General features: G+C 32.1%; 2 protein-coding genes across 9 annotated transcripts; one reads left to right on the plus strand and one right to left on the minus strand.

Annotated features, from left to right (window-relative positions):
- The first annotated feature begins 14,246 nt into the window (after window positions 1-14,246).
- On the plus strand, window positions 14,247-179,272 carry LOC118190438 (uncharacterized). 8 transcript variants are annotated; one of them, XM_085822611.1, is made up of 17 exons: window positions 14,247-14,508; window positions 27,297-27,393; window positions 42,936-43,077; window positions 67,115-67,226; window positions 76,025-76,207; window positions 82,801-82,954; window positions 101,023-101,149; window positions 117,988-118,134; window positions 123,071-123,131; window positions 123,320-123,429; window positions 135,769-135,915; window positions 135,997-136,077; window positions 147,540-147,675; window positions 153,328-153,424; window positions 159,661-159,761; window positions 171,752-171,913; window positions 177,378-179,272. In XM_085822611.1, the coding sequence occupies exons 1-17, from the start codon at window positions 14,487-14,489 to the stop codon at window positions 178,769-178,771; spliced, it is 3,273 nt and encodes a 1,090-aa protein (XP_085678737.1). In that variant the 5' UTR covers window positions 14,247-14,486; the 3' UTR covers window positions 178,772-179,272. The 8 variants fall into 8 exon arrangements, with proteins under 8 accessions (XP_085678737.1, XP_085678739.1, XP_085678736.1 ...); XM_085822610.1 differs by having other exon boundaries at window positions 14,248-14,508; window positions 153,325-153,424; XM_085822613.1 differs by lacking the exon at window positions 117,988-118,134 and having other exon boundaries at window positions 153,325-153,424.
- Window positions 179,273-183,678: 4,406 nt separating this feature from the next.
- On the minus strand, window positions 183,679-241,893 carry LOC118190440 (uncharacterized). Its single transcript, XM_035361147.2, has 7 exons — window positions 241,732-241,893; window positions 230,455-230,530; window positions 223,667-223,758; window positions 216,338-216,451; window positions 200,928-201,218; window positions 196,708-196,777; window positions 183,679-184,759 (listed from the first exon to the last, which is right to left on the minus strand). Exons 1-7 carry the CDS (start codon window positions 241,762-241,764, stop codon window positions 184,647-184,649), a joined length of 789 nt encoding a protein of 262 aa, XP_035217038.1. The 5' UTR covers window positions 241,765-241,893; the 3' UTR covers window positions 183,679-184,646.
- Window positions 241,894-257,899: the final 16,006 nt, after the last annotated feature.

A 257,899-nucleotide genomic window follows, 5' to 3' on the forward strand; every position in this document is an offset into this window, starting at 1 on the left:
TGATTCGATTCCTCATTGAGCTCTGCGGATTTGCCCTAGAGCCTTTAGAATATCTCCTGTATAAAAACAGTACATTTATTGCTTAGAATCATCGTTTAAATTAAAACGTGAACAATTGACCCTTCATCACTAGTTTCGTATAATGTCGCAACCTAAACATCCTTGTCTGAGTACTCTTGATGACTGCTATAGCTTATTATTTGCAGCACGGCCTCTCTGCATTCCTACGTTCCCTGCAAGAGCTGAGCCTGTGATAGAAAAATATTCAGTGCTTGATGTGAATAACCGTGCCCCGAGCAGAATGACGTGATATCCTACCGTGAGATGGTCCAGAAATTCGGCTCATAGAAACTTTTACGATTATGATAACAGAAACACGAACGAGTTAGCTTACAAATAGCTTTTCTATGAACAAGGAACGAACACTGCAATTACATTCCAATATACATTAATGGCTCAAAAACAGCAGGTCATGTGGAAGCATCATTTGCGTTTCGACGTTACGTAGAGAAAAGAAGGCTGCAATGTGCTTGCTGACTATTTAAAGCTGAAGTAACTTGAATGTATCGGTATTACAATACATTCAAGTTACTTCGTATATTTACTTTGATACTTACGTATCGGTATTACGAACTTAAATAATTCGGTGTATGACGCTGTTAAATATTCATCTAAGCCAAAAAAAGTTTATAAAGTTATTTCTCTGGCCTTTCTATCATTCCTTGGTTTGAGTCCCGGCTAGAGCATTGCTCATTTTTCTTGTCTCTTGCTTCGAAATAACCTAATGTCTGTACAACTTACACCGATTTGTTAAGTGCACAAAAAGCTTTTCAAAGTTTCTCTAGACCCAGAAACCGATGGTGACAGAAGTGTTATTGACTACCTTAAAACTTAATAAGCCGTGAGTACGAGATCCTTTACTGCTGGGTTCTTGGACACATACAGATAACGGGTAACGAACTGGCAGATATCACAGCAAAATCTGCCGTGGGACTGTTTAAATCAGCTTGTTACTTTGAGAAATATTAAAGTGATTATCAAGGGTAAAATCCTGAGTCTATGGCAAGGACCTGCAAGTGAATAATAAAATTAGAAGCATAATGCCTAGAATTAAATATTGGGAATCAGAGTAGGAGGAAGTCATTTGAACCTGTCTGACAAACGGTCACTTCCAAATTACGCACAATTATCTCTTAAAAGCGGATAGTGAACCAGTATATTCCAGTTGTAATATTAATCTGTCCTATATGACTGGCGGGTGGCGATTGGCCTCCCGAGGACAAATGTCCAAAACCGGCTGGAAACCACTGTAGGCGGTGTGAACCGTGCGCTTGAGATCGTCGTAGGCAGTGGCGGAAGGCAGGAGACCTGGCGTTTGATCAATGGGCGGGGACTGTGGGAATGGCTTTAGGCTTGCCTGCTTGCGTCTCCCACAGCTTAGCGTCAGCCTCCTCGTGGTCCCGCTGGAAACTATGCTGTGCGTTGGTCCAAGCCTTTGCTCGTATAGGCTAATGACGCTAAACAACCAATCCCAGGGGATCGACTGGTGGGAATTTCCGGAACCGACCATTTATGGGAGGAGACCCGGGGTTCTCCCAGACCACTGGCTGGACTTGTGTCCTGCCAGCTTCGATTTGTTGGGTAAATAATCAGACTTCACAGGACTAGAACCACAGGTCCATCCTATGGTAGGCGCGGGCTTGGCAGGGACCGTACTGGTACTGTCGTATCCGTTGCCTTTGCTGTGAGGGCGCTCTCATGTAGATTTTGAGTGCTGTGCCGAGGGGGGGGGGACGGCTCCCCGCGTAGCCCTCAGTGTGATGGATTATGGCGATGAACATGAGAAGTCCCTGTGAGCTGTTCGGTGGGTTGGCGCCCCGCCAGCGCAGTCAACTGAGGAAGGCCTCTGTATCATGGTAAGGCGCTCTAGAAGCAGCCAGGTAATGTTGCCCGAATCGGAGTTAATGTTCTGTATGACAGATTTTGTTAGAAATGCTCACGTTTTGATAGACTTGCTTTAGAACACTATATTGTGAAATTTGTAAAAAAAAAAATATCATTATTATTATGTACAAGATGTCTGAAATGGAACTATCACGCTACGAGATTTAAACTATCATTTACTTTCAGTTTTATTGCAAAAAGTCAGCTACAGAATGTCACCAAATCGTGTGTATAGCTTTAGGTGTGTGTGTGACTATGGCAAAGCCTCGAGGGCTATCTGCCTAAGGGGAGGAATGCCTTCGTGGAGGACTTTTTAAGGGAAACTGTCTCGTAAACATGTTACACATGGGGAAAACCACGAAAACACCCATGCAGCCAGCCCATTCACGGGATTCGAACCTCGTATAGCTTTATGTACTACTAATATTTGACATTGTTAAGGTCAGTGCCGGATTTATGTATAAGGTGAACATAGCTTAGGGCCCTCCGAAATATTGTAGCCTATCCCATATAAAAAAAATTGACTGATATCCCTCATAAAGGGCCCCATATTTCAAATAGCTTAGGCTCTCGTCAAATCTAAATCTGGTGCTGGTGAAGGTTTGGTATCGAAATTTCAAAAACAAGCATTACGACATTCAAGAGGCAGAGCATTCGAGTCGGCCTACTGATGTTGACGAGGTCCGCCTGCGAGAGTATGTGGAAGAAGTGCAGTATGCAACCAATTGAGAGCTTGTTAATGAGTTAGTGCCATGTCCATTGGTCGCAGTATGCATCTCATACACTTGACGTTAAAGTTGAATCGCTGGGTGATACATGAGATGATTAAAGCAGATAAGGACGGACGTGTTTGGGCCTGCACTAATCTGCTCGAATATCAACGCAAGGATAAAATTCTGTACCGGATCATCACTTGTCATGAAAAGTGGACTTCAACAACACAGGCCAAAAAGAGGGGTTGGTCTGCACCCGACGAGCCCATCGGCAGCATCGCAAAGGCCAATTTGGCTAACAAAAAGATAATGTTTTGTATCTGATGGGATTGCCGGGGTATTATCTGCAATATGTATCTGGAAAAAGATAAAGAGCGAGATGCTAGTCTGTGTTGACGCTGCTATTAAGGACAAACGTTGAATTGAGTTCCGGAGCAAAGAGGTAATGTTCCATCAAGATAATACAAGACCACATGTGTTTGCTTTCACTGACTGGACTCTGTAAGGACTCGAATGGAATCTTTTGTCACACCCCCCCCATATAGCCCTGACATTGCTGCTTCGGATTTCTACCTTTTTTCACATCTGCAGTTACATCTTGCTGGTGCTATCTTCCATTCGGCACAGGACGTCTGAAATGAGGGTGATGTTTTTTGGATTCTTGGCCAACAAGTTTCTATGCCGAAAAACTACCAAAACTTTGGCAGAAAATCATAGATTTGGGAAGTGATTACTGCCCGCACTAAAAGTACTGGTTTCATGTTTTCTCCCTAACTTTAATGAAAACATTAACCAGATATTAATCCATTTAAGTTTTTAAGGGAGACTGGGTTTTATTCCTTAATCTGAAGTGGTTGTAAAGCGTTTTAACGTACTTTAATATTTAGAGATTTTACTTGGCTTTATATTTTATTTGATCTTGTGAATTTTATGCATCCCTTCACATCACGGTTTTACTACGAGGCGTTTCATTATTTTGTTGCTTTTATGTTGTTTTGCATTTTTCTCATTACATAATGCATTTTCAACATGTGTTAGCTGATTTTTATAATTTCATACCATTTCTAAAGGAGAGAATAGATTATCATGCTTTTGACCCATTATAGTCATGTGCCAAAATATCCACCAACTAACCAACAGTATATAGTCATAAACAGACCTAAAATTGTATAAGCTTGGTTTTTTGAGATGAATCATAATTCTAGACGGAGCGCACCGGAGTCCTAAATAAGAACGCTCCAGCACTTCTATGTAACTGAACAATAATTTCAGTAGAAATATGGTCTCGAAAATTTTATTTTTAGCAATAAAATTATATTAAAAATTGCTTATTAAATTTTAATTCATCTCTGTACATTTCAGTGCTGGTTTAAGCTCATTTCCGGCGCTGTGCGCAGAGGATCTAGGGGGCCCCTTGGCACTGGCAGATCCAAGGAGGAGCGATAACAAATGAAACAAAATTTTAATTTTTATTGTAAAAATATATATAAAAATAAACAGTATTCTTAAAAAAAAAAAAAAATAATAATTATACCAGCATTTGCTATGACTACACATAAAGCACAAGGACAATCATTCAAAAAAGTGTAGGTATACACTTAGCTGAACCTTTTGTCACATTAAGTAGAGTAAGAAATAGATACAATTTAAAAATCGCATTGCCCGTAGATTCAAAAGAACATATTACAAATGTAGTTTACAAGGAGTTATTGTAACCAGATTAAAAGAAGCAATACTTTTATGAAATATATATACTTAAAAAAAACTTTTAAAGATGAATACTATAAAATCCATTCTCAGAACGGGTAGCTCTGCTAGTACTACTACTAATAATTTACCTTATTCACTACTATCTGCTATCTTGCAAACCAGTACAGTAATCTATCGTTTTGTTTTTCTGGCAGTCCACACTCCATTATTTATTTATAATGTTTGTGTCGTGTTACATATTTGGTAAGGTACTGTCTGTAGTCTAATTCATCTGCCTGCTTCCTGATGTAAGACTCATTATAGTTGTCATCCCACTCTTACCACCCGGAGCCGCAAATTTGATATAGACAAATAATATGGACATGGATGTGCAGGTGAGAGGCGTAGATTATTTCCACAAAACTATTTATAGTTTTTCTATCGAAATTTATAACCAAAAATTCTGGTTGGGTCCAGCTTATCCGGGCTATTTTATATTATTATTATAACTACTTAGGTTTTTAAATTATTAAAGTTTCTCATAGCCATTTTTTTACTTTTGTTCCTCTTTCCTGATGGTCTTGCATAGGGCTTCGGCATTTTAGAAACTAAACCCTGGTCATAAAAGACAAAAAACAAAAACATAGCACCAAAATGTATCAGATTTTGCAGATGAATTAAGGCTGTTTTCCCCAATATTTCAATAAATTATCAGCAGCTGTCTAACTATACTACATTACAAATATGAAAATAATTTGGGAAACTTTTCCTCCGGTGCGTATCAGTGCATCCCAATATATAAAGCCTCAGAAGAATGCAGTTTTGTGAAGCCAATAAAAAAATATTCACGATTTTCAACAAATGATGGAAAACTAACAGTTCTTTCAAAAAATAATAGCATAGGAAAATGAGTAGTTAGTTAAGGCATTTTCTGCTCTAAAAACAAGAAAATTAATTAATTTAGGAGGAAAATTATTCAAAGAGAAAGGAAAGAAATAAAAGGAAAAATTATGTAGCATTTGTGAATGAACAAGACAGATTTTAATGCAAATTGATCAAAAGCATGTATTGTGATTTGCTAGATTATACAGAAAGTATGCCAGACATTTTGAGATTTATTAATTCCTACAAATATTTTCCATTAGATGCTATTTCACTACCTTGTTGTAGAACAGCAATTTGCAACTGGAAAGCAGGGAAATGTGATTAGTTGCAGCTTTTCAGCCACATACCAGCAAGCCATCATTGTACCTTTTACACGAATTAGATGACTGGCTATTAATATCATATTGATCACCAATACGACATTCGACAGTTGCAACAGGATTCACTTTTTCTTCATAACTAGACTCTGACATTGCGACTCTTGTTTAGTACAACAAAAATTATTCCTTACTTAATAATGTCCTGAGCCATTCATTTCATTACACCAAGAATCTTAGCACCTTCACATCAATCCAATCTCTCTTGTCAGAACAGCTGTTACCAAAGGGTTTTCAAAGATCTACAGCAAATCACATCCAAGCAATCTTAAAAAAACTGTCTTCACTTAAAATGGAATATCTGCAATTCCTTGTCAGAATGTCAAAAAAAAAAAAAAAAAAAAAAAAAAAAAAAAAAAAAAAAAAAAGCATTATGTAATTTTCAAAACATATTATAATTATGAAATAAATCTTACCATTTCTTTTATGTCTTGAAATGTAGTGTTTCCCTTGTGCTACTTTAATTGAAAGTAGTGATTACACATTTCCATTTTTTGTTTTCACCCCATGCAAAAACTAACATATTTTTTTGTCTATCATTTGTTAAAATCAATTCCTTCAAAAATTTCAGTACTGTTCTGTTATCAGGATCAGATTCAGAAATGTATGTGTTCATGTACGCATATATATATATATGTACACATGAATGTATGTACATTTCTGAATCCAGTCCCGGTAACAAAACAGTACCAAAATTTCATTATAAAACACAGTTGTTACTAATAAATGCACATGTGTAACTGATGTTTGACAAATATCATTATATTAAAGAAATATTTTTATTTCATATAATAATCAACAGATGATAAAATAACAATCAAGAAAAACTATAATAAAGCAAAACTGAGCATAGGTGAACTTGCTATCCTAAGGAGGGTCCAGACACCAGACATAGAACTAAGATGTCCTAATTTTCACAAAAGGGAAATCTGAAAATATCCTAAAAGCACTTATTTTTTGAAAGCTATCCAAATGTACTACATAGACAATCATAAAAACAAGTGCCATTGGGATTTCATGAAATATGGTCAAAACTATATTGAAATCTACGTAAATTAATTTACATATATATCTTTAAACAGACACAAAAACATCATGTAAGCTCTTATTTCAATATTAACAATAAAAAAATGTCAGCAGAGATTTTAATGGCTAACAGAGAAAAAGAAATTGATTATAAAAAAAATCCCTCCTGAAACAAAAATTTAAACTAGTTTTAGGAGACTATTTAAAATTATTAACATTAGAAACAGTCCCAAGACTGACAGACATCAAGGCCTAAATATGAAATCGAAACAAGATTCATCACAGCAATTTAATTATTAAATTTCAATACATAAAATTTTGAATGTATCAAATTGTATGGTTTTTCTTAATTTGCATAACATATTTATTTTAAGTTTTCCTGTTCTCAACTTCTCAAATTTCCCTTCACATTCTCTCCAGGACATAAATTTAAAATTAAGTGAAGTGCTATTTAAATGTGTGATTATATCAGTTTATTCAGAGCGTGTTTCGCTAGCCTAGCACACGTTTCGTAATTTCGCTGTCACTCGAGTAAGCCTTTTGGCCTCATCCGTTTAGTATCACACCGATTAGAATTCTGTGATTTATAAAAACAAAATTATCGAAAAAAAAGCAGATTTAAAGTTGTTATGTAAAGCTTTATTATTGCTGTAAGTTCATCTCAAAATCTAATTGTATTGAATCTCATTCTAATCGTCTAATGGTAATAAATATTATTATTATTATTTCATTAAATTAGTCATTACCATTATTTTGTTAATGAAAATATGTTATTAAAAATCACATTCCAGCCTGCAGACTTACAAAGCTAGTTTGTATTTATTATGTTTTGTTAAATTTTTCTCTTGTTTTCTTATTTCTAATACGAAAATACGCGAATATAAATGAAGAGTGAAAACAAAGTTAAAAAATTCACAAATTATTTACGAGATTGATCAGAAATAGTGAGTGAAATATAAACATTGCATACATTTTGTTCTAAATAAATAGTGCACTAGATATGCATCCAGTACTGCATATTTATTCAGAACTTCATTTAAATGAAAGCAAAATAAATATTGAAAAAATCACAAATCTAGCAACTCATCTACTATGGGACAGCGTCTGACAAACATGTAAATTTTACTGTATCCATGGGGGGGGGACTAACGACTTTTCTCATTAGGAAATTTCAAAGAGGAGGCAAAACTGTTTTGGATTACGCCGGTCTGAAGGCTATATTATGAGAATTTCGGCCCAGTTTTAGAAGGTGAATAAAGGGTTATTTTGCACGCCTCTACTGTGCTGGTATTTATTTCACACCTGTGACAATTTGCCAGGTTCATTGTAGGATCGAAGTCAGTGTATGTAGAAAAGTAGATTACAAAATTTAATATTTAGAAATAGCATAGCATAAAAATACACAGGTTTCCATGCCACCCAGGAGGTACTGTGTCAGCTCGTTACCATAATGGTTCCCCAAAACTTGCATTTTTACATTCAGTTCTACATAATTACTATAATTTAGGTTTTAAAAGTAAAGTTTGTAGCTAGCCAAAGTAAAAATGTTTGTTAAAGGCCTATAATAAACTAACTTCATGAGAAATGAAAGTTTCAGAAAAAAAAATTAAGCTGTTTAAATTTTTTTAAAAGTGTTTACTTATATGATATAAAATACTAATAAAAAAAATAAGTTTAGGACATATTAATTATTTTGAATATGAAAAACAGGATAAAATACATCACTTACATAAATTTAATACTACAAGAGAATTAAAATTTTTAAAAAACAAATATACTAAATATATCATTCAAAACCAGACTAGTTAAAACTTTAGCTCTCATTATCTCAGACACATCCATTTACTTGAGTTTTCAATCTTTAAATTTTTTTTTTTTTATCATTTCCAATGGCTTGGCAAAAAATTACAAAAAATTAAAATTTTATAAACAAAGGTTACAAACAATAGAACTATGGTTAAACAGATTCATGGTTTTTTTATAGACACAGTATTTTTATACAAATAAAGCAAAAATAAATTTTCTTAAAACAAACTTTATTACATGAATATTAAATTGTACTAAAAAAAATCATTAAACATTTTAAATCATGACCTGCAGAAGATTTTGGCAAGCTTCAGAAAGCCACTGTTATTTCAACATAATGAAGGTATTAAAAAATGAAACAGATTAAAACTGTGTAAGATGAAACCATATAACCTGACTAATGTACTTTGGTGTAGGAATAAAAACTCAAAAATCTTGGTCTTCTGTTTCTTATCATTAAAACATGCAAAATTATTTCCTGAACTTACTTTCCTTCATTTATCTTCCCACCTAAACTAGTATAAATAAACTTTCTGAAATCATATGTATTAAAAGGCTGATATCCAAATGTCAGCTAAGTTGATGCACAAAACAGCATATAAATACACCACAACTCATACCATCATTTTGAACAGTGTGACTTGGAAATGAAACACACCAACTATCACTAATGTTTAAAATACTATTTATGACTTTTTGCCACAGATGAATTAATGAAGATACTGAATTTTGAACCGAGTTAAAACCAAGCGGATCATAAAATTGAAACATTTTATCTTTAATTCTTGCTACCAGTAAAACCCAATGATTATTTTTTACAAGAACTGGAATAAAAAAGAAATCAACAGAAGCTAAATCCTCTTTTTGCCATACAGTTTGATCTTTACTACCTGATTGAAAGAAAGGTGTATGATAACACTTGGCTGCTACTGAAGAAGAACCACAAAGACTAATAAAAAGGAAAGCATCAATAACATTGTCACTGAGCCAACCAGGCTGAAAATTTAAAGATGCAGATTTTAATGTTTGAATTTCCTCACATGGAATGTATGGATCCAGAGATTTTACATCCAAAAATGTTAGCGGTGTTTCTCCAACATATAAAATGCATTTCGAAATATCCTCATCAATAAGCTTGGGAGTAAAAGTACTTTTATTAATTGTGCACGCTAAATTAATGCCTAATAAATCTTCTTTAACGGTTTTTTTATTCTGAATATTCAGGTAAGTTGAAATTTTACGCTTTGCACTTTTTGAAGCAGTTGTACGAAACAAAGTCTGACGGGCTAATTTTAAATTTGGGGGAACACTGACAAATGGCATTTTGTCAGGAAATTCTTTCAGATAGTTCGACTCTATTACACCTTTACAATTAGAAACAATTTCTTTCAAATTTTTTGTTATAGTAGGCAACAATATTTTTTTAACTGTTGGATTAGGCAGCATAACCTGTAATTCAGATATTAAAGTCTTACAATTATCAATTTTATGTTCTAAGTTACATGCTACTGCATTCGAAATGACAGACTTTGTACCTGTTTGTATGGCTGATGAACAGCTTTCGCTTTTATAAGTATCTGTTAAGAAGAAGGATGGATCTCTTTGTCTGACTGAATGTACTTTATGAATGTGTTTACATAATGGACTGAAATCTGGACAATTACAATTATATAAATGACTACACAAATTAAGGCAAGATAAGCTAATACATTTAGAGTAACAATGATCAGTTTGAGGACATAACTCATATAAGCATTTAACTGTATACTGAATATTAGAAGTCTGTGATTTTACAATCCACAACAAAAAACCAGCCCCTGTTACATCACTATCTAAAATTTTTATTCCCAAATCATGTCGCTTATTATATGTTGGTGGACAAGTACTCTGCTTGTAATTAGTTTTAATTTTATAGCTGTGAGCCATGTATGTATCCTCTTCAATTTTTAAAAGTACTTCAATTAATTTATCTAAACGCCTGTTAAATTTTCGTCTAAAATATGTAGTTTTTAATTTATTATGAAACGATTCACAATACATATTGGTATCTGTGAACGCATGAGGGAAGTTTCTATGGGCCATTGACCAAAGAATAGCACGGCTATAGTAATGTTCTTCAAAATATTGTATGAAAGATGGTGCAATAGTTCGAAACTTCTGAAGGAAATTATCCATCATCACTATGAATCGAGCAGAATTGCTTTCTTGAAGTAATACTACCATATTAAAATAGATTTCATCTTTAAGTTTTTGATTAGAAACCATTCGGCACAAATTACGTTGCCAAGCACGATGCACATGCCATTTACATAACAAATGTGTAATACCAGGACCAAATACTTTATCAAATGCAGGATGGGTAGTCTTATCATCATCTGTCATAAGACAATTGACATAAAGTTCCAGTATTACACATTTGATACTAAGGAATAAATTATACATTGTATCCTGGTCTAACTGATTTGTAATGAAATGCGCTACAGGATAACCACTACCAAACTCATCAGGAACGATTAAATTTAATAAATAAAAATCATATTGATTTGTTTTGTGAGTAGAATCAATACATAAAATCCTGGAGCAACCTTTAATCATCATATCTTTCTGCTGTTTAGTCTGCAATCCTAATGCAAAAGACTCATTTGTAGAAGAAAGTTCATCAAGCCCTTTTGGACCGTACAATGTTGGCTTTCCTTGTGGTTTATAAATAAGTACTGGATCATATGATTCTTGCCTGAGTTTTTCAACTATTGTGGCAACTGAAAGTGAATCATCACCAGGAAAGGAACATACTAACCGCATTTTGTAAGTGTTTATCACTCTTCGTGTTACAAATACATCTTTATCATATATGCCCTCCCTATTATCCCGCAGTCCACTTCCATCTCTGATAAATTCTTGAATTTGATCCGTGGATACACCTAACTGTGCATAAGCTTTAATTTTGTTATGGAAACTCTGACTAAGTTGGTGGAACCTGCTATTTTCAAAAGACAATTCATGATTATGATTCGAATAAAATATGGCTGTGACAAGGTGCGATTCTTCACAAACTAAAATTTTTGACGGACACTTAAAGTTGGAAGGTAAAGTATCTTTTAGATTTTTTCTACTGGAAACAGGAACTTTCTTTTTATGCATTACATTAAATTGACAACAGTAATAATGAAAAGTTTTATCATTCCTACATCTACTTCCAGCAGACTTTTTATAAGAACTGAATGTCTGCTTACTATGCGATTCTAACCAGAATTGAAATTCTCCTATTGATGAAAATGTAAGTTCTTGCATAGCCATCTCATAATCATGATATTCAGCCAAATGTTTATTACATTCATTATCAGAACAAAATATTTCCTTACAATCAGGAATAACACATGGCTTAGAATTATTAGATGTAGGATTTTTAATACTACAGATCTTTTTATGATGAAAAAGGTTACTGCGGCTTTTACAATCTCTCTCACACCGGTCACAAATATATGCCTTTGGAATACATTCAGCTGATGGTGCTTTGCAACATTTTTTATGATTGGAAAATGATTGTCTAGTGGAGTACGACTTCATGCAAACTTCACACACTCTGGGATATTTCATTTCTACAATACCTTTACAGTTACGTTTATGATTAGATAAGGACTGTTTAGAAGAAAAAGGTTTCTTACATTTAGGGCAAATCTTAGATTTTCCATTAGAAGCACAATTTTCTTTATCATAATTACTCACGAGTTCAATTTTATTGTTATTTTCAGATTTATTTGGACTCTTAGCAGCCCCAAACTTAAAGTTTGAACATTCATTATCATCTTCAAAAAGTGAAATCGATGAAATGGTTGAAAAACAGCCGAGAGATCGAAGATCAACAACTGTAAGATCTGATGAGATGAAAGAAGCCGAGTCTGAAACAGGAGAACTAGAATAGGTGAGAACCTGAAAAGCAGAAGATTCAGAATTGAGCACAGAAGCAACAGAAAACTGAGGAACAGATGCAATGGCATCAACATTATTTGGACCAATGTTAACAGCACTTTCAAGAAATGGAAAATCTGATAAAGCAGATGAAATGGAATTAATTGCAAGCTCAGAAGCAACTGTAACAGGATACAAAGAACCAGAAAGCTGAGAAACAGATACACTTGGATCAGCAGAAAAATGAGAAACAGATGGAGTACTGGAATTCTGAGAAACTGGTGCAGTGATGTCAAGAATACTCGAAACAGTGTCGGCTATAGGCTCAAGAACTGGAAAATCCGATAACAAGAAACCACTGGGATGATTATCCAAAGACGTGTTGGTAGAACCATATTTTAAAACATCTGAATAAAGAGGTTTAGAAAGAACATCAGGAGAATCCAACAATACTGAAATACTGGGATGGTTATCCAAATCAGTCAAAACACCAGGTAATGCTAAAGCATTAGGGCGACTATCCAATGTAGTACAGACATGCGAAAGTTTCAAAACACTTGAATAAAGTGGTTTCGAAGGAACACTTGAAGGAGCACACAAAACTGAAACACTAGAATCTGATAAGCCTAAAGTATCAGGATGACTATCCAAAGTGCTGCAAACAGAAGAAACCCGTTTCAAAACACTTGAATAAAGAGGTTTAGAGTGAGTACTTGAAGTATCTGAAATGACAGAAGCACGAGGATAATTATCCAAAATCGTGATAGGTACAGAAGGATGTTTTCCTGAAACAGTGGATAAAGCTGGAAACTCAATAGCAGATACAGAGGAAAAAGATGTAGCACTTACCTTTGGAAGGGATTTCACACTCAAAACGCTCTTTATGTCCTTCACAAAAATTCTCCCAAGCTGTGCATTACCCTTACGGTTCAGATGCAATCCGTCTCTTGACGGACAAGTACTCCAATAGTACTCACCAGATCTGCAAAAAGAAAAAGCTTCTCGGCCTTTGAATGCTTCGAAAAGATTAGTGTTTATCCGAGCTAATTTTCTGTTCAGCTTCTTTAAACTGTACGGGTTGAAACCATTCTCGAATAAATTTCGTTCACGCGGGAGGACACCTGAAAAGAGAATGATCTTCGGGTTTAAACGCTCAATAACCTTATACAGACAATCATATTTATGATGAATATCATCCAAAGTGTCACAAGAGTTATTGGTACCAACGTGAACCAAAACTAACTCAAATTGAATGACAATGAAAATGAACTTCATAATCCAGTAAATTCAGCAATAAATATTCTTTTAAATATTTTATCATCGAATCTCCGATTATAAGTATTTTCATTTTTCCTGTTTGCTTAGACAAAGACATAATAAAAATAATACAAATAACAAAATCAAATTAAGAATTAGTACGTGCAGAAAAAACACTCACCGACGAAAATGGCGGAATACGATTTCTATTTTTACTAGATTTACGTATTTGGCGCCAGGTCCAGTTTGGCGTGAAAAAGATAACCCTCCAACCAATCACAGCAAAGTACATTTTTCCGTAAACATTTGGCGTTTGGCTGTACATAATTGTTCAAACTACGAAAACTATTTCAGTAGCATTGCCACTGGAAACGTTGAAATAATAACTGAAAAATAGTCTTTTCTTAGAATATAATAACAACAACATCTGGGGAGCAATTTACAGATATTAATCTTTGCACATATTTTACATCCATGTACCATTGTAATAATCCATTTATTATTTCAATAGTGATCTGATAATGACTTATTTTACTTTTACTTAATGTATTGATTTCTCCAAATCATACTCTCCAAAAATTAATTTAGTAAATTCCATACAAAAAGCTGAAAGACGCTATAGTCGTTTCGTATATCAACTTTGTTTGTTTATTTGCTACTTCCTGCTTCCAGTTTTCCCGCTTTTTTCGTTTCGAATTTTATTTCTAGCGTTATGTTATTGTTGAAGCTGCTAAACTGTAGCAATGCAAAATCTTAAATTTTTAAAAAATAAATAAATGTAATTTACTTTTTATAATGTTCCACAGATAGAAATCCACAGATTTTGTATTATTTTGTTCAGATTAATAGTATTTTGAATGAATGTATAGACATTTCTAACATGAACTCTCAACAAATTAAAGGTATTTCTTGTATATTTTTTTAATTATTATTATTAGCATTAAATCTTTATGAATTGAGTTTGAAGTTTAATGAATTGATGTTGAATGCTTTAAGAAATGTTATTTAATATATTGATTTTTATTTAATTTTATACAATATACGAATATTTGTGTATATGTATGTATGAAAATATAAAGAATAATAGTTGAAAAATATTTGATTAAAAACAAATTATGCCGCCCAAAAATGTGTTATGTGTTAGTGCAGTTGGGCAGTTTTTTACAGAAGAAAAAGAATGGTGACTTATTTTTGTGAAAAATTAGTTATTACATATGTTAAATTAATTATTATATGTTATTGCTTATATTTTTACAGTTTAATTTAGGTGATTATAATGAAAATTGATCTAGAAGACTATTAAATGGCGAGTTTTAGTTTTTTTTGCTTTGGTGGAAATCTTGTGATGATCACGTTATAAATTCGAAACAGTTGCACCTTATAGTGATTTGGCTGCAAATTATTGTATCACTTCAGAATTTTACAACAGTTTCTTCCTCTGTATGTCATTCTTACAAATGCAAGCTTTAAATTTGAATTTAAGACAAAATGTATCGTCAGGCCTGGATAGAATAGGTGCGGGGCCCGACTGGATTTATTTTTGCGGGGCCCCTTTCAAATATCTTGTAGAAACAAATTTTTTCTTGGTTCAGCAACTTCTGTTGAACATTATCTATTGTTTGCTCAGCAGAAAGTTGTTTTTGAAGCTCTGTACATTTTAACACAGCTACCAAATAATTTTTTGATTTTTCATGTGTTCTCTTTTTCGTTTCAATGGATTTGACATCTAATGATAAAATTATAGTTAGGTATCCATTTTTAATCACATAATATACTTAAATTTTTAATTTTAAAAATAATTGTTTGTTAATAAAGATTATATACAGTCAAAAGTCGTTAATTCGGACAGCCATAATCCCGACCTCAAACCTACAAACTTTATTGACACATATGCGCAAGACCTTTACCGCTGTGAGTATGCGTGTGCGCATGCGCAAAATATGTTTATGAATGCGTGTTTAATGTATAACGGACGGTATAAGCTAAGCTAAAATTATCTAATTCAGTTAATGTTGCAAATTGCGTTATTCCTTAATCTTCAAATCGGATCCGGCTTATTAATTTTTGCAGACTGTTAGAGCAATTTTATAAAAGTAAGCTTGAACTTTCGATTATGTCAAAAAGAATTTCCGATTCTGGAGCTACCAAAGTATCTACAAAGCGAAAGCATGTTTCGATGTTCATCAAACAAAAAGTAGAATTGCTGCAAAAAATTTATAAAGGCATATCCTTTGATTCTTTAACCATTCCAAAATCTGTTTATCAATTTCATGCTACTCTGCGCAGGGGGGGGGGGACTACGCGGCACGCAATGAACTGGAAGTTGATCTGTCAGCACTATCCTTATCTTCAGGGCAGATGTTTTTATTTTATTCGGCTTATAATTCCTTACTAAATGTAGTATTTCATCTCGATGTACTCTGTCTTTGATATGATTTAAATCAAATTTCTCGTCATTATAAATATTACAAATACACATCAAATAGTTTTCGTGTTGCAATTTTCTAATTTCGACTATGCGTAATGTATGCTTTACGCATGCGCGCGTTGAAAGAAATGTTTAATGAAGTAAACAAATGAATATTAAGCTTTTTTTTTTTTTTTTTTTTTTTTTTTTGTAAATTTTGATACCCTTTAGATCATAATTGCTTTTTATTTCATAAATTACAGTTTCATATTTTTAATTTTATAATTTCTGCATGCCATCTTACCAGATTTAAACTGATGATCTATAATCTGGAAAAACCGATAATCAGGAATCTCCGAAGTACCGACGAGTCCGGATTAAAGACTTTTGACTGTATTTCATTTTTGACTGCAGTCGATGCATTTATAGTTGGCACAGAGAATTGATGACTATTGAATGGGGAAAAGAGGAATTAGAGTTAAGTGACAAGACTGATATAAATTGGAATAATTACTTGAGAGAAGTTTCCGCAGACAGACTTTTATCAAGGCCATAAATTTGAGAGAAAAATAAAAATAGAATGTTTTTTTCTTGTATTCAGTAAATGTTTTGACGGGAATATGGTCGACGGGATTTTCCCTAAGTACCATAATAAATTTTTTTAACAGTCCTACCAGATCGAGTAACATAGCATCCATTTGCAAAATCTGGTGACATAACACCTCTTTCAGAAATCAGTGGCACAATACTCCTATTACATGTAGAAGACTTCACACGCACATCTAAATTTGGAGATTTCTCCAAATCTGAGGTTTGTTTACATCTTCATCTTTGTGACTTTCATTCTCATAATTGTTTTGTAGTGTGAAATCTTTCAGATTAGTTTCTTTAAGAATGTCTCTTCAGTTCCTTTCTACAGTTCTTTGATTTGTTCTTATAATCCTGTATGAACATGGTCTTTCTGCCGTTTCTAGAATTTTTCCATTTTATTTTAGTGCTTCCGTTTCTCATTTATGTACACTGCATACACACATGCAAAAAATGGGACAGTTCTATGTCTTCTGTTCTACTGGGCCGATTGACGAAATTCAACTTGCGTTTTTCATGTATCGAAAGCGTGACTTAGGATATACATTAGATTTATATATAGCATTGTTATAATATAGGTATTTTGACACAAAATTGGACTTTTTCTGAAATGACATGCCAATTTTTTTTCATATGTCGTTTCAATGATTCAAATTATGACAAACTACCAAATTTTGTAAAAATCGCACAAGAAGTTTTTAAAAAATTAGCTCTCAAAATTTTAGCTGATAGTCAGTCATTGAGCGAGTGTCTCGAAGTCTAGCGCCGAGTTGGTCGTCGAGTGCATCGAGAGAGTCTTTTAGTGCATCATCGAGTTTTGTCTTAGACTGTGCTGAGTTGAGAGCTATACTCTTGTGTATCGTCGACTGCATCGCGTGGAGAGTCTCGAGAGTACGTGGAGTTCCGAGAACGACCAAACAGAGTCGGAAGCTGTACTCTGGTGCTTTGCAGTGAAGGTATCTCCACCGTTATTGCCTGACAGTGTGAAGGCTGTGTCACTGATTGCTCCAGCGTGTTTATAGTAGATTTTCGATGACTGTAAAAAGTGTTATTGGAGCTGTCCTGATTAATATTAGCTAAATAAAGTGTGTTTCGATACTTCATCAAGTGTTGCCGTTATTCACTCCAAATCTACGAACTCCATACGAACGTGAAGGATGAAAATAACGCAATAACTGGTGTCAGGAAGAGAAAAATGTAATAACTGGTGTCAGGAGTGGGGTTTGAGAGTGAATGCCAGTGATTTGCCTGCAGAGGAAAGCCATGGCGGAGGAAACGAAGACTTTGATGGACTTCTTTGCCGAGATCGAAGCCTGGCAAGAAGAGATGAAAGCCAGATATGCTTAGATAAAATCTGGGTATAAAGAGATGACAGCAGAGATCAAAGCCGCACTGAAAGAGATGAAAGCGGGACTGGAAGATAAGAAAGCCCGGCGAGAAGAAATAAATGTCGGCCAAGAAAAGGTGCAAGAGCAACTCCAACAGGTGAAAGTGGAATTTACAGAAGATATTGGAGGTATAAAAGGTGATGTGGAAATGAGAGAAGTGGCAGTTGAAGAATCAAAGATTGAAGAAGTGAAGGAAGTAGCTAATGAACTATCTGAGAAAGATCCAGAAATGAAGGATGAAATAGCTAACGAGATTAAAGACAGAGATCGAAAAGATGAAGAAATGAAGGACGGGAAAGAAGCTTTTGATTCTCAAGTGCCTGAAGTGGAAGAAAGTGAAAATGCGACTGTTACGTTTTTGGAAACTAATAGTGAAGTTATGAAAACGCAGTCGGCAAGTTTTGAACCATCTGAAAGTTCATGTGATACTGAGAATGAAGAAGCTGATGTACAGCTGAAGCAGTGTGCTCCAGTATTGTAAGAAAATTCACCTACCTCACAAACTATGTGTGCATCTCATAGTGCAGATTTTGCAGACGAGGACTTGATTCTGAACCTGGATACTAGTGTTTGTGAAGAATTGGGTTCCGTTCATAACTCTGATGCAGAATTTGGAGCTGGTTCCCAGGAAACGAAGGAAAATAAGCATGTATAAGCTGCTAAAAATACCGAGGTGAACTGTGTGCATGCTGCAAATGAACTACAGAGTGGTGAACAAACAGTTCCACATCTTCCTGTGGATGAAATGTCTGAAAGGACTATATCTTCAGATTGTGATATGCAAAACAGAAATGCATCGAGAACTGCAACATAAAAGTATTTGACCTGGGTGTATTTTACACAGACTGAGACAGCAATTCATTCTGAACTTTATATAATTTAAAATTGTTATGTATCTAATTTGTGTATATAACTTGTATATAGTGTAACTATTTGCTTCTTTAGTTATGTTATTTTTTTGTTTTAGAACCTTGTTTGTATTGAATTATGCTTCTGACCAAGGGTTGTACTGCCCAGGACGTGCAGTCCTTGGGAGGGGGCAGTGTTATGAAATGTACAGGCGAGGCAAGACGGCTTCCCCGCAAAGAAGTTTTAGGGTTCCTATATTTGGTGAGAAATCACCCATTTGGCAACATTTGGTGACAAAATTGGCGATATACCATGAACGGTTGGAGAACCTTCTGGAATGAATTCTTACTGGTTTAGCCCAGAATGTTCCCGAACACAAGCCGAAAGCTATATAAACCCTGCTGGTCCGCAGTCTGTCAGTAGTAGTGTGTGTGTGTGTTTCTCATCGAGTGTGTGTGCCTCGTCTGGCGAGCTGATAGTCAGTCATTGAGCGAGTGTCTCGAAGTTGTTCGTCGAGTGCATTGAGAGAGTCTTTTAGTGCATCGAGTTTTGTCTTAGACTGTGCTGAGTCGAGAGCTATACTCTTGTGTATTGTCGAGTGCATCGCGTGGAGAGTCTCGAGAGTACGTGGAGTTCCGAGAATGAACAAACAGAGTCGGAAGCTGTACTCTGGTGCTTTGCAGTGAAACTGTCTCCACCGTTATTGCCTGACAGTGTGAAGGCTGTGTCGCTGATTGCTCCAGCGTATTTATAGTAGATTTTCGACGACTGTAAAAAGTGTTATTGGAGCTGTCCCGATTAATATTGGCTAAATAAAGTGTGTTTCGATACTTCATCAAGTGTTGTCGTTATTTACTCCAAATCTACGAACCCCGTACGAATATGAAGGAAGAAAATAACGTAACAACTGGTGTCAGGAAGAGAAAAACGTAACAGTATTTTTATTTTAGCCCTAACAAATGATTATACCGCAGGTGATTATACGGCAGGTGTCATTTTGACCCCCTTGAGAGAAAAGAAATGTGAATACATTCCATTGTATTAATCTGAACACTGTTACTTTTGTAAACTATTTTTCTGCTGAACAAAATACAAACAAAGGAAAAGAATATGGTAGGTTTGCGTAGTTTCACATCTGCCAGTCACATGATTTGAAATATGTGCAGTAAATAAATGATTTGAAATATGTGCAATTTGTGGAAAGAAAACAGAGAAGAGATTATTACAAGCTGAACGTTTGTAGATTTTTCTTAGATATTTTGTTTATTATTCATAACAAGTTTTATGGAAAATTTTATTCTATTTACATGAATTTATTATAGTGACGTACTAATGGCGCGTAGAAAAGGACTAATGCATGAAGAAATCGTGAAACTGATGCAAGAACTATCTGATGCCGATTCCAGTTCTGAAATCGAAAATAATTCTACAGATAAAGATGAAGATGAAACATTTTGTGATTCTGAATTTATTATAGAGAGTAATCAGGCAATATCATCCTCTAGCTCAAGTGAAAGTACAAATGGATTTGTTTCTACGAGTTCAAATTCTGCTGTACTTAAGAATGCCAAAGCGGGAACTAGTAGACGCTCAAAAGGGAATATAAAATTCAACATAATTCAGACTTACACTTGTAAAGAAATTGCTAGTGATGGAACTGTATGGAAAGAAGAAAATACTTCAAATACTTCTGGTCGGCGACCCTTGCAAAATATCTTGCAAAAAAATGCAGGACCGACATCCTATGCTAAACGTCACATTTATTCTGGTAAAGCTATTAGTGCATGGAAATTAATAATAAATGAAAAAAAAATTATGTGTCATAAAGGAGTGTACTGATGCTGAAGCCAAGCATAAACTTCATAATGACTCTTTCACTATTTTATTAGCAGAACTGGAAGCATTCATAGCGTTGTTGTACGTAAGGGGGGCATTAGCCACCAAAGGCTTACCAATTCTTAGTTTGTGGTCCAAGACTTCATCAGACATGGGGACCAAAGTTTTTTCATGAAACTATGAATAGAGACTTTTATACTTTTATAGACTTTTATAGAAAACTGTAAGCTTTGCTACAAACCAAATGAAAGCATTATGATTGATGAACAGCTATTCCCTACAAAAACAAGATGCCGTTTTTTTGCAGTATATGCCTAACAAGTCTGATAAATTCGGAATAAAATTTTGGCTAGTAGTAGACGCTAGGACAAAATACTTATTTAACAGATTTCCATATGAAGGAAAAGATGAAATGAGACCAAGTGATCAAAGTTTAGGAGAGAATGTAGTAAATCGTTTAGTTAATCCTTACAAAAATACTGGCCGAAATATAACTACAGACAGTTTCTTTACATCAGTAAAACTTGCGAAATCCCTAAAATCAAAAAGATTGAGTCATGTTGGAACAGTAACAGGGTTCGTAGCGGTCCTTATAAGTGCTTATAAGTCCTTATATTTGAAAATAAAATATAAAGGCCCTTATAGGTGCTTACTTTTTCTTTAAAGTCCTTATTTTTTTGTTTTTAGTGCTTTCTTTTTTAATGAACGCGCTATTTTTCCGCGTACCAAAGCCGAAACTAAATAAACAACTTTTCTTCCTAATATGGAATGTCAGATGGTGAGTCAGACTCCCGGAAATAGCTTTTCCCCCTTTCTCTTCATTAACATAACCTTTGGTGTGCACGAAGAGTACAGACAGGTGCCCGTCGTTCTATTGGTCAAACAATTGCGAAAGCAGTAGAAAATTCCGTGACCTCAAAATTTTGCCCATTAATCGCTATATACAGCGACTTTCGGAAAAATTTTTCAAAAATATTCAACGTGTTGCAAATCCTGTGCTTCATATGCTACCCGTATACGATCCTGCTGTTGCTTCTTCCCGGAAAAGACCCAGAGCGGTTCTTAACCGGGAATATCCAGCTCTTCCATTTAAACGGACTAGATATGAGCACACTGACAGCCACATGAATAACTACCTCTCGTTCCTTAACCCCCCCCACCTCTAAAGTTCTTTAATGCACACGGCATTAACTCGAGGAACCCCTCTAACGTTTCTTTAATAAGAAACATCACAGTCAAATAGGACTGATTTAAAATATTTTAACTTATCAATTGTAAACTGTAAACTGTAAAAGATTTTTAATTATAGCTTCTTTCTTCCTTTAAAAAGGAACTTTCTCAGGCGCTTAACAGCGTCCTTTTTGGCCTTTAAATACCGCATAGAATAGCGGTCAAAAACGGAACTTCTCTCTCCCAGCTGATCACTGGCAGAACTACTTTTTCGACCTGTAAACAGGTTCCACCCCTGAAGAATGCGCATCGGAAAATCTCCCCTGCGTGTTCTTCACCTCTGACGTATGCAAAACATGATTATCAAGGTTCAAGGAAACTTCACCTTTTATTTTTCTAGTCTAAATTTTATGGCTGCTCCTATCTAAATTATTCTGGCTCTTTTTCGGCGCAAAATTAAGACCTTCTGAGTTTTTTGCCTTTTTTTGACTCAGTGTGAAGGCACTTATTCCAAGTCATTCGGCTTTTCAAAATTTTATTCTATTTGACAATCCCCTCATTTTGATGATGTAATTTCCTTTGAAGATGTGGAGGTAAAGGCGTAATTGCCTATGAACTCCGTAACTTGCACTTCCTTGATCCTAGAAAATTCTGCTACATTCGGCATTCTTTTTCCTCCCACCCAAATACTACACACGTTTGAATTTCTATCAAGATCTTAAAAATTTGCATTCTCTTCTGCTTGGTCAGTTCATATTCGTGTTTATTATGATCGTTATGCTTATATTATGAGCATATGTATGAATGTTTGTAATAATATAGTTGCAATAACTGCTGAAGTATAGTCCACTTTCAAAAATGGTTGTGTTTTAACACAGATTAGCTTTCTAAGGAATAATATTCGGAATAGCTTAAATAAAGGGAAAGTAATCGAATAGTCAAAATAATTTCATTTTTTGGCCAATATATTATACAGTACGAAGGTTGGGAGGTCTCCCCTTTCTCTGCAAAGTCTTGAATATTGAAACTGTTACAGTTCACTGCAAAACAAGCAACGGACTTTTTTTTTTTTTTTTGGTTACTTTCCAATCTGGATTGAATAGGACTAAAAGTTCTGCGGGCTACCAACTGAAGCAAAGAATGATTCTATTCCGGAAATTTAACGCCATCTGTTTAAAATTAGAATGAAAGACACCCCAGTTATTTATTCTCCCAATACCGGCAGTTGTTGATTCCGATTGCGTAATATCACGTAGGGAAGAATTATGGTGCACGTATTCCGCAATAACGTTTGCGATATTTTGCAGAGATAATTAATTTTGATGTTCAGTCCGAGATTTGTTTATGAACACTTACTTACTAACTGAAAGAGTTTTACTGTGCTTGTTAAGCAGAATATTTTTTAGTTCCGTTGATTTATTTTTATATGATGCACATATTGAAATGTCAAAAGCATTTATTAGCAAAATAATCTAAAGAGCAGCTACAGTCTACCCCCCTGCTCCTTCAAGTTACGCTCGACTGTCCGAATATTCGCCAATTCCAAGTGTGCGGGTTAGTTAAGCTAAGCTGTTACTGTTAAAGATGGCGGCATGAAGCAAATTTCTAGAAAATGTTCAGAATTTAGATTTAAATTATTTAAATATCAATATGAGTGGAAAAATAAATTGTATTTATTATTAGGTTCCAAATGAATACAATAAATATCCCTTATTATTATTTAATTTCTCTATTTTGAACTGAAATTTCATCATTAAATCTTGTAATATATTTTAGTTCTTCAAAGTTTTTTTTTTTCTCTCATTGTAAACTAGTTCTGTAAATTGAACTATTATTTAAAATTAAAAAAAAAAAAAAAAAGTAATTATTTTCCATTGTTGAGGTAATGCTTATTCTCTCTTAATAAGTACTTCATTTCTCATATTTTAAATTACAATTCTAATTTTTAAGGTTATGCAGTTGTGTATGATGTGATTAGACAGATGCTTATTTTTTTTTTCTTAAAATGTGCTTGAAAAGTGCTTATATGTGCTTATTTTTTTAACTAAAATGTGGCTATGAACCCTGAGTAAATCACAAAAAAAAAAAAAAAAAAAAGAAATTCCCTCTAGTTTAAAAAATGTAAGAAACGAACTTTTTTCTTCAGTTGGGATGAAACACGACTATATAATACTTACATCATAGCAAGGTAAAAGGAACAAAAAAGTAATTTTGTTAAGTACGCTCCATTTATCAGTTGAATTTGAATCTAATAAAAAGAAGGTTCCTGGTGTAATACAGTTTTAAAATTATACAAAATTCAGGATAGATGTTTTGGATCAAATGGCAAGAATGAAAGCATCATCACGTGAAATCACATCATCTCCGTGAAAGCATCATCACGCCGTTGACCAGTACATGTATTCTACAATATTTTTGACTTAGCAGGCATAATTGCGTGGATTCTGTATAAGGAAGTTACAAAAGAAAATATCAGCAGAAGAGATTTTCTATTGTGTTTGGCAGAACTAAAGAATATATATCTAGCAGAAACAAATTTGTTCTCTCTTCAAATGGCTTGTGGATGGACAAGATTCAATAGAATCAAAAAAGAGGAAGAAATGTCAAGTAAGGTAATGCAAAGGTAACAAAACTTCTAATATTTGTGACAACTGTAATAAATATGTATGCGGATATTGTACACAAAAAATCAGAAAGATAAGCATGTGTGCTAATTGCTGCACTGGCTAATATATTATCTGTAAATAAAATATTGCTATATATTTCTATTTCTATGTACTCTTTATAGCAAAGAGTTTTTTTTTTTTAAATGCTTTAATATTTGGATTAAAAACAACTTTTTTGGAAAAATTTGCATAAATATTTATACATTTTATTTTCTGTGTTTCTGAAATGTAAGCTATCGAAAATGGGAGGGGGGAAATTCCAATGGAAGTATTTAAATGCTTGTTCATTATTTGACTATATACTTGCAAAGTCTCTACATTCTTTAAAATAAACTGTAGTTGTCATAATTTGTGTTATTTTAATTTCTTTTTCACAGATATATCATATCATATAGAGAAATATGCAGATATCTTATCAAGGGGTCAAAATGACACCTGCTGTAATTCTAGGTATATGAAGACCACCGTAATTCTAGTGTTAAAAACTGCTTGGTATAATTTATTGCCAGCTAGCATATTTCATGGTGAGGATGATGAAGATGATAGCCATGAATGTGAAGGTTTTTGGATATCGCAAACCAAAGATTAAATTTTCTGATTAATGAATTTTTTGAAGAATTGTGGGGAAGCGGTATAATAAATGAAGGTAATAATATAACAGAGGTTTTTCGGAATTAGATGACAATGCCCAATTATCAATAAATTAACTGATGGCGAAATTTGTAGTATGGGTCTAGATCCAGAAAATATGGCTACTGATAGTGAAGAAAGTGGCAGAGAAGTTACTGGAAATGAAAAAATTTCGATTGACAATTTAGTTGGAATTCTCCACACAGCAATTAGGACTTAAACAATGGAACTTTGTAACTGAATTAAGAAATTTGTCTGTTTACAGAATTAAAGAGAAAATATTATCACAAAAAAGCAACTTAAACAACTTGCATTGAAAGAAATGTTTAATAAAGTAAAGAAATAAATATTAAGCTTCTTTATGTAAATTTTATTACCCTTTAGATCATAAATGCTTCATTATTTCATAAATCATGATTTAATATTTTTAATTTTAAAATTTCTACATGCCATCTTAACAAGTTTTAAACGGATGATCTAACATCTGGAAAAATCCGGAATCGCCGAAGTCCGGATCTCGGACCTTGTATTGTAATATACGTATATAATTACTGTTGTAGGAATTTATATTATCACAAAAAATTTAATGATTAAGGTCACTAAGTAACCATAATGATTTTATAATAATAACACTCAAATTCTCATAAAAATCATCCTCATTTGCAATAAGTGTTATTTTCAGTATCTATAATGGAAATTAAGAAATTTTGGCAAATCATTATCATTTATGTCAAAATTATCGAATATCAAACCTAATGGTTTATGTGAATCAAAACACTTTACTCACCTGACAACAAGAATCACAAAGGACGCTGAAATAGTTTCGATAATTTAATAAAAACACAATGAAATATTGTAAAGCAAGTTTTCATTTCTTAAATCCTTCTTGCACAAAATAACTTGCAGGTTATGAAAATTTATATATGTAAATTATATACATAGAGAGAGAAGCCAAAAAATACATTTGTCTGCATGAATGCTACAATTATGATTTGAATGACTGCAAAAGCAGGAAAATTTTTTAACCTGTCCAGAAAGCAATTATTAGTTAGTGGAATCACATGACATAGTATGGCTTTTATCTCCTAATACGATCAATGAGCCATTACTACTCAGACTACATGGACCATTTTGCTCTAAAATGCTTGCTCAGGGTGACAAATAGTTATCCCCCTTTTTTCCTTTCACCTCCTCTGGTTCTGTCCTTACAAAGTAACCATTCCAAAATGCTCCGTAATGTCAAATGCCAGAAAAAGCATTAAATTGACAGAGCTGATTAAATCACATGATTGGTATTGATTTTGAAAAATCGAGATTTCTGGTTTAGTTCTAGGGAAAGGCCACAGGCCCCCTTTCCTCAGATTCATCACTGGCTGGAACAGTTTTATCACATGCTACTGCTTGAAATTCTACTTCATTGTTATCACCTTCAGATGTCTCATGCCAGAACTTACATTTTCCAGCATCATCAGTTTTAGAACCATTGTAATTATTTAAAGTGACTTTTGGTTCAGTCAAATATTTATTTCATAAATTTAATCATTTAAATTTAGGCAATGGCAATACATTATATTGAGCATTAGTATCCAGTTTAACAAATAAGTATTTAGATATGTTTACGTTTAGTTTTTCAAACAATTATGTTCTATTTTTAGAAAATAGATTTTTATATATTAGTGATCCTATTAGTTACTATCATAAGGACAGAAAGTAACAGTATCCGAAGAGTTAAAGGAAAGCAGATTAAAGCTAATATTTGGATTTACATAAACTGTAGTAAGTTTTGATGTAATAAACTGGACATTCTCTGATCAAAACTGAAAAAAACTTCAAAATAAACATTTCAATATCTGATATTTAAAAATATATAATGTATATAAAATGGATGTGCAAGTCAGTTTGATGAGGAGATTGTTTCTAAGTGGCTTTTATGTATATTTTGGAAATGACACTTGCATAAATTTTCATTGAAGTTAGAATGAAGATGATTTTGGAATTTTTATGAATAATGTTCTTTTATGTTTATAACTTAATTGCTTATAATACATCTGTCATGTCAGTTATGAACAGCAGTAAAAAAAGTTTTTTTTTATTTATTTACCTGATTAATATTAATGATAAACTTTGACTAAAATTAATTTTTTTTTTTTTTTTAGATAATTTAAAAAGCTATACGGAACGAATGCATACTGATAAACTTATATCTGTGTTACTTTCTGAAGATGCTGATCGCATTTTTTCTATTGGTGTCGAGTATGTTCCTGCATTTTTGTAATATTGTAATAACTGTGGATTCTTAATGCAAAGATAATAATTACAGGCCAATATATGGATGATCTTTTTTTTTTTTTTTTTTTTTTTTTTTTTTTTTCATTCTTGCATTCTGTTGGTTAGTTTTCTAAGTTTGTTACAACAAGTGTGTGGAGGATATTGCCAAGAACAAATCAATTTTGTCATACTGCCATTGTTACTGCAATAGGTTCTACATGAAAGAAAGCAGCTTTTCATTAAATGCAAATCTAAATACGTTTTTAGCCTTACAAACCCATTTTCACTTATATTTTAGGATATTTGTACTTATTTCCTATTCTTCTGCCACACAAGATTTTGCAGAAGTCTATTTCGTATTGAATGGCGTCTTATTTCAAAATGCTTGTTTTTTGACATGTTATTTCTTACAAAAACAATTATATGTCAATTTTAAAAGTAATTATTTTGAAAAGAACCTCAAATTTTATGGAAAGTCGCTTACTATATCAAATAAAGTTAATCTTATATATTCTAGAATCTAGACTATGCAAATTATTGATTTTATACCATGAGTAAACATGCTTTAACATATACAACTACAAAGATACATAATTATTACAATACAACAATAAAAGAGTCAGAAGCAAATGCAGTATAAATGATTAGGAATTAAGTAATATATCTTAAGACCATCATTGGCCTTTTGTGATTAACATGATCATTATAATTATAACTGGGAATAGGAATAGTATCACTATTAATTTCTGGGGTTTTTGGAAGAATGTCACAACCAGTTTGGTTGTATACTTACTAATTTCCAGTATTTTATATTCAAGGTGAATCGATGAGTTTCTAATAAACTACCAGCAATTCATCACTTCCTGAAGTATAATATTTTGAGTAGTTTGGAGCTTCTGCATAGAAGTTTTGTAGGCATAACCCCAGATAATACAAATGGGATGCAACATGGTCTTGTAAATGAGTATCTTATTATCAGTAGAAAGACTGCTGTTCCGAGCAGTTAAGGGGGCAAGTGTAGATTTATGCACTCAGCAAGAATTTGTGTGATGTATGGCAACCAAATGAGCTGGTGATCAAGACTAACACTTAATGTCAGGCTTCCTTAGTCTATGAGACTGGTATTATTGTACATAGATATGTGAAGATTATAGTCGATATATATATATATATTTCGTTTTGGTAAATAAGTTAGCTTAACATTGGACTCATTGATTTTAATCTTCCAGGCACTTTGTTTGGAAGATTCTCTAGTGCATAGATGTGATTCTATAATGCTTGTAAGACAGCCACGAAATGCACTTTGTGAAAGAATTGCTGTCATCTGCATACATAGCAAGTGTGGTGTATGTTGGATGTCATCTGTTTAAATATTGAATAGGATAGGGCCCAAAAGGGACCCCTATTTAATACCAGCCTATATAGCTCTGGGGGTAGAAATTGTGTAGTTGATGCAACTGACAAAATGTCTTTCTCTGAGATAAGAATAAATGATATCTGTGATGTAGCCAGGAAACCCGGGGTGATTAGTTTGTGTGTGAGGCTCTCCAGCCATACGCGACTGAAGGCTTTGGCGACATCCAGAAAAATCGATCTGGTGATGAGTTTATTTTGTAATCCTGTGAAGATCATTTCAGTAACTCTTTATAACTGGTGGACCATGGAATGCTTCTATTTAAATCTATACTCTTCTACAATGAGTAGGCTGTTATTGTCAGCATGATCAAGGATCTACTGAAGTATGTGCTCAGCAATCTTGCTGAGAGACAAAAACAAGCTGATTGTTCTATATGAGACCGGGTAATTCGGAGGTGTTTGGGTTTGAGTACAGGTGAGATGATGGCAGTTTTCCACCAAAAGGGGGAAGGGTAGTACCCCAGCATTCAGTGTAAATGAATAGTGCTGATGATCTATTCATTTAAACTGAATGCTCAGGCGAAGGATGGTGCTGATGATCTTAATAAGTTTGAAGAGCATAGGAATATCCATCCTTTTAATTATGTTGTAGGAAATGAGATCAGCACCTGGACTCTTTCCAGTCTTCAACTTGATGATATACTGATAGATCCCTCCAACAGCACGACAGGAGGGATGTTGTCTGCATAGGAGAAATTTGTTAGTGTCTGTGCAACCATATTTTCAATGAGGGTATGGGGTATGTTGTTCAAGCAGAACTGAATAGCATAGTGATTGGCAAGCAACTTTGCTTTCTCTGCCTCTGTGTAAGGAACTCCTGGTTGGCCAGTTAGGTGTGGAATGTTGTTGTGGCATCACTGAAGTTTGGAAGTAGCCTTCCAGACAGAGTTATCTTCTGAAAGAGAGAAGAGGTAGGTGGCTCAGTCACTGTCAGCGTTTGTGCATGTAAGTAGCCTGACTTGATGGTTGACTTGGTTAAGCATTGTTTTGTTCGGGACATACCAAGAGCATTGCTGTTACTTGTGAGCAGCATTATGCCTTCTAATAAGATTTTAAAGTTCTTTGCTGAAAACTCTTTTTCTATTTGTCGCTAAGTGCTGTTCAGCTCAAGGGCATTTTGAAGTTCCAAAGTAGAATTCTTAACTAAGTCCTCTAGTTAGGTTCCTCCCATTACTAACTAAGTCCCTAACTAGGTCCTAGGGCTGACGTTCCTCCCGGGAGGAACCTCGGCCATAAAACGACTGCTTCGCATCGAGGCAGGGACACAGTTAAGGCTGGATATTGTTATTCTTGTTGGTACAATTGTACCGAAGTCAGTACAATGGCTCTATCAATTTTAACTTGATACACCAAATAATGTAAAAAGTAAATTTCATGTCAAAATGTCTGGGTTTTTAGTTTTTAGACATTTCCAAATTGAAGTTTTTTTATATTATATGCAACCCAAACATCGTCTATATATTTTATGTTACCTTAATTGAGTTGCTAGTAAAATTTTTGTTTCAGACATTGGAAAGAACTTCAAATTTGGAAAGTCTAGAAGCTAAAAATCCTGATATTTTGAAATTTTATTTTATTTTTATGTTATTTGGTTTCTCATTCAAGTTAAAAATGCAGTTGTATGGTATATTGATTCAAAGCATGTCATTAGTTGAAATTTGGCATGCCATAATTATTACAACAGCGCAATCTGATGAGTGCAATCGAAATATCGACATCAGTACAAAAGAAAAAGATTTCCTACGAATAGTATTGGCAGATATGTTTTCATGCTTGTGTAAAATTTGATGGCCTTTGTGTTTTATTTTCAAGATTTTTTTGCTTTTATGTACATATGCCTGCATGTGCTGTTTTTGTGGAAGAGCAGCACTTAAGGAGCCAGACAGTAACATTTAGCTCGTGAGCCATGATTTGCTGACCACTGACTTAGACATAATTTGCTTTGCAATAATCCAATAAATCCAAATCTCCTGCTCGAATCCCGCGAACGGGCTGGCTGCATGGGTGTTTTCATGGTTTTCCCCATGTGTAACGTATATACGAGCAAGTTTCCCTTAGAAAGTCCTCCACGAAAGGCATCCCTCCCCTTAGGCAGATAGCCCTAGTGTGCTTTGCCGTAATTAAATACACCAACACACCAACACCAAATCCCCTGCTGAAATATTATGTTATGCTTTCTCCTGGCTTGTTTTGTCATAACTAACGAATCAATATTTAAACAATTAATTGCAGACTCTATATAAAGATGTTAATGACATTTTTAAGAAGACAAATGAACTGAAACAAAACAGATCTTAATTTTTACTAAAAAAATATCAATTTAACAAATGTAAAAGTAAATAAATAGTTTGGTAATTAGCTAGGCAATTTTAATAGAGGTAACTTCATGCAATTACTCATCTTTCTTGTTCTAATTTTTACAGACTGTATTTTTATCAAAAACTGCTAATATAACTTTATAAAAAAGACTAATTAAATAATATCCTGTAATAGTTAAGTACGTAAATTTAAAATTCTGTTAACTGCTATATCTAGCATTAATTTTCTTGCTTTTGCATAAAAAAATATTAATTAATCTAAAAATATGAAGTACAGCAGTAAGAAAATTTCCCATTCTTACTTGTGCTTACAAATCATTCTGGGAATATGCATTTTCAAGTTTTAAAGCCTGAAAAACCCTCTTCGATGTTATCGTCATGCAATGATTTGTAGTTGCTCTATTTTTTGCCATGTTATTTTTTACACTGATGCTTCAAAACTGCAATGTTTTTTAACCACTTTATTTTTTATGACAATGTTTATACCACAATTTTTTGTAACTGTAGTGTTTTTCCTTGTTTTCTAACTCACGATGTCTCCACCTTGCATTTTCTCCACAATATTTTCATCTATGATGTTTTTGCCGTGATGTTGTCACCTGTAACTAGTTATCATATGTATAGCATATACACTAAGGCAGCTATCTAGCCAAAATTATGGTAACAATTGTAAACTTCCTGTTTGAGCTTTTGCAAATGCTAAAGGTTGGATGACTGATTAAAACTCTTTTCTAAAGCTCCATATTGTTTATATGTTTTATGCACAGTATGTTTTTATGTCATTTCTACAGATAAATTGTTCTGTAAAAAGTGCTTCTTTTTCTCTTCTTTTACATTTCTTTCTTTCTTTCTTTTTTTTTTCTCTTTCATTGCTTGTTTCTAGAGATACCTCATCAAAATTAACATTTCAGTTTTAATTCATTGTACATAATCTTTTATCTTATATATTGCTTGTTTTTTTTATTAATATTTATTTACGTGAGCCAGATTTACATTAGTAATGGAATAAGAATGACTTACTAAACCATCCTTATTCAGTACTAAACCATCCTTATTCTTAAAAATCCTAAGTAGGATCAATGTTCTCAGCTCTGAATTTAAGCACTCTCTTTCTAAGGTTAGTTGTGGGAGTTAATGCAAAATAATTAATATTTTTAAGGCATTTTGATGTATGAACCATTTAATGAATGGTACTAATTACATGGGTGTAGCCAGTTCAAATTGTGGGGGGAGGGGCGTTATGACTCCTATGGCTATACTGTTCTCCAAGTATATAGGAATTATTACGTATAAAGATGTTGAATTAAATACATAAAAGTTGTAAATACATCATATATTTTGGACATGAAATTAAAATGCAAATAAAAGTTTAAAAAAAAAAAGGCAAAAATTTTTCTGGCCTTTCATCTTGGTTCGGCATTTAAAATATTTCCGAATTCCACTTTCCAAAGCTATAAACTGACAAATACGAGGATTGGAACTTTAATAGTGGCAACACAGCTGAAAAAAAGCTACGCAACAAAACCAAAGAATATCGCGTATACCACACGTAAACTACATACCTACCTTACCTCTCAGCAAAAAGACTCGTCCTGCCTACGTCACGCGCATGCGGAGTGACGCAAAGAACAGATCCTTGTATTAGCTCGTGGTCTAAAGTAAGTGTTGTCAGGATGTTTTCAAAACAAGAACAACGATGTTGGATAAAAATTGAATGTGCCGGAGGTCGTACAGCACGACAGTGTCATCAAGGGCTTCAAGAGGCTTGCGGGAAATCTGCATTGCTTTACAGAACTGTAGCAAGATGGGTGAAAGGATTCAATGAAGGATGCCAAAATGCGGCCGACATGCTGCGGCCAGGTCGTTCGAGTGTCAGTGATGCAAACGTGCAAGCTGTTGCCGCACTAATGGACAGTGATCGCCGTCAAACGATTCGTCAGCTGGCCGGACAAACAGGATTAGTGCATACGACTGTGCTGCACATTCTTAAAGGAACGCCTGTCCATGAGATAAATTGCTTCACGATGGGTTCCACATCAATTGACGGAAATGCAGAAATGGCTACGATGCGATGCTGCCCGAACCCACCTGGAGCGCTATGAGCGCGAAAGAGATGCTTTTTTATGCTGTGTCATTACGCTGGATGAGACTTGGGCCCGATCATACCAGCTAGAACTGAAATGCCAGTCAAGCGAATGGCGTCATCACGGGTCACCACGACGTTTGAAATTTTGTCACAACCCCAGCAATGTGAAAGTTATGGTGATTCTCGTGTACGACTGTGATGGTGTCATCCTAACGTGTACCGTTTCCCCACAGCAGACTATCACTGCACAGTATTACTGCTCATTTTTGGAGCACAATCTCCGACCAGCTTTGAGAAAAAAACGGTGACACTTTCTGCAGAACGCTCTTCTCATTTTGTATGACAATGCTCGGCCACATGCAGCGCAAGCTGTGACTGATTTGTTCAAGCGATGGGGCTGGGAAGTGCTTTACCATCCACCATACTCCCCAGATCTAAACATTCGCAAGATATTATCGGCAGTGTAGCTGCTATGTGCTAAAGCACATTAGTATTTGGTAAAAAGATTTTATTTGAAGCTTTCAAAACCAAAATTGGTGTGCCTGGGAGCTTTGCTTTGGGAATAGACGTAAAATGCCATTGCCAGTGTTTCGTCTCTTCTTTTAAAAGTTCCGGAGAGGGTAAATCATCTTTATATATCACCTTCTAAGGCATTTCTCTCATCTTTTTAGCATGTCTTCATGGTGTAATGGTCAACACGCTCGGCACGTATTCAAGAGGATAGTGATTTGAGTCCCGGCGAGGGCATGGCTCATTTTTTATCTCTCCTGCTTTAAAAAAGTACCTAATGTCTTTATAGTGGCACCTGAACTAAAAGGTGGTGAATGATGATTCTTCACTACCAGGATCTGGCAATTGGGTGCCCCAAACCTCAATCACCCTTTAAAAGGAGGAGTATATAAGGTACTTCTCCCGCCTGCTTAGCAAGCCTTCGCAGTGTAGTGGTCAGCACGCTCGATGTGAATTTGAGAGGTCGGTCCGTGGCTCGAGTCCTGGCGAGGGCATTGTTCCTTTTTCACATGACTCCTGCATAAAAAAACCCTAATGACTCTACAATCTTTAACTCATTTACCGCAATTTCATTTACACGATCAGAGCAAACTGATAGCTGTATGCAAAACAGGGATAACGCAGTCTTTTCTAAACTTGAAAATTAAGATTTTAAATGGAAATTGAAAGTAAAGGTATTTCTAAAATAGTTTTATAATAATTAAACACAGAATCACAATGAGCATTATATCAATAGATTTGCTTTCGAATGATGCGTGGCAGGTAAATTATACATTGAAATATTTTACCTCTTATCAAAATTTTCAGTTTTGATAAATACACTTAAATACACAATAGCACACACTGCATGCAATTTTGAATGCATTAAAAATTTATTTTATCATTGTAATTATATCCATTATTATAATAGCTATAATTATATAATAGTCGGGATTTTCAAATGGGGGGGGATATTGCATAATATTTTCCACAACAGAAATTTTTCTGGTAGAAAATGTACAAGAGTTTGGAGAAAAGAAACCCAATTTTTTTTTCACTTTTTTCTAATTTATGCTTTCCTTTTTCAGGGTGTCCCATATTAAGTTATTTGTATTAACTCAATACAAGTTAAAGCATTATTTCTGATAAACACAACACACAGCGAAATTTGCAGGGGGTGGAATATTGCATAATATTTTCCACAACAGAAATGTTTCTGGTAGAAAATGTTCATTAGAAAATGTACAAGAGTTTGGAGAAAAGAAACCTTATTTTTTTTTCACTTTTTTCTAATTTATGCTTTCCTTTTTCAGGGTGTCCCATATTAAGTTATTTGTATTAACTCAATACAAGTTAAAGCATTATTTCTGATAAACACAACACACAGCGAAATTTGCAGGAAAAATATAGACTTTAGATCTGATCCGTTACTTTTCACTTTCTCATGAACAAATTGGCCAGATCCCTCATAGTTTATTCCCAAGGGCTGATTGGACCTCGTATAGTGATTCCCGCAATTTAGTAAAATGCCTCGGTTCTAATTGTCAACATGCCTAACTTGTAGGAATCCTCACTGTTTTGCTGTTGGAAGTGAAGAACTGATAAGCGAATAATCGCTTGAGTTCGTGTGACAGGAAACAACAAGCTAGAAGGGTAAAATAACCCTTTATTATTCTAACTAAAGTTTAACAAAACTCCGTCTTGGAGTAGTACAATAAAGCCGACACTTGGGCTTGAACTTAAGAGACTAAGAATTAAACTACGAGGGTAAGTTGAAAAATAAGTTTTCCCTGTCGACTGTGGTCAGAGTTAGGTATGAAAGTCAAAAAATAGAATGAGACATTAAAGATATGACATACCTTTATTTTTCCACATAGGTACCAAGTACATTGAGACATTTGTCATATCGCTTGATAAGCTTCAAAAAGCCCTCCAGGAAAAAATCAGGGCTTTGCATATGGAAGAAGCGTTGAACGGCTTGTTTCACTTCAGTATTGCTTCCAAAGCGCCTTCCCCCGAGATTTTTCTTCATAGCCGGAAACAGATGGAAGTCGCTTGGTGCGAGATCAGGACTGTATGGCGGATGGTGTAGGCGCTCCCAACCAAGAGTTGCAATATGGTTTTGCGTTGCCATCGCCGAATGTGGTTTGGCATTGTCATCCAACAGCAGAACGCCAGATGTGAGAAGGCCAGGCCACTTTTTCCGAATTGCCTCTTTCAGTTTCGACAGGATGTCACAGTAGTGCATAGTATTGATGGTTCCAACCTCCAAAAAGTCCAGCAACAAAACTCTTTGGGCGTCCCAGAAAACTGTGAGGAGCACTTTACCTGTAGAGGGAGTTGTCTTGAACTTCTTTCGGACAGGTGATGACGGATGTTTCCACTCCATAGATGCGGCCTTCAATTCTGGCGTGAAATGGTGGACCCACGTTTCATCCCCCGTCACAATCCGAAACAGAAAGTCATTGCCATCTTCATGGTAACGCACGAGATGTTCCAGGCTGACCCCCATGCGTTGTTCCTTGTGTGTCGAGGTCAATTGTCGGGGCACCCATCGTGCTGACACTTTTCTGTATCGAAGAATGTCGTGGATGATGTTTTGAGCTCGCTCATGTGAGATTCCAAGTTCTTCCGCTACTTCATTGATGGTGATACGTTGGTTCGCTCTAATCATGTCATCCACCTTCCTGACATTTGCATCTGTAATGGCCATGCGCGTCTGTCCAGCTCTCGGTATGTCCTCCACTTGCTGACGTCCATCACTGAATGTGCGACACCATCTCTGCACCATTTGCTTCGACATCACACCTGGCCCATAGACTTCCACGAGGCGGTTATGAATTTCTGTTCCTGATACTCCACGTGCCCATTCATAGCGGCTAACCGCTCTCACTTCCTCCTTTGACGACGAATTCAAAACGCACCTTCTTTCCATACCTACCGGGGTTCAAATGAGAGGCTGTTCTCCGCTTTGCGCAGGCACTGCAACAGCGCCATCTGCTTGATTTGCAGCAACCTCTACCCAATGGTGTATCAGTGACTTGCGCGTTTTCCTGCTGTGTCGCCTTTTGCCCATAGCCGTTCAATGCTTCTTCCATATGCAAAGCGTGAATTTTTCTTGGAGGACTTTTTGAAGCTTATCAAGCGATATGACAAATGTCTCAACATACTCATACGAGAATAATAAAATAAAGGTATGTCATATCTTTAATGTCTCATTCTATTTTTTGACTTTCATACCCAACTCTGACCACAGTCGACAGGGAAAACTTATTTTTCAACTTACCTACGTAAACTAATATTAACTAAAGAGATATAGCCGAAGCTATCAAGATTCTAATAGGAGTTGGCCCCTTAACGTTAACAGACTGCGAAGCTATCAAGGGCCTAAAGTACGTCTGAGCGTAATAACAGCTTACGAGAGAGTAGCCTAAAAAGGCGGATGCGTCCTATCCAGAGTACCTGGTATCTCTCTCACTAAGAACGAAAAACTTCGCGGTTAAATATCGCTCTTCCTCATTATGTATTCAGACGGGATTCTAAAACTGCGTTCTGGACGGAAGTGGTAAGTTGAAGAATTGATAGGAAAGGAAGTTTTACTCAAAATTTAACTGTTAATAAAATTAACATAATACTTACAAGCTTTTAAACTGGAAAAAAAAAGGCAGTTTTAAGAGTTTTGCAAAAATCGATGTTCTACTCTATAGAATTTAAAAATGAATAACTATCGCTTTAAAATTTTAGGCCATGAATCTAATTATGTGATGTAAATGAACCATACTTTCGCATTCCTTTCCGAGGACAATTGTGATACCCTTTAATATTAATACAGTCAAAAGTCGTTAATCCGGACTCGTCAGGACTTCGGTGATTCCGGGTTATAGATCATCAGTTTAAATCTGGTAAGATGGCATGCAGAAATTGTAAAATTAAAAATATGAAACCGTAATTTATGAAATAAAGAACAATTATGATCTAAAGGGTATCAAAATTTAAAAAAAAAAAAAAAGCTTAATATTTATTTGTTTACTTTATTAAACATTTCTTTCAATGTAGTTTAAGTTGCTTCGTTTTTTATGTGATAATACATTCTCTTTAATTCTTTACACAGACATAATTTCTTGTTCAGTTACAAAGTTCCGCTGTTCAAGTCCTATAATTGCTGTGTCGAGAATACCGACTAATTTGTCAATTGAAATTTTTTCGTTTTCAATAACCTCTGTCACTTTCTTCGCTATCGGAAGCGAATTATAATGACGAGGAATTTGATTTAAATCATATCAAAGATGGAGTACATCGAGATGAAATACTACATTTAATAAGGAATTATAAGCCAAATAAAATAAAAACATCTGCCCTGAAGATAAGAATAGTGCTGACACATCAACTTCCAATTCATTGCGCGGCGCCTCGGCTTAAAGATAAACAAAGTTTAGATAAACAAACATTAAAGTTTAGATAAACAAAGGATATGCCTTTATCCATTTTTTGTAGCAATTCCACTTTTTTTTAATGAACTTCGAAACATACTTTCGCTTTGTAGATCATTTACATATTAATAAATATATATCAGAAATTCTATTTGACATAATCGAAAGTTCAAGCTTACTTTTATAAAATTTCTCTAACAGTCTGCAAAAAATAATAAGCCGGATCCAATTTGAAGATTAAGGAACAACGCAATCTGCAACATTAACTGAAATAGATAATTAAATAATTTTAGCTTAGCTTATACCATCCGTTATACATTAAATGCGCACTCGTAAACGTATTTTGCGCACGCGCACAAGCATATTCTGAGGCGTAAAGGCATTACGCACATGCGTCAATGCGACGCATGCGCAGAAGGTTTGAAGCTTTGAGGTCCGGATTATAGATCATTCCGGATTATGGGTGCCCAAATTAACAAGTTTTGACTGTATTTAATTTTTTATGTTATTTTTCTGTTTTGCATTATGATCAAAAAGTAAAATGTATTTGTTTTTGATAAATATGTTAGAACTATAGTGTAGAACATCGATTTTTGCAAAATAAAGCCCATGCCAATAAAATTATTTCCCTTGAAAAGGGATATTGTTGATTCGTGGTTTCGGCTTGATGTCGACCATGTATATGATCTTACAGTTACATCAAATTTTTATCATTTTAATTAGTATTTCATATATGCTTGCTACTGTTTGTTGAAATCAGTACGGAAAAGCATACAAAGGTTATCTGTGTATGGGAAAGGATGCTATCCCATTTGTGGAGGACTTTCTAAGGAAAACAGTATTATATTTACCTTATATACAAAAAAACAATAAAAGCTCGTTCAGCTCGTTCCCTGATATTCTAAACTATAATTAAGACACAATAACACGCCGAATAAATACTAATTCAGAAGTCAAACAACAAAAATCAGCGTTATATTTACAAAATTTTCAGAGTTGACTAGTTTCGATGGTTTTACCGAACCACCATCCTCAGCTGCAAAACCGCAAATGAACAAGATAGGAAATAATGATTAGGTAAGATAAGAAAGCCTGGACAAGAATAAGCAAGTGGCACCATCTGTTTGTGAAACCAGAACTAAAACATAATTTCTTTAAAGGCCGAAGGCAAATTTGGATTGGAATTAGGATCGTTAACTAGAACAGAAAGATTTTTATGAATGTTAAAGGCCTCTAGAAAATCCAGTTCTCTAATGGAAGATGTTTTTTGAATAATTTTGGCAGCAGAAAAATTGAAAGTGTGATTTTCGGACCAACAATGTTGAGCAACAGAAGACTTCTGTGTTTCCTTTTTTCTAACATATGCCTCATGTTCCTTGACGCGAAATTTTAAGGCTCTCTTAGTTTGGCCAATGTAAATTAAACCACACTGGCAAGGAATCCTATAAATACCCCAGGAATTCATATCCGGAATGGGGTCCTTGAGTATGGAACTCGGAATTTTATTGATGGGAGAATAAACAACCCGAAAGTTAAATTTCTGCAAAATATATGCAACTTTATAGCTAATTGATGGAAAAGAGAGAATGACAGCAGAATTTTTATAATCTCCTAAAACAAGACTGTGCCTTTTAGTGTGTTGAGATGAGAATTTTTTAACTGCTTGATTAATAATGTTGGGTGAAAAGCCCCTGTCAATAGATATTGCTTTTAAATAATTTAGTTCTTCATCAAGGGCTAGTTTGGAGGAGCAAACTTGAAGAGCACGGAAAACATAGGAATAAAATGAAGCTGACTTTTGTTTAGTCGGATGACATGATTTAAAGTGTGGTGAAAGGCAAACCGATGAAGGTTTACGGTAAACCGTAGTACTGAAGTTGGATGTGTTACGTTTGACCAGAATGTCGAGAAACGGAAGAGAATTGCAAGTCTCAAGTTCAAAAGTGAACTGAATAGCAGGATCAATAGAATTCATTGTTGAAAGAATTTTATTTAAGTCATCTTTATTACCTTCAAACAGGGTAAAAGTATCGTCTACGTAGCGGAACCATGCCGGGAAGTTTAAAGTTTCAAACAATTTTGATTCATAATAATGCATGTAGATATCAGCCAGGATGGGACTGAGGGGGCTTCCCATGGCTAATCCCTCAGTTTGCTTGTAATATTTATTTTGGAAAACAAAATGTGTTTGTTTCAAAAAGAGTTGAGTGAGTAAAATTAGCTCATCAATTTCGATGCAAGAGAAATGAAATTCATGAAGTCTGGTTTCTAGACATCTTAATGCACCCTCCACTGGGACATTGGTGAATAATGATTTTACATCAAAAGAAACTATGAGTAAATTACTAGGAGAAATGTTTTTAACTTTTTTACAAACTCTATTGAATTTTTTATGGTGTAAATGTTATTGTCTAATAGAGTTGAAAATCTAGAAACTAAATATTTAGCTAATGGATACGAGGCAGTACCTAAATTTGATACAATAGGGCAGAAAGGAATACCACTTTTATGAATTTTGGGAAGAGCATATAATCTGGCACAATTCGCAACAGATGGGATAAGCGAATGTTTTAAGTTGCTTGAAATGATTCGCGAAGATTTGATCGCAATTTTTATTTTTGACAAGTCCGAAGGTGAAGGATCTTTAGGGATCAGATTATATGGTCCTTCGTTTAAGAGTTTAGTGACACCATCGATGTAAGTGTTCTTATCCATGACGACTATCTGGCCACCTTTGTCGTCCTTTGAAATGATAATATCCGGGTTAGAATGAATTTCGCGCATTGTAGCTCTTTCTCTTGCAGTTAGATTTGGTTTCAAAGGTTTATTATTGAATTTCACATTATGAGTGATAAGATGCCTAATCATTTCTTTCTGTGAATCTGAAACTTTACTGAACTTGAAAGCTTTTTCGATAGGAGCCAAAATCTTTGGAATCGAGGGTTTACAGGTTTGTTTACAGGTTTACTGTGAAAATTTTGTAAATATAATGCTGATTTTTGTTGTTTGACTTCTGAATTAGTATTCTAAACTATGTCGAACTATCACTGTTCAGCAATCTTATACGTTTTGCACACTAATAGGCTATGTACATTTTTCATTCTGTCTCAATTCTCTTGTTTTATACTTCCTCTTAATCGGTAATTATCTGATTATTTGTTCCAAATGCAGCTGCATACAAAATAAATCTGAAAGCTTTCAGATTTGATATTACGCCCAAAGGGGCATTTAAAAAAAATTTTTTTTAATGTTTTGTGTGTTACCTTTATTTATTAAATATCATGTTCTTTGCACTTAAACCATAAAATTCAATTCAACAGCAATACCCCAAATAAACTAAAAAGAGCATATCTTTCGAATTTCCGATGCACAGTCTCTCGCACTGGAGATAATACCCCCCCCCTCGTACAGTGTTGCCATTGCTCGCTTTGAAATAGATGAGTTTGTTAATCAAAAATTCGTTAACGTTTTACAGAACAGGAAATAGATAATAAAACAAATTCCAAATTTGGGCTTCCAGATGCTCATATTCGAGTGAAGGACTATGTTATTCAAAATTTGATGCCCTAGGTACAGTTGTTTTTTCACAATGCGGCAAACATGCATACATTCATTCAGATTCTTCATTATTTAATTTCTTCAAATATAATGCAGGCCTCTAATATTTGCTGGCAACAGTTTGAAAAGTGAAACAATGTTTATACTAAACAAATGCAAAATACCAAAACGAAATTAATAACCCTTCTGGGAAATTTGCCCCTTTGGGTTAATAATAAAATAAAATAAATTACTTGGTAGTGAATGACCTATCTGCATATTTAACAGCTACCCTATTAAATCATTTTAAATAAAAATAATTTAAATTGCTAGATGACTAATAAAATAATCATTGTACTGAATTCAACGAAGTTGACATGCTCTCTACATTATTCCAAAAAAAAGTTTAATATTTACGCTATACTTATTGACTTAACTAAATTTCGAAATTAACGTAAAAAATAATCACTCAAAATAATTTTACTATCTTTCTTTCCCTCTTTTGTGCAGTATTATTATATTATAATTAGATAATAAGTAGCAAATCTCAAAATGAAATACCCGAACTTACTTTTTTTTTTTTTTTTTTTGTAAATACTTATTTTTGTTTGGTCCGAGCTAGAGGGAAAATGGGATCGGATATGGAGGGCTATTCAAAACCGTAAAAGAAAAAAAGCTTTACGACTTGAAAGTGTCACCTAACCCCCTTCGAAGCATTTTCCCGCCACTTGTTTGGTGAGGAAGGTTGACTTTTCCAGATTTTACTTCTAAATTGAAAATCAGAGACTTTCCGTTCATTCTTTGTTTTCACATGAATGTTTTTGGGAAGCTGGAAAGCAATATTTTAAAAGTTAAAGTCTTAACTATTGAAAATTAATTAGTACTTTTTTTAAGTATAGGTAGTAATGAAGCGGGAGGGTGCCCGGGTGCCCATGGCATCCCCCCTGGCTACATGCCTGAATCATTACATTTCATAATATTCAGCAATAATTTCATAATAATATTCACCAAGTTAAATTATAATACTATGACAAAAATTGTGATGAAAGAAGATGTATATATTTGATAAATGATTGCAGAGTTTCAGATTAGAAAGATGTCTCATTATAAAGTTCATTTTCTTGTTTAAATTATTTTAGAGAAAAGATATTGATGTGTATTTTTATTATGAGTTAGCTTTTCAAATTCTATAAATTTAAGAAATCTTATTTTAAATTAAAAAAATTTAAATCAGGTGTGCTTATTTTTCAGTGCCATGAATCTGTTTGCTTCCAACATTGAATTTGCTCATTACTTTTTTCAATGTCCAAAGCAAGGTCTGCTATTGTTAGATCAATCTTTTCAGGAAACAGCTGTCGCTCTTTTCAAAAACCATAGTTTAAAAACTGACATGGTATGAGTTAAAAATATTTTTACTTCTTCTTTATATTCTATTTTTAAGGCATTTTATATTCTCTAAAATAACTTTTATGAACATTTTGTTGTAATTAGTATTATTGAAAGTAATAATAATACAAGTCATGAATGTAATGAAAATTAAAATATTTCATAGAAAAATACATTAATTATTTTTGTTATTTTGTAATGCAATATAAAGTTGCATGATGTTTATTTTCATGAAAACTTATAAAAATTGGAAAATCTTGCTCTTAAAATCATTAATTAAGAATATCAGGAGGAATGTTTTATTAAATGAAAATGCTGATAAACTTCCATAATTTGAATTTTTCAGTAATGCTTTTCATTCATTTAAACTGAATGCTTTTCCTTGATGAAATTTATATTAACAAATGATGTTGAATTCTGTACATGGACTGAATAGTTTCTACTGAATTTTTCAAAATATAAACTGAAATTTTCTGAAGGATGCTGCAATTATTTTTGTTTAACTTCTTCCTTGTTAGAATCTTAGAAGTTAGCCTCACTTCTTAATCATGTCCATCGGTTAGCATTTTTCTATCTAACCTAAAAAATAAGTGAAGCCCCAAGACGTATTTATTTGGAATGGGATGCTGTTCTTTTTTTTTTTTTTTTTTTTTTGACACAGCAATGGGATAGGGGAAAAAATTCAGAGGAACTTATGTTCAGTTAACATAGCAAAGTGTGTTCTTCATTAACTTTCTAATTTGATCTAGCTTTTTGTTTTTTGCAGTCCATTTTTATTACTATCTTATCAAAACCAAACAAGTCGTTAGTGCAGAATAATTTAAATTGACATTATCTTGAAGCTATGGACAATGCATAATCTGCTTTGTAAAATCTGTAGATGCAATTTAATTTTCACACTGAAGTTTTCTGGCAGTGATTAAATCGCTGGCTGATTTAATCGTTACCGCAAGCAGTTCCCTTTTGCTGTAATGAATATTTAAGAAAATTGTAATTTATTTTAAAATAACAATCTGAATTTTTATTTCAAATAAAGAAAAGTGACTTATTTTATTTCAAATAAAGAAAAGTGACAAGTGATAGTCGCCAAAAATGGTACAACCAATGCCAAATGGAATATCCTCGCTGGTAACTTTTTATGCCTCATTTTCAAAACAAGTCACACCCATTTCTTACCAGATTGATTGTTTCTTTCAATACTGGCATACAATTACATAGAATTTTTACCAGATAGTTCAATTTTATGCCCAAGGCCATTTGCAGTAATTAAGTCAATTAGGATGCAATCACACCGCTCACCCGAAGGCGAAAATATAGAAAAGGCAAAGTCAAGGGTTAATTCATCAATTCTAATGAGAATGCACTAGCGAAGTAAAGCACTGCAGTTTTACATAATTTATGAGTAAGCTATTCGTATGAATTGAAATAATTCTTGCATTTAAACTTGTATTCCAAATTAAGATTTAACTTGAAATTAATGTACATAATTACTGAGAAAATTAGATTTTTGTAGCATAGTTTACATGAGAACAGATCACTTGGGGTCACGTGATATGAAATGATGAATCAGGATGTTGTACCATGAAAGCATAGTAAATTCTTAAATTAATGTCTTTTTACAGATTTATCATCTTTATCTATTGTATTTTTACAAAATTTTAAACAATATTAAAATGTTTATGTCTTCAAAATAAAAATTTGTTAGAACTAACATTTGTTAAAATTTTTTATGTGTATACTGTGTGTTGTCGCCAATAAAGTCTGCTTGGCAAGATTTGCGCCAGCGAAACGGAAAAGTACCTTCTAAAATATTTACTATTGGAAGATAATGTCTTTGAAACATTATTACACTGCTTACACAATTGTTTTTTTGCGGTACTCCTACTGTTGAAAGAAAAAGTAATGTTACGAAATGTAAATAAAATATATTTTGTTAATTTTTATAATTTTTAAGTGAATGCTTGCCATCTAATTTCCAATTAGAAAAGGCATTCTTTTTGTGATTTTGTAATATTTTTATTATAAAAAATTTGATTAAAAATTTGGGTTTCTTTATTAAAATTAATTATTGTTGTGTACTTTTTTATTAAAATAATTATTGCAGTGTGTATGAGGAAACTTTGATCTTGATTTATTTTTATACTATGAAACTCTGATGGCAATCCAGTATTGAACAATACTCAACAAAAGGCAGATGTGCCATAAATGCAATTTTTCCCCCAACTAACTGGAATTCTGGCATATCAGTTTCAAACACCTGCTGGTAGGGAATCTCATGACCAATGGCAATGTATTGATTGACATTCCTCATGATCACACTTAAGCCCTTGGATGTTTGTGTGTGTCTATTGGGGGGGGGCGGAGGTTAGCATTTTTCTATCTAACCTAAAAAATAAGTGAAGCCCCAAGACGTATTTATTTGGAATGGGATGCTGTTCTTTTTTTTTTTTTTTTTTTTTTTTTTTTTTTTTTTTTTTTTTTTGACACAGCAATGGGATAGGGGAAAAAATTCAGAGGAACTTATGTTCAGTTAACATAGCAAAGTGTGTTCTTCATTAACTTTCTAATTTGATCTAGCTTTTTGTTTTTTGCAGTCCATTTTTATTACTATCTTATCAAAACCAAACAAGTCGTTAGTGCAGAATAATTTAAATTGACATTATCTTGAAGCTATGGACAATGCATAATCTGCTTTGTAAAATCTGTAGATGCAATTTAATTTTCACACTGAAGTTTTCTGGCAGTGATTAAATCGCTGGCTGATTTAATCGTTACCGCAAGCAGTTCCCTTTTGCTGTAATGAATATTTAAGAAAATTGTAATTTATTTTAAAATAACAATCTGAATTTTTATTTCAAATAAAGAAAAGTGACTTATTTTATTTCAAATAAAGAAAAGTGACAAATAAAAATACAGAATTTCAAAAAATTGAAATTCTGTATTTTTATTTGACATTCTAAAAGGTACTTTTCCATTTTGCCGGCACAAGTGATAGTCGCCAAAAATGGTACAACCAATGCCAAATGGAATATCCTCGCTGGTAACTTTTTATGCCTCATTTTCAAAACAAGTCACACCCATTTCTTACCAGATTGATTGTTTCTTTCAATACTGGCATACAATTACATAGAATTTTTACCAGATAGTTCAATTTTATGCCCAAGGCCATTTGCAGTAATTAAGTCAATTAGGATGCAATCACACCGCTCACCCGAAGGCGAAAATATAGAAAAGGCAAAGTCAAGGGTTAATTCATCAATTCTAATGAGAATGCACTAGCGAAGTAAAGCACTGCAGTTTTACATAATTTATGAGTAAGCTATTCGTATGAATTGAAATAATTCTTGCATTTAAACTTGTATTCCAAATTAAGATTTAACTTGAAATTAATGTACATAATTACTGAGAAAATTAGATTTTTGTAGCATAGTTTACATGAGAACAGATCACTTGGGGTCACGTGATATGAAATGATGAATCAGGATGTTGTACCATGAAAGCATAGTAAATTCTTAAATTAATGTCTTTTTACAGATTTATCATCTTTATCTATTGTATTTTTACAAAATTTTAAACAATATTAAAATGTTTATGTCTTCAAAATAAAAATTTGTTAGAACTAACATTTGTTAAAATTTTTTATGTGTATACTGTGTGTTGTCGCCAATAAAGTCTGCTTGGCAAGATTTGCGCCAGCGAAACGGAAAAGTACCTTCTAAAATATTTACTATTGGAAGATAATGTCTTTGAAACATTATTACACTGCTTACACAATTGTTTTCTTGCGGTACTCCTACTGTTGAAAGAAAAAGTAATGTTACGAAATGTAAATAAAATATATTTTGTTAATTTTTATAATTTTTAAGTGAATGCTTGCCATCTAATTTCCAATTAGAAAAGGCATTCTTTTTGTGATTTTGTAATATTTTTATTATAAAAAATTTGATTAAAAATTTGGGTTTCTTTATTAAAATTAATTATTGTTGTGTACTTTTTTATTAAAATAATTATTGCAGTGTGTATGAGGAAACTTTGATCTTGATTTATTTTTATACTGTGAAACTCTGATGGCAATCCAGTATTGAACAATACTCAACAAAAGGCAGATGTGCCATAAATGCAATTTTTCCCCCAACTAACTGGAATTCTGGCATATCAGTTTCAAACACCTGCTGGTAGGGAATCTCATGACCAATGGCAATGTATTGATTGACATTCCTCATGATCACACTTAAGCCCTTGGATGTTTGTGTGTGTCTATTGGGGGGGGGCGGAGGTTAGCATTTTTCTATCTAACCTAAAAAATAAGTGAAGCCCCAAGACGTATTTATTTGGAATGGGATGCTGTTCTTTTTTTTTTTTTTTTTTTTTTTTTTTTGACACAGCAATGGGATAGGGGAAAAAATTCAGAGGAACTTATGTTCAGTTAACATAGCAAAGTGTGTTCTTCATTAACTTTCTAATTTGATCTAGCTTTTTGTTTTTTGCAGTCCATTTTTATTACTATCTTATCAAAACCAAACAAGTCGTTAGTGCAGAATAATTTAAATTGACATTATCTTGAAGCTATGGACAATGCATAATCTGCTTTGTAAAATCTGTAGATGCAATTTAATTTTCACACTGAAGTTTTCTGGCAGTGATTAAATCGCTGGCTGATTTAATCGTTACCGCAAGCAGTTCCCTTTTGCTGTAATGAATATTTAAGAAAATTGTAATTTATTTTAAAATAACAATCTGAATTTTCATTTCAAATAAAGAAAAGTGACTTATTTTATTTCAAATAAAGAAAAGTGACAAATAAAAATACAGAATTTCAAAAAATTGAAATTCTGTATTTTTATTTGACATTCTAAAAGGTACTTTTCCATTTTGCCGGCACAAGTGATAGTCGCCAAAAATGGTACAACCAATGCCAAATGGAATATCCTCGCTGGTAACTTTTTATGCCTCATTTTCAAAACAAGTCACACCCATTTCTTACCAGATTGATTGTTTCTTTCAATACTGGCATACAATTACATAGAATTTTTACCAGATAGTTCAATTTTATGCCCAAGGCCATTTGCAGTAATTAAGTCAATTAGGATGCAATCACACCGCTCACCCGAAGGCGAAAATATAGAAAAGGCAAAGTCAAGGGTTAATTCATCAATTCTAATGAGAATGCACTAGCGAAGTAAAGCACTGCAGTTTTACATAATTTATGAGTAAGCTATTCGTATGAATTGAAATAATTCTTGCATTTAAACTTGTATTCCAAATTAAGATTTAACTTGAAATTAATGTACATAATTACTGAGAAAATTAGATTTTTGTAGCATAGTTTACATGAGAACAGATCACTTGGGGTCACGTGATATGAAATGATGAATCAGGATGTTGTACCATGAAAGCATAGTAAATTCTTAAATTAATGTCTTTTTACAGATTTATCATCTTTATCTATTGTATTTTTACAAAATTTTAAACAATATTAAAATGTTTATGTCTTCAAAATAAAAATTTGTTAGAACTAACATTTGTTAAAATTTTTTATGTGTATACTGTGTGTTGTCGCCAATAAAGTCTGCTTGGCAAGATTTGCGCCAGCGAAACGGAAAAGTACCTTCTAAAATATTTACTATTGGAAGATAATGTCTTTGAAACATTATTACACTGCTTACACAATTGTTTTCTTGCGGTACTCCTACTGTTGAAAGAAAAAGTAATGTTACGAAATGTAAATAAAATATATTTTGTTAATTTTTATAATTTTTAAGTGAATGCTTGCCATCTAATTTCCAATTAGAAAAGGCATTCTTTTTGTGATTTTGTAATATTTTTATTATAAAAAATTTGATTAAAAATTTGGGTTTCTTTATTAAAATTAATTATTGTTGTGTACTTTTTTATTAAAATAATTATTGCAGTGTGTATGAGGAAACTTTGATCTTGATTTATTTTTATACTATGAAACTCTGATGGCAATCCAGTATTGAACAATACTCAACAAAAGGCAGATGTGCCATAAATGCAATTTTCCCCCCAACTAACTGGAATTCTGGCATATCAGTTTCAAACACCTGCTGGTAGGGAATCTCATGACCAATGGCAATGTATTGATTGACATTCCTCATGATCACACTTAAGCCCTTGGATGTTTGTGTGTGTCTATTGGGGGGGGTGGAGGTTAGCATTTTTCTATCTAACCTAAAAAATAAGTGAAGCCCCAAGACATATTTATTTGGAATGGGATGGTGTTCTTTTTTTTTTTTTTTTTTTTTTTTTTTGACACAGCAATGGGATGGGGGAAAAAATTCAGAGGAACTTATGTTCAGTTAACATAGCAAAGTGTGTTCTTCATTAACTTTCTAATTTGATCTAGCTTTTTGTTTTTTGCAGTCCGTTTTTATTACTATCTTATCAAAACCAAACAAGTCATTTTTATTACTATCTTATCAAAAATCAAAGTTTAAATTTTTGATTATGTGATTCTAATTTTGGAGTCACAGCAGTATCTGCAAAGCAAAAGCATATTTCGATGTCAAGTAAGCAAAAAGTGTAACTGTTGCAAAAAATGGACAAAAGTATATAAATCTCAAACTATATTCGCGGAGTATGGCATTAGATGACAACAGTAATATGACATTTAAAAAAAGTTCTTTGAAAGAAGAAAAGTGTACTTAAAATCTCAATATTTGAATTTTTTAAACTTTTCCCCCCTTTCTCACTGTAGTTTTGATTTATCAAACTTTCTCTGTATTTCTTATGAATAACACATGGGTTAAAAATTATGAGCATTAAAAAATTAAATGCAGATATTTTTGATTGTTAAATGAAGTGTTGGATTTAATTTTAACTCAGCTGTCTATTAGGTTGTTGTACTGAAATCTCGGGTTTAATAGTGACACTTCAGACAATGGTATTCTGTTAAAACTGGCTTTTGTTAATCAAGATCACTCAATATGAAATCCAAAATCTGGGCTTCCTTTAGCCAGAAGAATACCAACCGAAAAGGAAAGACCAGGAGGAAAGGGGGGACTCTTACAAAGTGTAAGAATGAATATACTACTCACCAAAAAGAAGCATGCGGGCCATAAATATGATTTTTCTTTTCATTAACTGAGATTCCTGCATGTCACTTTCAAACACCTGCTAGTGGGACTGTGGCCAATGATAGTATGTTGAATGACACAGTATTAATGTTGGCCAGGATCATACTTTCAGCCATGAGTGATTGTGTGTATGGGGAGGAGTAAAATTTTTCTATTTGATCTAAACAATAAGTACAGCCCCAGTGTTGCCATGCCGTTTTACTAGATTTAAACTAATGATCTAAAATTCGGAAATTGCTTGATTCTGGATCTCGGACTTTGTGCTGTATTAGATTCAGTACACTTCTTTCAGAGCCTTGCCTACATATTTTTTCACCTGAGACAAAGCGTTAAATGTGTACCCCTGTATACATTGCAAGATTATTTATTTACCTATTTGTGTGTGTGTGTGTGTGCGGAATAATAAATAAATAATACTAAATGATGTTTGAAAACATAGCATTAGACAAACATTTGCAATATATATATATATGCATTATTGCATACATATAATCATACATATAAACAAATTAGCTAAATTTATAAATATATTTTATGCTCATTAAAAGTAACTATTTTAAGTGAAAATAAAATAACTCTTACAGTAGTATTTAATTATAACTTTGTATATTCCACAAAGTGAAACATATATAATGATTAACAATTTTGAAATGGAAAACATTAAAAATATGCTTTTTGAAAAATGGCAAATAATATTAAGTAGTATAAATAAAACATCTGCTGAAAAAATTTATGGCATAAACTTTTGAAGCCTATTTATAATTTAATTTTTCTTGTTTTTAAAGATAAAGCAAAATCATCAATAATTTCTTTAAAAATCTATTTGATTACTTAACTTGTATTCTCCAGAGAGAATGGCTATGTTTGAAAGTTTTTCTTGGCCTAGTGAAGATCTCATATAGTTCTTTATTATTTTAAGTTTGCTAAAGCTTCTTTCGCCTCGAGCTACAGTAACTGACAACATTAAAAAAATTCTTAATATTGCTTCTAAATTCGGATAGGACTAAATTATAATCGTGAATTATTTTTAAAAGTTCTAAGCTTGTAGCTGCTTTTGTGTCTGGAATTATTGAAATAGCATGGTTTTTAAAACTAGATATTTCTGACTGAATTTCTTCAGTGTTCATATTATTCGGATATTAAAGTGCTAAGTTATAAGTTGCTGCCTTTAAATTACTTAAATCTAATGACATTAGTCATTCACCAGTTAGAACTGAAAATCGGAAGCAATTTCATTTAACTTTTCGTATCGCTATTTAAATTGCGAAATTAAAACATCGAACACTTCTTTAATTTCTATAAAAACATATTTTTCTGAAAAACTACAATTTATATCAATTGATTTCTCACAATTTGATTTATTTACTTTTCGTTTTTGTTTCTCTTCAAATTCTGATATATTCATCTCTAAAGCTGAAATTGTACATTTTTCAAAAATGCATTGAGAAATATTTTCTCTCATTTCCTGTAATGAAAGACATAGTCCCTTTATTAAGCGTGTGGCATTATAGACAGTTATAGGTTTTGACTGCAAGGCTTTATTTACTTTTTCGATTTCTTGCAGTATTAAATTTCATGCAGATAACAAACATAAACATTTAAAATTGATTTGTTTCAAAATGCTATTATTTTCAGCCCATTGGAAAGATTTGTGATTCAGTATATCTATGTACTTCTTTTCTTTGTAGATCTAATTCTTTAACAGCATTTGCTCTTGATGACCATGGTGTATCCACATGATCTTTTAATGTTGTTTTCCAAACGGACACAAGTGAGTCTATCTACTCATTGAAGATACAAAAAAATTATAAATCCTTTGTAAAGTGCCAAAAAATATTAACATACTTGAATTTTTTAAAGTGGCATTTTTGCACACTAAATTTAAATTATGAGCTGAACAAGGAACATATGCAGCTTGATCATTTCTTTGGCAAATAGTGGCTCGCACGCCTTTGTACAATCCAGCCATATTAGCCCCGTTATCACAACCTTGTCCTCGAACATTTTGAATGTCGAGGCCATCCTTTTCTAACTTATAAATAATTTCATTTGCTAAACCACTACCAGTTTCCTCTTTTGTTTCTATAAAATCTATAAAACTTTCTTCAATAAATATGGATTCGTCTTTTATGTACACATATAATCTGACAGTAGCTCATGATGCAAAACATCTGGTGTAAATCAAATATCAAAGGAAAATATTTTGCTTTTTTGATCCTAGAATGAATTTCAAATTGAAAAATTCATATTGTACTTTATTAGACAGATAAGAAACAGATCCCTTTCTATGATTAGCTATATGATAGGCAATATTTCTATCATAATGACTTATTAATTCAATTAAATTTAGGAACATTCTGGCACTTGAACTGCCAATAATTTCATGCATACCTCTAAGATGTAAATTGTGTTTTGCACAAAACAAAATAATGTCTAATATAATGCATTTTTTCTGATTCTACTGCTTTATGCTGGGAATCATCTATGAAACCATCTCCTTTAATTTTTTTTCAAAGCGTTTCTATTGAAGATAAGCATCACGATGAAACGTAGAATTTTCGTGATCAGAAATTCATTTTAAGTTTTTCCAGTCTTTGAAACCTCTTTTTGGATTGGAAATATTAGAATCTGTCTTACTTTTAGTAAAAAGAATGCATGGAAAACAGAATAATGACAGAGATCTTTTTGAATAAATAAGCCAGTTGTGATGTATTACCTCCCCATTAGAACATTTCTTAAAAAACCATTCTCTAGAAAATCATCTGCCATCCTCTGAAGTAGATTCTCTGAAATCAGCATCTGGTCCATGTTCTATAAAGAAAAAATTTATTTTGTCTGAAATTGTTGGCTATGACGAAGGATCATTGAAGTTAATCAGTTTAATGGTTACTTTATCCTTCTCGTTTCCAGAAATTTCAATTACTTGTTTGCTTTTATTTGAATGAAAGTTGCTATATTCTCTAACTTCAACCACATTTTCTTCTGAGCTATCTATTATTACTTTTTTTGATGAATTACTTATTTCATTTGAATTTCTGCATTTTGCCAGCCAGCCTTGTAACTGTCAAGTGCAGCTTTGAATAACATAATTTCTTAATTTTTTCCCGTTTTTTGTATTCAGCCCACTAGGTTTTTTCGATGCCATCTATGAAAAATTCGATTTTTGAAAGATTTTGATTAAGAAATTATCTGAATTTTACTTTTTGTCATAAGAAAGTAAATAAAAATTTATTGTTGAATGAAATTTACATAATGTTAAAATTGAAAAAATATAAAACAAAAAGTGTTAAGAAAATATTTAAAAAATATTTTCGTTCCATAAACTTCTTTCGACGTAGCATTTCTGTCTGATATTTCTGTTTGACTATGAATAAGATCCTCTTTTGAAATGCATATTTAAATGCTTTATTTAGCTATTTATAGCGTTTCATTTTCCTTCCTCGCAGATTTTGGATTTTTTCCGTTATCAGAGAAGATGCACCAAACAATTTTCTCCAGAAAGTTGCATTTGCCAAATTGATATTTTCAGTAAGAAAAACATACTTTCATAATCAGTTCTTTTCAACCTTAGTAAAATTTGTCTTAAGGTTTAATGATCTCAGTAAACGGAGAACAATGGATTGCCATATTTTAAAAAATTGTTCACAATACTTACTTTGAAAACATTAATATAGTCATAAGAGATAAAAATTTAACTGTGCTTACTAGGCAACACTAGCTCTATAGAATATTGTGAAGTTCGGGTTTAGTTATGAAACGAAAAATATCACATTCTTTAATATGAGCTATGGTTTTGTGATATAAAGTTAGTAGTGTTGTTAACACATCAAAATCCATTACAATTCTTAATTTAAATTACTAATTCCCTGTGAATTGCAATATTAATGAAACATGAGTGTGGTTATTATACTGAAACCATTTCACATTACTAAAATTATACGAACATGCTTCCATCATTGGTTGAAATTCTCTTATGTGCTATGAATTTTATATTACTTTCATTTTATTTTCTTTTGTTAACCTTTAACACAGTTCTACAAATATTCCTCTTCGGTATGTTAAGTAAAATTGTGACTTTCATTTTAAGCACTTAAAGAGATATTTTTGATCACGGAAATTCTTTATATCAACTACTAAACAATAATTTCTACATTTCTGGTCCTTCCATTAATGTTGCCTTTGGAAGTGGCCAAGGGGTAATATAGGCAACTTGTTCAAACAGTTTATTGTAGTAATTGGATTGACTGCATTTAGTCTTCTGTTCCTTGTAAGAACATCCTCCACGAAAGCATCGCTTCTAAAGCATATAAAGTCATGAGCATCATTATAATAGATTAATCAATGCAATCAGTCTTTAGTATTCACAGAATCTTTCATAAGTTAAACAATCCACCCCCAACGAAAAGTTTATTAAAAAGTAGCTTAAGCAGAAATTTATATGCCAACTAATTTAAATATGCCAATAGTTTGGCTGCCAGACACTTTTTTCCCTAACAATATCATATCTTGACATTAAAAGCATAATTTTAAAATTAACAAGATTTAATGATACTTCATATTTTATCTTTACTTTTTAATTGTGCCTCATCAATTAACTCAAGAAGTTTCTATGTGTTAAATTTCATGATTATGACAGGGGTTTATCATTAATTTTTATTCACAGCACTGAGCATTTCTTAAATTTTATTAGCAAGAAGGATATCTTTGAAATATATTTTTATATCAGTCCCGTTAGAGTCAATGGAACAAAACTAAATTTTTTAAAAGATATTTCTTACATTAATTAAATTAGAATTAGCCAGACTAATTTGTCTTAAACCTTTCACAAAGTATTCAAAAACTTAAATCTCTTTTTTTAACTAAAAAAAACTGAAAAAAATATTTTATTGTTTCAATATAAACAATAGAATTATAAAAAAAACATTTATCTTACCTTATATCTTTACATCCGATGACAAAGAATGAATCAATTTGTTTAATCCTTCAGCATCTGCTTCAGAAATATTTTTTAATGAAACAATCCATACAGCAACATTTGTGTGAATACAAGCGAGAAACGTTGATTCATGCAGGTCATTTATTGGAAAATTTTATACCCCCCCCCAAAAAGTGCAATTACTAATAATATCGTACATTTCATTTTCAATCACATCTTCTTCAGATGCTGTTCCAGAAGGGATTTATGAAATTGCAAAACTCAGCAGTTATCTGGCCATCTATGTTCAGTTAGTGGACTATGGCAAGTTTATTTTGACTAAGTAAAGAGCTCAAGTCAAACTAACAAGAAACAGCAAAGAACAACCAATGTCAGCAGTATAATATTTTCTATGAAAGTTTAGTCTATATAATTTGTTACACAAAGAGTAATTAGTTCCTTCAAAAGCTACTTTCAATAACAAATTTTAATGTTAGAAAATATTATGTACACTATTGTGAAAGCTCGTGTCTTTTGAAAATAAATTAATGCTATTAGTTTTTCTTTTTCTTTTTTTTTTTTAGCAGGCTTGTTTATAACACAAAATTCTTTTAATATTCACTGATGTATTCAAAAATTAAAAATCATAAGTTTAAAAATAAATTTTTGAATTTTTGATCGAGTAGCTAAATTGGCACCACTTCTATTTGTTCACCTGAGCAAGTATCTCACCCTCATCCCGGCTCTGACTTCTTCTAATAAGGGCATTTTGCCAATTTTACAGAAGTCTGATATTATAGACTTAAAAATAAAGATGTTTCTGAAAGCTGTATCATTTTTAAGCTGCTTTTTCTTCCCATTGAAATGCTTAAAAAGGCAATAATAAATTGGAAAGAGGTCTAATAAGTATGGTGTATGAGAAAGATACACGTTATGTTTTTTATTATCAGGTATTCTTGCCATTTGTTGTCACATTAGCAAAATAAGGGCATCAAGAAAGAGGCCACTATAAAAAGGTGCTTAGGGAAAGGTGGCACCAGAAAAATTTACTATTATTGGTTTTACCATGAAATGTATGGTGGGTGCAGCTAAACCAAGATCGACAGAGAAGGAATCAGGAGAAAAGCTGGCATAAATATATGTGGATGAGACACTGAAATCTTTTAAGTGGTGTTAGGGCCTCTAAAAGTCTTAATCTGGCCCTGCTGCTGACCAGTCTAAATTCTTAATGTACAGTTTCTGATATTCTGATACATTTCATTCAGGTGAGTGCAGTATTTTTTAGTGTTAATCTTTTCCCTGCATGTTAAGAAAGAATACCTGTTGCATACCTCTGGTCACCAATATCTTTTTTGGAGGAAGGTTCAGTTTTATGTTATGTTTTGAAGTTTAATCTGAATCGAGCAAATGATCAGATCAGCAACAAATTCCTGTAATATTCCCTGTTTCATCATATGTAGCAAAAACAGAATATTTATATTCCAGCAGCGTTAAGAAGTGCAGATTTACAAATGATGCATAATGCCTTTTACAGTGAGTTCATATAGCCTCCTCTTAACATACTTTTAACTTTTCTATGTCCTTGCAGATAATGATAAACAGTGTGCTTTTAACTTATTCATTATATTACTTACAGTTTAATGAAAATCAATCTCTATTATCATTCACAGTTTGTTATTATCATTTCTAAAAGAAATGCAACAGATGTCAAACTGGCCAGATATCAAATATTCACATTGATTTTAAACTAGATATTTAGCTGTCTGGTTGCCATATGTGAAATTAATTTCACTAAAAGGCCTTGTAAAAGTATGTTCATATATGAATTTGAATAGAAGTTTTCCCATTGAATAGAAGTCAGTGGAATTTTTTAAAAAGCTGTAAAAGCAAATGGAAAAGTACAGAAAAATCTAAAAAAAGAAGTTTAGGAGAAAGGAATTTAAATTTAAATTGCATATAAGTGATTGCTACAAAATATATCTCATTAATTTTTATCATATAACAAATTTAAATCCAGTAGAACTCATTGAAGACTTTTGGATTATTATTGGTAATATAATTGAATTTTCTAGACTCTTTTAAATTTAAATGTTTGTATTTCAATAATTTAAAAATTGCTTAAAATAATTTTCTCTTCTAATTCAGTTTTGTTTTCAGTTAATTTAAATTCAGTTCTAGAATTATTCTAAGAGAAGAATCCAAGTCACAGATGTGAACACAGATTTCATAGCAAGTACATAAATAATATACATATGTGTAAGATAAAATACTAATTTTAATTTTCAGTAGTTTTTTAACTTTATCTCCTTCATTTGTTATTCATATTTGGTAATTTTCCGTCTCTATACTAAAATAATAATTGCTTATATCAAATCACTGTAAATGTGTCATTTCAAAATTAATCCTTTCTACATGATTCTTATCTGGAAGTAATGACCTGCGGTGCAGCTGGGCGATGCACTAGCCACTTCGCCTCCATCAGTTTTAATTAAATTATTAGAAGTTTATTGAATGTCTGAAAATTTCCAACATTAATCAATTAGATGAAGTATCTCTCAAATTATAATTCTTTTATAACAACTAAGCAATTAATATTAATAAAATGATAATTTTTTATGTTTAAATACGGAAAGTCAGTTTGAGGAAAAATGACATTTTGCAAAGAATTAAGGCATTTCTTCCATGTGCTCTTGTGTAATGTGTCCTACATCAAGCTGGTAGTCTGAAAAATATGAATGTGTGTTTGGGCATGGGCAATATATTTTTCCAGATACTTCTGTATAATGGTACCTGAACTGAATTATAGACAATAATTCATTACTGAAGTAAGATTAGTTGAATAGAATTTCAGTTTTTCCCAATCATGTTAAGACAATCTTTTCTAGGGGTATTATGGGTTCAGTGATCTGAAGATCTCGAGTTTAAATTCAGGCAGAAGAATGATCAATTTTTCTATGCTCACTCCCATATTAATCTTCTACACCTTTAACAGGCTCACCAGCGGCCGAGTGATGAAGTTGTTGAACACTGGTAGTTTGGGCCGAGGTTCAAATCCTGTGAACTGGCTGCATGGGCGTTTTCATGGTTTTCCACATATGTAATATGTATATGAGCTGGTTTCCCTTAAAAAGTTCTTCACAAAGGCATCCCTCTCTTTAGGCAAATAGCCTTCAAGGCTTTACCATAATCACACAAACCAAACCAAACCAAACCAATCTGCACCTTCAACATGATGTTATGAAGTTTTGTCTCATATTAAAACAAAAAAATAACTTTTACTCTTATTTTTCTGAAAGACACAAGTTTACCATGCATTTTTAATTTACTTATGACTCAGCTTTTGAAGCATAAGATTTGTGTAAGGATTCAATACATTTCTCTTTGCATTATAGTTATCAGCAGTTTTTGCCCATTTATTAAATGAGTGCTTTATTATTACCTGAATACTGTTACTATTATTTTAATATATGTATTTTAACAATATCAGCCTGCTGATTTTTTTTAACCTGGGTAAATTTAAATTTTGATTTTGGACCAATATCTAAAAGGGAATAATTTTTATTTGGTATGCTATTATATTGGTTATTATTTGGGCTATTGTGAGGCATGTTCTTATTATACAGTCACATGTATATTTTATTGAAAAGATTTTTCATTTTTAAGGTAATCTTGGGTTTAGAAAATGTTATGAAAATGCTTTTCTGTTAACAGAGCATCTGTTGTCCAATGCGTGCCTAAGTGCTAAACAAGGTAGCCTATTTACATCATGTTATGAGTAGCTGTGGAATGTACGATGTGGGCTATGCTGAATTTGTGCAATCCTCTGATTTTTTTAACACGAAAACAGATCGATATGTACACTGGGGCGAAAATATATATATATATATATATATATATATAAAATCTGAATGGTTTCAGATTATATATATATATATATATATAAAATCTGAATGGTTTCAGATTTTAAACGACGTCCAAAGGGACATTTTTTTAACGATTTGTGTGTTACCTTTAATTATTAAATATCATGTTCTTTGCACTTAAACCATAAAATTCAGTTCAACAGCAATGTCACAAAGTAATTTTAAAATGAGCATATCTTTAGAATTTCCGATACACAGTTCCGTGCGCTGGAGATAAAAAGATTCCTTCCCGTAGAGTTTTGCCATTGCTCGCTTTTAAATCATTGAGTTTGTTATTCAAAAATTCATTAAAGTTTTACAAAATATGAAATTGATAGTAAAACAAATTCTAAATTTTTAATTTGGGCTTTCAGATGCCAGTAGGATTATGTCATTCAAAATTGGATGACTCTAGGTACCGTTGTTGTTTTATCACAATGCGAGAAACATACATACATTTATGCAGATTCTTCATTATTTAATTTCTTCAAATAGTAAATTTTGTAATTTTTGGTGAAAAATTTATAGAGAAATTAAAAAATTTATCTTCGCGTATTTTTTTCAGTTTGCGCCAAGAATAATTCACCTGGCGGAATTCTTAATTTATAGTAACATGCTTTCCTTTTTTTTTCATTGATGCACAAGAGGAAAAAAGGTCCATTGATCATTCTTTCAAATAATTTTAACAAAGTGAGTAAACTACATTTTTGTTATTATGACTTATATTAAATTCGCCAAATTTCAAAATTTAAATTCATATATATCTTAGGAAATTTTGAATTAAAAACTCTAATTTTTTTATTTGCTTAAAAATACATCTACTTTAAGATGATGTTAAAAATTTGATAGGTTATAATACAAAAATTTTTTTGAAAATTTATAAAAAATATTTAAAAATACAAATTTTTAAAATAAGTAATAAAAAATGTGTGAATTATATTTGGTTTAAGCTTAAATTTCGAATTTTGGAAGAAGGAATCAAGTAAGTTTATTAAAAAAGAGATATTAATAAATATGTATCAAATTCAATTAACATTGAGGAGCCAAAATTTTGAGAGCATTGAGCACTTAACATTGAGGAACTAATTTTTAAAAAAGTATTCATGCGATTTTTGCAAAACTTGGCAGTTTGGCAAAATGAGTTGTAGAATCAAAATATGGAAAACCTTGGCATGCCATTTCAGAAAAAGTTCGATTTTGTGTCAAAATACCTATATTAAAACAATGCTATATATAAATCTAAACATATCCTAAGTCGTGCTTTTGAGACATGAAAAATGCAAGTTGAATTTCGTCAATTGACGCAGTAAAACGGGAAATATAAAATTGTTCTTAAAAAAAAAAAAAAAAAAAAAAAAAAAAAAAAAAAAAAACACCCATGAGAAGAACTTGTATCCATGACTGGGAGATACGTTCTTCCCATGTATACAGTGATCTGTTTTCAGTTTAAAAAAACATAATGTGCAAATTTCGCATCATGCACAGCTTCAGCATTGCAAATATTAAATATGTTATATATATATATGTAAGATAAAAAATATGTGAATCAAAATTATAACTTAAACTAACAATAAAACTTAATTCTCCCTCTCTGTCCTAAAAATTGTAATAACTTCTCTCGATTACATAATTTCTAGATCATTCCATTTTGCACGGCCTGTGCAGCACTGATGATTAATAATTGGAAACTGAAACTTTTTAACTCAAACCAAAACCTTTCTTTTCGTGTGCTTCCATATAGGATAACTATGCACTTCAGCTTCTCTGTCTACTTTGCTTGGACGTAATTTCGCTATTGCAGTAATATCAAAAATGTAAATGTTCTTGAATAGGCACAGCTAGAGTGCCAAGCGAATTGTGGCCACAAATATCAATTGCAAATGAAAATGGAGTTAAAACTGCCTGGACTGCCAAGGTTTTTAGATATTAAGAATTCAACCTATTAGCTTACGATGCAATCAGAATGCTTCCTTTTCAATATGGATCTGTGTATGCATCAACACTGCTCTGTTATTTCATTGCTATTGTGTCATATATATATCTTATGCATTGGTCATCAAAATTAAAGAATAATGACAGAAATAAAACATAATTGAATGAAAAAAAATTATCAATGGAAATTTTTACAAAAGCATTAGATAACACAAATTACAATGATTATCAGTTGATTATTCACAAAATATTGCAATTAAAACCAGATTTATGGAAATTGTAAAATGATGGAAAAACCTCTAGTGAGAAAATGATGGCTCACTTCTAGTGAGAAAAAGTTTTTCTTTAATACGGTGTGTAGTCTCTACGGACAGATATGCATACCTCACATCTTGATTTCACATAATTTAGCAAAGTATTGACAAAGTTTTATGGAATTGCATGCGCTGTTCTAAAAGCGCACTTTTTAGCTCCTGGAACGTCCAGGGAGGCATTTGGCGCTCTAAAGCATCTCATCTCACACAATGTCAGTTGCTTTCGAGTTGAATGAGTAAGGTGGCCAGTCCATTCAAGTGATATCTTCTGTTTCCACGTATTCTGACACCACATATGCTTGATGAGGCGGAATATTGCCATCCATTAGCTAAAACTCAACAACTTACGGCCATCAACACTCCTAAACAGTCTAACTTGGAATTCCATTACTAGTCCACATATCTCCGAGTGGCTAGAGAACTCCTTGAAAGATACGCAGCTCAGTGTGGGCATTTGTCATGATTCCTCCCCAAACATATTAAATCACTATCTTTGGGAACGGGATATTTCACAGACAAGGGAAGGCAAATTGCATGTTCCTTCCTCTCTCCAGATCAAAACATGTCTAGAATCACTGTTCAGACTATATCTGGACTCATCAGTTGTCCCAGTCGTCTTGGCTCCATTGAACATGACAATGTCACCAGTTTAAATGAGCCGCTCTGGAAGCTGGAGTGAGGATGACACTAACCATTGGTTTTCTCGCATGCAGTCCAACTTCGTTAAACCTTTATGCAGCAGTAGAATGGCTAATTTGAGTTCCTGTGGCAGCCTGAAAATCTAAAACCATATCTTATCTCTTGTAGTGGCTTTGCTGTTTCTTCGAGCTGACAACGACAGAAAACAGTCTTCTGATGCAGTTATTGCTTTTGGCTGCCCTTGTACAAGCAACCAATTGATCTAGTGCTTAAAAAGCGGCTGTCTATCAACTGATCTAGGGCTTAAAAAGCAGCTGCAAGCTCTTGAAGTGGTCCTTTGAGGGATATTCAAATCTTGGGTGACGTCCATTTGTGTTTGACCTCCCTTGATTCTTCCAATTATTCACCACTTTTAACCTTCACTTAAATGAATGCCTTTGAGCCATAACTACTAAATACTGATCATTCTCAGAAACTACATTCACTTTAAATAACACTAACATCTGAAATTCCAACATGCGTCAATTAATCACCTAATAATAACATAATTAATCACCTAATATGCATAATTCCGGTGCTAACATAGGTGCAGAAGTGTAATTTTGTATTAAATAGTATTTAATTAACATAAATAATTACAGCATTGGACACTAGTAACAACGTTAACTTAGTGAGAATATTTTTTCTCATTACCCTTTAATTTTGATGACCAGTATATTATATGATATACACTGGTTATCATTAATTAAGGAAACATCACAAATATAGCGATAACTCCCTCAAAAATAAGCCAAACCATGTAAAATTTGAATATGTTGCCAAGTAAGAGTAGCTGAGTAAAACTGCGATATGCAAATTAGTGGCACTGCTTTCGGAATACATCATCTGCGAGGAGCATAAAAGTCCATCTTTGAGAGCAAGCCCACATATTTCACTGTGACAGTGACATCAGAAATCTGAGATAGCCAATTCGTAACAATGACCTCCAGGCATCATTTGCTGCAGAACTGCGATGGAAAGCCATTGGGAGACTAGAGGCAGGACAAAGTCAAACAGAAGGGGCCAGATGGCTAAATGTGAGTCCTTCTGTGGTTCATAGACTTTGTAGGCAATTTCAAACCACAGATTCGGCATCTAGGAGGTTCACCCAAGGACGGCCAACTGCTACGACGAGCGCCGATGACTGATATTTGACATTATGTGCACACAGAAATAGAACCACTACTCCGACTTTTCTTAGATCCTCCCTTGCTGCAGCCACTGGAAGGTTCGTATCAACGTCAACTGTGCGTAGAAGGCTTCACGAAGGCGGTCTGTATGGGAGGCTACCAGCCATTTGTGTGCTGCTCACGTCACGCCATAGGAGGAACCGTTTTCAGTGGGCACAACAACATGTCCACTGGATGCCTGATCAATGGAGGGCAGTTCTGTTTACGGATGAGTCCAGGTTTAGTCTAGAAAGTGATTAATTATTTGATATGGAGAGAACCTAGAACTCGTTATCATCCGTCAAACATCCGTGAAAGATATGCATACGGAAGGGGCAGTGTCTGTATTTGGTGTGGCATCTCTTTGGGTGGACGCACAGACCTCCATGTCTTTCCAAGGGGAACTGTGAATGTTCAGATTTATAGAGATGACATCCTTGATGTTTATGTGCGCCGATATGCCGGGGCAATAGGTGATGCTTTCTTGTTACAGGACGACAACGTAAGACCACACAGGGCTTGCATCGTAGATGATTATCTTCAACAGGAAATAAATATGCGCAGGGAATGGCCAGCCCGATCCCCGGAATTGAATCTTATCGAGCACGTTTGGGATGCTTTAGGGAGATGTCTAGCTGCTCTTAATCCGCCCTCTCTCAGACCCTTGTTGCGCTTGCAACTGCTTTGCAAGAGCAATGGCTCTCGCTTCCTATGGAACTGATAGACCACATAATTGAAAGCATCACACTTCGCTGTATGTGCTGTATTGCTTCTAGAGGCAATCATATTCTATATTAAAGGTACTTTTTCTACAGCAAACTAACACCTTCGATTTGTTCATTTTATACATGTACTAATTTCTATACTACCATACTTTTATGGTAATTTATTTTTATGTTATTTTATACTTTACTATGTGTTGTATATTCTGGGTAAGTTTCATTAAATTCTACATGTAACTTTTTTAGTAATCGTGATTTTTGTGATTTTTCCTTAATTCATGATAACCATGGTATTACAGTTGTTACTACTTTTTATAAAGCCTTAGATGTCATTAGACTTGCCACCATAATTAGATTTCATGTCAATGATTATGTTTGGCAAATTGTTAACAGAAAAGTACCAAATACTTATGTTTTAGAACAAGGATGTCAAACTCATAAACTCATAGGTACACTTGGGCCAAACAAACAAGGTTTAACTTTAGGCGGGGCGAAAAAAAAAAAAATTCATAGAAACGTAGATTTATTTCAAATAATACAATAATAAACATATATATATATTTATATAGAAAAGAACAAGAAAAATTTAATGTTTACATCCTGATACTTGACATCTCTTCTCTGCTATTATCTTTCCTATTTCGGGAGAAATTTTGTTTGCAGTGATAACTTTCAACGCTGACCCAAGGTGAGCATCATTAATACGGTTTCTAATAGGAGACTTATTACCTTTCATGACTGAAAATAACTGCTCACACCGATAAGTGCTACCAAACATGGAAATAATTTCATATGCGAATTTTCGAGTATTTTCAAACCTGGCTGGTAAATATTTGTAAAATTCAAGCACGCCCACTTCAATGAATTTTGCTTTCAAATTTGAGTTGCATTGAATCTCGATCACCTCCATTTGCATATGGCTGGGTACTGAGTCAATACTTATTGAGAAAATCGAAGAAAAGAAAAAAAAAAATTGTCTTCGAGGGAACTAAAATCATTAAACCTCGTTTCAAATTCAGTTGTTAAATTTGCAATTTTTTCTGCGTATTTTTGATACGAACAAGAATCATCTAAACTTCATTTGTTCATGCTGCACGTCGGGAAGTGCGTCAAATCTTCATTTTTAAGTTGTTTTTCCCAAAGAACTAGTTGACATTTGAATGCTTTAATTTAATGCAAACATGTTCGTAACAATATGATCTTTTCCTTGTAACGATAAATTTAAATCAGTTATGTGTTTGGTTATATCAACGAAAAAAGATAAATCTTGTATCCATATTGGATCGTAAAACAAACTTACATCTTGATTTTTCGTTTTTAAAAACTGACATATTTCTTCTTTCAAATCCCAGAATTGTTTGAGAATCTTGGAGCAAGATAACCAACGTACCTCAGTATAGTAGGACAAACCCAAATATTCACTATCTAACTCACTTAAGAAAGCAGTGAATTGACGCTGATTTAAACCTCGAGATCTTATAAAATTTATAACTTTTTTTATATATGACAAAACATTCTCCATATTTATTACTTTCATGCATAGAACTTCTTGATGTGTAATACAATGCATATGATGAATGTTTGAACCGTGAATTTCACTAAGTTTTTTCCTTGGTAATGCTACGAAGCCATTGTTTTTCCCGGTCATTGATGGAGCGCCATCTGTAGCTACAGAATTTAGTTTTGCCAAAGGTAGATTGTATTTCTGCAGAAGTCCAAAAACACAAGTAAATATATCTTCTCCTGTGGTACTACCAGGCATCGGTATTAGTTCCAGTAATTCCTCAAAAATGTTAAAATTCTTGTGAAATTCATGAAGAAACACTGCTAATTGAGCTTTGCCACTAATGTCCGTGCTCTCGTCACAGGCAATGGAGAAACTTTCGAAACTTGATGATTTTGCTTTGATCTGATCACTTAAGTTCGCGGCTAAATCAGTAACTCTTTCCGCAACTTTTCGAGACAATGAAATTGATTGAAAAGCCTTCACATTTCCAGGACAAACAATTTCTCCAGCTTTCATTAGGCATTCCTTGATGAAATCACCGTCAGTAAAAGGCTTCGAATGTTTAGCTATCAACTCGGACAAGACGTAGCTTGCATGTACCGCCGCTTCACTTTCTTGCAATACTTTACTAAACATGGACTGTTGCTTTTTCACTCCTAACTTGAGGTCTTTCAACTTTTCTTCTCTCATTAATCCTTCGTAATTGTTATATTTCGATTTGTGTTGTTCGTAATGACGTTTAATATTATATAACTTTGGTACATTAATACTATTATTACATATCAAGCAGATTATTTTATCTTTTATTTTACAGCAAAATTATTCTAATTCCCATTTTACTTGGAATATTCTAGGTTCGTCAGCGATTTTTCGTTTAATTTTACTACCACTTGGTTTTGATATAGACATACTGAATACAAAGTGCTGGAATAAACACGGTTAATGTTAAAAAGTTAACAAAAATTTATTCTTTCCACAAGAGATAAATCAAAATGCTGAAATATTTCTTCAAAAATATTCTAACAATATCACAAAATGTCAAACGTTTAGCAAAAATCAATTCAAAACAGAGAAACTAATTCTATCTCACAGCGAAATCAATCACAGCATTAAGTAAACAAACAGTTCGCTAAAACCACAGCTACTACTGAGATGAGTTGTTTGTTCTCGGCTTTTATAAGCTTTATAATTAATTTCTCAAATATACTGGAAACATCTATAAATATCTGGATTTTTGTGGATGGCAACAGCAATTACGAGATATTTATTTATTAGGTATTAAATGCACGCGCTGTTCTATTTTTAACCTTCCAACGCAGCTGTCTTTTCAAAAATCCTCTGAGTTGCTAAGGGAACATGAAGCAAATCTAATTACAATTCTAAATAAAAAAAAACTAACTAAATAAATAACTATGAAATCCGTAACAATATGAATTAAGTAATAATTAATAATAAAGCAAAGTGCATGCACATGCATGCACCAATATATCGTACAAAACTTGCGTACAAGTTCTGAGTGCACGTGTCCCCCAAAAGCCGAAGGTAGCTGAACGCAAGCTACTCACATGCATTTGTAATTTAAGTAGTGTGTGTGTCAGCTCGCTGTGAGTAATCTAACAACACTGAATAAATTATCGTTAATTACTTAGCAGTAAACATTTCATTTTTTTCTTCGTCGATATGTTATTTTATTATTATATTTTGTTATTTGCCGATATATTGGCCGGGCCGCAAAAATATTTGTTGTGGGCCGCGAGTTTGACATCCTTGTTTTAGAATATTGAATATTGTCTTATTCTTTGTTGCAGATTTATAAAGAACATATACATGCTCGTCTCATTGCTCTCCCCAGTTTACCTGAACTGTATAAAACAACTCTTCCAAATTGCAATGATGTTGGACAATTTATGTGCATAAATGGTATGTTTTTCTTATGCATTAAGATTTTATCTTTTATATTTTAAGACGTGTGCTACTACTTTTTATGGGGTTTGAATAGTTCTTGAAAGTTCTTTGGTTTTTCTTTAAACCTAACCTTTCTTTAGGTCTTTCTTTGTGTTTTAAAAAAAAATTGTAATCCTTAAAAATTCTTAATTTTGGCCCAGATATGCAAAAGGTACTTAATTTTGCTCAAGTGTCATTTCTTTGTTTATGACTGCCATTTTGAGTAGGAATTAATATTATAATGAGTAAGACTGAGTAGGAATTACCGTAATTTCCGGAAGAAACACCGCGGCGTTTACGTGTTTAAAACTTAAATTTTCAGCGGGTGCAGCGTTTCTACCCATGTGGCGTTTAGGTGCACTAAAAATAAAATATTTCCTAGGATGGTCATTGTACATAGTTTGGATGGCCTTGTCATTGTGCATAGACTGGTGCTATTCCCACACAAAAGACCACTCAGTTGCTTTTTGCGAACGTTATTTTGTTTACATTCTTTCCCTTGAACGGACCTACATGCCTTATTCACCCTAAATGAGATCTCGGAACAATAATATTCTTCCCCCTTTCAAATCAGCATTCTCATCAGTTTGAATAGTCTCTCTTCTCTGCTGTTCGATGAATCTTCCAGGACCCATCCTCTCCCCACCCCTGCCTTTTCTGCAATTTTTTTCATAGGCGGACACGACTCCCTGCCTCGCAATAACGAACTCTGACGTATTTCCCCTTCAGCATGAATGGATTTTTCTTGGCATTCTGCCAAATACAGATCCCATCAGTTTGAGTACAAGTACTTGTTGAATAGTTTTCAAGTAAGAAGGGAGCGGAAAATTTTTGAAAATGTCTCTAAACGGCACAGAAGCTATACATTTCTTACCTTTAATTTATTTTTGAGTTATGGTTTCATTTCATGCATTTTTCTTAACTGGTATGTCATATATCAGGACTTAGGTTGAGTTTTTGCATCTATACGGCCCACGAAGATGTCACGCGCAATTTAATCTATTGCGGCGTTTACGCTGATGCGGCGTTTCTGTGTAATTTTAATTTTTTTCCCGCCATTTTTCTCGAGTGCGGCGTTTACGCAGATGCGGCCTTTCTTCCGGAAATTACGGTAATAAAGAATTTAAATATTGCTTAGATTGAAACAGAATTATCTCAAATTAGCATTGTTAATAAGAAGAAACAGTATATCATTTCAAGATGCCTGATTGGTTGATCATCCTTCCTTTTGCAACAGGTGTAATCATCAAGAATGTTCTTTGTCTCCATTGGGGGGGGGGAGAGCTTCTTTGATTCTAACCTACATTTTAGAGACATGGCTATGATGAAACCTTTGGCTCTGTGTATCTGATTTACCGTAATCTTAGAGCTTGGGAAAAATTTTTGCTATCACTTTGGTCCATTCTGAATCACATCAAAAACAAGTTTTACTATTTTTCAATAAATTCTTTTTTTTTTTTTTTTTTTTTCTATTCTTTTTTTAATGTGTCTTTAAATTTGACAGTTTATTAACATTTTGTTGATTTTAAATTCAATTTGTCTACAAAATTTTCAATTTGAAAATTTTCAATTTGAAAATTACAAATTTTATGAGTTTTTTTTACAAATATAATATACAGTATAATGTACGTAGCGTATTCGGAAACTAAGTACCGTTTCATTCTAGCGCCGTCACAGCACTGTGGTAGGCATCCCGTGCATGCGCACTAGTCTTTCTTGTTCACTGACTTCCAATTGTCGCCATTTTGGTTGCTCTATGTTGTGTTTTCAGTTTGCTGTGCACATTCAAAATGTTTAAGACAATTAGTTATCCCGCTGACTGTGAGATTTGTGTGGTGATTAAACTTTTGAACGCAAGGAATGTTAAACTGGCCGAAATTTATCGTCGAGTGACAGAAGTTTACGGTGAATACGCGATAAGTGATGGAATTGTGAGAAAGTGGGTAAGAATGTTTAATGCAGGTCGAACAAATGTCCACGCCGAGCCTCGGAGTGGTCGGCCTTCTGTTGTCACCGATGATTTGGTAAGGAAAGTTGATGAAGCAATTCATGAGAACAGACGCTTTCAGAGACGTTTCCGCAAATTTCACGTACTGTTTTGTTCGAAATTGTGTCTGACCGCTTGAATTATCGCAAACTGTGTTCCCGATGGGTTCCAAAAATGCTCACTGATTTTCACAAAACAAAGTGACTTTGTAGTACCCTGACATTTCTCACGCGGTACAGTGATGAGGGAGAAAATTTTTAAACCAAATTGTGAAACTTGGGTGTGTCATTTCACACCAGAATCGAAACAACAATCGATGGAGTGGAGACACATTCATTCTCCGAAAAAACAAAAGTTCAAAGTGACAATGTCATCACAAAAAATCATGTGCACTGTCTTCTGGGATAGGAAAGGCGTTTTGCTTAGTGAATTTCTTTGCAGAGGTGAAACCATTAATGCGGCACGATATTGTGAGACTTTAACAAAACTAAGGCGTGCCATTCAAAACAAACGAAGAGGAATGCTCAGTAAAGAAATTGTGTTGCTCCATGACAATGCTCGGCCCCATACTGCTGGTGTCATTCAATCGTTAATTCAACAGTTTCATTGGGAGCAGTTTGATCACCCACCGTACAGCCCCGACTTGGCGCCGTCCGACTATCACTTGTTCCTGCACATGAAGCGCGAGCTTGGTGGCAAGCGCTTTGGTTCTGACGATGACACGAAAAATGCTGTGGAGTCGTGGTTATCGAAACTGGCAGGAAGTTTCTTTGACGATGGTATACAAAAACTGGTCACCCGCTATGACAAGTGTTTGATCATTGGCGGAAACTATGTTGAAAAATAGTTTAAGACATGTATTTTCATGTAAAAATAAAATTGGATTCGAAAAAATTGTTTTACTTTTTTTTCTTTTTTTCTTTTTTTTTTTTTTTTTTTTTCCAAAACGGTACTTAGTTTTCGAATATGCCTCGTATAATTTTTTATAACAGCATTTTTGAGATATCATTAAAGTAACAATAATATATTAAAATTATAGATTGAAAAAACAGTTTTATTTTACCCCATCTGGATTTACTTTTTTTGGGGGAATTTATGAATGTTTTAATTCTGAAAAGTAAACAAAGTAATAAATTTAGTTTAAATATCATGCTAAATAACAATAAAAAAAAACTCCAACATTAAGAATCAGCGTAAATTTTTTAAAAATTGTTTCGATAGTTTTTTAACTACCTTCATCAGCTGCTAAGTGCAAATGAACCAAATAAAGGGTGAAGAAAGATCTATCCTTATCTTATCTATCTTCACCCTTTATTTAGTTCATTTGCACTGAGCAGCTGAAGAAGGTAGTTAAAAAACTATTGAAACTAGTACTGCAAATATTTTTTTTTTTTTTTTTTTTAATTTACACTTATTCTTAATGTTGGACTTTGTTTTTGAAGGTAATAAAGAAAGCTTATAAAGCACAGTTTCCAAATCTTTTTTTAGCAAAAGCAAAAAAACGCTACTTACTTATTAACATAACCAACATAGCAGAAGTCATCAGAATTTCAAAATACACCATGTACATAACAGTGCATTTACTTTGGCATTTATGCACCCCTCTGGCAACCATGCACATAACAATTTTTCATTTTTAACTGAGAATGTTGTCATTTTCATGTGTTCTGTTTGTTGTATTTTAAGTTTCAATGATTTTTATTAATAAATTATAAAATTTTTGTCTTTAAATTTAATTTTAATGTATGCATTTATGATATTCGTCTTCAGTGAAAGTTTTTTTTTTTTTTTTTTTTTTTTTTTTTTTTTTTTTTTTTTTCAGCAGTACTGCATTTTGCCTTTAAATCGTTAAAGGGAATATTAGTTTGAATATATTCTTGCAGCAATCACCATAAAATTTCTACCAAGAGAAAAATAAAAATCTGCTTGTAAATATATTTATTGATGATTTTCGAGATAAATGTGTAATTAAAATTTAAAATGTATTTTCGAGATAAATGTGTAATTAAAATGTAAAAAATATGTATGCATGTAATAAATACTTTTTTACAATTATCGGTCAGCATTCTTCTGGAAAAATCAAAAGGTATGTCAAGGTGGTTACATTATGACATATGTAAATACAGTCAAAAGTCGCTAATTCGGACACCCATAATCCGTACTTCAAAGCTAAAAACTTTCTGCGCATGCGCAGCATTCACACATACGCATAGGCGTTTACGCGTGCGCATAAGACCTTTACGACTGTGCATATGCATGTGCGCAAGCGCAGAATACGTTTTCGCGTGCGCGTTTAATGTATAACAAACAGTATAAGCTAAAATTATCTATTTCAGTTAATGTTGATGATTGCGTTGTTCCTTAATCTTCGAATTAGATCCGGCTTATTATTTTTTGCAGACTGTAAGAGCAATTTTATAAAAGTAAACTTGAACTTTCAATTATGTCAAATAGAATTTCCGATGCTGGAGCTCCCAAAGGATCTACAAAACAAAAGTATGTTTCGATGTCCATCAAACAAAAAGTGGAATTGCTGCAAAAAATGGATAAAGATATGAAGAAGGTGACAGAGAGATTAGTGAAAACGAAAAAATTTCGATTGACAAGTTAGTCGGTATTCTCGGCACAGCAATTACGGGACTTGAACAGCAAGAACAAAATATGAAAACAAATTTCTAACTTTAATTTTCCCATAGTCCCTTTAATTTTATTACTTCCTTTTCTTGTCCTAAAATTAGTATCTATTCATAATCAATCTAAAATGCATAATTTCAAAATTAATCCACATCTTGCCATTTTGCATAACATGTAGCAATTGCAGATATCTTTTATTCAGTCAGATTAAAGAAACTTTTGACTGTATATTTCATGCTATTTTTTGAATGCATACATTCCCTTTTTATCTTGCTTTGCTAAATTTGCTATCGTCCATTATCTGAAAATATAAGCTTCCAAAAATTGTAGGGTGCTTATTGATGTGTGAGTAAGTATATGTGTATCAAGAATTAATTATCCAGAAATAACTTATGTCTTGTCTTTGCCCCGTCTGTCCCTAAGTGTCATTTTTGTATCCGTGTAAATTTTAGGAAAGCCTTTTCCAAGGTGTTACAAGGTCACCATCTCCAATCCATCATAGCTACTGCCTAATTACAATTATATTACACATATAGTATACAGTACAAAGTCTGTAATCTGGATATCCATTATCCGGAATGACCTATAATCCGGACCTCAAAGCCACAAACTTTTTTTTTTTTTTTTTTTTGTATACTTTACGTGTGCACGTAATGCGTTTAATGTATAACGGATGGTATAAGCTAGGCTAAAATTATCTTTACTGATTCTAAGGCATTTCAGTTAAGGTTGCAGATTGCACTGTTCCTTAATCTTCTAATTGGATCTGGCTTATTATTTTTTGCAGACTGTTAGAACAATTTTATAAAAATTAAGCTTGAACATTCGATTATGTCAAAAAGAGTTTCCAATTCTGCAGCTGCCAAAGGATCTACAAAGCAAAAACATGTTTTGATGTCCATCAAACAAAAAGTGGAATTGCTGCAAAAAATGAATAAAGGCATATTTGTCTCAAAATTATACGAGGAGTATGAGATTGGAAAGCTGTATATGACATAAGCAAAAAGAAAAAGGAACTTTTTGAATTTTTTGTGGATTCCGACACCCCGTTTGCAATGAATAACAGAAAAAGGATTCGTTATAATAAAAGTGACGATCATGACAAAGTGATGATTGAATGGGTCAGACAGCATGACAGCGAGGGAGTGCCATTGACAGGTCCAAATGGTTCAAGCCAAAATATTTCATGAAGAAATGAACTTAAACACTAAGTGCACATATTCGACAGGTTGGTTAACCAAATTTAAAAATCGCCATGGTATAAGACAATTAAAAATTTCAGGTGAAAAAGCTTCAGCGGATACTGAAGCTGCTGAAAAATTTGCAGATGAATTCAATGAACTCATTACTAGTGAACAATTACCTCCAGAACAAATTTACAACGCTGATGAAACTGGTTTTTTGTGGCAATATGTACCACGAAATACCTTGGCAACCTCTACAGAAAAGGCTCCAAATGGTGTCAAAGATTCCAAAGCGAGACTAACAATTTTAGTGTGTGCAAATGCTGTAGAAACGCACAAGTGCAAACTTTTCATAATCGGAAAACATGAATGACCTCGAGCATTTATTTTCGCGAGATTTTCCCCGTTATATATCGCACAAATAAAACAGCATGGATGACACAAGCGTTGATGAATGATTGGTGTGAAAATCATTTTATATCCAAGGCTTGGCGACATTTGAATTCAGTTGGTTTACCTGATGACTCAAAAATAGTCCTGATTGTTGGCAACCGTTCGGTGCATACTTCACTTAAAGTTTTAGTGAAAGATAATGTATCCGTATTACTCTTCCCTTCAAATTTTACATCTATCATTTAGCCTATGGATATGGGAATAATGCACGCGCTGAAATGCAAATATAAAGTACCATTTTAAAAATCTATGTTGAATTTCTTGAACAATGGCAAGACTATTTAAGACTTTTTTAGTATAAAATCTGCTGTGTGGAGCATTGCAAGATCGTGGGAGGATGTGTCCCCAGATACGTTAAAAAATGCTTGGCATAATTTATAGCCAGCTACCATATTTCATGGTGAGGACGATGAAGATGATAGCCGCGAATTTGAAGGTTTTTGGACATCGCAAACTAAAGGTGAACTTTTCCAGTTATTGGATTTTGTAAAGAAATGTGGAGAAGCAATAATAAATGAAGATGATATAACAGAAGTTTTTCATTGCGACGACAATGCCCCAATCATCAATCAATTAACGTATGGCGAAATCGGTAGTATGGTTCTAGATCCAGAAAATATTGCTTTCGATAGTGAAGAAAGTGAAAGAGAGGTTATTGAAAAAGAAACAATTTCGATTGACAAGTTAGTCAGTATTCTTGACACAGCAATTACAGGACTTAAACAGTGGAACTTTGTAACTTAACAAGAAATTATGTCTGTTTATAGAATTAAAGAGAAAGTATTAGCGCAAAAAATGAAGCAACTTAAACAACTTACATTGAAAGAAATGTTTAAATTCAAGAAATGTTAAATGTAAACAAATAAATATTAAGCTTTTTTTTTTTTTTTTTTTTTTTTTTTTTGTAAATTTTGATACCCTTTAGATCATAATTGCTCTTTATTTCATAAATTACGGTTTCATATTTTTAATTCTATAATTTCTGCATGCGATATTATTAGATTTAAATTGATGATCTATAATCCGGAATCGCTGAGGTCCCAACGAGTCCGGATTACGGACTTTGTACTGTATATCAGTGCACCATGTATCATTTCAGAATTTTTTTGAGTTATTCTCAATATTGATATTGCTAAAGAAATAAAATTAGCATTTTGTTCTATATATTCTAAATGCACGCAGTTTTTTTAAAACAACAGAATTATTTAAGTAAATCTGAAATTTCAAAGATAAAGAGGAAATATACTGAGGAAGCTAGAGTACATAAAGCCAAAGAAAAATTCTTTAAAAGACTATTGCTGAAAATATTTAAAAAATTAAAAAAAATATAGTAGCAACGTTGATTTGTTTGCAAGTGAACTTAAAGATAGAAATGCATTAAAAATAGCTAAAATATCTGGAAAAAATTTAAAATCGAGGGGATGCATAAGTATTTTTTTGTGTTGTGTATTTTTTGAATGGTTTACTGTTTATTAACCATTATGTCATTATTTTACATGTACTAATTTCATCGATTCTCACAAGGATGCAAGCTAGTTAATGTATATAAGAAAATAGTTCTCAAAGGAGAGAGCTTTTGGTAGCACTGCTGATCATGCCACTATTATTTTCATCCAGCTTCTGAAGTGACTTAATTGGCTTTAGCCTTTGTTAGCCATGTTTGCTGATGTGAGTCAAGGGCCTGAGCCTCAACCGATCTTGTGAATTTTCACATTTAAAAATAACATTAGATTTTAACATATGTTCATTTAATCTGCAAGCTGTGGAGCCTTCTTTTAGTACACAACTTATCACACTTAATTGCACTGAATAGCTAGTAAAAAAGTTTGTTTGAATTTTTCTTCTGACTGGGTGATACTTCAGTGAAGGGTAAGAAGAGTGATAAGTTTGGTTGTCTTTATGAAGCCAGAATTCAATATCTTAGATAATTAGTTTCAATGCAGCTTTTAATGTATAATTGCTATAACGCTTTTTTGAAACCATTGTAATAAATTGTACATCTGTTATCTGAAACTGCAGTTTTTCCTTAGACTGTGATTTTAATGATGCTTTTGTGATGAATATTTTTGAAAAATAAGTGAATTTTTTATAGTAATCATATAAATTGTCTTTAAAATAAATGTACTATTATAAGTGTAAAATATGAATGTTTTAAGAAATTTCACTAATTTAATTGTTAATTATTTGATAATATTCAGGAAGTTGATTTTATTAATCAGCTTTTGGTAATTAGTAAAATCAACTTACTGAATGAAAATTGATTTTATTTTACAGTTATATAAAATGTTAGATTATGTTTAAAAACAATGTATCATAAATATGCTTGCTTTATTCTCAAATTAGTATTACAAGAGTGAAATCGATTGATTGGAAAATTTTTAAAATTTATTTTATTTCCATTTGCTGATAGGTCCTTAATTTTTTTCACAGACGGACTTTAAAAGCATTTAATTTTCATGAATAGAAATATGTGTGAGTTCTGTGTCTACATTAACATTCTTGGTTATTTTTTAAAGGAACTGTTATACGGGCATCTGCTCCAAAAATGATTGAATACCGGAAGTCCTGGAGATGTACCAAATGTAAACATCAATTTGTCATTGATGCTTGTGTGGAAAAAGGTTACATTTGTGAGAAACCATTAGCATGTCCAAATCCTGAATGGTGTAATGGAAAAAATTTCATATGTATGAATACAGGTAAATTTTGCATTTAGCTTTTGCTTTTATTTTTTTCATATGTATTAAACAAATGTATATTTTGAAGGATTAAAAAAGATATTTTATTCATCTGATCTACATATATAATTCATTCAAATCTAAAAGTGTTTTCTTTCATTGGTATTTTTTTATTAATTTACATGACATTTTAATTAAATTAGTAATTGCAGTTTTACCTTCATGCATTCATTTAGAATTAATTCTAAATTAAAATCACTTAAAGAATGATGCTATGTGTTAAATGAATTTACTATTTATTAAAGTTATTTTTTACTGTACTCTATTAAGTACTTTTGGTTTTATGGTAAAAAAATAGCTTTTGACCATAAAACTATAAAATAGCTAGTTTTGAAATTTGACAATAAGTATATTTAATTGTAGTAAAGAACTTTAGAGAGAATCTTTAAGAGATACCATCATAGGCGAATAAGGGAAATGAGTTTTTATTCATGTTAAATTGGAGAAAATCACACAAATCCTTTTTAGTCAGTTCATTTTATGGTTGGAAGTGGACCCTCGTCATAATATTCCCCTCAGTTCATAGTATATTTTATTTCAGTTTAGCAAATTATCAAAAAGCTTTTAATTTTTTCCCTCCACTTTTGAATGTTTAAAAGAATTTTTTTTATGAAAGACTGTTGTATTTATGTGCAAATTGAAATTTTCCTCATCGCAAAACTGAAGTAGAGGAGCTTTTTTTTTTTTTCTCAATCAACTTTGGATAAATGACTTCTGAACTTGTGAATAATTTGATCATTTGAAATGAATTATAAAAAACTCAATCAGATGAATATTGAGCAAGTCCAATTTAGGGCTAAAATCTCAATTATAGCATTTAAACTTCATATTCTGGTGTCATGAACTGCGACTGAAATTCATAATTCAGTAAAAATAACTGACTTCAAACATTATCAATAACTGAATAAAAAAAATTGAATTTTATAATAAGGTACTATCAAATGCCACTGCTGTAGAGAACTGTGAAAAGTATACTGTCTACAGATGGAATAATCCTACAACTTAATTTTCAGATTCTGTATCTATGAAAATTCATTTTTCAACATTCTGGGTATAACAGGATGAGAATGAAACAAGCAGTGATTCCTATGTAGACAGTGAGGAGAAAGTATATAATAAATATTATATATTTTTAATGCCAGAATACCCTCAACTTCTCCCCCAAAAAGTGATGTTTGATGTAGAAGTTGGACCATTTAATACTTTTGAAAAGACTGCTAAAGAAATTTGGATAATGAATTCTTTGAAACAGTTGCACACTTTAATGACAGGTTTATTTTCTAAATAATAATTTATTGCATAAAATTAATATTTCAAAATTTTTAATATGATATGTGAAATAACTTTAATTTTTACTTTTAATTAAGACTGAATATATAAGGTGGCCCAAGATAAACCGAACCAAAACAAGTGAAGAATGCATGAACATTACAAAAATAAAGTGACATTATAAAAAATAACCGAACTGGACATGGGAAAACTTGACTTAGATCCTGAAAATAAAGAACTGTTGAAATTAATGTATGATTTTTACACCATTTAGTATTCATCTGGGTCATTAGCTACTACAGTAACATTTTAAAATGCAAATAATGGTAAAACATAAATAAGTAAGAAATAAAATATTACAAATTCTGTGTTTTTTATCTTCCAAACACACACAGTTATATTATTTCCTTTTAACACTGGAACTGATCTATCTGCATTTTCAAACTAATATCAGAATTATTTAAATATAAATCAAGTACTACATATCATGAAAAATGTAGCAGATCCAATTAGTAATATTTTCCCACTACTTTTTTAAAAGATTTATTATTATAAACCATTTCCTTCTTTTCTAAGCCTGTAATAATTTTGTTTTGAATGATGGATTTCAAAATATATATGAAAGTAATGAAAATGTAACCAGGTGAAGTTCAGATCAACACTAATGCGTGATCAGCCAGGAATTGTTATTGTGTTGAATTAGAGGCTGCTTGATAATATATCAGAACACTGATATTGCAGATGTTTAGTTAGCAATTCAGATAATCATTCAAAATAATAATCTTCTTCCTCTTTTTATTAAAATTTATTAAATTTTAGGTGTCAGTTATTTAACTCCATACTAAGCCCAGGTATCAAAGGTTTAAATTTCTTTGTGTAATTAATTACCTAAATTAGTCTAGTTATATGATGCTATAAGACATATTTTAATATAATTACTGAATTTAAATTGAGGTTATGCTGTACTGGTTTGAGCTGTGATGCATCAATCAATGATAAAGATCCACTGAAATTATGTTGCTCAAATTTTAGATTGAAATTCTTGATCTTTCTTAGCAAGTCATAATTAATGCAGTTATTGAGCCTAAAATTATATAAATATTATCTGATTATGGGATCAAGGGATAGGCCATAAAATACTGAGAGTTTCAGGTTCAGTTTTTAATGACTTAGCACATTTTGTGGTTAACATGTGTGTAACATTAATACAGGCCAGTTTCATGTAAGTTTACTGTAATTCTTCTACTTACAAGAAGAAAGTTCCCAAATTTTTGCTGTAATTAATGACTCAATCTGTAGTTGATCAGAAGAATTTATTCTAATCTTAAGACATATTTTGCTAATATCACAGGGTTGCCACACTACCTGGAAAACCAGAAAAAGTAAGGGAATTTAAATATTTTAGTCAAAAGGCCAAGGAATTTCATATGGCAATCCCCCAAAAAATCAGTTTTGCACCTAGTGATTGTTGGAAGCGATCACTTTCTTTTCAAATTATGTATCACATAAGCATCATTCAGGCAACTGCCGTAGAGCCAATTTTCGCAACTCCAGTCAGATTGTCTTTTAGAAAGGCAAAGCAAGTTTCCAGTAATCTCGAAAATCGAGAGACTCGCGCATGTGCAGTGTATGTTGAAATAAATAAAATACCTTCCCATTCTCATATAAAACAAAATCGATTTAATTCTAGTATATGGTACACAGTTTTGAGCGACATTATGATGAGTAATAAATCGGTCATTTTGGTCTTGATGACAGTTTTCTAAATCGTACCAAGGCCGTAGCATATACTAGGATTTACCGCAAAGTTTTTTAAACCTTTTTTTTTTTTTTTTAATAAATGTATTATTTGTCATTCTGCACTAAAATAAAAAAATAGTAATTGGTCATCTAGGCTCACTATTTAATGTAATTATATTCGCCAAAATATCTTTGATTATTGTAATATCAGTTTTTAAGTAATTTATTTATTTATTTTAATGTTGTTCATATCATTTAATGTGGCTTCTTCCCTCTAAATTTATTTATTATTAGTTAATAGTACTTTCAAATTTCGGGCAATTTTCTCTGGCATAATCCTGAAACGAATTCTAGCAGTATGATGACATACTACTACGAAATTTAATGCACATGTTTTTTGCATATGCATTCTGCTAAATAAATATAAAATACCTGAATTTATTTTAAAATATCATTAAATAGATGTCTTTCAATTGTATAGCTGCAAACTGTTTGCAAAAAAAGACATTTTTTAATCCAGATTGCACAGACTCTAATCTCAATCTTCAGTGGAGAAAACAACTATTATAGTTATAATAGTAACATCTGTAAAGCTCTAGACTGAGAAAGTATGTGACATAGATTTATATATAGCATGTTCCAATATAGGTGTTTTGACACAAAATCGGACTTTTTCTGAAATAACATATCAAGTTTTTTCCATATTTCGATTCTATAACTCAAATTAAGTAAAACTACCAAGTTTTGTAAAAATCAAACAAGTAGTTTTTAAGAAATTAGCTCTCAATTTTAGCTGCTCAATGTTAATTGAGTTTGATATATATTTATTAATGTCCCCTTTTTATTAAACTTATTTGGTTCTTTCTTTCACATTTTGAAATTCAGGTTCATTCCAAAAAAAAAAAAAAAACCCACCCATTTCTTATGATTTATTTTTAAAATTCGTATTTTTAAATAATTTTTATAAATTAAAAAAAAATTCGAATTATAATCCGTAAAATTTTTACCATCATCTTAAAGTAGATGTATTTTTAAGCAAATGTGCAAAAAATTAGAGTTTTTAATTCAGAATTTCCGAAGATACACGTGAATTTATATATTGGTGCGTTTTGAAATTTGGCATATTTGCTGAAAGCGATAAAACATCAAATGTGGTTTAGACACTTTGCTAAAATTATTTTAAAGTAAGAATGATATAACTTTTTTTCCGCTCTTGCACAATGTAAAAAGGTAGGAAAGAAGTGCCTTTTTTTCCGCTCTGGCATAATGGAAGGGAAAAAAAATTGGTTATCATATATTAAGAAGTGCGACACATGAATTATTCTTGGTGCAAACTGAAAAAAAATTGTGCCAAGATAAATTTTTGAATTTGTCCTTAAATTTCGCACCAAATTTTACAAAATTTAATATCTAGGCATAATTTGAGTTGTAGAATCTAAATATGGGAAAAACATTGGTATGTTATTTCAGAAAAAGTCCAATTTTGTGTCACAATACCTACAGTGTCTCACAAAAGTGATAGGACACTTGTGCTTTACAAAAGGAAACTGTAGTAAAATAAATTTAAAAAACATGTAAGACTTTTTTGTGGGTGTGTTTCATACTTAAATTTAGTAACAATTATTACATAACATACATTTTCTCAAAATATTAAAATATTAATTTAATAAAAATACATTTGTTTAGAACGGAGCAAAAAATGGCTCACATAAGTGATGGGACACTTACTTTTCCATCAAATATTTATCCAAAAATTTTACTTTTTAAAAGGTTTTAATATTTTGTTGGATTTCCTTTTAGTTTTAAAACATGATTTAATCTTCTTGGATGGATTCGACTAATTTTTTTGTGATTTCTGGAGTGATTTTACCCCATTCTTCTTGAAGCACCGATTTTAATTGTTGTTTTGAAGAAATGGTGTGTTTGCAAGTTCTTGATTCCAATTCTTGCCAAATATTCTGTATGGGATTTAAGTCTGGAGATTGTGGTGGTGTTTTTATTATTTCAGGACAGTTATACTGCAGCCAGAGTCTAACGTTCAAAGCAGTGTGCTTGGGGTCATTGTCCTGGTAGAATTTAAAATCGTTATGACGGTTCAATTTTCGTGCTGAAGGTTTCAAATTTTGATTTAAAATGTCAATATACATGTACTGATCCATTATACTGTCAATAAAAACAAGATTACCAACTCCAGCGGACGACATACACCCCATACCATAACTCCTCCTCCACTATGTTTTACTGTTGGCACCAAGTTCTGTTTTCGAAATTCTTCCTTGGATTTTCTCCACACCAAGATTCTACCGTCAGAACGAAATATGTTAAATTTATTCTCATCAGCAAATATAACTTCATTCCAGTAATCAGAATTCTTATTTATGTTGAATTTTGCGAAAGCCAGTCTGAGTTTTCCATTCTTTTCACTTAAGAAGAATTTTTTCCTGGCTGCTCTACCATGATATCCAGCAGATCGAATTACTCTTCTAATAGTCTCAGGATTAACAATTACTCCATGTAATGCTTGTAAATCAGCAGCAACTTTAGGGGCACTCATTCTTGGATTTTTTTAAATATTTCGAACGATAATTCGCTTTATTCCATTGGATAGCTTTGACAGTCGGCCAGGTCTTCCATTATCCTGAATCATATGATTCTTTTTATATCGTTTAATGATATTGAAAACTGTTGAATGACTCAAGTTCAGCAGTTTCTCTAATAGATTTTCCACGTTCAGTATGCAAATAAATAACTAATTTTCGAATTTCAGGCAAAGTTTCTTTTCTTTTAGCATTCATGGCTGCATAGAGCTAAAAAGCACAAAAATTCCAAAATAAACTGGAGAGAAATACTGCAGACGATTTTATAAATTATTGCCAATTGCTTTTGAGTAAAAATAAAACCCCCCCAAAATATTTTTATTGTAGTATGTAGTAGTATCTAACTTATGTGAGCCATTTTTTGCTCCATGCTAAACAATTATACTTTTATAAAATTAACATTTTAATATTTTGAGAAAATGTATGTTATGTAATAATTGTTACTAAATTTAAGTATGAAACACACCCACAAAAAAATTTTACATGTTTTTCTAATTTATTTTATTACAGTTTCCTTTTGTAAAGCACAAGTGTTCCATCACTTTTGTGAGACACTGTATGTTAGAACAACGCTATATATAAATCTAATATATAGGCTAATTCGCGCTTTTGAGACATGAAAAACGCAATTTGAATTTTATCAATCGGCCCAGTAGAATGGAGATATAGAACTGCCCCATTTAATTTTTTTTTTTTTTTTTTTTTTCCCAGTGTACAATTAATGTGTATTATGATGAAATCTCAGTGTAGAGACTATTCTGTTATGAGAGCTAGTGCAGAAAGTCTTCAGCTGATAAGAATATTTTAAGTGCCCTTTTGTTATAGCAGCCATTCATTATAATATACTTTTTATAGAACTTGGGACTTGTTTTAATGAGTCTTGACTGTATTAATCTAATTTCAAACATTATGCAATTATATTTACTGATTAAAGTACTTTGTATTTAGATATAAGCACAAAATTTTGTAAGGATTACCAAGAAATAAAAGTGCAAGAGCAAGTTCAAAATTTGGCGATTGGTTCTGTTCCTAGATCAATATGGGTAATACTTGAGGAAGATCTTGTAGAAACTTGTCATCCTGGTAATGATGTAAATGTAAGGTAAATAATTTTTTTTGTAGTGATTTGCATATCAATATAGTTCTTATTTGATGGAACATTTTAAATGAAAGCATTACCAAATGTAAATTTTGTTGTGACATTTTTGGTTTAGTATGTTCAAACCCAGTTTTTAAAAATTTCTGTTGAAAATTAGAATGAAAAACACTTCAGGTTCTTGCTTTTCCTTTATTTAGTTATTTATTCTCCAAATACTGGCCGTTGTTGATTCGGATTGTGTAATATCACGTGCGGAAGAATTAAGCCGCATGTATTGTACAACAACGTTTGCAAAATTTTGCAAAGATTATTAGTTTTGATATTCAATCTGGGATATGTTTATGAACACTTAAGAGAGTTTGCTGACTAGAATATTTTTCAGTTTTGTTGGGCTGTTTTTATATATTTATAAATATATTTTTACAATGTTTATATTTATGGTGATAACTGAGCTGCAGATCATAATTATTTTTCCCCTTTTTTAATCATGAGTAACACTTGTTTTCCACTCAATGTTAAATTTAGACCTTCATGATATTTTGTAATCTAAATATTGTGATGTTATGTGAAAGATAAAGAAATATTCTTAAAAATTATATTTAATGCACATATCAAAATGTCAAGTGCATTATTTAGCCAAAAAGTCTAAAAAAAGGGGAGGCTATCATCTACCCCCTTTTTTTCTAGTTATTTTTGACTATCCATAATTTTCAGATATCCAGCAATTGGCTATTCTCGAGCAGACCGATTAGTTAAGCTTTTACCGTATAAAGGATGATTGTATCAAGCAATTTCCTGTTTTCTGATTTCAGAAATGTTCCTCTTATTACTTATTTTAAGTTAAATTACTTTGCGATATCTATTAAAGGAAAATTATCATATAATGAAAATTTGGAAAATGTTCAGAATTTTGATTTAAGTTAAATTACCATAATTTCTGGAAGAAACGCTGCGGCATTTACGTGTTTAAAACTTAAATTTTCAGCGGGTGCTGCGTTTCTAACCATGCAGCATTTAGGTGCACTAAAAATAAAATATTTCCTATGATGGTCATTGTACATAGTTTTTATGGCCTTGTCATTGTGCATAGACTGGTGCTGTTCCCACACAAAAGACCACTCAATTGCTTTTTGCGAATGTTATTTTGTTTACATTCTTTCCCTTGAACGGACTTACATGCCTTATTCACCCTAAACGAGATCTCAGAACTTCCTTTCAAATCAACATTCTCATCAGTTTGAATAGTCTCTCTCCTCTGCCATTTGATGAATCTTTCAGGACCCATCCTCTCCCCACCCCTGCCTTTTCTGCATGGAGGTAGGAAAGGAAGGAGGGGCCAAACGGCGCTAGAAGTGAAGCACTGCTTTGAAGCTTGGGTCACCAGATGGGGTGTTCTTTGTTTACATTCAGAAGCTCGCTTGACATGGTTCTGATAGTATTTCGACAGACGACAGTTCCATACAAATCGAAAAAGGGACACTTTCACATGAAAGAAACATTCATAGTGTGATGGATAGCAGCAATTTGTATAGTTTAGTGACTTTTACGCAAAAGTCACATCTTGGTTATTTTTCGATAACTAACAACAGCGATTTTGATTATGAATTTGTTTTATAAAATTCTAAGCTGTTGAACTACAAAAATATAGATTTTAAGATAAATGTTATGCTTTAAAGAATGAAAAATACCTTACGGTACATTTAAAATTGTATACGTCTTTAGATACCCTTGGTAGAGTATTCGCTACTTTTATTTTATTTTCCAAATGCCAAAAATGTTAAAAAAAAAAAAAAAAAAAAAAAATTTCACATCTATATATTATTGTAACAAGTACCTTTTAAAAATTTTTAGAGGAGAGGCTTTACTGCTGCTCATTTTAAACTCATCGTTTTAATTTTATATATCTTATTTGTAATTAGGCACATAGGTCAGATTAAGTTTTTATTAAATAGAGTAACACATGCAAGGGCTATCTGCCTAAAGAGAGAGATGCCATCGTGGAGGAATTTTGAAGAAAAACTGACGTTTGAGTGGGTATTAAAAATAATACTTACAATTTTGATTCAAATTATATTCATATATATTTTTTATGTAAAACTTTTGGGTGTATGCTAAATTAGTGTAAATTACTTTACACAAAAACTATAGTGAATGCACAGAAATTAAAGATTTGCACATGCCAGAAATAAAAAATAGGAAATATGTATGGGTATTTATGCATGTGCTTGCAAAAAGCATGTATCCGCCTTTGACAAAATACTTAAATATTGATTAAATTATTTATAAATGTATTTGAAATGAAGAATTTATTCACTTATAAACAACTGTGAAAGTACTGTGAAGAAATCTAATTATTAAATGTATCTAATTTATAAATGATTATAAATGTTATCTAAATATATAATAACCTTAATATTGAATTGTAAACATAAATTGAAATCCTGTTGACAAATATGTTATAAAACTATTTAAGCAAGAATTGTTCGTATTGGAAAGCAATCTGTTAAAAGGTATTGTAAAGCAAATGCTATGAGATGCGCACTTAAGAACGTAATAAAGAGTTTTGGAATATATATTGTTGAAATGAAGGGTAAAAAAAATTTTGATAAGTATAATTAAAAGAATTATTCCCCTTACATTTTATAATAACTCAGTTACAAGTTTAAAAAAAAAAAAAAAAAAAAAAAAAAAAAAAAGCTTATTTTATTCCTTTTCAGAAATGTTCAGAGAACGTCAAGTACTATTTAAAGTATTTCGCTAATTCCTAATAATTCTCTAATTTAAAATGAACTGAATAGAACATTAATTATAAATTGACTTACATTTTTCAATTTAAAAGATGTCTCAGAAGCCAAAAAATCATGTCATATTTAAGAAAGTATTTTAGGAAGAAGCTCTATAAATAGAAAAGAAATAATGCATAATTTTAATATTAATAATACAATAAACTTTGATCTTAATTTTTGTACCTTAACCGAATAAAACCGAATTACCTTAATTTTTTTTTCTAATGTAATTAACGAAAACTTGTGAAAATATTTCATTCAAATTAAACCATTCTGAGAAAACTGTCCTGTGAAAAGTATAGCATTTAATTCCATTCAGAATGAAATGTTGTTTAAAAATATGTTGTTTTCATATACTTAGGACTCATATACTTAGGAGTATTGTAGAAAAAGAAAATACATACATTTATATGTATATTTACGACGTAATTACAAAGTATTTACATCCGAACGCGTCAAATCCCATTGAACTCAATGGTAAAAGACCCAATGTTTTGGTCACCACGTAGGGATCGCCGGTGCTTCAGAGCAAGGTACGGGAGAAACTTGCTTAGGGCTACTCCATCTTACTTCCTACTTCCATGCTTTTCTGCAATTTTTTTCAGAGGCAGACACGACTCCACCTGCCTCGCAATAACAAACTCTGACGTATTTCCTCTTCAGCATGAATCGATTTTTCTTGGCATTCTGCCAGATACAGACATCAAGTTCAACAAACGTCAGTTTGGGTACAAGTACTTGTTGGATAGTTTTTAAGTAAGAAGGGAGCAGAAAATTTTTGAAAATGTCACCTAAACGGCACAGAAGCTATACTGCTGGTTTTAAGCTTAATGTAATTTCACATGCTGAACAAATTGGAAATCAAGCAGCAGCTCAAGAGTTTGAAGTGGACGAGAGATGTATTCGACGTTGGAGAATTGAGAAAGAACTTCTTAAAAGTATGCCACAACAGAAACGAGCCAAAAGAAGTGGTACTGTAAGGTGGCTGAATCTAGAGGACGACCTTGCAAACTGGATAAAGGAGCGATGAGGAAAGGGAATGGCAATTTCGACTGTAAAAACTCACTTACAAGCAAAATTTAAAGCAAAACGAATGAACATAAATGATTTCAAAGGAGGTGTAGCAGATTTATAAAAATAAAAAATATTTCTGTGCGTATTAGAACAACAGTCAGGCATCAATTACCAATAAACTGGCAGGATAAAAAGGCATCTTTTCTAAAATATGTAAATATGTGACAGATATCATTGACAAAAAAAAAAAAATTCTTCAGTCACAAATAATAAATATAAATGAAACGCCGTTAGCTTTCGACTCTCCTGCAAACAGAACTGTTGATGAAACTGGTGCAAAAACTGTATCTGTGCTTACGACGGGGCATGAAAGAACGTCATTTACATGTGTGTTAGCTTGTGCCACAAACGGTGACAAGCTAAAGCCAATGATCATTTTTAAACGAAAGACTATTCTGAAGGGAGATTTTCCCAATGACATAATTATTTGTGCAAATGAGAACGGCTGGATGTGCGAAACAATCATGCATGAGTGGCTACAAAAAGTTTGGCAGTGTCGTATGGGATCTTTTTTCTAACCAAAAGGGTTATTGATAATGGATTCCATGCATGCTCATTTACTTGAGTCAGTGAAAACCAAATGTCAAAAATTGTCTACGACCAAAGCAATAATTCCTGGTTGTTTGACAAAAATCTTACAACCGTTAGATTTGTCAGGTAATAAATCCTTCAAAGCTGAAGTCCGAAAGCGGTGGGAGTGTTGGATGAGTGAAGGATTACATACATATACCAAAAGCGGTAAAATGCATAGAGCATCTTATGAAGAAGTTGCAAAGTGGGTAGGAAGTGCGTGGAAATCGGTAAAAACATCATCAATAATAGCAGGGAGGATGAATGTGACGATCAGGATTTACAAAATCTTTTTAATTCAGATAGTGAAGAATCAGATTTTGATGGCTTCATATGATGTATAGTTTGCTGTAATTCCTTTTGTAAGTAAAATTTAAAATTTCCTTTTGTCATCCAAATTTAATATTTTGTTGTTGCAACATTTTTTATAATATAGTCTGAGTATTACAATATGGACTTCTTCAGTGGGTACATATAAGTATATACGTAAAGGTAAATATATTTTCCGCATTTCTTACCTTTAATTTATTTTTGATTTATGGTTTCATTTCATGCATTTTTCTTAACTGGTATGTCATATATCAGGACTTAGGTTGAGATTTTGCATCTATACGGCCCATGACGATGTCACGCGCAATTTAATCTATTGCGGCGTTTACGCTGATGCAGTGTTTCTGTGTAATTTAAATTTTTTTCCCACCATTTTTCTTGAGTGCGGCGTTTGCGCTGATGCGGCCTTTCTTCCAGAAATTACAGTATTTAAATATCAATTAGAATGGAAAAATAAATAAATATACAATAAATTCCATTCATTTCTAGATGCCAAGCATAAAAAATTTCTGAAAGAGAAAAATACAGTTATTGGTGGAATAAGAAGCTTTTTCCTCAAATCAAATCCTGCTAGTGTTGCATCTTTTAGTTCTCCAAGTGTTATTTGAACTTCGCAAAATTCAGATACTTTAGGTGATGCTGTAGGAACTTCAAAAGATGTTTTGGATGCTGAAATTTTGTGGTGTTTGAAAGTGGTGACAAGTCATTACTTTTATAGATCTAGTAGTGCCATGGGCAAACTTTCTTCAAGTATTTCCCAGACAGTGTTATAGCAAGGCGCTTTTCTTGTAGAGAGAGAAAACTTGTTTATCTCTGCCATTTTGATTAACACTTTATTTTCATAGTCATATGTATGATGAATTTAAGAAGCTATTCCACTTTACCTAGTTATTTGACAAGACTATGAATAAAACAAATTTAAAAAATCAGTTAGATTTGCATATCGGATATTGGTAGTCTGATCAAAATAAAGTTGTAACTTGATTTGTGACATCTATTTTTATTGAACATGACACAGCTGCTAATATTATTGAAAGTTGTCAAATTTCAATTGAAAAACTAGATATAAAAAAGCTGCTACAAATAAGTATAGATGGGCCAGTCATAAATTGGAAGTTTTATGAAACCCTCCAACGTGAGTTGAAAAAGAAATGTAGCATTGAATGAATCTCTATTGGTAGTTGCAGCTTTCATATTTTGAACAATGCTTTCCTTAAAGGAGCATCTACTACGAGCTGTGATATACCTTCTATTTTAAGAGCACTGTACCACCTATTCAAAGATTCTCCAGCACATCGAAAAGATTTTTTAACAGCGAGTGTGCATAAGACTTTGTCATTGAAATTTTGTTACTATAGGTGGCTAGAGAATATACCAGTATGTTTGTGTGCTTTTGAAATTTTGGGAGAATAGGAAAGGTTATGTCAAGCTAATTGGGAATGGAAAATATGCAAAAATAGCTTGCAAATCATATGAAATAATAAGAGATGCAATTAAAGACAAATTAATGTCTGTAAAATTCCTTTTTTTTTTTTCATTTGTGTGGCTGAATTGGTCAAACCCTTTTTGGAACTGTACCAAAGTGATGAACCACTTGTTCCCTTTTTTTTTTTTTTTTTTTTTTTTTTTTTTTTTTGCTTTTGATTTATTAAATTAGTAAAGCAACTGTTGCAGCATTTCAAAATTATGAAAGAAGAGTATATGCTAAAAATCAGTTCATCTCTGAAATATTTGTGTAATTTTGATTTTTTTGAGAAAGGTATTGTTATTGAAATAAACAAAATTATTTTAGGATTTAGGGCTGATAAGCTCTTGCAAGAAATCAGTTACTTACTATACAAGAAATCACTATAAAAGAAACCATGGATAAAAATTACCTTTTTCTTAAATGTGACTCACAAACTTTTATTTTACAGCTACTTAAAAAGCTGATGGAGAAATGTCAATTTAATGATTCATTAATTTGGAATGCTCTTTTTGTGAATCCAAAGTATCTGGCGCAAATGTAGTTAAGAAAATGGAAAGTATATTGAAGCATTTTTGTCAAAAAGGTCACATTGCTGAAGAAAAATGCGATAACAGTCTTTTGGAATATCCCGATTTCAACAAAAATGTTGTCCAGTCATACCATACAAAGTTAAAAACCTATGATGTGAAAAAATGAGATTAGATACTTTTTTTTTGGCACAAATTCATTAATGAAAAATAATTCAAATTATGGAAAACATTTAAAATGATCTTTATTCTTTCCCATGGGCAAGCCTCTGTTGAATGAGGATTTAGTATCAATAAAAATACAGAAACAGAAAATCTGAGGGGAAATTTATACATTGCCCTAGCTCATAGTTTGTGATTATGTGAAACATGCTGGTGGGATACACAATGTATTAGTTACAAAAGAATTAAGTGTGGCAGCTTCATCAGCTTATTTAAAGTATTGGTTATATTTGGAAGAGAAAGAAAACCAAATTATTCAAGATAAAAAAAAATAAAATAAAAATCAACAGATGAACTGATTTCTTTTAGAAGAAAGGAAAGAAAACTCTGTGGGAAAGAGAAGTTAAAGTGCTTGAAAATAAAGCAAATGAACTTGATGAAAAGGCCGAAGTTACAAAATTTAATCTTTTATATAAATCTAATGAAATGTTAAAAATTATTTGTGAAAAGCAAACTCTGTTAAGAGAACTTGATTTAAAAATTAATGAAAAGACACAAAAAAAAATAAAGGTAGTTTTATTCAATATTAAGCATAAATATTTTGTCCTTGTTTCTTTTTTATGCTGTAAAATATTTTGTATGAATATAATAAATACGGTTTATTATTATTTATTTTCTCTATTTTTAACTGACATTTCATCATTAAATCTTGTAATATAGTTTTTTCTTTCATTGTAAACTAGTTCTGTAAACTGAAATTAAAAAATAATTGTAATTGTTTTCCATGGTTGAGTAATGCTAATTCTCTTTTAATAAATACTTAATTTCTCATAGTTTAAATTACAAATCAAGTCTCATTTTTGTTTTATGATTATGCAGTTGTGTACATATGTAATTAAACAGGTGCTTATTTTTTTCTTAAAATGTGCTTGAAAAGTGCTTATAGGTGCCTATTTTTTAACTAAAATATAGCTATTAATCCTGTATTAGTGCCAATTATGGTATGATAAGGTCGCATAGAGGTTCTTTGCCTAGGATGAATTAATTTCAAATGCAATGGTACCTCTTTCAGACCACAAGAGAAATCCTGTTAGAACAAGGTGACTTTGTTAATGATTTCGTTTGCAGCCTCAAAGGTCACTCCAAGGGACAAAGAGATAAAAGATATATTTTCATCAGGGTCAAAAATTGAACACCTTTGTTATGTAAGTGAAAGAATCTCCCCCCTCCAGGAGTTCAGTGCAGGTAATGACACCATGAGTTAGTAAGGTTTGGAGCAGCAAGAAAGAAAGGTAGCTTTTTCCTGAGATCAGCCACCTTTTTCCTGCTGGAGCAATGGGCATATTGGCCCACCAGAACTATTACTCCTCATGTATAATGTTAATAGCGATAGCACATTTTCCTGTTTACAAATATCTGAAATTACCGGACTGAATATATCAAAGTACCACATTGTCATGAACTACAAATGTTAATGTTTTTATCTTCATAAAATTCATGTTATTGTTGGAACTTGCATTAGAAGTTCATTTGAACCCTGTATCACAACCGGGGTTTTGTGTAGTGCTTCCGGCCATTACACAACAGCAGTAAAATTATTATTGGTGGCAGCATTTAGGGATTATTCCAGAAAGTCAATTTTAGGAACAAAGTTCTTGCTTGTGGACTTCATCTAACATCGTGTGTTGCTTTCTGTACATCTCATTGTGTGAGTGTTCCAGATCGTCAAATAGAAGTTCCAGAAAAGGCAGTATTGTAAAGAACTTTATGTGAATAGTCAAGAGTCTTTCTTCTCTGCACAAGAATCTGCACCATCTAATTTTGCGTTCAAAAAGAGTTCATGTCATGAAGCTTCTTCAGAAATTGACTGTGTGTCCACCAAAGGAAGTGAAATCTAGTGCTGCAAAGTAGTGAAATTCTCCTAGAAGAGTTACGTGTATCCAAGTTAATGCCAGGAGAGTCATCGAAGGCATCTTCAAATTGGTGAATATCATTTTTGTGATTTCGGAGAAGTTATGCCAGTTACAGACTTACCAACTCTCCCGATTTAGGCGGGAGACTCCCGATTTTCGACCGCTCTCCCGCCAACCCGATTTACAATATATTTCTCCCGACTTTTTCTTATTCTTAAAATTACTCACGATTTTTATGGAACTTGGCTTAATACTTTGTTATATGAACAAAAAAGTGATTTTGGACGTCCGAAGCAAATGAATTTCGTCTAGACTATATCTAAAACAAAACCTTGCGAATTAGATAACTTCTGTATTGTGAGTGAGAGCATATACGTATCCAAAAACGTCCTTCTCCAGTTCTCCAATGGGCATCGTGCTCCACTGCATGTCATCTGGCATATATTAGCCAATGAGGACAAAACAAGCTGTTATTTGGATGTTCTTTAGTTATTTCGGTCATTTTGTCCTGAGTTGTGTGAGTACACGTGCCTTTGGGAAATAGTTTTAGAAATTATCATCTTTTATTATGTCTGCGAGAAAGGTGAAATACTCGTGTACGTTTCAAAAATCGTACACAGTTGACTTTCCTTCCATTATTTCCTCAAGAAAATGTAACAAATTTGCGACGTGTTCCGCCTGTCGTTACGATTTTTCGATTTCGCATGGTGGAAGGGCGGATGTTCTCAAACATGTGCTTACACAAAAACACAAGGGCAACATGAGTTTTTAAAAAAAAATTTTAAAAAAATAAAAAAAAATTTTTTCTTCGGAAACAAAGGACCAAAAAGTTATTAATGCAGAATGTCTGTTCTCTGCCGTTTTACTGGAGCACAACCTGACACTGAATGCATCGGATCACGCTGCAGCTTTATTTAGAAAAATGTTTACCGATAATGAAATCGCTAAGAAATACTTAAGTGCAAGAACCAAAAGAGGTGCAATTGTTAAAGAAATGGATTTGAAAAATAAATCTTCAGTTATTGATTGCATTAAAACAGCTCCGTTCTGCCTCTCAACGGATGGAAGCAATAATACCGATTCAAAACTGTATCCAATTGTTGTTTCTTTTTTTAATCCAGAGTCTTCAGAAATTGAGTGCAGTTTACTTTCTGTCTTCACTTTAGAAGGACATTTGACAGGCTTTAATATAGCACAGCTAATTATTAAAACTTTAAAAGAAAATGCAGTTCCTCTGGATAATTGCTTAGCACTTGGTGCCGATAATGCACCAGTATTGGTAGGCTTGAAGACTGGTGTTGCAAGCATCTTCAGAAAAGAAAATTCAGATTTGCAGATTATGAGGTGCACCTGTCACCTCTTAAATTTAGCAGCTGAAAAAGGAAGCTTCTTTACCAATAAATGTGGATGAACACATTGTTGATATTTATTAATATCTTGAAAGGAGTTCTAAAAAGGAGGAAAAATTGAAACAGGTCCAACAGCTGCATAACAGCAGTTTAGAATTAGAAAACTTGGATGAAGTTATAAAATCAGTTAGGATTGACACCCAGTGGAGTTTAATTGGAAAACTGAAAGATGCTGATGGAATTTTAAAATATAGTGAACTGTCTAGAATTATGTTAGCCATCTTGACAGTTCCCCATAGTAATGCAGAGTGTGAGAGGATTTTCAGTGTTGTTGCGAAAACGAGGACTAAATTTAGATCTAATATTAGTGATGACACATTAGAAAACTTTTATTAGTGAAAGCAGGCCTACGTGGCAATTGCTATGAACAAAATTATTAAGTTTCTTTCTTAAAGAAAGCAAAATCTGCCACTGTTTATACCATTTGTACGAAAACTGATTAAAAGTTTTTTTTTTTTTTTTTTTTTTTTTTTTTTTTTTTTTTTTTTTTTTTGGTTTGCTTAAACGATGCAAGTAATAAAAATGTTTTTTATGTGTAAGGTATTTTTGTGTTGCTTGCATTTAAGAATTAGTTACTATTTAAAGTTAATTCATTATTAAAAACTATATTTTCCTCATTTAAAAAGTCTTTATAACATTGTGAAAAATCTCCTGATTTCTTAAAAACATCTCCTGATTTTTGAGTGTCATAGGTTGGCAAGTATGCAGTTATTCGAGACTAGGTTGATGTTGGATATAGCTCTGTCATGGGGGATTAAAAGTTTTCTTGTTGTTAAACTTTTGCTAATTGAAATTTTAACTGTTTATTCTATTATTCTAGTTATAGTTCATATTGCTTAAGTATTGTAATGGTATGCTTTAGTTTTAAATCAGTCCAGAGTTGTTGGACAAAAGTTTTATGGTTGAGATAGTGCAGGAAAACGTTTCATGTTAATCAGAATTAGCATTTCTGATTTCTGTTTGTATGTATAAACATTTAGAGATCATTAAGTGTTTTAAGGCAATTAGTGTTTAGAATTATTAGGGAATTACTCAGTTTAGGAGAAATAGACCTGTTTTATTGTTTTTTATTTTGGGGTAGATTATTTTTTGAACTATTTTTTTCCATTATGGGTGAGTTTATGAGGAAATTCACTAAAGCTCTGCTATTGGAATTAGCATAGTAGTTTGATACAAATGTGTCTCAGGCAAATAAAGTAAGAGAAATTAGGCAGGCTATTCTTAATGCCAAGAACTATGATGAGGAAGCAGCGAAAGACTATGCAGCGAGAATTTGGGCTTCAGTCGAGCAGAAAAAAGCAGAAGCGTAGCAGGAAAGTTTAGAAAAAAATGGTGGAACAAGAGAGAACAGGAAAAGGAACAAGAGCGAGCTTTCTAAATGGAGAAATTAAGATTGATGAATGTGGTCGAGATTAATAGCTTAGATTCCACGGTTTCGACAGTTGAACAACCTAGAGAAAAAATTAGAAGATCAAGTACCATGTTTTGAACCGAGTAATATAGACATTTCATTATTCTTTATGCTATTTGAGAAACAGGCTCAAAAAGAGAACATTAATGGGATTAATTGGGCCACTCTAATAATTCTTTGTTACCTTATGATGTAGATCAGTTAACAGTAAAAGAACTACTGGATAAAGGGGAATGTAAATTTTGCTGGACAGAATGTAAATGTTTACCTTTGGTGGAATTCACCATTGAAGATGATTTTGCTGTGGTCACCACAAAGGCAGCGGTTACTCCGGTGGAGTTATATAAAGAGTACTATTTGTTAGGAAATTAAACTGCACAGTTGTTAGAGGAAATTAGAGAATGACCGGGACTTGAATGTTGTGGAAACTCGTAGTCAGGCGCATGCACGCAGGAGTTTAGAGAGAGCAGGCGTGGAAGACTTAGATTCCAGATCAGAAGATGAGGAAAAGCTAGAATGTAAAAGTGTTTTGAATAATGAGATTTGGGAAGTTAACAAGCAATATGGAGGTCTCCATTGAAATTCCAGTTATCAGTTCAGAAGAAAGGTCTATCCTTACGGATATTTTGCCAGCAGAATTCGCAGAAGCACAGAAAACATGCGCTAGTTTAGCAGCACTCTGGAAGAAAGGGGAAAACGAAAGGGAGAAAGAGTCTAGAATTGTAAAGGAGAGGCTAGTCAGAGTGGCAGATTCTAAGAAAGAGGAAGATAAGCTTCAGCTCTGTGTGCATCTTGTTTTTACAAAAGGGATCTTGAAGTTATGCCATGAGGAAATCTCTGGTCATTTAGGGGTAACAAAAATGAAAGATTGAGTTTTGACACATTAATTTCTGTGATAATTGTTACCAGTAAGTTGAAGAATTTTTGAGGGCATACAATATTTATCAGCATGTTAGGTCACAATAGATATAAAAAGAAAGCTCCAATGAAGATTGTGCCCGTTATATCAGAAGTGTATAGCAGATTAAATATTGACTCAGTGCAGTAGGACCTCTGATTCCTAGTTCATGTGAAAATAAATACTTATTTTCGTCAATTTGGGTTGCTTTCAAATATCCAAATGCCATTTCTAAACAGAATTTAAGTCCTAAGTGTGTAATTGAAGCTTTGATATAAATCTTTTCTAGATCTGGTTGTCTTAAGGAGATTCAGTGTGATTTGGATAGATCGTTTACTAGTGAACTTACATCTGAGTTTTTTTAATAAGTTCGGGATTAAGGTGTATCATTCTTCGGTGTGTCATCCTCAAAGCAGTTCTGTTGACAAATTGCATTCCACCTTGAAAAGGGTATTAAGGCTTTGTGTTTGGAAAGCGGAAAAGACTAGGAAGAGTGTTCACCCTCAGAACTATCAGCCATGAGAGCACAGGTTTTATTTAGTCCCTGCGAGTTAGTACATACGAAAAATTTAAAAATGCCCAGAATGATCGTGTAAAAAAATTGGCTAGAGGAAGAAAGTTCAGACCCCACTGTGGTTGAGTATGTTTTAGCTTTGGTAAACAGATTAAAGAAGTGTCAGGAGCTGATGGTAGAGAGAATGAAAGAATGTCAGAGTAAAAGGAAACTCTGGTATGATCACAACACTATAGGTTTAAGGTCAGAGACATTGTGCTTGTTTTAGCCACGTGAGCCTCACAAAATAGCGGTAAACTGGATAGGGCCAGGGAAAGTAACTAGTGTGATTTCCAAAACTAACTATATCATAGAGATTCTGGGTAAGCATAGCAGTGATACCATTTATCATGTCAATTTGATTGAACTTTATCATCAGCACCCTGAGTTTGTGAATCTGTTGAAAGAAGAGGTAGTGGAGGATATTGAGAAAGAAGTTGGTATTCTTTCTTCTTTGGCTGGTCCAACGAAGATGGATTTGAGGAAAGAGGTAACTGATGTAAATAATTTTTGTAGTATTTTAGCATTGCACTTTTTTTAATTCAAAGTTGTTTGCCTCATTTGTTTCTTTTTAAAAATAGTTAGAATCAAAGGTTTTTATCTTAAGTATTGGCATTTTGTAAAATTTGTGGAAGGCTCAGTCTTGAAGTGCGAATTAGGAATTCTTGGTCTCCAGAACTGAGAAATATATGCTTTGTGTGAGGCAGACAATTGCAGTAGTTAAATCTTTTTGTTGTATTTTTGCTTTTATGTTATCTGTCTCAAGGTGATGTTATCTAGAAATAAGTGCAGGATAAAGTAACTGGCTTCTCTATTATCTCTTAAATGGTTACCACTTTTGTTCTGGAAGTTGTGAAAAGTACCGAGAATTTTTCCTTCCATAGTCTAGGAAAATTCTTTTACGAGGGAAGGAGTCATGATAAAGTCACACAGAGGTTCTTTGCCTTGGATGAATAATTTCCGAATGCAGTGGTACCTCTTTCAGACCACAGGAGAAATCCTGTTGCAACAAGGTGCCTTTGTTAATGATTCCAGTTGCAGCCTCGAAAGTCACTCAGGAGGGACAAAAGGATAAAAGAAGTATTTTTATCATGGTCAGAAATTGTACACTTTTGTTATGTACGAGGGAAAGAATGCCCTCTCCCCCCCCCCAGGAGTTCAGTGCGGTTAACAACACAGTGAGTTAGTAAGGTTTGGAGCAGTGAGAAAGAAATTTGGCTTTTTCCTGAGATGAGCCAGTACTTTCTTCCTGGAGCAGTGGGCATATTGGCTCGCTAGAACTATCACTCAATAGCGATAGCGCATTTTCTTGTTTACAAATATCTGAAATTACGGGACTGAATTTTGCAAATGCTAATGTTTTTATCTTATTAAAATTCCTGTTATTGTTGGAACTTGCGTTAGAAGTTCATTTGAACCCTCTATCAAAACCAAGGTTTTGTGTAGCAGTTTCGGCCACTACATCAAAATGAGTAATCACAATACATAACATCTGCACTTTTGTTTGCTATAGCCTAACTAATTTTTGATAAGCTCTATTTTGTTTTTATAAACAAGAATATAAATTAACTGTTACAGTTATTTTTTCCTTGTGTTTTGAAAAAATGAGTTCAAAAGTTGTAGAATCACATTTGTAATTGCCCTTAGGCTAATTTAGAGCTCAAGAAAATTAACATCCATTTAATGTGAAACAGAACAGCTGGATATTGCCATTAAAACAGTAATATATTGACACAATCACCTGTTAGAAGTTTGCACTTGTAGCATTCTAAACAGAATTCTAATATTCTAAACTTTTGGTAAAATCAGAGGGCCTAACAAAATAATAGAAATCAACAGAAACAGAAAATGAATAACGTCGAATAGCCTGAAATGTCGAATACTCCCTCAGCATAGGCTGTTTTATTGATTGTGCAGAAAGTGTACCAAATGTATTATTGTAAAAGTTGCAGCTAGAAGTGTGGTTCAGAAGTCTGTGAACGAAGAGTGCAACTTTACTGGGATCTTCACCAACAACTTCAATTGTAGCCAATTTTTATGGTTGATACAAGTAAAATTTATTCATTGGCTTAGTCCAAAAACAGCTACTGTGTGTGTTTTTATGTGTACACTGAGAATCTTTAACAGTTTTAGTTTGGCGATTGGCGTTTATATTGAGTTCAGTGTTATTTATAAATGATTTGACCGCAAAAAGGATAATATAAGTTAAATAAAGGAAAAATTTATTTTGAGTTTTTTTAAATTCAAATACACATTAATCAGTTTCTTAACTTATAGATCTGATTCAAAGTTTTCCAGAAATTTTCTTTGCTTGAGGCAAGTCCAAATGGATGTCATCATCTTCCATTTAATCATTAATATTACCAGCATTTGCCTCACAGTTGATATCTTTTCCATCCATAGTGTTGCTCAACAAAAATGATAATTTTTAGTTTAGACTATCAAAGTATGTAGATGCCCTCCTTTTTAATTTGGGCATCTTTCTATAGCAAAAAGAAGTATTGTATTTTATTTGTAAAAGTGAAAATGCAACTGAAGTTAGAAGGCTTGAAGAGAAAGCAATAGCATCAAAAGTGTGCTTTTTGTCTATAGTGCTGTCACTCCTATTTATTTTAATGGAAGCTGAAGATGAATTGACATTTATCTTCAATCATCTGATAAGTCAGATAATACATTTTTCTCACTTTTGATGACATATATATAAACGGATTTATTGGGAGATTTTAAATTCATCTTATTCTTAGATTTTCTGTTTAACTAAATTTTTGCCGGAAAAATCTTATACATGGATTGCCTTATTTTTATAAATCTATGGTCTCCTGATATAATTATTAAGGATGAGAGGTAATTCATGGAGAACTAGATGTAATTGTTACAGACTAGACATTTTTTTTTTGACTGATAAAATGTTTTTGATAGAGGTGTAGCTAAATTGGTACAAAATGCATTGGCATCTTTTACATTTTTATCCAAGGAAAGAAAATGTAGCTGCAGACAGTAGCTGACAGAGAGGTGAAAGAAGAAATGTGACATGTCCAAGATAAAAACCCAAATCAGAGTAATTAAGTCACAGTTTTAGCTTCATTTCGATTTGTGGTTTGTGTTTCAATTAATAAAATACAAAATTATTATTGGTTGAAAATTCATGTAAATGTCTGCATTATTAGCATGATATTAAGGTCATATTAGAAAGATTTATTTTGCAGTGATGCAATTAAGAGCAGTTTATTATAAGCAGTTACTGTGTTTAAGATGCAAAAGGAAATAACTAAATTAAAAGGAAGTGTTTGGGAGTAAATTAAAGTTAGTACAGTCAAAAGTCTCTAATCCGGACGTCCATAATCCAGAATGATCTATAATCCGGACCTCAAAGCTACAAACTTTGTGCGCATGCATAAATGCATTAATGCGTTTACGCATGCGCATAAATATGTTTACACATGCGCATTTAATGTATAACGGACGGTATAAGCTAAGCTAAAATTATCTAATTATCTATTTCAGTTAATGTTGCAGATTGCATTGTTCCTTAGCATTCTAATTGAATCCGGCTTATTATTTTTTGCAGACTGTTAGAGCAATTTTATAAAAGTAAGCTTGAACTTTCGATTATGTCAAAAAGAATTTCCGATTCTGGAGCTGCCAAAGAATCTACAAAGCAAAAGCATGTTGAGTTGAGTTACAAGTTGGCGTAGTTAGATTTCATCACAGTAATTCCTGCTTCCTAACCTAGTTTTCTATAACAAAGGCCATGGATCAACAGGTTATTTTAAATTTCAAGAAGCTTTACCCTGAAGCACTTTTTAAAAGTTTTTTAATGTAATCTTAGGCACAGAATTTACACTTGGAGGCATTTGAAAACATTCTTTTAATATTCTTCACTGTTACAAAGTGACATAGACAAAACCTTGCAGCAAGTCATTTACAGGACCTTGAATTCGGCATGGAGGAAATTGTGGCCAAGTTTTGTCCCAGGCAGAGACTTTGACTGCCCTAACAATGAGAAAGCTTTTGCCATCGATGATTCCTTTAAGAAAAAAAATTGGAAATTTGGGCTTGGAAGTTAACAGTGAAGACACAGAACAACTGCAAAAGTGAACTCAGCATGGAAAAGTGGAAAAAATTTCTGAGACAGCAATAAGAGATGATTGATGTGGAAGAGTGAAGGGTTGATTGATATTCCTAGTTATTTGATCTACAACATTTTTACAAAATCGGTTGAAGTTTCTATGAACATTATCAATATTAAGAGCTAAATATACTAAAACATTTTTCTCCATAGTAAGCAACAACATAAATATTTGCAATGATAATGTCACATTTTGTTTTAGGAACATTTAAAACACAGACAGAAATAAATTGCATTGGATAAATTTTTAATGGGACTAAATCCGATCGATTCTCAAATGGAGGACATTGATGTAAGGAAAAAGATCTAAGAAACAAAAACAATTCTAAAGACAGTAACTACCTTACATGTTTGGAAATATCCTTTTCATGTCCTTACATGAAAAGGTCTTCCTTTCAAACAGTAATGTTTTGCATCTTCACTTCTTCGGTATGCTGACAAATCGTCTTCATAGAGATAAGATTAAATGTTTCCTATTTTTTTTTATATCATAGTAAGCTAAGTTTTCCTGTTTTTTTATATGTTTAGTATTGTGTTAATATTGTATATGTGTTAATATTATATATGTATTAAATTTAGTGAATTCCATTAGTTTTCTGTTGCAAGCATATGCACAAAATACTCTTCTATGCCATTATTAGCAGTCTGAGAACAAATTAATCAATTTTACATTAATTCCTATGGAAAATATTGTTCTGGTTTACAAACATTTCAGGTGATGAATTATGTTCAGGAGAAAATTAAATTCATGAAACAAGGTTTAATTGCATTTCATTATTATTGTTATCAATATTATTATTATTTAATCTTACATGTATACTAATTGAGGCTTATTTTTTAGTGGGCTTTTAATTCAGAGATGGAAGCCTTTGAGGCAAGGAAACTGTCTTGATGTTGATTTGGTATTGCTTGGCCATAATGTTGAAGTAAAGAACAAAATGTCTTCAGGAGTAATTTGTAAAGACACTGTATGTATATATTTTTAATTTGACTAAGTAGTTTCAATAATTGATCAAATTTTATCTTTCTTTGACAATGATTCTAATTATAAAGGCTCAAGACGAACAATTCAATTTGTATTTTAAAAATTACTCAATACTTTTCAAAGGACAAAAAATACAACATTGTTGCTCTCCTAAATGACAAATTATTGAATTTAAATATTAAAGAAGCTGTCACATTTCCATGTGTGTGTAGTTCTTGGCAAAGAATTAAGGTACTTATTTTTAATTGTTAGTTGACAATTAAAGGTTTCTTCTAAATATTTTAATCTAATGATTCTTGATACAGACTGAGTGCCTTTGTTGTCTGTGAATTTCTAAACAGTTTGAATCAATAATCAGGGGTCCAGAAGTGATTTTTCAGATGACATTCTAAGGGGGGGGGGTAATAATAAAAAATAAACAAATAAATAAATACATAAAAAAAAATAAATAAAATAAGAGCAAAACAAAAATCTGAAAGGTTTTGGATTGTAACGATTGCCCAGAAAAATTTGTTAAGGCTTTATACGCTTTCGCTAAGTAAGCAGTCTACCAGTCTGCTTTTGCATTCACTTCTGTTACTTTTTTTTTGTCTTTTTAACTTTATTACTAAACATCATTTCTACTTAATGCCACATGCAGTTCAACAACAAAATTGCAAAAATTTGAAAAACAGCATAGCAGTGCAGTCAAAAGTCTTTAATCCGGACTCGTCGGGACTTCGGAGATTCCGGATTATAGATCATCAGTTTAAATCTGGTAAGATGGCATGCAGAAATTATAAAATTAAAAATATGAAACTGTAATTTATGAAATAAAGAGCAATTATGATCTAAATAGTATCAAAATTTACAAAAAAAAAAAAAAAAGCTTAACATTTATTTGTTTACTTTATTAAACATTTCTTTCAACGCGTGCATGCGTAAAGCATACATTACGCATAGTCGAAATTAGAAAATTGCAACCAGAAAACTATTTGATGTGTATTTGTGATATTTATAATGACGAGGAATTTGATTTAAATCATCAAAGACGGAGTACATCGAGATGAAATATTACACTTAGTAAGGAATTATAAGTCGAATAAAATAAAAACATCTGCCATGAAGATAAGGATAGTGCTGACAGATCAACTTCCAGTTCATTGCGCACTGCGACGTCTCCCCCCTCCCGCAGAGCAGCATGAAATTGATAAACAGATTTCGGAATGGTTAGAGAAACAAAGGATATGCCTTTATCCATTTTGTGCAGCAATTCCACTTTTTGTTTGATGGACATCAAAACATGCTTTCACTTTGTAGATCCTTTGGTAGCTCCAGAATGGGAAATTCTTTCTGACATAATCGAAAGTTCAAGCTTACCTTTACAAAATTGCTCTAACAGTCTGCAAAAAATAATAAGTCGGATTCAATTAGAAGGTTAAGGAACAATGCAATCTGCAACATTAACTGAAATAGATAATTAGATAATTTTAGCTTAGCTTATACTGTCCGTTATACATTAAATGCGCCTGCGTAAACATATTTATGCGCATTAATGCCATGCGTAAACGCATTAATGCGTTTACGCATGGCAGAAAATTTGTAGCTTTGTGGTCCGGATTATAGATCATTCTGGATTATGGACGTCCGGATTAAAGACTTTTGACTGTATATGTTTAGAATTCCCGATGCAATGTTATATATATATTACGATGCAGAGTTGATAGTGTTAAGGGTGTCCGCCGATAACATCGCAGAGAAAACACTGCTAGACGAAAACGTCGTGCTATAAAACATTGTAGGGAGAAGCATCGCAGTTTCAAAATATCGTCGTAAGAAATAAAGCGGTTAAAAAACTTTGCAGTTTAAAAATATCGTGGTCAAAAATAAAGTATCTACAAATCATCCCATGACGATAACATCGCAGACATGCTTTTTTCAGGCTTTAATAATTGTAAATGGATATTCCCATAATGATTTGTGAACGCAAGATGGAAGAAAGGATAGTTTTTACTTTCATATTATTTATTAACTAATAAATTTTTGCTGTTAAAGTAAGAAGGAATTTTAAGCATAGAAAAATAATGCAACTTATAGCACTTCACAGTATTTTAAACTTACATAGTTAACTAACAAAGGTCATTAATAGATTATTTTTTATAAAGTTTTTACTGGTAATTTTTCATGAAAAGTATAATCTTAAAAAAGATTAGAAAAAGGAAGGTAAGTAACTGCATGACCTTATCTATAAAAAAATTGCTAACTTAATTATGAGATTATTTTCTTCACTTTTTTTAATCCAATACTCTTATAGTCAAAATTATTTCTTGTTTTGTATCAGTTTATTCTTAAAGTGTTATTAAAATTTCCAATCACAGCTTGCAGTCAGTTACTTGAATGTCGATTTATTAGTTATGACGAAAGTCAGATATATAATATTTCAATATGGTTTGAATTTATTAGATTATGCCAAAGCACACTATGGCTATCTGCTTAAGGGGTAGGATTCCTTTATGGAGTATATTCTCAGGAACTGGTTTATATGCACATTATACTTTAGGAAAATCAAATCACAAAAAGCTTCACGCAGCTTTTTTTTAGTCCAAAGGGGCTTTGTCCCTGACAGACTATTGTTTTCGTTTTGCAATTTTGCGTTGAATCAGTATAAATGACCGTTTCACTTTTCAAACTGTTGCCACCATAGTGTTCTGCATTATACTTGAAGAAATTAAATAATGAAAAATCTGCATAAATGTATGTATATTTCTCGAATTGTGATATAACAACAGTACATAGAGGCATCGAATTATAAATGATGTAGTCCTCCTACGAATATCGGCATGTGGAAGACCAAATTTGAAATTTGGAATTTTTTTATTATTGATTTCATATTTTGTAAAACTTTAATGAATATTTGATTAACAAACTCAAGGATTTCAAAGCGAGCAATGGCAATACTACGGGGGGGGACACCTTTTTATTTTACCTTTTTTTAATGTGTATCGGATCATTTTAAAATTATTTTGCGACATTGCTATTGAACTGAATTTTATGGGCTAAGTGCAAAGAACATCTCTTCATATGATATTTAATAAATAAAGGTAACACACAAAACATTAAAAAAGGCGCCCATTTGGACATAATTAAAAATCTGAAACCTGCAGATTTATTTATTTATTATTTTTATTTATTTATTTTGTTTTTTATTCCTTAGAAATAATGTGTACTTGCAGTGAACCTTCTTGTTGACTATCTCCCTAAGACGAACAGTGTTTTTGAGAACAATAAACATAGGTTTTAATTATTACGCATGTTCACCACATCCACACAAGATTAAAAAGATATGATTTTGAGTAGTCACTTTTAACTGGATTGCTTACTTTACTTTTAGGTTTAGGCTGCCTAGATGGTATAGTGGTTTGGGGAGCCAGGTTGTAATATCAAAGGTCCCAGGTTTGAATCTCGGAAGAGGCATAGTTGTAACTGTCTGTCTCTTCATATGAGGCAAAGGTGCCCACCTATTTGGTGCTTCCATAATAAAGTGACTATCACTTCTGGCCTTAGTAGTGTTAGGCCTTAGTAGTGGCCAAGCCGAAATCGGCTGAGGGCCTGCCATTGGTAAAAAAAAAAACTTTTTAGACATTTCTTATTGAGCATTTAAAAGTATTTTGTTTAATTTTTTATACACATTTTACTCGAAAATTTTGTAATTACTTATTGAACTTACAGCAAGGATGTCAAACTCGCGGCCCACAACAAATATTTTTGCGGCCCGGCCAATATATTGGCAAATAATAATATATAATAATAAAATAACATATCGACGAAGAAAAAAATGAAATGTTTACTGCTAAGTAATTAACGATAATTTATTCAGTGTTGTTAGATTACTCATAGCGAGCTGACACACACACTACTTAAATTACAAATGCGTGTGAGTAGCTTGCATTCAGCTACCTTCGGCTTTTGGGGGACACGTGCACTCAGAACTTGTACGCATCCCCCGATAGCCGAATGTGGCCGAACTCATGGTCTCAGTTTTCCAATCATAGTTTTGTACGATATATTGGTGCATGCATGTGCATGCACTTTGCTTTATTATTAATTATTACTTAATTCATATTGTTACAGATTTCATAGTTATTTATTTATTTAGTTTTTTTTTATTTAGAATTGTAATTAGATTTGCTTCATGTCCCTTAGCAACTCAGAGCATTTTTGAAAAGACAGCTGTGTTGGAAGGTTAAAAATAGAACAGCACGTGCATTTAATACCTAATAAATAAATATCTCGTAATTGCTGTTGCCATCCACAAAAATCCAGATATTTATAGATGTTTCCTGTATATTTGAGAAATTAATTATAAAGCTTATAAAAGCCGAGAACAAACAACTCATCTCGGTAGTAGCTGTAGTTTTAGCGAACTGTTTGTTTACTTAATGCTGTGATTGATTTGTAGCGATTTCGCTGTGAGATAGAATTAGTTTCTCTGTTTTGAATTGATTTTTGCTAAACGTTTGACATTTTGTGATATTGTTAGAATATTTTTGAAGAAATATTTCAGCATTTTGATTTATCTCTTGTGGAAAGAATAAATTTTTGTTAACTTTTTAACGTTAACCGTGTTTATTCCAGCACTTTGTATTCAGTATGTCTATATCAAAACCAAGTGGTAGTAAAATTAAACAAAAAATCTCTGACAAACCTAGAATATTCCAAGTAAAATGGGAATTAAAATATTTTTGCTGTGAAATAAAAGATAAAATAATCTGCTTGATATGTAATAATACTATTAATGTACCAAAGTTATATAATATTAAACGTCATTGCGAACAACACAAATCGAAATATAACAATTACGAAGGATTAATGAGAGAAGAAAAGTTGAAAGAGCTCAACTTAGGAGTGAAAAAGCAACAGTCTATGTTTAGTAAAGTATTGCAAGAAATTGAAGCGGCGGTACATGCAAGCTATGTCTTGTCCGAGTTGATAGCTAAACATTCGAAGCCTTTTACTGACGGTAATTTCATCAAGGAATGCCTAATGAAAGCTGGAGAAATTGTTTGTCCTGGAAATGTGAAGGCTTTTCAATCAATTTCATTGTCTCGAAAAGTTGCGGAAAGAGTTACTGATTTAGGCGCGAATTTAAGTGATCAGATCAAAGCAAAATCATCTAGTTTCGAAAGTTTCTCCATTGCCTGTGACAAGAGCACGGACATTAGTGGCAAAGCTCAATTAGCAGTGTTTCTTCGTTCTTGTGACAAGAATTTTAACATTTTTGAGGAATTACTGGAACTAATACCGATGCCTGGTACTACCACAGGAGAAGATATATTTACTTGTGTTTTTGGACTTCTGCAGAAATACAATCTACCTTTGGCAAAACTAAATTCTGTAGCTACAGATGGCGCTCCATCAATGACCGGGAAAAACAATGGCTTTGTAGCATTACCAAGGAAAAAACTTAGTGAAATTCACGGTTCAAACATTCATCATATGCATTGTATTATACATCAAGAAGTTCTATGCACGAAAGTAATAAATATGGATAATGTTTTGTCATATATAAAAAAAGTTATAAATTTTATAAGATCTCAAGGTTTAAATCAGCGTCAATTCACTGCTTTCTTAAGTGAGTTAGATAGTGAATATTCAAGTTTGTCCTACCATACCGAGGTACGTTGGTTATCTTGCTCCAAGATTCTCAAACAATTCTGGGATTTGAAAGAAGAAATATGTCAGTTTTTAAAAACGAAAAATCAAGACGTAAGTTTGTTTTACGATCCAATATGGATACAAGATTTATCTTTTTTGGTTGATATAACCAAACACATAACCGATTTAAATTTATCGTTACAAGGAAAAGATCATATCGTTACGAACATGTTTGCATTAAATTAAAGCATTCAAATGTCAACTAGTTCTTTGGGAAAAACGACTTAAAAATGAAGATTTGACGCACTTCCCGACGTGCAGCATGAACAAATCAAGTTTAGATGATAATTGTTCGTATCAAAAATATGCAGAAATAATTGCAAATTTAACAACTGAATTTGAAACGAGGTTTAATAATTTTAGTTCCCTCGAAGACAATTTTTTTTTTTTTCTTCGATTTTCTCAATAAGTATTGACTCAGTACCCAGCCATATGCAAATGGAGGTGATCGAGATTCAATGCAACTCAAATTTGAAAGCAAAATTCATTGAAGTGGGCGTGCTTGAATTTTACAAATATTTACCAGCCAGGTTTGAAAATAGTCAAAAATTTTCGCATATGAAATTATTTCCATGTTTGGTAGCACTTATCGGTGCGAGCAGTTATTTTCAGTCATGAAAGGTAATAAGTCTCCTATTAGAAACCGTATTAATGATGCTCACCTTGGGTCAGCATTGAAAGTTATCACTGCAAACAAAATTTCTCCCGAAATAGGAAAGATAATAGCAGAGAAGAGATGTCAAGTATCAGGACGTAAACATTAAATTTTTCTTGTTCTTTTCTATATAAATATATATATATGTTTATTATTGTATTATTCGAAATAAATCTACGTTTCTATGAATATTGATTTTTTTTTTTTTCGCCCCGCCTAAAGTTAAACCTTGTTGGTTTGGCCCAAGTGTACCTATGAGTTTGACATCTCTGACTTACAGTGATCAACTTCCTAAGACAATTTTAATGTTTTTCTTCTGTGTTTCTTAATTTTTCAGAATATCTTAATTTATGTCCTTCCAAAATCTTTAGTGAAATTAAAATTAATATTTCTAAGTGAGATTCTATTTTGTGGCGATTTTTTGTCCTTGGAATTCTTTACCTAGCAACTTTGAAGCGACTAATTTTTCTCGTAAATTTTTAATTAAGGATAAAATTTAATGAAATAAAAACTTAATCAAATTTCCCTTAAATTGTTTACAAGGATAAAAACTGGACACGTTTTACACTGACTTTTATTTTCAGTGACTGAAACGTTTCAAGTACAAATTTTTTGTACTTAAATGACAAATTGTTTCAAATAAGAAAATGTAACTTTTTATGTATTATTTTAAATATTTTATAAACATATGATTTTAAATATCACCCGTTTTGTTCAGACTCCCTCTTTTTTCTTCATTTTATTGTTGCAACTTGTTTAATTTTTATATAGTGGCGACGGTGTGGAAGTGTGAGAAGTTGTATATAGTCCTTATTTATTTTAAATATTGTCCTCATTTATTTTTGCAGTTTTTATTATATTGTACATTGTCCTGTATATTTTGGTAATAACCATGGTTTCTTATTGATCCTGTGACTTGATTATTTTAATCCATGTTAGTGCATATTTCCCACTAAAAACACATTATAAAACTCTATTAATATAAGTCTTCAACATATTAAAAACATTTAGTTCAAATTGACTCTAGAATCTATGAATTTTTATACGCAAAAATTTATAATTTTACTTGTGATATAGTTCAAAATATCAAAATCAAAGATGTGCAAGTTTTCAAAATATAAAATCTTTAAATGAAAGAAAAAATACTTTTTTGAGGAGTTAAATACATTTAGCAAATGGCATTTGGAGAAGATGATTTTGCTGCTTGAAATCTGAGTAACTAAATACTGAAAAATTAAAAAACATATTAAATTGTTGAACCCTTTCAATCCCAATTTGTTTGTTTGTTTCAACTGACTTGATTTTTTTATGTATTTTTGGTAATTATCACAAATGACACAAATGAAATTGACAGTCTGTCACTAAGCCTCTATAAGAAGAGGCATGCGATAATTTTGTAGTGAGGATGTTAGAAATGATGCCTACTACCAGTGGGACATCAACTATGTAGTAAAGTGATGCATGTAATTCCATCTAGGCTTCTTTAAACATCTACTGGGTCTTATATAACCCATTGGGACTGAAAGGGTTAAGGGAAAAAATTAAATGCTGTATTTCATCGTACTTAAAATTTTCAGAATATTGATTTATTTGTTTTTACAAAAGTTCATTTTTTAATAAATGATTTAGTTTCACATTTTATATTCAGTTATTTTATTCATAAAATGAAATGTTTCTTTCATTAATAGTAGTATATATTTGTTTCGAAAGAGAAATGAGAATTAGGGTTTGGCTGGAAACTGCAGCAATCTGTATGCAAGATGAAAGCAATTAGGAACTAACGCTTGAAGCTCTTAGTTCTGAGTATTGCATTGAAAAACAAGCTAAGTGGCTGAACTCAGGGAGGGGAGGGACGAATTACAGCTAATTATACTATTGGGGAGAGTCAACGGTTAGAACGGGGGTTTCGATCAAGCTTAACTCCTGGTAATCTGTCTCCTCTGGGCACTTAAGGTTATTTGGTTAATAAAAGACAGCTGAAAATTTCAGTCATTACTGATGATGCTCCATGTACAGACAGAAATAGCATTAACCCATTGGGAGTACCCAAGTACTTAACTTATTAGTACTTGTATGTTTTACAGCTACCATGCAGTTTAAAAAGAGAACCCAGAAAAGTTTAGTTAAGAGTTTACCAAACATGTTTAGATTGTCCTTTCTTGTTTGTTTTTGATAAAGCCCTTTGCCTCTTTTGCATATATGTATTCATACATACATATTTATTTTAATATATAATTTCATCAATGAATTACATATATTAAAAATATAGATTTAATTGACATTTTTTCTTTTTCTTTCTTTTTTGGCAAACATTCAGCAAAACGAATAATGAATAATACAGCATTTGAATCTTTTTACAATAAAATTACATACCCATGTAGTTCGATTAAGAATGCAAAACTTTCCGATTATACGCATGATAAAAACATCATAAATTCAAACTTTGTCGCTGAGAATGGAAAATATTTAGAATCTGCGAAACAAGATTTTCCAAAATTAAATATTTTTTTTAATTATATAAATTTTAAGCAATGTGTTTTCAGAACTGTGCAATATGCATTTCTTTTTCTTTTTTATTTCTTTATTATTAAATACTTCTTCAATCAGAGAAATACAGTCAAAAGTCGTTAATTCGGACACCCATAATTCGGAATGATCTATAATCCGGACATCAAAACTAAAAACTTTCTGCGCATGCGCCGCGTTGACACATGCGCATAGGTGTTTACGCGTGCACCTAAGACCTTTTACGACTGCGCATATCAGTGTGCGCAAATGCAGAATACGTTTTCGCGTGCGCGTTTTATGTATAATGGACGTATAAGCAAAAATTATCTAATTATCTATTTCAGTTAATGTTGATGATTGCGTTGTTCCTTAATTTTCGAATTGGATCCGGCTTATTATTTTTTGCAGACTGTAAGAGCAATTTTATAAAAGTAAGCTTAAACTTTCGATTATATCAAATAGAATTTCCGATATATATTTGTTAATATGTAAAGGATCTAAAGCGAAAGTATGTTTTGAAATCCGAAATCTGTTTATCAATTTCACGCTGCTCGGCGGGGGGGAACGCCGCGCCGCGGCGGGCGCGTAATGAATTGGAAGTTGATTTGTCAGCACTATCCTTATCTTCAGCGCAGATGTTTTTATTTGGCTTATAATTCCTTACCAAATGTAGTATTTCATCTCGATATGCTCCGTCTTTGATATGATTTAAAACAAGTTCCTGGTCATTATAATTCGCTTCCGATAGCGAAAAAAAGTAACAGAGGTTATTGAAAGCGAAAAAATTTCGATTGACAAATTAGTCGGTGTTCTTGACACAGCAATTATAGGACTTGAACAGCGGAACTTTGTAACTGAACAAGAAATTATGTCTGTTTAATAGAATTAAAGAGAAAGTATTATCACATGAAACGAAGCAAAACTTAAACAACTTACATTAAAAGAAATGTTTAATAAAGTAAACAAATAAATATTAAGCTTTTTCTTTTTGCAAATTTTGATACCCTTTAGATCATAATTGTTCTTTATTTCATAAATTACGGTTTCATATTTTTAATTTTAGAATTTCTGCATGCCATCTTACGAGATTTAAACTGATGATCTATAATCCGGAATCGCCGAAGTCCCGACGAGTCCGGATTAACGACTTTTGACTGTATACAAATTTTCCCGAAACATGTTTTACTCTGCCAAAATAAAGTTAAAAATTTGGTGTCCGGTCTTTATACGCAAAAATTATAAAATTTGCTTTTACGATTTAATGTATTTTAAGGCATAAAACTTTATGTAAATAATGAGAATAATACAAATAAAAAGAAATGAAAAAAAATATAAGTGCTTTATAAGTAAATGAAATTGGTATAATGTTTTAAGAGTACTGTCGATTTTTTCCAATTCAATCATCAAAAGAAATCAGACAAGCAATTAGTATATTTGTTATTTACAGTGGTGTACATGGATAAACTAAATTCTACATTATCCTCATTGATTTAGCTAATTCACAGTATATCTTTGTTTATTATTATGAACTGTGAAACTAAAACTCCAGTTAATTAGAGATGGGAAAAAAAAAACTGCAAGATTTGTAAAATTTTTAAAACGAAAAGATACTTTTGTTTGATTAAAAATGTAAACTATGGAAATTATTATACCTTCTTTCAAGATATCTTTTTCCAATAGTTTAATGCATAGAACTAAATACTTTCATTTTATTGAAAAAATATTCTTTCTGGTTACTTTAATTAAAAAATAATCATGCAATGAAGTGAACCCAGATTTTAAAATTTAGTTATGTTTGATATTCAAAATCATATGTTTCTAAAGCATTTAAAATGATACATAAAAATATTACATTTTCTTATTCCAAACAGTTTGCCATTTAAATACAAAAAAAATTGTATTTGAAATATTTCACGACTGAAAATAAATGTCGATATATGCAGTTTTTATCCTTGATAATTATATAAGGGAAATTTAATAAATTTTATCTTTAGTTAAAAATTTACGAGAAAAATTAGTCGCTTCAAAGTTGTTAGGCAAAGAAATCCGAGGACAAAAAATCGCTGCAAAATAGAACCTCACTCAGAAATATTAATTTTAATTTTGCTACAGATTTCTATAGCGCATAAATTAAGATATTCTGAAAATTAAGAAACATCGAAGAAAAACATTAAAATTGTCTTAGGAAGTTGGTTACCGTAAGTTCATTAAATAACTACTAAATTTTCGAATAAAATGTATATGAAAAATTAAATGATACTTTTAAAGTGCTAAAAATAACTAAATCTAAAAATAAATGTAAGGAAACCAATTTAAAGTGACCACTCAAAATTCCGTATTTTTTTAAATCTTGTGTGGATGTTGTAAACTTGCGTAATGATCAAAACCTATGTTTATTGATCTCAAAAACACTGTTCGTCTTAGATAGTCATCAAGAAGGTTCACTGCAAGTATACACTTTTTCTAAAAAACAAAACAAAACAAAGCTGCGTGAAGATTTTCGTGATTTTCCTGTAGTATAATAATGTAAAAAATCCAATTTAAAGCAACCACTCAAAATTACGTACTTTTCTAATCTTGTGTGGATGTGGTGAACTTGTAATGATCAAAACCTATGTTTATTGATCTCAAAAACACTGTTTGTCTTAGATAGTCATCAAGAAGCTTCACTGCAAGTATACATTATTTCTAAAACACAAAAAACAAAACAAAGCTGCATGAAGATTTTCATGATTTTCCTAAAGTATAATGTGCATATGAACCAGTTTCTTAGAATGTACTCCACAAAGGAATCCTACCCCTTAAGCAGATAGCCATAGTGTGCTTTGGCATAATCTAATAAATTCAAACCATATTGAAATATTATATAGCTGACTTTCGTCTTAACTAACAAATCAACATTCAAGTAACTGACTGCAAGCTGTGATTGGAAATTTTAATAACACTTTAAGAATAAACTGATACAAAACAAGAAATAATTTTGACTATAAGAGTATTGGATTAAAAAAAGTGAAGAAAATAATCTCATAATTAAGTTAGCAATTTTTTTATAGATAAGGTCGTGCAGTTACTTACCTTCCTTTTTCTAATCTTTTTTAAGATTATATTTTTCATGAAAAATTACCAGTAAAAACTTTATAAAAAATAATTTATTAATGACCTTTGTTAGTTAACTATGTCGGTTTAAAATACTGTTAAGTGCTATAAGTTGCATTATTTTTCTATGCTTAAGTTTCCTTCTTACTTTATCAGCAAAAATTCATTAGTTAATAAATAATATGAAAGTAAAAACTATCCTTTCTTCCATCTTGCGTTCACAAATCATTATGGGAATATCCATTTACAATTATTAAAGCCTGAAAAAAGCATGTCTGCGATGTTATCGTCATGGGATGATTTGTAGATACTTTATTTTTTACCACGATATTTTGTGCAACAATGTTTTAGAACTGTGATATTTTCTCCCACGATGTTTTGTAGCATGTCATTTTCGTCTTGCGTTGTTTTCTCCATGATGTTTTTGCCACGATCTGTTTGGCTGTAACCGTGTTAAGTGTTAGCCATCTCTTCTCAGATCATTATATCAATGTTCAGTGTACTTACTAAGATGGCTTTACAAAACTTTTTGTTGTCTTTTTATTATTAACATTTTGTGCTTTTACTTTATTTATTAAATATCACATTCTTGGCACTTACACGGTAGAAAATTTGATTCAATAGCTAAATCACAAAATATTTAAAAGCAGCATATCTTTAGAATTTCCAATAGAAAATCTCATGTGCTGGAGATAAAATGTTTTATTCTGTACAATGTTGCTACTGCTCATTTTGAATTCATTGAATTTGTTAATCTTTCTTTTGTAATTTTTTTTCATAGTTTCCAATTTCCTTTTGTTATCTTCTTCTACCAATTCTCTTTGAATAACTCTGCTAACTTTTCACTTTTTGTCATCTAGGATGTAAGACAGTAATCAATGACCCAGACTTCCGAGTTTTTGAATTGTGATAATTTCTTAAATTTAAAAAATAAAATAGATCAATGTTATCATTATCTTTCAAATTCTTTTTGTTCAATCTCAGTTTGCAACTGATTTTTTGACTTTTAACCTTAATTCAGTGGTGCAAAGGGTGACATCTGCCACGGGTGCAGCATTGAGGAAGTGCCAGATTGCTGTTACTGAATTTTAGAATGAAATGTTTTCACACAGAAAGGGGTGAAAAATTTTCAGTTATCACCAGTCACTGAAAACCCTAGTTATGGCTCTGCCTTAATTTTATATATACCTTCACAAATATTTATGATGGCATTGGAAGAAGTAATATGTCCTCTCTGAAAAGGTACACTGTACATTATTGTACAATTAACAATTGACAATGAAAATTTGTTCTATGAAGAAAAATCTTGATAAAAGTAGAATTTGTTAAAGCAAGAATGAATAAAAGACTGGTGTCAAATGAACAGGTAAAGATACTTAAGGGCACACCTTTCCTTACACTTTGCAATACAATGATGCTTATTTATCATTTTTACAGTTTAATAATTAAATTTTTAATAATGTTTGCCTCCCTTTCATTATGAAGATCTATCTAAAATTAGAAAGAAAACCATGAAATAAATATGCTTAAGAAATATATGAAAGAAAGAAATGAAAGAGGACGAAATAAAAAATTTGATCTTTCACTGTAGTCGAGAGGGATATCAATTACCATAAATGAAGAACAGAGAGAAATATAGCTCCAGCAAGGTTGAATGTTAATGTCAAAAATTTTCCTTGGAACAAGAACAAAATGTTGTATATTTAGTTCGAAAAGTATAAGATAAGTTTTTAATGAAAACGTATGATGTCTGAGTTTAAATTGCTCAACAGAATTTCAGATTTGTTTATTAAGCTAGGGCTGAATATACTTGTACTAATACTTGAATCTGAACTCATATTTTATACTTTTATATCATAGAGGAAAGATAACTCAAATTTTCTGCTAAACCCATTTAGAATATGTTCATATGAAACCATGTTTCTGGGAGGGGGGAGAAAAAGAAAAGCTATTAAATTTCATAACATTTTACTAAAATTTGCAACTCTCAATTGGCAGTATTTAAAATTCACCATAAGCTATTTACAGATTTCCAACAATTTTCTGTATAGAATGAAGTACATAAAATAATTAAATATCTGAATACAGAATCATTATAATTAAAAATATTCATTTTTATGTGGTAAAACTAGATACAAGACAGTTAATTAATAATAAATTTAAATAAGAATAAATGTTCAAAAAATGCAATAAAACAAGTATTTATATAAAGTCACTGCAATACATCTTCCTATCCATTATTCCAACATAGATTCTGTTTGTTATCTTAATGCATTTAACAATGCAATGATTAATCTGTTTCTTAAAATCTGACGAGCAGCAATGTCCGAGGATTCCCCATATTGACTTCAAATGAATATGTCTACTTATCTCTAATTCCTCAGGGAGCAATTAAAATTTTTTTATTAGAATATATGAGGATCTATTTGTTTATACAGTACAAAGTCCATAATCTGGACATCCATTATCTGAAATGATCTATAATCTGAACCTCAAAGGCCAGAAATGTTTTTTTTTTGTATGCTTTACGCATGCACGTAAAGAATGCACGTGCATACATTATGTGCATTACGCAAGTGCATAATGTATGCTCTACACATGTGCGTATTGAAAGAAATGTTTAATAAAGTAAACAAATAAATATTAAGCTTTTTTTGTGTAAAATTTGACACCGTTTTGATCATAATTGCTCTTTATTTCATAAATTACAGTTTCATATTTTTAATTGTATAATTTCTGCATGCCATCTTACCAGATTTAAATTGATATCTATAATCCAGAAAAACATCTAACCCGGAATCGCCGACGTCCCGACGAGTCTGGATTACAGATTTTGTACTGTATATGTCTTCCAACCAGTTATGTGCATTATTTTATTATTTAATTAAATATCTATAAATCAAGTTTTATGTTCTCATTTCATGTGATCTAATACACCATTTAATGCCTCTAAAAATTTCATTTCTGCAGCTTGTATTGCATTTTAATACTTTGTTCAGTTTATGGGCTAGTAATTCATGTTCCTGTTTAAACTATGATTCCTAAACTTATTGCAGTTTTCCACAATCTTGAAATGTCAGTATAGGCACCAAAAGAGAATATTGTTCAGCTTACACCCTTGATTAATAAAAAGTCTATTAGTATATCATAGATTTGCATTAAAAACTTAAAAAATAGTAATTATATAATATCATTTCAAAAGTAAAAAACCTGAGAGGCATAAGAGCAACAGGGATATGTAGCTAAGCCAGCTGCATTCTAATAAGGGAAACTGAATCATATTTGTATTAATACTTTGGAAAAAATTATCTTCTTTTTCAACATAATGGCCATCTTTGACATATCAGCCATCTGATACTATGCCATACAGCATAGCTGTTTTCATCCTCCTATTGTGTCTTCTCAGGTTTCTACATCTAGAGTGTTGCAGGAGAGACGATCAGCATTCCCTTCTCCTGAGTTACATAGGGGATTAGTTGAAGGAGCTGAGATTGCCAATTTTATGGACACTGGAGATAGTCACGGCCATTTGTCAATCTAAAGATGGCCACGGCCATGTCTCGGGGCAGATTGTTGGGCATGGATCTTTCTCTTATTGTTTCCCATCTTTTTCCAACAGTAGCTTCCCTCCATGCCTCATCTACAGTTTGGGAAAAATGAACAAAACATACAACTAGTTTCTTCAACTGTTGAGAATGGAAACGCAAACATCTGAGAGATTCTGCTAATGATACACATGTTTGTGACCAGTGAGAAATCTTAATGACATTTTAAATTGGTAGTTTGTTTGGAATTATCATTTCAAGTCAAAGTGAGAACAATAAGAATTTTTACAAGCTAAGAAAGTGTCCTTAGCCAAAATTCATTGGTAATTCACAGAAGTTGAGATTGATAATGTAATTTAAAAAGTAAATGGCTGCACGATGGCATTCATAAACCTAGCAGAGATCTAACATCTTATAAACAGTAAGTGTTCCATTCATTGTTAGCTGTGATTAAGATTACAGCTGTTGATGAAATTAAAAGGAATTAACAGATAATTTCCTACTGTATTGTGCCAGAGCCAGGAGGAGCATAGTTGCTGCTCTATATATTATGATTGATGTTTTCAGTACATCAAGTTTTGTGTAAGATGGTTCCAAGGAAGTTAACGCATATGACATAGCATAATGACCTGTTAGATATAGCATGACAGCCTGTTATGCACGATGGCCAGTTTGACATTCCTGTAGGGTTATGCTCAAGACAGTTAGAGCTTTTTCAACTGCATTGTAACTGGAGGCAAGATATGGCTGCACTATTTCATTCTCACCATCAGGAAAGTCTTCATGCAATGGAAAAATATAGTACCAGTTGACAGGATAACATCTGCTGGATAATTTATTGTATCCATTCCCTGAAATTTCTTTGCTGTGATTTTAATTAACTTGTTTGAGAATAGATGCTCCATTGTGCTAATCGATAATGAAGCAATGAAGAGCATGTAAGAAATGAGTGCTGAAAAAATTGCTTGAAACTATTCAACAAAAATAAAAATCAAAGTTTTTTTCTTCTTACAAACCTCATGAAACAATTCAGAAATAATTTTAATGTGTATTTTATTTAAGAATCTGACGATTCTTTTAGCATAAATAAATAAGTCTTTTAGGAGATAAAAACAATATATTAGAAGTTTTAAGTCATTCAGTAATAAATATTCCTTGTATTTATTGCTTGATGTAGAGCTTCTAATATATTGTGATTTATTATTCTGATTGTTTATGGAGTGTTATTACAAAATATTTATTATTTCTTTCCTTCAAGAGTTTGTTGATTTTATTATATGTATATGCATTTAAGTATGTTACAAAATAAGACTGTATGTCTAGGCTGAAGAATTTGGTCAGTTTTGGTTGGAAAATGCAAAAGATCCATTGAAAGGCAGAAATTTTATATTAGCTTCTATATGCCCACAAGTATTTGGCTTGTATATTGTAAAATTAGCAGTTGCATTAGTACAAGCTGGAGGTGTAGTGGTAAGTCTTTTAATATTTTGTTACATGAATTAAGTTGATATTTTCAAATGGTCTTCTGAAATATTATTTTTAATGATATTATTTATAACTGAACTTGTTTACTGAACTCCACTGAAACAGTATTATCTGTGTAGAACGTCCCAAAGAAATTATTTTGTTAATTTATGAAAATGGTGAGGAGTTTGCTGAATGAATTCAGCTTTTCCTAGCCTGACATGATAAAGTGGTTAGATATTAGTCGTAGTGTCATCTACAAACTGTATAATCAGTTCGTTAATAAATAGAACATTTTAGGATTAGTTGCAGGTTATACTACCAGGGTAGCTCTTTTGATGATTTCTTTCTACTTCTTTAAACTATGGGGAGGGAAAAATGATTCAATTAATTTCAGCTCGCTACTGATGATTTTGTTCGAACATCTGTGAAGATATCTGTGAAGAGAAGCGTCACATAAAAAAAAAAATCTGTTTATTAAAAAATCCAAAAATTTCAGTTTAGGTCATTAAAATTGGTCATTTTATCAGATTTATTATTACAGATTCTAGTAAATACCTGATGTGAATAATATACATCTTTAAGGAAGTAAAATTATTGACCAGAAGTTTTTCTGATGGCTAGATACTTACTGGTTAAACTGTAGCTGCAGCTGGCAGTATTCCAGAAATAATGATTGTTTACCTTCTTATTTAGTAAAACAGAAAACAGAAATTCTTTCAAAGATCTTCAGTAACCACACATTTTATTAGAATGTTTTGGTTCTTGTGTTCCCTAACCCCAACTCTGAACTACTAAAAAAAGGATTGTAGCCTTGAGAGCAGTTGAAATTACAAAAAATATTACAAACATTAAAAAAAAAATTAAAATATGCATATATATATGCATTCATAAGAAAATGAAAATAAATTGACATTTTGATTTAACCACTACAAAGTGGTAGTAAAAGTTATGGATGAAACTTTCGTTTGAGTTATCCCATAATTGAAAATGCTCAGAATGCCCCACAGGGACAACCAATCTTATGTCTGCAAAAAGGAAGGAAGGATAATGCATCTACCGCAAAGGCTCACATGGGAATCGAACTCACATCCGTGGCTTAAGGCTATCAGTCATCTTTCACTACCGACCATTTGGATAGTTATTGGCTAAAATCTAATTTGTATCAAAATGTCATTATTCCTGATTTTAAAAATAAGTGAAGTAGAAAGCATGGAGATTAAATTTTCAGTATTAAATAAGTTATTAAACAATAATACATAGCATATGTAATTGTGTGAGATATTTTAAGAGATTTAGGGAAAAGGGGGTTGGTAAGTCTAACTTTATATAAAAGTTTTGAAAATGCTGCTTCTGCTTATACTGAAATAAAATTTTGCTTGTATTACATCCTAGTAGAACAAAATGTTTTATATTTCCACTATTTGTCAAAGTAAGTTGACAAGTATGTGTATATACTACCTATAAGAATTAAAAAAAAAGGGGGGAGGAAAGAAAGCTGGTTCCACTTAAATATTTTTGAACAGTTAGGAAGATTGCTATATGTATTTATTTAGCATTTGGTTTTCTCTTCAGTTTAATTCATTTTTCTTAACTGCGTGATTAACCTGGTGCATTTTGAAGCATGGTATAATTTTATGTAATCTCTAGTTTGGATGTCTCGCTTTCAAGTCTTTCACTAATCTAAATTTAGATCAACTGCAGATTAAATTAATCTTTTTAATTCTTAATAAGAAAAATTCTATCTAAATATAAATACTAAGAGTTTATGTCTGAAGTTAAAAGAATAGAAATTTTAATTTATTAATCATAATGCTTTTATTTTTCAATATCATATTAATCAATTTTCTGTCCATTAATTATGTATATATATAGGTACTTATCTGCCATGTGAAATCAAATAAATAATAAAAAGATTTAACTCACAGTATTTGGATATGATGGTACAGATTAATAATGAATTAAAATACTGAAAGCAATTAAAAATAACTTAACATGTAATGGGACTATGGTTTATATCAAAGTAAATCAAAATTGTGATCATTTCATTGGTCTAGAGATAATGTTCATGTGATACTTTATGTCTTCATTATCACAACTATTTTAAGTAAGAATTAGGGACTGGATGTATACTTAAATAACTTTTTTTTTTTTTTTCCAAATCTTAAATTAGGAATTTGGTAATTTATTTTTGTTCATCAAAAGTCTGTTCAATTTATCAAAGAATACAACATTTGGCTACTACATTTAACTATTAATACTATATCATATATTAATATATTATATTAATAATTTATTTCATCAAAGCTAGAAATGCTTTTCATGTAATTTGATTTAAATAATGGTTAATGAAGTAGTATGTGATCTACCACTTTTAGTTAGTTATTTTTTAGATGGATACAACTAAAATTCATTGTTGTTTTAGTCATTCCTTTTTTTTTTTTCCTTCCCATTTTATAGCATGTTCAAATATGAAAACTACTGAATTTATTTTATGAAGCTATCGTTATTGAAATAAAAAATCATTGAAGTTTTTAGTACCACATTATCTCATAGAGACATGGTGGAGATCCATTAATAAAAATAATTATTATTGATCTATGCTGTGGGACATTTGTAATGTATGTGGTTGAAGGACTCATTAAAATGCCCTTTTTTTAAGGGCCACTCTTGCTTTTATTTTCTAAAATTGGAAGTAATTTAAGTTTGATAAAATCAAAAACTTAATAGGTTCTAGAACTAATTAATGAATCATTGTCATTGCCATTCTTTAATTACAGTACAAATTCTGAAATCCGGACTCGTCGGGACTTAGGCGATTCCGGATTTGGGATTTTTCCAAATATTAGATCATCAATTTAAATCTGGTAAGATGGCATGCAGAAATTTTACAATTAAAAATATGCGATCATAATTTATGAAATAAAGAACAATTATGATCTAAAGCATATCAAAATTTACAAAAAAAAAAAAAAAAAAAGCTTAATATTTATTTGTTTACTTTATTAAACATTTCTTTCAATGTAAGTTGGTTAAGTTGCTTCCACAAAAAAATTCAAAAAGTTCCTTTTTCTTTTTTCTTATGTCAAATGCAGTTGACTTTCCAATGTCATACTCCTCGCATAATTTTGAGACGCATATGCCTTTATCCAATTTTTCAGCAATTCCACTTTTTGTTTAATAGACATTGAAACATGGTTTCACTTTCCAAATCCTTTGGCAGCTTCAGGATTGGAAACTCTTTTCGACATAATCGAAAGTTCAAACTTAGTTTTTATAAAATTCCCGTAATATTAACAGTCTGCAAAAAATAATAAGCTGGATCAAATTAGAAGATTAGGGAGCAGCGCAGTCTGCTACATTAACTGAAATGCCTTAGAATGAGTCAAGATAATTTTAGCCTAGCTTAATAGCGTCCGTTATACATTATTGGTTGTGTATCACAAGATTGGCGACAAAAGCCAAGTTGTTTTGCTAAATTTTGTCTTGCTTCTATTGCATACTGAATTAAGCCTGAGTTGTATTAATTTAGTTATTTACTATACTTACGTTTATTTCTTGCACATGCTTAAAACTAATCCGAGTCCTGAATAAATAAACTCCCTCATATACTTAAGGCTTTATCTAGGGCCGGTGCTAGACACTGCCTGGTGCAGTCTGTACAGGTCCTAAATTCTGCTACAAAGTGCCTTCCTAAGTTCTAAACACTGGATCCTAGTGCTTTCCCTAAATCATAAAAAACTTCTCATCCTTTATTTTTGCAGCTCGGTGCTTCCTCAAATTCCAAAAATTTCATCTTCCCTAAATTCTGCCATCCGGTGCCGACATATTCTACTGCTGCTTCTGGGTTTATGGTGAATAACATATCAGTTATTCTTAATTAAAATAGCACTAAATGTAATCTTTTGGCCTATGAGTTTCATTAACAAAATCTATTTTTAGCATATGAAAAGAAATTTTTGTTGAATTTTTTCTCGTCAACATTTCTTAGAGCATTTAAAAAATCTATAATCATTGCCAGGTTGCAATGATTATAGATTTTTTAAATGCTCTAAGAAAGTTATCTTAATTAAAATAGCACTAAATGTAATCTTTTGGCCTATGAGTTTCATTAACAAAATCTATTTTTAGCATATGAAAAGAAATTTTTGTTGAATTTTTTCTCGTCAACATTTCTTAGAGCATTTAAAAAATCTATAATCATTGCCAGGTTGCAATGATTATAGATTTTTTAAATGCTCTAAGAAATCTATAATCATTGCAATGATAATAGATTTTTTAAATGCTCTAAGAAATCTATAATCATTGCCAGGATGAAAGGTTGCCATACTCTTGTTATTCAATTGCTAATATAAAAAAAGTTTAGATGTTGCTGCATGAGTTATTAGTGAAGCTGTCATGTATTGATAAACATGCGGTGATGAAAGCAAAATATTATAAATAATGACTCGCCAGGTCAGCGTCAAGGATATAAAATAGGTGAATGTTTCGGCTTGACATGTATGCCAAGCAGATACTCAGTTACGGAAGCAAATATTAATCTGACAAATTTATGCTTACATGATTGTTTTTCCATAACAAGGTATTTTATTTAGTGCGTAAGTGAAATTAAGAATCGGAATTTTTAAGTTAAAATCTCCACATGTTTTATTATGGAAGGAAAAATCAAATGTGCATGCGTAAAGCATACAAAAGAAAGTCTGTGGCTTTGAGGTCCAGATTTTAGATCATTCCAGATAACGAACGTCTGGATTTCGGACTTTGTACTGTATTTGTATTAATTCCATGTTTAAAAATAGTGTTTTAATATGCCACCTAAGAAATAAATAACTAAAACCAGTACATCACATTCTGCATCATTACCAAAAAATACTATTTGTATAAATCAAGATTGCATTTGATCATTTAAATAATGTTTTATTTGTATGAACATTTGTTTTAGAAAACAGATGAAAATTCCCGAATTAGGGGTGATTCCCATCTATTATTAGTTGGTGATCCAGGTTTGTAGTTTATGATCATTGATAACCAAATTTAAATTATTTCAATAAATTTTCAAGAAATACATCTATCATCTTTATTGTGGACTGTTTAATGATCTTTATCTGATGATATGTTAATTTTGTAATGTTTAAAAATTTTGCTATAATTGCTATAATGTTTAAAAATTGTTTGTATGTTTTGCTTCCAGGTACTGCAAAATCACAGTTTTTAAAATTTGCATCAAAAGTTTCTGCGCGATCTGTTTTGACATCTGGCATTGGAACAACAAACGCTGGATTGACTGTATCAGCAGTGAAAGTAATTATTTATTCTATGAAAATTAGGTTTTGAAAACTAACTGTATGAATAAAATGAAAATGTGCCTTTATTGCTATGTTCATGATTTAAAATTAGTCCTATTCATGTTACACAAACTTGAATATATTTTTTTCTATGGATTCCAAAATAATATGTTTAATTGGTAATACATAAGTGCAGATATGTTACAATTTCATTTATAAATATTCTTAAAACAGATTAGTTTGACCTAATCATATAACTGAAACTATTTTTTTTAATCTGTGTATAAACTTAGTTTGATTTGATTTAATTTATATCTACACAGCAATCCATTATTCAAGCTCAAAAGCATACTTGCCAACCTACAACACTAAAAAATCAGGAGATTTTTTTAAAAATCAGAGAGAATTTTTCAATAACAAAAAGATTTTTTGAATAATAAAAATATGTAGAAAGAAAAAATATTTTTAATGATGTATTAACTTTAAATAGTAACTAATTAATATCTGAAAATAAAAATATTTAAAAACTTTTTATAGTTTTTATCTTTAAACAGTTTTTGTTTTTGCACTTGACTATTTCGTAGCGATTTTACTTCTGGGAAGCATTTTTCTAAAAAATCTGCAGCATGATTTGATGCATTCAGAGGCTGGTTACGCTCCAGTAAAAAGACAGAGAATAGGTATGCGGCCAACCTACAACACTAAAAATTCAGGAGATTTTTTTTAAAAATCAGAGAGAATTTTTCAATAACAAAAAGATTTTTTGAATAATAAAAATATGTAGAAAGAAAAAATATTTTTTAATGATGTATTGACTTTAAATAGAAATCAATTAATATCTGAAAATAAAAATGTTTAAAAACTTTTTATAGTTTTTAACTTCAAACAGTTTTTGGTTTTGCACTTGACTATTTCGTAGCGATTTTACTTCTTGGAAGCATTTTTCTAAAAAATCTGCAGCATGATTTGATGCATTCAGAGGCTGGTTGCGCTCCAGTAAAAAGGCAGAGAATCTGGTATGCTGCATTATTAAATTTTTAGTACTTTGTTTCCACAGAAAAGTTAAATTTTTGTTTTCAGTATAACTAATGTTAACTTGTGTAAACACAAATTGTGTAAACATAACTTGTGTAAACACATGTTTAAGAACATCGGGCTTTCCACCGTGCGAAATCGAAAAATCGCAATGGCAAACGATGTAAATTGCAATATTACATTTCCTTAACGAAATAATAGAAGGAAAGTCATCTGTATACAATTTTTGAAAAGTAAATGAGCATTTTATATTTTTCACAGACATAACAAATGCAAAATATCACAGTTTCTTAAGCTGTTTCAGGAAAGCATGTGAAACTTAAGCTACTCACTGATGAGATAAACAACCCTGATCTTGCTTAGTGCTTATTGGCCAGATGACCTGCAACGGAGGATTCTCGTTGGAGAACAGGCACACGACATTTTTGGACACATGTTTTGGACTTTCATACACAATGCAGAAACATGCCATATTTCAGGGATAAAATGACTTTGGTCATTTTTATCTGCATCTAGAAAAAACAAGCGCTTTCAGACGCCAAAAATCACTTTTTTGCGGACAAATAAGGAAGTATTAAGCCAAGCTACAAAAAATCATGAGAAATTTTAAGAATAAAAGAAAGTCAGGAGAAATACGTTAAAAATCGGGTTGGCGGCAGTATGGTCAGAAATCGGGAGAATTGGCAACTATGTCAGAAGGAATCTTATTAAACTGCATAAATTAGCTTATTGTTTTCAATTCATACAGGTGAGTTTTACTTGTTTATAGATCATTTAAACTGCAAATTCTGAAGACTAAAGGTAAATGCCAAATTATTTATACAGTCTAAAGTCTTTAATCCGGAGTTCGGTGATTCCGGATTATCGGTTTTTCTGGATTATAGATCATCAATTTAAATCTGGTAAGATGGCATGCAGAAATTATAAAATTAAAAATATGAAACCGTAATTTATGAAATAAAAAGCAATTATGATCTAAAGAGTATTGAAATTTACAAAAAAAAAAAGCTTAATATTTATTTGTTTACTTTATTAAACATTTCTTTCAACGCGCGCATGCGTAAAGCATACATTACTCATAGTCGAAATTAGAAAATTGTCCCCAGAAAACTATTTGATGTGTATTCATGATATTTATAATGATGATGAATTTGATTTAAATCATATCAAAAACGGAGTACATCGAGATAAAATAACATAAATAAATAAGTAAGCCGAATAAAATAAAAACATCTGCCCTGAAGATAAGGATAGTGCTGACAGATCAACTTCCAGTTCATTGCACGATGCGACGTCCCCCCCGATCCGAATTATAGATTATTCTGGATTATGGATGTCAGGATTAAAGACTTTTGACTGTAGTATAGGTTTTTAGTTATTAATTCAAGAACTGTGCTCCAGAAAGAAAAAAAATCACAGTCTTGTTAGTTTATAAAATGCAAAGGCATGCCCCATCCTTGAAATTAGATAAATAAGTCATGTTTTTGGGGGTTTCAAATGTCATCTCACTTGTACAGATATTAGATCTACTGATGTTTACAGCTTGTAAGACATATTACATGAAAAACTTTAAAGATGTGTTAAAAACATGGAAAAACTACTCAAGATTACCAATGATGTAGGACTGGTAATATCATGACATTGCAAATGGTCATGTCAGTATCAAGGGATTGATCATGAAATAAAAATTTTTTCGTTCAAATTATGACCAGGAGTATTAACTGGTAGTAAAACTGAATTTTAAGTATTTTGGCTACTTCAAAGTGTATGAAATGTAGAAAATTTGAAGCAGTAAATGAAATAGAAAAAATAAATGTTCTTATGCCATGATAATTATGCTTTGGTATGAAATTAGGTAGAAGATTTAATTACCTTTAAAAATAAGCAGGCAGTGTTAGAAGAGGAAATGGATGCGGAGTTTTTAAGCTGAATTTCCTAAAAAATCTATTACATGTGGTTTTTCTTGTGCAGAACGATTAAGGTAAATTGTCTTCCAGAAAAAGGAATTGAAGGTTAAAAAGAACAATTAAAGTTTACTAGATTCTTAAAAGAAATACATAAAAAGAAGTTTTATAAAACATTTTTTTAATGTTGCTGATGTTTTAAATATTTTCATTGAATTAATTTTTAATGTTAAAAAAAGATCAGTATTGAAATAAAGTATTTATGTGTGTTAGTACTGTAATTACTATTTCAACTGAAATTTCTTAAATTGTGCATGTGAACGGCTAGAATTGTAATAAATTCCTTTTTGTATGTTCTTTAAGATCCTTTACACACTGTTTTGACATCCATTACAATTGCAAAAACATAACCGTCTTCAGATAAGGAGGGATTATTGTATAATTTAATCTCATACTTTTTATGGTTAATAGATTAGATTGGCTTGTCTAGTAATTTTATTTATTTTCCTAAAAATGTGGTATTCAAACCTTTTGAGAGTGCAGTCCTGCTTGGGACATCGAGGTAATATGCTGATCCAAAAGTTAAAACATCAGTAATTTAATTGCTCAAAAGGTAATATTAAAATTCAGGAAGATGTTAATAATTATTTTTATTTCATATAAAACAAATATTAGTGACAAAGCAAGTACAAAAAACTAAAAATCAACTTTGTAGTTACCAAAGATGTAGCTGAAAATTCGACTAGCATTAATCATTTAAAGTTAAGACATGGTATATAACATATAGGAACTTTAAAAAAAAAAAAAAAATGTTTAATGAGACCTATGAGCTCATTTTTTGATCAAGTAGTGATATTTCTGGATGTATTCTGCTCAATTTAAGTCTTAAAGGTGGCTTTACTCATAATTTATTTTGATATTTAGATTTCAGATAAAGGAATTGGGACATTCCCGTCTCACACATGTAAGATGAGGCAAATGGTAATACATTACCTACACCTTATTAAAATCATTTCTGTTGCAAACATAATTTGAGTTTATTAAGCAGTGAGTTTATTGAACAGTGATTTTGTGTATTCAGACTGTGAAATCTATTTTAAACAGTTCAAATAAATCATTTATAATTTATCAATATTAAATTACTAACGACTAATTCATAATTAATTCTAAAATAATAATTTTAAATTTATTTTAAAATTTTGTAAAGAAATATTTTTATAATTACATTCTTGATGAAATTTTAACTCTTATAAACAGCTATTCTATATGTGTTTGTTTCATATTGTTCAGCAACAGTTTTTCGATTGTATTCTCAATTTTGTAATACTGCTGATAGTTTTTTGATCAACATCTTTCAGTTCAAGAATTTTTCTTATGCATGACCTCCAGCAGAGACATCAACTTAATTATCTCTTTTGAATCACTTCCATTTTTACAAAATTCAATCATATTCATCATTTAATGAATATCTTTGTAATGACATTTGAAAGATTTTATATACCCTAAAATTAAAGGTTGAATGTTAAAAGCTATGGCTTAAGTCTTTTCGCTTGGTATTTTCAACATGTTACAAGTTAAGCAGACAAGAAATTAAAAAATGCTTCTTCGAGTGATTTATTTGAATTTCAGAAAACATTTCTAGCTAGCTGAATTGTAGCTGACTGCCCTTTATCTAATTCAGAAACCCTTTATCTGTTTAATCAATCTGCCACTTCATGCTTAGAAGCATGACCAGTGCTTTTCTTGATTTTTCTTCTGTGTACATTTACCATTTTGTTTCCATTTCAAAACTTTTAATGTAGGGTAGTGCTTGAAGAATTTTATGAACTTTTTTTATAACACTCTTTGAACATAATTTGTCTATCTCAAGATGCAGTTTTGAATGTGGAAACTTTAAAAGATGGAATACACTTCTTATCATCTTTTCACTTCCTATCATCCCTTCTGCCCCTGCTTAATATTTCTTATCAACTTGTACTCGAGGATGAACTCTTACTCATTTACAATGCCTCTAGAAGATTGTTTTTATTGGTCTTAAATTATAACAATACTGCCGCTCTGAAGTCCATTGCAGACAAAGAATTCTGAAAACAGTGTCTCACAGGTACACATGGACGGGGGGTTAGAAACATTTTAGTCAAACCCGTTTTATTGAAGCACTGCATATATGAACGATAAAGCCACAATCCACAGTATGTTAAATGGATAAACTGCGGAAAACTTTGATAGGTACAAGATAATTTGATTCTGAAGCATCAATCTTTTGCCAATCTGAGTTTAATAAATGGTGGTTTTTTTATTGATTAGTATGTATTTGGTTTGGTTCCTGGAAATTTGAACATAATAAGCATTCGACTGTATTAACCAGTGAATTTAATAAGCAAGAAGTACTGTAATATTTTTACAGCTGTATCAGACAGTTCTCGATGTCCATTTTAAATGTTAAGAAAAAAAATCTGATGTGTACACCACATGACTTCCTTGTACGGAATATTAAATTATACGGAATTTTTTCTTGCATTTCATTTAAACTTATTGGATTGAATTAAATCTACTTCACCGACAACACATAAACCACAATAGAATAAATGCATTCTTTAAAATTCACTCTAGTATTTGTTTACCATAGCGACGCTCTGGCGCTAGATTCACTTAACAGTATTATATTTCGTTCATATTATAACTTATAATGCACAAAACTTATATAATTTAAAGAATAGAATTACCTAATCGTTGCCACATGTTCTATTCAAATACTATAATAAAGCTAGAATGATGTATAAAAGAAATAAAGCAAACAACAACAACAAAAAAAAAAAAGAAACGGTTTTTCACAGACGATTGAGTATTTCTCATTCAATTAATTCAGTTCTCACTTTGCGAGAAGGCAAAAATACATAAAAACTCAAAATATCTATATTAAAAATTACGAAGTAAATCTTAAACACTTATTTCCTCGAAAAAATTCCAGAAAGGATTAAGCATGATTTAATTGGCAATAATAAATTAAGGTATTATCTTTGTTGTTGTGAAACTAAGTTTCTCTAGATTGGCAACAAATCCACTAGTCTGCTGTTTCAAATGTAAACAATCAATGGCTGCCATAAAAAAAAGGCTTAGCGACACTTAAACAACTTTAAAATTCTTGATAATTCTAAAAATGTTGCTTACAGATTTACTAAAGGCATAAACCTTAACCGGAAGATAAAAACAACATAATTCAATCATTTTTAAAGCAAAAAATGTACAATTTACAAACATATAAGAGTGAAGAAACTGAGATCACTGAGCCGGGTTACAGAGTGGATATATATATAAATATATTTATATACGTTTGGTGCGACTGATTGCAACCAAAATACGAGGTGCACATCTACATGTTATAGCAGTCCTATATACAAAATTTCAACGTTCTGAGGCTACTTGTTTTTGAGTTATGCGAGATACGTACGTATGTACATACGTTCATACAGACGCCACGAAAAATTCTCTTCAGAATTAATTTTAAAGCAGTTTTATAATTTTTTTAGAGGAAACGAGTCTTTTGTTCTGTCCTTACGTACAGATATCACTCAAAAACATCGTTAAATTGCATTCAATAGCTGTCAAAATGGATATTTTCATTGAAATATGCTGCCTGAAACTTTTCGCAATTACAATACTTCCTTTTTACTTCGTACAAGGAAGTAAAAAACTGCTGAGTGCAAGCTCTTTGAAAAGAAATCTTAACTCTTCATTAAATAGTAGTTTTTCATTTGAATGAAATGATAAATTTTTGGGTAACATACACTGAAAAGAATTTTGGATCCATTCAGAGTCAGAAAAATCTTGTGGAAAATAAGTATTAAATTGATGTTTAAGAAATGAAAAGTGAGTTGTTATATCTTCACTAATTGAACAACTTTTAGATTGTTTTCTATAACAAAACTTTCTAAAATAGGAGATGCTGTAAAACTCTTTGCAGTATGAACACCACAAATCAATTTTCTTTGTTTACATATAAAAATATTTAATTATTGTTCTTGAAGATTTAAATTCAACTTGTACAATTTGCGAAAAATATCATTTAAGTAAGCTAATCAACATAACCAACATTAGTTGAAAAATGTAAAAATGCTTTTCATTACCATTCAAACACAAACACTTCTTTAAGTTTTAAAAATAGTCTAATGAGAGCCCTATCCCTTGAAAGCCATTGCATTTCTATATGTAAAAGAAGCTGTTGATGCTTACTGACCATTTCTCTACATATTTGTGAAAAAAAAATCTGTGAGTTCAGAAGATGTGCCTTGATAAAATTTATTATTTTAACTGCAATATCTAAGATAGACTTGTTCGGCAGCATGTTTTTTGATACGTGCACTGCTCTTTGAATCATACAATGAACCTAAGCTATGCTGAGAAAGAATTCTTTAATTCAGGACAGAAATCTGCTGTGTTTTCTTACCATGGCACGAGCTCCATTACTGCACACGCCGTCAGAATTTTCCCAAGAAATATTATTTCCTATGATGTAAGAATTTTCTAATTTCAAGATTTCTTCTCCCATAGTTCTTTTCAAAAAAGAAATTTTTCAACGACTTCATTTTTGTGATCATATTTTGCAAAGCAAAATAGTTGTGCAGCACTTTGGCAATCAATGAATCCATCCTACTAAAGACTGATTTTTTTTTTTTTTTTTTTTTTTTTAAATTCAAAGTTTACTTTCCATATTATCTGCCATTTTGTATATTCTGTAACTAGTTATATCGGAGAGGCATATAGGATATATCTCTGTTGCTTTTTCTTTCTGCCAAACATAATGCCTACTATATTCTGGACTGCTGAAAATATTAATATTTCAACAATTGTGTACAGCTTGCCAGTTTTAGTTGTACAATAGCTCACTTGGTAAGAAGTATTCAGTGCTTTTTTTAATTAATATCAGTAAAAGTCAAGTTAGTTTTTCTCACTTTCCAGTCTCTCATTTGAATCTTTGACACAAGTTGGAGCCTTTTCTATAGAGTTTGCAAAGGTATTTTGCAGTACATATTGCCAGGCAAGCCCAATTTCATGAGCACTGTAAATTTGTTTTGGATATAACTTTTAACTGTTAATGAGTTCAGTGAATTTATGTGTAAATAATTCAGCATCTTCAGTATCAGCTGAAGATTTTTTACCTGAAATTCTTAATTGCCTTATACCATGGTGATTTTTACATTTGGTTTACCAACCTGTCGAATAAGTGCACTCAGTTTTTATAAGTTAATTTCTTAGTCAAATATTTTAACTTGCACCATTAACATTTGAACTGTTAATGGCACATCCTCATTGCGACGCTGTGTGACCCAATCAGTCATCATCTTGTCATGATCTTCACTTTTAGCATAATGAATAATTTTTCTGTTATTCATTGCGAGCGGGGTGTTGGTATCCACAAAAAATTCAAAAAGTTCCTTTTTGTGTTTTCATATGTCATATACAGTTGATTTTCCAATGCCATACTCCTCGCATAATTATGAGAGGGATATACCTTTATCCATTTTTTGAAGCAATTCCACTTTTTATTTAATGGACATCGAAACATGCTTTCTCTTTATAGACCCTGCTGCAGCTCCACAATTAGAAACTCTTTTCAACATGATCGGAAGTTGAAACTTTAATTTTCATCAAATTGCTGTAATAAAAACAGCCTGCAAAAAATAATTAAGTTAGATCAAACCAGAAAGTTGAGGAACAATCTGCTATATTGGCTGAAATTCCTTGGAATCGGTAAAGTATAATTTTAGCCTAGCTTAATAACATCCGCTATGCATTATTGACTATGTTTCAGGAGACTGGCGATGAAAGACAAGTTGTTCTGCTAAATTTTGTTTTGCTTCTATCACGCACTGAGACGATTAAGCCTGATTCTATTAGTTATGTGTTATACTTACATCTATTTCTTGCACATGCCTAAGGCTTATCTGAATCCTGAATAAATAAATTCCCATATATACTTAAGGCTTATTGAGGGCTGGCGGTAGATATCATCTGCAAATAATTCAGCATCTTCAGTATCAGCTGAAGCTTTTTTACCTGAAATTGTTAATTGCCTTATAGCATGGCGATAGATATCTCACCGCCTGATGCAGTCTCTGTGGGTCCTAAATTCTGCTACCAAGTGCCTCCATATGTTTTAAATTTTTGCTGCCCCTAAATTTTGAATCCCAGTTCTTTATCTAAATTCTAAAAATATTTTTATCCTTTAATTTTGTTGCTCGATGCTTCCCTAAATTCCCAAAATCTCATCTTCCCTAAATTCTGCCGCCCAGTGCGGCCATACGAGCTCTGGCGCAAGTCCTGGGTTTATGTGAGAAAAAAATCAGTTATTCTGAATTCAAATAGCACTAAATGTAATGTCTATACATATGAGTATCATTAACAAAATATATTTTTAACAAATGGAAAAAAGATTTTTAAAAATTCTTCCTCGTCAATTAGTGTATTAAACTTAAATCTGTAATCATTGCCAAGTGTAATAATGTCAACATAAAAGGTTACCAGTACTCTTTGTACTATTATAAAATAATTTTTTTTTAGTTGTTGCTGCATGAGACATTTCTCAAGTTGTCATGTGCTGATAAACATATTATGATGAAAGCAAAATATAATAAATAATGATTCACCAGGTTGGCATCAGGGATATAAAATATTAGTAGGTGTAAAATAACTATGTTTCTTTCTAGAGTGCTTCGGTTTGAGATGTAAGCCAAGCAGATATGCAGCTATGGAGCCAATTTATGCAAAATTATTGTTTCTTCAATAATGTGGTATATATTTAGTGTCAAAGGGAAATTAAGAATCGGGACTCCCCACATGTTTTATCTACAAGGGGGAAAAATCAAATGCACATTCATAAAGCATTAAAAAAAAATGTTGTTGACGGTTCTGAGGTCCGGATTTTAGATCATTCTGGATATTGAACGTCCGGATCTTGGACTTTTCCCATATGTGGTATAAACAAGCAATTTTTCTTAGACAGTCCTCTGCAAGATCAACTCTTCTAAAATCAAATTAAACCTTGAATGCTTTGCCTAACATATTTCTCAGCCAATTAATGTAACTATTTCATAAAAGTTGTAAAATTCATACAGTTATTACCAGTCTGCGATAGATTTAAAGTTGTGATTTCTAAATGTTTGTAGTATAATTTTAGTAAGAGATCTCTATATACACTGCCTAACATAGAAAAATGCAACACCATGAGATTTGGCAATATAAATATGCAAATTTCGTAGAATATGTAGCAGAACAAGTCATGCAGATGATATAAGATGCAAGCTGGTCATTTGATTATAGTGCTAGATAAAAAAACAAGGAAATGGTGGGTAAACCAACAGTCGCTACTTAGGGAATCTAGGATTTTGAGAAATTCATTGTTCCAGAAGACACATGTGAATGAAGAGATGCCTGGACGATGACACCATAGGCAATTCCATGAAACGGACAATTTTACGAGCGGTCAAATTGTAGGCTTATATACGGCTGGTTAGTTTCATTGTCGTATCACTGCTGAAATGCACATAGATGATCTACGATGCATAGAATTTGGTCTAGATGGATTTATGAAGTTAATGTAAATAGTCACAAAAGACAAGGTCCATCTAGACGAAGAGAAGTGATGGCAGCCCCACAATTGACTACTAGAAACATTTTGCAGAATGTGTAAGGAGTTTTGACTACTCCAATTTCTGGGAGAACAGTTTCCCGATGTTTGGCTGAAAGTAGCTTTCAAACAAGCCACCCTTTGTGAGTTAACAACAAACTAGCAGTGCAAAAGACTACAATAGCATCATCGACAAGCCACTTGTACATCTGAATGGCACAATGTCAATTCAGCAAAAAGCCTCAGTTTTGTTTGTCAGTTAATAGTCACCTGTTAAGAGTCTGGAGATGCCAGAGAGTTAGAGCCAATCCGACTGAATGCCCCACCATTCGTCAGTATGGCATAATGGTTTGTGGTGCCATCAGTCGTAATAGCAGGTCACCCCTGTTACTCATCAGAGGCACATTGATGGCATGATGATATGTTGATAAGCTGCTGCAGCCGATTGTGCTACCTTATCTTCACTGGCTGCAAAATGATATTTTCCACCAGGACACTACAACACAACATATGGCGTTCATTAGTCAACGAGCTTTGCATCATATCCAGTTGCTTCCTTGGCCTGCAATATCCCCTGATCTTTCGTTCATGAGCATATCTGAGACATGATTAGTCTTTGTTTGTCTGCTATGCTCCAACTGTTATCAGGCAATGAACTTTGGAGGAGGTTTAGAGTATGTGGGCTTCCATCCCTCAAGACATTATCTGCCCACTAACTGAATCTCTACTTCATAGGGTGCAGATTGCATAAAATTTGAATTACAAGAGGTAATCATATATCTTAATCTTGCCTTGTATATTTCAACATTGTATAAATTTATCTTTCTGTAAATAACATCACTTTTTTATATATGCATGCTCTGTTTGTGTATCAGTTGACATCACATTCTACCCAGTCTTTCATGGTGTTCCATTTTCTATGTCAGGCAGTGTATTTAAATTTCAACAAGAGATTTTTAAACATAAATTTAAGTTTGAAATTTGAGACATTAATGTGATGTAATTTATGATTCTGAACATAAAAGAACCAAATAATTATTATATAATTTTAGAGATATATGTGTTAACCTTATTATATTCTTCTGTATATGAATTATATTTTTCATAGAAATATCACTGCTTTGAAATGATGTGAAACATCTACTTAAAAATAAAGGACTCCAAAAATTATACTTTTTTATAGTAGTTGATCTTTCAAGTAAGCAAGAAAATAGTAAATGACTTTACTACCTGATTTATCTTCTCTTTGTATTTCATTTGTTTCATCTGAATATTTTCTTTTTTAATGAAAAAGCTGCATTTGATAAAGTATAAATGATAAAGAAAAAAATGGTTCAATAATTAAAAATATCATTATTATTAAAACAATTATTTATATAGTTAGTGAACCAAAAAAAAAAAAAAAAAAAAAAAAGATATTGATTTTTCTAAATTTTCTATTGATTAATATTATTTTCTGTGATTATTTAAAACTTTTCATTTGTTGATAAAAATTTTCCCCTTTAAAATGATAATGCTTTTCAAGAAAGCAACGTTTTTGATGGTAAAATAATACAAGGTTATAATCTAGTGCAGATTTTTTTTTTGGGGGGGGCGGGGTTAAAACTTCTGGTTAGTAGTTGAAACTTCTGTTTTTTTTTTTTTTTTTTTTTTTTTTTTTTTTTTTTTTTTTGTTAGTTATTTTTTTCTTTCTTTTTTAAGAAGTATTAAATGTAAAATTAATAATTGGATGCTAACAGAATCTTTCCCTAGCAATTAAATAATTAAGTTATTTATTCTGATTCAATAGGAAAGTGGGAGATGGCAGTTAGAGGCTGGTGCTCTTGTTTTAGCAGATGGAGGTATGTGTTGCATAGATGAATTTAACAATATTAAAGAGCAAGATAAAACATGTATTCATGAAGCAATGGAACAGCAAACAATCAGTGTGGCAAAGGTTGGTTTCTTGATGGCATTTTAAATATTTAAACTCTGTGAATTGTTTTAAATTTACATATTATTTAATTTTTGATTTCAGGCTGGCCTGGTTTGCACTCTGAGCACTAGATGTTCAATTCTTGCGGCTACTAATCCAAAAGGAAAATATGATAAAAACCTGGTAATTTTATTAATTATGATGTAAATTTTTAAATAATGTATGACATAAAGGTTTTTAAAGTAGTGTGTAGTTATTATTATTATATTGGGTGATTCTTTTGGTACTAGATCTAAAAGTTGCTAATATTCAAATAGTTATCGAATATGTATGCATGAAATTTGCATCAAAGGACATCATCAGGACACTGACTGATAGAATGAATCAAGTCTAAAACTTTTTTTGTGACCAGATTGTTTCAAAAGGCTTATGGCTGCTATGATTTCCTGACTTAAGCCTGATGGATCTTCCTCCCTTCCCAAAGGGACTATTTTAAAGGAAAAGTTTATGTTAACAAGTTACATATCACACAGGAAAGGTAAAACAACATTGACTGGTCACAGTTTTGCAGGCCTTTTTCACGAGCACAAAGCTTCTCATACAACTATGCCTAGATAGTAGTGGTGAGCAAGAATTTCCTTCATTTTCTTTAGTATTGACATGCCCTCGTGATGTAAGGTATGTATTCAAATATACATGTTCAAATTTTAGTAATAATCTTTGAAATATTGACATTTTCTTTGGTCTAGTACTAAAGGAATCTTGTTATATTATTAGCTATGAAATGAAGTGGGTAGACATCAGAATCTTTTTTTAATTCAAATTTTCTTCTGTTCTGTTTTCATAATTCTCTGTCAGTAGATGTGGTTTTTATGTATCTTGCTTTCCTTTTACAGTATACTCTCGGTTATAAGGGTTAATACAAGAAGCAGGTCATGGATAATCCAAATTATCAACTTTCATGCATGATGTATGTGTTTATTTCTTTAAAAAATTGATAATTTACTCTGTTTTTGAGAACATTTAAATATTTTTTGAATTTCACTGCATATTTTTCTCTCTAAGTGCTATTTTATCATTGTATTCGAATACTATTTGGTCAACAAAGTGAAATAGAGGTTTAAACAGAAGTCACTGCTGTCTCGAGACTAATGTAACTGTCCGTATCTTCTATTCTTGTATTTCAGTAGCACTCTCTGTGTCTTCTGTTCTTGTGACATTTGAAATGATAACTGCATCACTAAAGCACTGAAAGTCCAGCTCTGTTGAATTGTCATTGAACCATTCCTTGATGTTTTCCTGATCGATATTTTCAAAGAATTTTACCTTTTCATTTTTTTGACATTTAACTTCAGTTATTGTCTTGATTTTTTCAAAATTAGACAAATCACCAATTTATGAGTAAGCCCTATGCCTCTTTTTGATTGTAATATTCTACAGGGAGATTTTTCATTTTTGTCCATTTACATGATCTAGGCTTCTTTATTCCAATCACCAGAAGTTTCATCTTATGTGTGTAGTTCATGCATCTGCACAACACATGATTGTAATGTGCTCTTTAGATGATTTGTGACCAGAGGTGGACTTTTCTTTTGATGAAGCAAGTGTTTTTATTGGCAAACACCTCCAACATAGGCCTGTCTCATCTGCTTTTATTGATTTGATCATGCTGATATGAAACCTTAAAAACAAGACCTTAAAGTTGACTTCTAATTCCAACTTTTCATAAAAAAACTTGGATTTTTCCATGCACATTTGACCACTACTTTGCACTTATTCCCTCGTTTCTGGTTAAACCATGTTAGCAGGCCAGATTAAGACTTTTAGAGGGCCTAAGCACTTATAAGATTTTGGTGCCCCTAAATTAATTTACACCTTCCCCCATTCCTTTTCTATTGCTTTTGGTTTACCTGTACCATATATTCTATGGTAAAACTGGCGATGAGAATTTTTTGTAATGCTCCCTCTCCTGAGTTCCTACTCTGAAATATACTGAATACATCTGAAATATCGAGAACCATTTATAATAATGGAAGTATTACCTAGTGATACTTAGAAAATAACACAACTAGAAGCGAAGGATCGAGGTTACTATTTCATGATCGTGGTGACTCTTTTTCTTGATACCCGAAGTACATGCTTGTTTTGCTTAAAGTTAATCCAGCTTTACATGCTAGCTTAGCATCTGTATGGGTTTGTAATAGATTGAATGCACACAGAACCGATAATAGCTTGATAAAATTTATATTTACCAAAAGAAACACCTTACAATTCTGGAACTTTCCACAAAAGTACACATACAACTCTTCTCATTTTCAGTAAGTTGTTGCTCTCCAAATTACTAAGAATGATGAACTCAATGCATCTAAAAGGCGAAGCTGTCATGAATTTCTCAAAACTTTGAAGCAACTTTGAACTAACAACTGAGAATTTGGTGCTCTGTCTGGTCTTATATAGGTTTCAATCAGTCACTGAGAAATCTGTAGTACCTTCCATTTCTCAAAATTACTGAAAGGTATATGAGGGTCGGCTACAGTTACATATAATGATCGATTATATTTATTCAATCACAGTACCAATTGCAGTTATAAGGGATCGGACCAAAATGCCTCCAAATTATCACAAAGTTTGGCGATGTATGGCAATTTTCTGCCAAAATTGGCGACAATAGTTAGTTGCCAAAACCATTGCCACCTTGGTGATATCTCGCCACTATAATGAGATAGCCATTTACTCAGTGTTAAATAGACTTGCTTCTTTTAATCTTATTTTTCCGGCAGAGCATCGTCTCAAGAATTTTATGTTACATTATACAAAAAGTACTACAAATTCACATATAATTTCACTAAAATTACTTGTAAAACATGCAACATTTTTGGTCAGTCATTACAAAAGAGAACAAATCACAGCTAACATATTTTCAGAAGTGGGATGAATACCTACCACATGCACCATGAGTGTCAAAGAAGGGATGAGTTTCAATTTGAAACTTGAATGTTTTTTGTTCTGAAATTTGAATGCTGTAGAATATTTATATAGTCAAAAGTCGTTAATTCGGACACCCATAATTCGGAATGATCTATAATCCGGACATCAAAACTAAAAACTTTCTGCGCATGCGCCGCGTTGACACATGCGCATAGGCGTTTACGCGAGCGCCTAAGACCTTTTACGCTTGCTCTTTCCTCCTGTGTCCAAACAAGAGGACTCTTATCGAACCTGGATTTTTTGCTTAACTGCTTCTTTCACAAACTTTAGATACCGCAAGTGCAGAATACGTTTTCGCGTGCGCGTTTTATGTATAATGGACGTATAAGCAAAAATTATCTAATTATCTATTTCAGTTAATGTTGATGATTGCGTTGTTCCTTAATTTTCGAATTGGATCCGGCTTATTATTTTTTTCAGACTGTAAGAGCAATTTTATAAAAGTAAGCTTAAACTTTCGATTATATCAAATAGAATTTCCGATATATATTTGTTAATATGTAAAGGATCTAAAGCGAAAGTATGTTTTGAAATCCGAAATCTGTTTATCAATTTCACGCTGCTCGGCGGGGGGGAACGCCGCGCCGCGGCGGGCGCGTAATGAATTGGAAGTTGATTTGTCAGCACTATCCTTATCTTCAGCGCAGATGTTTTTATTTGGCTTATAATTCCTTACCAAATGTAGTATTTCATCTCGATATGCTCCGTCTTTGATATGATTTAAAACAAGTTCCTGGTCATTATAATTCGCTTCCGATAGCGAAAAAAAGTAACAGAGGTTATTGAAAGCGAAAAAATTTCGATTGACAAATTAGTCGGTGTTCTTGACACAGCAATTATAGGACTTGAACAGCGGAACTTTGTAACTGAACAAGAAATTATGTCTGTTTAATAGAATTAAAGAGAAAGTATTATCACATGAAACGAAGCAAAACTTAAACAACTTACATTAAAAGAAATGTTTAATAAAGTAAACAAATAAATATTAAGCTTTTTCTTTTTGCAAATTTTGATACCCTTTAGATCATAATTGTTCTTTATTTCATAAATTACGGTTTCATATTTTTAATTTTAGAATTTCTGCATGCCATCTTACGAGATTTAAACTGATGATCTATAATCCGGAAAAATCGATAATCCGGAATCGCCGAAGTCCCGACGAGTCCGGATTAACGACTTTTGACTGTATTGAATTATTTAGGATGATACTAACAGTTTAGAATTTAGAAGCATAGAATCATATTGTTAGTTCTTATCATGGATGAGAGTACCAAGAAAGCTTTAGGTAAAACAAAAATAAAATGCAAAATGTTAAGAAGATGAAATGACATAAGCTTTAGGACCAAGGACCAAGGCGTTTGAATTACGGAGTACCTTTGCAATTAAATGCAATTACCTCCACATCTTCGTTCAGAAAATTGGAATGATTAAGAGAAAGCAGTAGCTAAAGTTTGTGAAAGAAGCAGTTAAGCAAAAAATCAAGGTTCGATAAGAGTCCTCTTGTTTGGACACAGGAGGAAAGAGCAAGCATTGATCACAATGGAGGGTGTTTAGCCCCCCGTCGCGAGTCAACTGCTTGTTCTCAGATACAATAGGAGAGGCAGCCAGCACGCTGAGCGTGAATGGTTGCCATGGAAACGAAACAGCTGATGGAGAGAGGCGCGGAAAAACCGGGCCCCGGGAAAGGTAAGGTAACTAACTGTATTCAAGCTTTTAGCTAAGAGCCTTGGGATGGTCGGGGTGGGGGGACGAGGTCATTGACCGAAGAAGGCGAAAGAGTCGAAAAAGCGCTTGCTGTTTGAGTAGCGAAGAACCGAAGGGTGAAATTGTAAGAAATGCAGCTTGTATTGCAGAGATGAAGCTTTAGCTAGGGAGAAATGATTTAATAATTTTTGAGTAGCAGATGGATATTAACATTTGAGGTATTAGTTTTTTAGGGATTAAAATATTTTAAAGAGTAATAAGCTTTTAAAGATTTAAGAGTTTAGTGATTAAGATATTTAAAGAATTATATGTCATTTGATTCTACATTCTTCCGGCAGCAGAGGTCTTGGCAAGAGTGGGTATTAAATAAAAATAGCAGCACGGTGATGGATTCGCGAAAAGCTATGCCAGATTAGGTCTGGGGGGTATGTTTAGTTAAATGTAGCTGGGTTAGGCCCATGAAGCACTGATAGTTTAGCCAGATGAGGTTCCCCGATCAAGCAAACAAACCCTTTTAGGCCGCCTAGGGAAGATGTTATAAGACCTGTCCGTGACAGCCCTAGGTCTTTTAGCAGAACTAGGTTCAGCTGGATAAGCTTTAGGAGCACGTAATAAATTGGCAGAAGAAACAAGGATTGTTACACCCCATAAAACCTGGTAAAAGACCTTTTACTATTATTCATATAGATCATTTGAGTCAAAGAGTTCCAGAGGTAATCTAGAATTGTTAGTGATAATTGATAATATGACAAGGTTTGTAAGAATTTATGCAGTTAAAGATACAAATGCAGAAAATGTTTTAAAGTCTTTGAAGGATTTTTTAATGATTTTGGTCTAGCAGAAAGAATAATAAGTGATAGAGGATCAGGCTGTACTTCTCATCAATTCAAGCAGTATTGTGCAGACAATGGGATTCTTCATACCTTGAATTCTACCAACATCCCCAAGCTAATGGTATGATAGAGTGTGTCAAAAGAACAGTTTTAGGAACAGTAATGACAAGCCTGTCAGATAAACAGTAGTGAGACCGGGATTTCAAAATAAAAGAAAGAAATCTGAACAACATGGTAAATAAAACTACTAATAAGACATCATTTGAAATGTTCCATGGATATTTGCTCAGATGTAAATGATAGTATCCTTAGGAAGTTAGCAGATGAAGATGCAGATATATGGAATCACCCATGAGAAATCCAAGAACAAGTGCAAAAAGGAATTGAAGAGCTGCAAACAAAAATAAAAGAAATATTTGATAGAAAGAGATGTCATACACTTATATTTGAACAAGGAAAAATCGTTGTGAAGAGATGTGCTTGTAAAGCTACGGGTCAGTTTACTAGAATACGTATGAAATATCGAGAACCATTTATAATAATGGAAGTATTACCTAGTGATACTTAGAAAATAACACAACTAGAAGCGAAGGATCGAGGTTACTATTTCATGATGACAGCTAATTTGAGTCAACTAAAACCATGGCCCAGTTCTGATAATGGGGAAGGCTGAGATGCAGAGCAGTAATCAAGCTAACTTCTCAATGAAATCCATGAAGATTTATTTATAATGATGGTAAATTTTACTACGATTAATGATGGTAAATTTTACTACGATTAATGATGGTAAATTTTGCTACGATAAAATAAGAACTTTCCTCTTTTATGCATATGATTACTGACAAGGCTTCAGGCTTCAAAGTACTTAGGACATTTGAGAATTCAATTAAGCCCCTTTCACAAGAGCAGATTCGAGCGGTAGGAAAACCAATTCTTCCATTGTGTCCCATTCACATGGTGAACAAGCATTAACTGCTTCGCAGAATTGGAGGTAGAACTTAGTTGAATGTTCCTACCTCTTTGGATCAGGGCAATTGGTGAGATTTCCCATACTGCACTGCGCGATTGCGCCGTTCACTTAATTTTAACAAACAACATGGCTGACGTGCAACTGACTGCTCGCTGGACTGTCAGCGAAACAATCATGTTGATAGATATCTGGGGATGCTATATCGTCCCAAAAAATTAGATGGAACCATACAAAATGCGGAAATTTGTAAACAAGTTCAGACAAGGTTATCTGATGCTGGGTCTTCCAGAAATACCATTCAAATTAAAACTAAAGACACGCTTATCGTCTTCAACGAGACAAGGGAACTCGGTAACTTTAGAAGGATTTTTTTTTTATTTAAGAACTTTCATCTACTTTTTTTGAAATTATCAAATGGTTTTGTAACGCAAGATGATTTTAAACTAAAAGAAAATTTTTAGTCCAAAGGAACAATTTGCCCTGAAGAACTATTAATTTTGTTTTGGAATTTTGCATTGAAAACTGTAAACGGTGAATCACTTTTCAAATTGTTGTCACCAACTATTATTGCCCTGTATTATATTTAAATAAATTAAACAATGAAAAATCTGCATAAATATATGTATGTTTCTTGCATTGTGATAAAACAACGGTACTTAGAGCCATCCAATTTTGAATAACGTGCATTTCCACACAAATGTGGGCATCTGGAAGCTCAAATTTGGAACTTGTCCTATCAACTATTTCATATTTTGTAAAACTTTCAGGAATTTTTGATTAACAAACTCAACGATTTCAAAGCGAGCAATGGCAAAACTTTTTTTATCTCCAGTGCGCGAGACTGTGTATCAGAAATTCTAAAGATATGTTCATTTAAAAATTATTTTGAAATATTGCTGTTGAACTGGACTCTACGGTAAATTGCAAAGAACATGTTATTTAATAAATAAAGGTAACACACAAAATGTTTAAAAAAAAGCCCCTTTGAGCGTAATGTAAAATCTGAAAGAATGAATCTGAATCTTTCAGATTTTTTTAGTCCAAAGAGGGCAATTTGTGCAGAAGGACTATCAATTTCCTTTTATCATTTTGGGTTGGCTCACTATAAATGTCGGTTCACTTTTAAAATTGTATTATGGTATAATCTGCATGAATGTATGTATATTTCTCGCAATGTTATCACATCAACAACGGTACGTAGAGCTATCAAAATTTGAATAATGTAATCTTCCCTAGAGTATGGACATATGGAAGCCCTAATTTGAGTTTGAAATTTGTTTTATTATCAATTTCCTATTTTGTAACCTTTCAACGAATTTGTGATTAAAACACTAAACGATTTCAAAGCGAGCAATGGCAACAGTATGAAAAAAGAAAGAAAAAAAAATTTTATCTCCAGCATGTGAGACTCTGTATTGAAAATTCTAAAGATATGCTTATTTTAAAATTATTTTGCGATACTGCTGTTCAACTTAATTTTATGGTTTGAGTACGTAGAAAATTTATCTCTACATATAATAAAAAAGTCTGTCTGTGTGTGTGTGTCTTTTGCTCATGCTGCGCGTAAGCTAATAGACCCATGGCTACAAAATTTAGTACATAGGTGCATCTGAACAAGAGCCAGTGCACCTCGAAGCGATTTTTTCGAAATTCGAATTCGAATTTTTTTTATTTTATGTTTTTTGACGAAATCGCGTCATTTTGAGACATACTGGGCTATAGGAAAGCGAGATTTTACTCTACACACTCCATTTTCACATCGTCATAAAACGTAGGCACTTAGCTATTTTACGAACTTGAAATAAATTTTGTGTTTCAATAAATCGATTAAATACGAATTTATTTAACAAAGCGAGCTTAACATCTTTAACAAAATAACAAAATATAAACATATTTTTATTTATTTTTTGAGCTTAACAAAATATAAATATATTTTTATGTAAAACCTTAGAAACAAACATTATCTCATTCACATTTTCACTTCAAATAAATTTTCTTCTCACTGTTTTGCAAAACCCATCCTTGTTTCTATAAAGTATATAATTTTAAATAAGCAGTTAAAATATTAAATAATTTAGGCCATATTTATATAAGTTTTAGAACATAAAATAAAAGGATTTATCGATAAAATGCAAACTGAGAAATCACACTTTAAAGAATATAAACCATCTAAATACTGGATAAGAATATAAACTGGGGGGTTAGAACCCTCGGTTTGCTGGGTAATGACCCATTGCGACGGGCAGCCCAAGCGACTGGCAGGTAGCAAATCAAACGACTAGTGCTGCCTGGCAAAAGCCAGGTGGTGCCCTGCTCTCCTGGAGGGGCATTGACAGAGGTTGAGCCTCTGCGACTTGTCCTAAAGGAAAAGTGGACCTGTAATGTTGTTCAGTCTAATGAGGCAGGGAAGCCTATATTTAGTCAGGAACTCTGTCTACACCCACTGTGTCCATACAGTCAAAAGTCGTTAATTCGGACTTCAGCGATTCCGGATTATAGATCATCAGTTTAAATCTTGTAAGATGGCATGAAGAAATTCTAAAATTAAAAATATGAAACTGTAATTTATGAAATAAAGAACAATTAGGATCTAAAGGGTATCAAAATTTACAAAAAAAAAAGCTTAATATTTATTTGTTTACTTTATTAAATATTGCTTTCAATGTAAGTTGATTAAGTTGCTTCATTTTATGTGATAATACTTTCTCTTCAATTCTATAAACAGACATAATTTCTTGTTCAGTTACAAAATTCTGCTGTTCAAGTCCCGTTAATTGCTGTGCCGAGAATACCGACTAACTTGTCAATCGAAATTTTTTTGTTTTCACTAACCTCTCTGTCACATTCTTCATGTCTTTATCCATTTTTTGCAGCAATTCCACTTTTTGTTTGATGGACATGGAAGCATACTTTTGTTTTGAACAATCCTTTGGGAGCTCCAGAATCGGAAATTCTATTTGACATAATCGAAAGTTCAAGTTTACTTTTATAGTATTGCTCTTGCAGTCTGCAAAAAATAATAAGCCAGATCCAATTCGAAAATTAAGGAACAACGCAATCATCAACATTAACTGAAATAGATAATTTTAGCTTATACCGTCCGTTATACATAAAATGCGCACGCGAAAACGTATTCTGCGCTTGCGTACACGCATATGCGCAGACGTAAAAGGTCTTACGCGCACACGTAAATGCCTATGCGCATGTGTCAACGCGGCGCATGCGCAGAAAGGTTTTAACTTTGAGGTCCGGATTATAGATCATTCTTCCGTATTATGGGTGTCCGAATTAACGACTTTTGACTGTACTAAATACTCTGGGTAACAGTCATGTAATCTTCTACATCAGGCCAGTTCAGTAGTGTAGGTCGGCCAGTACAAGGACCTGATACATAGCCTAGAACTGGAGGATGATGAAGTTTTGTGGAAATGTGGGAAAAGAATGTCACCTTTTCTTCTAGTGTTTCATACTTTCTCGGGTATTCCTTGTCCTGACATCATCTCCAGCTGTCTGAGGTAAAAAAAAAAAAAAAAAAGGAGCACAAAACTCAAGCACCTATAAATAAGTTTAAAACTCATGTGAGCCAGAATATTTTATTCATAAATTTCCCCTTTTTAGCTTGATTCTACATAAGTTTAAGATTGAGTGAACAAAACTAAGATTGATAATTCATAATGGAAGTTAAAATATCTTTATTACATCTAGAGATAATCACTTATATTTTTTTTAATGTATATTCTGTGTTTAGATACTCAAAATTCAAATTATTAAGAGCATTTATCCAGTTCCAAATACATATTAAACTACTATAAAATCTCAGTTAGCAGCAAAGATACAATTATCCAGAAAAATCAGATAACAGATTTTTCTGGATAATTGAATATATATATTTTCTAGAACTTACTTTTTCATGTTCTAAAATAACAGTAACCTCTAACTGCTTCATAAATAATATTTTTATGTGAATTTGTCTATCAACATTTCAGAGAACAAGTGAAAGTATATTGAAAAACAATAACTCTGCAGTTTTTTCCCCTTCCCCCCTTTTTTGGGAAGCATAGTTAAAGTTCATAATCAAAAAATGTTTTTAATTTGATGTATGTTATTATATGCTACAAACAAATGATGCTATTTCATCTGTCTACAACAGATGCATACATGCCATTATAAAGATAATATTGTTGTGTGCATATGGGTTTGTAATAGATTGAATGCACATGTCCAATAATAGGTTAATAAAATTAATTCTTATGAAAAGAAATATTTTAGAATGCTGGAATTTTCTTCAGAGATATTCGTGCAAGTGTTCACAATATCACACAATATAATCAATAGTTATACTTCAAACTACTAAAAACGTTAAAATACAACACAATGCAAAACATATCTAAAGAGAATTTTAATTCAGATATCTCATTTCACATGGAAATAATAACTTGCTACAACAGTAACTAAGCAACTAACTAAAATGCTCTCTCTCCGACCTTTTATAGATTTCAACTGGTTGCGAGATATTTCTAGTACTTTCTGCTTCTCAAGATTTTTGGAAAGCAATAAGAGGATATAATTATGGTTACATCCAACATAGTGGCCAGTTACATTTATTCGTTTTCAATACAAATTACCGAAATATCCATTTATTCAATGTTAAATGCACATGCTCCTTTTTACTTATCCGGTATAGCTTTGTCTTAAAATTTGTCTCGTGCTGCATTGCACAGGAAAAGACAACAATTTTATTTATAATTCTACAAAAATTAGCTATCTAAATACAAAATTCGTAACAGTATGATTTTATAAATATGCTATTAAAATTATCATCCATATACAAGGGCTATAATAATTCTCTTAAAACTAATGAGAATATATTAGGGATTATTATTTTTCTTCAGTCATTCATTAACCATATCATTTCAGTATGATTTTTGTTTGTTAAATTAATAAGCTTCTCTTATTAAGTATTTGTAAAAATAATTTAAAACTTAAAACTCACTTGAACTTTTCAAGAGGAAATTAAAAAGTTATTAAAATGATAAAATAATATATATATAATCTTAGCACACTTAATTATTTTTATATGTAAATTGTGGCTTTTATATATACACTTTGTTATTTTCCCTCTGAAAATAAAACTTTTCTGCTTTTTATAGAGTTTGCCTGAAAATACGGCTCTGGGAAGTCCATTATTAAGTCGATTTGATATTATTTTAGTGTTGTTAGATACATTTGATAGAAATTGGGATGAAATGGTTTCATCTTACATTTTGAATGGGAAAAATATTTTAGGTAATTATTTTTGATTTCATTATAATGTCTGTATCTGTCTTTAATAGGTACATTAATATTTTAACCTAAGTAAATGAATAAGTAATTTGATTTTTAATGAACTATTTAATTTTTTTTTTTTTTTTTTTTTTTTTTTTCCAAAATTAGCTTTAAGGAATACAGTCAAAAGTCGTTAATCCGGACTCGTCGGGACTTCGGCGATTCCGGATTATCGATTTTTCCGGATTATAGATCATCAGTTTAAATCTCGTAAGATGGCATGCAGAAATTCTAAAATTAAAAATATGAAACCGTAATTTATGAAATAAAGAACAATTATGATCTAAAGGATATCAAAATTTGCAAAAAGAAAAAGCTTAATATTTATTTGTTTACTTTATTAAACATTTCTTTTAATGTAAGTTGTTTAAGCTTTGCTTCGTTTCATGTGATAATACTTTCTCTTTAATTCTATTAAACAGACATAATTTCTTGTTCAGTTACAAAGTTCCGCTGTTCAAGTCCTATAATTGCTGTGTCAAGAACACCGACTAATTTGTCAATCGAAATTTTTTCGCTTTCAATAACCTCTGTTACTTTTTTTCGCTATCGGAAGCGAATTATAATGACCAGGAACTTGTTTTAAATCATATCAAAGACGGAGCATATCGAGATGAAATACTACATTTGGTAAGGAATTATAAGCCAAATAAAAACATCTGCGCTGAAGATAAGGATAGTGCTGACAAATCAACTTCCAATTCATTACGCGCCCGCCGCGGCGCGGCGTTCCCCCCCGCCGAGCAGCGTGAAATTGATAAACAGATTTCAGATTTCAAAACATACTTTCGCTTTAGATCCTTTACATATTAACAAATATATATCGGAAATTCTATTTGATATAATCGAAAGTTTAAGCTTACTTTTATAAAATTGCTCTTACAGTCTGCAAAAAATAATAAGCCGGATCCAATTCGAAAATTAAGGAACAACGCAATCATCAACATTAACTGAAATAGATAATTAGATAATTTTTGCTTATACGTCCATTATACATAAAACGCGCACGCGAAAACGTATTCTGCACTTGCGCACACTGATATGCGCAGTCGTAAAAGGTCTTAGGCGCATGCGTAAACGCCTATGCGCATATGTCAACGCGGCGCATGCGCAGAAAGTTTTTAGTTTTGATGTCCGGATTATAGATCATTCCGAATTATGGGTGTCCGAATTAACGACTTTTGACTGTAGTAGTCTCTGCTTCAATTAAGATATATTTAAAAACATATATATCTTGAGATGTATACTCCGATTGTGATATGTATAGAAAAATATTAATTTTTCAAATTGACCAATTACCTCAACATTCATGTTTCATCTTCAAATCATCTATCAGAATCATAAAATAAGATATTAAATGATTTAGTTAGTAATAATGAATATCAGAGAATGGACATTACGAAAGAAACTGGAAGAAACCCAAATTATAAGGAAAATGAAATGAATAAGTAGTTAAAAATGATGCAATGATCATATAGATTAAATTTAAAATGCTTGTGAGGACATTGTCGTATATTTAAAATGAATAAAAGTTGGCGAAAATGAAAACGGTTGTTACTATAATGCTCCAAGTGTTCAAATACTGAACTTTTGGAATGTTTTGAGAAAGCTATGGATTAGTTAGAGCAGCAAGATTATTCTGCACTTATTCCAGTTAAATGCCTAAAAGGAATTCTTGTTATGGTCTCAAAACGAACAGAACAAAGAACACTACCCATTTTATAGCAATTCAGTAATTACCTTTACCACTCTAAGAGACACATGAGATTTAGCAGCGGGGAAGGGGGGGGGTGTCTGGAATCTATTTTGCTTAATCTATACATCCAAATTTTTGCTTATACAAATTGAGATTGGTCCTGTCTTGTGTGAATAACTAAATATTCTACTATCTCAATATTCACTTCCTTTTATTGATATAGATTTCAGATTTCCAGAATTTATATTTCAGATTTTTATACATTAAAAATAGCTGATTAAATAACTTTCTTTTGATATTATTTAGGTATTTCTCCACACACGAATTTATTATTTTAATATTAACTTTATGGAAAGAAATATTTTAAGTAAACTATATGGGGACTTTACTATACTGCTAACTGATTTTCTGTATGTTCACTTGCTATGGTGATATTCATTTACTGAAGATTATTGTATAAAGTTTTTTTTTAATTATATTTTATTGGTATATGAAGTTATTTTGCCTCTAAAAAGCAATTAAAATATCAGTGGTATTCAAACTATGGGTCCTGACCCCACTTGGGGTCGCAAAAATTTATAGTGGGGTTGCAAAGTGAATAAAAATCGTACAAAATCTGAATTTATGCTATATAATAAAAAGTCGACACTCTGAATTGGGATCACGAAATTAGTTTTGGGGATCATTTGCATTTTTATTCCCTCGCACTGCTATAAAGTATGAATACCACTGGTATATATTATTTAGTTATGTTTCTTAGATTTGCTTCATGTTGAAAAAATGAACAATTTCATACTATGATGAAGTTCGATTATAAAAGGTAAATTTATTTGTTAAAGAGGTTAAATGAAAAAAAAATTAGCAGCTGACTATTGTGAATAAGTAACCTTCAAACATGAATTGTTTTTAACCTCAGCATGTAGAACTATGACAGAAGTAAAGCTACATGATAGATATGTGTATTTTTAACGAAACATTTTTGTGTATATACTATAAACAAACTTTTTAGTATTTTTATTATTCATATTTTTGTATTAAATTATGTATTTCTATAATGCAATAAACTCTTTTTCTTCCGTGGCTGATTATGTGTAAAATATTGTTATAAAATTTATTATTCGTGGCAAAGATCTGTAAAAACTTATAATAACCTTGTTCATGATAAATCATCATTTACTAAATCTGTGAATATAAATTTGTGAAAATATCTGTGAATAATATCTGTGAAAATATCTGTGAAATCTATCTAAACACAAGACATTTAAAAAATTTAATATCCTAGAACAGAAACCTGTAAAATCTCGGAAAGTCAGGAAAATTTTTTAACTCCCCCCCCTCAAAGTTAGAGAAGTAAAAAGGAGGAAAAGTACAGTACAAATTAATCATTTCATATAATGTTCATATTTTTAATAGTGAGAATAAACAAAAGTTATTGCTCTTGAAGGAAAGCAAATGAAGAAGTAGGTTTGTTGTTCACAGAGTAATTTTTAATAAAATATCAGCAGGAAGCATATCTAATGTTCTGATAAAAAGATGCCATTTTATAAAATTTCATGATAATAATATGTGGCTTATTTGTAGGAAAATTTTGTTCACAGCATGAAAGAAATGAAAACAGAAATTCCCTTATGTGGGGGGGGGGAGCCAGGGAAAATACAAATATTTTTCAGTCAGAAAAAAATTAGAATTTTTTTTTTTTTCCAGAAAATAAAAGAATTTAAAAAAAGTCTAGATCAACCCTATTAAATAAAAAAAAGTTTCATATTTTAAATGTTAACTTAATAGCAGAAACTAAGATAACTTTTATAAACTGGCCTTCTTAAGAAGAAAGCGGATGAAGAATTATCGTAGTCTTTGTTTTTCTTATAGGAAGTATTTTACTCATTTCATATTTGATATAATTTTATGATATTCTTCTTATAGGCTAATAAGCAATTGTTACTTCTCTCTTTAGAAATGTAATTGCTCTTTCATTTGCTTTACAATAATGAATAAAGACAGGCCAAAAAAATTTTTTTTTAATTTCTTATTTGCTGCAATGTGTTTTTTAGCAAATACATAACGTTATTATCTTACTCATACTTAATTTGATAATTAGTTCATCATTTTTGGCCTGGGAAACTATTCAGTTTGGTCATGGAAAATCAGGAAAAACAAAAATTTGATTTTGGTGGGAAACCTTTGAAGGGGAGAAAAGTATATATATATAAATTAAATATAAAATGCTTTTATAAAAGCTGTAGATTGTTAAAAAAGACATAATTTAAAAAGTCATCAAAGCACTATATGATTATTGTGAACTAGTTAATTTTGCTAATCAGTACAATATTTTTGCAAAAATATGTGATGTAATTCAGAAGTAACCATTGTATGTGGTTGAGCATTGTAGTAGTATACAACTGTCACGTGTAACACGTTTTCCAGGCAATTTAACACATTTTCCAGGCAAGTGAATTTCTTTGTTTTTCAGTTTTATTTTGAACCACGGGAATAATACTTATAGTGAATGATATTTACAAAATTATTTTTCAATATTTTTTAAAAGCTTACTTATTTGCTTCACAATGAGTAAGATGAATTAGATTTTATAATGTTCTTCTTTTTTCTTTTAAAGCTTATTATATGCATTGAATTATTCAGTTGCAAATTGTAATTTGAGTATTATTTCATCATTGTTTGGTCATGCAAAGTTCAGAGAACTTAAAAGCTAAATTTTAACGAGAATCCTATAGAAATTAAATTTCTTCAGCTATTTGTAGTATAAAATCAATTTTAAGTAAAATCCAACTCTACAATAATTTCCAACTCAACAATAATTTCCTGAAAATTCTGTTTTACAGCTGAAGTGTCCTAAAACTAATGTGGAATTATTCCTGATTTAGCAAAGGATTTATCCTAATTAATGATATCACTTAACAAAAATTAGTTTCTTTTGTGCATTCGTGCACTAAAATGTGCTACAGTTTCATTCAACTTTTCTATTTTTATCTTTCCTTACGAATTTTTTTTTGGGGGGGATGGGAATGAAAGAATAAAAAGATTTTGCCTCACAAAAACTATTTCTTTGCTTAGCCATGTCTTAGCTATGTGAGAAACATGAAAATAATGTTTCTACTTAATTATATAAGTAAACTGTAGTAACTGACTCAATACAGTTAAAGTTCTATTTTGCTATTTCTGAAATTTTCTGGATATGATGCTAACAGACTAAAAATTAATGTTCTGGGTGTTATGGAACTAAGTAAAAAAAAGCAAGTAAAGCAGTAACTAAGATAGCAGTTAAAAAACAAGTAAAAAAATTATAGATTAATGTAAGTTGCAAACAGTTCATCATTCATGATGAAAAGAGTGCAAATTTGGAGTCATCCAACTCTAAAAACAAAATAGGTAAAATTAATTTAAAATTCACTTCTGCTGATATAAGTAACAATGTGTAAAAATTATTAAATGATATTTGATGTGAGCAAGAAGCTGGTAAGGCAGTGGACAATATTGCTTTAAAATGTGAAACTAAGCAAAGTATTATTAAAATCCTTTTTAATGATATTTTTGGCATGTGTTCTTAAACTATAAAACAGCTAAGTACAGATAAGGATTTCAGGTTTTTGTTTTGTACATCATGTTTAAAACAAAATTAAGATGTTTTTGCATCATGCATCTTAAATTATAGAAGGGTTAAGTAAATTAAAATAATTAAAAAATAAATATTTTGCTATGCTTATCGTGCTTAACATTGAATTAGGATCTCCTTTGGCTAATTATAATTTTCTTTTGTCTCTTTACAATCATTGAAGCTTGATTGTACTTTGAATGCCGTGTGAAAATTTTATAAATGGAATATCAAAATATTAATTTTTATGTAGCGTTATAAATTGTTTCTGTAAGCTGAGAAACTAATTAAATATATTTTACAGCAGGAACAAATACTGATTCTTTGTGGTCAGTTACAAAAATGAAAAGTTATTTCTCTTTAATCCGGTACATAAATCCAAGAATAACACCAGAGTGTGAAAAGTGAGTCACTATTTTTTGCTATTTAGATTTTAGTAAATTTTAAACCATGTACTGGTATTCAAATTTTATTAAATTACTAAAAAAATGTTTATTCAATACAAATATGTTCAAAATACTGAGTACTCTATTTTCACATTTATTAGCAGAATGAAAAACAGTTTAAAGCAAAGTTTAAATATACTGCTGATCATTCATATTGTGGTATATGAGAATGATTAACATCCCAGCATATGTGCACAAAGTGCTATCTACATAATTAATGCTATCTACATTGTGTATAAATGGGGAAATTGCACAAAATGTTTCCCATTTGGGTATTGCATTTGAACATTAGTTGTTTATATAAAGGTCATGTAAGAAGGCGAATCTCCCATCAGCATTTGTCGGAATTAAATCTTGGCAGTATTGTAACTTATCAGGAGCATGGTTTATACCAGCAACAATTCCATGACATTGCTGCTGGTGTTGATCAGGGTCCAGCGACTATCAGGTGAATACATTCTGAATGCCATTTAGGATCTCAGTGGTCTTGGGCCACTAGTGCCTGAGAGGACAGACATATTTTTCTGGCAGCCTTGCAGGATCACAGAGCCACATTGCCAGGTGTATATCCTTGTCTTTTTGTAAAAGGTTTGCTGTTAATACAAAATTTTAAAAAAATGTCTATATTACTGAATTAGGATTAGCATAATGCATATAAAATATTTAATTATTATGTGTTTATATATTAATACATAAGTATGACTATACAGTATAAATAATAAAAATTTGAAACTCACCAGTTTTCGGTTTCTGTGTGTTATGAAATCTATTAATATTAATAAATAATTTACATTGGAGATACACAAATAATATGGTTTTGTTTAAATAGCAGTATAGACTTGAATGTCTAGGATACAATTAAAAATCTAAAAATATCATTTTGATCATATTAATTGGAATTAAAATTATTTGAATGTGAAATCTGCCATTATATTTGGAATAGTAAATCCCTTTATAATATCTTCATGCTGTAACTTTCGAGAAAAAAGTATTTCAATAAATAATGCTAAGTACAGTTAATCTCTCTTGTGACTGAATTACTCTAATATAATTATCAGTTTTTCTCTGCTGGAAATGGTTGTTCTGCTGATGCATTTGAAGTTTGTATCGAGAGGATGCATGAAGATAATTTGTTAAGCTTCACTTATAATGATACATTATTGTTGCTATTTATTTAGAATAGTTTCAGAGAAATTAGAATTATAAAGTTCTTTTCCTTCAGAAGACCACAGATTCAAAGTTAGTAAGAGAAGCAAATCTTTTAGATATTTTATTGGATGTGTTATCTAACATTTTAAAGTTGCCTGATTTCACATTTGTCAGCATACATTCTTTTTGATGACAATTTATTTGTTTCTATGCTCTGGCATTTTCCCATGCTGCTCCAATGTTTTTTTTTGGGGGGGAGGGGGTGACATGAGCACATATTGAAATTTTGTGATCTTTTCACAGTGAGCAATATCAAGGATTTTCTTTTGTAATATCTCTAAACGCATATTTGAAGGACAAAATATAATTGGAAACACCTTTAGGAGAAAATGATCCTTATATTTGGTGAAAAATTGCAATACACATCATCACAATTCTGTATAATGTCTTCAAAAACATACCATTTCTTTCAATTATAGCCAATTCCTTTTTCATTCTATGTACATCATTTATAACTCTTTAACAAAAGTTCCATCTTGGTACAACTTTAATAACTTGGCGCATCTGTCCTTCCAGATCTCATACTTTTGGGCTGTTCTTTAGCAGGTCTTTTCAAAGTCTTTTTTTTTTTTTTTTTTTTTTTTTTTTTTTTTTTTTTTTACCCCTCTTTCAACTGAAAAAAAGTTATAGATCAACTAAAAAAGTTATAGAGTCAAATGCAGAGCTGTGGAGTCGGCAGGGAAAATGACCGACTCCGACTCCTGGAATTTTAATAATTCCGACTCCTTCATGTATATGTAAACATATACACATGGGCACAGCTTATTTTTTTAATATAAAAGAAGTAATAGATGCTACAGAAAAAAATTGATGCAAAGCAAATTTTTTATATTAATTAGCATTTATTATGAAATGGAAAAACTGGCATTAGTAATTTCTAAGAAACAGTAAAACTTCGGCAAGATCTTCTTTGTTAGAGGACCATAGATCCGATTTGATAAACTTCAGAACTGAGAAGAGTCTTTTGACACTGACTTAAGAAGAAGGAAGTAGGAAGAAGAGTTGTTACTGTTAGGGCTACTTCCTTTAACTTTTCAGGATAGATTTTTATAAGTTCTAAAAGAAGTGTCTTCCAAGAGCAGTCATATTTATCTATTTCTTCAAAGGCCGTGTATAAATCTTGTTTGTATTTTTTCATTTTAATATCTAAAGACTCTTGATTCTTTATTTTCATTTGTTTTGCCTTAGCCTTTTCAATATAATCCAAATATTTCTCAAAATCTAATTCATCAGTGGAAGAGGATGATAGAAACTCAGTTGCAATATTCTGCAGTTTGACTGTCCTGATTTGAATACTCCAGTTGTTCTGAGAATAATTTCATTCTTAATGAAAGTTCCTAGATGGCTTTCTTTGCCTTTTTAATTTGTTTGTCATCCAGCAAAATTCAGCATTTTGGATCTACATATATTGAATCCAGCATGATCTTTCTGTCTAGCAAACTAGTTTCTCTTTTATTCATTGAAGAAATGATTCCTTTTGCAATAAACCTTCCATTTCAGAAAGAACAACATCTCATTCTTCCAGTCTTGCCTCTTTTTAATTCTTCAGATTGTAGTTTTTTGGTGGCTATATATGGTATAGAAAGAGGAGTTTCCAATTCCGCAAGATCATTCCACAGTCTTTCTGTTGGTGAAATATTAGGGTTATTTACATTTTCTGAAAAAGTTCTTAATCCTAACAACCACTATATCATCAAATATGTACTTCTCCATTGCGTTGCTCCTTTTCCTGCTCGCTTCCTAAGAATGGCATCAATTTTGGAAGTTCTTGCTGCTTACCTAAATTCACCAATGAGATTAGTAACTAAATTAATCAGTTTAATCAATAATGGCAAATATCACGTCCATCCTGCTCCCTTATATTTATTTACTAATATGCCAATAAAATGGAAAATAACTATTTATTAATGTATATAGTTCATAAATAAAAATATTAACTCAGTTTATCATTAATTTTTTTTTTCAATTCACTTTAATTTCATTTCAAATTCAAACTGTTGAACAAAAACTGGAGTCGGAGTCGACATGTTTTTTAGCGACTCCAACTCCGACTCCTTTTACCCAAAAACTACCCGACTCCACAGCCCTGGTCAAATGTTACTCCCATTTTCTTACTCCCTCAGGTTCATTTCTGAACATAGAATATTACAGATGCTGATGTTAAATTGTATAGTTATCATGTATCTGTGTTTTGATTTCATGATCAAGAACTTCAGGCATTTTAAAATGGAGGTCTTCTGTAATTTTTTTGATGATACCTAACTAAGTAATAAGGAGTGCTAAATGCTAAAATTTGCTAGAATGAATGCTTTTAAAAACTAGGATAAAGTTTGGAGTTGAACTTTATCTTGACTAGATATTAAGTGAAAGGAAATGTGGAAAATGAAAGGAAATAATGAATTTTTGATACCTTTAGTAATGTTTATTTTACAATACTTTTATTTATCATTAATTATGACATCTTACCAGTGTGAGTGATGGTAATTTGTAACTACTATTTTTGAAAAATGTCTTGTCCTTAAAGGTGAAAAACTCAAGTAGTGTTTACATCTTCTTCAGTTTTGAATTTTCTTCCTTTGGCAAATTTTTGCAAGGAGAGAAACAAGTAATAATTGGAGAGTGCTTTGTCTGAGGAGCATGGTGGCAAAATTTCCCAGCAGAGCTTTGTGATTTTCTAAGGAGTCACCAAAGCAGCAGCATGTGGTCTGTCATTATCATGATGCAGTATGATGTGCTTCCTATTGAACATCACTGGCCTCTTTTCTTTGGCTCCATTGTTTAGACCGTCCATTTGCATACAATGTCTCTCTGAATTGAGCTTTTCTTTAGATTTCGAAAGCTTGTAATGTATTGTTCCTTTGATGTCTCACTATATATGCAACATTCTATTATTCAGGCTGAAACTTGGTTTAGAAGTGGCAGAAGCAGGTTGTTGGGCTCACAGTATAGCCTAACAATGCTTCTGTAGGTAACAAAACAATGTTTTTGTAGGTAATCCTAACAGTGTTTTCCTAACAATGTTTTTGTGAGTAACCCATTTTTCATCTTCAGTTATCATCTGGCCCAAAAAGGTTCCTTTTTGCATCATGCAAATGATCAAGTCAAGCTTTACCAAGGAAGCTTATGATGACTTGATCATGCAAATGTTTCTCACACAGCTCATGAGGCACTCATCTGGAATATTTATAAACCAATCCTAATTTCCAAATGTCGTCTGAAATGGTTTGTTTAGCTAAATTAAGCTTTTCTGCTATCTCCCAGTGTTGTCAGAAAAAGGATCTTGCTCTCTCATGGTCTTGATAATATCATCATCTATCAAAGATTGACTACCCAGAGCATGGCTTATCATTAAAGTCAAAATCCCCCCCCCGCTTCAAAATTTTCGAACAATCTCCTGCCCATCTATCCAAAACTGCATATGTACCAAAAACCATCACTAAATTTCAACATGCTTCTGTGACATTTCTTCCTTGTTGGAATTCATATAAAATACAGTGTTGTAAATGAACTTTATCAGTAGCCATGTTTAAACAATCACATCTCACTTAAAAATAATATGAGATACTTTTGTTTTTGTTAATTTAGAGGAGCGTATGTTTATAAATGCAGCGATAAAGAGAGAGGGCCATATGTGTCTCAAACAGCATGCATGTTAAGACTTGACACAACGTTATCGGACAGAACTTTCCAGTAAATCTTATATGTTATTTATTTTGTATTTTTCATTAAGTAGCATATTAATTTTCATTATATACAATCTTCCAATTTCTCCCTTCAAAAACAGTAATTTTTCTCCGTCAGTTTTCAAGCTTTAGAATTAGCAAAAGGGATGAGGTAATTTTCAAGTAAATATGTAAAACTTTAAATAAATAAATATATATATATATTATTCAAGAATATTCAAACTAGCCTCAGGCATGCTAAAAACTACAGAATTTTAATTTCCTTTGAAAACTGGAAAGGATATGTTGGAGTATTGTAGAATTATATTGTGGTATTATAGAATTTTAGAAATCATTTTAGCTCTGAAAGAAATAGAGGAATGGAAGATAAAAATCTAGAGATTTTAAAGGGATGACTGTTTAACTCCTGTAACATGCAGGTCAAATATGCCGTATCATGCTTTGATTTCTAGCAACATGAGAGAAGTTTTGTATTATGTCATGCTACAACAGAAGTCAGTGAAAGATTCTATTTAATATAATATTTAGAAAAATAATATTCTAGAAAACGTATCATCCTGGACTTCCCCCCCCTAGTTTACATTTGAAAAATACTAGATTGAAAATTTGTATTTTAATCCCCAGTTACATTTAATTGTAATAAAGAAATCATAAAAGTACATATTTCTTGATTGAAAATACCGTATTTACTGGCGTATAAGATGCAATTTTTTCTCGAAAATAGGTCAGAAAAAGGGGTTGGCTCTTATATGCCGATACTGTGTCTTATACATTGATACATCCTTTGTGAATTGGTCGAAGTTTCATGAGATGCTGTAAAAACAGAAACAGTGGTTAAATCATTTAAGAAGTGTGGCATTAGTAATGCACTAGATGGTACAGAGGACAATTTGTTGTATGAGGACTTAGATGCTGATTTAGAAGAGGTTTCAAGTGACTCTTCATTTAGCTCTGGAGATGACTGCCTGGGTTTTTACGAAGAAGATTAAAAGGTGTTCTTTACCAGATAGATAGGGTATTTGAAGAAAGTATTACTTTGTATTTAAAATACTGTAAATTCGTTATAATGATCAGTAATAAAGTTTTATCCTTCAAATATATGTATAAAAAAAGGGTGCATCTTATTCGCTGGCAAATACAGTATATATGATGTTACACTGGAACTATTTTATCAGAGCTAAATTGTTCTTGAAAGGGGAAAGGAGAAGAGGTATGGGAACTTCATAAAAAATTAGGTGAGAAATTTTGAAACATAATGTAATAAAATCTTTATGAATTTCATTTTTATACATTTTATTATAGAGTACTTCAAACTTATTATAAAAGACAAAGAGCTTTAGAGGGAAGAAGTGCTGCACGTACCACACCTAGATTGTTGCAAAGTCTCATACGCTTAGCTGAAGGTATTTTCATTCACTTTTTGGTCTTAATTTTAATTCATTTGTGTCATTATAAATTTGAACCTGAGCATCAAATAAAGGAATTTAACATATCCCTTACTCAAGAAAAATTATAACTGCTTTCTGTGCAAATAGTTAAGATTAAACAGTTGATGTTATATCAGTTCATATGAAAAATGTGTATACTGCCATTTTAAAAGTCAGATGATTAGAAATTTTCTGTTGTAGTTTTATGTCTAGTATTTTGATGAAGATTAATTTTTCAGAAACGACTTTTATGATTTCAACAATAGCATGATTTTTTTAAAATTGTAATACATAAATTTTGAAATTAGTTTTGAGTAATGCTATCATAAAGCACATGTATACATGTATACAGTTTAATTATATTGTTTAACTTACCGAGCAATTTTAAGGCAATTAATGGATTTCAAAGTAATATAAATTTTAATACATCAATATATTATATGTCTTAATACAGAAAGTTTTTTTTTTTTCCTTTTACGAAATAAAGGAAGTATTGCAATAGCAAAAAGTTTCGAGTATCACATTTCAATGAAAATATCCATTTTGACCATTCTTGAATCCATCTGCATGATATTTTTGTGTGGCATCTGTGCATGTGGACAGAATAAAGGATTCTTTTTTTTTTTTTTTTTTTTTTTTTTCCAAAAGGAATTGTAAAATGGATTTAAAATGGTTTCAGAAGAGGATTTTTTTTTTGGGGGGGGGGGACATCTGTATGTATCTCACATAACTAAAAAATGTTTAGCTTCAGAACGTTGAAAATTTATATACGAAACTGCTATAACATGTAGCTGTAACCCCCTTTTGGATTGCAATTAGCTGCACCAAACGTACATATATGTGTGTGTGTATGCACTGCTGGCCATTAAAATTGCAACACTAGGAAGGAATGATCTGACAAACAACAAAAATCACATGAAAGGAAGAAGTTGGGGTGTGAAAATGATTAGTATTTCAGTCCATTTAGATGCCGCAGGAGGGAGAAACAACATCTGAAGCACTGCATAAAAGAAAAGTTGTGAAGTGGATTTCTAATTTGTAAAGCGCTTTATAAGGTTGACGTTTTCTCAGAATATCGTGTTATGCCTTAAATAAAAAGAGGAATTGCTTATCAGCAAGTTTGGAAATTCCATAGAGGCAGGATCATTGCCTATCAAAAGTGTAGATTGTCGTTTCGTGATATCGCCAGTCACATTGGTCGACATCCAACCACTGTCAAGCGAATATGGAATCAGTGGATTGCCAAGGGTCATGAATGGCATGCAGGATCTCAAGGCATTCCCATGACTAGCATCAGAGAGGACAAACAAATTGTAAGGCCAGCCTTGCAAAACCGTGCGACCGCATTATGGACCATTAGTCAGGAAATGGGCATGTTTGCAGCACGTCCAATATCAGCTCGTATGGTGTGTCGATGTTTGCAGCAGGGTGACCATTACTTCGGCTTCCCTTGACAATGCAGCATAGAGAGAGACGGCGAATCTGGTGTGCCAGATGACAAAGCTAGATACAGGAGTGGCACAAAGTTGCCTTTTCAAACGAGTCACGGTTTTACGTGCAGTATTCTGATGGCATGTTTGGGCAGCCACTGAGTACACTACACGCATATCTCTAGTATGGATAGCTGGTAATTTGAAGGCAGATGGGTACATTTCTGACATCTTACATCCAATGGTTGTAGCCTATCTTCGAGGTCCCCAAAGGCCATGTTCCAACAAGATAATGCCGCACCATACGTTGCATGTCGGGTTCTGACCTTCCTTGAAACAGAGTATTCGATTGATGCCCTAGCCTGCACAGTCTTCAGATCTGTCACCCATTGAAAACATCTGGTCATGTGTTGCTGAGAGACAGGCCCGCCACCCCCTTTCCAGCTAATACGGTTGATGAAGTGTGACTTAGACTTGAAGCAGCATAAAATGAGTTGCCCATTTCTGTCTTCCAAGCTCAGTTTGACTCCATGCTTAATGGGGTAAGACCCATTATAGCTGCCAGGGGTGGCAGCTGTTTCTATTAATTTCACAACCCTGTAAACCTCTAAAATGCTTACAAATTTAATCATTTTGTCTTCAGACCATACTGTTCACATTCAATAAATATCTTTTTTGTTTTTGCTTCCTTCATTATGTTGCAATTTTAATGGCCAGCAATGTAAATATATATACACACTGAGCCAAATAATAGAGTGTATATAAATATATATACACACTGAGCCAAATAATAGAATGTACAGTCAAAAGTCTTTAATCCGGACTCATCGGGACTTCAGCGATTCTGGATTATCAAAAGGCTTTATATTTATTTGTTTACTTTATTAAACATTTCTTTCAACGTGTGCATGCGTAAAGCATACATTATGCATAGTCGAAATTAGAAAATTGCAACCAGAAAACTATTTGATGTGTATTCGCGATATTTATAATGACAAGGAATTTGATTTAAATCATATCAAAGACGGAGTACATCGAGATGAAATACTACATTTAGTAAGGAATTATAAGCTGAATAAAATAAAAACATCTGCCCTGAAGATAAGGATAGTGCTGACAGATCAACTTACAGTTCATTGCGCGCCATGACCCCCACCACCACCACCACACATACACAGCAGCGTGAAATTGATAAACAGATTTTGGAATGGTTAGAAAAACAAAGGATATGCCTTTATCCATTTTGTGCAGCAATTCCACTTTTTGTTTTATGGACATCAAAACATGCTTTCGCTTTGTAGATCCTTTGGTAGCTCCAGAATCGGAAATTCTTTTGACATAATTGAAAGTTGAAGCTTACTTTTATAATATTGCTCTAACAGTTCGCAAAAAATAATAAGCCGAATCCAATTAGAAGATTAAGGAACAACGCAATCTGCAACATTAACTGAAATAGATAATTAGATAATTTTAGTTTAGCTTATACCGTCCGTTATACATAAAACGTGCATGCGTAAATGTGTTATGCGCATGCGTAAACGCATTATGCATTTACGCATGCGCAGAAAGTTTCTTACTTTGAGGTCCAGATTTTAGATCATTCCGGATTATGGGCATCCAGATTAAAGACTTTTGACTGTATATAAATATATATACACACTCTGTTACCTGGCTCAGTGAGCTCAGTTTGTTTACTCTTATATGTTGGTAAATTATGCATTTTTTGCTTTAAAAGTGATTGGATTATGTTGTTGTTATGTTGCGGTTAAGGTTGTTATGCCTGCAATCAGTTAATCAGCATGCAATAGTTGTAGAATCATGAACAATTTAAAAGTTCTTTAAGTGGTACTAAGCCTAACAAGACCACCATTTGTTTACATTTGAAACTCTTAGTTGGATAGTGAATTCAGTTGGTGCTCAACTTCAGTGTCTTTTGGCAGAGTGGGACCAAATTTCAACTTTCAATTGTGTACAACAATAACAACAACAAATCTATCTTCCTGCCTACTGGCCAAATTGCTTGTTTTTGTGTAGAAACTAATTTTAATTGCAAAATGTTTTTAAAACTTTATTTGATGTTTTATGTTTTTCTGTATTTTACAATTTTTAATGAAGATGTTTCGAATTTTTATGTATTTTTCCTTGCTGCAAAGTGAGAACTCAATTAATTGGATGAGAAATATATCTCTAATGAAATTTCGTGGAAATAAGTTTAAATGAAATGTGTATAATTTAATAGGCCATACAAGGAAGTCATGTGGTGTCCACTTCAGATTTTTTTTAATGCAGTTGATTCCATTTATAATGAGTCTGTAAACTCTTATTTTGTTTACTACATCAACTGTTCATGAAAACTAAAATTAAGCTAGATTGAATGGAACAGTGAAGAAAAAATAAGCTAAATAGAAATTCATATTTATGTTATGTGTATTTATTAAATTAAGTAAACAAAAGAAATTTTTTATATAATATAATTTGTATAAAATTACTTTATGTTTTTTTTTTTTTTTTTTTTTTTTTTTTTTTTTTTTTTTAACTTAACTGCCTCAGTTCCAGAAAATGTCACTCACTACTCATTGTCTGAATAAAGACATTAGAGGTTTTTGAATAACAGACCATAAAAGCTAGACTTCCATCTTCCGAAAAGCTACATTTAAGGATTCGGGTATGAAAAAGATATCCTTCCCTTCTCCTAAGAAGTAAATTGTCAGAATGTTAGCTACCATGTGGTTGTTACTATGTAGAATGTTAGCTACCATGTGTTGAACCACCAAGTGGTTTATAGGACTTTTATGATATAGTACCCTGTTTTGTCATTTGTCTGGAATTACAGATAGATGTTTAATTATAAGACTATATCTTCTGCCTGAAGTTTCACAGCATATTTTCTTCCTGGCATACAATCATAACTGGAAATGCAGTTCATGGGTGCCATAAATCGGTTATGCAGGAAAATCAGCAGGTTTGTCTGGATTGACGAAAGGAGAAGAAATACTTCTTGCTGCATGACAATGCATCCACTCAAATGGCTGGAGTACTATTTTTAGCAAAAAAACGTGTTCTTAAATTGGCACAGATTGACTATTTCTTATTCTTGAAAATCAAACATCACACGAAGGGTCAACACTGTTATGATGTAACCGACATTCAAGTCACAGTGACATGCAAATGGAATAACATCCCCAACAAAGACTTTTCTCACAGTTTCATATGGTTGTATGCATGTTCTGCGCATTGTATTGAAGTGAAGGTAGACTATGTAGAACACTTGAAGCATTAAAACTTTCATCTTAAATTTTCATTAATCCACTCTCAGAACTTTTTTTAGATAAATGGTGCACAAAACAGAACAGCAACATAGCTGGAGAACTTGAATACCTTATAGGTAAAGATAGAGAAGAAATTATAAGAGAAATATACCCAAAACAGCTACAAAAGGTGACTGACAATTCATTTAATAACTATAAAAAATTAATGAACCATGTGTTAAAAGGGAAAACATTAGATGTTTGTATGCAGGGATACTTTCTGCTGAAGGAAAAAAAAAATCTGATGTGTACACCACTTAACTTCCTTGTATGGAATATTAAATTATACGCATTTTTTCTTGCATTTTATTTAAACTTATTAGATTGAATTAAACCTACTTCGCCGACAGCGCATAAACCACAATAGAATAAATGCATTCTTTAAAATTCACTTTGTTTACCATAGCGAGACTCTGGCGCTAGGTTTACTTAACAGTATTATATTTCGTTCATATTGTAACTAAGAATGCACAAAATTTATATCATTTAAAGAATTATCTAATTGTTGCCACATGTTCTATTCAAATACTATAATAAAGCTAGAACTATATATAAAAGAAATTAAGCAAACAAAACAAGAAACAGTTTTTCACAAACGATTGATTATTTCTTATTCAATTAATTCAGTTTTTACTTCGTGACAAGGCAAAAATACATAAAAACTCAAAATATCTGTATTAAAAATTACGAAGTAAATCTTAAACGCTTATTTAATTGAAAAAATTCCAGAAAGGATTAAGCATGATTTAAATAATAAATGAAGGCGTTATCTTTGTTGTTGCGAAGCTAAGTTTCTCTAGATTGGCAACAAATCCGCTACTCAGCTGTTTCAAATGTAAACAAGAGCCATCAAATTAGGCTTAGCGGCACTTAAACAATTTTAAAATTGTTGATAATTCTAAAAATATTGCATACAGATTTACTAAAGCCACCCTTAACTGGAAGATAAAAACAACATAATTCAATCATTTTTAAAGCAAAAAATGTACAATTTACAAACATAAGAGTAAAGAAACTGAGATCACTGAGCCGGGTAACAGAATGGATATATTTATAAATATATTTATATACGTTTGGCGCGGCTGATTGAAACCAAAATACGAGGTGCACATCTACATGTTATATTAGTCTTATATACAAAATTTCAATGTTCTGAGGCTACTCGTTTTTGAGTTATGAGAGATACGTTCGTACAGACGCCACGAAAAATTCTCTTCAGAATTCATTTTAAAGCGGTTTTTTAGTTTTTTTTGGAGGAAAAAAAAATCTTTTATGCTGTCCTTATGTACAGATATCACGCAAAAACATCGTTAAATTGCATTCGAAAGCGGTCAAAGTGGATATTTTCGTTGAAATATGCTGCCTGAAGCTTTTCGCGATTACAATACTTCCTTTTTACTTCGTACAAGAAAGTAAAAAATGGAAGAGCTTAAACAACTAAAATACTATTTAGTGAAATTTTAAAATTGCAGTTAATAATTTTGCACATTTATAGCATTATTATAATTGTAAAAAGTTTTACTGATGTTATATAGTTATATACCTTCATACAGAATCTTACACATTAGAAATGTCTGTAGTAAGTTCCAAGGGCCAAAACCATATTATCATTGTTGCCGGTGGTAAAAAGTGAAATAATCCACTGATGAAAAAAAAGTCCGAAAAAGTACGCAACGTTTAAAAAAGGCTGCAAATCGAACTGAAGTCCCCAAAACAGCAACACTGCATATTATTAATTTTCCTGTCATTATCTGTAATTTCTAGATTAGTCGTAGAGTACGAGCCATGAGGAGTAACGTGACACGACATCTGGTAGACACAAGCGGAAATAGGTAGTACCTTCTATCGCTAACAGATGGCGCTAATAGCACATACAGAAGTCAGTTCCTATGATACTGTTGTGAAATAAAATAGTGCGTACCTCCTTAAAACGTGTTTGTGCGTGTTTAAGTTTAAGACATCTTTGTAACAGTATTTTGATTTGAATTGTTGCTTTTGTGTGTGATTTAGTAGTATGGAAAAGAAGCAAAAAATTGATAGTGAATGCAGAAAATTCAAAGATCAGTGGAACATTCAGTATTTCATAATTGAGTCCAGTAACAAGGCACTATGTTTGATTTGCAATGAAAGCATAGCCGTTCTCAAAGAATATAACATTAAACGTCATTATGAAACAAAACATTTTCAAAATTACTCAAAATATACAGGAAGTTTGCGGACAGAAAATTTCGAAGCTATGAAGCGCGGATTGAAATCGCAGCAATCTTCATTTACAAAACTCAAAACTGAACAAGAGGCTGCAACTCGTGCCAGCTTTCGTGTGGCTCTTGAAATTGCAAAACGTGGAAAACCATTCACCAATGGAGAAATGATCAAAGAATGCATAATTGCAGTAGCCGAAGAAATATGCCCTGAAAAGGTAAATTTATTAAAAACTGTCAGTATGTCATCAAACACTGTGGCTCGAAGGGTAGAAAACATCGCTGAAAATATATCCTCTCAACTGTTCGACAAAAATGGACATGTTGAGTGGTTTTCTTTGGCCTTGGATGAGTCAACGGATGTGTCAGATACTGCTCAGGTGTTGATTTATATTCGAGGAGTAGATAAAAGCTATGAAGTGCATGAAGAACTTCTTGATATGTATAGTATTCATGGCACAACTACTGGTACAGATATTTTTAAAGGAGTTGAAATGGCCATTAATCAAAAGAACCTTCGATGGAAAAACTTGAAATGTATTACAACTGATGGAGGCAAAAACATGAGTGGGAAAGATAAAGGAGTGGTCGCTCTTGTGTCAAAGGCTGTAGAAAATGACGGTGGTTCAAAACCATTAGTCTTGCATTGTATCATTCATCAACAGTCTTTGTGCGGAAAATGTTTGGATATGTCTGAAGTTCTGAAACCAGTCATATCAACTGTTAATTTTATCAGATCTTTTGGGCTGAATCACCGACAATTCCGACAATTTATTGAAGAGATTGGAGAAAATGACTTACCTTATCATACCGCCGTACGTTGGCTTAGTTGTGGGAAAGTCCTTCAGCGCTTTTTTGAGCAGTGATCGAAATTTTTTTTGAATGAAAAGCATCACCCTCTTACTGAATTACAAAACAACGCATGGCTGTGGAAGTTAGCATTCTATGTTGATTTGACAAAACATGCGAACGAACTGAATTTGAGATTGCAAGGAAAAAACCAGCATCTTCCTGATTTATACACTAATATCAAATCATTCCGGAAGAAATTGATACTGTTTCAATCACAACTACGAAGTAAATGTTTTTCACATTTTAAAACATGTGAAATATTCAGCCACACCACTAAGACTGAGTTTCCTATCGATTTTGCAATCGAAACTTTGAGTGCTTTGAAAATAAATTTTGATACTCGTTTCTCGGACTTTGATGCCATTGCGAATCAAATTAAGATTTTTCAGAATCCTTTTGATACTGACATTGAAACCCTAGCCCCAGAACTTCAAATGGAAATGATTGATCTACAGTGCAGTGATATAATTAAGAACAAATATCAAAACTCATCTTTGTTGGAATTTTATAAGAGTCTTCCACTGACACAATTTAATAATTTGCATAAATTTGCTCATGGGCTGTTTTCTGTTTTTGGTACTACTTATTTGTGTGAGAAGACCTTCTCCAACATGAAGTACACAAAAAATGTTTACAGATCTAAATTAACTGATGAGCATCTTAAATCTCTTTTAATAATTGGTACAAGTAAAATTAGTCCACAACTACAAACTATTGTCAGTGAAAAATCTCAATTACATAAATCTCATTAGTATTTCATATGTCATTATGCTTGTTATAAGTTATGTTTTTATTTAAAATGTATAAAATGTTAGTTGGATTCATTTCAATAATTTGTTAGTTATTATATACTGAAGTTAAATTTTCTGCATATTATACATGTCTTTACTCATTACAATTCTGTGTTTCTTTATCCAACTTATCACGAAAACAATAACAATAAGCCTACAACAATGTTATGAGTAATTAGCCCATGACCATATCAATGTAGATGTCATATTAATAATTATTCAACATAAAATTAGAATACTTCAGTAAACTAAATTTAATTTGCTATAAAAAATATGGATTAAACAAAGGGATACTGTCAAATACCTTTAACACCTAATGTCCAAAGATTAGCCTCTTTTGTTACAAGTTTTGTCACATTTAGACCTTTATGGATGCCTTAAAAATGCACCATTTTCAATTAGTAAAATGATGGCTGAAATCCTTCACGGTTGTGAAAACTTTGCTGTTCCATATTTAGATGACGTGGCAATCTTTTCAAACATCTGGGAAGAACATCTAAGTCACCTGAAAGCTGTTTTGACAAAAATAAAGGACGCTGGTTTGACAATTAAACCTATAAAATGTAAATTTGCTCAAGATAGAGTAAAATATCTAGGACATATTGTAGGTTGTGGTATAAGAATGCCAAATGAAGTCAAAGCTATTCTTGATTTTTCTCGTACCATCCACAAAAAGTCAAGTCACAGCATTTTTAGGATTAGCAGGATATTATAATCATTACATTCCCATATTCGCATCTGTAGCAGCACCTTTAACTGAAACCTTGAAAGGGAAAATAAATTGGTTAGAAGAGTTTACAAAGGCATTTGAAGAGCTAATAAATTGTCTCAAAAGCCTATACTACATGCACATGATTTCAATAAGCAATTTATTTTACAAATGGATGCTTCAAACTGTTAAGGTGTCATTTTAGCTCAGAAAGATGAACGAGACAGTATTATACCTTAGTAAGAAGTTTACAGAAACTGAAAAAAAGTACTCTACCACAGAAAAGGAATGTGCCACCATAATATTCGCTGTAAAGAAACTGCAATGTTGTTTAGACGGGCATACTAAATTCCACATCATGACCGATCATAATCCCTTAGTTTGACTCAAAAATAATGCAAGTCTAAATCCATGAGTTATGAGATGGGCACTAGTATTACAATGCTACAATTACATTGTCATTCATCAAAGTGGTAAAAACCATAAAAATGTAGATGCATCAAGTTGTACTCCTTGGCCTGATTAAATAATATGTTTCTGTATATAGATAAAAAATTATTTTATTCTTTCCTCTCTTTCTCAGTGTATGCTATTATGTTATTTGTTGTATTTCAATTCTTTATTGTGATGATATTGTGTTTTGGGAAAAAAGTTGTAATTTATAAAAATATATAAATACTTTAATTTATAAAAATATAAATTAAAGTTTATCTGGAGAGGTGGTAATATTTTATTATTTAACAAAAAGCTATATTTATTATTGGAGTGGCAACACTATATTTGTATCATGTAACCATTGCTCAGAAATTGTTTAAAAATTGTTAATCTGAAGTTTTACCAGCTAGTAGATGTATGAACATTTGTAACTAAAGAATTGCACTCAAATTATCTATCTTCATAAACTAAAAATAAAATTTTTGTTTTACTAACAAGATCATTTGTTATTTTGTTAAATACTACAAAATACATTACAATATGTATGAAAGAAAACAATGTGGTTAACATATAGTAATTGTTTTACCATGGGAACACTTCAATCCTCCCTTCACTTTGCAAGGAACACATTGCTTTCACAGCTGATTTGATGGATGGAGGGGCTGTGGTTGCATACACCCAGTCACTTTTAATAATGATGCATGGCACCATGATAGCCCAACATTGCATTTGTGACATCCGTCAGCCACATGTGTTGCCATTCATGGCAAGACTTCCAGGAGATATTTTTCAATATACCACACACAGCAAAACTGCCACAAGAATGCCTCCACCACATTACCACTCTTCCCTGGCTTGTCCCATCCCCAGATTTCTTGCTGATAACTTGGAACAACCTAAGAGGTTAATCAAACTAGTGATGTGCTTGCAGCAACTGTAGCATGAGATGTTGCAGGACCTGTATGCCTGAATGCCATTGTGTACTGCATATGGTGGTCCAATACTGTACTAGAACTTTCATTCAATTGTAATAAATGATCTTTTGTTCGGTTTTATAATGACATCATCATTGCTATCGTGTGTATAAAATTTCAGCAAATTCTGCCAATTCTTTTTTGGTCTGCAAACATTTATGGCAATGGGTATGTATATAGATTGTTTGAATTTATAGCTATGATCATAGCTGCATGAGGTTGCCCTCAAAATTGTTACTTGGTAGTAATTTGGACAACTGAATAAAATGCCCGAAACAATTTTACTAATAATTCATAATATGAATGGAATTTCTAATATGTTCAATAATCTTGATTCTATTTCATTGCACATTAATTCTCAAACATTACAAAACAATAAATTTATTTTTATACTTAAATATTTGTGCTTTATTGTTTTTATTATCAATAAGCTATAACTGCTTATATTTTATAATATATACATACATGGTATTTGAAAAAAAAAGCTACAGGTTTTACTTTCTTAAATATTGACCGTAACATGCATCTTTAATTACAGAGCTCAGTAAAAGTACAGAATTATGTAAAAATAGTTTCAGTGCTGAAAATAAATACCGTTTAAAGAGGCACTTTTTATATGGTCCATGTAAAACAAAAATTACATTTTGTTAGCTAGTTATAAAGTTAAACACATGAAAGATAACTACTTATTATGCTGTGATAAGTTAAACACATGAAAGATCCATAGTTTTGAATCCAAATTGGTGGATGTTCTGAAACAAATTTTTATGGTTAAGGCAACAGTCTATATTATATTTATACTTATGAAAATATGAATTAACATAATTCTTCAAAACTTTATCTTAATATTTTACTAAATAGGGTCTACATAAGATAGAACTTATAATTATATAACTCTTCTGCCTGTAGCCAGAGCTAGGGTTTGCAGCACCCAGGAACAACTGAAGATTTTGCACCCCCTTTTGTTGCACCAAGAGTGAAAACATTTCATTCTAAAATTTCTTAACATCAATTTTGCTCCCCCAGATGCTGCGCCTGGGGACAGATATTCCCCCTTGCCCCACCCTAGCTACAACATTGCCAGTAGCATTTTTGTTTTTCAAAAACATTTTTTACCTTTCAAGAAATTAATATCTAGAATATATCTTATTTTCAAGAAATTAATATCTAGAATCAATATTTAAGTATAAAATCTAATTAAAATGTAAATTTAGAAGTATTTTACTTCCAGGACTAGAGATTAACTGAAGATTTCATGTGTTTTAGGACATGCTAAGCTCATGTTTCGTGATGAAGTTTTAGTCATTGATGCTGTATATGCTATTATTTTAATGGAATCTTCAATGCTGAGTTTTTCCATTCTTGAAGGAATGAGTCCTCTTCATACTACATTTCCCAATAACCCTGAAGCTGAATTTGAAGACAAAGGTATTATGCAGTTTAAATAGATATTTTAATATAATGCAATTTTATTAATTACAGGGGACATTCACTGTCATAAAGTTAAGCATGATGTATTACTTATTGGATGATGGAATGTAGTGAAATACTTGCATCATCCTGTGGAGGTACAAAATGCAAAGTACTATTTATTAGGTACTATTATTTGATATTTGAGAGATTGCTTTATAGGAAACAGGAAAGTTTGTGGGGTTTTTGTCACTTATCAAAAATGGTCCACAGAAATCTTAAACGCTCATTTTATTCTTCAAAATAATCACCATTGAGTTCAGTTATATGTTCTCAATGAGACACAAGCTTATAAATGCTCTTTTTGAAAAAGAAAAAAAAAAAAAAAGTTTTTTCTGGAGTCCAAAAATTGTGATACAGACTTTGTCTGTATCACAATTTTTGTCGTCTGTCGTTTTTTTAGAAATGCTGTTTCTACAGTTTCCTAGCCAAAAACAGGTAATATTTCGATCAAGCGATGACCAAGGAATTTGGTGGCTGAGACAGAACTTCCCAGGCCAGTGTTTTGATCACTTCTTTGGTCGCTTTTGCCGTTTGACATTAATGTGCAGGAGGAGAACTCCTCTGCTGTTGACCAGTGCTGGCTGCTTTTGGTGCAGTGCAGCTGAAACTCTTTGCAGCTTTGATGAGTAGACATTGGCTGTTATAGTTTTCCCGTTTTCTAGATATTCATATTGGATTGTGCCAGCATTAGTTCACCAAACACACAGCATTACCTTCTTTTGGTGAATGTCCATTTTAGCGGCTAGTGAGACCACTAATGATGTTTCCTCTTCCAGTCATCACACATGATCCATTTTTCATCATATGTTAAGACTTGGTTCAGGTTTATTATAACACGATAAGCAGATATTCAATCATTGGAGCTTAATTTCGTTGGACAGGACATGAGGAACCCACTTGCTTAATTTCCACATCACCCCATGGTTATGAAGATATGATCAAATGCTTTCATCAGATACTCTAAATCTGTGTGCAAGCTTCTGGCAGTTTGGTGAGGATTCTGCTTGATTTCCTCCTCCAACTGGATTTTGTTGAGGGTGGATGGACAAGCGATATGAGGCTTGTCTTTGGAAGAAAATCAGCAGAACCACTTTTGAGCAGTCTATTCACTCACTGATGTAACGTATTCTTCTAATATCCTCTGTGGTTTTGTTTCTTAATTTGTACTCATAAAGCAAAATAGGCTTAAAATCTCTTTTCCAATGGCATGTTCGTTCAAAGATTGCATTTGCAACAAATCCCATAGCAAAACATGCGATACACTGAACAATTCTGTACTGAATAAGGTTTGAAAGGAATATAAACTTATGGTGTCATCAGAATCAGTTTGACCACGCTAACACGCCAAAAGTAGTTGTTCTCAAAAACTGCATGGACTTTCTTGGTAACCTGATACAGTCAAAAGTCTTTAATCCGGATGTCCATTATCCGGACCTCAAAGCTACAAACTTTCTGTGCATGCGCCTAATACCTGTGCGCGTGTGCATAATACGTTTACGCATGCACGTTCAATGTATAACGGACGGTATAAGCTAAGCTAAAATTATCTAATTATCTATTTCAGTTAATGCTGCAGATAGTGTTGTTCCTTAATCTTCTAATTGGATTTGGCTTATTATTTTTTGCAGACTGTTAGAGCAATTTTATAAAAGTAAGCTTGAACTTCAATTATGTCAAAAAGAATTTCCGTTTCTGGAGCTACCAAAGGATCTACAAAGTGAAAGCATGTTTTGATGTCCATCAAACAAAAAGTGGAATTGCAGCAAAAAATGGATAAAGGCATATTCTTTGATTCTGTAACCATTCCGAAATCTGTTTATCAATTTCACGCAGCTCTGTGGGGAGGGGGACGTCGTGACACGCAATGAACTGGAAGTTGATCTGTCAGCACTATCCTTATCTTCAAGGCAGATGTTTTTATTTTATTCGGCTTATAATTCCTTACTAAGTGTAGTATTTCATCTCGATGTACTCCGTCTTTGATGATTTAAATCAAATTCCTCGTCATTATAAATATCACAAATACACATCAAATAGTTTTCTGGTTGCAATTTTCTAATTTCGACTATGTGTAATGTATGCTTTACGCATGCGCGCATTTAAAGAAATGTTTAATAAAGTAAACAAATAAATATTAAGCTTTTTTTTTTTTTTTTTTGTAAATTTTGATACTCTTTAGATCATAATTGCTCTTTATTTCATAAATTACGGTTTCATATTTTTAATTTTATAATTTCTGCATGCCATCTTACCAGATTTAAACTGATGATCTATAATTCGGAATCACCGACTGTACTATCTCGAAGACTTTTGACTGCACTATCGATTAATATTAACTGATATTTGAAATGTTAAAAGAATATTGATTTTGTTTAGGCATTGGATTTTAGTTAAAAGTAAAAGCAAAACACAGATAAAGCACTATTTCATAAAAATGTGAGGGCTCATGTTTAACCAGTTAACCGTGATTGACGAGTATACTCATCGTGGAAAATGACACAATTTTGTGTATTGACGAGTATACTCGTCATGCATATAATGAAATGGAAAGATAAGAGGGAGGTTTATTTAGTAAGTACTGTACATAAATGACAACGTAATAGAAACAGAGAGAAGAAAAGAAAAATAATAACAAAGAAACCGGAGCTAGTGATTGATTATAATAAAAAAATGGGTGGAGTGGATATGAGTGATAGAATTATCGTAGCATACTCCATAGCAAGAAAATTACTCAAAATGTACTACAGAAAGATATTTCTCCATTTCGTAGACATTATGTGTCTGAATGAATTCATATTATATAAAAAAAATAATGGAACATTATTGCATGTCAACTTTTTGCTAAAATTTATTGAAGAGATTTTTGCGATGTATCCAGTTGAAAAAAATAAATTGACACAAACTCGGCCGTTTAGACCTAATATAAGCCAATTAGGCGGGAATCATGTTCCGGATTATATACCCGGAACATCGGAAAAATCCAACTCTACGCGAAGGTCAAACATTGCTACAAACGTAAGATCAGGAAGGAATCATGTTACTGGTGTTCGATTTGCAAAGTCCCATTGTGTATAGTACCCTGCTTCGCTGAATATCACTCCGCAGCAGGAGTTTAAATTCTTACTTTTATATGTATAATATTTAATTTAATTTAATTTATTGCGTTTTTAGTTGTTAGTTAATTTGTATGATATATGCCAACCAAATAAGGTAGTTTGGTCAAACTTTCGAATACCAGCGAATGGGCTGCCTGCATGAATATTTTCGTGATTTTCCACATGTGTAACTTTTATGAAATATCTTGTGGATGCATACGTGAATAAAGCGGGCGGAGAACACTGGTAGTTCGGACCAAATTTCGAATCCAATCGTACGGGCTGCCTCCATGGGTTTTTTTCGTGATTTTCCGCATGTATATAGTATATTCAGTATCTTCTGGATGCATACATGAATAAAGAGGGCGCAGCCCGCTAAAAACCGCTGAACACTGGTAGTTCGGTCCAACTTTCGAATCCCAGCGAGCAGGCAGGTTACACGGGTGTTTTTGTGGTTTTACACATCTGTATCGTGTATGCAGTGTCTTCTAGATACATAAATGAATAAAGCGGGCGCAGCCCGCCCAAGAAAGCTGAACACTGGTAGTTCGCTCCAGCTTACGAGTCCCGGAGAGCAGGCTGTTGCGTGGGTGTTTTCATGATTTTCCGCATGTGTATCGTGTATGCAGTGTCTTCTGGATACATATGTGCATAAAGCGGGCGCTTCCCGCCCAAAATCGATGAACACTGGTAGTTCGGTCCAACTTTCGAATCCCGGCGAGCAGGCAGGCTACACGGGTGTTTTTGTGATTTTACGCATGTGTATCGTGTATGCAATGTCTTCTGTATGCATAAGTGAATAAAGCGGGCGCAGCCCGAGCAAGAAAACTAAACACTGGTAGTTCGGTCCAACTTACGAGTTCCGGCGAGCAGGCTGGCTGCATGAGTGGTAACCGCTGGACACTGTTAGTTCGTTCCAACTTTCGAATCCCGAAAATTTGCGGGCTGGCTGCATGGGTGGTTTCGTGATTTTACGCATGTGTATCGTGTATGCAGTATATTCTCAATGCAAACTTTAATAAAGCGGGTGAAGACAGCGCGAAACCGCTGGACACTGGTAGTTCGTTTCAAATTTCCAATACCCGCTAAATTACATTAGAAACTCTTATACACAGGAACAATAAATAGCGGGCTTCAGCCCGCTCAGCTGGCGGGCTTGCCCGCTAGTATTAGTAATAAAATTTGCAATTTTATAAAATAAACCCATCTTTTTCATCAAATATCTTACCAGCGCAACTTATTCTGTGATTGACGAATATACTTCTAATGGCTCGATTCTGGTGACACGAAACGGTGCACACTCTTAAATGAGGGCACCACAGTTAACTGGTTAAACATGTGAGATCACTCAAAGATAATCCTAGACTATGTTATAATGGGGATGTGATTACTAAAAATATGTGTGCTAAATTTGAGGAATATAGATGAGTGCATTTTTCAGATGGCTATTATTTAGGTAAGAAATTACTACTTGATTATCCTAGACATACATAGTGTGCATGTGACCTCAGGAAAAAATGTGTTAAATTTGAGGGATAAAGACAAGTACATCTCAAAATCCTGAATAAAAAGCAGGGTATGTCAAACATATGCTCCAGATAAATACAAAGAAAGTTAATTCCAAAACTGAAGATGGCTTAGTCTTCATAGGTAACACCATGAATAGGGCTTAACCCCAGAAACAGAAAGCGTTGTATAAAATTATAGTGAATTTCCTTGATCCCTGAAATTTAGAACCCAAAAAGTGCTGGTAGAGTTTTGGGATGAAGAAGAATCATTGCCTATTAATTATATGTCACAAACCACAATAACAGATGTTTGTTATGCTAACTTGACTTCAACAAATCGTAAATACCATGAAAAACATCAGAAGAAAAGTGTTGTTTTTGCATGATGATGCTTTCCAGCGATCTGGATTTCAGCTTTTCTCTCATACACCACATTCATCAGATCTGACTCTTTTTGTTTTGTTTCAGAAACTGAATAAGTATTTGCACTATTCATATTACAGTGATGATGATCATCTGAAGCCATTTAGGTGAAGTGAAGGTTACATTTTTTTTTTCTTCCTATTAGAATTCTACGATTAATAGATTACTGTGCTAAGTGCTTCGAAGTCAAGAGGAATTAACGTAGCTAATTGATAAAATAATTAGATATTCATCTTGTACTATTGTGTTAGGCTTATTAAATGTCCCTTTTGTATTTAAATTTGTCTTTTTGACTTGCTTGCATGTTTTAAAGAAAAAAAATGTAGTTATATTATTATATAAATATTTATTAATATATATATAATTTTTTTTTTTTTTTACTTTCCTTTCTAGCTAGGACAATCTTGAGAATTTTACAACTAGATGAATTACTGAGTATTTCAAAGAATTACAAACAATTTTACCAAGACTTTAATGTAAAAAGATTGTTACTGAAAATTTCTTCAGTTTTCAATTCAACAAAATTATCTTATTTGTTTGATAGAAATAATGAAGAGGACTTAATTAAAGGCATGGGAATTTACAATGAAAGTTGTTCAGCTTATTTTGACAATGGTGATATTGACAGATCTGGAAATGCTGATTTTAATTTTGAAAGTATTAAATTATTAAAAGGTGATGGATTACATAGTACAGTTGAGCAAGAAACAAAAAATCTTAATGAGAATGTGTATAATTCATCACTCTTGGATAAAATAAAAGAGAATAAAGCTTTATTTACTCTTGAAAATGGTAAAGAATGTAAGAATCTGCATAAAAATACAGGTGTGGCACAGAATTCAGAGCAACTGAGAAATGAAATTTCCACTTTATCAGATTTAAATAATTTTTATGATGGTGATCTTGAAGCATCTAATTTAGAAGTTGGCCATTTTCAAGATGATCATGTGCATGTAAATGCTAAAAATATTTCTTTGAAAGTAACAAATTTTAGAGAAACTAATGAAAAAAATATGTTTAATTTAAATTCATCCAATCAAATTAATGCTTGTGATAAATTAGCAAACAGCTCTTTTGAAGCTGATTCTATGATGTCTAACCAGTTGGACGAAAATTTACCTTGCGATACATTAATATCAACAAAAAAAGAAAAAATAAATATCTTTAAAAAATTTGCATTCAAGAAAAATTCCAAAACTTTATTAGGCCCAAATACATTTGAATGTTTGAAAGATAAACCAGCATGTGAAAATATTCATTCTGTCCATGCTAATTTGTGTTATGAAAGTTTACAATCTTCTAAATCAGTTGTGGTCGAAAAAGATAAAATCACTAAAAAAGATTTAAGATTGAATAACTCAATAGGAAGGAAGAGAAAATCTACTGATTTGGATCCCTGTAATGAAATTTCTAATTCATCTTCAGGTATAGGAATGTCATCAGATTCTTTAGTTGCATGTGTTGGCATTCCTAAGATGGCAACTAACAATTCAGAGCAAAAAGAAAATTTTCAGAAACCTTCTTTCCTAAATGAGATTAAATCTGGAGCTAAAAATCAGGCATTGAATACAATTGAACCAATTAATAATAAATCTAATTTATCAAATTTTCAAATGGCAAATCTTCATAAAGACAATAAAAAGACTTTAATTACGCCTTCTGTGATAGCAAGTCATAGTCCAAAGCCTAGTATTTCAGCTAGAAAATCATCTCAATCAGTATTTAGGAAGATATTTTGCAGTTCTTTGACACAAGATAACTTTGATTTTGATTTAGATGATATTTAAGTCTTGTTTTTTGTTGTATATTTTTAAATGAATCTTATTTATAATACCCAGAGTATGCAATATAGTTCTGTACCTATATTTTTGGAAGTTTATTACTTCCAAAATTCAATTTGTGCTCTTTTTAGCAGATATTTGTTAACAAAAACATAAATTCAGTTTTTGTCATTTTGTTCAGTTGCTTTTTCAGAATTAAATCCTTATTATTTCCTTTATTGGCATTTATACATGAAATATGTAAAATGTATTTTCATGTAACATATTAATGATATCTGTATTTCAGCAGTTAAGCATTTAACCTTACTTTTCAATCATGTAACTAACTCATTTACGTAACTTTGTAAATGGAGAAAGTCATGTCTGTGGCATCGTTCTTAAAGGATGCCACACATATGACTTTGAAACGTTGATCTTTCCTAAAGGTAGAATTGTTTTAGCTTAGCATTCTCATAGACTGGTATATCTTTCAGATGTATTTTCAAAATAAAATGAATTAAACCTGTCTATGTAATTTTTTGATTGATTTTGATTTTTTGCTAAGAAAGTTTTTGAAGGTGATAAGTAAGGTAGTCCACAGAATAAGTAAGAGTAAGGTAGTCCACAGAATATTGAATTTTTGAAAGAATATTTAATTATAAATTTATTAAAATATTTAATTAAATTTATAAAAGAGGACCCTATTTAAAAAGATTTTTGAAAAACACTATTATAGATGATTGTTGTACCACTCTTTTTATATAATGCCTTTGCTTTTGAGGGTCTACAATTTTTGTTAAAGATTGGCTTTGAATATTGGACTGAGGATAAAAACTGTATGCTATGCTTCAATCTATTGAGTGATCATAGCACATTCAAAACATGTCTTTCTATTTTCTTCATGTAAGATCTTAATGTGGGATTTTTAGTTAGCTAACATCCTTGTATCCAATGCTTTTACAATGGTCATTTGAAATGCTAGTATTAAATAATACTTGCTATTAGAAATATCTACTTCTTCAGGTCCTCCTATACATAAAAAATTATACATTTTGCGACATTGTCACATATAATGTACAGTATATTTGAATTGTCCCTTATGTAAAAGCAATTTTGAAATCTGAAAAACTGGGACATTTTCATGGTTGATTTGGTTTCATGGACATGATTTCAAGAGAACAATAAGACTGATTTAATGCATGATTAAAGTTATTGTATAATGAGTGATTTTTTTACTTTACTAAACTTTTATACTGATAGATTTTGAATGAATAGGGAAGAAAAGCTTTTATTTATCAAAGTAATTTAATAAATAAAATAGTATAATAAAATTAAATTACAACTAATTGCAAATTCGAAACACTATATATGAATATAAATGATATAGTATATAATCATTTCTTTCAGTCTATATTAAAAGAATCAAAGTTTGCTAAAAGCCTACGAGGACAAATTAAGGCTGTGATTTAAGTTTTTTACATATCTGTGACTAAAACACTGTAAAATGAGTACTGAAGGTTTTGCAGTCAGACATGCAGAGATGCATTTTAACTTATGAAAGATTCATATGTAGATTATAGATACTGTAGTGAATGTATGCAAATAATTTTGTTTCTGATGTGATACTTTAGATTTTACAAATCTTTTGTGAGCTACATGTAGCTCACAAAATTTTCTTTGTAATTAAGAATATTAAAATATATATTTTATCTATTATATATATACATGTAAATATATTTAACAACTAAAGTAAAAGCAATATTTCCCAATATTATATAATTCACATTTAAATTTATGAATGAAGTAATTTATTTAAACATTCAAAACTGTATACAATTGTGAATAACAACAATTACAGTACATGGTAAAAACATCAAGATAATACATTAATAAAATGCTAGTTTAAACACAAACCATACTGGAATACATGGCACTAGTAATTAATTTTCTTCGTAATTTATGTACTCAGAAGTTTTAATCAAAATCGACTCGAATTGTCAAGCTCATGATCTAGGTATTAGGAACTTTTATAGTTTAAAAACATTTGCACTTGATTAGTATTTAAGCCTCTATGCTCAAAACTATTAGTCCTGATATTTAAGTACAGTCGTACATTTTGAAATGCGTTCAGAAAATTAAAGTGGCATATACGAGGGCTATCCAGAAAGTAGATTACGTTTTGGAATAAAAAAATAAACAAAGTATAGGAAACAAATTTTATTATATACAGATGAAAGCCACACTCAAATACTACTTTTCTACATAGTCACCATACAAATTAAGGCATTTATCGTAGCGATGTACGAGCTTGGAAATTCCTTCCTCGAAAAATTCGGCCGCCTGCGCCTTCAACCACTTCGTTACCTCTTCTTGCCTTCCATCTTGCACAAAACTTGTGGTAACCAAGCTTTTCGCTGATGATTTCGTGCAACAAACTTCGCGAAATTTGTGGAAAACTCAAAGAAAGTTCCGTTATTGTGAAATTTCGATTTTCACGGACTTTAGCATCGACTTTTTCGAGAAGTTCGGCGGTCACTATGCTGGGTCTCCCACTTCAATCTTCGTCGTGAACATTGGTTCGGCCATTTTGAAATCTTATGACCCACTGACGCACTCCACCTTCAGTGATAATGTTGTCCCCATACACTTCACGAAGCTGCCGATAGATTTCTATCGGTTTACAGTTTTTTGCAGTCAGAAACCTTATTACTGAGCGCACCTCGCAGATTTTCAATTAACGCAGACATTTCAAACCGTCACAGTATCTGAACGGAGCACAGCACGAACCTTTCACTAGCACGGCTAGATGCAGACTGAGCTGCGCAACGCTCTGACCCCAAGATGGCCGCGCTAGCCCCGCCCCTAGCGGACACAGACGGAAACGTAATCTACTTCCTGGATGGCCCTCGTATTTGTGGAAGTTATCAGGTATAAATTTGGAAGGTCATTTTGGACTTATAATCAAGAAAATATTCATGATCTTTTGGGGAACTTTAAAAATTTGTGATCAAACCCTTGGCCGCTTGGAGAGTAATTGCAATAATTTTATAATGTGATGTTGATATTTACATTACAAACAAATGTAGTAATATAAAAATAAAATGAAATAATTTTAAAAGATCTGCTTGTAGATCCTTGTTCCCTTGTTTTCCCATGCTATCACATTTATCAGATCACTTGTAACCATGCAGTTCAGTAAGTCATTTTGCTTTGTTTGTTAGATGCCATGGGATAGTCATTCTCTATTTTTGTGACAGAAAATTTTAGGCAGTTTTAGAAATTAATGTGCCATTTACAACCTAGGGAAGAAGGGAATACACGATTTGATATATTGGTGTACAAATCAATTAAATAAAAAAAATTTGTTAGCTCGTAAATAATCTTGTAGGTATTGAACTTTCTTACTGAAAAAAAAATTTAAGTAGTAAATTTAAAAACCACTAAAACTTTTAAATGTTTGGTGGTTTTTTAAATTGCTTATGAAGTACAACTGTTAATTCATGCTCGATATATTGCGAAATGCTCAGGACTCCTGTATAGTTGTCGATTGATTTTAGCCAACTAACTCAGAAAGATTTTACTAAAATAGTTACTTGGATAAAGAGAATTCTTTTCAAGTGCAATAAAGCTAAAACTGAGCTCATGTTGATACTAGTCATGAACTACAACAAAATCAGCTATCAAGTTTTGCAGTCAACAGAAACTAAATAATAAAAGATATTCATAGTTTTATAATTCATAAATTTTTGTGATGGTCATCAAAATTACACCATCTAGTCTCTCAACATCAAACCAGCACCTTGGCATGCAAATGTAAAAGCCTGGATTGGGGGGGGGGACCAAGCATCACCTCATTTCAAGTCTTGTCTGAAAAGATTATCATCAGCTGAAGAGGATAACTGATGAGATAATTTGACAAAGACAGGATAGAAATATTTTATATACTAGGACATCGATACAGCTTTGTACATAAAATTTTTAAACTTGAAAATAATTTTTAACAAAACTTTATATAACTGAGATTCAGAACATTACTGTCCACAACATATATCTAAATCCTTTTCGAGACCATTACCGAATGTGAAATTTCACACATACACAACAGTTTAAATAATGCACTATATGCGAATGCCACATCCAGCATATACATGTTGTTCTGTCAAACAATATAAGAATTAATAGAAATTTGTTTAGAGGTTATGATTAACCAAAATATATTTTACAGTTTGAGAATTCCCTCCCACCACCCTAAAATGCTTATAAACAACATCGAAACAATCCTGTCTTGTTCAGAATGGCGCATATAATCAGATTTAACATATCTTAATGTTCAGTTTCTGCATGCAACTATAAGAAAAATCAAAGATAAGAACTAAAATATTTATGAATTATATATAGGCTATTGCTATCAATGTAACACTGATACAGACAATAAATAAAAGTACATTAATAATATTTATAATATCAATCAATGTATGTAAATAGTTTGAGATGATGTAATTAATATACTCTAATTTCTGCTGAAATAGAAACTAAACTAAAAATTTTAATAGCTTCTAACAACAAATAAATATTAAAACCCATATTGCACCTATGTATGTTAATGTATCTAACAAACAAGGCAAAAAATATGCATCTTTCCCAATATTAAGCATACATACTTCATATTTAAAGCATACAAAATATTTTATTTATAAATTTATTTAAAAATACTGTATACAATTTTCATCAAAATATGTTTGATAACAACTATCACAGTACAGAGTAAAAACATCAAGATAACATCAACAAATTAATAAAAGACTAGCTGAAACACAGAACAGACTGGAATGTAAATCTATATATATCATGGCACTAGAAAGTAGTTATTGTTTAAAATTTATATATTCAGAAGTTTTAACCTAAATCAGCTTTAAACGATCAGTATTTAAAAGTTCACAATCTTATTATTATGAACTTAAAATTAAAAAAATATCAGCACTTTATATATATTTACATATGAAAAATAATTTATCTTTTATATCATAAGTATACTGATAATTTTTGTAAAAATTTTATACAAAATAATTTCAGAACAGTTATTATCAAAATAGCTCTATGACACAGAATCATGAATTACTGTTATAGTCTACAAATATATTAATTGTAATGGATTTAGAATGCAATACTGACATTTACATTAAAATCAACTTATGTAATTAACAAATGATATATTAGAGTAATAAAATAAGTGATTTGGTTGAAATTGCAACACTAAGAAAAAGTTATCAAATCAACCAGAGATTTGGCAAACTGATGGTCAGCTGAATGAGCACTGATATCTGAATTTAACTCATTTCTTTTGATATCTGGGTTTATTGACTGAATCTTTCTACTTAGTGTGATATATCATCACTCCTATACATATTTGCATTGTAATTTATGTCCTTCATAGTGTTGCAACTTCACTCTACAGCAGTAACATGAAATTAACAAGAAGATTTGGGCATTAGATTTACTCATCTTTCATTATGATATAAATTAAACTGCATTTTTAGAGTAATCTTTTCACAATTATTTTATCACAGCAGCAGCTTTTTATAATCTTTACAATCATTTGTTTGCACATTGCATAACCAGAAAATGTACTAGACAGCAAAATACTGCATAACACTTTTAAAGAATCAAGTCAAAAGAAACAGATCTAGCGATAGATTCTGCAGTCTGAGATTTTGATTAAAGTTGTGAAAATGACTGAAATCTCTCATTAGAAATGTAATTACCAAATGCAGATGCAATGAATACATTAATTTTTGCACTAAACTGTTGGGTCACTGAATGTGCTGATAAAATGCCTTTCTTAGAACCTTCAACAGGAATACATTTAAAACATACTTGAAATATACAGATGAACACAGAATATTTATTTTCTGACATATCCTGGAATTTTAAGTCGCTGCTTCATGATATAAGGATTTGGATTTCGAGAACTTCTTTCCATATTTTCTGAATTATACTCAATAACCTTAATTTGCTCTGAAAAATCAGAAAAAAAAATTTTTTTAATTGTTTTTAACAATGTAAGACAGTGTTTCCCAAACTTTGGTAAATTACAGTCGGTAAAAATTGCTCAGCACTTTAACATATTGCCTGACAGTATTTTGTCTACATAGGGTAATTTTGTGTCTGATTTGAGTTACTAAGTGAATCAAAGCAGCCGAAGCTGATGATGTGACTTGTAGCTAATAGGAGATCTCTATTGGTCTGAACACGAGCATAATAATTTGCAAAGTTTAAATGCCTTTATTTTCAAAACTTAATTTTAAAAATAATTTGTAATGACAATAATAGTAATAATAAACAGAAAGCTTAATATCAGACAAAAAGTAACAGTGATTAGGAATGCAAAATACGAAAAATAAATACAAATTGTAAACTAAGAATAATTAATGAGGCACAAAAGGAAAGCATTTAATTGAGAAATGTAACATATAAATATGTGTATATATATTACCATGCATTTACATAAACGAAAATAAATTGATCCCTTCATAAATTATAGCATACATTGCTTATGATTAAATTTATAATAAAGCGTGATTTTAAGTGAGGTGGAAAATTTTTGTTAATTATATTTATATAACTGATATAAAATTTTATATACTAAAATAAAATAACATAAAACAACTAAATGTTACATTTAAAAATTTTAGTAATTTTTATGTTAACATAATTAAGTCTTTTAATTACATAAACAATAAAAATATTTATTTTTAATGGAAAAATCAGAAAACAGCTTAACTGAATTCTAACGTTTCACACAAAATTTAGCTCTTAATTGTTAATCAATTGAGCACGTAGACCTATCTAAAAGTTGAAACAACACTAGTGATAATAGGAAGTACAGATGATAAATTAAGCTTTTCTTGTTTGTTAGATTTTTCAGAACATAAAAATATAGCAAAAAATATTCTACCAAATTTACCTAATGCTAAGAAATGAGACAAAAAAATTATCACTGTGTTGACTAAAAATATCACTTGAATTAAGGTAAAAAAAGTATTGGTTCTTTAGTGTAAACTGCACCTCAAGGATTAATCATCAAATATGGCAACCCATACTATTTTAAACATTTCCATGTTTTCATGTAGTTCGATTGGATAGTCGTTTATTAGATAGTTATCTAATCATTTAAAATTTAAAGTCAAAGAAAATTTGTACCTTACTTTTGAGTTACATGGATCTCTGGAGCTTACCTCGAAATGAAACGGGGGCAGTTCACTATTTGCAGAATTACGACATATTACCGAACAATCGAGAATGCAAACTTTTGCACTTGATGAAGCTATAAACAAATGAAGATCGCATTTTTTGGAAATTTAACATCCGTACATGCTGAAAAAGTATTAGAATATGTATAGGGAACTGGTTCAAAGGAAGTCAAACGACATTCACAACAGCTTTATGTTTCATATATACTGATGTGACGAACTAACATTGGTCAAGTTCTGCAAAAAACAACTAGGAATAGCCAACAAAACAGTAATTGACTGGAACAGTTATCTCCAGGAAATCTGCAATTTTGAAATGGCAGCAGCAGGAGAAAATGAGTGGTGTCAGATGCATTGTGGAGATTGACGAAAGCATGTTTGCATGACCCAAAAGCAATGCTGGAAAAGCTTCCACAGTTGATTTTTTGGGGCATTTGTTGTAAAATGAGCAAAACATTTCTTAAAATGGTCCCTGATTAGTGCCCTTACAGTAATAATGAACAAAATTAAAATGAACATTAAAGAAGGAATGACCATTTTTCTGAGTGTTGGAAGTAGTATAAAACAGAACTTAAACAATCTAGGTATATCCACTGAAGTAAATCACAAATGTAAATTTATGAATTCTGAAATTGGCAGACACATGCAAAATATAGAATACATATGGGGAAGGGCTAAATGGCAAAATAAAAAGCACCATGGAACAGCTCGCCCTTACCTTGAGTCCTATATAGCAGAGTTTCTCTTGAGGAAAAGGCACACTGCAAGTGATATGTACGATGTTGTCCTAAAGACAATCAGTTGCTATGAATTTTCTACCAGAAAATAAAATGTGACTATATTCCCCAATTGGGTGCATTTGACATGTAAGAACCAAAATAATGTATCATTTATAAAGAAATACATCGGAAATTACGATCTAAAATAAATGTGGCATTGTAAATTAAATTTGTTAGAACAGTAATATAAACTCCAAATAATTCGTGATATATATTATTTAGGGAAGCAAAATGTTGATTTAGTAGCCAGTATTAATTTCAAAAGCATGATTTCCATATGCAGTTTTACTGGCTGTTGCCTAATATGTCTCCAGTGATAATGTATTCCTAAATGGTCAGTGAACACCACACCTGGCACAGATGTTGCATACAGTGGAACCTCGAGATATGAGCACTGACTCGAGTAACGAGCCAGGTTGCTGGTATGCATGGCACCATTTTCTAATCTGGCTCAACTTAGGGAATCCCCCCCCCCCCCGTCAGATCACTTGGTGTTCTTTGATCTACATGTCTGTGCGCTTGCGAGTCAATTGTTTATTACATTTAACATGAAAATAATTATTTCACTATGCCTCCCAAGATAACTGTTGCCTCAGATAGTGCTGAAAAGAAAAATAAAGAAGCCATGGCCATTGAAATTAAGAAAGAAATCATAGATAAACAAGCGTGGTGTAAGAGTGACGGAATTGGCAAAGACTTATGCCCTTTCGACAGTGACGATTTGCGCTATTCTGAAAAAATTAAGAAACTTGATGTAGCCAAAGGAGTTACCATTACTTCCAAGCACCATCTAAAACTAGAAGATGTTGAGAAGCTGTTGTTGATGTGGATTAACAAGAAGCAGTTAAAAGGTCGGTGTCAGAAGCTATCATAAAGGTAAACTACGGTTATGTTATTTATTATAAAAATTGATTTTTATGTTGATATTTATGGGAATGCAGAATGAATTAACTGGATTTCCATTATTTTCAATGGGGAAGTTTGTTTCTAGATACAAGAAATTCGCTATACGAGCTCAATGCTAGAACGAATTAACTCATATCTCAAGGTTCCACTGTACATGTATCTGACATGCCAACGATATGTTTCTCTGTGTGAAGAGACTGGCATAGATGTCTAGAGATACTAATTGGGAGATATTTCTTTATATAGACAGGCTTTTAGTAACATGAGTTTTCACCTTAAACCTCCATCTGATCTATGCCAGAGTTCGGAAACAGTTCCATTAATATACCTGATATATGTAAATGATTTTCTAAAATTCTCAGACATAGGAAGTTCACCTTACTTATTTTATAAAAACTTTTTTTTTATTTATTTTATAAATACTTATAAAAAAACATGGCAACCAAAATAAGCCTTGCATTCCTCACAAAGTTTGTGAATACCTGCATAGTATTTAAAAACATTGTGTTGTTAGAAGTCTGGTGTGTTATAGAGAGAATTGGTGAATTGCCATAATAACTGCTATTTATCTCGTGAATGTGAAAGGCATTACAAGAAAAGTAAGTAGGAATGCCCTGATTTGGAATCAGGAAGATGACTACGCCACACTGTGAGGGCATTTCTATACCAAGTTTCACTGCCTGATATTCTTTCATCAGATGAAGATACACAGAAATCTGATTTTAACAACAGTGAAAGTAAATGCAGAAGTAGTTTATCAACACCAAAACAGTTCTGTGAACCTAGTATTAAGATAATAGCTTACAGAACAAAAAGAATGAACTTCTATACATTAGTGAGTGTAGAAAACACGTACATTGCAATAGTATTCACCAGTCTTTTTTTTAACGTGGATATAGAATATGAAGCAGAAGAATACAGGCTTTTTACTGATAGGACCAGAAGTTTGAAAATGTGTGCTGCTGTATAATAGCAATCAGTTTAGTTGCTCATTCTGTGAAACTTAAGGAAGGATATTAAAATGATCTTGCAGGTCTGCTAACAGGAATATAAGTGGTTTATTTGTGTTGGCTCTAGGATGGGGAATGTGCTACTGAGGCAAAAAAGTGAATATAAAGAGCATCCCCAGCACACAGAGATCGCAAAAAAGTGAAATGGCCTTAAAGAGACATATTGACTACAGGTATCGTAATACACCCATGTCCATAAATTAAGGATAATTCGGAGCCACGCGGAAATCGAACTCTAAAATAAATATATCACCTGTAAAATTACTACACACATCTTCAAGAATCATATGCAAATTTCAGGAAGTAACCAGATGACACCGATGGTAAGTCACAATGACAAGAGTGTAAGAGAGTGATATATAAGGAATACAGGCAAAGAAGTAAAATTGTTCGCGGGTGCTTTATAAGCACTTCAGTGCAATAACCGAATAGTTACGACACAAAAGGCACATTTGGATGATTTTGACGTGGTAGAATTATCGGCCGTCTAGAATGTGGGCATAACCAACTGGAAGTATCAGACAAACTTGGAATCGCCCAGAGTGTCATCTCCAGGCTTTGGCAACGATTCCAAGATGATGGTAATGTGAATAGACGTTACAGTACAGGTCGCCCCAGAGTTACAACGCCGAATGAGGACCGGTATTTGGCAGTTACTGCCAAAAGAAACAGGCGGAGCACAGCCTCAGGCCTGTCTCGTCAGCCACTGGTACGACAATTTCAAGGCAGACCATGTACAGACGCTTAGGGCAGATTGGTCTATATGCTCGTAGACCTATCAGATGCGTTCCACTTACTGCAACTCACTGTCGCCTGCGGTTAGCCTGGAGTAGAGAGCATGCATTGTGGACACCGCAACAGTGGGCTTGTGTGATGTTTTCCGACGAGTCCAGGTTTAGCTTGCAGTCTGATTCTCGCCGGACTTTCATATGGAGAGCTCCAGGTACCAGTTACCACCAAGAAAACATCATTGAACGACACAGTTACGGTGGTGCAGGAGTGCTCGTTTGGGGTGGAATTATTCTGGGTTCCAGAACTGACCTGCATGTTCAAATTGGAACCATTACAAGCCAAATCTATCAGGACGTCATTCTGGAACAACATGTACGTTTGTTTCGGGGCGCCAAGGGCGCACAATTTGTGTTTATGGATGACAACGCCCGTGCTCACCGTGCAAACATTGTAAGCAAATGCCTTCAATCGAAGGATATCACCCGTATGGACTGGCCAGCATTCTCATCGGACTTGAATCCAGTAGGGCACGTGTGGGATATGCTTGGCCGACGGGTTGCAGCCTGTCAATCTCCTCCTACATGTCTACCGGAACTTCGGAGAGCAATGCTTTTTGAGTGGTGTAATATCCCCCAAGATCAGATCGATAATTTGATACTCAGCATGCCTAGGCGTTGTATGGACTGTGTTGCATCGTCTGGGAGACATACAATGTATTAACAATCATACCAACCATGTAATATTGATTTTTTGTAAATAGTTTTTTTTTTTTTTTTTTTTTTTTTTTTTTTTTGTAATTCGCTCCAGGGAGAAAAATCGCTAATTTTTTTAATAATATCAAACATATAGCATCTTTTTTTGCTCTTTACCTTTTGTTTAATAAATAAGCTTTACAAATAAGTCAAATTTGTTTTGATTCTAACTCTTCCTTTGCCTGATTTTGCATTATCCTTAATTTATAGACATGAGTGTAATTATCAGGTAATTCTTCTACCATGTCACCAAGCCTGATAAAGCAAATTCATTAGGACACTCAAAAGAGATTGTATTTGGTTCAATAGATTTGAGAAACTTTTTGGACTAAGAAATGAAGAGTTACAAGCAAGAATTTTTGATGGTCCTAAAATTTGTAAATGATTCAAAATTTTCATCAATTGCGGCTCATACTAAATCTTCTGTCATGTTATTTTTTTTTCTAAATTATTAAGACTTTTTGGAGTAACCACAGAGTTCAGAACTATAAAAAAACTGATGCAAAATATGCTTAAATATTTTGAAGAATTGGGAGATAATATGAGCTCAAGGATCTATTTTCTTTATAATCAATTAGACAAATATTAAAACAATCTGAGTCATCTTAGTAAGGAATAAAGCAACAAGATATCAGAAAAATAGAATAAAGGTGTAAAGTCAGGTGGGATAAACATATGATGGCTGACTTCTCGACCTTTAAACACAAAACTTTTAATGCAAATGAGGAAGTGTCATGAGAAATGCTTTTTTAAGAAGTAATTATACCAGTTTACTTGTTTTCATTTTAAATGGCTGACTGCAACATTGTGTAGTTTTTGGTATACTATCACTATTAATTTAAATTGATTTTCCTGTCATTTTTCAATACATTATTAGTCCAAAGGTACTTTTTCCCTGAAGGACTATTGTTTTCGTTTTGCGATTTTTTGTCGGTACCCTATAAACAGCATATCACTTTTCAAATCGCTGCCCCCAAATACTATCGCCCTGTATTATATTTGAAGAAATTAAATAATGAAGAATCTGCATAAATGTATGTATGTCTTCTCTCATTGTGATAATACAATGGTACCTAGAGCTATCCAATTTTGAATGACATAATCCTACTGCGAATATGGGCATTTGAAAGCAGAAATTTTAGATTTCACATTTTCTAAAACTTTATTTGAATTTTTGATTAACAAACTCAACGATTTAAAAGATAGTAATGGCAACATTCTACGACAGGGTTTCTCAAAACTGTGGGTGCCGATCTACAGTAGAGGGTTGCCAAAAATTTTAGCAGTTTTGATATTTCTTTAACTTATCATAATAATTTTGCAATTACTAAATATTTTTACATAATGTATCTGAAAATAGATAAAGATAAGACAATACAGGCAAAGAAAGAAATGAAAACGTTTCGACGCATTGTTTTTGTATAAAAGAGATATAAAAGTTTAATATAAAAGTTCATTTTCCTCGTTTTGCATGTGACGCTGTTATTTCATCTGTTACTTATTTAAAATTTCACATTGTTCTATGTCTTTAAATTTTTGTCAAATTTGCGCAGTACTTATGGGGAGGGGGACCTTTTTACCTCCAGCGCGTGGAACTGTGTATCGGAAATTCTAAAGACATGCTCATTTTAAAATTATTTTGCGACATTGCTGTTGAACTGAATTTTATGGTTTAAATGCAAAGAACATATTTGATAAATAAAGGTAACACACAAAACGTTAAAAATCACCCCTTTGGACGTAATTTAAAATCTGAAACCCTTCAGATTTTTTTTAATTGTTTTAAATTACATTTTGATGCAATTTCTCTATTGCTTGCTTATTTATGTTTGGCTTGTGTATGCTGTATCAATATTTGTTTATCTTCTTATTTATTGATTAATTACTCTTTATGATTAAATTGGTTTATTGCATTGTTTAATTTTGTTATTTATTTACATTTATCACAGTTTCCCTCCAATTTGTATCATGCATACATTTTATTATTAAAATTTATTTCTATTTTATCTCAAAAACTAGAACCTATCTTACAAATACAGATTCGGAATTCAGCACCTACAATTAAACCCAAAATCAGTGTTAAGCAGTGAAATTATTCAAAACAGTTGATTGTTCTGGAAAAAGGGGGATGATTATAACACTTTCACAATTCCCCTTTTTGGGGAAACAACTTTTAGAGTGAAATTTATTAGTTAAACTCTTAATTTACCTATCTTACATGAAAGTCTCATAACACATAATATTTAATTTTACTCGCAGTAGGTTTTGGACTACTGCATTAATATTCAGAGTATTAATTAAGACACAATAACACGCCGAATAAATACTAATTCAGAAGTCAAACAACAAAAATCAGCGTTAATTTACAAAATTTTCACAGGACTAGTTTCGATGGTTTTACCGAACCATCATCTTCAGCTGCAAAACCGCAAATGAACAAGATAGGAAATAATGTTTAGATAAGATAAAAAAGCCTGGACAAGAATAAGCAAGTGGCGCCATCTGTTGGCGAAACCAGAACTAAAACATAATTTCTCTAAAAGCCGAAGGCAAATTTGGATTGGAATTAGGATCGTTAACTAGAACAGAAAGATTTTTATGAATGTGAAATGCCTCTAGAAAATCCAGTTCTCCAATGGAAGATGTTTTTTGAATAATTTTGGCAGCAGAAAAATTGAAAGTGTGATTTTCGGACCAACAATGTTGAGCAACAGAAGACTTCTGTGTTTCCTTTTTTCTAACATATGCCTCATGTTCTTTGACGCGAAATTTTAAGGCTCTCTTAGTTTGGCCAATGTAAATTAAACCGCACTGGCAAGGAATCCTATAAATACCCCAGGAATTCATATCCGGAATGGGGTCCTTGAGTATAGAAGTTGGAATTTTATTGATGGGAGAGTAAACAACCCGAAAGTTAAATTTCTGCAAAATATGTGCAACTTTATAGCTAATTGATGGAAAGAAGGGAATGACAACAGAATTTTTATAATCTCCTAAAATAAGAGTGTGGCTTTTAGTGTGTTGAGATGAGAATTTTTTAACTGCTTGATTAATAATGTTGGGTGAAAAGCCCCTGTCAATAGCTATTGCTTTTAAATAATTTAGTTCTTCATCAAGGGCATTCATTCAGAGTATTATTTATGTACTTTCATCATATACAAGCAGCATTGCTTTTTATCTGGTAATATAGCTATATACTGCAGTTTGGGAATCATTGCCACAGAACAAATATATTACTAATATTTAGAATTATTAAAACTACAAATCATGAAAGGCATTTTGTAACTTATTATATGGATAGAGTTATCATTATAGCCCCTTCCAAAATAGTCTATATCAGCGTATTTCAATACGTGGTATGCAAAGAAACAAAGTATTTTTGTATACAGTCAAAAGTCGTTAATCCGGACTCGTCGGGACTTCGGCGATTCCGGATTATCGATTTTTCCGGATTATAGATCATCAGTTTAAATCTCGTAAAATGGCATGCAGAAATTCTAAAATTAAAAATATGAAACCGTAATTTATGAAATAAAGAACAATTATGATCTAAAGGGTATCAAAATTTGGAAAAAGAAAAAGCTTAATATTTATTTGTTTACTTTATTAAACATTTCTTTCAATGTAAGTTGTTTAAGTTTTGCTTCGTTTCATGTGATAATACTTTCTCTTTAATTCTATTAAACAAACATAATTTCTTGTTCAGTTACAAAGTTCCGCTGTTCAAGTCCTATAATTGCTGTGTCAAGAACACCGACTAATTTGTCAATCGAAATTTTTTCGTTTTCAATAACCTCTGTCACTTTTCTTCGCTATCGGAAGCGAATTATAATGACGAGGAACTTGTTTTAAATCATATCAATGACGGAGCATATCGAGATGAAATACTACATTTGGTAAGGAATTATAAGCCAAATAAAAACATCTGCGCTGAAGATAAGGATAGTGCTGACAAATCAACTTCCAATTCATTACGCGCCCGCCGCGGCGCGGCGTTCCCCCCCGCCGAGCAGCGTGAAATTGATAAACAGATTTCAGATTTCAAAACATACTTTCGCTTTAGATCCTTTACATATTAACAAATATATATCGGAAATTCTATTTGATATAATCGAAAGTTTAAGCTTACTTTTATAAAATTGCTCTTACAGTCTGCAAAAAATAATAAGCCGGATCCAATTCGAAAATTAAGGAACAACGCAATCATCAACATTAACTGAAATAGATAATTAGATAATTTTTGCTTATACGTCCATTATACATAAAACGCGCACGCGAAAACGTATTCTGCACTTGCGCAAACTCATATGCGCAGTCGTAAACGGTCTTACGCGCACGCGTAAACGCCTATGCGCATGTCTCAACGCGGCGCATGCGCAGAAAGTTTTTAGTTTTGAGGTCCGGATTATAGATCATTCCGAATTAACGACTTTTGACTGTATTAAATTAAAAAACTAAATACCCCAATATCCTGTTTTTTCGCTAACACTCATAAAGTTACACGATCTGAGCTTTGTTCAAGGCCAATAGCCACTCATAAGCTTTATCAAAATAATCAGCTTTTATTTTCACAAATAATCTGTTATCCATACACAAAATTTATCATAAATGTGTTAAAAAGGAACAATAGAAATGGATGTTGTATTTCATAGGAAATATAAATAAGTTCTTATAAAAAGATAATAATATCATTAATTCTAATTGATCGACTTATTAGCATGTCTACACTTTATGCTGCCTTTATTTATGGCCTCATATTGCTCTATTTTCAATTAGAATCATTTTTTTTAAACATCGATTTGCTGTCTTTAACAACAGGCATTTTGTCTTCTAGTTGCTTTGTATTCCTTCCTTTTCTACATGATTTGAGAATATCATCATTTGTTTTTGAAGAAGTCATAATGTATTGTGCATTTAAATATTTATGAAAAAATAATAAAAAAAACCCTAGATTCTCAAAATGGAAAAATGGCCAGTATTCATGGATCTTTTCCTGAAGAGAAACTTAGAAAGATTTAAATTATTTAAAATCAGGAACGTAGGATATGATTACATGTTCTGAAAGTTGTGTGAATATTCCTTCAGCTCAGGCTGATAATGACCTAATAAGATGGCAAAATATCCAGCCGAAACAAATGACAAATTGATAAATACCTGGTTAGCAATTAAAAAAACTTTTTAGGTATACTAAGAAACCTAATGTGTCCCATATCAAAACGACTTTCAGAATCTCTAATAGAATCAGCCTGGCAATCAGAAACAGTATCTGACTGACTACTGTAGAATATTATTATGAACTTACCAAAAGTTGTAAGAATATATGCAAATTACTTTATTATCATTAATGGCAAGTCTGCAACCAAATGTTCATAATCTGGTATATTCAGACAAAGATTATGGTAATGAATCTTCTATATGGAAATTGGTAAGCAGAGAAGCATGAATCGTGAACATTAAATGTGAAAAGCTGATTCATATAAGTATATAGATCCAAAACAAGAGTAGATATAAATGCTACCTTTTTTGACACTGGGATACATTTTGAACAATGTGCTTCTCAAATTGTTTTTTCTGAGTAAGTTTCCAAAAATCTTCCTTACTTATGTATTTTATCTTTCTAAATATTTAACCACCCATTAGCTGTAACCATTGTTACACATGCTTTGTGTAACCCATTCTATGAATATCCATATTTTTATCTTTTGTGGTCACATCTGCCCAGAAAGAAGACAGTAATATTCCAAATTAAAAGAAATTAACACTGAATTATCTAGATTAAAGTCAGTTTTTCTTCTTGTGCTTAGAAATTCTTCTCTGGTGATATTTCTGCTTTGAGATGAAAACTGGTGACTTCAATTTCTGCTATGTCATTTCTTTCCTAGTCACTGGTACCTGCATGAGATTGCAATACACTAGATATGGTTGCTCCTGAGAACCCTAAGGTTGTTGATATGTCAGTGCTAGAATGGCTTATATTCTGTTTATTAGTAAAATGTGTCTAGTATCAAAATTAGCTATATTTACTCTTTCTTCAAATGTGACTACATGTTTGCCTCGCATGTTGCTTGCATTTGTTTTGGGTATTTAAGTGGAGGTACAACTATTATGCTTCTCATCACCATTATATCTATTGTTTTAATTGATTTGTGTATTAGTAACCAGTGATATTTCTGGCATTTTAATATTAGCAATATTTCATTAAATTCATTTATCAACACAATTACGAAATATCTAAAAATGTATAGATACAAGATTTGACAAAATTTGTTTTATATTTAAATCAGTATTAACATAGAGTTCTTGAATATATAGCATAACATTTATACCTAACATGTAATTAAAATATGGTTATATAGGCAGTTAATCATATAATAAAACTAAACTGAGAGAAAATAAAGGTACAGTTTCTACAAAAGGGGAGCACTTGTGTACAAATAAGACAGACTTAAAGCAAAAATAAACAAAATTAATTGAAGAATTAACATTAATATGTAAAGAAATGATACATTCTACAAAATAAAAATCAATGCCTACCTGTTTGTTTAAGACATTTCAGTATATTTCGTGTCTTAAGAGACCTTTCTGTGGGGACCATCTCTCCTGCCTAATAACCAAAACAGAAACACTAAGTAACAGAATACTTTATATACAGTAGAATTTTAGTAATATATGCAATGCTTAAAATTATGAATTATTATGCAACTGCTTAAAATTATAAATGCCTGTAATTTTTAGATGGAGAAGTATAAAAATTCAATTTTCAGAAAATTCAGCATATTAAATTTAACAGCAACTTCTCTTATATAAATATATTGATAAACTTTTTAATAAAAATACACACAATTTATAATCCAATTTTTTTAAATAGAGAAGCAAATTTTTTATTATTGAGCTTATTTAGCATTTTCTGTAGATGCATTGACACTCTGCTGTTTATAATGAACACTATCACGAATCTGCAGTTTTGTCTTTTTTGATTAATTTTTAGTGTATATGGCTAGCATGTTTAAAAAACGATTAATAACATTTCTAACAATGATCTTCAGCTTAAATGCACCTTGGCACATATTTGTTTACATTCCTTGCAATGAACAAACTTATTTATATTGAATGTGTATATGTAGAGAATTCTGGACCTCATTTAGTCATTGAAAGAAATTATAAGAATTTTATTATTGATCTGAATGGAAATCTAGTACAGTTTCAATTGATCATGTAAAACCTGCTTACCACCTTCCAGATGACATTACTCATCTTCTGTCTTTACATCTTCAGGTTTCAGCTCACTCCCCATGATGTTTCAATCAAATGTCTACCACTAAGAGTTGGCGTAAGTTCCAATTTCCCAAGCATTTAGTTCCAGACTACACTGTTTGAGTACAGACTTGCAGTATATTTAACATTTTGTATTATGCAGATGTTTCTACTGCATCAAAGGCTATGTATATATCTTTATTACATTGCACTTCATTTCCTGTATAATTCCTTCCTAATTTTGTGTCATATCATCATTTTCTGTATATATTGTGAATATTTATTATTTGTAATCCTAACTGGGGCACACTCTGCAGCATTTCATCCATACCAACAAGACATGCACGGCATCAGTCAATCAGCAAGAAGTGCACATTAAATGTTATGTTTTATGTCCAGAATCTCTTTGGTAGGTGCTGCTGGTACGAATTTTGTTTCTGTGAGTGAAATAAATTATATTTTTATACTTAATGCTGTTTCATGCTGCTTCATTTAAATACAAGAGTCGGATCAGCCAATGCACGCCTTTAAATCCATTAAAATTCTTGCAATAGATTCAAAAGTAATCATCTAATGAAAAACTAATATTCATAAAAATACACAATAAATATGAGGATTCTCTAGGTATTCAACAGAGGAATTCTGTGAGTTTAGTTCAAGAAAACCTCAAAAATTCACATTCTAATTTATAAGGAAACACTCTTTGAGCATGCAAATCTCACCTTTTTGTCTATATCACTTTTCAAATGTTGCCACCATGTATTATTTTTAAAGAAATAATATAGAGAATATATAAGAAAAAAGTGTACCGCAACATTATAAACTTTACCAGATCTAAAAGCTATCTCCTATAAAATATTTTTATCATCCATGTGCTAGTTTTTGCTATTTGGTATAATGTAGGATATTTAATTTTTATTTTTAGTTTAATCTACCTGTTACTGATTGACAAACTAAGCGATTTAAAAGCAAAAAACGTAGTTCTTTATTTCTTTTATTACTTATCAGCTGGGCCCGTGAAATAACCCTGGTTGAATTAAGTAAAAGCATATATTTCCTTCTTTTTAATAGCAACTATTTTAAACATTCATTATTTGAAAAGTGAAATGGAGAGCAAAAGTAAGGTTTGAGAATAATAGCCTTTCTCTTCCCCCCCCTAAAAAAAAGAAGGATGATACCAATTAACTCTATTGGGAATTCTAAAAATACTCTGCTATAAAAATTTTGTGATTCTGCTCTTGCATTTTATATGGTATAAGTGGAAATAAAGTGATGTTTTATAATAAAGTTATAAAGACCCCCCCCCCCAAAAAAGTGAGTAAATGAACTGCAAGCTCTGCAATAGCATAAAAGAAAAATTTACTAAATCCTTTGGTGCAACAATGAAATCTGAATCCTTGTACGTTTTTTTGTTTTGTTTTATTTTTTCCCTCATTTTTAATTTCCCCCCTTTTTTTTAAATATTTTTTTTTAATGTACAATTTAGATACATTATGAACTAAAATATAAAAACAGATATTTGAAACTGCATAAATCATAAAATGAATATTTAAGTTTCTACCATTTCAATACACAGTAGTGACCAAAATTGTGGACACTTTTGGAAATTTTTATGTTTTTTAACATTGTATGCTTATAGAAAACATTACGTTTCACAAAATGCAAACTTGTATATATCATTTTAAAGAGAATTTATTACTGAATTCAATACAAAACACAAAATTCAATTACAGTCAAAAGTCGTTAATCCGGACTCGTCAGGACTTCGGCGATTCCGGATTATCGATTTTTCCGGATTATAGATCATCAATTTAAATCTGGTAAGATGGCATGCAGAAATTACAAAATTAAAAATATGAAACCGTAATTTATGAAATAAAGAACAATTATGATCTAAAGGGTATCAAAATTTACAAACAGAAAAAGCTTAATATTTATTTGTTTACTTTATTAAACATTTCCTTCAATGTAAGTTGCTTCGTTTCATGTGATAATACTTTCTCTATAATTCTATTAAACAGACATAATTTCTTGTTTAGTTACAAAGTTCCGCTGTTCAAGTCCTATAATTGCTGTGTTGAGAATACCGACTAATTTGTCAATCGAAATGTTTTCGTTTTCAATAACCTCTGGGTCACTTTCTTCACTATCGGAAGCGAATTATAATGACGAGGAACTTGATTTAAATCATATCAAACACGGAGTACATCGAGATGAAATACTACACTTAGTAAGGAATTATAAGCCAAATAAAATAAAAACATTTGCTCTGAAGATAAGGATAGTGCTGACAGATCAACTTCCAATCCGCGGCGTGAAATTGATAAACAGATTACGGATTTCAAAACATACTTTCGCTTTGTAGATACAAATTACATATTAGTAAATATATATCGGAAATTCTATTTGACATAATCGAAAGTTCAAGCTTACTTTTATGAAATTGCTCTAATAGTCTGCAAAAAATAATAAGCCGGATCCAATTCGAAGATTAAGGAACAACGCAATCTGCAACATTAATTGAATTAGATAATTTTAGCTCAGCTTATACCTCCGTTACACATTAAACGCGCATGCGCACAAACATATTAGCAGCCGCAAAGGTCTTACGCGCTCTAACGACTTTTGACTGTATTTGCAATCTGCAAATACAGTCAAAAGTCGTTAATTTGGACACCCATAATGTGACTTTTGACTGTATTTGCAGTATTTTGACTGTATTTGCAGTACAAAAAAAGTTAAACAATAATAGTTATCGATATACATTAGATAGTGATGATTGCAGTGAGTTATCAGTACTTAGTATGGTACCCTTTATTTTTGATTACAGCTTCACATTGACGTTTCATTGAGCTGACAAGAGCTTTAAGCTCTTCTTTCATTATTACATGATGCCAGGAAATAATTATAGCCTCAATTAGTTCCCTATTTTTTGATGGGCGCCTCATTCGGACAAGAGTTTTGAAACGGTGCCACAAATTTTCGATAGGATTGAGGTCAGGACTGTTTCCTGGCCATGACAACAATTTAATGCTCTTTGTACGAAACCACTCTTTCGATATTTTGGCCGTGTGGCAAGGAGCAGAATCCTGCTGAAAAATAAACGAAGCATTATTGGAAAAGAGATCTCTGATGGAAGGTAGAAATTTTGGTTCTAGAATAGCGCCAATGTATTTTCTGGCATTCAGTGTCCCATTGATGACATGAAGGCGACCAATACCATCTGCTGACATGCATGACCAAATCATAACACTAACTGGGTTCTTCACAGTTGCTTGAATGCAGTCAGGAATGCAGTTTTGCATTATCCTTAATTTATGGACATGAGTGTAAATTTAAATTGAGCGAATCAAATATCATGAAGAGCATTTACAAGTCTTAATTCATCTTAAATCTCAACAAATTGACTTGAAAAATTGCATAAAATAATTTTAATAATAGAATCCAACATTGTATATATATGCACATATAAAATTTAAACTTAACCTTGGACTACATACCTTATTTTCCTTATGACACCCAGATTTTGTTAGCCCAAATATTTGCAACTGCAATTTTGAAATTTCTTCTTGATGCTCTCGTTCCATTACTGCAAGACGACTGTCATATTTGTTTATCTTCTCCTGAAGTCTTGCTTCTAATTCTTCAGCTGCTTTTATTTTCTCCTGTAATGTTAATTTAGTTTTCTGATATTCATTTTGTTCTTTGTTCCATGCTTCTCTCTGGTCCAAAAGGACATCATTTAATTCTTTGAAATTATTTTTTTCTTCCTCTATTTGTGATAAATTGATCTAAAATACAATTAAATGTGAAAGTTATTAGGCAAATTTTAGATATTTTTGAGCATATTTCAAGAATTAAATCAATAAGAGGAAATCTTTAAAAATAATTTTAATCTAACAATAAGGATTTAAAGATATTCAGAATGAACTTTCAGCTCTCGATTATTCCATTTCTGTGAATTCTGAAATATGAACTAGAGAAAATGGAAAATCTTAAATCATTCCTACATATTTAATTCACATTATTCTAATAAAATTTTTTAGCAACTTAATCAAAACTGAATACAATATTTAATGATTCAACCATGGCATAACCTTCATAAAATGTACTGTAAATGTCTACAATAGATGAACAAAATTCAAATCAAATACAGTTTAATGAGAGAAACTATGCTGAAGATCCCTAGGGGGAGGGGGATGAAATTTGCACAATTTAAACTTCATAAAGTAACATGCCATGAATTTTTCTGAAAAGTTTCAACGTATAGTAATCCAACTTTTGTTGTCTAAATTGCCACATCAGTGGCAATGCATTAAAAACTGGATGTTTTTCTCCTAACTTACCCTAAGGGCAACATATTTTTTTTAACAGGGTGTTTATCATTCACTCATAAATGAGTTTACATCTCTTTAAACTTTTATTATATTTAATTTAAACTTTCAGTGTTTGAATATAAAACATTATGAAATAATTTGCAATGCATGCATAAAATTGCTACTTTTTTACTTGCAAAAATAAACGACAAAATCCACAATAATGTGCAAAAGGGTAATACAATACATCAAACACAAAAAAGTACACTCTTTTTTCTGTAATGTCAATTTATTTGACCTATTCCTTTGTTTAAAGTGACCACATTTTCATTGAGACAAAGCGGGACAAATGGAATGAAATGAGAATTATAATTTAGTTACTAAAGCAGACCAATAATTCAAAAAAATGTGTTTTATTACATACATTCATATACTTGTCTATAAATATACAAAAATATATTTATTATTAACTATTGGTAACTATAAAAATATTTGTAAAAACAATAATTTGAATATTATTATTTTTAATTAATTTAATATTTTATTTAAAAAAATTATGATTTTCTTTCATGGTCATATGTTTTATCCGAGTGAATACTTTGCAATAGACTTGGATCATTTAATAAAATGTCATGAAATTTCTCACATGAATTGGTCAAATTATATTTTACAGGGTTCGTACACATTTCTGCACACGGAAATTAAGTACTTTTAAGGACTTTTAACCTGTTAACTGGGGAATAAGCTTTCAGTAAAATCGTTCACGATGGGGACTTTTTCCTTTGCAGTAATTTCAGCACATCGCAAGGAATAAATAAAAGAAAATCGTTTTAAAATATTTAATGATATTAAATATTAAAATTAAACATTTTTAATCTGGAAAAACAAATTAATTGAACGAATTTAAATAATTATTTCGTATGATATTCCCTAAAGTAATGCGGCATACACAAAGCAACACTGGCAGTAGGGACACCAAAATCTCGATTCTTTCCTAAGACCTTTGGAATAGCATAATTTGCATCTCCTCGTTACATTTACTCTTGAGGAGTCAGATGGTATATAGTCTGAAAAATGTCTTTCAAAGAGTCGAGATGGTTTTGGTGTCAAAGATGATCGTCCTGTACTAGTAGATGGCAACTGCGATCCGTCTCTATATTTTTCAACACCTTTTTCTACAGTTTCGATACGGAAATGAAGCCTATCTAGGTGACGGCTATCTTTCTTGTACAAAAGATATGCATTCAAACACACCATGTCTAGTGCATGTAAAAATATCTTATAGTAATACTTTTTTACTTGGTTTCTAGCGATTTCATAAGTTTTCATTTGTCCATCAGCAAGATCAACTCCTCCCATATTTTTGTTGTAGTCAGAGATAACTTCCGGTTTTGATATAGTTTTCCTTCGTTTTTCTATTTCTACAAATTTATTGTTGTGCATAGTACACAATATAATTACATCCTTTTTGTCTTTCCACTTCATAATCATTATTTTGTCTCTGTACCTAGCAATATGTTTATCTTTTTTCAAAACACAATTTTTGATATCAGATGGTATTCCCTTTCTATTTTTTCGCATTGTTCCTACAACATCAGTTTTTCTTCTGCACGTCTTCTCAGCTAGATCAGTACTAGTATACCAATTATCGAGATATAGCGTATATCCCTTATCCAACAAATCGTGGCACAATTCAAGAACAATACGATTTGGTCCCTGTTCTTCTGGATAGTTCGAACCATACTGCGTGTCTTTACTTGTATATATAATGACACCACTTATGTATCCGGATTTACTTTCACATATCTTATACAATTTAACACCAAATCGACTTCTTTTCGATGGAATGTACTGTTTTCAAGACAGTCTTCCTTTTCATAGCAAAAGAGACTCTTTTTTCTGACTATGAAAGTTTCTGACTATGAAAGTCTTTTTTCTGACTATGACTTTTCTGACTACCTATGAAAGAGACTTTTTTTTTTAAATCTGAAAGTTTTCTGATAGTTTTATAAAAAAATGGAGTCTCCAGACTTTCTCGCTTTGTGAAATAAAGCTGATAAGAAGGTTTTCCTATTATTCCTTGCAAAATTATTAAAAAAAATAAATACTCTCATCTCTCGGTCATCTGTGTCAACCCACGAGAGACATCTTGAACGCGGTTTCATGGAAGTATTTTTTTCAAAAAACTGTCCGGCATATTTGTTTAATTGTTCCACAATAAGCTCTACAAAATTTTCATTGATAAATTTCTCGAAATAAAAAAGGCAATCCTTTTCTTCAGGTCCTTCAAATGTAAGTCTAGATTGAGATAAAAACGGGAAAGGCGATCGCAATATTCTTTCACATTTCCATTCAGCTGATGTCGGTTGAGTATTTTGGTCTATAACATCATCATCCTTTGATTCAATGTCCGGACCATCAGTAAAGAAGTCGTTATCGCTTTCTTCCAAACTGGTACTTATTCTTAGAATTCGACGTCGTTTACCAAACCTCCCGGGCAATATTTCATCGTCACTTTCAGACAATTCAAAAATATTTTCTGCTTCACAATAATTTTAGCCATATTTATAAAAAACTAACAATTACTCAAATCAACAAGTTATTACTAATATGTAAAATACTGAAATGCAGACTAAAATGAAATTAAGTTGTGCAAATTAGGAGTGTTATAACAATTTATGAGCGGACAAGTGTTTCCATTGATCGATTTTTCTTGAACAACGGTCAAGTGACAGATTGCAAAAAAATGCAAGAAAAATTTCGTCATGCCCATTGAAATATTCTTCCCAGCATGACGAAAAATTTCGTCATACCCAGTTAACAGATTAAGGACCATTAATGAAAAAAATTAAGGACCTATGAGCAAATGGAAACTGAATAAATTCAATTAAAAATATTATTCTATGCCTGAATTTCACTTTTGTAATACCATCCTAAAAATAAAATAGATCCTTAAGTAGTATGCATTATTATTAAACATGAATTAACTAACATAATTATTAATAAGTTTGAGAATAAAATAAACTTAATGCAGTTTATCAAGTAGCATTAAATATTTTACACTTATAATAGTTGGACATATTTAAAAGAAGATAAGTGACATTTACGTTTTACTAATAGTTAGCTTTATGCTGAATTTTTTTTTTTTTTTTTTTATTTTAATGTTTCATTTTGTCACATACTTGGTCAGTCTAGAGGTTTAGCAAATAGTAAGGAGATTTTATGTGAAACGGCATAGGTTAAAATGAGAAGTGAGATCATAATCAAGCATGATTCATAACATGTCCCTCTGCTGCTTGTCTATAGAGAGACCTGCTGATTGGAACAAATCTGAAAGGCCTGATGTAGGCACGGTTGGCAAGCGTTGAAAGTTAGTCAAGCTCTGCTTAATGCAGTTAATGTCATAGCTTTGTGTAGAGTTCCAGCAGTTGTAACCCAGTTAATATATACTTTAAGGTTCCAATAAGCCATTAAAGCACCAGAGGTGATAAGTTGTTTCATATATATTATAAGTCTCAGTAGATGCAAAGAATAAGTTTTACTTGATGGGTGTTGGATGATGGTTCTCCACACAGAGGATTTGGCGATTGGATCCCCTAAAATCCCCAGTCACCCTTTAAAAGGGGGAGTATATAAGGTATTTCTCCCACCTTCTTGGCGACCCTTCGTGGTGTAGTGGTTTGCACACTAGTAGCGGTATTCCAGAGATTCGCTGTTCGATTCCCGGCGAAGCGTTGTTAATTTTTAAATCTTTCCTGCTTTCAAAAATACATATGTCTCTACAAACCTTCCCAAACATAGTTTATATCGATTTCCTTCTCTTTAATTATCGATCTTTTTTGACAATAATTAGAAATTTGTCTCAATATGCAAACCAATGTTCTCGCTAGTTTCTGTGTGCTTTATCTCCTAACTTGTCAACCTCTCCACAATGTACCTATGAGGGTTTACTTGACTTGGTAAAAGTTAAATAATCCCAGCCTACCCCCGATAGACGTGAAGTAAATTATCACTGTATCTGAAAGTAACTACAATATCAGACAAAGAACTTAGAACATAAAGGCATGTTCTGATGCTACCAAAGTCAATTACAGGTCACGGTGAAATAATTAAACAAGAAAAATCAAATTCAGACTAAAAACGTGGACTATGGTCAAAGATAATATAATTTAATTTTAATTTAATCTGTAGAGTCATTAGGATTTTCGGAAGCAGAAAAGATGAAAAATATGCAACTGCCTTCGCCGGGAATCGAACCATGGACCTCTGGAATACTGGCCCAGCGTGCTACCGTTACACCACGAAGGCACGCTAGGGAAGTGGGAGAAATACCTTATATACTCCCCTTTTTAAAGAACGACTAAAGTTTTAGGGAACCTAATCGCCAAATCCTGGGTGCGGAGAATCATCATCCACAACCCTTTTAGTTCGGTTTTATCCACTCGTAGAGCCATTAGGTTACTTGGAAGCAGAAAAGATGAAAAATATGCAACCGCCTTCGCCGGGAATCGAACCACGGACCTCTGGAATACCTGCCCAGCGTGCTACCGTTACACCACGAAAGCACGCTAGGGAAGTGGGAAAAATACCTTATAAATCTAGCACAGTAACCCTATCATATGAGGAAACAGAAATGGGAAGCTATAGTAAAGGCTGAAATGATAAACAATCGGGTAATTTGCATAATAACTGCACATATCTTTGAAGAATAATTTTCTTTATATATTCGGTTTCTTTCTTCAGCGTGTTTCCTTTTAATTTTATAATTTTTGGATTTAATTAAGGATTTCTGTTATTCTAAAAAACACTAAATGCATTCAGAATATTCAGAAAAAGCGGCTAATTTTATTTCTTTAGTATTATGAACATTCAGAAGAAATATGAAATATATATGATAAAGGCCGGTTACAGAGTTGGTGTGGCAGAATTTTTAGAATTTAGTGACACACAGAATAACAAAATCTAGAAATGGCAAAACTTTTGGAATTTAGGGCAGGCATTGGAAGCAGAATTTAGATAGGCACTAGACAGCAGAATTTAGGATACACAAAGATTGCATCAGGTGGGAAAATGCATAGCACCAGCTCTGTGTACAATGCATATTAGATGAATCTTTTAAATTGTATGTTTTCAATTTCCTTATTAATAAAAAAATCTCTTTCTATAATGCCTGCCCAAGTGATAAGATTAGAAGCATTTTTGATATTTTCCATGCTTTTGTCTAGTGAAAAGTAGAGAAAATAAAGGGAAGATAAACATGTTAAGAAAAAAGATTCTAGTATCAGGAGTAAAACATTCAAATATTATGTTTCCATCGTTCTTCCAGAAAAGTAAGAAATTATGTATTAATAAGTTCTCCAAAAAGTAAGAAATTATGTATTAATACCATGGAGACATTTTCCCTTTTGTCACATTTTTCTGGAATCTTCTAGAATCGTGGGTCTATAAATCTTGCCTTCTAAACTGCTGCAATGTCAAAAATATTAAAGAAAAATTATCCCAACCAATTCTGTAACAGCAAATAGCCAGAAATATTTTGAAAAAAAAGGGGGGAAGGAAAAACGGTAAAATTAATTTTATAGAGAAAACTGATGCATATTCTGAGAATTTTGAATAATCTGAGACAATTACATGCTAATTCACACTCAAAATGGCAGTCGTAAAAACAGAGAGAAATTTCAGATGATTAAACTTAAGGACCTTCTACTGATTTTGGCCAAAATTAAGGACTTTTAAAGACCAAAAATCGATTTTAAAAAAAAATTAAGGACTCTTAAGGATCGTACGAACCCTGATTTTAGGCTTAATACATATTTTAAAGTTTTAAATCTGTTAAATAAAGTTTTTTCAATTGTCCATATTTTATTGATACTAGAAAAAACACGTTGCTTTTGCAGCATTTGTTCCTGGAAGAGGGAGCGTGTGTTCACCAATTTTCAAAATATTTTCATAAGGAATATTACTCTGTTTAAAATGAAGGAATAACTCCGTCCATTTCTTGTCTGCTTCCACATTTGCAGACATTCAACATTTAATTTTTTCATCAGTAATAACGTATCTTTTTACCAATGACACCTCATCAAAAATATCATTTTTACAGAATGGTTACTAATATATTAAAAAAAATTGTCCACATATTCCCATAAAATCTCCTTTTTTAAAGTCCCTCGATGAAAGTTTTTAATATTCTCAAACTGAACTGACTGTTCTTCAAGATAGCCCAAGCAGACTTCTTTCAGAAAATCTGGTCGTTTAATGGCACCTTGTTCTTCCAACCTAGTGATGTCCTTTCGAATAACTAAAGGAACATAATCGTTATCAACTCTTTCTCGCAATTTTGTTTTTAAATTATTGATTTCATTTGACACTTCCGTAATTGAAATTTTGTCCCCTTCAATAATTTTCACAGCATTGTAAAATGATGTAGCTTGGTTGTGGATGAATTGAAGCCAAATTTGTGATGTGTCATTTTCAAAAAAGAGCTGCAATATTCTTGGACATTTATCTTGTGATAAAAAGTACGATTTTAATGATTCGTATATTTTTAAAATATTTTCTACAGCTGGTAAAAGAGCCATCTTGTTTTGCTGTAACCAATAATTCCTTAATATTCGATTTCTGCGCTTTCACAAAAATCTTTCAAAATTTAGACACGCACAGCATATATATAAAAATACGAACAAGTTTTTGCAATAACATTTTCAACATCCACTGAAAGTAAGTCAGATGCTGTTTGAATAGTATTGTGTAGAATGTGCGCTGCACAACCTACTGCAATAATATTTTGGTTCAAATGTTCAATAAGTTTCGTAAAAACATTATTGATGCTTCTTCTAGCTTTTCCATCAAAATTTGCGTTAGTGTTATCCTCACAATAGTCAATAATATTTTATTGTTCAAATTATTCTTTTTTTAAATAGTACTTACTGAATCAAAAATTATTTATGAAGTTTCACCTGGTGATGAAACAAAATCTAATATTCTAATTTTAATTCCTGTTTCTGTATCAAAAAGTCTAACAATTCTGGGAAATAATTTTAAATCTTTATGATTAGAAGCATCATAATATAAGAACATAAATGTGTATTTATCTAATTCTTTCTGCAATTGTGAAAACAAATATGGTGAAAAAACATTATAAATAATTGCTTCCGTTTTTTCCCTTGCACATGGAAATTTTTTGTCGTACAGTGTTTTGATCATTTGCGACATACAATCAATTGATCTGAAACTTTGATTGTGGTTTATGGTGTGAAAAGCAAATAGTCCTTCAGCTAATGCTAACTGTTCCTCCGTTGACAATGCATATTCCTTGACGAGACGTAACGACAATGATCGAACACCACCGAGTAAATCTAACTCATTACATTGCCTAATTTAGTTTATTTTTATTTTTTACATTCACTATAATAATTAATAAATAATAGGTAATATATTTCACAGTACATTTAAAAAAAGAAATGCAGATGTTTTCTAAAAAGCGGGACATTTTTAAAAATTGGCGGGATGCGGGACAGTTCTCCAAAAATCGGGACGTGTGGTCACTTTACCTTTGTTAGTATGCATTTAGCACTACACTGAGACAGAGAGTATGCAGAAAATATTTCCGAGTTGTTTGGTTTGATTTATCGAGTAAATCTTATCTTTATAGTTTCAGTTATATCATATATTGTATTTAGCACATAGCCTATATAAATAAAAGTTACCAGTAGTTTTTTTAGCACACCTCGGCGAATTTCTTGGTGTTATCTTGCAGCAACTGGTTAAACTCACATCTGAACAGTAAAAATGAGTAACCACCAGAGTTTAGATGATGGAATGAGGTGACGAATTGTGGGGAGGCTAGAGGCAGGCCAATCGCAAGTCCAGATTTGCAGAGAGTTTAATTTAATGCTCAGCATCATGTGTAACCTATGGAAACAGTTCCAGGATACTGGATCCATCGAGAGAAAGCCTGGGCAAGGTTGTCCAAGAGCCAGGATGGCCAGAGAAGATCGCTATTTGTCCATTTTAGTGAGGCGTAACAGAGGAGCTACAGCTTCTCAGCTCTTTCGGGACCTGTATGCAGCCACAGGAACATGTGTAACAAGGGTGACTGTTTCCAAAAGACTGAATGAGGGAGTTATCTGCTAGAACTCGTCTTCTAGCAGATAACTCCCTCATTTTGTCTGTTTGCATCCCGCTCACGTCTGCGGACAGGAGAGTCCGATTAGCACGGTGCAGAAAACATAGTGATTGGAGTACGGAGCAATGGGCAACCTTTCTATTTACCGACGAGTCCTAAACACCGAATCTCGGCATACTTTCATATGGAGAGAGCCAAGGACTCGCTACCTACCCTCCAATATTCGCAAAATCAATTATAGCGGTGGCGGTGTAATGGTCTGGGCAGGCATCATGTTTAATGGTTGCACACCTCTTCATCTCTTTGACTGATGCGAGGTATAGGGATGAGACCTTGGAGCCCTATGTTCGCCTTTTCCGGGGTGCAGTGGGCCCCGAGTTCATCTTACAGGACGATAACGCGAGACTACATAGAACTCTTTTGGTCGACGAATTTCTCGAGAATGAGGATATTTGACGGATGGATTGGCCAGCCAGGTCTCCAGACCTCAACCCTATAGAGCATGTCTGGGGAGGGCAATTGCAACCCCCTACGAAAACCATCGAAGAACTGAAAACGGTGTTGCTGAATGAGTGGGACCAATTGCCACAGGCACTGATAAACTAACTTATTTCCAGTACGACATCACGCTGCGAGGCCTGTATGGCTGTAAGAGAGGACCATACTGCTCACCAAACTCAAGGAATGCTGCAAAAGTGAGAAGTCTGGAGTCATTCCCCCCATATAACACATGTTTAGTATCCAGCTACTATTTTCTTTTTCTGAAATTAAAGGAAATTTTATCTAGAATGAGGTTTTTTTCAGACAGTGATGTGAAAACAGCCACCGAGAACTGGTTCAAAGGACAGGAACTTAATTTATACCAAGCGGATTAAACAAATTGGTCCTGCATCCAGATAAATGTCTAAACAGATTTGGTGATTATGTGGAAAATTGATGGGAAAGTATACTTCTTAATTTCCTTTTGTATTTACTGTCTATTAATAAATAATTTTTTATTATCCTTGTAATCTTTTTACCAAGGAACTATTTTCTGACATCATTATCTTTGTATACTCTGTCCAACCGCAAAATGCTATGTTTTATGTCTAACCTTTGTGGGTAAACATATCATTTCATGAATTTATATTTTGAGTTGAAAGCGGAGTAAAATAATAAGAGATAAGAAATAGAAGATGCATCATTTAATAAATTTATTTGATTTGTTATAAAGTCTATGCTCAATATGCAATTCAACTGCAGTGACTGCTAAAAAATAGTATAGGCAGTGTAATATCTTGTTATTTAATAAATAAATATAATTATTGTTGAAGTGGCAATCCATATTTGTATTAAACCGTTACTCAGCAACATGAGATATTGTTTTAAAAAGATTAAATTCTGAAGATTTTTACAGCTAGGAGTAGTATGAAATTTTTGCCACTTAAGAATTGTATGAAATTTGTCTATCACCGTGAACTAGATATAAAATATATGTTCTACTAAGAAGATTGTCTGTTTTGTAAATTACTGCAAAATACATTACAGTCTTAATAAATTGGAGGTTCCACCGAGATCCTGGAAATTAGGAGTGCAATTATCAATTTCGATGGTGCTGTCTCCTAATCCCAGAAATTTGCTGAATTTTTTACAAGTTTGCTAATACCAATTGCCGAGTTTGTTTATTTCAAGGAGAAATGGATGTAAGAAGTCTGCCGTTTTAAAGCCAGATTTGAAGCAGATCATTCAAAGGTTATCTTCTGTGCTTCTATAACTTGCGTCCGAGCAAAAATCTGTCAAAACAGGATACTGCTGATCTCTGAAGATAAGATTAACTTTTGGTTTTCTTAAAAAAGCTTTTATTGAATTTTAATACTTTATTTCAGAATTATAGTTTATCGTGTAAGATTTTGTTTAAAATAACTGACCCCAAAATTATTCAGCCTAAATTTATAATTGATATTTGTGGTAAAGAAGTATTTTGAAATTATTATTTATGCTTTACTTTTATTTGTATTGAATTTTTATGTTCATAAATGATATGTGTAAGCCATCCCGGCAGTTATAAAAAAAAGAACTGCTAGCTGAGTTTTTGAATTTGTTGCCAAGCAGGCACGTGAAAATAAGTAATAACGTCAAACTGACGTAGTGTGATTTGATTATACTGCTGAATTGGCAAAGATTTTTTTTCTTAGTTCTCGCCATCCAGGCGTGTGATAGATAGTAACGTCATCCCGATGTATTACAGATTGTATATTCTAAAAGTTGTATTGCCAAACTGGCAAAAATTGTTTTTGTTATCGCCAACCAGGCATGGAGATAGATAGTAAAGTCGTCAAACTGACGTGGGTAAAATTCCATTGTATTGCCTAACTGGCAAAGGTGTTTATATAGTTATAGCTAACGAGGCTTGTGAATAGTGAGTTAAAACGTCAACCCGACGTAGTATTATAGTATTTTGTGCCAACCTGGCGAAGTTGTTTAAATAATTCTCTCCAATTGGTTAGTGTGAATTTTGTATTTGAGAAATTAAGTCTCACCAGAAATTATACATTTTTAGTACAAGTACGATCTTTTAAATTCAATTTCAAAAGGATGCCTAATAAAGGTAACTTGTGTCAACATGTCATTCTCAGCTAGGAGTAAAAAACAGGATTTAAAAGTTCTAGCAGAAGAGTTAGGTTTAACTGTGAAACCTCAATTTAAGATTGCTCAGTTGCATAAACTGATTACTGAAAGTCTCGATTATGATGAGGAGTTTACTCGAGAACTACTGGCTGCAATTAGAGAAGAAAGGGAACGAAAAGAAGAATGCGAACGAAAAGAAGAATGCGAATGAAAAGAAAGAGAAAGAGAAAAGGAACGCAAAAGAGAAGAAAGAGAAAGAGAAAAAAAACGTGAAAGAGAAGAAAGAGAAAGAGAAAAAGAACGCGAAAGAGAAGAAAGAGAAAGAAGAGAAGAACACGAAAGGGAAGAAAGATAAAAGGTACACGAAAGAGAAGAAAGAGAAAGAAGAGAAGAACGCGAAAGGGAGGAAAGAGAAAAGGAACGCGAATTAGAGGCTTTGAGCCACAGAAACTTCAGTTGGAAGCAATGGCTGCAACAGCACAGCCGGTAGAAACTACGCAGTTACCTGAGGAGCCTTTAAAAATCAGAATTCACGATGTCATTCCACGTTTCAACCCTAAAAAAGATGAAATAAGTTTATTTCTGGTGTTATTTGAGCGTCAAGCTAAAATAATGAATATACCTGCTGAAAATCAAGTGACTCAACTTATTTCATTTCTGCCTCCTGACATTGTTCAGCTTATTGCTAGAGAACCAGAAGAGAACGCGAAAAAGTATGAATATGTAAAAACTTTACTGTTACAACGATTTAAATTGAGTGCGGAAAAATTTCGACAACTATTTAATAAACACCAAAAAGCTACTGAAAGTACTTGGTATCATTTCTACTATGAATTAAAGAATTATTTAGTAGGATAGCTTAACGGATTAAACATTAAAAGTTTTGAACAGCTAAAAGATCTCATGCTGGTTGATCAAATAAAAAAGCGTACTTCTCCTGATTTCAAAGAACATTTTATGGATCAATGGACAACCATCATTTCACCAACTGAAATGGTTAAGAAAATTGAAGATTTTGAAGATGTGAGAAAAACAATAAAACCGAAATTTTCTGCCAATCAGACTGAGAAAATTAACAAAGGATCATTTAAACCGCGTTATGATAATTTTGTGAAAAAAATAGAGCATCCGCCTCATTTTAAGCATTCTGATAGATGGGATGATTCAAAATACAAGAAAGATCATCAGCAAAAGAATCAGTTCCAAAACAAAAACCAAGAAAATTTATATGACAAAAGATATCGACCACGCTGTTTCGAGTGTGGATCATACGAACATTTTAAGCCTCAGTGTCCTCGCTTAAAACCAAATGAAAAGGTAAATTGCGTATCTTTGAATGATGATTTGTTAGAAACATATACAATTAACGGTTTAGTTAATGGGCATGAAATGCTTATTCTTCGAGACACAGGAGCCACTGTTGATGTTATTTCTCACAATCACATAGATAACGCAAAAATGACTGGAGAACATGTCTGGGTACAATATCTGTTAAATGACCATTTAGTGTGTCTACCATTAGCGGAAGTTGAAATTAATTGCGAACTTGGTCATATAAAGACAAAGGCAGCTGTTGTTACAAATGATCCAGGCAGATATGTATTGGGTAACAAAACTGCTCAATTGTTCAAAAATAAATCATTCTTAAATTTAGAAAAAATAAATGCAGTTTTGACACGATCTCAAGTAAAAAGATCTCGTGAAGAAGGTCGAAATAGATAAACTGAAATGGAGAAACTAGAAGAACTGACGTTTATTGACACTGACGAAGATATTTTACCGCAAGCTGATGAGAAAGACAAAGAAATTAAGAAAATAATTAATGCTAATTCAAAGGAATTAATTGGATCTCAGCATCAAAGCAGAGATCTAATCTCAATGCTTAGCAAAGCTAAAAGTGAAAATTTCAGAAATTATTTCAAAATTAAGGAGAAAAAGAAATTAGATAAAAATGGAAATGAAAGGGAAGTCATTGTTATTCTTGAAAAATATAGAGATCAAATGCAGAGCTACACAACTTTGATTCAGAACCAAACAAATAATAGTGCTAAGACTCAAGGTAATTTGGTCAATACTCACCCTCCTAAGAGTCAAGCATCTGTCAATGGTTCACAGAAATCAGACAAATAATCTAAGCATTCATCTACTGATGAGAAAACTGAAGTTATCAATATGAAAGCTGACTCACCTTCTTCACCTGGTGATTCACCTTTTATGGATAGTGTGTGTGATTATTCCTCTACAAGTTCATCAGTTCCTTCTTCCCCAAAAAGTAAAGATGTGTTTGATGGTAAAAAGTAAAGATGTAAAAAAGTAAAGATGTGTTACCAGCAGATCAAAGAAATTCTCATCAAAGAACTCATGAAGGTGCTTCTAAAGCTGAGAAATTAAAAATACGTTCAGAATGTAAGCTCGTGTCAGAAGACTTAGCAAAGAGGCATAAACATGATAAAGGATACTCAAAGTTGCCACATTCAATGAGAATGCAAGTAACAGATAAGAACAAAGGTTCATCTCGCAACAAGCAAAAACTATCTGAAAAGAAAGAACTGACACAATTAAACGATTCTCAGTTAAAATCTCTAGATGAATTGCCAAGTTCTTGATTTGATATACAAGTCAAGGAGAAGTTTTCAAACAGACAAGAGCGAGTTAGTTGTTGAAGTAGTAAAACTGCCGCAAAAGCCTCTATTACACTCACCTGATTTCAATAAGCAGTTCGTTTTGCAAATTGATGTTTCGGACTCTGGTATGGGTGTCATTTTAGCTCAAAATGATGAACGAGACAATGAACATCCAGTATTATACGTCAGTAAGAAGTTTACAGAAACTGAAAAAAAGTACTCTACCACAGAAAAGGAATGCGCCGCCATAATATTTGCTGTAAAGAAACTTCAATGTTATTTAGACGGGCATACTAAATTCCTCATCATGACCGATCATAATCCCTTAGTTTGGCTCAAAAATAATCTGAGTCTAAATCCACGACTTATGAGATGGGCACTAGTACTACAACCCTACAATTACACGATCGTTCATCGAAGTGGTAAAAACCATAAAAATGTAGATGCATTAAGTCGTACTTCTTGGCCTGATTAAATAATTTGTTTCTCTATATAGATAAAAAAAAAAATATTTTGTTCCTTCCTCTCTTCCTCAGTGTATGTTATTATGTTATATCTTGTATTTCAATTCTGTATTGTGCTAATATTGTTGTTTTTGAAAAAAAAAAAGAAAAAAAAAAAAAAACGTAAACTTTAATTTATGAAAATTTAAATTAAAGTTTATCTGGAGGGGGAAGAGGTTGTAATATCTTGTTATTTAATAAATAAATATAATTATTGTTGAAGTTGCAACTCCATATTTGTATTAAACTGTTACTCAGCAACGTGAGATATTGTTTTAAAAAGATTAAATTCTGAAGATTTTTACAGCTAGGAGTAGTATGAAATTTTTGCCACTTAAGAATTGTATGAAATTTGTCTATCACCGTGAACTAGAAATAAAATATATGTTCTACTAAGAAGATATTCTCTGTTTTGTAAATTACTGCAAAATACATTACAGCAGACATTTCATCACTACTACATTGCCAGTGAAACTGCCACATATCTGAAATATGCCATTGTAATAAAAAGGTCGTCAACACTTCACACCAGTAAAATGTGTGGCATAGCTGCTATGTGTCCAAACAATAATTAAAAAATATTAAGATAGGAAAACAAAAATACATTAAGAAATCCATATATTTCAAGCTTGTTTTAAGATAGCTATTTAAATGGTTTACAAATGCCTAAATTTATCAAAAGAGGCTTAAACATAAGAATGGTTTAAAAGTAAATATATAAAATAAAATACTAACCTTTAAAATTTCAATTTCTTTTTCCAAATCTAAAATTTTACTTTCATACTGGTTTTTAATAGCAGCTAGTTCTATTTCATGATCTCTCTTAATTTTATTTATATCAGCCTTTTCCTGAAAACAGACATAAGATAAAACAGTTGATTTAAGAAAAATTAAACATTTGCAACATTAGTTTCACTTTGTACACTATCAGAAACAACATAATTACTGAAAAACTAATATTTTTTTATATCTTAGACCTTATATAGTATAATGAAGGCATTACTTATCATTCATAATTTCACAAAACTGCTCTTAAATATGCAATAAAGCTCTTAAATATGCAACATATCTCAAATAATTGAATTGAAACAATAACAATAGCAAGTATATAAAAAACACACAAATTTCAGCACAGGAGAAAAGAATGTTTTTATGAAGTTTGCAAACATCTATTTAGTAATTAATTCAATAAACATTCAAACAGAAAACTGACAAAAGTAGATCTGATATTATGAGCAGCAAATATACATTATACATGTTTTGAATGATCATAAGGGCTTTATTTGTTAAAGTAAATTAAAACTCTATGCAATGAAAACTTAATGCAATGAAAACAAATGCAGTAAAACGTTGGTTTATGAATTTAATTTGTTACTGAAGACTTATGCACGAAAATAATTTTTCCCAGGAATTTTTGTAAAATGGATTAATTCTTTTTTGCTTATGTAAATTTTGCAATATTCTGCACAAATAAAAAAAATTAAACTATAAACAATAAATAAACTACAACAATTAAAATTAGCAAATATAAAACAAGAAAGATAAACACAGTATTAAATGGATAAAATAGACAAAAACTCAGTTTAATTTTACTGTACATTGAGCTCCATTTCATTCCAAATTTGCCCAATGTGATTTATTTTTGCCTATGTTTTAAAATGTTTCTAAAGTGAGACAATACACTGTAACTGAGACTGCTTATGCTGCAGTTTGCTACTGGTTTATCAGGATGATATTGATGATATTAAAACTTTGTGTCTTATCCCATTTTGCTCAAATTTCACTAATGAGAGAACTAGGATATACACTGCTCGACATTGAAAATGCAACACCAAGAAGTGGTCAGAAAGTGATGAAATTTGGGAAAAAGAGACAGCAAGCAGCAATAAGTGATCTTTATTTCAAAATGATAGTCAGAATACAGAGCGAGAATAGTATCAGCTCAGTAGGATGTAGGACCACCACAGACAGCGATGCACAAAGAAACACGTCTAGGCATAGAGTCAATAAGACTGCGGATGTTGTCCTGAGGGATGTCTCTCCATTCCCTTTCAACCATTTGCCACAGTTCGTATTCTGAATGAGGGAGGGGTAGATGTCCAAAGGAGCGATATTGGAGCTGTATGATGGTTGTGACAAAAAATCCCATTTGAGTCCAGCCGGTGAATCCAGACACATGTGGTCTTGCATTATCTTGATTTAAAATTACCTTTTTGTAGTGGAACACAGTTGCACATTATCCCTTGATAGCGATGCCAACATGGATTAGCATCTTGCTGTACACCTTACTGTCAAGGGTTTTACCATTTTCAGATATTTTATGTGTATAATGCTACGGCAATTCCACCAGATACAAAGCATGATCTTTTCGTGAATCAAACTGCATTTTGTGACGCTGCTGATGGGCTCATCGGACTCAGACCAACCCCCTTTTCAGCTTGCGTTATAGAAGTAAAATCCCTTTTCATCACAACTGATTATTCGGCCCACAATTTTGTTCTTGCATTGATATTTGAGCAGATTAGTGCTGGCTCGAGCACGTCTGTCCTTATCTGCTTGAGCCAGCTCATGCAGCACCCAGCGATTGAACTTGTACATCAAGTTTATGCAATGCAGAGCACGACTAATGGGCATGGCTGTAATGTCTAACTCCTTAAAAAGCTCTCAAGTAGTTGCATACTGATCTTCTTCAACAAGTTCTCACAAGTAGGCTGACCAGAGCGTTCTGCTTCTTGAATGTCATAGTCTGTGTTTTGAACTATCAGTATCAAACCTTCACAATGTAATATGTTGTGACATTAGTACCTGTAGCTGTAAATATAATTTGGTGACATTCTAAAATAGTTGATTTTTTGCAATAGAACTGGAAGTAAATGATGGTTCTAATCAGGTAGCATGATAGTTCCATTTCGGACATTTTGTACTTAATGATAACGATATTTTTTACACATTTCACTAGACAGTATTCTAATGTGTGTGTGTGATTATGGCAAAGCCTCGAGGGCTATCTGCCTAAGGGGAGGACTTTCTAAGGGAAACTGGCTCGTATACACGTTACACATGGGGAAAACCACGAAAAGTCCCATGCAGCCAATCCGTTCGTGGGATTCGAACCTCGGACCGAACTACCAGTGTTCAGCGACTTTACCGCTCAGCCGCTGGTGGGCTTCAGACAGTATTCTAAAGCGAGTATCTTTCTTTCAAATGCCAAAAATCGTTTGACAAAATATGGTTAAACATGTGAACAGGAATTTTTCATGTAGAAGATATTTGTAGTGGTGGAAAACTTTCGTTAAAACCCGATATATTAGAACTCCATGTAAAATTGCTTCAGGACTCTGTTATACACTCAGCTTTAGAACATTGTTATATGCATTTCTTTTTCATTTACCAAAATGCAAAACATGGGAAAAGGTGCCAGAAGATGAATGCAGTTAAGCAAAAACAGCCTCAAAAATGCATATTAGTAGCTTTGGTGTGGTGCTAACCTTCTTCTAATTGTATAATATCACTATTTATATCGAGAAATTTCATAGTGAAATTCTCTTGCATACATAAATAAAAAAATATTTCAATAAAAGAAACGAAAAATTTACACATGCATCAATAAATGAAACGAAAATTTTACACAGCGGAGAAAAAATAGTTGAGAAGCGATCAATGACAAATAGCTAATATGGCGAAAATTCCCCCTTCTCTACTTATTGGCGCCACACCAGGAGAGATAAGACATTTGAATCCAGAGTCACGTGATCGCACATCTGGTCGAACGAAGTCTCTCTTTTTTTTTTCTGCCGCGCCTACTTGCCGAAAAGAATCCAGAAGAGAATGCCCGAGAACCGGGGGAATGAGTCATAACTCGCAATAAGGAAAGAACAAAAAAGAAGTTTTCCCCCCTTTTCACGCATTATCACTGCCTTTGGAGAAAGAAAGGAAAAGTTTTCACCACACACACTGACCTTGCGTTTTCTACTTTCAAAGCAAACAAAATTACCCAGATCAAAATAAATAATTCATCATTATTCCTACTTCCTTTTGAACGACGATCCCCGGAATTTCCAGGTATCGAAGTTCAAAATCCCCGGAATTCCGGGGTTTTCCCGGAGCACAAACACCCCTGACAATTAAACGACAGATTTTGTTAAACAATTCCAATCTATACAAATTGACAGGTATTCCTACAATACATGAGCACATATTCCAAAAAAGCATGTATTCCATTACATATAATATAGCTAATCATGCTGGTAAATGGCTATAATAGTGCCCAATTTCTTCAAGTAATTAAAAACATCTACAGAAAAACAGAAACCAATTCCCAATTGTAACAGACATGAAATACAAAAATTATTCAGTACATATTATATATACCAATTAATTATACCATACAAATGCACATGTTTCAAAGGCTGCAATTAATTTTTCATTACAGTTAGTATATTTACCAAGCCATCTTACTATATAAATGCATGTTTCAAATACTGCAACTAATTTTTCATTACAGTTAGTATATTCCAATTTGCCAGTACATAAAATGAATCAGCTCTAAGTTGAATTGGCTGTAATAGTTCGCAATGCTTAAAATAGTTAAGAACATCTATTGGAAAACAGGAACTTATACCCAATTGTGATGGACATGATATATAGAAGTTATTCTGTACAAGGCTGATATAATTCCAGATTCTATAAAAAGCTACAAAACATCTTCAGCTGTTCATTCCTATGTGCAAATACAAAACACTAAACACTGTATCAAATATAGAAAAGACATTTACCAATTTTATCAAAACTCAATAGACCTAAATATTTCATACATTTAATTATATCTCTAATAACAAGGAAGCATTATAGCTGACAAAATAATTACATACAGTTCTAAATTCCTGTTCTTTCTTAGAATGCACATATTCCAGTTCACCAGCAAAAGTAATTGTAATTGACTTATAATAATGCAATAATAATAATAATAAAATGGCAAAAATAATAATAAAAAGAACAAAATAGTAATTATAACAAAATATTTATAATTAAAGGCTATAATATTAACATATACAGATACAGTTACCAAATGCCTCAATAAGTTATAAACAACCACAGAAATTATTCCCAGGTGGAAGTACAGAGCATATCCAGTACTTAATAGCCCTAAATATTCTATGCATCAAAGTTAAACACACAATCGTAATTACATGTCAAATGGAAAAAATTTTTTTTAAAGGAGTAGTTCGTTCATGCTATCCATAGTGCAAATATTATGCGAAGGTTGTTGGAAATGTATACATCTCATTACAAATATTAAAAATTTGAGTTAATCTGTGCTGAAGAATTTGATATTTAAATAATGTTTTACTCCATTCACTCCAGTTTAAGTCTGATGGTCTTTGCAGATGAAATTCAGCAGTGAGTGGGCAAGAAAAAGCAAAACAGTCTGGAGGCCCAATAATTCTACAGTGACATTTGTCATCTTCCTTGAGATGAAATTGGAATAAAAACAACAGAAAGGGACCATGTTCCATGAGAAAAGTTGACTGTACTGGAGATGAAAACAAAAATGTTTCTGAGACCTTTGGCAAAAATTTAAAAGTTCTTTTGCCTGTTGTGGAATGTTCCCAGTCTTTTCGCCATTGCTGGAGTAAGTTTTCTTTTGTACATCTCTTAATATAAGAAAATGGTAAAGGAAATGAATATTGAGGAAGATTATTGCTTCTCACCACTTCTTTTGCCAACTCATTGCCATAAATTCCCCTGTGAGCGGGAACCCAGCTCAGTAAGGGTCTAGAAGGGGCAGGAAGGTTAAGAAGGATGCTCTGCTGCTATTGTATTTCTTGAATTTCCCCCCTTCATGGCCTCCAGATTAGAAAGTAAATCCACTTGTGATGGAAGACTTGAAATATGCACTATTTTTTTAAGTGAAAGTAGTTTAGCTTGAAAAATAGAGTTGGCTGGCCTCAGTCTTCGACACCATGAATACATTGGTTTGCCTTGTGAATTACACATAGTCCCCATCCTGTCCCTTGTTCCAAATGAGATCCATCTGTGTAAATCTGACGTTGACTTTTTGACTCATTTGAGAAGGTTGTCATTTTGTGCTGGATGACACAGAAGTTCTGAGCTCCTAATTTCATAACTAAAAGGATTGTATGAAATATTCCACAGTTTATTCTCTAGACAAAGACACAAAATTCGAGTCAGCACCACTTCCCTATTTGCTGTCAAGTCCAACTCTGTTTGTTGCAGTGATGGGCCTGGGTTCAAGTCTCAGAGAAGGCATGGTTTTAACTGTCTGTCTCTTCATGGGAGGCAGTGGTGGCCACCTATTAGGTGCTTCCACAATGAAATGGCCACCACTTCCAGCCCTTGTAGTGGCACAAGGCTAATGGCTATTAAATAAAGCACCCAGCTATTAAAAAAAAAATCTAGCAGTTTCAATTCATACCAATAACTATTGTTACAAATATTTTTAATTCCTTTATTAATGAAATTTCTTTAAGATTTAATCTTGCTAAACAGTGAAAAATTAGCAAAATTCAGGTTTATGTTAAAGAAATAAAGAAACTGTGCCTATTAAATTACACTGGTTATCATAAATTAAGGAAAAATCACGATTACTGAAAATGTTACATGTAGAATTTTATGAAACTTACCCACAATATACAACATATAGTAAGGTATCAAATAATATAAACAAAAATTACCAGACAATTATGGTAGTATAGAAATTAGCACATGTATAAAATGAACAAATCAAAGGTGTCAGTTTGCTATATGAAAAGTACCTTCAATATGGAATATGGTCGCCTCTAGAAGGAATACAGCACATACAGCGATGCGTGATGCTTTCAATTATGCGGTCTATCAGTCCCATAGGAAGCAAGAGCCATTGCTCTTGCAAAGCAGTTGCAAGCGCGGCAAGGGTCTGAGGGGCCAGATTGAGAGCAGCTAGACATCTCTCTAAAGCATCCCAAACGTGCTCGATAGAATTCAAGTCTGGGGATCGAGCTGGCCACTTCATGCACATAATTGTTTCCTGTTGAAGATAATCATCTACGATGCGAGCCCTGTGTGGTCTTGCATTGTCGTCTTGTAACAGGAAAGCTTCACCTATTGCCCCGGCATATGGGCGCACATAAACATCAAGGATGTCATCTCTATAAATCTGAGCATTCACGGTTTCCCTTGGAAAGACATGGAGGTCTGTGCGTCCACCCAAAGAGATGCCACCCCAAACACAGACACTGCCTCTTCCATATGCATCTCTTTAACGGATGTTGGACAGATGATAATGCATTCTAGGTTCTCTCCATATCAAATAATGCATACTATCGCTTTCCAGACTAAACCTGGACTCATCCGTAAAGATAACAGCCCTCCACTGATCAGGCGTCCAGTGGACATGTTGTTGTGCCAACTGAAAATAGTCCCTCCTATGGCATGACGTGAGCGGCACACAAATGGCTGGTCATCTCACATACAGACCACCTTTGTGAAGCCTTCTACACACAGTTGACGTTGATACCAACCTTCTGGTGGCTGCAGCAAGGGAGGATCTAAGAAGAGTCGGAGTAGCGGTTCTATTCCTGCGTGCACATAATGTCAAATATCGGTCATCGGCGCTCGTCGTAGCAGTTGGTCCTCCTTGGCTTAACCTCCTAGATGCCGAATCTGTGGTTTGAAATTGCCTCCAAAGTCTATGAACCACAGAAGGACTCGCATTTAGCCATCTGGCCACTTCTGTTTGACTTTATCCTGCCTCTAGTCTCTCAATGGCTTTCCATCGTAGTTCTGCAGGCAAATGATGCCTGGAGGTCATTGTTACAAATAGGCTATGTCACTATCCCAGTGAAATATGTGGGCTTGCTCTCAAATATGGACTTTTATGCTCCTCGCACATAACGTATTTCGAGTGCAGTGCCACTACTTTGCATATTGGAGTTTTACTCAGCTACTCTTACTTAGCAACATATTCAAATATTACACTTATTTTTGAGGGAGTTATGGCTACTTTTGTGATTTTTATTTATAAAATTTGCATGGGAAAAAATGATTAAAAATTTTTTTACTTACATTTAAAATTGAATTCCACTTCTCTAACTGTGATTTTTCTTCTTTTAAATGTTGCAACTGAAGTGCTAGTTTCCTATTTTCAGAGTCAGGCCCTTAAAAATTATACTTAACATTACAAACTACAGTTTCACATAATGGCTGTGTTATAATATATATTTTTAAGAAAATAAATTATTTTGCAATGATAATTTATTTGATGTTTTGCCTTTTAGTTTAAGGTATGGTAATAATAAAAACTTGAGAGATTATTTTTCACAACATTGAAATGTACAACAATAACTTTAAACAGTTTAAAGAAACTGTAGGTATGGAAAAAAATTAATTTATGAAAGGTTTATTTATGAATATAAATTGGCTGCTTAATAACACGGTTTTGACCTGCACAACTTCTTTTCACTCAAGATATGACCTCAACCACTCAAGATATTTTTTTCTTAGTACATATATTTTGAGGGTAAAATGACAACTTGAACAAAATTTAAGTGCTGCTAAGGAACATGCATGTAAAAATGGTGGGAAATTAGGTTTTGCATCACTACATTAAAAACAAAATAATCGAAAACAAAGTATCATATATTTACCACAAAAAATTAACATTTACAAAAATGAATATACTGTAGTGGTATTTGCAAAAAATTTCACCATTTCAGTTGAACGTCAAAACTTTTACTTTTTTCAAACTTAACAAAAGTATAACATTTCAAACATAAGGATCCTAAACGCATCTTCAAGTAAGGATCTTTACATTTCTCCCTAGATATTTATTTGGTAGCATAGCAATGTAGATATTACAGTCTTAACCCCTTAAATGGTAGCTGAACAAGATGAATTTTGTTCTGTACAGTCTGTATGCAGACACAGTAAAAACCGGTCTGAAAATTTTCATCATGTACTTTAAATATAGTTAGTTTCTATACCTGACACTGAAAAAGGCAGCCTATTGTGTTAAACCAGACCCCCAAGATGTTAATACCCAAATAACTTCTAAAGCATTGCAAGCATTTGAAGAAGAAAGAAGCAGTTTTGTTCTTCAGTAGAACTTCCTGAAGTTGAAAATTCTGTGGTTACTTCTTTTATGGCACTGACTGCTAGTGGTAGCTTTGATACAGAAAAAAGAAAATATGCTTTATACTGAAAACTGAATATTTCTAAAATATTCTAAAACTGAATAACTGATGAATAATATATTTCTAAAACTGAATAACTGAATATATAGTATTTACTTCTAGCATTTGGCTAATCATACGTTAAGCACATGAGGACTCGGGCAAATCACTGCATGATGTTTTTTTTTTTTCATCCTGAGGTAACTTGGGCAAATCAGGGAGCAGGTTAAACTCCTCCCCTCATGGGGTATTTTTTTATGAAAGGTTTCTTTCAGCACAAATGAAATGTTCAAGCAAAACAAATACAATAAGGTATATAACAAATACTATAAGGTATCAGACCAAATGAATACAATGTTAAGAAAAATTTAAACAATGAAGATTTAAACTTTCCCCACAATGTATACAATGTATATTTTTAGCTGTGAGCTATCTGAATACAATGACTAAACTGTAAATATTTTCATGAACCTTCTCCTTTCTATGAAAAACTTTATGGTAAAAAGCTATAAGATCAAAGCCCATCATAATAGTTTAGAACCAGCCCCAGTGTTTTTATCCAACTACACTAATGAATGATGAATTTATGAGGTCTATTTATAAGATATTTTCTCCTTTCTTTCTGGATGCCTTCATGGTGAAATTGGAAGCATGCTCGATCCATATTCGACAGGTCCAGAGTTCGAGTCCTGGTGAGGACATTGCACATTTTCCTTCAAAAACCTAATGACTCTACATATTATAGAATTCTAATTTTTGTACTGCAGAAACAATGGCAGCACACTTCCTTTTGCTTATACTGTAGTTCTGTTCATAAGCTGAAAACGTTTTGTTGAGAAACATTATTACATGTTCTTTACCATTAGCATTTATCTTATTATTTATGCCAATACCAATATTTGAAGCATCATGCTGAACAAAAAATGGTTGAGAAAGGTTCAGACTATGTAAGATTGAATTCCCTGGTAATTATTCCTTGAGTTCATCAAAAGCTTTTTGGCAATCAACATTTTAATGAATGGTTGGTTTGGAACACTTTCCTCTTAATAGATCTATCAGTGTTGTGCAGAAATCACAGGAAATTCCTAAATATACATGAGATAATATCCTGCAAATATCCTAAAATTGATTTAATGCATTTTCATGGTAGGTATAGGGAAGTCCTTTATGGCTTGGACTTACACTTTTGCTGGTCTTCTTTGATCTTGTCCTACTACATGACCTAGGTATTTCATAATCATTTGAGCAAACTGGCATTTCGAAAGCTTAATATGTAGTTTAGCAACTTTCGTCTTCTCCATAATAATTTCTATGTGTTTCAAATGATCTTTAAATTTTTCTATTTATTTTCTGATAATATTGAATTGAGAGCAGGATACCTTGCTAAATTTCAGACATTTCAGTATCTGAACTACACTTGAGACATGGTATTTGAATTTTTTAATAATCAACAGTGTTAATTTTCCATCATGGTGTTCTTTTTTGAAAAAGAGCATCTGGTCTTTCAACATATAACTCACACTTTTACAAGATTTTCTTTTATCTTCTCCATATAGTGTATATTCTTCAGTTCAATGCGCTTTTTTTTTTTTTTTTATTTAAATATTGCAGGAGAGGTCTTTATCAGATCTAATTCAAAACGTTTACATTCCACAAAAGGCAAAATTTCATTTTCAGTCAGTATGTCTTTGCAAGTTCATTTTTAGAATTTAACTCATATGTTGAGCATATATCTTCCATTTCTTTTAGAAGCTGCTAATGAGCACAAGTTTGAATGGTGTTTGGATTAGAACTCCACATTATTTTGTTTCTTCAAATAATGCATGTGATTTGTAATCTAAAAGGTATCTTCCTTGATCTAATAAGCCTCTTTAAGACTCCAATGTTTATTATTATATCATCAAAATCACATTCGGTCTCCCACCCCAGTCCTCTCTCACAAATCCACATGAGAGTACTTTCGACGTTCCACATATTTAGTGCCACACCAACAATATAGATTTACAAACATCCAAGTCTTCTTGATTCGAACCCGGGCCTGTCAGTACCGTAGTAGGCTCCCCTAACCATTATACCATCTGGGTGACACTTTTTGCTATTAAGTTTATAATTTGGTCATAAGTTTATTTATCGATGTAAGTGATAGAAATTTTTACTAAATGTTAAAAGTGTTTGAGGCAAAATTTGAAATATGCATTTAATGAAAAAATTAATTTAAGAATACTATTTTTTGAAACATATCTGTATTTATCTAAAGCTACATTTTCTAAAAATAATTCCATAAAAATATTTGAGTAGCATTTCAAAATTTAACATACATGGGTTCAAGATGTAGAGAACCAAAGTAATGTATGTGAGGCAGAGCTTATGTATCATTACATGAGTTGCTAGAAAAACCCAGGACATATTACTAGAAAGGTATGTGCATGAATTATCAAGATATTTGAGAATTACACTTTTGCTAAAAAAATAAGCAACAAATGCTAAAAGAATAGGTACAAATGTTAAAATGGAAATTAAAACATACAATTTACATACGAGGTAGAAGTTGCATCAGCCACTGCAAATAAGCAACCAAAATTAGAATAAAACGCAATCCTACAGTCGCATCACAATGTCTTAAAAAGGGAGCATGCTGGGCCTGTGGGTCAGTTCACAAGCAGAAATAGTTCTATGTATTCCGAGATAGCCAAAGTGGAAAGCATGAGCCAAAGACACCATTAAAAAAATGCATTGGAGGGCCGTCAGAATGTTGCAAGATAATCCACTGTTGGGAGAGAGTTTAATGTGCATTGTAATGTCATCAGTAGACTGTACAATCATTACCAAATAGATCAAAACCCCTGTAAAATATGTGGGTTTCGATGCCAAAGGATTAGCAATGGCAGATGATTGCTTCCTGCTCCTGTGTGCAAGATGCCGTAGATCACTAAAAGCATGAGAGCTGGCATCACCTCTCTCTGTTCCATCAGGTTGGCCGATATGAACCCAAACCATGTCATGTTGACTGCACGAAGGTTAACTGTACGCCCACCGACATACAGCTTGAGTGATGCAGAGCTACTATTTGAAGAGGGAAACCATCATTCTGCTGTGTCCCATTAGATCACCAGACTTGAATCCAAAAGAACATGTATGGGACATGTTGAGACGTGAATAGTAGGTCGCAGTGAGCCACCAGGCAAAGCCCCGATGTGCTTTACTATAAGAACGGATGCTACTGCCACAGCAAGTGATCAAGACGTCTACCGCTAGCTTGCCTCGCCATTGCCAAGTATGCATTTTAGCTAGGGGGTATCATACCGCTATTAGCGTGATGTTTCCATTGCACATTCTTCCAACCCTTTTAGTCTTTCACAATGTGATGTTCACAATCTATGTGTTTTTGAATGTCTTTGCTTTATTATTTGCTATGTGGTCTAGTAATGCCACGCCAACCTTTTGATCAATTTCATCCATATTTATTAAATAGTTTTTGTTTTATTCTTGTTTTGCCTTCGTTGCTTATTCTTTGTAAAGGAGTGTAAATAATTTCAAAGTACAGCATACTGATTACTTAAATTCTAAGAGGTTTTGCTGGATGTCATAGTGAAACAGTGTGACTCTCAGAGCCAATTACGAGAAGGATATGATTCTCCTATTTCAGAAATTGAAACATTCGGAGACTTATTGAATAATGTGTTATACGTAATAATAATAACTGAATAAAAAATGTAAAATTTTCATTCATTTACATCAAATGTAAATATAAGCCTGCTGTTCTTGCAAACTTTAACAATTTTTTTTAAAACAAACTCCCTTTTTATCCTGACTTGTGGACCTTATTGTTATGAAGTTAGGCCATTCTTAGTTTATATCTCTAAAGAACTTCCAAATTCCCTGATAACAGTTGAGTGAAAACCTTACCTTCTTAAAAAACACACTTTCATCACAGTTAGGTAGAAGCATGGCTGCATGATCAAGGTCTAAGAAACTTTTTCTCTGCCACCCAACAGGTAGACTGTATTCTTGTTAATAACATGTTTTAAAAGTTTGAAACATTAATCAGACATGCTGAATTGCTTGAATTTTCCTTGTTGTTTACAATGTCAGTCTGCAATAGCTCCACGTTGACTCATGTGGTTTCAATTCTGTATTACTCAAATGTTAATTCACATTCAGAAAGGCAGTCACAGAAAAGGGATGAAAATTTTAGATGGCCAAAATTAAAAATCTTTTTAAAACCAAAAACTGCTTTTAAAAAAGAAAGAAGCATTTAAGGAATACAGAAACCTTGTGTACAGGAGCTGAAATATAAGGTGGGGTATTATTTTGTATATAACACAATGAAGTTTCTGGATAAATTATGCCTAATCTTAACACACTGATGCTTAAAATTAAAAGATATATTTAGAATTAACATTACTGTAGAATGACTCATTTAAAAAAACACTGAAAATAACTTAAATGAACAGATTTCGTGCAAAAACCTACTTTCTGTTATTCTTGTTATTTTCTAGAATATGCAAAAGCTAAAAAGGAAACACAATGAATGTTATCTTCTTTAAATGTAAAGTTTTAAGTTTAAAAGTGATCAGATACTGTTAGCTATACTTAAAAAATATTTAGATAAAGGTAAGGGGAGATGTGGGGTCAGTAGACTCGAGGTGGTTCAAACACAGTTGGACTTCTCCACAAAGTTCTCCTCCATAAACATTCCCCAAAGTGCAATATGAAGAGTCAAATTGCTAATTAAGCATTGGAACAATTAGTCATCTTGCTCTTTAAGGCACCATATCTGAGGATAGTTATTTTTCATTGTTTGACACAAAAAACCTTAAGCAGCTGCTAGATATTTGTCTTGCGACTTCTCAGCAACTGCAGATACTAGAATAAAATGATTTACTCCTAATGGAAGGCTTTTCATAGTTTTTCACAAGTATAATATAAACATAAGAAGGCCAAAATCTGTTTCCTTCAAATGCCTGAAGCGCCTGTGTATATGAATTTCTGTTGGAATTGATCCCCCCTTGGTCTAGTAGACTGCTACAGCACCAACAATAATCTACTTGAGTGAAGTGATTACTTCTTTCTTGAGGATATTTGTGTGGGTTTTCTTTAGGACAGGATTACAACTGCAAGCATCAATAGCTAACAAATGTTAAACAAAGGAGAAGGAAGGTGCATTCAAATAAGAAAGCTAATTTAGTTGCTCTAAAAGTATGATTGGTATGTCATTTAAGAACCCCTGAAATCAATAAGCCATGTACTCATGCGATGGGGAAAAGCACAAGATAGAAAGGCTTTTGAGTGACTTTGCTATGAAAGAGTTAAAAAAATAAACTCTCCGAATGATTTATTTAAATGAATTAAACAAATGATGAATAATAAAGTAAGATCATTATGCCCCAAAACAAAATTTCTCATTGTTAATTATTGCCAATATTTCTTATACTATTAAATCTTAATTTATGAATAAAATGAGATATTTTATTCCCAATGTATGTCATATGCACACAAGATTTCTTCCTTCTAGCCATCATTATGTTGAGATAAATAATACTTATAATTACATAAAATGAGATGATGAAAAATTCAGATACAAGAAATTAAATTTATCATAATGCTACCACATATTTTTAGATTTCATAACTTACTGACATCCCTACTTCTGAATTTACAGATAATGTGTTAAGAACTTACTTTTCTCATTTGGTATTTCCTCACAATTTGGTTGAAATTTTGCAAGTCTGTTTCGTAATTGTTCTGATTCTTGAATCTAAACATGAAAATAGTACATACATAAATACACAGAAGAGAATAATATACAAGTGCCAGTGCACTAAAACTATACATGCATTTGAACAACACGCATATTCCTAATAACAAATCTATAAATTTGAATGTTTCAATGATTATTTTTATCAAATGTGAAAGAAACATATAACCAATTAAGGAAAACAGTTTCTTAAAATTATCTAATGACCACTTCAGCTGCTTTTCCCAGAAAGAGACTAATTATTGTACAAGTTTCACATAAGTTTATGCTAGTAAAATCTTTCTATAGAGTAGTGAATATAGTAGCTACCAGTTTTAAATCACAACGAAAAGACAATAAGGAGTCATAGTAACTTTGTATGATTGCAAAATAACAGTACCCATACAAACATTTACTGCAATATATAATATACACCACGGGGAATTCAGTCAGCATTTTATTTAGCTGTTTAGTATTTAGTTTTATTTTATGAATAGAAAATTTGACTTTTATTCATGTTTTGGTATTTATCAACATTTACATACTTTTTCTTGTTTAATTTATAAAACACATTAAAAAATAATCTAAATTTAAATAAATGTACAGTACAAAGTCCGTAATCCGGACTTGTCAGGACTTTGATTCCGGATTAGGGGTTTTTCCACATTATAGATCATCAATTGAAATCTGGTAAGATGGCATGCATAAATTATACAATTAAAAATATGAAACTGTAATTTATGAAATAAAGAGCAATTATGATCTAAAGGGTGTCAAATTTTACAAAAAAAAAAAGATTAATATTTATACTTTATTAAACATTTCTTTCAACGCGCGCATGCGTAATGTATGCGCATTCTTTACGCGCATGCGTAAAGTTTGTGGCTTTGACGTCCGGATTATAGATCATTCCGAATAATGGACGTCCGGATTACGGACTTTGTACTGTATATGCATTTTTTTAATTTTGGAAAGGTAGGGGGAGAATGATTCTCTAACAATGATGAAAAAGGTGCATGGGGCTAAAAATGTTGAGAATCGCCGATATAGACAATGCAGACATCAGCAAATCTTGAAAATAATAGCCTTTCAATGCTCTTTTCATCGTGGATGTACTGTTAGGGAAGATATAGAAGGCTTCCATGGTGAGATTAACTAATCCTATAGAAAAATATCAGATTACAGTTATATTTGTGCTTGCTGTTGCACAAAATTATATCTATGGCTCAGTGATCTCAAACTGCCGCCCATGAATACATTTTAATTATGTATTTGTTGCAAAGATTTTTAAAGTAGTTTGAGTAAAAAGTAGTAAACTACTTCAAAGTAGTTTGAAGAATGGATTTACATTATTTTTATTACCATCAAAAGTAAACATTATAACACGTTAGAAAATCTACAAATAAAGCTTATTCAAAGATCTGAAGATGCAAATTTTGTGATATTTTTGCTGTTAATAATATTGCAAAATTTCCTTCGCAGTAGTTTTATTGTTTACTTAGGTTCTGACAAGTACTTAGTTAGCGAAATTTAAAATTTATTAAAGCATTTTTTATTCTGGTTAAAAAAAAAAAAAAATTCATTTAGTTGAAACAAAGCAAAGAAATGCTGGACTGTCGACTGTTTTCAGATTGTGCAATCAGCTCACATGCAATCTGAGTTTGAGACCACTGCTCTAGCTGTTTTTCTCATAATTCTGATCATCACAATTCCATCACAGTCATTACCGAGTATCTGTGACAGTTCAAATAAAGGCCTGCACTGTTGCAATCTGCAACTGTGCAGACCATGATCTGTGGTATAAGAGATGCTTGACTCCTATAATCTGTTATTTTAAAATAGAATCTCCAAGGTAATTTTCTGCCATCCAGTTTGACTTGCAAGCATGGTTGCAAGTCAAACTGGAAACAGTTCCAAGAGAACTGTTGAGTCACTTAAATTTTTTCCTTCCCACTTCATTTCTGTTCAGCATGTTTCGATCCTGCACTAAATAATATTATGCACTAGAATGCTAAATTATTTCATGGACATCATTATCAGATGATTTTGTAAAGGAAAAGATAAATCTAAAATCTTATTCATTTCATTATATAAAAACAATTATATTAGGAGCTTGAATTAATTCTTGCTGTTGACACAGATAGGGCAGTGGTTGTAATAGTGCAGAATAGGAGACAGCAACATAAGATGTATTTAACCCCTTAATCTACAATGACGGGCCAAACCCAACTTTCACGGGCATAGCCCGGATATGGTGATTGGGCCAGAAGTGAATATTATGTGGAATATTTGATACGCAATTACAGTCTGATGCAATAATTGTGGTAGACTCAAGTATTACAAAATGTTTATTTATACAAAACTCCAAAATACAAAATTAGTAATCTGTAATGCTACGATATATTTCAAAGCATTCTGGTACATGCAACGGAACTTTACACTTTTTACACTCGTGTTCTATGTGGATTTTCTTGTGCTTGATCTGCATACTGATTCGTTTCGGGTACAATATTGTTCCAAAATATGTCATCAAATATTAGATTAAATATATCAAATTCTCCTCTACTTCCTCCTAATTGACATAAGGCTTCCTCTCTTATGCCAAGAGTCATTGTATAGACCCAGATTTTTGGACTATTTCTTATTTCTTTCCAAAGTCAGGACTCTGGTAGTTGATCGTCATCGCATGTATCATCAATAATTATTCGGCTATACTTTCTTCGAAAATTACATAATTCGTCATGTTTACGATTGCCCAGATTAGTGTGTTACGCAAGTCGTGCAAAAGTTCCAAACTCTGTGCGAGCTTGTATACAATTTCGGCCCAACATCTTCGAATCTAAATCGTATCGTTTATTCTACATTACTCATTTACTATACTATATTGCAGTTATGGTTAAAGATAATAATAGATACAGTTACAGTTACATATATAACATCTCCCTTTTTTATAAAAAATAATAATAGTAGTAAAATTAAACATATTCTTTTAAATAATAAGGTTTCTTAACAGTCCAGATCGTAACAGTACCAGATCGAGTGACGTAGTTATGTCCATTTGAAAAATTTGATGATACTATACCTCTTTCACTATTTGGTGACACAACACTTCTGTTAGATTTTGAAGGACTTACAGGCACATCTAAATTTGTAGTGCTCCTACTATTTTCATGTATCTCGGGTTCATCTATAACTTCATTCTCATAGTTGTTTTGTATTGCAAACTCTTCCTGATTAGTTCCTTTAAGAAGGTCTCTTCTGTTCCTTTCTACAATTCTTCCATCTGTTTTTATAATCCTATATGAACGTGGTCTTTCTGCTTCTTCTATAATTTTCCCTCTTTCATTTAGTTTTTTCCCTTTCTCTTTTATGTAAACATGATCTCCTGTTTTCAGTGGTTTTAATGGTCTTGCATTCCTATCATAATAACTTTTTTGTAAGGTCTGTCTCTTCAGTAAATGTTGTTTATGGTCTTCATATCGTTTAGCTTGGACAAAATTCTCTTTTATAGGCATCAATCCATTTACTTTTCTTCCAAACATCAATTCTGAAGGTGACTTAATTTCATCTGAAATAGGAGAGTTACGATATTCCAGTAAAACTAAATATGGATCCTTGTTGTCAACTACAGCTTTTTCTAACATTCGCTTGACAGTTTGAATATGTCTTTCAACCATTCCATTAGACTGTGGGTATTTTGGACTTGAAGTTCTGGTTTCAAAATTCCATCTTCTTGCAAAATCTTTAAATTTTCTGCAATTATATTGTGGACCATTATCCGAATATACTATTTTCGGAATACCATGTCTTGCAAAAATTGATTTCAATTGCTTTATCACTGCTACACTTGACAAATCTTCCAAATGTCCAATTTCAACATATTTGCTAAAATAATCTATAACTATTATATAATCCCTTCCTTGAAAGTAAAAGAGGTCTGTTCCCAATACTTCCCATGGACCATTAGGTATTTCTTTAGATATCATTGGTTCTTTAGTATTAGCTTTTTGTAAACTTAAACATGTTTGACAATTCAGTATCAAATCTTCAATTTCTTTGGACATTCCTGGCCAATATAATATGTTTCTTCCTTTGATCTTGCATTTTACTACTCCTAAATGACCATAATGAATTCTGCTTAACATATCTTTTCGTAAACTTCTTGGTACAACAACACAGGAATTTTTAAATATTAATCCATTTGCTTCTGATAGTTCTTCTCTGAAGTTAAAATATGGTTTTGCCAGTTCTGGAACCATACATTTTTCATCTGGCCATCCAGTTTTAATTAATTTTCTCAAAACTTGTAGTTCTTCATCTTTTTCTGTTTCCAGTTGAAAAACTTCCATTTTACCATTAGACATTGGTATACATTCTACAACTAATCCAACATGAGCTTCTATTTCTCCTTCAAAGAAATCAGATCCTTTATCAGTGAATGATCTTGATAATGCATCCACTATAAAAAGTTCTTTTCCTGGTTTATATTTTATCTCAAACTGATATGGCTGTAATCTTATACGCATTCTTTGTAGTCTTACAGGGCATTTATTTAATGGCTTTTTAAAAATTGATTCCAGTGGTTTATGATCACTTTCCACAGTAATATTTTTTCCAAATATATACTGGTGAAATTTTCACACGCAAATACAATAGCTAAAGTTTCCTTTTCAATTTGAGCATAATTCTTCTGTGTATCTGTTAATGCCTTAGATGCATATGCCACTGGTAAATTATTCTGCAGTAAGACTGCTCCTAGTCCTTCTTGAGATGCATCTACAGATAAAACTACTGGCAAGTTTATATCATAATACTGTAAAACTGGTTTATTTACCAAGACATCTTTTAGTCTTCTAAATGCTTTTTCATGTGTTGCATTCCAGTTCCAGATAACTTGTTTTTTCAACAAATCTCTTAAACATGATGTCAATTCTGATACATTAGGTATAAATCTAGAAACATATGTAATCATTCCTAGGAAAGTTTCTAATTCTTTCACATTTTTTGGTGGTTTTATATCTAGAATAGCCTTAATTTTGTCTTCATCTGGTTTTAAACTATCTTTAGAAAATATATGTCCCATATATTTCACTTCATTCAGCCCAAATTTACATTTATTTAAATTAAATTTAACATTCTTTTCTCTGGCTCTGTCCAACAACTTCTTTAATCTTGAATCATGTTCTTTTTTATCTTTACCCCAAACTAATAAGTCATCTATATATATTTGAACTCCTTCTAAATCACTAAAAATTTCAGAAAAACTTCTGTGGAAAACTTCTGGTGATGAACTCAGTCCATATGGCAACCTCAAAAAACAATATCTACCAAACGGAGTGTTAAATGTAGTAAATTCACAACTTGAATCTGACAGTTTAATTTGCCAAAATGCTTTGTTTGCATCTAAAATACTAAAGACCTTTGCATTTGTCATTTGAGATGAAATTTCTTCAAAGGTTGGTATGTGATAATGTTCTCTCAGTATATTTTGGTTAAGGTGCTGAGGATCTAAACACACTCTTAAATTTCCATCCTTTTTCCTTACTACCACTAATGAATTCACGAATTCTGTTGGTTGGTTAACTTTCTTTATAATACCATCTTTTTACATTCTTGCTAATTCCTTTTTTAATGGATTTAATAAGCTAAGTGGAATTTTCCTACAGGGTTCTATTTTACCAACAGCTCCTGGTTTTAATTTAATATGATATGTATATCCAGTTAAATTCCCAGTTCCTTTAAACAAATCTTGATATCCTTTTAAAAGTTCTGGTAACCTTTCATTAGAATCAGGATTTACTGTACAAATCCTTTGTATTAGGTTTAATTTTTGCAATGTAGGTAAACCTAAAATAGCTGGAACAGTTTTATCACATGCTAAGACTTGAAATTCTATTTCATCCTTGTCCCCTTTCGATGTTTCACATAATAATTTACATTTTCCAACTACATCAATTGTAGTACCATTGTAATTATTTAAAGTGACTTTTGATTTAGTCAAACATTTCTCTCTTAAATTTAATTGTTTAAATTTAGGCAATGGTAGCACATTACACTGAGCTCCAGTATCCAACTTAACAAATAAATATTTAGATATGTTTACTTTTAGTTTTTCAAACCATTCGGTTTTATTTTTAGAAAATGGATTTATATCTTCTACTGACCCTAAAATATATTCATTACCATTATTATGTAACTCATGCTCTAAATTATTCTGTACAACATTAACATTTTTAAAAGTGCACATTTTAGAAAAGTGATTTTTCTTTTTACAGTACAAGCAAATCTTATTATAAGCAGGACAGTTGTATAACTTATGAAAAGTTCCACATTTTCTACATGGTTTTGGATTATTATACTTATTTCCTTGATAGTTTGAAGAAGATTTAGTACTTTGTTGCTTTTGTTTTACATGAAAGTCTTTCTTACAAGGCTGACGTTTTTCATCTGAAGGTCGAAATTTATTACGTTTGATAGCTTCTATTTTATTTTCTTCAGTTAAAGTTTTCAGCTGAAGTTCTGCTAATTCAGAAGCTTACACATTTTAATACATTTCTCCAATGTTAACTGATCTTCCCTTAATAATCTATCTTTGATATTTTTATTTAGAATTCCACTTACTATTCTATCCCTTATTAAACTATCTTTTAATTCTGCAAATCCACAGTTGCTACTTAATTTCTTTAAATCGGTTAAGAAATCATCAAACGATTCACCTACATGTTGTGTTCGACAGAAAAATATATGTCTATCAACACTTTCGTTTGCTTTCGGTATGCATAAATTTTCGAAAGCTTAAATTACTTTGTCAACATCCTTCTTATCTTCTTCACTTAAATTAAAAGTATTAAATTTTTCAAGTGCTTCTTCACCAATTATATGCAATAAAATAGGTACTTTAATTTCAGGTGATTTAGTAATACCACCAGACGCTAACATATAAATTTGGAATTTTTGTTTCCATTTCTTCCAATTTTCGCTTAAATTTCCTTCGAAACTTAGATTACTTGGTGGCTTTAATCCATCCATATTTAATTTAGGACTTTAAATAGTTTATATATACATATTTTTAGCCACTTCCAATAAAAATAAACAACTCACTTACCAGCGATATAAGTTTCGATTTCACTGTAAACAACTTCCCATGATGTTTTTGTTTAGAACATCTTTACCGAGGCTGCATGGTTCTTCAAAAAAGATTTTCTTTTTTAATCAACAACGAGCTGCGCTATGTGTTGTATTTTATATGTGTTGGGTACCTGCTCAGTGATGATTACAAGATGTACACAAACATCGTTTATTCTACATTACTCATTTACTATACTATATTGCAGTTACAGACAGACAAAGTAGACAGATGTCTTGTTTTGCACCCGCTAAGTCTTTCTGCACCGATGGGCGAAAAATCAAGCATAGGTGCGAAGGAAAGGTATATAGAAAGAGGGGCAATTTCGTATTTGAGGAAAGTAAAAAGGAACTTCGTACATCTTGTAAGAGTTCAAAAGGCCAGGAAGAAAAGATGGGACAAAATAAAATTTAAAATAAATGGCCCAAAAATAATAGAGGAAAAAAAAAAGGGGGGGCCTGTAGAAAGAAAAGGAAAAGAAGTAGAAAATATCCTAAAATACGATTGTGTCCATGATTGTAGTTAAAAGAAGAAGAAACTGTCTTCATTTACAATAAATAGTGTCTCACAGGTGTGTTTGTGTAGTGAGTGTGTTTGGTAATGGTGAATAGATGTGTTACTGGGGAAAAAACAAATATTGACGGTATTTATTTTCGTATCAAGGTATTTAGCATGGAATATAAAGTAATATGTACGCTTGCATCCTGAGATATCAACAAAGGTCATCAAACAAAAGTATATATTAATTTAACCAAAGTAACTTATGCTACTTTCATTTTCAACATTTTCATACATTTTTCAAAAAGCAGCAGCAGACTAACAACATAGAACCATATACAATACAAGACCACAACCGCATACACCCAAAAAAATAAATAAATAAATAAAATAAAATAATATATATATATATATATATATATATATATATGTGTGTGTAAATTACTGAGTATATGTATTAAAAACACAAATTAAACAGTATTTATTAATTTAACTATCATAATTTATTACAAGATTAATTATTTTACTATCATAATTTATTACTAGTTAAATAATGTTAATATAACACAATGAGGCACACTGTTATTTATATAAGCTCATAGTTCTAAAAATTCATTTAAGGCGGTGAAGAATAAACCATCCCTTACATATGGACATTTAATAGATAGCAAAGAACAGTATGAGAAAAAATCGGTGAGGTATAATATTATTTAAAGGCGAAACTATATTCAAGTGATCTAGAAAGAAAAGAGAATCCAGAAGATCCGAGAGGGAAATAGCGCGATGCCCAAATTATCCCTCTCATCCCCAAATTTTCCCTCTCTCGAGATTCCTTAAGGGCTTTGTAAGTGTTGACAGACGTGAACTGATAACGCTGGCATCTGTTTCGAGTTGATACACAAAGGAAGCCACAAGCAATGGCAATTTCAAGTATTTTTTAATGCTTTAAACTGATGAAAAATTAAGATTTATTGATTTAAAGGCACTTATTTATAGAAATTTGATTTACTTTAGATGAAAGAAAAGTACTTATCTTAAAATTCCAGGCTTTTGGAGTATATCCTTACATTGTCCGCTGTTTTATTCTCGTCAACATCGAAGCCGAAATTCATTGGAATGATATAGGTTTTGTAGGGAAAAAATAAACATTTTTCAAAGAAATTTAATTGATAATCACCAAGAGGAAAGGAAAAAATTTCACTTTTTTACGGAGCGCAGCGATCGTGCTGCCGCTTGCCTCGGTGATCACACAGCCCCCCTATATTGCAGTTATGGTTAAAGATAATAATAGATACAGTTACAGTTACATATATAACAGATAAGGGGTTAAGAGTAGAAACATTAGACCTTCAGATCTGTGTGTGAATTTTGAGTGGAGGTTAAAAGAACACACTTAGTGCCTTGAACATATCGGATTTTGTATGCCTTGAATATATCGGATTTTGTATCTACAAAACAGCATTTGTGGAAAGTGTTACTCTTCTGCTTTCATTGCAAGAAATCTGCTATGGAAACTAATTGCCTGCTAGTAGAAGCATTTGGAGAATATGCTATGTTGGAAACAACATACAGATTATTTTTCACTATTCAAAAACAATGATTCTGAGTTAAACGACAAAATGTGTCCTGGTTAGCTGAAAAAGTTTGATGATGGATAGTTAGAGGCCCTAATGGCCAAAGATTCATCTCAAACGCTTATACAGTTGTTTGAAACACTAAACGTGGACTCGATTTGAATTGTGCACTTAAAGATGAATGGTCAGAATATACTCAGAGATATAAAAAAGTAATTCTGGTTCATGACAATTCAGAAACACACATTGCAAACAGAGTGAAGGAAACTTCAATGCGATGCCTTACCCCGCCTTCCATATTCACTAGACATAGCCCTTTCTGATTACCATTTGTTTCAATCCATGCAGAATAGCCTTTTTAAACAACACATCATTTAATGAGCTCGAAAACAGGCTTTCATATATGCAGTTTTCAAATGCATTGTAGCATATACTGGGTTACAAAGCATTCTTTCCAAAGAAGTATATTTCAAATAAATAAAATCAAATTCTTAAAACATTTACATTAATATAAATATTCTTAGCAAATTTTGAATGAATAAACAGAAATTTAAAAAATTATGATTCAAGCAAGCTACTCAAATTAAAATGAAATCTGAAAAAGAAAAAAAAAAAAAAAAATCTAAAAATAATATAAAGTAAAAAATATGTGCAAGAAAGAAGAAACATACATTTTTCCTACTCATGCAGAATGGAAAGGAAAGTGAAGCAGTTTGCCATAAACCCAGAAGATCACCTCAAATTTTTCTTGGCACAAAGTAAAAAAAAAAAAAAAAAAAAAATGTGTGCCAAACTAAATCCTCAAATTACTCCTTAAATTTCTTAGCAAAATTTTGTTTTAAGCATATGTAAGTCATAGAATCAAAATATGAAAAACAAAAGGAATGGGGACAAATAATTTCAGAAAAAGTCTGATTTTGTATCAAAAACACATATGTTAGAACAATGCTATTTATAAATCTAATGTAAATCCTAAGTCCTGCTTTTGAGATATGAAAAATGCAAGTTGAATTTTGTCAGCTAGCCAAGTAGAATGAAAGATATAGAACTGTCCCCCCCCTTTTTTTTTACTCTGTATGCTTTTGAAAATTTAATATTTTAACTTAATTTTCAAGAAATGAAATAACAAGGAAAAATTATATTACCTAGACTCTAGTACTCAGACCCATCATTACGGGTACAGTTTTAAAGGCAATGATGAAATTCAAGTTTCCTTATAAAAACCACAGCCAATGCATTTTGGAATAGGCTTTATATTGCTACATTTTTTTTTAAATTTTTTTTTACAATTTTAAAAAAAGGTTATGATGGTCAACAATAATTTCTTTTTTTAATCATTTCAGTATTTCTTATAATCCTTTAATCATTACAATACTTCTTCAGCCGAAAATCCAATGTTCTCTAAAGTCCTAGCTAAAATAACACACTGTAACTGAGACTGCTTATGCTGCAGTTTGCTATTGGTTTATCAGGATGATATTGATGCTGCAAAACTTTGTGTCTTATCCATTTTGCTCCAATTTCACTAATGAGAGAACTAGGATATACACTGCTCGACATTGAAAATGCAACACCAAGAAGAAGTGGTCAGAAAGTGATGAAATTTGGAAAAAAGAGACAATCTTTATTTCAAAATGATAGTCAGAATACAAAAAAAAAAAAAAAAAAAAAAATCTGAATCATGGATGCATATTTGTTCTCAAAATCAGAATTGCAGTGAAGTCTGCTTTTTCATGATTAATTCTTATCTGACACTGTTTTATAACTAATAATAAGTTTATTTCTTAATATGCAAATAATAATAAAAGCTTATTGGAACTTAAAATTCAGAAACATGACTGCATAAATGTTAACATTAAAATAATTTCTGATACATACTAAACATGCACACATACTGAAAATATTTTATGCATATACATTTCTGATTCATACTTGCATTGCGCATGTAAAAATGTACAATTTCAGTTACGCTTCCTTTTAATTGACCATAAATCAAAGTTCTTATCCTCGAAAAATTTACTTACTTTGGAATTTAATAATCTCTGCAGCTCGTCCATTTCTTTCTTCAAATGATTAACTTTTTTCTCATGTTGAAATTCAAAATCTTGTACTAAATTATCACGTTGCTTTAATAAATAAGAACAAAACTCTTTTAGTTCATTTGCTTGCTGTGTGCTTTAAGATCAGTTTGATTACTCTGAAATTGTTGTACTTGAGTCTGAAATAATAATCATGCTTTAAGCCATTAATTTTATTAATGTTTCACACATTATCACTATAGACATTTCTTCCATAGTTAATAACATATTTATTAAATAATAACTAAATTATGTAATTAAAATTCATTAAATGATACTAAATTACAGTTGAATCTAAATTTAGAGTTTTGGTCTTTAAAAAATGTTTTCCATTCTCTGACTCAAATTAAGCTAAAAATGAATTTTGATCACAGTTTCATTATACATTTTTTTAACATTTCCATTTTTCAAAGAAAAACTGGTCCAGTTTACTAGTTCTTTTAAAAGAAACATTTTTTAAATGTCTGCTCTATTCCCAGCCAATGCATTTTGGAATAGGCTTTATATTGCTACATTTTTTAATTAAAAAAAAAGGGTTATGATGGTCAACAATAATTTCTTTTTTTTAATCATTTCAGTATTTCTTATAATCCTTTAATCATTACAATACTTCTTCAGCCAAAAAATCCAATCTTCTCAAAAGTTTTAGCTAAAATAATTTCCTGTTTATTTCTAACAAATATTTCCTTGTTAGTTTCCTCTAATTTCCAACAATTTCATGAAAAAAGAAACTAGGTTTTTTAAGGAATTAACAATAACCTTTTCTGTATTCCCTAGGAATTCAACAATTCCACCTTAAGTATAAAATTTCTGGTCTAATTACTTCCTAAGAACCCAAAATTTCCACTCTTTTTGTAAAATGGGATATAACAAATCAATAATAAGCTATGATTCCGTAACTTAAAAACAAACATATTTTGGCTTCAGTGAATTGCGTTTGTATAGAAATAGTTCCACAAAAAACTTATCTTCATTCAAACATAAATTTATTTCTTGCTTTAGTTAATAATAGTTGCTGCAGTTTCTTAATAATAGTTGCTGCAGAAATAAAAGTTGAAACTTTTATTTCTGCAGCAACTATTATTCAGTGGATTTTGCAGAGAAACTGACGAATATTTTATACAGAAACAACAATTTTAAACAGTTTGTAAAAAGAGTTGTAGATAGAAGTGTGGCACAAAATCTCACAGTAACAAATGGCATTACTTTGGTGGGATCTCTGTTAACTTTTCCGGTTCAAAGTAGCTAACTTTTATAGTCAGTGGGATAAAAAGTACATAGGATTTTTATTATAAGAGTCTACAAACTATCATACTTTTTTAAAGTTACTGTCAATAATAGGTGGCATTAGTTAATCTTCATAAAATTAACTATAAAAGTATTATTTAATCTCTGTATATTTTTAAAATTTCATTGTGAAGAACTACCTAAAATATATTTCAATAAAGAAAATTTCCCTTAAAAAAAAAGTGAGAAGAAATAAAAGTTCAATCCCCCCAACAGGAAAATTTATTAAAATGAATGCTCAGTAATCATATAAATGTGACTGCCATTCAAACTCATTTTTAGGTTCTTAAGCTACAGTCTTACTTTTAAGAGACTAATTCAAACATAAAGAGAATTTATGTTTGAATTACTACAATTGTATTAAATATATTTTTGCAGTTGCATACTTACAAACTGATTTTCTTCATTTCTAGACTTTTGTGGTGCAATAGTTTTCAGTCTTTCTCGAAGAATATTGTTTTCACGTCTTATGTTTGTTACTAATCTATCAGCAACTTGCAGACGAGAACTCAATTTACGTCTCTCAACTAAAAAAAGAAAGATACTGTTACTATTTAACTTGCACACATGAATTAAAGTACATCATATGAAACCAGCATGATTTTATCAAATTTGTTAAATACAAGAGAATTCCTTTCATTTACTGCCTGCTTATAAAAACAAATGCCTAACATGAAAAATCACACATATTGCTCATTATAATTTACTCAGTATTTATTTGTCATGAGAATGAAACATCAGTCAAGAAAAATTACAAAATATCTTATATTTCACATTAGTGTACTAAATTATAAAAACATTTGTGGAAAATTAAGATGTTTTATGCATTCTGTATTCATTAAATAAATTAGACTTTTCTCTGCCATCTCTAATTATGAATACATTTATTAATTACCAGTTTTAGCAATCTTCACCAGACTGAAAGGCAAATCTTAAGATAGCTCTGAAATTTTCTTAATTTTTAGACGTTAAGTTATTCATAGATTTTTGTTCATTGTTAAGTATTTACCCCGAGTTAGTGTAATTTAAAACGAATTTTCGTGATACTCCAAGGTGTTATGGTAACTGAAATATTCTAATGCATATTTCAATTTCTTAAATCCTTCTTGCACTGAATACCCACAAGCTGTGAAGGTGTGCATCCAAAATAATGCATACCAAAAAACACACAGTATTTGCAGTATGCTGCATCTTCTACTTTAGAACATGCCAGCCAGGGATTTTCTGAATAACTTTTTACTTAAAAAATGTTATTTGATAGGTACTCAGAAATTTCGTACTCATAACTGAAACATTCTGAGGGTGCAACAAACTTTCCTCATTATTCTCATTGTTTATGAGAATCATAACTTATGGCATTGTGATTACCACAATAACTGAAATTAGGTATGCCATTATCCATCATCGAGACATAGCTAACTACTACCAGTAAGAAGCTACTATGGTCATCCTCACCACTATTCTCAATTACTTTGGCTTCAGGTTTTTTTTTTTTTTTTTTTTTTTTTTTTTTTTTTTAACTAGAAGAAAATTCAGCAGAGAAGTTTGCTTTCTTTCTCCATTTTTTTTTGGGGGGGTGGAGAGGAAATCTGAAATTATAATACAGTACAAAGTCCGAGATTCGGACGTTAAATATCCGGATTTCAAACCCGCCAACAACATTTTTTTTAATGCATGGGCATTTGATTTTTTCCCCATAAATAAAACATGTGAAGAATCCTGATTCTTAATTTCCCTTCGGCACTAAATAAATACCTTGTTATTGAAGAAACAATAATTTAGTATAAATTTTCACGATCAACAATTTGACCCTGTAGCTGCGTTTCACATACATTTCAAATCGTAACATTCTAGATAGAAACATTGTTTACCAACCTGGCAAATCATTATTTATTCTATTTTGCTTTCATCACTGCATGTTTATTAACATATGATAATTTGAGTAATGACTCATGCAGCAATGCTCAAACAAATTTCCAGAAGTATATTATTGATCTACGAAGGCAAAAGATTTATTTACTGCCAGATACTGGAACTATAAATGGAACTCAGTAATATTTGATATGATACTAGGAAAGAAAAGAATTGATGTGAAAGGGTACAAAAATGGTTCACATGAGAACAGGTCATGAAAAATCTCACCTCAAAGTGCTTTCTTGCTTAGCGGATGGTACAAAACTAAGACTTATGATTATTTTTAAACAAAAAATGATGCCAAAATGTAGTTTCCAAATGGTGTTTTCATTCATGTTCATGAGAAAGGACCAATGGATGAAAAGAATGTGAAACTGTGGATAAAAAAAAGGATGCTTTTGTTAAACAATGTTTGACAAAAGCATCTTGTTGTCTTTAAGAATCCAGAAAGTCTTTTAGTTTAGAACATGTTCAGATGATGCGGGAAACACACAGGAAAATTAATGCCATTAGCTCAATTTTTAGACGTGTGTATCAATAAACCATTCAAAGAAAATTTAAAGTGACAGCGGAATACAAGGATGTTAGAAGGTGAAAAAACATACACAAAAGGAGGTCAAATGCTTCATGCCAGTCTAGAAATACCATGTGAATGGATAATCAAAGCATGGTCTGAAATTAAACCAAACATAACTCAAGAGTTATTTTAAAAAATGCAGTATATCTACAATCTAGATGGAAAGGATGATGATTACTTATGAATCATAGTAACAGTGATGGTGAAGATGAAACAGAATTTGCTTGAAGATATAACGGATGAGAATGTGACGAACTTTTGATGTTATAAGATAACATAGAAATCTTAACCTGGCTGTAAATTTTGATCTTATTTTTTGTATTGAAAGTGTGTGTTATATACTGGATTATACGGTAATTTAACCTAAACTTTTGTTTCTGTTTCAACAAGTTTATAAAAAGTTCAAAGTTATAAAATCAATTGGTTTTGATTTGTCTCAGTTTGTATTTACTATCATTTGTGTAGGTTATTTTTATAGAACAAATATACTTTTATTGGATTGAAAAATAATTGTTAAATTTAGGGTTGGATCAGATAAATGTATCTTATTGAAAAAACATTTTTCAATTCCTTTTCTCATTTTTACAGCTAAATTTGATTATTTTTATAATGATGTAAGAGAGAAATCAACACAGCTTTATTTCTGAAAGGATTTTATTTAAAACAGTACATTCAGATGACCACATACTTGTTATTTGTTATTTTTAATTATTAATGTAGTACTTTTATGATGCAGCAATATATAATACTCATTAAGTTAAAAAAAATGGGCATATCCCACTGACCATGAAACTGTTGCCAAGCGGCATAATTTAGCACAAGTTACGGATAAGTGTGCAGTCACAACACACTCATAACATCTGAATTTTTGTTTGATGTAACAACGATTGATTTTCAATAAACCACTTTCTGTTTTTATGAATAAGCTGTTACTAATGGACTTTTCCTTGCATTTTGAAAGAAAAGTGATAAAAATGTGATACCTGCTTTCTACAGAACAGCAAGTAGTGGTTAATTTTAAAAGTTAGGGATCCTACCATAAAAAAAAAAATATGTGTTGGTGGGGATTATGCAGTTAGTTAAATAAGGCCTACAAAAGAGAAACATATTGGAAAAACTACTTGCAGGAAGTGTTTTACTTATAACTTCCTCTAAAATTGGAAGGATTAGAAAAATAGTAGAAATAAATATGAACCTTTAAAAAAAAAAACACAGAAATGGAGCAGGTTAAATACTAAGTGTTTATTAAATAAAAAGATGCCGGTTTTTTCAGAATTACACAGGAATGATTCAAGTAACTTTGGCAGGATCTCTGTCAACTTTCACGGTTTGGTGTTGGCCAAATTTCATGGTTGATGGGATAACGCCTAACTCAAGCTACTCTAATTATTTACTATGAGCCGTGAGTTCCTTCAGAATTCTACAAGAAAGACTGGCGCAACTTGGTGGAATCTCTGCCGATATTCATGGTTCTATGGTACTCAGCTTCCATAGTTGATGGGTTAATGCATATGTACCAAAAAATATACATTATTAAATATATTATGAAAATTACCAGACCTGCTACTGCTTTAAATAAGAAAAACTCTTTTTTAATTTCTTAATTTAAAACTTTAAAAATATAAACATCAACGAAAAAACTGAAATTTTTTAGAAAAGTTAATGAAATACTTGTAGAAATTACCTTCTAGAAATTCCTTTGCTGACATCAGAGCTTGAATTTTAGCCTCAGCAAGTCCTCTCTGTTTAAATTCTTCTTGTTTTTGTTGTACGAGTTCCTCACACTTTTTTCCATACAATATTTCAAGATTCAAGTACTTATCTGATAAAGCTATAAATTTTAATAAACAGAATGTAAAACTTAATTTAATATATAAAATAAATAAGAGTAATAAACAATTATATTTTGTTTCTATGGTTTTTAGTGTTGTGAAAAAAATAAATAATGCATTTTGAGTTATCAATAACTCAATTATTACTTAAAGCATCAAAATCAAGAAACAGAATTAAAATAGCACTTATAAGAGGAAAAATATTAATTCCTATTAACAAAAGTTATATTGAACATATGAAAAAGTATAATAAGAAAAAAGGTATTTTCTACTGTCTAAAATTTACCGATATACAGTTTGAATAAAATTTTTCTTTAGAGGAAAACTATAAACTTAACCAGAAATTTAAATAAAACTATTAGTATTGTATGTAGCAATTTCATCAGAAAAAATAAATAAGATATTCATAAAGGGAATACTGATTAACATAAGACAAATGGCATATTTTACATAATGCATGAACTAAGTATTAATTTTTATAAATTATACATCACAGACTTTTGCAAGGCAATAAGAAAAGAAACTAGAAGTACTGCAGTTTTTTATAAATTGGAAAGCAGAAGTAAAGAACAGTTGGTGTTGTTATAATAATTTTTTTGTAATGACAAGAAGTTTTTCTTGCATCCAGTTTATAAGATAAAATGTTTTTGAAATTTGTACATGTGAAATTTGAGAAAGTAGCAACAATATATTGTAATTAATCAAGAGAAAAACATCATTTGCTTGCAGAAAACAGTACAAAAGTTTTCATTTCCAGAACTACACGCAAACAAAATAAGTTATGTATAATTGATTTTTTCAAAAATATGATTAGAGGTGTCACGGTACAATTGATTTAAGCTATCAAAAGTAGAGGCTAATGAACAGCCGTCATTCTCTGCATTTTCCTCTATGAAATAAATATTACACATCTGGAGATGAATCCAGTCCTTTTTCCCTCAAAAGACTTGGTGCAATTATGTAGTGATCTGTTTGTAACAACAAGGCAACCCTAACCTTAAAAGCCTGTCAAAATATCCTTGAAAAAATATAATTTTAATAAACTATTGTTATTTTAAGGTTATCACAATAACATCTTATTTAAGTTAAAATAATCCACTAAATAATCATTGTTGGAGAAGCAACACAGATCATCATAATATTCATAAATTGCACTGATGAAAAATAAAATGTTTAAGTCAACTTAATTTACAAATATTCATAAATAATGCTGATTTAAACCTTTAAAACTAATTCTTCAAATTTATGAATATTACACTCATTCTTGTTGCTTTAATTCCTCAAGTTGTCTTATTTGTTAAAAATATTTGTCTACGAATCACCAAATCAAAAAATTTTTTAGACGAATTTTTGATTTTAAAGTAGCCAAAATGTTACTAAGTTTTCAAAACTGGCAACGCAAAACAGAAGAATTCAAACTGTAGGAAAAGGTCTGTTTTTAGCTTTTGGTGCAGTAAAGACAATAAATTAAAAATGTCTGCCAAGAATACACTTTAACCACTTCACCATTTCATCTGATTGAGAAGTGTTATCAGTGGCTTTGAACAATTTTAATAATTAAAATAATAAATAAAAAAAGCTGAAAGGTTTCAGATTTTAAATTACGTACAAAGGAGCTTTTTTTAACATTTTGTGTGTTACCTTTATTTGTTAAATATGTTCTTTGCACTTAAACCTTAAAATTCAATTTAACAGCAATATCGCAAAATAATTTTAAAATGAGCATATCTTTAGAATTTACGATACACAGTTCCACATGCTGGAGATAAAAAGGTCTCCCCCTAGAGTGTTGCCATTGCTAGCTTTTAAATCATTGAGTTTGTTAATCAAAAATTTGTTAAAGTTTTATCAAATATAAAATCGATAATAAAACAAATTCCAAATTTCAAATTTGCGCTTCCAGATGCCCATATTCGCAGTACGATTATGTCATTAAAGATTGGATGGTTCTAGCTACCGTTTTATCATAATGCGAGAAACATACATACTTCAGATACTTCATTACTTAATTTCTTCAAATACAGTCAAAAGTCGTTAATTCGGACACCCATAATCCGGAATGATCTATAATCCGGATCTCAAAGCTACAAACTTTCTGCGCATGCGTCGCGTTGATGAATGCGCATAAGACCTTTACGGCTGCGAATATGCGAGTGCACATTTAATGTACAATGGACAGTATAAGCTAAGCTAAAATTATCTAATTATCTAGTTCAGTTAATGTTGCAGATTACGTTGTTCCTTAATCTTCGAATTGGATCCCGCTTATTATTTTTTGCAGACTGTTAGAGCAATTTTATAAAAGTAAGCTTGAACTTTCGATTATGTCAAATAGAATTTCTGATATATATTTATTAATATGTAAAGGATCTACAAAGTGAAAGTATGTTTCGAAGTTCATTAAACAAAAAGTGGAATTGCTGCAAAAAAATGGATAAAGGCATATCCTTTGTTTATCTAAACTTTAATGTTTGTTTATCTAAACTTTGTTTATCTTTAATGCGGCGGCGGCGCGCAATGAATTGGAAGTTGATCTGTCAGCACTATCCTTATCTTCAGGGCAGATGTTTTTATTTTATTTGGCTTATAATTCCTTACTAAATGTATTTCATCTCGACGTACTCCGTCTTTGATATGATTTAAATCAAATTCCTCGTCATTATAATTCGCTTCCGATAGCGAAGAAAGTGACAGAGGTTATTGAAAACGAAAAAATTTTGATTGACAAATTAGTCGGTAGACACAGCAATTATAGGCCTTGAACAGCGGAACTTTGTAACTGAACAAGAAATTATGTCTGTTTATAGAATTAAAGAGAATGTATTATCACATAAAAAACGAAGCAATTTAAACAACTTACATTGAAAGAAATGTTTAATAAAGTAAACAAATAAATATTAAGCTTTTTTTTTTTGTAAATTTTGATACCCTTTAGATCATAATTGTTCTTTATTTCATAAATTACGGTTTCATATTTTTAATTTTGTAATTTCTGCATGCCATCTTACCAGATTTAAACTGATGATCTATAATCCGGAAAAATCGATAATCCGGAATCGCCGAAGTCCTGACGAGTCCGGATTAACGACTTTTGACCATATAATACAGGGAAATAGTATTTTGTGGCAACAATTTGGAAAGTGATACGCCATTTATAGGGTTCCAAAGCAAAATTTCAAAATGAAAACAATAGTCAGTACTTTTCCATTCTGCCGGCGCAAGCGATAAAGTCGCCAAAAATGATACTACAGATGCCAAACGAAATATCCTCGCTGGTAACCTTTTACGCCTCGTTTTTAAAACAAATCGCAGCCGTTTCTTATCAGATTGATTGTTTCTCTCAAAACTGGCATATAATTACATAGAAGTTTTACCAGCTAGTTCAATTTCATGCTCTAAGGCCATTCGCAGTAATTAAGTCAATTAGAATGCAATCACACCGCTCACCCGAAAGCGAAAATATAGAAAAGGCAAAGTCAAGGGTTAAATTCATCCATTCTAATGAGAATGCACTAGCGAAGTAAAAGCACTGCGGTTTACACAATTTCTGAGTAAGCTATTTGTACAGATTGAAATAATTCTTGTATTTAAACTTGTATTCCAAATTAAGATTTAGCGTGAAATTAATGTAAATAATTACAGAGACAATTAGATTTTTGTAGCGTAGTTTACGTGAAATGAGATCACTTGGAGTCACGTGATATGAAACAGCGAATCAGTATGTTGTACATGAAAGCATAGTAAATTCTTAAAATTGTGTCTTTTTACAAATTTATTGTCTTTATTTATTGTCTTTTTACAAAATTTTAAACGATATTAAAATGTTTATGCTTTAAAAATAAAAATTTCTTAAAACTAACATTTCTTACGTTGTTTATGTGTATACTCTGTGTTGTCGCCAATAAAGTATGCTTGGCGAGATTTCCGCCAGCGAAACGGAAAAGTACCCAATAGTCCTTCAGGGATAAAGCCCCTTTGGACTAAAAAGGATAATAGCCATCTAAAATACCCAAATAATTGTGTAAAACATACACCAAAGCGGCATTACATTATGACCACTGTCCATGGGCTCGTCCAGGAACAAAACCACCACATGTGTGTGACTGATGTTGGAGTATATAAAGTGCCTATGCATTGTCTTTCCAAGCATAGTGAAATTAGCGACATATTGGGAAAAGTAGTTGATTTATCAAACTTTGATAAAGGTCAAATCATTATGCTTCGGCGGCTGACAACATCAATATCAGAAACAGTGCATTTAGTGGTCTGTTCATGTACAGCTGTGAGCATATACTGAAAGTAGTGGATTGGCGGTGAAACGATAAATCACTGGCCAGCAGTGTGTCATTAATGGTGCATTGATTCCAGAGGAGAGCGGAGATTGCTACACATTGTTCACTGTGACCGAAGAGCTACAACAGCCAAAATCACTACCAGCTACACTCAACACACTGTGCAGTGTACAGACCGAAGCATGTCTCTGCACTGATGGCATATCATTGCCAGTTGCATCTGCAATGGGAAAAGAAACATCGGAATTGGACATTAGAAGCAAGTTGCATGGTCCGACGAATCACGTTTTCTGGTCCATCACATCGACTCGGGTGTGCCGATTTCCAAACAAAACTCTGGCTTCCTGATGCCCAGTTGAACGGAGACAAGCCGGTGGCGCAGGTATTACAGTGTGGGCAATGTTTTCATGGAGCACATTAGGACCTATAATCCCCATGGAACAATCCCCGACATCTGAGCGCTACGTGATCATTGTTGCAGACCTGGTTCATCCATTCACGACAACATCATTTTCAGCAAGGAATGGTGATTACTAACAAAATAATGCACCATGTCATAAGGGTCAATTCATTAGAGACTGGTTCGAGGAACATTCCAGTGACTTTCAAATCATGTCTTGGCCTCCATATTCCCCTGACACAAATCCAGTAGAGCATCTGTGGTCCCGCCTGGAAAACCAAATTCATGCTGCCACACTATCCCATAGCAATGTGCGTGAATTGCAAGACCAGTTAGTGATCACTCGGATACCTCAGATACTCACTTACCTCAGACTATGTATTAGCACCTTTCGGGGTCAATGCCCCATGTCAGGTGCTGGCAATTTTGAGAGCATTTAAATCACTACATGTTATTAACAGGATGATCATAATGTAATGCTTTTTTAAGTGTGTATATATACAGTTAAAACTTGACTATATGGAAAGCTTGAGCAATGCTAAATTCCAGATACAAGAAAATTTCAGATAGTTGAATGTATAAAAAATGAAATTCACATTAGAAAACACACAATTTGAAAAATTTCTTTTCCAAAATTATTAAAACAGTCATCTTTTTCATGCATAGCTTAGATGTGCAAGGAAATATTGAACATTAAATGAGTAAAACTAAAAATTATAAGCTAAATTTATAGAAATTATCTACAAAGTAAAAATTTGAACCAAAAAGAGAAAAATACATACCATATTCTTTATTTCTTATATCTAAAAGCTTTTGCCTCAGTTTGGTACAATCTGAAGAACAGTTAGAAGGTTTATTAATGGCAGATGGAGGATGTGGTTTTGGCCAAGTGTATAGTAATAAATTGGAAGACTCAGACTTCTGACTAAACCAATCTGTCATTTCTATATTTCTAGAAATGCAGCTGTTCCAATTAAACCTATGTGCCACTTGCACATTTCTAGAAATGCAATTTTGATCAACATTACTTTTTTTATTTATGCTACAAATCTGAATTTCCTGCATTGTTCCAATAACATTATTTTCATTTTCTGTGCTACAATTTCCTTGATTTCCACCAACATCCTCCTTTGCATTACTTTGTTCTCTTATCTGATATTGAATGGAATGACTATCAGGATGATATCCATTAACTTGATTAAATGACTCCATCTTAAAAAAAACATGGAAAAATATTAGTTCATATTATTAACAAAAATTTTTGGAAATTCTAAACTTCACTAAGATTAACGAACATTTCAGGTAAATCTTGAAATGGAACAAAATCATATAATAAAATTTTTATAACATAATAATAACCTTTTGATATAATTTTGTATAGCAACTATGAATTAAGCATTTTTACATAATATATATTTAGATACAACTAAAAACCTACGGGAAACCATTTATGTTTACTTTTTATGAAAATTGAAATAATAAAGCCATCGAGCGGGAAATGGGAACAGCTTTAAAATTATGACTCCCTTCAGGAGAAAAAGCATTCATGTCCATAACTTGAATCGAGGAAAGATTTTGCAGACTGGAAAACAAACAATTTTTGTCCATGTGCCAAGATGAGAAGCATTTAAGTCTTAACTTCTTTTATATGACTAATTCATGCTTGCTCTTGTTTTCTTGTAATGATAATTTGTTGGTTTTTCATCCATCAGTTTTTTAGTAGGGCTTGTGAACATGGAAATTGAAGATTCCAGTGCAGGCTTCAATTAAGTGGCCAAGTTTCCTGCCGAGTGGAAGAAAACAGAACTCCATGATGTTATGAAATTTTTAAGAGTATCCACATGTGAATTAGGATCTGACTGTAAGTGCAAAAATTTTTAATGTTCTTTGATTTATGACAATGGAAGACAACAAATTTGCAAAGCTTTGAACTTAGGAATTATGATACCCAAATAATCATGGCAACGATCTTGTAATGCTTTTGACTGTGATGCAACAATATTCTGACTTGAGAAATGAGGGATCTTCACATAATGCATCTTATTCTTATCAAGTAATTAAATTGTTCTCAAGATGGGCTGTGTAATTATGTACAAGTTTGTATAACTACCTTTGCTTCATACCACAGCATCACAAAAAAAAAAAAAAAAATCTGTTTAAAAAAATAAGAGAAGTTAATGCAAAATCACCATTAGACCACACAGGAAATTATGCAAAATTAAAACATGCAATTTCTGAGGAAACTACTTCTAAAATAAGTGAGTTTATCAGTTCCATTAAAGGAAGAAAGCCCCATTATTCCCTAAAAAAAGAGTAAAAAAGTATTCTTGCTGGAAGAGTTAAACAATACAAAATTACACAACATACAATCCAGTGTTGTATGATAAAGTCAAAGATATTTTTAATTTACCCAAGAAAAGACACTTGTAGTCTTTGTGATATAATAAAACCCGAGATTGATATGCTTGATTAGAAATACTTGCTGAAGGGCAATAAAAGTGAAACTAATTCAACACATTAAAAATAAAATGATGAGAAAAGAACTGCATTTAAGGAAAAGTCAATTATGACATCAAAGATTTGAACTAAAACTAACTGAAGTAACTGGTGGTAAAGAATCTTACGTTATGTAAAAAAAACTCAATATATGTTTCTCTCCTATATAGGACCACATTTAATGTCAGTAAGAGTGACATACTGGAATTAAGGAAAATTTGAGAGCTGCCTTTAGATTTTCCAAAAGTCACAAATCCATATTTATATCATTTTAAAAGTATGGGAATTGATTTCAAATGCAAAGATTATTCTAAACAATCATTCAATAACAGTTTGCCTTCAGCATGTGATGATGCATCAAAGACAACACTAAGTTTTGTGGGGTCTTTGTTTTCTCTAATTATAACTTGATGTGGTAAAAAGTACTTTTTTTCAGATTTTAAATATTTCAATTCTTCCGTGATACCTTCTTGTAAATGTTCATGCATCACAACTTTGTAATAGTCATGAAACTTAATAATATTTGGATTTTTAAATTTGTGCCACAGCTACTCAAAGCATTCTACTATAACCTCAAAATTATCCTGCAATTTCCCTATATGGTCTTCACAGCAAGCAAGCTGTATATCTGTTGTCCTCAAATTTTATGGATTCTCAAAATTTTCTAAATGTAACATCATCTTCTAAGCTATGACTGTCATCAGATTTATTAGAAATTCCCAAAGCTTCCAACTGCCAGACATTTCTCAACAGTTCGGACAAGGAATTAAGAGGACTTTCAGCTCACCATGTATTTTAAGTGCCCCCATGCCGTAAAGACACTATACATTAAAAAATATTCAAGCCTTTTCTGGGATTCAAATCGAGGCCCAGCCATTGGTCAGCAGTGCTAACCACTATACCAATCAGAACAACTGCCTTAGTATAAATGCATACTGCAGAGACAAATTTTATAATATTTCATAACTCCCAATAAACTTCTTGAATATTTGATTTTTGTGATAAAAAATGATGCCTTGCATAATTATCCCTTTTCATTTACTTCAGTTTCTGTCTCATATTGTATACTAGCCTTTTAACTGAAAATTTCGACTTGTCATTTTTTATTAACCACTGCTCTAGGCAAAGAATACCGTTGACAACCCATACAAAATAAACACTGTAATAATCAAAACAAAATATACTTTTATTTAGCTCATCACTCTTAAGGAAAATTTAGTCAGTACCCTGAAAATTGTGCCTAACATAGACTACACTTGCAGTCAACCTTGATCCAGAATATCTTGTAAGATACAGATCAGCCTGTAAAAGCTTTTACTGCCTACTTATGGAGCCATTCAAAAATTTTAAAGAATGTGAATTATTTTTTAAGTGAATTAGAATTAGCGGCTAATCTTTGGAATGTGGTAACAGGTAGTTTGGCGACATTTTGATAAGGCGATAAAGGTTACTAGCTAGGACTTTAGCAGTGTACATGGATAAAGTGAAGAGTGTGCGCAATGCCTTTTTTGTGCAATTCTGGGATTTTTTTTTTTTTTTAAGTGAAAATAAGTCGACATGTACATGGATGATACCCTGTATGTGCAATTCTTAAAAACGCGGCAAGCAGTGGGCGATTCTGCTATTTCTCCCAATTTTGCACATCATCTTCATCGTGATTAAGCTCTTTTGTTCCATAAAAGTTCTAGCATAAGCGTAATTCGGCTAGCAGATTGTTGGAAAAAAAATGTTGAGTTTTAAAAAAAAAAAAAAAAAATGCCTTTACTACGTGAAATCAAAATGGCATCTTAAAAAAACTAGCAGATTGCTGTAGCAGGGTTGGTCGCCAAATGTTCGCCAAGTTACCACAATCCAAAGATTAACTGGTAAAATAACATCTAATTTTTTTTTTTTTTACTATACAGGGTGGCCCATAAGTTCCTACTCATTCATATATACTCTTCAGTTCTGTATCGGCTTCTATCAGTTATTATCTGAAAACTAACAGTTACAAAGTCACAATATACTCTTAAGTTACCAATGGGCTTGAATCAGCCATTATCTTGAAAAGAACAGAAACAAAATTTATAGCACACACTGGCATAATTGAATAATATATGTATAGGAAACCCTGCCATGTAGAGAAATTGGCATCCGATAATATGAACAGCACAGAGTACACTGAATATGTATGATATATTAATGCGTAGAGATTTATGGGTCACCCTGTATATTAGAATGAATTAATGTGGCCCAATTTCATACTCAGGAATAAGAGGGGGAAAATAATTTAATGATGAAATAATAATAGTTAAATGTGTATAAACATTAATAATTTAATCTTTGTAACAGTTATAAACGTATTATTGACTTTATAACAAAAGCTTCTGGAAGCCACCAAAAATTAAGTAATAACCTCCAGAGCCACTGCAATAAAAAAAAGGTTAATCTTTGGATTAAGGTAACTTGGCGATTTTTTGGCTAAAATTTGGCGACCAACCCTGCTACAGCAACCTGCTAGTTTTGTTTTGGACAACATTTTGTTTTCACGAAGTAAAGGCATGTTTTTTTTTTCCTCAACATTTTTTTCCAACAATCTGCTAGCCGAATTACGCTTATGCTAGAACTTTTATGGAACAAAAGTGCTTAATCATGACGAAGATTAGATACGAAATTGGGAGAAAGTGCAGAATCGCCCACTGCTTGCCGCATTTTTAAGATTTGCACATACACGGTATCCATGTACACGTCGACTTATTTTCACTTAAAAAAAAAAAAAAATCCCAGAATTGCACAAAAACGGCATTGCGAACACTCTTGACTTTATCCATGTACACTGCTAAAGTCCTAGCTAGTAACCTTTATCGACTTACCAAAATGTCGCCAAACTACCTGTTACCATATTCCAAAGATTAGCCAGAAAAAATAATACATGAATAGCCAAAAAGAAAGCATTCATTTGTAAGAAATACATGTGCACCTGGTACTATTCCCTTTCGAGGACCGTAAAAAATTGCAGCGAAAATGTATGCGCAAAAGCGCCAAATCTAGCAAACGCGCCCATTTAACAGCGCTCCAAATCTAGCGTACGTGCTGATTTCAGATTGCGTAAGTTTATATAGTTCTATATTTCTTACGACGCCACTGAAATACTAGTTTAATTTTTTAATCCTTTTTTGATTTTAAATCCTTTTTTAATATCCTATGGATTTAACAATTTGGGAATTGCCCATGACGAAAAGTTGGAAATAGAATTTTGGGTAAAGTGCAGAATCACCCACTGTTTGACGCATTTTTAAGAATTGCACATACTCGGTATCAATGTGCACATCGACCT

The sequence above is a fragment of the Stegodyphus dumicola genome, chromosome 8 (assembly GCF_044657685.1).
Source record: "Stegodyphus dumicola isolate Sdum_Otavi_A_Nest chromosome 8, ASM4465768v1".
NCBI lineage: Eukaryota > Metazoa > Arthropoda > Arachnida > Araneae > Eresidae > Stegodyphus > Stegodyphus dumicola.

Bases quoted from the DNA above. Each gene is read 5' to 3' on its own strand.
- LOC118190438 (XM_085822610.1), top strand. From the start codon at position 14,487: ATGAACTCTCAACAAATTAAAG. The intron at 123,132-123,319 runs GTTTGTAGTTTA...TTTTGCTTCCAG, and splicing joins ATTATTAGTTGGTGATCCAG to GTACTGCAAAATCACAGTTT. The intron at 135,916-135,996 runs GTTGGTTTCTTG...TTTTGATTTCAG, and splicing joins AAACAATCAGTGTGGCAAAG to GCTGGCCTGGTTTGCACTCT.
- LOC118190440 (XM_035361147.2), bottom strand. From the start codon at position 241,764: ATGGACGAGCTGCAGAGATTATTAAATTCCAAA. The intron at 196,778-200,927 runs GTATGTAGTCCA...TTTGGTTATTAG, and splicing joins GGTGTCATAAGGAAAATAAG to GCAGGAGAGATGGTCCCCAC. The intron at 184,760-196,707 runs GTAGGCATTGAT...CTGATTTTTCAG, and splicing joins GAAATGTCTTAAACAAACAG to AGCAAATTAAGGTTATTGAG.